At 35.5% G+C, this 287,654-nt stretch overlaps 21 protein-coding genes, 7 long non-coding RNA genes and 2 pseudogenes across 39 annotated transcripts; 21 read left to right on the top strand and 9 right to left on the bottom strand.

Annotated features, from left to right (window-relative positions):
- Positions 1–21,066: 21,066 nt before the first annotated feature.
- Positions 21,067–31,524, top strand: LOC147500426 (uncharacterized). Its single transcript, XR_015194677.1, has 5 exons — positions 21,067–21,174; positions 21,327–21,437; positions 21,513–22,294; positions 31,124–31,217; positions 31,317–31,524. It is a non-coding gene; the product is annotated as an uncharacterized LOC147500426 (long non-coding RNA).
- Positions 22,755–29,954, top strand: LOC147500427 (uncharacterized). Its single transcript, XM_086560888.1, has 11 exons — positions 22,755–22,828; positions 24,894–25,039; positions 26,072–26,146; positions 26,271–26,376; positions 28,125–28,335; positions 28,427–28,477; positions 28,690–28,767; positions 28,839–28,889; positions 29,359–29,422; positions 29,499–29,597; positions 29,692–29,954. Exons 1-9 carry the CDS (start codon positions 22,755–22,757, stop codon positions 29,383–29,385), a joined length of 819 nt encoding a protein of 272 aa, XP_086417014.1. The 3' UTR covers positions 29,386–29,422; positions 29,499–29,597; positions 29,692–29,954.
- Positions 31,525–47,406: 15,882 nt separating the features above from the next.
- LOC147500425 (TRAF-like family protein) lies at positions 47,407–49,898 on the top strand. The gene is made up of 6 exons (XM_086562063.1): positions 47,407–47,462; positions 47,861–47,990; positions 48,562–48,731; positions 48,832–49,135; positions 49,264–49,430; positions 49,629–49,898. The coding sequence occupies exons 1-6, from the start codon at positions 47,426–47,428 to the stop codon at positions 49,766–49,768; spliced, it is 948 nt and encodes a 315-aa protein (XP_086418189.1). The 5' UTR covers positions 47,407–47,425; the 3' UTR covers positions 49,769–49,898.
- Positions 49,899–52,534: 2,636 nt separating this feature from the next.
- Positions 52,535–55,259, top strand: PAP23 (purple acid phosphatase 23). 2 transcript variants are annotated; one of them, XM_086562061.1, is made up of 7 exons: positions 52,535–52,895; positions 53,098–53,286; positions 53,426–53,762; positions 53,930–54,147; positions 54,349–54,539; positions 54,643–54,924; positions 55,033–55,259. In XM_086562061.1, the coding sequence occupies exons 1-7, from the start codon at positions 52,613–52,615 to the stop codon at positions 55,183–55,185; spliced, it is 1,653 nt and encodes a 550-aa protein (XP_086418187.1). In that variant the 5' UTR covers positions 52,535–52,612; the 3' UTR covers positions 55,186–55,259. The 2 variants fall into 2 exon arrangements, with proteins under 2 accessions (XP_086418187.1, XP_086418186.1); XM_086562060.1 differs by having other exon boundaries at positions 52,536–52,895; positions 53,095–53,286.
- A 450-nt stretch (positions 55,260–55,709) lies between these two features.
- LOC147500423 (uncharacterized) lies at positions 55,710–61,580 on the bottom strand. The gene is given in 11 exon segments (XM_086562062.1): positions 55,710–56,688; positions 57,569–57,710; positions 58,232–58,356; positions 58,430–58,907; positions 58,909–59,248; positions 59,250–59,401; positions 59,404–59,754; positions 60,206–60,604; positions 60,721–60,794; positions 60,875–61,270; positions 61,372–61,580. Coding segments are annotated over 11 exon segments (3,315 nt in total). The 5' UTR covers positions 61,544–61,580; the 3' UTR covers positions 55,710–56,002.
- Positions 61,581–63,417: 1,837 nt separating this feature from the next.
- On the top strand, positions 63,418–64,546 carry LOC147500422 (uncharacterized). The gene is made up of 2 exons (XM_086562059.1): positions 63,418–63,733; positions 64,197–64,546. The coding sequence occupies exons 1-2, from the start codon at positions 63,498–63,500 to the stop codon at positions 64,414–64,416; spliced, it is 456 nt and encodes a 151-aa protein (XP_086418185.1). The 5' UTR covers positions 63,418–63,497; the 3' UTR covers positions 64,417–64,546.
- Positions 64,547–70,067: 5,521 nt separating this feature from the next.
- Positions 70,068–77,757, bottom strand: SGT (UDP-Glycosyltransferase superfamily protein). The gene is made up of 14 exons (XM_086562058.1): positions 77,442–77,757; positions 77,162–77,352; positions 76,612–76,857; positions 76,368–76,479; positions 75,644–75,814; positions 74,769–74,832; positions 74,556–74,613; positions 74,272–74,449; positions 73,181–73,311; positions 72,459–72,561; positions 72,251–72,327; positions 71,228–71,275; positions 70,982–71,131; positions 70,068–70,407 (listed from the first exon to the last, which is right to left on the bottom strand). Exons 1-14 carry the CDS (start codon positions 77,662–77,664, stop codon positions 70,225–70,227), a joined length of 1,935 nt encoding a protein of 644 aa, XP_086418184.1. The 5' UTR covers positions 77,665–77,757; the 3' UTR covers positions 70,068–70,224.
- Positions 77,758–82,346: 4,589 nt separating this feature from the next.
- LOC147500420 (uncharacterized) lies at positions 82,347–85,487 on the bottom strand. 10 transcript variants are annotated; one of them, XR_015196339.1, is made up of 5 exons: positions 85,280–85,487; positions 85,045–85,161; positions 84,918–84,972; positions 83,896–83,989; positions 82,347–83,602 (listed from the first exon to the last, which is right to left on the bottom strand). It is a non-coding gene; the product is annotated as an uncharacterized LOC147500420 (long non-coding RNA). The 10 variants fall into 10 exon arrangements; XR_015196342.1 differs by having other exon boundaries at positions 83,896–83,980; positions 84,921–84,972; XR_015196343.1 differs by having other exon boundaries at positions 84,918–84,957.
- Positions 85,488–90,504: 5,017 nt separating this feature from the next.
- Positions 90,505–90,993, top strand: LOC147500419 (uncharacterized). The gene has a single exon (XM_086563642.1). The coding sequence runs from the start codon at positions 90,505–90,507 to the stop codon at positions 90,991–90,993; it is 489 nt and encodes a 162-aa protein (XP_086419768.1).
- Positions 90,994–91,618: 625 nt separating this feature from the next.
- Positions 91,619–93,015, top strand: LOC147500418 (elongation factor 1-alpha-like; annotated as a pseudogene).
- A 7,836-nt stretch (positions 93,016–100,851) lies between these two features.
- On the top strand, positions 100,852–104,390 carry KAB1 (potassium channel beta subunit 1). Its single transcript, XM_086562057.1, has 4 exons — positions 100,852–101,548; positions 102,725–102,868; positions 103,788–103,952; positions 104,116–104,390. The coding sequence occupies exons 1-4, from the start codon at positions 100,964–100,966 to the stop codon at positions 104,227–104,229; spliced, it is 1,008 nt and encodes a 335-aa protein (XP_086418183.1). The 5' UTR covers positions 100,852–100,963; the 3' UTR covers positions 104,230–104,390.
- Positions 104,391–111,049: 6,659 nt separating this feature from the next.
- On the bottom strand, positions 111,050–172,994 carry LOC147500413 (uncharacterized). The gene is made up of 2 exons (XR_015196336.1): positions 172,857–172,994; positions 111,050–111,809 (listed from the first exon to the last, which is right to left on the bottom strand). It is a non-coding gene; the product is annotated as an uncharacterized LOC147500413 (long non-coding RNA).
- On the top strand, positions 122,856–126,622 carry LOC147500416 (uncharacterized). Its single transcript, XR_015196335.1, has 5 exons — positions 122,856–123,009; positions 123,777–123,937; positions 125,027–125,065; positions 125,703–125,764; positions 126,231–126,622. It is a non-coding gene; the product is annotated as an uncharacterized LOC147500416 (long non-coding RNA).
- Positions 138,073–138,794, top strand: LOC147500415 (uncharacterized). The gene is made up of 3 exons (XR_015196334.1): positions 138,073–138,255; positions 138,336–138,452; positions 138,745–138,794. It is a non-coding gene; the product is annotated as an uncharacterized LOC147500415 (long non-coding RNA).
- LOC147500414 (uncharacterized) lies at positions 141,385–142,637 on the top strand. Its single transcript, XR_015196333.1, has 2 exons — positions 141,385–141,790; positions 142,250–142,637. It is a non-coding gene; the product is annotated as an uncharacterized LOC147500414 (long non-coding RNA).
- An 800-nt stretch (positions 172,995–173,794) lies between the features above and the next one.
- LOC147500412 (protein ACCELERATED CELL DEATH 6-like) lies at positions 173,795–177,567 on the top strand. The gene is made up of 3 exons (XM_086562054.1): positions 173,795–174,659; positions 175,638–176,163; positions 176,811–177,567. Exons 1-2 carry the CDS (start codon positions 173,939–173,941, stop codon positions 176,051–176,053), a joined length of 1,137 nt encoding a protein of 378 aa, XP_086418180.1. The 5' UTR covers positions 173,795–173,938; the 3' UTR covers positions 176,054–176,163; positions 176,811–177,567.
- Positions 177,568–183,561: 5,994 nt separating this feature from the next.
- On the bottom strand, positions 183,562–185,307 carry LOC147500411 (NAP1-related protein 2-like). The gene is made up of 5 exons (XM_086559339.1): positions 185,144–185,307; positions 184,929–185,000; positions 184,602–184,658; positions 184,169–184,254; positions 183,562–183,608 (listed from the first exon to the last, which is right to left on the bottom strand). The coding sequence occupies exons 1-5, from the start codon at positions 185,198–185,200 to the stop codon at positions 183,599–183,601; spliced, it is 282 nt and encodes a 93-aa protein (XP_086415465.1). The 5' UTR covers positions 185,201–185,307; the 3' UTR covers positions 183,562–183,598.
- Positions 185,308–188,698: 3,391 nt separating this feature from the next.
- LOC147500410 (uncharacterized) lies at positions 188,699–190,026 on the bottom strand. The gene is made up of 3 exons (XR_015195032.1): positions 189,971–190,026; positions 189,578–189,671; positions 188,699–189,007 (listed from the first exon to the last, which is right to left on the bottom strand). It is a non-coding gene; the product is annotated as an uncharacterized LOC147500410 (long non-coding RNA).
- A 5,948-nt stretch (positions 190,027–195,974) lies between these two features.
- LOC147500409 (UPF0481 protein At3g47200-like) lies at positions 195,975–198,636 on the top strand. 2 transcript variants are annotated; one of them, XM_086562053.1, is made up of 3 exons: positions 195,975–196,091; positions 196,424–197,446; positions 198,081–198,636. In XM_086562053.1, the coding sequence occupies exons 2-3, from the start codon at positions 196,468–196,470 to the stop codon at positions 198,119–198,121; spliced, it is 1,020 nt and encodes a 339-aa protein (XP_086418179.1). In that variant the 5' UTR covers positions 195,975–196,091; positions 196,424–196,467; the 3' UTR covers positions 198,122–198,636. The 2 variants fall into 2 exon arrangements, with proteins under 2 accessions (XP_086418179.1, XP_086418178.1); XM_086562052.1 differs by having other exon boundaries at positions 196,424–198,636.
- Positions 198,637–212,469: 13,833 nt separating this feature from the next.
- Positions 212,470–218,310, top strand: LOC147500408 (RAF-like serine/threonine-protein kinase 20). Its single transcript, XM_086562051.1, is given in 9 exon segments — positions 212,470–212,756; positions 213,000–213,526; positions 213,529–216,197; positions 216,287–216,373; positions 216,842–216,994; positions 217,445–217,532; positions 217,535–217,607; positions 217,685–217,832; positions 218,137–218,310. Coding segments are annotated over 8 exon segments (3,591 nt in total). The 5' UTR covers positions 212,470–212,756; positions 213,000–213,312; the 3' UTR covers positions 218,296–218,310.
- A 12,627-nt stretch (positions 218,311–230,937) lies between these two features.
- LOC147500407 (RAF-like serine/threonine-protein kinase 20) lies at positions 230,938–238,992 on the top strand. The gene is given in 11 exon segments (XM_086562050.1): positions 230,938–231,199; positions 231,445–232,238; positions 232,241–232,482; positions 232,484–234,646; positions 234,736–234,822; positions 235,276–235,428; positions 235,879–236,042; positions 236,120–236,267; positions 236,571–236,693; positions 237,789–237,876; positions 238,472–238,992. Coding segments are annotated over 10 exon segments (3,831 nt in total). The 5' UTR covers positions 230,938–231,199; positions 231,445–231,757; the 3' UTR covers positions 238,654–238,992.
- Positions 238,993–241,758: 2,766 nt separating this feature from the next.
- On the top strand, positions 241,759–242,561 carry LOC147500406 (3-ketoacyl-CoA thiolase 2, peroxisomal-like). The gene is made up of 4 exons (XM_086562048.1): positions 241,759–241,963; positions 242,081–242,157; positions 242,237–242,321; positions 242,404–242,561. Exons 1-4 carry the CDS (start codon positions 241,880–241,882, stop codon positions 242,536–242,538), a joined length of 381 nt encoding a protein of 126 aa, XP_086418174.1. The 5' UTR covers positions 241,759–241,879; the 3' UTR covers positions 242,539–242,561.
- LOC147500405 (3-ketoacyl-CoA thiolase 2, peroxisomal-like) lies at positions 242,562–245,309 on the top strand. The gene is given in 12 exon segments (XM_086562047.1): positions 242,562–242,714; positions 242,801–242,868; positions 242,983–243,090; positions 243,171–243,248; positions 243,396–243,528; positions 243,628–243,724; positions 244,324–244,447; positions 244,533–244,641; positions 244,766–244,806; positions 244,808–244,850; positions 244,952–244,990; positions 244,993–245,309. Coding segments are annotated over 12 exon segments (1,032 nt in total). The 5' UTR covers positions 242,562–242,590; the 3' UTR covers positions 245,061–245,309.
- An 829-nt stretch (positions 245,310–246,138) lies between these two features.
- On the bottom strand, positions 246,139–254,744 carry ATZW10 (centromere/kinetochore protein, putative (ZW10)). The gene is made up of 14 exons (XM_086562049.1): positions 253,985–254,744; positions 253,759–253,890; positions 253,052–253,060; positions 252,859–253,011; positions 252,366–252,599; positions 252,136–252,285; positions 249,855–249,947; positions 249,080–249,175; positions 247,949–248,077; positions 247,771–247,848; positions 247,470–247,628; positions 247,159–247,312; positions 246,989–247,071; positions 246,139–246,508 (listed from the first exon to the last, which is right to left on the bottom strand). Exons 1-14 carry the CDS (start codon positions 254,672–254,674, stop codon positions 246,425–246,427), a joined length of 2,244 nt encoding a protein of 747 aa, XP_086418175.1. The 5' UTR covers positions 254,675–254,744; the 3' UTR covers positions 246,139–246,424.
- Positions 254,745–261,006: 6,262 nt separating this feature from the next.
- On the bottom strand, positions 261,007–265,307 carry LCB1 (long-chain base1). The gene is made up of 13 exons (XM_086562046.1): positions 265,179–265,307; positions 264,933–265,096; positions 264,748–264,842; positions 264,569–264,660; positions 263,695–263,788; positions 263,544–263,616; positions 263,250–263,382; positions 262,673–262,847; positions 262,175–262,315; positions 261,996–262,091; positions 261,683–261,824; positions 261,462–261,589; positions 261,007–261,385 (listed from the first exon to the last, which is right to left on the bottom strand). Exons 2-13 carry the CDS (start codon positions 265,036–265,038, stop codon positions 261,212–261,214), a joined length of 1,449 nt encoding a protein of 482 aa, XP_086418172.1. The 5' UTR covers positions 265,039–265,096; positions 265,179–265,307; the 3' UTR covers positions 261,007–261,211.
- An 862-nt stretch (positions 265,308–266,169) lies between these two features.
- On the top strand, positions 266,170–267,146 carry LOC147500402 (uncharacterized). The gene is made up of 4 exons (XM_086562045.1): positions 266,170–266,320; positions 266,415–266,572; positions 266,673–266,739; positions 266,860–267,146. The coding sequence occupies exons 1-4, from the start codon at positions 266,204–266,206 to the stop codon at positions 266,956–266,958; spliced, it is 441 nt and encodes a 146-aa protein (XP_086418171.1). The 5' UTR covers positions 266,170–266,203; the 3' UTR covers positions 266,959–267,146.
- Positions 267,147–268,291: 1,145 nt separating this feature from the next.
- LOC147500401 (dehydratase family) lies at positions 268,292–274,783 on the bottom strand. Its single transcript, XM_086562044.1, is given in 16 exon segments — positions 268,292–268,646; positions 268,730–268,888; positions 269,607–269,623; positions 269,626–269,686; positions 269,956–270,057; positions 270,873–270,943; positions 271,150–271,273; positions 271,375–271,433; positions 271,509–271,553; positions 271,556–271,577; positions 271,857–271,968; positions 272,050–272,244; positions 272,405–272,559; positions 273,159–273,206; positions 273,973–274,044; positions 274,131–274,783. Coding segments are annotated over 16 exon segments (1,830 nt in total). The 5' UTR covers positions 274,668–274,783; the 3' UTR covers positions 268,292–268,595.
- Positions 274,784–277,542: 2,759 nt separating this feature from the next.
- On the top strand, positions 277,543–284,769 carry LOC147500400 (putative fructokinase-6, chloroplastic; annotated as a pseudogene).
- Positions 284,770–285,378: 609 nt separating this feature from the next.
- LOC147500399 (uncharacterized) lies at positions 285,379–286,224 on the top strand. Its single transcript, XM_086559333.1, has 2 exons — positions 285,379–285,585; positions 285,663–286,224. Exons 1-2 carry the CDS (start codon positions 285,432–285,434, stop codon positions 286,169–286,171), a joined length of 663 nt encoding a protein of 220 aa, XP_086415459.1. The 5' UTR covers positions 285,379–285,431; the 3' UTR covers positions 286,172–286,224.
- Positions 286,223–286,585, top strand: LOC147500398 (uncharacterized). Its single transcript, XM_086563641.1, has one exon. The coding sequence runs from the start codon at positions 286,223–286,225 to the stop codon at positions 286,583–286,585; it is 363 nt and encodes a 120-aa protein (XP_086419767.1).
- Positions 286,586–287,654: the final 1,069 nt, after the last annotated feature.

Here is a 287,654-nt window from a genome sequence, read left to right as displayed (position 1 = left end):
GTTAGCTCTCTCTCTTGCTCTTTGCTTACTGTTTCTGTTTATCTCTCTCATGAATTGCAATAAGTAAGTCAAGTAACAGACTTGCATAGTTGCACCCCCATTAATAACCCGAAATAGCCTTGCAACAAGTAATTGAAGCATTCAATTTTTGTTAGTTCCTCATTCAATAATTGTTGTTGTTGTTATTTATGGAACTACATTTTTCAAATTTGTAATCTTTTGATTCTTTTCTGATGTATTTTTAGATGTGTCAAGGGTTAGAAATCCATTATGGGAGCATGCCGAGCCAACATCACAAAAGAATAACAAATGCAATTTTTGTTAACTCGAGATATATAGGGAAATAAGTAGGTTGAAGTATTACTAGGCAAAAATGATTGGGTATGATATTAGTCCTTGCAAGTGTGTGCTTCAGTTGTGGACGGACTTACACAGTGTCGTGCACAACTTATACATTGTCGTGTATAAGTTTATACATTGTCGTATATAAACTTTCTCTGTTATATAGTATTGTGCATAACTTATACAGTGTCGTGCACATCTTATATATTGCCGTATATAAGCTGCCCAAGAACAGATTGTTCAAGACACTATGTATAAGCTGCCTTCAAACATGTCCGTTAAATAAAAGGTTTGAACAAAGCAATACTTCACATTCAATTGAAAAAACCATTTCACATTCAGTTCAAAATAACTTACAACAAAATAATAAGTGAAATAAACTTGCACCAAAATAAGAAAGTAACGTAGAGCAACACATATCAACCGTTGCTAAATTAATTTTATCCATGCAATTCCCACAAATGATCTATCAAAGCAGCATGAAAAACTATATGAGTCTGTCTACAACGAATTTCGCGATGCTGACCAAGGAACCGTTGGAACCTTCCTTCATCGTTTTCATTAACCTCAAATTCCCAATTATCGTGTGATTTGTTTGAATGAAATGAGCAAGTAGTGTTTGATCTTGATTTGACTCATCCATATCAATTTCATGAAGAGATGAATTTACACCAAAAAACATCATGCTAAAATTGGGATTAGAAATAGGTGGAACTAAGCTTCTTTTTTTATCTGTAGAATTAAAGATGTAAGGTAGAGAGTGGTAAAGTATATGGACGAGATATGAGGTGGTGGCAAGAAAAGTGGAGTCGTAACATTTTATCGTAAGTGAATTGTGTCTATAGGATATATTTCATTATAAAACAATAATTTGGAGTGTGGTGCGTTATTGCAGAAAATTTTTCATACTTCAACTAACATCATCTTTTAAGTGGATGACATCACTTTGCACTCCAAATCAAGTAATTACGTTGAAGATGCTCTTAGTACCCCTGTTTCATAGATTGAGGTAGTACCCTTGTTTGATAGGAGGACTTGAACATTTACCCCATAATATGATCCTGGGGAATGCTAAGATATATCGAAAGTGTTTTGTACTTTTGTTAAAGTAGTAATAGAAATATAGAATGGTCTTGCATCATCGTGCAGTTAATATTTCCCAGGCCAAGTTTCTTGTCAAAACTGTTACTACTACAAATCAAGTAAAAATGAGTATATAGAGCTTGCAACTTGTTGGGCAGATCCCTGCTTGATATAAATTAGTGTCAGATTTTCACTTCTCAGTTCATGATTATACTCCAATCTTTAATATCTACCACAATGGCAATAAGTACAGGAAGGTCCCTAAATCCTGATAATACAAGAAAATAATACATCAAGCAAAACCAAAGTTGATTACAATATGCGAGAAACCAATCTGTATTCTCTACAACAAATTTCTCAAATAAACCAAGAAAAAGTCAATACAGGATTTACAAGAATTTCAAAAAATATATGTAGGGGAAAAATCAAAATCAAATGGTAGAAAATGGCTAAAAGAAAAAGTTTACTAAAATGATCAACTATTTAATTTCTTATTATTATTTTTGCTCATTCTTTTTTCCACTCCTATATAAAATCAATCTCCTTATATATGATATTTTTTTTTATCGTTTCTTACCTTTTTTTAACGTATTATACGTATTAAACCGATTTTTTATATCCTGCGTTTTTTTACACTTTTTTTTTTTTTTTTTTTTTTGCTGAGACGTTCCGTTTAAAATACGAACTAAGTATTTTTCAAGTACACCGTTTTAAACCCATACCATACTTTGTGGTAGTAAGACACAGTAGGAAAAAAAACAATTATGTGAAAATAAATCATCTTTCTTGATGTGAAATTAATTAAGAGGGATTTTTTTTTTTTTTTTAAATCACCACGACTTGATCCCATGATCAAACTAACCAATAGTCAACCAGACTACCAACAGATCACCGGGGGTTGTGGTAGGGACGTAGGGTGTGCTTTTGTGTGAAATAACCTCAATCCCAAAGTCGTTAAAAGGGAGACACTCAACCAACAACTTGAAGTAGAATGCCATTTCTTTTCTGTAATAGTCTATTTTTAGTTTACAAAGCTAAATAGCTAGGCAGTTTTGATTTTGACAGATTACTAGTTTACCACAATTAATAATTAGACAATTAGTTGTATATTTACATCTAAATAATGTTCAAAAGAAACAAAAACAGTAAAAGAACACTGACCTACCATTTTATTTCAAAAGTACTTCAATAATATTTTTTTCTCGAAAAAAGGAAAAAGGAAAAGGCTATTCAGATCAACGTCAGCTTTCCAACATACTCTGGGATCAATAGTAAAAAACAATACAAGTGGTCGGGTAAAATTTTGCCCTTAGGTGTTGCTAGCTGCGCTTGTTATATTTTTAGGCACCAAATTGACGATTTAATTGTACTAATACATTAAGGGTTCCTTTGTTTGATTACATGGAAAATGATTTTGATGAAAATCAATAGAATAAGAAACAGAGTTCATTGAAAACTTACATGTGGAGTTCATGGAAAACTTTTTTATTTTGTACGTCCCCTTCTACCGATTCAACACATTTTGTGATTTGGAAAGTCACTTAGCTTAGAATGTTTGTACAAGATTTTTTTTTTTTTTTTTTGATAATCATCATATATATATCTTTCACCTATAAATAAAACTCCCCGCGTAACAGTTCCTTTTCCATCGCAAGGATTTTTTCATTTCCTATTTTATCCTTCTATTTATGGACTCCTGTTCTGTATCTAATTGTAATATATAATGTTTAGTAAGGGTATATATGTCTTTCAATTCGTTCTCTGTTCTGATGGGCCACGACCTATTCCAGATTCTTCCGTCTCCAGTTCCCCATCTCTATTCACGCATTGCGCTCTTCCAAATTCCCGATTTCCCACTGATTAATTTCAAATGAGATTAGTGTAATACTTCATCTTTGATTGGTTTTTTTTGTATCAACTCATCTGTGTATTTGTACCAATCTAAATAATCCAAGCTATCTCTGTCTCTGTTTCTTTCACGCTCGCTAATTCTATTTCTACTATAATCATCAAATTGATGAGTATTTAAGTTCAGTAATTTTTCTTTTAGATTCGGAGCGGTTCATGAACTCGCTCTTTGCATTTTATTTATTTGTTTATTCTTATTTTTCTTTTTTAATTCATCATATCGCAGGTATATATCTCACCCTTTTTATCATGTACCTCAACGTCTCATCATCAATAGCTTACCTTATCTGTGTTCATCATGTGTTATTTCTGCAGGTGTATATGCTATGAGCATATGCAGTTTATTTTACCTCTATAATAAATTTAATTTCTGAAGATTAGTGAATGAAAATTGCATTTGGTTATGAACTATACTGACGGTGATATTTACGTACTGATTAAATGTTTATCATCTTATATTTGTAGACTGTTAAACTTCACAACATATGCTTGCTTCCGTCTGCTAACTGATCTGAATTTTGAATGGCTAATGTGGACCTTTCCTCCATGAGGGCATAAGCACATGTACCAGATCAGTTACCTACCACAGTTACCTACCATACATAGATTTTTAGAAGAAAATTACAATGACTATTCGGCCATGTCTTTTGTTCTTTTGCATCTGCACATGTATATGGTATTTAGTATCTTCTTATGACTTCTTTATTAACTACTGAGTTTGTACTCCGTCTCAAAAGCTTTAGTATATGTCGTTTTTACTCTGTCTCAATTTCCATACGTATAAACATGTAGCACACGCTAAATTTCACGCTCATCGAGCGTGCCCAAAATGCTAGTATATATATATTAAGGACCAAAATTTACATGAAATGTATCAGAGTTCAGGTAGTTACATAACCAAGGGGGTGGGTTTTGAATCCATTCTCACCGAACATGATGAGATCTACCCTCTGCTCGCAAACCGTGAGCAACCTTATTTCCAGATCTGCTACCCATTTTGTACAATAGCTATTTGCCAGTTAACGGATCTAAAGCATCAAAAAGTAGTAGTTGAGAAGACCATGATATATTTGCATTCTTCTTCCAAAAAGATCTTTGACACTTTGGGAGTCGGTTTCCACTTCCAAGTTCTACACTTTGAACTTTAAGCTCCATTTAATGCCTTGGAGCACTCCTCAGATTCTCGCTTCTTCCGGATTGCTATCTCTGCCATGTTCGATCCCCGCACCCAAAACATCCATTAGAGTCCCTTAGAACAAACCCATAGCATGAGTCTTTCCCTTTGTATGTAATGAGGCGTCAACGTTTAGCTTGACATGATTAATAGCGGTGGACTCCAAAGGCATTTCCTTCTTGTGATTCAGTTTGTGTTTCCGCAAGTTATGGTTCTCAAGTAGCATCAAAGAAATATTTAACAAGGCTGTGAAATTTTGAACAAATTAGGTCTTCTTTTTTCATGAAAGATAGAGCATCTTTCCAACCAAATTTTCCAGTACAAGTACAAATAGAATTTTGTCCAAATTTTTTTATTTATGGGCCACTTAGAAGGTGGATTAAACCACAAGTCTATCCACTGTTTAACCTGCAAGTGCTCAAATTGAGATAATCTGACACTCCAGGGGATAGTAGCCCATATTCTCCTAGTGAAATAGCAAACTAACAATATATGATGTACAGATTCTATAGGCATTCCACATAGTAAACAAGATTTGTCATTTATATGCATAATTTGAGCTAGGTGTTCCCTAGTTGGTAGAATTTCATGATAACATTTCCAAGCAAAAAGAGATTCTCTTGGGCAATGGGTGTTATGCCAGAAAGCTAGATTGGTTGTTGGGATGATTGATTCTATATTGTGAGAACTCAATAGGTGATACATAGACTTGACTGAGTGTGCACCTTTCTTTGTGAGAGACCAATGAAGTTTGTCTTCTAGTTGTGATCTAGGTAGGTATATATGTTGTATGTTGAAATTTGGTTGGGTGATCAAAGAGTTGATTGAGAAGGTTGATGTTCCGTGTTACGGTGTGGTGATTAATGAGTTCGACACACATTTGTAAGACTGGTTTGGTATAGTAGAGTTAGGTACTCTCCTTTATGCATACACGAATCCAAGAGTCCGTCCACATGTTGATATTGTTGCCATCTCGGTTTGCGGATAGAGTTTTCTTTGATCTTATTATGAATTTTCTGCATACCATGCGAACCAAGATATATTATGTACATGTGTTGAGTTTAAAGGCGATGAGTTGAAATACTTACCTTTCAATTTTTGTGCTAAGAAAGATGAAGGGTTAGAAATGATATACCAAAGAATTTTACTTAAATGAGCTAGATTATCTAACTGTGCATCTCTAATACCCGCACCACCACTGTCTTTTTGATTTTACAAATGAAACTCCAATTTTGAGATAAAGAGGGTGCTTCTTACCGTGCTAGTTTCCCACCAAAATCCCTTTGAAGGGCATTTATAGTAGTTGTGACTTTTAGAGGCGAGAAAAAGTACTCATTTGGTATGTAGGAATAGGCTGATGAGATGGACTTAATGAGTACTGTTCTAGCTGCTTGGGAGAGCACCTTGCTCTTCCAACCTGAGATCCTATTATTCACTTTACAAATTGTTGAAGATCTCAGATTTAGGCTGCCCAAGAAAGAGGGGAGAGCCAAGATACTTTTCCCCAACTTGGATGGATCTCATATTCAGTAACTACTTAATGCTATTGGCTTGGTCCATGGGTAAGTTTTTACTAAAGTGAACCCCAGATTTCCCAAAATTTATCTCTTGTCCCGTGGCAGAACCGAATTGTTCTAAAGCATGAAGTAACTCAGTTGCTTCTTCCATATTAGCTCTACAAAAGATGAAAGCATCATCTGCAAATAGAAGATGTGATATAGCAGAGCTGTTTCTAGAAATCTTGATCCCATGTATTTTATTATCCGAGGTCTTTTTTTCTAAAATTCTAGATAAAATCTCCATGCACAAAATGAAAAGAATGGGTGATAGAGGATCACCTTGTCTGAGACCCCTAAATGATTTGAAGTGGCCAGTAGGAGTGCCATTAATAACAGGAGAGAAATGAGGTGAGTTTATACATTGATTAACAAGATATACAATCTTAGAATGTTTTATTTTGTTATGATTTCAGGGCCGTGGTTTCAGGGAAGGTCGGTACTCGGTAACCTGATGGAGTAGGTCTGTGTAGCATTGCTCAGTTCATTCCCCCTAGTGTATTGGTTTTCTTAAAAATGTGACCAATTCAATCAGAAATGAAAAATGGGAAATGTCTAGTGCCACCTAATCAGACACGCTCTGTAATGATTTCATTTTCTTCAGCCACTACAATCCAATTAACCTACTATCATAAACTTGACATATCATAAATTCATAATAGCATTTCCAATACAAGCGAAAGTTTTTCACCTCTACGTAGGTTTAATTTCTCTTGTTTTCTACTGTTTTAGTGAAAAGCAAGGTGAGACTGTCTAATGCAAAGACGAGTTTGAATATCAGACGGAATGTTTGATTCTGTCTGGATATAAAAATCGAAAAAATATACCGGACGAAATGAAACATCCCGTCTGAAGTTAAAAAAAAAATAAAAAAAATTCGAAAAAACACGCGAGACGAAATGAAACATTCCATCCGAAAAAATATACTGTTTTTTTTAAAAAAAACACACGAAACGGAATAAAACATCTCATCCGAAGTTCACAACTTAGCTACTTTCTCAGTAGCAACTACTACTCTCGTTTTCACTTAGTCACAACTAACCGACTTTGCATTGGACAAATATTTTTTTCACAAAAAACAGTGAAAATTATCAATTTCCCTCCATAATAACTGTGATTCGGAATGCTCTAATATAACACCAGCTTTACAATTACTATTTTAAGTCCTACTAATATATTGCTCAAGTTAACCTTATCCTTACCCGTCATTTTCTAGCTGCTATATGTTTTCTCTTCTTTTCTATATAGATCTTGATAGTTTGGTTTCCCACGAAATTAGGTTCAAAGCCGAAAATGGATTAAAGGATTGTTGCTACCTGATTCATAAAGTACATTTGGTTTTATTCCAAATTGGATAAATCCAATACTGGGAAGGTCAGAACGATTCACATCAAATGTTGCTACAAAATTAAAGTACAAACCTCTTTGTCAACACTGTGTGGACTTAGGAGTTAGTAACTTACGTAGTTAGTACGTATGTACATTATGATTATTATACCTTGGTTAATACCTCTTGGGTGTATCATATGTATACTATTCATATTATTCTTCATAATACCCTCTAATCACAGTCTCACGGATACTGTGTTCGTAAAGGTGAAGAGAATATATACTATATATAATAATCATTAGTATAAACGCGATTTTATTTCTAGCACATATCAAATATTTCGTACATGTTTTTGTTGTTCTGTCCTTAAAACTATATATACATTTCCGTAGTTAGTTACTTGGTCAGCTTCAATTGTCATAAATATAATCTATGTATAATAATGGGAATAATTACGATGAATAAAAGAATGGACGAGGTAAATGGATTTGCTCGGTTTGAGAGATAGCAATATGATACTGTATGAATTACAGAATTAGGCTAATTAATTATAGACAAACCCTGCTCCAAATATTTCACTAAAGGCTAATTAATTAGCCCATAAAGAAAGAACTTTCACTGCTTTCGTCTCCTCCAAGGTCTTCCCCTCACGCCATCTTCCACCTAAAAAATGCCACCATGGTTCAAAATTGTACAGTTAGCTAAATAAAGTCCATATTTATTAGTTACTTTAGCTCACCAACTTAATTAACCAATCGAATATCATTGACTTTGTATATAAGTGAACTTGCTATTGTCGTCTCTCAAACAATCCACTTCAATTGAGGCAATCATTACTAAAGAATAGTGCTTTGCCACTCTTATAGTTGAGTAATTGAGTTTGATCGAATTTGGTTAATTTTTAATCCAATGCAAGTAGTACATGAGTCATAACTACATGTCTCCTCAATGTATCAAGTCTACAAGCCTATTACTCTTCTAAGAATGCCCATTGGTTATGATCAATCTCGTTGTATCATATGTACTTATGTAGGCATCTAGCTAAAAAAATACTGCTATGACATATTCTTCTTTCTAGCTCAAAAATACAACAATAACTAGAATAAAATTTGGATTGAAGGACAAAAATTTCGTTACCCCTACCTAAGTATGAAAATGTCTTAGGATGATGCAGAATTGTATAGGTTTATATAGGTCATGCTGATATAGGTTAGATTAATTGTGAAAATTCTTTGAAAAATTTCTGCAGTTCATACCAAAAAATTTAGAAAATTGGTTTAGATATGAAGTTTACGTGAGACCAACTATCCCTATTATGAGGGGGGTCCGTTCATTGCTGCCAAATTTATGGAATATGTGCTGGAATTTTAAATTAGGGACGAGTTTGGTTGGATGGTTGATCACTTGATCATGAACATGGAGAAGAAGCATAATAAAAAAATGGGACCCCATTACACCAACTTCATGCACATGCTAACACAGCGCTTATTACGGGGAGACCGGTCTCTTTTTTCTTTCACCTCATCCTTGCTTACGGAGTAATTGACGCTTCTTCTTTCTTTTATTATTTCTTTTACTTTGTTAATATTAACTATTTAAAGCGAATAAACTGATTTTTGCATTTATATTATAAAAAATAAATGAGTTGACAACCCACGTGGTACGGTTACTTTGTACAACCATATAACTGTATAACAGAAGAATCTCTTCAGCCACTAAAATTAGGAGGACTGATAAGAAGCATTGCTAAAGACTAAAGTTCAACCCCTGCCACTCAATCTGATCTGCCATGCCCATATGCTGATATACGTATACAATAAACTTTTTTTTTTCGATAATACGTATACAATAAACAATGCTGACAATTAGAGGGGTGTTCATGGGGAATCATGGGTGGTTTCCAGTTCGGTTTTTACCGGTTTTGGGTTTGGTTCTTACGGGTTTCAAATTCGGTTCTATTTTTAACGGTTTATACTAGATTTGGTTTTTTTTTCTTATATTTAGAAAAACCCAAAACCATACTCATTAATTAAGTCGATTCCAATTTGGGTTTCGATTTTTTCTCGAGTTATATATTGTTATTACTAAAATTATGTTTTTAATATAAAAGTTGGTTTTTAATACGACAATAACACTTGTAATGGTCCTAAATTCAATAATCTTTTAAAATTTTATAAAAAATTTAAATACATCTCATAAATTATATGTACGAGTATTTTAATTTGCATTTCAAATCGAACACGAATACATTATACTATATGTACATACATACGTTCTATATAAATATATATTACACACTAAAATTTAATATGTAGAATAAGTCTATGTACTATAATAATTGTTAGCATTGCGTGCATTAATTATCATATATATATATACATATATACACGAGTAATATATCAAACACGAGCACTTATATAAATATTATTATGTACACATTTATTAGTTAATATATGTAGTATATTAATTAATTCATAGTATACGTGTGTAGTCGTTGACATTATTATTAATATTTATAATACACATGTTCAATGTAATATTACAAAACATGTATTTAATAACTAACATACATTCGCTATTATGCTATCCCAATATATTTAGTAGACTTTTACACCTAAAAAAAATTATATATTATAATGTTTGGGTTTGTATTTATTTAGTGTAATATAATACTAAATTTTATATATCAAAATCATAATAATCAATTTCGGTTTCGGTTAGGATACCCACCAATTTTTAATTATTCAATTTTAACTAATTTGGTTATTTATCGATTTGGTTCTTGAAGACCTACGTTTAATGGGTCTAATATTTTAAGACCCAAGACCACTATAAACGATTCCGTTTCCAATTTGGTTTGGATAATCGGATACCATGCACACCCTGTATCTTTTATTTTAGCTTCTAAATTTATTAATTAAACATTTAAACCTCACAGCGAGAAGTCGAGAACTACAAGAAAATTCTTAGTTACTATATCTTGAATAATAAGGCCTAAATATTCGTCTATCATGAAGTTATTTTCTGTACCAAACTAATCTTGCTTAGCATTTTCTTTTTTCTTATTTCGTTGCATTTTTGCGTGTGTGTAATATTGTGAATTTGTGATAGTCCTAAAATGCAAGACTAGCTTATTACTCTATTGGTTGCACATGTCAATTGTCCAACTGCGCTTAAAATGAGTTGTTTACTCGCATCTGGAGAAGAATGCTAAGAAGCGCTAGAGTTAGGCTGTGTCAGCCTATATAGGAATATAGGATGCCGTATATATATGCAAGTGGAAAAAGAAACGATCGAGTCAAAATTTCTGTACAAGAGACTTTTATACACTTAATTTGTTATTTCGTTTTGTATTGGTGGATTGTAAGACAATTTTACTTTTGAATCACGCTACATCATTTTTAAATTTTAATTTAATGACCCAACGAGTTTGTGCGGCAACTAATACTAGTTATTCTTTCCCAATATATAGACCGAGAAACATAACATTCCAAGTTTCCAACATAACTATTGGTGATGCTATCCACAAGCTAGGGCTGCTAGGATGAAAAAGGATTACATAAACTATAAGAGCGAGCTAGGAATTGAAATATATATGGTTAAGTACGTGAGAAAATTTCACATAGATAAGGTTATATCAGAAATTCAAAATTATAATAACATTTTCAGCTAAGTAAGTAGTGAACGCCTGAACGATATACTCATATACATATTTGACATATTAATTAGTTTAAAAGAAAACTTTGAATAAAATAGGAATTGACAAGCCATGTGGTACGGACACATTTCTGCAAAACTATATTATATATATAACAGAAGAATATCCCAATAACAACTTTATCCACTCTGGAGAGATTGCTGGGTAGTTGGGGGCTTGGGGCAGGCAGATGTTAGGAAGTTTTATAGCCTTCTTCACAAAGAAGTCATCTTCACCTGATTTTTGACCGCGAAGATTTGGAGTTTGTCAACATCAACGGTTACGATGTTGACTACAGTATGTAAGCTACATCGCCCTTTGCATTAGATTCGGCCCACTTGAATAAAAATTAGAAAACTGGCGACATAAATTGAAGTTTGAAGTGTTATACTCTTGTGTGAGGAGCAAATTTCCCAAAAAAAATATAGGAAATTAAGCATTATTTGTTGGGTGTGTGGCTAATCATTAGGGAACAAAAGATAGCTTGATACAATGGTACGGTTTTTTAAACTATCATCATTCATATTTCATATCACGTTTGTTTGTTTCTTGTTCCTTGATTTAGGGACCTGTGATGGGTAACTAAGGCCTAAAATATTGAAACCGGGCCATATATTGTATATCCCAAAAACCGATATATATAAAAAATATTGGAGATATTCATCTATTTTGTGAATCAGTCAAAATATTGATATATATCAGAAATATAACCGATATATAATAATATATATCAGAAATATCGAAAATATAGTCAAAAAATCGATCAACAGTAAAAAAAAAACCAAATCAATTAATATATACTGTATATATCACTGATATTTATCGGCTATATAAAAAAATGTGATATATATCAGTAAAAAAAATATTCAATATTCCGTGGAGATATATCAAAAAATTTCATGTTGTATACCTAAAAAGCGATATATATCAGTGATATTTTGGTCCATGCATGTAACTAAATTGTACAAGATGGATATTCTGATTTTGGGCCTTGGACAGAGAAAGGTGTTTATCCTTGGGTCCATAACTCCATATATGTTGCACAATTTTGAATAGATGGTGATGGAAAATAGTACATTTTTGGATTTGAGGTTCAATAGAATCTACGATTTATCCCATATTCCCATCTCACATTGGGTGTGTTATGATTATTTTTTATTTTATTTTGTTTAAAAAAAAAAACAATATTCCTGTTTTTTGTTTACGTTCCAGAGTACATATGTAGTATGGCACCCTATGTAGTGTGGTAGTGTGGACTATCAATCTAACGAGGCTTTTTAGTTATCACTTGTCTTATGAGCTCAACTATCTGAAACGACTGAAAGTACCAAAGCACATGAGCTATGGAATATGGTCTACACATTTTGTGTTTGTTGTGTTTCAGTGTTTGCGGGTTAGAATCGGGAATCGAATTTCAAGTAATTGGGTTGAGAGCCTAATTTTCTCAAATATTTCCACTCTAATTATACTTCAATTTTAATTTTGCCATAAGTTCTATGTAAATTTAAATTTACATATGAAAAAAAAACATTACATATGCAAATTTAAATTAAATTATGTAAATTTAAATTTGCATATAGTTTCTTTTTCATATGTAAATTTAAGTTTATATTAAATAGTGTAAATTTATATTTTTATATGTAAATTTAAATTTACATATGAAAAGGAAACTATATGTAAATTTAAATAGGACTTACGGCGAAATTAAAATTGAAAATGTGTCATTGAGTCGAAATTATAAATAAAAAATGATGATGTCAGCCCGATTTGGGACTTATGGCGAAATGAAAAGTCAAGGTGAACTTATTGCGAAATTATTATTGGACTTTATCCTTGGGACGTAATCTCTTATCGAATTTTCTCTTTTTCACCTAAACCTAAAAACCATAATAATAACAAAAATTGCCAATAATAAAATGGAAAAAAAGGAAAAAACAATTTTATTTCAAAGGCACTTATAATTTTTTAGGCCAGCATGGCTAAGATTGATATAGACAGCTCATGAAATAACGGGTGACACTGAGGCCCATATGATGTTCTCAGCCCTCCCAAAAGAGGACCATAGGAGCGCATCCATTAGCGAATCTTTGGCCCAAAATGATTTGAAACAGTTATTTGTTCCAAACCTAAATCATAGACGTTCCATTGGCTACCGATAGGACCGGTTGACCCCATCGAAATATCATTCGTCTGCTCCAAAGATATCCTATAGAGACAAAGTCAGAGACCGTTGGATGTGTGATCCAACGGTCTAAAACTCAAAAACAAATTGTTTTTTATTTTTGGACTGTTGGATCACACATCTAACGGTCTCGAAACCCTGGTCTCTATGAAGATATCCTCGGGTAGCCCAGGCCTTAATAATATGACAAGATAATTGGGTGAAAGTTTCAACGACATTACCACTTTTAAGGACTACGGTTAAGAATTTAAGATCACACACACAACTACCAGGGTACACTTCAAGGAGTACTATGGTACCTCAACCAATATCTTGTGAGCATAATGCAGCCACTGAATGTTGAATGTCCGCTCCGAATAGGCGAATAGTGAGTTCAATGTTCTATACTTCAATATGCATTTTATGGCCAATACAATATTTGAACCCAAATAAATAACCTGCTATTTGGTTGGACAACATAAAATATTGAAACTTGTAGGTGCGTTTAATTCCTGTGAAAATGAAGGCTTTTGAAAGAAGTACGTTGATAATTCCAGTTTCATCTCAGCTCTGGTTGGAGTGTTGGACAACATCAAATATTAGGTTTGTGAAGAAAGTGCTCTATGAATGCAGAATGCTCCTCGACAGACGTTTTCTACCAGACAAAATGATTACTTGTGTATGAGAATAATCAACTGTCAAGTCATCGAAATATGGTAGATATGCTCATAAATCAAAATCTCAGTACAGAAACAAAATTCCAACCATTGAAATTTCGAAATTTATCATACAATATTGTCAATTGGGTAAGGGTGGAATTCGCGCTGAGCAGTTCGGGCACGGTTCGAACTCGCTCGTTTAACTATATGAGCTGAGCTCGAGCTTAAATTAAAGCTCGTGTAACAAATGAGCTTGATGAAGCTCGGCTCGTTTAACTCAAATAACATATTTGTAGTATAAAATAATCGAGCCACTCGGGCTCGGCTGGTTTAAGCTCGATTCAAACTTGCTCGTTTAACTGTATAAGCCGAGCTCAATTTAAAACTCGTGTAATCAACGAACCGAACTTGAGCATGGTAAAACTCGGCTCGTTTAGCTCAAATTCCACCCTTACAATTGGAGTGGGGAGGCAGAATGTGAAGTCTCAAATTTCATTTATGGCATTTTCCATTATAGATGTGCCAACCCAATTTTTCGGTCATAGGCAACTCAAAACTCCGAAGTAAAGACAGTAAGCCACAAAATGAAGAGCCAAAAGATCATTGGAAAAATGGAAACTGACCTTGATGGTTGTCATCTAATGTTTTCAGTATACCATAATCCGATCTAGTTATCATCTTCTTAGGTCCAAGCCCAGCCTACCAACACCCTCGTTGAGTCATCTTGTTATGAGTACGCCGTCTTTAACACATGAGTTCTAATCGAAGATGCCACAAGGGCAGAAGGCTCTTCTGTCCGGTAAACTCTAGCAAATCGTTGGACTCCCTTCCTTTTTTCGGTAAAGTTTGGACTATTATAATTAATAGGTTAACTAGTATTACCTCCCTATTAGATGAGTCAATTAAGATTTCTCCCAACTAGATGGGAAAATTAGGATCTATCCTCTGAGTACACACAAAAAAAAAAAAGGTCAATCCAAGTGGGAAAATTAGGTGAGTTGATTTTTTTTTTGTGTACTTATAGGGGAGACCCTAATTTTCCCATCTAGTTGGGGAAAATCCTAATTGGCTCATCTAATAGAGGGATAATACTAGTTAACTCTTATATAATTATTTTTAACTAAAATTGCAATATCTTTTCAATTGCTAAACTTAGTTTCAACAACAAATTATCCCATTCATTTTTAGCAATATTGTACAAAACCATCAGTCTGTAACTTTGTATATATGAGTATCAATCGCCTTATAGCCTCAATGGATTCACGAGAATTTTTTTGCTCCTTGGGCTATATGCTCATTGTGTCATTGTCCAACCACAACTAGCCATGTACACTTTTTTCTCTCACACACAAGTTTAACAGAGATGGAACTCTCACTTAGCTTTGGAAACTAACTAACCGAAATAAATTATTTGGGTGCGATATCTCTCCCTCTCTCTTTTCTGTTCGTCCCTCCAACTTCTCCACTTCGTCTCTCTCATTTTCTTTGTAACTCACAAAAAAAAAAAAAAAAAAAAAAAGACACAATTAGCATTCCTCAACCCAGATGGACAACGATAAAACAAAAACCCAAAGTATTACTGGTAGTGACACGTATGTAAGTATGATTGGATTGACATTTGATTCGGAAGAAGAAGTCTATAAAGCAAGTAAAAATAACAAGATGAACTTGCTTATATTACGAAAGAGAATATAGTTTCAAAAACATTGAAAACGTACTAGGCTTTGACATTTAGCTTGAAAGAGAACAATATCATTTCATGAAGTGCAACAATATGTAATATTTTTGGAACCAACAAAAATGAATAACTATATATCTATCTGGTCTGGAAGACATTGACATTTGACAAAGAGTAAAGTCTGGATATATTAAAGTAGATCGTTCATTTCCTAACCATTATAACACAATGACTAAATCTAATTAAAAGATTTAAAAGTTTTTGGATTCACTTTCTTCCTAAGAAAAATGCGAGTTAAAACACTCTTTGACTGCAAGGCCGCCTTCATTAGTTCAAGTCCTATATACAGATAGAATAAAAATAAAAATCACAATATATACACAGACACTGATCATCCAAGTTAAAGTTCTTTAGACAATAGTTTCTCAGTAACCTCCTATATTCCGTAATCACACTCTTTTGCTCAAGGGAGTTTACCTCCTAGACGTTAATCAAAGTGATGGTAGAGATAGTATGCATGGGCATAATTACCAGCTCATATTTCACCGTGTACATCACTTGCCCTTTCACAAAAGCATCCCCATAAGTTGATCCCATACTTTTAGTGGCATCAACAAACCACGTGCCTTTTCACAACAGTATTTATGTCCTGTTGCCATAATGCTTAGAGATAACAGGAGAATATTCCCAACAGATAAAACTGCTTTTGGTTTCAATAACAAGTTCTTGTCAAAAATTGGCTGAACGTAGGTGGCACTACTGTAGGTCCCATAAGTCTACAAAGTTAAGCATTCCAACCGGATTTGGTTCTTTGCCAATTCAAAGAAATTTAACTACTTAATTAAGAGGAACTGATAATACATGGGTGTTGTCAGCACGGTAAGTAATGAACTAATATTTTCATAACACTTTACCTCTGAAGGTGATTGATTGTTGCCTGCAAGGTGCGAGCTTGTATGCCCCATTTGATGGATTGAGTTCCGCCTCCCTATTTGATGATAAGGTTCAGTGGCATATCAACTGTTTCCCCAACGTGTATTACTTGCATAATGTTACTTTCAGCGTTATTTTCTTCGTTTTCCCCTGCAACACCTACAAAGCAATAGCAATAACTTATTACATATTTCACTAAAAAAGCTAAATAATACAAATAGTAGAATACTCACAAACTTACCAGGTTGTAAGTTTATCTTCTTTGAATTCCTTGCCTTTTTGGTTGTTATTTTCTCCACTGGATCCTTGATTCTGCCTTTGGGTTGAGTTTTCTTTTTCTCAATTTAGGGTCACCTACTATTATTGGATCATCAACATTATTTTCTAAAACCTTCTTACCACTCCCTCTTTCAGAAATTGAGGATGGATAAAAAATTTGTTTGACCTAGAGCAATTCATCTTTGGCTAAATTAAATGCATCACTCGACATAGCTGCATTTATAACAATAGATTGTGCAATGTGCATGAGTTCACTATGTTGTGTTGACACAAAGGGATCCGTGTCATGTCTAATAACATCTCCATCAAGATTATCAATAATAAAATATGATGTAGCATCTTTTTTCGCACCTATTCAAGTAATATTTTGATGGCAATTCAAGCCATCATAAGCTATGTACCAACTTCAAAACATGTCCACATAATACTCCAAAGGAACTCAAACTTTTTGCAACTACAATTTAACGTTATGAGTTAGAGGAACATACATAACAAATCTTGAGATCTTTGACGATCATCAACTGGAATAACTTTATATATCTTGGTTGTGCCATCGTCCTCAATGAATTCCAAATCCCAATCAATCAAATGAACTAATTCATTATGGAATTCTCCAAATATCTTCCGAATATATGTCCATGAAGCTTGAAGCTCTAGCTTCCAAGCAGGATCGAAGTGGAGGTAAGAATTGATGTGACCTCTTTGCTTCTTGATTCTTTTTCTCGCCTATCCGCCAACACTTTCGGTCATCTTGTTCGATGAACTTCGAGGAGAATTATTGTTCTTGGGAATAACTTCTTTAAGAAACTGTTCACACTCTCACTTCTTTGAGTTGTCGTTATACCTGCACAAAACTCAAAATGCCCATACACTTGAGCCCACTTCTTGTGCACTTTGTACAAATCCTTCAACCACTCATTTTCTACTAGTCCATATTTTTCAAGCAACTTCGTCCAACTTGTTTCGAATTCCTCTACTGTCTCTGGTTCATATACACACATTTTCATCTCCACTGGAAAGAAGGTATGTTGTATATATATATATTTTAAGTGCTTTGAAGCATTTAAAAAAATATGCCACAACCATAATCTATGGTGCGTGCCTGGAAACACTATTTTAATTGCATTTGCCATTGACTGAGCTTGATCTGTGAATATTGTTTTCGGATGTTTTCCTCCCATAGCTTCCAAGAACCTTTGGAATAACCAAACAAATGAGTCTATAGTTTCATCAACGAGTAGTCCACATCCGAATAGGACTGTCTGCCCATGGTTGTTCACCCCTATTATTGGAGCACAAATCATATTATAATTGTTGGTGTTATATGTGGTGTCGAAAGAGATAACGTCACCAAAAAAATTATAGTCGATTCTCAATTTCGCATCACACCAAAAACAACCTCATATACTATTATCATCATCTGTCATGAGCCTAAAAAAAAAGACTTGTTGACTTTTTGCTTACTTTGAAAATAACTAAGAAGACAATTTGCATCCCCTTGCTTTAGAAAATCGATACGCCTTCTTTGAGCAAGATTATTAGAGTCTATTCAAGTAAAATTTAAGTTCTGGCTTCCACCTGCTTCGGCACAAAAGAAAGCGTATATGGTGTTGGAATCTCTTGTGTATTTCTAAATACTAGTGTGTGTGTGTGTGTGTGCAAAGTGGAGGAGATGAACAAATAATGTTCTATCCACTTTAGTGCATAGTAGATAGTCCCACATTGGTTATCCACCACATCGGGTAGGGTTCGGGCCTAGGCTTGGGCTTACTGTTGTGGGTAGTGGTTTGACCAATAGCCTAAACTTGTTTTGCCTTTTTCTTGAGCAGCAAGTTTCAGTGTTCTATTAGGAGTTGGTCTCTCTTCCTCCTAACCTCTATAGCCTAAACATGATATTTGTAACGTATTTTGTAACGTATGGCGGTGGCGTTACAAATACCTAAACATGATATTAAGGTATTTGTAACGCCACCGCCATCCGGTATTTGTAACCTCTATAGCCTAAACATGATATTTGTAACGCCACCGCCATCCGGTAGTTTTCTCTTCCTTCTCCTTTTCCTTCTACGGTTTGATAATTTTCATAATCTAATTTATACTTTTTCGCTTTTTTCACACTGCTAGGTGTTTAATACACAACTAACACTAATTTTGGTGCTAATTGCTTCAGTTATAACAAAATGTATGATTTTTATCTTAATATTTTGATATCTTGTACTCTTCTATGGAAAATTTCGATTTTTATTTTCATATATTGAGTGTTCTGTAAGTCTGCTGAGTGTTGGAATTCATGATTTTAGTAATAATATGGTTTTGTATATGTTCTTTTCCTGGTTTGGGGATTATTTTTCAGTCTTCACTCGTGCTCTCTCAATTAAATCTAGTGATTTGGTGGGCTTTTCCAAAAAATGGGTAGATTTACTTATAGTTGTGTAGTTTTTTTTTTTTTTTTTTTTTTTTTTTCAGATTTTGAATTTGTCTAATCACCATTCCTGAATTTTGTGTGGTCTTGAGTAGTTTAACTAAGTTATAAAACCCATCAGCTGTTTGAGTATATGTCTTTGTGGTTTTTCTCTCTGTATCTGTTTATGAATCCTTTCTTGAATGCCTTTTGTTTAATATGGATGTCATAGTGACTTTTCTATGTTCATACTCTTTTGGAGATTGATTAATAACTTTAATATGTGGATGGTGTTTATGAAATACTTTATTTATATATTTCATAATTTTGATTCTGATATATGTGTGCTTGTCCTTAGCGGTGTTGAAGAACATACTAACCCATTTTTAACTCTGCCTGTGCAAATCAATATAATTGGTTTGCACTGCCGGTCCCAAGCCCGGATAAAGGAGGAGGGAGGATGGTGGTGCCTTGGACTGTTTTGCCATTGAACGTTGGGGATCTCGTACTAAAGGTGTGTAGTCTTATTATCTGTTATGCTACCCCAAGCAGATGGATTTTTATCGTCTGTTATTTCTCTTTAATGGTTTCCTTATTACAGTTCCTGTTGATTCATATTTGAGGATTTCAAGAGCTAATATATTATCCCTCCGTTAGGATTCCACAGATCATAAAGTGCCAAAAAGGTTCCGTTGCTTTCTCAATTATACAACTTGTGGGAATTATTGCAATAATGTCGCAGGTTGCATGGCAGGGTTTTGCGTTTTTTATACCTGTAATTGGATCCTGCATTGGGTATCAAGTAATGCTTAATTCTTTCACATTTTATCAGAGATTCAAACTTTCAATTAAATCTTGTCAGAGATCCTTACACTACACCAGAATTGCTGAAAAACGACAGCAGTTTAGGACTGTCCCGACCGTCCTAAATTTAGGATTGGAAAAACGGTCGTATATGCCATTAAGCCGTCCTAAACTAAAATAGAGGACGGGTTTTTGTGTAGTAAATACACGACGGTAGAGGTCGTTCTAGAACTCGTCGCTGAGGTTGTGGGGCTAGTTTTTCATTCTGGCCCGCACTGCATTTTCATTTCGATTCAAGCTCATTGTTTTCCATTAAAAGCTCATTATTTTCACTAACAAATCCTGAAAAACTAGTGGAAAGAGAGAGAGAAAAAAAATGGGTGACTTGACTGACTTCTAACAAGCCGTTAAGAGCTTCTTCAAGGAACACAAAGCTTGCGAGCTTCTCTGAAATTGTAAGCTCTCTCTCTCTCTCTCTCTCAAAACATAATATTTATTTAATGATTTTAAAGCTTGAAGTTTGTGTTTTTTTCTGTTTTTTTGTTGGTAAATTGTTGTATTGTTCACTAAACTGATATGGGTATTTTAAACTTCGATCAAACCAAGGGTTCTTTCTCCAAATTGAGGTAAAAGTTCTTTCCTTTTTTCATTCTTTTTCATTTCTTATTGTTTAATTACTATGGATTCAATGGGGTTCGCTGAATCTATCATGGGTATTTGTTATCTCGATTTTTCTTTGATGGGCATGAAATATTCGTCTATTTTTTGGTATTTGGGTTATGTTAACTATGAATTGTTTGGTGCTAGTTGTTTTAGAGTTGCTAGATCTTGGTTGTTACTGGCGACAAATGTTGTTAATGTTGTTAAGTTGTGAGTTGTAAACTAGTTTTGCTTTAAAAATTATTTTCATTTGTCAAAATTTGGTTTTGTTATTTGTTAAAAAAACCTATTTTTTGTGATTCTTGTGTTGTTAATGTTATTGTGTATGTTGAAACGTACAATAAGTGGTCATTACATTCCATTTCAATTCATTTGATTTTATTAATTGGGGTTTTTAGATTAAGAGGTTAAATATGTATATGACTGTCGCTATGAACAAGCTTTGATAGCTCGCCTTGTCTACCGTCAATGGAGGGAATGTAACTAATGATCTTAAGGCTCTTAAACAGGTATTAATTGTATCTTATTCAAATCATATTGTTGTGCTTTAAAACTAAGTATGTGGTCTTCTAGTTAATTAGACCTAGCTTGATATTTTCAACGGTGCCCTTTGTGTTTTTTGTTCGATTTTAATCTTTAATTGCTTTGTGAATGCTATTAGGTATCTCAGTCATAAGTGATCTTGTACAGCAGTTGCAGTTTCATTCAGACAAACCAAAGCATACTCTTCTTGGAGTTAGTCAAGTTTAGCGTGTGGACTAGAGTTGCATAGGTAATGCTTCTGCCATGTTGTTTGCATAGATAATGCGTTTACCGTATTAAGTATTATGACTTGCATGCCTTGCAGATCTTTTGCAGGAAGGCCACATTTTTTGCTTCCTCTGGGGTCTTTACGTTTCTGGTACGTCTAAATCTCCTATTTCCAATAGAAAAAAACAAAACAATATGAGGGGAATTCATTACCGAAAGTTCTTTTTTTAACCCTATATATGTCAATACACAATATAGTCAGACATCTCCTACTTTATGTAATGGCTTGTTCAAGTATACATTTATTTCGGAAATAAGCTTGACACGAGTTTCAGTTTTACTATGTATAAGTTTTATGTTCTTATTTTGCAAAAGGTGGATGCAACTTATATTTTCTATGATTGAGGTCATGGTGATATCATAGGATAAGCTTACTTTTGTATCTCTTCTTTAACTGGAAATAGAGAACATACAATATAATTCTCGTTGAGTAGGTGGCTTTCTGTAAAACCCCAAATGTTGGGATTTGTTTGGGTCGGATTTAGTTGGGCCTCTACTTTTAATAATGGGTCTATGGTGGACTAATGCATGGCAAGTGAAATAACCCATGAGATTGTGTTGGAAAGAGATTGCTCTTTTGAGAACTCTCTATTCGGTTTTCTCTTTCTAGAAAATTTATCGGATAAGACTAATTAAAAGAAAAACAAATTTAGGGGATGCTTTTCATTGATGGTTTCTTCTTTTTCTTTATGTAATCAGTACCACGGTGGAATTCAAGCGTCAAGGGAGTTGTATTGCTAAAGTTTTAATTGAAGAAGAAATGTAAATCAAGCTGATTATTGGCGGATTTGAAATTGATTTCGACTAGACTTGATTCAGGTGAGTTGATTCTCATGTTTTCCCTGCTAAAATTGATTTGGGGTTGATATGTTTCTAAAACTTAGAAACTTGGGTTTGTAGAGTTTGAAATTATGACAAATAGGATAACTTAGTTTTGTTTGTCTTTCCTTTTTGTGGTCTATTGTGCTGACTTGTGTGGATTTGTGAGTTGGAACTAGGTTTTGAGGTTCAAATAGAAGTTGTAGAACTCTTACTTAACTTTGATATCCAATTGGATTTGTTTCAATCCAATATATATAGAAAAAGATACTACTGTTTTAGCACAGCTATGTTAACTAGGATTTTCCAGCCCATGTTCTGTGTTTAGTCGGCTTCCTTAAAAAAATTATGTGGAATTTGCTTGATTGGTCTGAACAGAAGCTGTAGACTTTGGAGTGAAGTTTTATATCCATTTATGATTTTCTTGCATCGGGGGTGCGTTCCTATTGGAGAGTAGAAGATGAGCAGTACTAGTAACGATCGAGTTGAGGTTCGTGTACTTGTTGGACAACCAACAATCTGGGACATTGTCCGGTTAGAGTTCGGCTTTGGATAATTTTCTTATCTTTTATATATTTGTTAGTTAACTTTTGAGTTATAAGAAACATTGTAAAAGAGAACAATGAGTGTTTGTAATATATTTTGGAAACTTGAGCAATGATGTTGTTCATGTAATAGATTTAGAGACATTTATATGTATCTTTGGCTTATTGCATAGGTGTATTATAATGATCTCATTTTGTAAACTTGTTACTTGAATGTTCTGGCATTTAGCAAGGTTCTCCTACTCATTATATCTTGGGATGGTTAGCTAAGAGATATAGTGGGTTGGGGCCTTACACTTTCCATATGGGATTTGAACTAGGTAACTGTGTATATAAGGTAGATAATGCTAGGAGGTGCTCATGGTATATAAGGTACTTAATGCTAGGAAGCACTCCTCCGGTCCAGACCATAATGAGTCTATGGAGTCTAAATGAACATAGTGATTCCTGGGGTATCTCTTGAATGAGTTCAGGATGTACAATTTCGACATATAAGTTAGAGCTAGATTCAGGTTTTGACTTCCTATACATAAAAGTTGGTTCTGCAAGTTCTTTGTTTTACGAACCAAGTTTCATCGCATTTGGATATCTGCGTCTGACGTTATGCTTTGAGAAAGAGGAGATGTTAAGCAATTGAAGTATTTTATTATATTTTCTCAACACAATTGAAGTGTAAATGTTCCGATGAAAGTGTCATATGATCGATTGAAACTGATTTGAAAAATATAATGTGTATCGACTAAGGTTTTCTATGCGTTTAATCTGAGTTTTGGGTCAATCTGTAATTTTATTCGATCTGTTGTCTGCTTATTTCAATGGTTTTATTGTTCTAATATGATATTCATTTCAGTCATACTATATGCACCCGCCTGCATTCTCACTTACAGACTTGTTTACTGTTGTTGTTTCTTGTTGATATTCCTTTATATATATATAACCCGCCTGTGTCCACGCTTATACTTGTTTTGATCAATTTTCTCTTCGAATATTCTGTCAGCTATTACTTAATTTTTTTACCATGGCTTGTCTGAGATGCTACACTGTCACTACTACAAAATGACACATATACCACGGTCAATAAGAACGTTTATACCACGGTTCTTCCAAAAACCGTGGGAAATACTTATATACCACGGCGGAAATTTCTTTGGTCATTGGTTTACTAGTATATGCCACAGTTACATGAAAAAAGTGGGATAAGTTGGGTCATATACCATGGTTAGTTTTTTTTTCAGCATGAGAGTACTCCACATCCCCACTACCTTAAACATAAACAGTGGTATATAAATTTTCCACTTTCTACCGTGGTTTATGACTTTATGCCAAATAGTCAAATATGCGGAAAAAAAAAATACACAGTACGAAACTCATTCAAATTGGATTCCCGCTATTCTCTCGGTCTCTCCCCACAACTTCTACAGTTCTACGACTATTAGGATTCCCGCAACAGTGAGAAAACCCATCGTCACTACACCATAACAGTGCAAAGAATTGGATTTCTTCTCGACCTCAACTCAAGAACACAACAAAGAGAAACCCTTCCCTCTTAACTCCGCATGATGTTTTCTCCATGTTTCTTGATCTATTCGAATTCCACCTCATTTTCATTCATCTTCCCCAAATTTCGATGAAATTGAACTACACTACACCATAATAGGATATTTGCAACACGCACCTTTTTTGATTTGCAACGGTTATTTACCGTTAGTAAGTTTCCAACGTTAAATAAGCATTTGCAATGTTGTAAAGCGTTGGTTTATTTGGGTGAATTTCCGAATTAATTGCTAACGTTTAAAAGGCGTTGGAGAAGTGTTACAAATTAAAAACTTGAAAATTTAGTGAAATAGGAAAACCAAAAAAAAAATCAAATATAAAACATAACTTTCTTTCTCTCCTCTCTCTCTCTCTCTCACTCACGCATCTCAAGACCCTAAAATCATCATCTCGATCCAACTAATTTTCGCACCCCTCAAAACTAATTTTCGTGGATTAAAATGGTATATCCTTGAGTTCTAGCTGTTATTCAATTTTTTGATTTGTTCAATTTTTAACAGAGAAAAATTGAATAGAGAGGACTTCTCTGCCACTACCATCTCTATTAGAAATATTGATTACCTCAGTATTCTTCCAATTGGCCGGAGAGAGGCCCATTTCACTGGCGAGAATGTCGAAGCTCAACTTCTAAATCTTCTTCAAAGCGGTATGTGTAGTTTTTTTGTTATCGGTAGGACATCAACAATTGTTCTTCGTGGTGGAGCTGAAAAGGTACTCATTTTAGAACATCTATTGTTTATAGATACATTTCATCATTGCTATAAATATTTTCATCAATTTTACAGATAAGAAGTCTTTGAAGTTGGGGCTGAAGATAACTTGTATGTGGAGGGTTTTGCTTCAAATGTCTTTTTGCAAAGGCCGATAAGCAAGACCGGGCGCAAGTGCAGATCGTATGTCAAATCCTTCACTTTCTATATCAAATTATCTTATTGGCGGCGAACACTACACATTGATTGCTTCACATGAGCATGACATTGATATGCCATTTTATAATAACTTTCGGACTTGTTGCGAAATACTGCAAAAGCTTTTACTACCGCAAGCATTGTCTTTGAGATACTTAACCGGTTTGGTGAACTCCACTGATGTGAGTTCCAAGTTATATTTCTTTCTAAATTTATGCTCACATTCACTTGTTCTCCTTTTAAGTTTATAGACACTTCGATTTTAGACAAGAATGAAGTATGGCAATCGATGTTAGATCTCTTGATTTCTTAAAGTGTTTTGGGATTTGCATTTGATGACATTGATGTATAGTGTTTCACATTAATGGTACCCTCTTCTTTGACAGCCTAGAGCGAAGTAGAAGTATGTTGTTTGGAAAGCGGCGCAGAAATAAGGAAAGCTTTGAAAGAAGGGCGTAAAACCTCGTGCCGGCCCCGTGGTGGTGATATAGATCTGTCGGCGTCCTCAAGTTCACCAATTGTGTGATCTAAATAAATCTCGTTGTTAACGATTACTCATTGATGAACATCCTCTGTTTTCATTTCAGTTTATTGAGGAGGCCGGCCGAAGTTTGCATGATGTGATTATGATAGTCGGAAGGGCTCTTAAGAACTCCACCGTTGTTCTTTGGTGGTGGTGCTATTGATGTATGTGACATCATTATTATTTTTTTTTTGGTTGGACATCAATATTTATCACTAAGACATTAACCCACTTTTGACTTTTTAAGGGACTGATGCCCGCTATTTCAGTAGCTATACTTGCAAGAAGAACGCAAAGCCCGATGGTGTGTCTATAAAAGAAGGTCCGTCCATAATAAAACTGTGGGCTTTTTACTTGATTGCATTCTTTACTCTTCCTTCCACCTAAACTTTCATAACTTTTCTTTTTAACCGACACCTGTATTTATTCTGTTTGTTGGAATGCAGGATCAAGTGTTACAATGGTCGCTTTTTATTTCACTGCTCAAAATAATTTCATTGCACAAACTGGTGATCCAACTGGAACTGGTAAAGGCGGTTATTCCATCTACAAGTAAGAACAATCTTCATTCATCACTGTTATAGCTACAACTACTTGTTTATATATATATATATATATATTTTATATGTTTTTACCTAATTTGAAATTACTGGAAACTCCTTCGGTTGAAATTTTCATTGGAGTTAACTAATTTGTGTGATGACAAGAGATTAGGAAAGGAGTGTGGACAAAATTATGATGCTACTGATATCCACTTTAATATTCCATATTCCACCATTTTATCTTATTTTGTATCAATTTTTTAATCGCAATGCTACATTTGATGCCAATGTCGTCAGTTGGATTAATTGTTGGATTTTGGATCAGATTGGGCTCTTGGGCCCTGGGTTTAATAAGCAATATTTGATAGAAATTGCAAGTATGCAGAGTAGACTGGTAGTTAACAGCTTGAATGTTGATCAATTTTTTTTTAGCTTAGCAATTAGTTGTACGGTGCATTGGGTCCAGTTAGTTAAAATGAGTATTATATGGAGATGCAACTGACAAATTCGTTAAAAAATATAAAATAAAATCTGTTTTGTGATGATTGATAATAGGCTAGGGCTATAGTGCCAAAGATGATTGATAATAGGCTAGGGCATTCATACGTTTGCACTCAAAAGCTCCAAAGTATGAAACATCAGCCAGGGCTTTGACTCATTTCGTTGTGTTTTCCGCTCCTGTAGTTGGGCGTGCAGTTCAGGTTGGAAAGTGATTGATTTCACTGCCTTTTCCGAGGCAAAAGCCAACAAGTATGGCTGGCTAAACTTTATAAAAAGTCTTGGGCCGACACTGACGAAGAAATATCTCCATATCCCAATAGAGAGTTCTCGCTAGTACAGAAAGAACAGCTCTTTTATGTGCAGCAGTTTTAGTACATATGGTAGTTAGGGAATAGTATTAGTGATATACTTCTCTGTAGCTCGTATAGTACTACTGTACGATAAGGAATCGTATTAGTTATACAGACTACGAAAGGTACATATGTACGCTAAGGAATATAATAAGAGATACTAACTACGGATCTGGGATGGGAGCCTAATCTGTATGGGGATGGGAGCCAAAGCAGTATGGGAGTCAAATAAATTGGTGTCATAACAAATAATATGATTTATCATTTATAATAATGAAGGAGACTTAAGAGAATGTAATCATCATCATGAGACGCCTGGCTCAGTTCAGCACGCCAAAGACTAATAGTGGAAAACTCTCTGTGATTTTGTTCATAAATGAAGATCTGCAAGTGAGAAAGGAAAGGAAGGAATAAAATAATTAGTAGATAGAGGCGTAACACGTTCGCTACCGTATTTTGTGCATCAATTCCGGCTAGTTACATGAGAGGTGAACCTGTGGAAGAAGTTTGATGCAAGGGGTGGCAAAATTTTATATATTTGCCATGGTTGTCAGAGAGCTTTCCATACAGATTGTATGGAAGTTGCAGAGCATGATGTTCCTACACGTGGCTCATTTTGCCAGTTTTGCCTCTGTAAGAAGCAGCTGATTGTTCTCGCAATCATATCAAGTTAGCGACAAAGGTAGTCGACGGAGGAAAGAATCACACCGTATCAGATAGCAATTCTGAAGCTTTAGAATCTGTTGCTAAAGTCGAAGTCATTCAACAAATGTTTCTAAATTACTTGCAGGATGCTACATCTACTGATGATGCACATCTTTTTGTTCGTTGGTCCATAAAAGTACTGGAACATCTTTTTGATAAGGTTTTGTGTCCGTCTTTACTGATGCTTCTGACTTGCGTGTAGGTTTTATCTTTGCCTATGGTACAAAGATGACCCAAAATCCCAAGAGAAGTTTATTTACTACCTTGCTAGGCTGAAGTCAAAAGCACTTATCCGGGACATTGGAAGCGTTTCTTCATTGATTACAAGGAATTCTGCCAAAAAGATTTCTTTAGCATTGGGGCAAGATAATTCATTTTCAAGAGGATTTGATAAAATTCTTTTTGTGCTTCTGGTAAATATGATACAGTGCAGCACTCTCTTATTTTTGAGATCAAACAATTGCTTATATTATATTATTTGTTTGTTTATTTATTTTTTTGCAGGCAAGTTTAAGGGAAAACTCTCCTATACTAAGGGCCAAAGCTTTACGTGCAGTAAGCACAAGTCCTTGTCTTTCCAGATATTTTGCTATAGTTTGGATAGTTTGCTCCCCCCCCCCTCCCCCTCCCCTCTATCTCTCTCGTTCTCTCTACTTGAAAATGGAGAGGACACTACAAAGTAGCTTGATCCATTCTCGTGACTTGTCAATTGTAGCTTAATTTTCTACACGATATTTAATTTATCTGAGGAATTACAATTTCGACAGGGTGATAGCAAAGGATCTGTGAAGGGTGGTCATGGTAGAAAAGAGGCTGCTGGAGTTCAATCGAGTCAAAGTTCCCAGGTATTATTACTTTTCAATGGTCTTTTGGGATTTAAAGAGTTGTTGTAAATACGGGTAATTGAATTTCACAGCTCACTCATCAGGGATCTTTTGGGCAAGGGGCAAGTTACATCAACTCTCCGGTAAGGACACCCTATCTGATATTACTTTTTTTTTATTGTAGTGCAACTTAGGAAGTAAATGATTGATATTTTTTTTTTCCTGGTTTTCCATTCATATTAATTTGGTTTTGAAGATACTGCGAACCACCTTATTCCTTTTTGTTTCATAATGTGTCAAGTTGATGATTATCATTGATCACCCTTACCATAAAAAAATGTTAATTTATGGATGGAGTAACTCGTCTGATGAGGGACCTACTTGTTTACCCCTATTACCTGGTGGTGTTTTGCTTTAATCTTTCTAGTTTCTTCGATTCTCTTTCAATGCATCTATTCTCAAACCTCTTGGCAGCCATGTGTGAGGTGAAAACCTGTATGTACAAACTATGTGGGAGTGAATCATGTTTCGCTTAATAGAACGTAACTTAGTTTCTATTGGTTGTCTCTAAACCTTGTGAATTAAATGTTTTGCATTTATCTAATTGTGAAGTGCGGTCTTCACATTGCAAAGGGTTGATGGGAAATGAGTTCCGCTGAAGTGGGACAAGATCAAGGTAAACAAATCCTACACATTATTGTCTTTTTCTTTGAAAAGTATATGTTTACATATGTTGTGAGTCTATGTGTTAGGGCCCATATCAACTAGGTGGCACAGAGTGTGAGTATTATACAATGAAGTTTATGAGGGAAATAGTAGAAGCTTGTTCAACTGGATCATTTGAAAATAAGGTATTCGAAAGTTTTGACAAACACTTTATTTGGCTCAATGACTTCGCTTTATTCTTATATAGTAACTCCACATGTTGTGTTTTGACTCATCCAGATAACAAATTTAGAACTGAAGGAGACATACACGCAAGATGAACTTGACGGTGTTCGACTCGATATTATTCAGTTCATCCAGGAAAATGGGGTGCTTCAGTCGGAAGCGAATGAGGATGAGTTTTAGCTATGTTCGGACCCCTCCAGTTTAATTTATGAGTCTTACCTTTTTAATTTATGAAAAAGAATTTGAAGTTTGTTTTCTTAGTGCACTCAAAAAATTAATGAAAGTTTTTTTTTTATTATTATTATCTTTTTTTGCAATGTTTGATAGTTTATTGTACATTTTGGAATTTGTTGGGAAGATGGAAATGTTGTATGTAGGCAAAAGCTGTAAATTTTTGTTATGCGAGGTTCGGTTTTAAAGTGGAAGACTGTTACTACCATTATTATATATATATATATATATATATATATATATATATATATATATATATATATATATATATATATATATATATATACCACGGTTTGGCATAAACCGTAGTGTTTAGTATAACTATATACCACGGTTTCAATAGCTTATATGCCACGGTTATGTTGACAACCGTGGTATATAATGGGCATTACAAACCACGGTTTTTTGAAAAACTGTGGTATCCGTTAAACATATATACCACAGTTTTGTTATTATTATATACCACACCACCTATTGTCACGGTTGTATAACAGTGGTAAATATATTTATACCACACTTAAAAACAGTGGTATAAGTGTCATTCTGTAGTAGTGTGTAACCTTGTTTTGTTTCCATGATAGTAGTATGAAGCCATATATTTCCTAAATTTCTATGCAGTTGTTGGAGAGCTTTTAGCAATCTTTTCCTACATTGAGTAATGATATGCTTATAGGGAGTTTTAAATAGGCCGACTCATGGCAGCCATAAAGAGCAAATACTAAAGCAAAATACAGTAAGAGAGAGCACTACAAACAGAGTGCAAAATTGCAAATTGACAAAGGCTTAGGGGGTACTAAAAAGAGATCAGAATTTACAAGGGTGTACCAAGAAGGCATAGGGTTTAACTTTATTATATGAGGCTATTGATGAAGAAGGGGGGATGGTGTGATTTCGACACCGCCCCCACTTCCTCCTGTCTTCCCCAAGTAATGATCTGCTGGGCAGTCTGCTCCGAAAAGATCCATCAACAATGACACTATTAAGATAGACAATAGCCAATCCTTATTGCAAATGTCTGGGGTCAGCTGAATGTATCTCGTAGCAACTATTTTTTTGTTTGACGTGGTAAACAGTCATTTTTTCGAGGGGTGGTACTTTAAGGTTGCAATTCCAGAAAAGTGGCAAAGTTTTCTTTATGCATTCATTTGCGAGTCCTGCATTTTGGAAGAAACTGATTTGCGATGTTTTTCGCTACTGTGTAATGATTGATTTTGGACTAATACCTGGGTGGCTGGGTGTTTGGTTGTTGCTGCAGTGAATTACCAAGCAATGCTGGTTGATGGAATAGATAGTAGGGAAAACACACGAGTAGGAGTGGAGTGGAATTTCATGTCATGGATGGTAACTTGGTGAGTATAATGTGTTTGTGATCTCATTAAACCAATGCAATATATGTTTTTTTTTCATTCCTCAAGAAGATAATCAACTTTTTTTCTCTGTTTTTGAAGGCTATTCTTGTCCAGCATCCCGACGCTGATTTCTCTAACTTTTTCAACTTTGAGTTGAATGAGGAGAACTGGAAAGATTACTACAAACTGCTGGTGAGTGAAAGCTTTTGTCCATTTAAATTTTTTAATATTATCAATTGACTGATGGAGACATATTATGATAACACAAGAGCAACTTCGTCTGGAAGTTACCGTATATGCAAAGTAAAATCCGTGTTTATGAAAGTGGACGTTCCGAGCAGGTATACTTCTTCGCGCTGTCGGAAGATAATTGTTATTCCATGCATATTTAGGTAAAGATTACTACAAACTGCTGGTGAGTGAAAGCTTTTGTCCATTTAAATTTTTTAATATTATCAATTGACTAATGGAGACATGCATATTATGATAACACAGGAGCAACTTCGTCTGGAAGTTACCATATATGCAAAGTAAAATCCGTGTTTATGAAAGTGGACGTTCCGAGCAGGTATACTTCTTCGCGCTGTCGGAAGATAATTGTTATTCCATGCATATTTAGGTAATACTTTAGCATATTCAACTAATATATAATTTCGTTAAGCTATGCTTAACTTATTCTTGACCAATTTGATTACTTACTAGCTACCATATTAGCACTACAGTACACCAGAATTTCAGAAATATGACACTCTTGGGACTATGTACCCCGTCTCCAATTAGGAATGAGAAATGCTGTCTTAAGTTGTTTGAACCCCGTCGTACTTGTTTTTTAGGTTGACTAAAGACATTAGTTATCATCCCAAAATAGAGACGAGATTTATTGTCATTCCCGATTTATTATCGTAGACGGAAGGCCGGTAAAGACTTTGTGAAGTAGACTAAATATGAGTCCACTGTTTGTTATTTTCTTGTAGTGATGTGAAAGCTATGGTTTGCAGGCTTAAGAAGATGGTTATGATTGGAGATGGTGCTACTGACCTCGAGGTAAGAGAATTCTTCCAAACCTCCTTTATACCCAGATGGTGTTTGTTATAAAAGTAAAATATAGGCTACCTTGCATATTTTCAAATTTTGGATCCTAGGGAAATGAAATAAACAAACTTCTCGGTGGAAGTGGATTCTGAACAGAACAGTCATGCATTATTTAAAAAAAAAGGAATAAAATAGTCATTAGTGGCATGCATACTGGTTTGAATTCTCTCAATACTAAAGCCCCATGCTACAAACACGAAGTGGTAGAAATAGTTCCTTGTGTCTGGGCTATTAAATCGTTGAGTACTCATTTGCTTTTACAGGCTTTTACAGACTCAATTGTCGAGCATGTTCATGGCATCAAACCATTCCATCAGGCCAACAGAGGATTTGGACTAACTGCACACATTGTTGATCATTGTAAACTGGTCTTTAAATTTTCTCGAGGGACAAACAACATTTAGGTTAGCATTTCTTTGTTCCCTAATTTCCCTTCTGGCCATTTCACCTTCAGTTCATCTCTATATTTAGATCTATGTACTTGGGTGTATTTGTAATTAGATAAAATTGACATGAGTTTCTTTGTCGTTGCAGGATTTCTATGAGGATTTATGGGGAGATTGAAAGTGAACATCTGTGATAACTTGGCTGACCATATGGTAAGTTATCTTTGATAGTGTAGTGCACCCCAAGTTTGTATGTTTCGTAAATAATGAAATTGCTTCTTCTGTTGGTAGGTGGGCAATGTGTATGTTCAGTTGAACATCTTTGCAGACTCTGATTCTTTGTTTAGAGTCCCCATTGGAAGGTTTTATGCAGGTTAGTTATCATATCTCATCTATCGTTTAACAAATAAGACTTAGCTTGTAGTCAGATAATATAGAATATACGTGTACAGTTAGGTAACGACTTTAATAGTTTACGACAATGTTCCAGGAGTTTCTTGATAATGTTTTAGAATCGATTAAGGATGTATACAGTATACTTACTTGAATTGGTTATGAATCTTATAATTGTTTAATTATTAGTTAAGTTGACTTGGAGACGTGATTAAATCACAGGGCGTCCCATTATCTTCAACTTTTCTCTGGATTTTGGTGAAGCCACATGTAGGCAATATGAGAAGAATACATGCGCTGTGCAATGTATTGATTGTTGATCACATTGTAGATGAATTCTTTTGCTTTTCGGTTTAACTTTCTTTGTTGTTTGTGTCATTTATTGTATGTCGGTCGATCAAGCTTCTAAGGAACCACTATATTTATGTGTACCTGTCGAATCTAAAACTATGAGGTTATGTAGTATGGGTGTGTGGACCATACACCCAGATACCAATCTTTTAACAATGAACTTTTCTATTTGTGTCATAATATTTCACCAAAATTTGCAGAAGATACTGTTTTTATCTTTTAATTCTATACCTAGAAGCAATAGCTATGGGCTTTTCTTGTTTTTTACCGAGTAACACGAAGGGCAATTGTATCTGGTAATATTATACAATGTTTGTTTTTGTATATTTTTCTTTTATTCACTTTGGTCCAATAATAGATCTATTCAAGGGTCTCGTTATATATTTGATGTGATATATCTCTGTTTGGTTATGTATTTGAATTACATTGCCGCAAAACAATCTATTTAAAACTAACACTGCTACCATTTTCTTTCTTATTTTAATTTTTCACGTCTTAAGGGGATTGCAAGAAGGCTATTCATTTGTGGGAGCCTTTGTCTACTAGAACATGGAAAGTAGAATCGACTCCTTTTGTTGGGCATGCCGGAAGTGTTGAGGATATCCAGGTACACTCTAATTTGATTAACAAAACTTTTTCGTTTTTTTGTGTGGGTGTTTTAATGTGGTAAGCCCTCAATTTGAAGTCTATTCCATTCTAAAAGTTGTCTAAATTCCTTCATGCAGTGGAGCCCTGCCGAAGCTGATGTTTTTACGTCATATTCTGTGGATGATACGTTTGCCATATGGGATACCTATTTGGGAAAAACACCTTCAGTTTCTATTAAGGCACATAAAGCAGATGTGAAACTAACTTCGGTTAAAGGTAAAAGTAAAGTTAAATGTAGTTATTTTGTTAATCAGCGTATATGTTACTTTAGTTATTTTGTTAGGGAATAAGGTACTAAAATGCCTCCGAGTGAGGAACTAGCTTTAACGTTTAGGTGTTGGAACGTAGATGGAGAGCGAAACATGAGACCTAGCGGTTAATGAAAGGTAAAAGGTTCTTGTGTGGTTTTCTTTCGTTTCATGTGACAATTGTATGCGGATGTTGGAATATTCATGAGTTTTGTTTTGGAAGATGGGTTTTACATGTGAGTAGCGTGAAGGTATGGTGTATATATATTCGAAGTGTGGTATCTCTGGTTGGAACTAACAGAGGTGTATAACACCTTGATATAAGTGGAAGTGATGTATATATATGTTGTTTTTATTTTAATTTTGGTATATAATTTATAGTGTCTTTTGATTTGAGGATTGGTTATTTGACTTAACCGCATTAGTCGAGATGGTTAAATAGCTAGTTTTACAAATCAATATATATTTGAGTAAATGGTTCTAATTAATCAATATATTATTTGATTTTCAGGTTATGACAGGGATTTATGTATATGAAATGTTGAAAATATAAAGGAGACTCTGTCAAATTTTTATGTCTTTGTCAAGGTGTTTGACAAGGTTATAGGGTTTTAGGCGTTACATAAACTTTTATGTCTATACTATGCTTCTATTGTTACTAGTTTGCTACCATACTCTCTTTTTCTCAATTCCGTCCGAAAGTATAATGAACTACTACTTAAAAATAGGATATAAGTATATATCTATACATATTTGTTTTCTACTGCCTAACTCATTTTTATTTATTTCTATTGGTGTATAGGATGAAAATGACTTTTGATGATACCATCCCAAAGTCATCCTCTGATGCTTGCAACTACTGAAGGTGCTAGTTCTATACAAATGACGTGAAAGCTTGAGTTTAAGGACAAGTCTTATTGATTTGGAAAAAAAATGTGTATTTCATTCTTGGCAAGTCCTATTTATGAAAGATGTTTTGGTAATGTTATTTTAATAAAAGATTATGTGATTGGATATACTTGTGGGATTTCTTGTTTATGTTATGGACGATTGTAGAATACCCAATAAGTAGGGGCATTTTATATCTGTTTCAGATTCTCTCCCAAAGAGTGGTTTTGGGGGAAATTATTTTTTTTACGTATGAAATAGTTTTGTAACAGTGGAAAACCGTAACTAAACTTTGCAATAACTAACACTTACAAAGTAGTAAAACCGTTACCAAAGAAAATTAACCGTTGCAAATTCTATAAATCAGTAATACAAAAAAGCGTTACTAATTTTATAAAAACCGTTACTGATGTTAGAAAAGAGTAACACACAAAAGCGTTACTAATTTTATAAAACCGTTACTGAAGAGTAATACAATTGAGCAAAGAAAATCGTTAGCAAATATTTTTAGTTACAGAAAAAACCGTTACAATAAATAATTTTGTAACGGTTCTACACCGTTACGAATATTAATAATGAATTAGAAACGCCAAAACTGTGACGCAAAAAAACCGTTACAAATATTTTTAGTAACGGTTTCTGACCGTTAGGTATGTCCTGTTTTGGTATAGTTAAATATGGTAATCCGATTTTTCAATTGGTTAGGTATCGTATTCTTTTACTCTTTGCAATTCTTTTGGTTTGATTATATGGTGATATTCTTGCCTTGAGTTGCATGCTAGTTTTTCTTAGGAGGGAAATCCCTAAGTTTAAACTTCTTTAATAACCTAGTCAACAAATTATACATGTTTATCACTAAGATATTAATTGGTTTGATTAGAAGTAGTTTGATATTATTTTTCTTTGTACATATGTAGATGTATGTAGATGGTCTAAGAGAGACCTTAAGATATTTAATATCAATCACACTCAAATCTTGGATAGTAATTATAATGTATTCAATGTATAATTGCTTACCTCTATTGAGTGTACGTATTGTTAGACGATGGTTAAAATTGTACTATTGTGAAAATACATGTTAGATGAAGTAACTTGTATCTTATATCCAATATAGCATATGTTAAAGTTGTATAACATGCTAGTTTTGGATATTAATCATCGTGGATTTGCTTTGAACTTGATGATAGTTTATTGGTAAATTTTTCTAGTTGAAGACATTAATGGGTTAAGCCATTAGATGTTGTGGTAGTACTTGAGGTCTTGTTGATAAGGTATCCTATCTTGCTTGAGCTCATGTAAAAAAAAGGAGGTGAAGTCCTCAGTTGTTTTGCATATTCAGTGGCTAGATTTGCTTAAATATCGTATACTTTTTGTTGTGAGGGGTACAGTTAAAGTTTACTTTTTCTGAACCTATGATATGATATTAACCATGTTTGGCATGAATGCATTATTTAACATAGGCATGAAGTTTAACCATGTCATATATTATTAAGTAATGAGCATTGTTGTCTATGAGAGGAAACAATATGAGAAACAATCATATCCTCCTAAACCTAATTTAGTCAAGGAGATGTAAGGTTATGGATTGTCTTCTTAGACAATATCCTCCAGTGACTATTTTAGACAAGGAGATGTAACACTTGTGGATTGTCTTATTAGGCATTATCCTCCTATGACTATGAATAAATAGCCAAGGTGATGTACAAGTGCGTGGATTGTCTCTCTATGTAAGTTGAAATATTGAATGATGAAAAAAAGAATGATAATGATATTATCTTGGGTAAAACCTTTTTCATCTAATTCTTCTATTATTTAAAATTCATTTGAATCACTTGTGGATTTCCTTTCATATAGATAGCATGAACATAATATGACTATGTTTAATATGATCCAGAATCATAGACTTGAGTAAAGTATATTCTTGTCATAAGAGTGCATTTTATTGTTGTTGTTTCTTTTAGTGTTTGTAGCGGTATAATGTGTTTTGCATGTAAGTTTGATTAGGTTGAGTAACTATTGAACTGTGGGGGGTGGTGACCCATATGCATAACACTGTTTTACTATAGTTCATCTCACAAGATAATTGGAAAGACACTGAACTACAAAGTATGGAAAGGTCTTGGGCCTATCCAAAAATGCTTCAAAATGTGGGGGGTGTCTTGCCAAGGATATTGTGAATGAATCTAAAAGAAGTCTTTTTGAGACCTAGAATTATCTAGTAGATGTTCATTGGTGAAACTCATAATAGTGATGTTTGTTTTCAGTTGTCATGAGTGATAACAATTTTGTAGATACCACACTATTATTGAATGTCTTATATGCTAATTTTATTTGAGGTTGTGCTTTCTGAGAAATTGGCATAGAGTGGTTGAATGTTCATAATGAACTACATAAGATAATCCCATTATTTCTGCACAAGAAATTTGGAAGACTATCAATGAGTATTTCCACCATTCACGGTGATGATGTTTATATGTTTCTTGAGGAAGATTCATTAACCTATAAGGAAGTTGTCTGTCTATGAGAAGTGTCCTTTTTGAAGGATACAACTCCTCTAAATTGGACTCTTGATTTATTGGGGGATCTATAGGTTGAATTGGATCTTCAAGAGAAAACTAAAACGTGATAGTTGTATTGCAAAATACAATGCTAATAATAATAGCCAAGGGGTTTCAATCAGAGACAAGATTTATACTATTTTGAAACCTTGCTCATATAACTAGAATTTCTTCTACATAATTCTAAAGACTCTAGTTGAGTAGTTGTGCGGAACTACAATACCAAGTAGTACCAGGTGATGAGCTGAAGGTATACAATTTAGTTAAATCTTTGTATGAGTTGATTCAAGCAACTATAAATGGCATGAGCAATAATTCAACAATATATTAGTGTCATATGGATGTCAAAGTACCGTTGTTGATAAAAAAAAAATGTGTACTTTCTTTAGAGCAAAGCAAGACATATGTGTTAATCTCTCTTTGTTTAGATGATTTAATATCATGAGTGCTAGCATTGAGAATGTGTATGAGAGAGAGAAATTCCTAGTTGAAACACATCATAAACCGTCATTGAAAACGATAGTTTATTATGTTGTTAAACTCATTTCTATAACTGCTATATTCAGTTGTTAAGATGTTGACGTTTGAATATGGTTGAAGGCCACAGCGTACCTTAAACCAGACCGGCCGGATGGTATAGGGGAATTTCGGCACTCTGAGAATTGAATGACTGGTGAATATAAGAATTAAATCTCATGTTGGTCTCATTATATTGTTATAGCACTTAGTAGAAATATTTTTTCATTGAAAAGTATGGGTATTATGATAGTAAGCACGCGTGTTAACACCTTTTGTGGCAAATATCCATCTTATGAAAATAATAATCTCCTTGTGTTTTCTCATACTAAATATGTCAATATCAATGGTAGCCAATTGTACTTGATGGATAATGTATATGAGACATGACATTGCCTACATTAATGGCATCTTGAGCTAATAACCCATTGTGTCCTTATAAGGAACTTTGATGTATATTGTCGATTATCCAAGTATTATAAGCGAGCCATTGATTATGGACTCGATTTTAGTAGATTTCCATCATTGTTAGAAGGGTAATATGTTATAAATTGGATTCAGAATGTTTATGTGTTTTACCTTTGGTGGAAATTGAGTGTCTTGGATATCATCCAAGCTAATCGCCTTTAGAAAAGGCATGTGATGATCTTTGAGTGGGTTAGCAACCTCTTGGCAAATCTTCCCATTAATCTAAAAACACCTCGATGTGTATATGTTTTGCAACCGTCTCATTGCAATAGCTAAGACATGTTATCTTATGTGCAATGGGAAAAGAATACATGTAAGTTGAGATATAACTTAATCAAGCGGTACCGCTAAAGATTATGTTAGGTTGAACTTAGTTTGGCCACATGTCTAACCGCACACCACTTCTTTGGATGCATGTGGTTATATCGTCGAGGGGATGAGACTTTTGCCTTAGATAGAGGGGCTTACACCGACAAACCCCACCTTCTATGTGATTGGAGATCCCATGAATTAGGTTCAAAGGGAAAAACAAGTCACCTTGTCGCCTCGGTATGCTATTGTCTTTCTTTGAGACGTCCCACCCTATGACTAGATAGCATTTTTTTGTATACTTTGTATAACTTGAATTGCAATGAGAAAGGATGAGTTATTTTACTCTTATTGGAATCCATAGTCCATTTTTTTATAATGAGATAGTGTATTTTAACTGCAATGTACACTTGATGGATATCCACCTACGTGAATGTAGAACTGGGTCGGTTCTTATGAGTATTCAGGCAAGTACTCTAGAGCATTCATGGAACCAACCGCATATGAGGGCCAAAAAGCCGCAAACACCGCTGAAATGGCATATAATGAAAGAAGCAATGTGGTGCATGTCCTTTATTTTACTACAAGGGAATGTTGGTTCAAAAGATTTTTAATCCACCACTTTCAATGTGACATTATAAGACATGTTACCCTAGGGACCGGGTTCAAGCCCGTAAAAGCACCGAGATCTTATGCATTGTTTTTTCGATTCTCTCGGCATTTTGTTAACCCATTTTTTTCTCAGAATATCCTATTCCAAAATAGTGGGGACTATTAGTATTTTTTGAAATAGTGGGGATTGTTGGAATCTCTTGTATATTTCTAAATACTAGTGTGTGTGTGTGTGTGCAAAGTGGAGGAGATGAACAAATGATGTTCTCTCCACTTTAGTGCATAGTAGATAGTCCCACATTGGTTATCCACCACATCGGGTGGGGTTCGGCCCGGGCTTGGGCTTATTGTTGTAGGTAGTGGTTTGACCAATAGCCTAAAACTTGTTTTGCCTTTTTCTTGAAAGCGAAAAGTTTCGGTGTTCTATTAGGAGTTGGTCTCTTCCTCCTAACCTCTATAAATAGACTCGTGAGTCCATAGAGAGAATAGACTTGATCGAAACTCAACTCGCAGAAACGAAACTCAAACCAGTTCTTTTCTTCTTCTTCTTCTTCGTCGACCCGCCGAGAGTTATATTGTTGTTCAGAGGTAGTCGTTCTAGTGTAAAGTCGTGTCAATTAACCATTGAATCCTGTGAGGAAGACGTCATAATTGCCTTTCTGCACCATTGGAAGGGGCGAAATCTTTTCTTAAGAACGGCCTAATCCGCTCCTTGGTTATTCTCAGTTACTACTGTCCTTGTCTCTTCATTGCTACTACTGTCTACTGTTCCTTCTGTTCTACTTTAGTTGCTGTGTTCATACAACTATTCTAACATATGGCACTAGGCCCAATTCCAACAGCTCGCATATTGAAAATGATATCTTCTTGAGAAGGCTCGATGCCTCGTTGTGATCTTAATTGATGAAATATGGATGGAGGTTCAAGGTTATGATTATGCCCCTCTTTGGAATTCGTAACGGTATAGTTTCCACTATCAGCAAGTCTAATTTCCAACATTGCTTCACACCCTGTTATTCTTACTGCTCTTTTCTTCATTGGAGTACTTTTCTTATGGTATTCACCTTCAAAGGAACATGTTAGTTGCCTTTGAGTTATCTTTTCGTCTTTGTTCTTAGTCATTTGATTTTTCCTTATACTAAATCCAGTAGCTCTTCATTGTTGTCCATCTGGGCTGAGGAATGCTAATCGTGTCTTTTTCTTTTATTTTTTTGTTCTTTTTTGTGAGTTAGAAAGAAAAGGAAAGAGACGAAGTGGAGAAGTTGGAGGGACGAACAAAAAAGAGAGAGGGAGAGATATCACGCCCAAATATCCCGCGTAGGATTTATAGATTCTTTATTTTGTGGTTCAATTTTATTAATTATTTCGGTCCGTTAGTTTCCTAATTGAGAGTTCCGTCTCAGTTAAACTTTTGTATGAGGTGAGAGAAAACAGTGACGTATGGCTAATTGCGGTTGGACAATGACACACAATGAGCATATAGCCCAAGGAGCAAATTTTTTCTCATGGATTCACTATATAGCTTCGCTTAAAATTTAAAAAATTTGGGTGAGATTGTGAGAATATGAGTATCTTTCAACCCACAGACTGTGAGATCTTTATCAGTTAACAATAACAACACCATCTATATCAGCAGAAAACATACATACATTATGGAAATGCTCAACTCCCTCTAGCTAACGCCAACCAATTTTTTTGTGTTAATCTTTTATGATCGAAACCAGCAAGGTTTATCCAAAATTCCAAATATCCTCACGTGCACCTACGATAATGCAACCCCATGTGCCTTGTATTGTCCTCTAACATGCACTTGTTACCCACGTGCTTCCCACATTGATTATCTTCTACTTTTCCACAAAGCAAGGAATTAAATAAAGTATCAAATTATCAATTGATGCTTTGCATTATTTTTTTTCCAAAAATTAATATATTGATGCTTTGCATATATTCTTATTGGTTCTATGAATTTTGTCCCTACTTTACACAATTGTTTTATTTTTGGGGTGTTATTATTAATATTATTAACATCAATTGATTAATAATAGATAGATCGAATTAGTCAGGACTCAGGAAGAGTGAATAGGTGTGAAAATAATAGTGGTCCAAAAGATAAGGAAATTTGTTTTGGATAAGATACAGATTCGTATATGTAGCATACATGTTTGGTTTGCCAACTCTTAATTCTTAAGGATGAGATGAAACATGGATTATATCTGAAGATTATGACATTCTGCCTATTTCATACGGACAGCAGACAGACCATGGAGTATGTTTGTCTTCATTAGTAACACTAGTTCATATTCAACATCTTTAGGGAAAGCATACCATATGCCATGACGGCCCTTATCAAGCACTCCCTCTGGATATCGACCTATCCATTTGATTATCTGATGATTCAATTGATATTCAAAGGCGTGAACCTAGCTAGATACGAAGTTACGATACATCTCCATTTTACTATTCATTTATCAGAAACCATACATACAAATTTTAACGACTGACGAGTTTTATTTCGTTGATATCTACTATCTATATACTAAAGCAGAGACCTCTAATTGAGGATTTTATCTTTCCTATATGGCACTCTAATATGAGAGAGTTAGTTTTTTCTCTCTCCTATGTGACATTCCCAATATGAAAGATAGTCTTTTCTAATAAATTTTCAATCTCACATCATATTAACCGCAGAGTTTGAGTGTATTTCCAATTACATATTTTATCAAATAAAAAAATTGATAAAAATAGGTGATTTGTAAAAGGTAATTTTCTATTTTGAATCAAACACTTTTAGTGTTCAATTCTTATATATTTGATCAAATAAAAAATAGGTAATTTGTAGAACTCCTTATTACAAATCATACAATTTTAGTGTCTATGATAAAAACACCGATTTATTTGAATATATTCTTAACACGGCCTTAAAACATAGTTAAAAACAATTATACAAAAAATAACATCACAAAATATATAATAGAAAATGAAAAAAATAATAACAAGAAAGAATAATGACAAATATTTTTAAAAATTGCTAAAAAATAGGTGATTTGTAAAAGTAATTTTCTATTACAAATCAAACACTTTTAGTGTTCCAATTCTTATATATTTGATCAAATAAAAAAAAATTGCTAAAAATATGTAATTTGTATAAACTAATTCTTTACTACAAATCATACAATTTTAGTGTCTATAATAAAACACCACTTATTTCAATATATCTTTAACATGGCCTCAAAACATAGTTAAAACAATTATACAAAAAATAACATCACAAAATATATAATAGAAAATTAAAAAAAAAAAAAAAAAAAAAAAAAAAAACGGCAAAGCAATAATGACAAATATTTTAAAATATATATAATACTGAATGAAACTAACGTAAAAAAACAATTAATGGGGAACCGAAAACTGGATGCAAATGTATCGAACTAACTTCAAATAGTATTTAACGGAAAATCAGAAACTGGATGCAAATGCAAACATTAAACTAATCTTAAAAAGTAATTAATAGAAAATTGGAATATATATGGATACAATTGTATTAAACTAACCTCAAAGAATAATTAACGGAAAATCAAAACTTGGATGCAAATACATCAAACTAACATAAAAAATAATTGCTTGGCAAATCCAAAACCTGATGCAAATGCATTGAGCTAACCCTCAAAGATTAAATTAATAGAAAATCGAAACCTGGATGCAATTGCATTGAATTAACATCAAAGAAAAATTAATTATTAATTGGAAACATGATGCAAATCGTGGAACTAATATTAAAAAATAATTAATGGGAAATCGAAAACCGGATGGAACTACAATCAACTAATCTCAAAAAATAAACCTGGATGCAAATGCATTGAACTAACCTCAAGAAATAATTAATGGTAAATAGGAAACCTGATGCAAATTCATTGAACTAATCTCAAACAATAATTAATGAGAAATCGAAAACTAGATGCAAAAATGTAACTTTATCAAATAATAAACGAGAAACCGTAAACCGGATGCAAATGCATTAAACTAATCTCACGAGAATAATTAATGGGAAATCGAACCTGGATGCAAATGTATTGGCCGACCTCAAAGAATAATTAGGAATTGGAAATTAGATGCAAATGTATTGAACTAATAAAAAATAATAATTAACGAAAATCGAAAACTGGATGCAAATCATTGAACCGATCTCAAAAATAAATAACGGAATTGGAAATTGGATGCAAATCAGTATTGAACTAACCGCAAAATATAAATAACGGAAAATCAGAAACCGGATTCAAATACATTAAACTAACCTCAAAACATAGTTGGGTTATATGTTGTGGGAATGTCTCGGTAAGTATAGTTTTGCATTTAAAATGATGTTTATCTTATCTCTTTCCAGATGATTGGGAACTCTTTTGCTATTCAAGTAGCTACAATATATATGAACTTCATCTTATTAGGCAATCTCACAAAACTTCAATCAAACTTCTATTATTAAACAACAAAATGAAGTTGAATGGTTTTATTAAAGGTACATGAGTTATTTTTTTTAATGGAGAATAAGGTTTTCACGCGTATAAGAAATTTGGTTGAGTGATCAATATAATATTAATATATAAAAGTTTTGCATATTTACAAATATTTTTCAAAATAATTAATATAACAACACCGTTAAATTCGATAATCTTTGAAGATTCTACATAGTAAGTCATGCATAATTTAAAGAATAATTAATGGGAAATCGGAACCGGTAATCTTCAATGATCCCACATAGTAAATCAAACATAATTTATTTTTATGTCATGTTTGCAAGGACACTCTGAGATGGATCGATTAGAAGTTGGTATTATACACCACATTGGATAATTAAAAGGAAATCGGAAATTGGATTCAAATGCATAACCGAGCTCAAAAAGTAATTAACGGAAATTAGAAACTTTATGCAAATGCAATAAACTAAACTAAAAAAGTAATTAACTAGAAATTGAAAACCTAGGTGCAATTGCATTAAACTAACGTCCGATAATAACTAAAGGGAAATTAGAAATTGTATACAAATCCTTGAAAAATATTTAATGGGAAATCGAAAACGGTATGCAAATACATCAAACAAACCTCAGATAATAATTAATAGGCCGAGAAATCGGAAACTGGATGCAAATACATTGAACTAAACTCAAAAAATAATTAACATAAAATAAAAAACCGAATGCAACTGCATTAAACTAACCTCATAGAATAATTGGTGGGAAATCGGAAACTAAATGCAAATGCATTGAAATAATCTCAAAAAATAATTAACGGGAAATCATAAACCAGATATAATTGCATCGAACTAACCTCAAAGCATAAATAATCAGAGACTAGATGTAGATGTATTAAACTAACCTTAAAGAGTTATTAATGGGAAATCGAAAACTAGATCCAAATGCAATGAACTAATCGCAAAGACTAATTAATGAAACATTGAAAAATGGATGAAACTACACTGAACTAACCTAAATGAATAATTATCGGGAAATTATAAATGTGATGTAACTGCATTGAACTAACCTAAAAAAATAATTAACGGGAAATTGAAAACTTGATGCAAATGTATTGAACTAACCTCAAAGAACAATTAACATAAATTCGGAAATTGGATGCAACTGCATTGAACTAACCTCAAAGAATAATTAACAAAAAACCAAAAACTAGATGCAACTGCATTAAACTAAAATAAGATATTAACTAACGGGAAATAAGAAATTGGATGCAAATGCATTGAAATATCCTCAAAAAATAGTTAACTGAAAATTGAAAGTCGAATGTAACTGCATCGCACTAACCTCAAAGCATAAATGTCGGTTTTTTTAGCCTTCTCACATGAGTAATTACGAGTAATTAGGAACCCAAAATGAAAGTGAGTTTAAAAAAACAGACTCTTACATGTATGCAAACTGTATAGAAATTGTAAACTATCGAACTAACCTAGAAAAACAATTAACGTAAAAATCGAAATTGGATGCAGATGTATTGAACTAACCTCAAAGAGTAATTAACGAGAGATTAGAACCTGGATGCAAATTCAATAAAGTAATCTCAAATACTAATTAACGAAACATAAAAAACTGGATACAACTGTACTGAATTAACCTTAATGAATAAGTAACGGGATATTATAAAATGGATGCAATTGCAATTGAACTAACCTTAAATAATAATTGATGGAAATCGAAAACTTAATGCAACTGCATTGAACTAACCTCAAAGAATAATTAATGAGAATTTGGAAACTGAATGCAACGTACTACATTAAACTAACCTCAAAGAATAATTAATGAAAAATCATAAACTTGATGCAAATGCATTCAACTAATAACCCTAAAATATATTTGTATTATATGTAGGGGGAATAAATGTCTCGACAAATATAGTTTTGCATTTTAAGTAATGTTTATCATACTTCTTTTATTGTGATTGGGAATGCATTGCTATTCAAGTAGCTTCAATATTATCTTCACCAAATTGGACATTCTCAAAAAACTTCAATCAAACTTCAATTGTTAAAACTAACAATGAAAAGAAGTCGATGAGTTTTATCAAAGTTTGATGCTTCCTTTTTATAGAGAGTGGTGCAAAAATTTAATTGAGTAATTAATATAATTTTCATATCTCATAGCTATGCATAGTTGCTAATAATATTTTTAGAATAATTTAATATAACGGCACCCGCTTAAGTAGGACACGCTCATGTGATAAATCTTTTCAAGTGGGAGTAGTGTATTCTTTGAGGATATGGAAACAATCAATCTATTTTAGTGATTTGTACACATTATTAGTAAAATTCGAGTGTGATGATTTACCGTTAAATCACCATAAATCTAATAAAACTATTATACAAGCTAGATCGAGTTTAAGATAATTCTATTTGAAAATTACGGATTAATATCCTAAACCACAAAGTGAAGAGGCTATCTCAATTTGATCTCTTAGTTTCCAAGTACTTATACACCATAATTGTTGCTCGGCTATCTCAATTTGATCCCTTAGTTTCCAAGTACTTATGCACTATAATCGCTGCTCATTAACGTATTTCGGTTGATTTTCAATAAAAATATATTTTGATTTGAAAATTTGCTGCTAAATCACCATAAATCTAAAAAAACTATTATACAAGCTAGATCGAGTTTAAGATAATTTTATTTGAAAATTATGGATTAATATCCTAAACCATAAAGTGAAGATGCTATCTCAATTTGATCTCTTAATTTCTAAGTACTTATGCACCATAATCACGCTTATTAACATATTTCAATTTATTTTCAATAAAAATATATTCTGATTCGAAAATTTGTGTGAGACATTTTATAAAGCCTTTTCAGCACACAAAATATTTAATAGATCCCGGGCGTATGCCCGGGTCCAAAATCTAGTGTTTATCTAAATTTCAAAATACGATATATTAGCCTCTGTTGTTTACAATGCCAGTGAGATTTTTGCTCTGTGTATATTATATTATTACACTATTCTGAAGAATCACTACAAAATAATTCGTACATCATTGGCCATTGCATACATTCTTGCAAAATGCTAATTACTATGTAGAATCATTTACGTAGAATGAAAGCTTCTCTAATCACAAGAAAGAATAAATGTAAAACTGAACGAAAGATATTCCAGACACAACTATACAAGGCAGAATATATGAAATCTTTAATTTCCTATAAAAGCCATAGAAAACAATAATCTAGTTATCTAATTGCTGTCAGATAAAGACTATGGCAGATTTCCAATCTATTCCAAACGACAAGGAAGGTAAGTTAGCTTCCCATTGTCTGTGTGTGAGAGTATCCGTGTGTATGTGTTTTTCTGGATATTATGACCCACCTCCCAATATTTATTTCAATACTTTGAAGATTTAAGGTCTATGCCATGTGATCATTATTATTTGGAGTTGCTGGTTTTGGAATTTGGATGTGGTTACGAGGAACCAAAAACCATAAGTGTGGAAAACCAGTAGGTTCAAATGCCTAGAAAGCTTTTAATCGGACTAAGTTCGGTTAGGTCTAGCTCCGGGTATAGGGTTTAGGGATTGTCATTGGTTGGGCTAAAAATGATACAGCCCACGAAATTGCAGTCCAAGAGAGTTATCTTTGAAAACGAAGTCAGTAGAGAATCTAACAATCTATCTGTTTTCCGAAATCATTCTACAGGAACTTTTGAATCAATCAGAGATGATCCACCAACACATTTTACATTTGCAATTCAATCATTCTCATTGCTTCAAAAATGTTCAATAGAGAGATATGAAACGAGTATTTTTGAAGCCGGAGGATATAAATGGTACGTTTGATAATCGTGTTACTAAACTAGGAATTGATATTGAGGCCATTTCATCTTAGGGACTCAAAATATGCCCAAAAAATAATAATAATAATAATAATAATAATTTTGAGGCACTATATTCAGTAATGTTCTAAAAAAAGGGGGCGGTGGGTGAACGCCTAGGTCTTCTAGGCAGCACCTAGACACCCAGTGCTAGACGGTTTTTTTCTAATAAATATATTATAATATATAGTCATACACACAACATAATATATAGACCTCCGGCTGCCTAGACCGATTTTCAGAACATTAACTGCAGCCCTTAGACCCAATAGCTTGGGCCCAATTCCATAGAACTCTGTCTTTGGTAACATGTGTTCATGTATTAGGCTGATATTTCCAATGTACCAAAATATGATTCAAACCAATAGGTAATGGGCTTAATTCTACCGCCTTTTTTTTTGATAATATTATACCACCATTTAAACAAATTGAAGCAATCTTTTTAAAATTAATGTAAATACATTAAATTTTAATGTTAAAATCAGGATTAAACATCCTACAGTTGCTAAATAATTTGTTCTCACAGGAAATTATGCCTCTTTCCAAATGGAAACAAGAACAAAAATGTTAAGGAGCATGTGTCTCTTTACTTAGTGATAGCAGAGACAAATTCTTTACCCCCTGGTTGGCATGTTAATGTGGTCTTCAGATTCTTTTTGTTTGATCAGATACGTGACAAGTACTTGACGATGGAAGGTACCTCAACAATCCATATTTTGCAGTCTTAGTTTGTTGTTGCACAGTTGTATGTCAACTAATATACATGCTTTACAATTCATGGTATTTCTCCTCCCAGACGTTAAGGCAACAGGAAAGCGTTTCCATGCAATGAAAACTGAATGGGGTTTCGACCAATTGATCGCTCTTAAAACTTTCAATGACCCTTCTAATGGATATCTTGTTGATGATGAGTGTGTATTTGGAGCCGAGGTATTTACATGTAACGAAAAGAGTCAAGGAAAAGGCGAGCGCCTTTCCATGATTAAAGGAGCCACTAGTTGTAAGAACACTTGGAAGATAGAAAATTATCCTAAGCTAGAAAAGGGAAGCATGAAGGAATGTTTAGAGTCTGAACCTTTCACAGCAGGAGATCACAAATGGTACGCTTGCAAAATTTTGCCCAAGTTCATGCTTTTCAGCACTTCATTATCTTGGGCTTCACTGTTATGTTTTATTAGGCCCAGTGTCGATGAAATCAAAATCCTTCCCTTGTTTCCATGTTTTGCAGGTTGGTTAGGCTCTATCCTAATGGCTTTGGTGAAGGAAAGGGTAATAGTGTGTCTTTGTACTTGGCTTTAGCTGATTCTAGTGCACTCCCAGCTGGAAGGACTGTGTATGTCGACTTCACCTTACGCTTCATGAATCAATCAAACCAAAGAATAATACAATCTAAAGGTAATGGTTTCATAGTTCCATACTTCCATGCAGTAATATAATTTCTCTAAGCTAGTTCGTAGAAAAATGCCAAGGAGGTACTTTTTAAAAGGAAAGGCTTCAAAATTTTATACATTAATTTTCTCAGTGCGTGTGATCGAGTTGGATTATATGTTTAATTAAGACTTGATTAAAATTGAGTTCATATTTCCTTTGCAGCTACATATTGGTTTAGTGCATCAAACGACATATCTGGTTGGCAGAAATTCCTGCTACATAGTTATCTTGCCGTTTTGAAAGATGCTTTCACTGTCGAAGCAGAAGTTACTGTGATGGGACTATGCGACAAAATGCCATGAACTCATTTAGTCCTTCTATCAAGATTGTTCATCACTTCATTGTACTTGGAACAGTTTTCAATTTGTTATTTGTTGTAAACTTGTAATACACGGTCTTCAGATTTCAAACTTAAACTGTACGTTCTACTTACTACTCGTTACTTCGAAACACAAGCATATAGGTTCATCGTTGCCCATGGTCTTGTTCGTCGTTGTTGTCATTACAATGCAACAGCATCTTTTTTTTCCAGGCAAAATGTGAATATATTATATATAATAAAAGTTTACAAACTAGGGGTTAAGCACCACCTGGGCTGGATCAAGTTCCCACTTTGAAACCAAAAAATAAATTCCATAAAGGTGATAAAACCTTCATTCCAAAGTCTAAACCATATGTATTTCCAATAAAAATAAATCATTTATATCTTGCTGGAATTTTCCTTGCCCTGGGTGGAAGAGGAGTCAGATCCACATCTTTCCCCTTTGTCTTGCTTCCTTTCTCCTTTTGAAACTGCCATGGTTCATCACCATCCTGTGAGTTATCCTCGTCATCAACCTGCTCCTGAGACATCCATGCAGGCTTATACTTTTTCTTTGCTATCTTCTGCCATGGTTCTTTACCATCCTCGGCATTTTCATCATCATCTCATGGTGGGTCAGCCCAATTAACCGATCTTAGCAGTGAATTTGCCTCATTCAATAATTTGAGCCTGTTTCCTCTCCAAAAGTGGTGGAAGAAGAATTGAACTCAGCCATTCTCATCGTTGAAGAGGAATTGGGCTCTAAACCTCCACTCTTCATAGTCCTCGCAATGGGAGAATAGGAATCAGCTGCTCGGCTATTCTCTTGCGGCACAATTGTATTTTCAGCCATAGTGACTCTGAGTGGAGGTGCAATGTAGTGTGTAAGACTACACAGAGTTGGAGAAACAAAATTTTCAACAGCTAGAGAGCAGTTAGTAGCTGTAACCTCCGCTTGCGGAGCATTCAAAGGTTGCCTTGATTGCATTTCCACAGCTAGTGGAAGCAATGCAACAACATCAGTAACTATATGTTCTGCTACCCCAACTTGTGGTATTGCATCAACGTGATCAATTCCATCTTCTTGTGTTTGTGCATCCTCCTCAGTTGCTTGCTGCTCAACTACACTATCCACGGTGCCCACATCAATTGGAACCACCTCAGTTGTTGTTGTAGTAGGCACCTCAACGGGAACTGTACCCATCGTCTCAACTGAGACATTGTTCATTGGTTCGATCAGTACATTTTTGTTCTTGTTTCTATTCCTCTTATTTTTCTTCTGTTTTTGCACATCCTCAGCTTGTTTCTCAGCCACTACTGCTTCTTCGCGTCTAAATCCTTTTTGCAGTGCCTTGCACTCTGCAACAAGGTGCCCAACAGATTTGCAGTGACCACAATACTTTGGGAGTTTTTCAACTTCAACTTCTTGAAGGAAAGATGTATGCTCATCCTCTTCAACAAGTATCTGGTTTGGTATCGGTTTCGCAAGATCTACTTCAACCAAAACTGAAGCAAAAAAACTATAGTCTCTTTGCATAGTATGTTTGTCAACACCAACAGGAGAGCCAAGTCCTCTACCCATTGACATCAAGATTTCATAATCCCAATATTGTTGTCCAAGTTTTGGAAACGTAATCCAAACTAAAGCACTAGATTTTACCTGGACGTCGGGGTCGAAATCAGGCGTCCATTTTGTTAGTCGAAGAGTTTGATCTTTGAATTTCCATGGTCCGCCACACCATATCTTCTTCCAGTCATCCTCGCAAGTTAGCCGAATCATGAAAAATCCTTTACCAAGAGGAATGATCTTCCAATCTCCCTTTGGCTTCCAAGTTTCCATTGCAATTCTACGAACTTCTTCCACATTGAGCTTTCTGAAGTCTAGTCTACCAACAAGGCTGTACTTACAGTAAAGCTTTCCTCGTTCCACTGCTTGTTTTGGTAGCTTAATCATCGGCATATTTCCTTTCATTTCTGGAACTGGAAGAGAATCCAAGTCCAGTTGTTGAGGTTGAGCACCGCGAACTTTGTCTGCAAAGGAAACTCTTTTCTCAACATTTCCTTCATTATTCTTAGTGAGATCTACTAAAGGTGCTTCCTTTAGCTGTTGTTGGGTGGGAACAGAGCCTCCAAGGAAGCCCCAAGGACACACAACCACCATTGAGAGCTAAATAGCGACGGTCAAACGAGAGTCAACGTGAGTCAACGGGAGTCCACATAAGAGAGTCGCCATTCCTAATTGACTGGACTAAACGAGAGTCGCAACGTGCTCATGCAACAGCATCTCTTTCTTGTTTCTTCTTCGATCTTCTCTGTTGTTCTTCATCCTTGAGGAGATTCAAACAGAAAAAAACACTGGTCGGTTTAAAATGAATGAATTCTTCAAATGTGGATCATCTTCAAGACTCCAAAAGGCAAACGTTTACTACTTTAAATACGCGCGCTTTTCTGTTTTCCAAAGTCCGAACTACATACACTGAAACGCACCAACAAAGTTTTTTAGTTGGGCCTGCATCTCAAATGGGCCTTAACAATGTCCTGATCTTAATCTAGAACAAGGGATTCTGGATTCACTAGTAACGAAATATATAATGGATTTGGTATTAATGGCGAAACGGTACCATAAAAGTTAGAGTTTAAAAAGGAAGTCTTTTTCAAAAGTGGAAGATGTCAGATATCAGTATCACGCTATCACTATCTACTATAGTTACCGAAAAAACACGTACCACTATCTACTATAGTGACACTCTCTTGTTTGCATCCAAATTCCACCACTCAAAGAGTCAAAAACTGTGTTACCACCCAAAGATATAAAAGAACACTCTCCTAGAAGCACTCAAATGCTATGTTCAGAATAAATTTTGTAATGGATATTTTTAACATATGCACAGTTTTGATCATGTTTTGTTGCTTAACAGAATTCATTGTAGCAGAAAGACGCATTCCATCAACAGTGGAAGGCCCATTTAAACCTGTTACACATCGTTTTGATCCATCTTTACGTCGAGGTAGTGATGATTTGCCTATGAATCACTCAAGGCTCACTAAGAAAGTTCCTTCCATCTTCCCAGAGCAGATTGCTCTTGCCATCTCTTCGCCTACTTCTATGTTGGTCTCTTGGATTACTGGTAGTTTTCTACACTCCTTTTTAAAACTATAACGATATTACGAGTTCATTCTTAGAGTAATTTGTGTTGTTCTATATACATTTATGCTTAGTACGTTTTTTTTTATTCACTAGATTTGAGGATTTTATTGATGTGGATAGAGTGCCACAATGGACTTAACCATTATGAAATTTCTTAAGAAACTGTTCTTTTTTGGTAGGAGATGCTCAAATTGGTCCTAATGTAACCCCCCTTGATCCTTCAACTGTGGCCAGTGAAGTTTGGTATGGAAAAGAAAGCGGGATGTATCACTTTATTCAGAGAGGGGTGTCAACTGTGTATAGCCAATTGTATCCATTTGAAGGCCTTTTGAATTATACTTCTGGGATAATTCACCATGTGAAGCTTGAAGGTAAAAGAAGTTCATAAAACTGAAATGCTACCTGTCTTGTTAAGGTGGTCAAGACACTTTAAGAGGAGAAAAGTTGAATTTAGTTGTTACTAATTAGAGTACTCTTACTAACTATTGTCAGTTCTTGTGTTCTATGTAGGACTTGAACCAAGCAAGAGATATTACTACAAGTGCGGGGATAGTACCTTGTCAGCTATGAGTAAAGAACATGTCTTTGAAACTGTACCCTTGCCAAGCCCACACATGTTTCCCAAACGAATAGCAGTTGTTGGAGACCTAGGGTTGACAAGCAATACGACAACAACTATTGATCATATGATCGAGAATGACCCTGCAATGATATTAATGGTTGGAGATTTGAGCTATGCCAATCAGTATCTTACCACAGGTGGGAAAGGAGCTCCATGTTTTTCCTGTGCCTTCCCTGATGCACCAATCAGAGAGACATATCAACCTCGCTGGGATGGGTGGGGAAGGTGATAAACCATTCGCTACATATACAACACGTTACTTTCTCTGTTTTCCTGGTTATAAGAAGTACTGAAGCATACTGAGAATTGCGGCCAAATTTTGCACCTTGCACCTTGTATTTGTTTTTCTTTTCAATTTATTTCGCATTGACATGGTTGGACTCAAAATGCAGGTTTATGGAGCCTCTGACGGCAAGAGTGCCTATGATGGTCATTGAAGGCAACCATGAAATTGAGCCTCAAGCTGGTGGAATCACTTTCAAATCATATACAGAACGTTTCTCTGTTCCGTCAGAAGAGTCAGGTTCCAACAGTAGTTTTTACTACTCATTCAATGCAGGAGGAATACATTTTCTAATGTTGGGAGCTTACGTTGATTACAATAGTACTGGTATATGATCAACTCAAATCTAACTTATAAGCTCATAAATTTTTTAACATACCAGATTCCCCAATTTGTTGTTGTATTCATGTCGGATTCTTCATTCCACTTCAACTTCACATCCCTGTTGTATTGGTTTCATATCATTGGCATGTCAGTCTAACATAGCTCTGTGATGTGATTCTATTTTAAGATATACATTTATGACAGGTGCTCAGTATGCTTGGCTAAAAAAAGATCTACATCAATTCGACCGTAGTTTGACGCCATGGCTGGTGGCTGCATGGCATTCACCTTGGTATAATAGTTATTCATCACACTATCAGGAATTTGAATGCATGAGACAGGAAATGGAGTCAGTTTTATATGAATATGGTGTTGACATAGTCTTTTCTGGTCATGTAAGTTCGTTCAATTTTATGTTATTATCTTTTCCAATAATATAAGAAATCCATCAATGAGTTAAAACAGTAACTAAAGAGAGACTGATTATATGCCTAATAGGTTCACGCATATGAGCGGATGAATCGAGTGTATAACTATACATTAGATCCATGTGGTCCTGTTTACATAACAGTCGGAGATGGAGGAATATTGAAAAAAGTTGATGTCGATCATGCGGATGACCCTGGAAAGTGTCCATCGAGCGGAGACAATATACCAGAGTTTGGAGGGACGTGCCATCTTAATATTTCCTCTGGCCCTGGTAGAGGCAGATTTTGTTTGGACAAACAACCGGAATGGAGTGCATTTAGAGAAAGCAGCTTTGGGCATGGAATATTAGAGGTATCTTCTGTCTCTGTAGTGTTTTTATATTTCCTGGATGCTGCTCTCCCATGGGTATTGGAACCCGCAGTAGTGTACGAAATAAGCCTATGCCTTGTCTGTTTGCAGGTTGTAAATTCTACGTATGCCTTGTGGACTTGGCATAGGAATCAGGACATTTACAAGGAAAACAGTCATGGAGACCAAATATACATAGTACGACAGCCAAAACTGTGCTCCAAAACCTGCAAATCTTTTCCGTTGTTAAATGTGTTGCACTGATTTGTAAGATTATGTTATAATTAACTACATATATATAAAATTCGGCCAAATGCAGTTTTTTTGGTTTCGAAATTGTTATCATGTTATTGGTTCAACTGTTTTCAACTAAAGATCAAACTATAAACCACTAGTGCCATCTCTGACACTGAAAGCATCTGTTGTACTGAGAAAGGGTGAGACAGTTTCATTGGTAGTACTGAATATGATACTGAGCCTCTGACTCTAATTTTACATGATATTCCCTCCTCAGCTGTCTATATTGATGTGACGAGTGCAGAAGCAAGCTGCTGGATCATCAATAAATGTCATGTGGCATACTTCAAGTATTATGGATGATCCAGCCCTATGCAGTTCTCTAGTGCATGTTGTCATCTGACGGGTAAAGTTTGTCGTCCGACTTCTTAGCTGATTTAGTGAGTGAATTTATGTTTTTTTTTCCTCATCTATATAATTAAAAGGATAAAGATAAAAATCATTCAACATATCTTGTAATGAAGAAACATATAGAAATTGACACTGAATTATGTAGCATATTCCACGAAGTTTTATTACCAATAGATACACCAGATAAAATGGTCAGTGATCCATGTCAGTAATAGATTTTTCTTTTTTCTACAGTATCCTTGAAATACATTGGAAATTATCCTTTTCAACTAAAACCTACAACAGGTATCAATACGAACGTAAACACAAAACCGTATACCAACCTCTCTGCTCTAGTCAAAACGTCTGTGTCTGGCTGGCTCCTATACAATTCTATTTGCAGAAACTCCAATATCTATTTTCCAAAGAACAAAAAGAACAGTCAGTATTACCGTCAGCTGCCCGGCCAATTGAAATCTCCCACTGGATCATCACTTATTTGCCATGCCCCCTCGGCAATTTCAGCAAATAGTTGATCCCAACCCCAACTGGAGTAGCCCAAGAAAAACCAGTAGTCATCAGAGGATTTGTTTCCTAATTTAAAACCTTCAAGTTCTCGAACAGTTGCCAAATGGTCAAGAAAGTAGACACTTGGGAGGACTTCTGGGTAACTCTCCTGGGTAATTCTCCGAGTCATGCAGACCAAAGGCATTCCTTGTGCTATAACTGGCCCGCCAAAAGACAGAGGAGCCTGCCTCACCAACTCTAGGTGTTTGTCTAGCTTTTCAAAAGACTCCCAACTCATATGCTTATTGATAATAAGACCCTGAAAGCCTATACTTTGATTTGCTTGCACAATAAGAATCACGGATTTATCAAACGGAGGTGCATTGAGAAGCTTGTCAGTAGAAACAAGCATAGAGCCAACAAGCACATCAGGGGTAGCTTCATGTAAATCATTTGATGAGTGAGATTCGGTCGGGTGGGTTTCAGTTGATCTGGTTGGAGTCTTGTTCAGTAAAACTTCAAGGTACTCCCGCTTCGCAGCTGAATCTTCCTTAATTCGAATCAAAGCTGGAGATGAATCCTTTATTCTAACCTCATCTCTGCTTCCTTTTCCACGTACAGTCCATAAAATGCCTACAATTATAGTACCAAATTTGGTAAGTGATATTAAATCAAGATTGGATATATGAGATATATGAGAACTAATACTATTTAATAACATTGGATATATGAGATGAGCAATACTTAATGCCTAAGTAACCAAAATTGAAACAGAGAATGCAACAGTGATACTGTGCAAAAACTGCATTAGTGTACCTCAAGAATGAAAACTATGAGAAAAAGGCAAAAAAAAAAACATATTGCACTGTGATATTGAAATTCATCAAAGTCTTCCAACGTCTGTCATATGCATTTTTTCTGCTGAAATATTTTCAAACTACTCTTTCAATCTTTGTTTAGTATAAATAAACATTCCATCATTTCTTTTCCAGAAGACCATAAATAATTTCCATTCATAGGCAAAGCTTACGAATGAGATTCATCTTGCTTTCCATATCCTTCTGTTTCAGCCCGCATCAGTGTTAGCGACACTAGCTAAATATGTGCAATGCAATAAGTTGCTTCAATAACACCATTGACAGAATGAGCACTCATCATCTGCATCATTGGTTTTAGATCCAATGAGATGCTTATTGATAGTGTTTTTGTTACTTCAGGTCTCTCTACGCTTTTTTAATTTCCAATTTTTCTCTCATAAATTTCTTTAACCTGATTATGTGTAATCCATCTTATGAATAAAGTAACTACAGATTAACCTAACCCAAAATTGAGTTTGAGAGGTAGCTTGTACTTGCAACTATCTTGATGTTTCAGGAAACCAGTATATGGCACAAATGAGGTCATTATGCAACACTAATGCTGTATATACGCACTCGATGGAACTTATTCGTTTGACAAGGAAAATAAAACAATTCAAATGCTTTGAGGAGGTCATTGGTTCAAGAAGTATTACCCTCCACCTGATTGAGATGATGAGAATTGCTTCCATGATCAATTAGAAACTTCATAACATTATTTACAGACATATCTCCTCGGTAAGAAACAGCTGTCTTCCTTTGGGCTGGAAATAACAACAATGCTGGATAAACTTCCCTCTGCAAAAGACAAGTACAACGCTGTTAAAGTAACTGAGTAAACTTACAGTAAAAAGAGATTTCCTATTTAAGTTTGACCAGTATGTGCAGAATCTAGATTAACACATTGATATTTAAACAAGAAAAAAGGAAAAATGAGGAACAACAAGCAGAAATTGGCTTTAAGATCCTCTAGCTCTATACATTATTTGTACAGCTGAGCCTTCAGCAAAGTTGCAGGAAGCATTCTTAGGCGGTCTAAATGTTGTGGAGATTAAATGAATTTCCAAGAAAGTAAAACATGGAAAAGGAGTCCATTCAGTCATCAAAAGAGAAATAAAAGGATAAGCTGCTAGGACACAAAGTCGGTTTTTAGCGAAAAATATTCTATGGGCTGGAAATAACATCAGTTTCATAAGGAGTTCAATCTGATTAGCATTGTGTATATTGTTAAGTGCGGCTCATTTCAAAGACAATACAATCAATCGAACTTCTACTATCTAATAGGCAAACAAGGTGAATTTGTCCTCTAAAAAACTTACTTGACCCATGGATTTTAGAAGCGAAGTGCAGTCGTTTGATGTGCAATCCATTAAGAAAATCAGTGGAAACTCGGGTAACTTTGCATCTTCATGTATATCTGTCCAAAATCTAACCACGGATCAGCCTACATACACCTATCTATATAATAAACTGTTCTTTCTATATAAATGGCGAAGTGCATACCAATATTTAAAGACGTTCCGTGTTTCCACTCTTTAATACGTTGACATAGCCCTTAAAGGCTCGAAATACTTCTCGAACCACCAGTTCCATTCTTTGACAAAACCCGCACCAACTGTTGCTGAAAAGCACCAGGACATCATTCTCCCAAGAGTGGCCGAAATTCCGAGTGTGAGACTGATTGAAACCCAAAACTAGCTCGGAAAATGTATGAGCTGTGACCCGAGGAATAGAATCAAACTCCCGAAAATCAAGATTTACAAATGGGGGTTGTGTGGCTTCCCTAGGACTTCTGCTAACAGATTCCGAACGTTGAAATGGAACAAGACTCCCATTGAGAAACCCATCAAGGAAGCCTTGTAGTGAAGAATAGCTAAAGTTCTTTTGTTGAGGATAGATAAAATGTTGCTCAGAAAAGGGATCAACTATAACTACTGATGGAATCTCTGACCTTGCAGTCAGTGAGTTCAGAAGCTGGTAACCACAGTCAGAAAAGTAGAATCTCAAAACATCTCAGCCTAGTAGGTTCTTGCACATCCAACTTTTCTGCCTCTGTAGAGCTTTTCTCTTCCACCATCACATCCTGTGGAAGGGAGCGGTCTGCAGTCATCTGATCTGGTGACGAAGGAATAATCTCAGTGTGTTTCACAATGTAAGTCACTGTCCTTTCTTTAATTTTGGAAGGCTCAACTCCTGTTAGGTCCTCAGGCTCTAGTAGAGTTAAAATTTCATCATTATGAACATTTGCCTTATCTGGATTCACATCATTCTCAGCAATGTTTCCTGTTGGAACTTCCAATAATGGTTTGTTGGATTTGCTATTGGTCTCTTGGCTGCAACAACTCTGCTAATTTGACCTCAAAATCATCAGATAACAGCGAAAACCCTACCTCTTTTGCAACAGAGCTTAATTTAGCTTGTTTCTTCTGTTGAAGCAGAAGTGCCAAGATGTCATGAATGGACCTGCCCTGTGCATCTGCGGATAACTCAAATTCAAAACAATCTTTTCTCCCTCATTTATAACCATAACAGACACCTTATTCTTTAAGCTGCCCACCCTTGTTAATGTTGAGTGCCTTCTTGGATGTTTTGATTGATCTGAGGCACTTCCACCTTCCTTTCCTGGGAATGCCTGTGCTGAAAATTTGCTAAGAGTGACAGTTTCCTTTAAATCCGTCTGAATTGAGACATGATTGTCCAGTGCAAACTTTCTGAATACCTGGAGAGCAGCCTGGCTCTTTCTTTTAGTAATCAAGGATTCAGATGATCTGTCCACAAAAAGAATCATTGATGGCTTGTTTGCTGGTAAAGTAAAATCAGCATCATTTCCCTCACGTTCCAGCTGCATGTTAAACAGTAAGTGGCTTGATTAAACACAGCGTAAAATAAAATAGTACAAGCCGCTTATTAACTGCTATAAAACAATATTGATGTGGAATAGATAGTGGAACATTTAATATGTGCAAAGCCTCACAAGCAACAAAACAGACCTATGCACGCATGATAGGAAACCCCTATAATCGTCAAATCTTGACTTAGAACAAATGCAACATGAGTGTCTCGAGAGACTGGATGCATGAGTTGCTACCATGGATCCTGAGGGCAAGAGTCCAGAAAACAGCTCATGATGCTTGATATATATTTATATTCATCCTACTTTGTTTCTTGTGGTGTTGGTATCTTCATTCTCACTTTTAAGTTCCCTATGGAATACCTTCATATTCACTTTTCTGTTTCACTTTGAGTAGGCTAACATAGATGACAATGGTCAGTAAAATGATAAATGATCCTACCTCAGTAACAGGCGAATGGTGCATGTGCAATGCACTTCTAAAATCATTTCCGTCTTTGAGCACTTTTGAACAGTTTGGACATCCAGCAACGTGAATCACCATAACCCATGAATCATGATCTCTAGCCTCCAGAGATGTAAGCAAAAATCTTTCTGTAACCAAACCAAAACTTTGCCTCTCAGGTGGCAGGAAAAACTCTCTAGATAGTGTCATAAACTCCGAAAAGAAAGCTTCAAACTTCTGGAATTCGTCAAAGGTACAGGACATCCCAGCACCAGGTACTGTATACTTTCGGTCTCTGAAGTAGCACTCTGATTAAGCTGAGGTAAATCCACCCACACAAGGAATTTCACCAAGTCCACTTTCGGCACCACAAGTTAGCTTTTCATTATTGGATCCCTGTTTTTAAGTCAAAAGAAACACTGAATCAGGATTTTCATTACCTGGTGCATTCCCTTCTATATCTGTTGCAAAATCAGTCTCACTGTTACGTGTGATATAAATCTAACAGACACCTTCTGGTTTTCCTCCTGGCCAGATGCAGGACTTAGATTTCTTTCTCCATAAAAATTTGCTCCAGAGATGATCCCTGCGTTTCAAAGGTTTTACGATCGTCTCTGAGAACCCAAAATGAACTACAAAATAACAGTTATTAACAAAACTAATTACCATCTCTTAGAAGAAAACCACTCTCACTTCCATTCATCCTCCGTTGACTCATCAGTTTATCCGTCCATCCACAAAACTCAAAAAGAACTACAGCCTTATCTGTCGATTCATAAAATAAATTCAAATCCTCTTTATTCTTCAACAACTTCAAAGGCAATTCTTCCGGTGGGACCGAGATAAGATAATTAACCGAATACAATACATTCCGTGCCCGTAGTCTCCCTCGATATCTATACGACACACCGTGGTTATAAATAAATATACTTGTCTCCTCATTAACCCCAAGAACATCTGCTAACATCTTATCTTTATTCTTGTACATTATCATCAGCCTCAAATCATCATGCTTATAAACACTAGCTATTTGTTTCATAAGTGATCTAGACTCACCTGACCCTGAAGAACATACATATATATAAAAAATAAATGTAAGCAATGTGGGTGCAAATACCATAAATATATTAAGACTTGAAAAATGCAACATTATATATACTTACAAGGGAGTGTGATTAAGAGTAGTATATGGGGATGGAGATGGATTTGAGTTGAGAAATTTCTCTTTGTTAGAATTTGCCATTCTATACTTTGATTAGCATGGATTGGTAAATAGAGATTAAGGAGGATTAGGAGGAGAAATGAGGGTTTGATCAGAGATGGACACGTGTCCATTAAATTAGGGCTTTTCATTTTTGGAATTTGGAGTGAAGATGATCAACTTTTCAACTTTTGAGAGATGAATATATATATATAGATTTCGTTTGTCGATATATCGGGATATTCTCCTTGGTCACAGTTGGGTCACTTGCAGCTAGTAAATTCGTGGACGGCAAAAATTATGTATGGAAATTATTTGTCAAAAATCCAAAAATTTAGATTCTAATTTGTTTAAAAATTCGGCCCAAAAAAACGAAAAAAATTACCAATATATAATTCGTCTTTTATACAAATATAATACGAAAAAATTTAGTCATATTTTGTTGCATTATAAGTTTAAAAGGTAATATTTTGTTCAAATTATAGTAGGGGTGCCAATGGGTCGGGTTTTAGTGGTTTCGGTTTGGATTTTATTATTTACGGTTTTATCGGCTTCGGTTCTCAACAGTTTTAGTATGAGAATTATAGAACCCAACCCAAAACTATAAAAACCCACGGATATTTATCGGTTTCGGTTCTAATTCGGGTATTTATTATTTATTATGATTATTAAATAATTTCAATCATTTAAACACTAAAATTTATTTTTATTTTTATTTTTTTATTCTCCTACATGATAATATTTTATATATAATTAGTGATGTATCAACAATCATATTTACATCAATTTATGAATACGTATTAATTATATATGTTAAAACATTTACAGTTCATATGATAATTTAAACCTTTGATATAGAAATTAAAATAATCAAATATCTAACTTTATAATTTTGATTTTTTTTTACGTGCATACATATATATTTGTTTTCTTGTATTAACTTGATCGTGTACACACGCAATCACATATATTTGTTACCTTGATATATTTTACGTGCATACACATATATTTGTACACGTGTATTAACTCACATTTTAAATCGAACATGCGAAGATACATCGTCTTTACAATTACATTTCATCACTAATTTTTAACATGAACACTATATATCAAGCATGTATATTCTATTTAAATATACACATTTATAAATTAATAAATATAAAATGTATTAGTTAATTCATTATATACACGTTGACATTATTATTAACATCTATGATACACTTGTTTAACGTATAGTTATAAAATATACATTTAACAATACATATTTACTATTATGTTATATATATTTAATAGACTTTTACACGTAAAAAATATATTTTATATTATAATATATGAGTTTGATTATCTTAAATGTAATATAATACTAAATTTTAAATATTGAAATCATAATAATCGGTTCCGATTTCGGTTCGGGTACCCACGGGTTTTTTACCATTTGGTTCAACAATTTCAGTTATTTATCGATTCGGTTTTTAATGACCCATTTTAAATGGGTCTAACTTTTTAAGACTCAGAACCGGAATATTCAGTTTCGGATAATCGGGTACGCATTATCACCCCTAAATTGTACTAAATTGTAGTGTGTTTTTTTTATTTAAAAAATACAGACTTTATTATTTGGCAATTATAAGTCTGATCATAAACTTCAAATATTAATTTTTACAGCAATGGCCAAAGGTGTCATTGACTTTGGTAGCTTGCATCTCGTATTTAGCAATGGCCTGTCGTGGAATAGTCCCTGCAAGTTGTAACTTCGTTAGCGATGGTAGAAAGTCATTTTTGGTGGACCAACACACAAAACATTAGAAGGAGTTTCATGACAATTCAATGATGTTAACGAGTTAGAAATCCCATGAGCATGGGCAAATACAGATAGCAGGCAGAGCAGCGTATATCCAGTTCAGTTATTTTGTGATAATAATATTCCGAGTATAAATAATATATGCTATTATGCTGTCCAATTTACTGAGGTCCCATGCACATAACTGATGGCACCTTATCTGGAACCAGCCAATAAAATGTAACGTTACTCCCCTGCTGCTCCAAATCCTATCCTCTCATTGTTTTGTCTATCGATAGTCAATAGACATGAAGGGTCGAACGTTTTTTCAATTGAATTCAAGAAATTTTCTAAAGCCAGTGGCCATGGCTAATTTGTTAACACCACCACCATCCGTTCCATCAACACTATTAGCAACAGCTAAGAAGAAGACTACTCCAGTACTGCCACATTTCGGGTTTCAACAGCATTCTACTAGTGATCACCAGCATGGCCTTAGTCAGGCACGAGCTCAAAATTCGTTCGCTGAACCTATTGACCGAAGGTTAGTGCATTTCCCATTGTTCATGAAAAGAATTGATTATCGTCTTTTACCATATGAAAGATACACCAAAAAGATGCAATCATCTCATAGTTCTCCTTTTGTGCATGCACAGTAAGTTTACAATAACCTATGCCTCGTAGCAAAGCACACAAATTAACATTCAACGTCCTACTTTGTTTGAACCACCAAGTTTCTGAAAATTGAGATAGTTTGCAATTATTGGATATATGAATTACGATAGAGACTGCACACACACCCGGTCTGGGGGTCTAATACCAACACCCTACGGTGTATTGCAAAATTGCAATGCAGGACATCAAGAGAGGCAGAGAGCAACCTAAACAGACTTAACAATTCAGTTTAATAACGTGGATACTGGATACTAACATTATTATTTTGTACTATTACTATATGATACCACATCATCCAAATTTTTAAAGACATTTGAGATTAATTTGTGCAGGACATTTATGTGGGGCTTGGTTGGTGTTGCAATGGGCATAAATGCGAGTGACCAAAATGCAAATGCAGCTCAAAAAAGACCTCCACCACCCCCTCCTAAAGAGAAACAAGACCCTAATGTAACTGGTGTTCTGGCAAAAGTTCTTGCTAGCAAGAAGCGGAAAGAGGCCTTGAAAGAAGCTGCGGCAAAGCTAAGGGAAAAGGGGAAGCCAATTAACTAAACGTAATTAAATGAGCTAAAACAAGAGCGTACTTTGGATTTTGGAAGCTATGTATTTTTCATAATGTAAAATTCTTTCCCTGAAAAGAGACCAGGTACTAATAAAAGATTTTCGATTTTTCATTTTGCCATTGATAGGTTTGATACGCATCCAAGCCTAGAGGACACACCCTAGCCCGATAATGTCACCAACCTTAGGTACCGCTGGCCGTCCTCCATGGTGGGGGTTTATGTCAGAAGGCCTCGGCGGTATTCAAGTGGTGAGAGCCCACTACTTTTTTGTGTAGAGCTTTCAATCCACATTCCAATTTCCTAACAACCACATTGGAATTTGCCTGTGGTAAAACTGATGCAACTTATTTGTAGTAGAGCTTCTCTTTCGGCTACAGGGTCTTTCAATTCGGACATTGCGTGACCAGATTCTTGTGCAGGTACTCACTAGTACCGTAGCACATAGTTAAGGACCACCTTGTTCTGTCTTCTAGACTTAACTAATAAAGGGGGCATGCTGTATGTGGTCCTGGGTTAGCTTCTATATTTGATTAAACAAAGAACCCCCACCCCAGACACCTTAAATGTAGTATCTTTATATTTAAGAGACTCGTCTGATCTTCTGAAGGAATCATCACGGTATTTACTTGAATGCTTGATGGCTAGGAAACATAATCAAATTGATTTATCAGAGCGGATCCAAGTAGGGATGAACCAGGAATCTAACTTTAGAGGTGCAGTGTAGTAGTAACATTTTTCGAAGACTTTTCGCAGTTTGCATCCTTTAACTGCTAGCATCCCCTGGTTCCAACCTTGGATCGAAATTCGAAATGACTATCGTTGTCAATAATCCCTCTAACATAATGTAAGGTGTAATCCAACCATTGCTGAAGGATGAATACTAGCACGTTCATTAGGAGTGTCGATTTGAGCCATAGTTGCTAGTTTCTGTTTCACTTCACCAAGTATCAAAATATGGCTCTCCACACATGTAAAATGGTACTCGCACAACGTAACATGTACCAAATTTAATTAGGCGGCGGCATTTGGAATTGCGTAATTTGTAAGCTGTTTTTCTTAGAAAGAGAATCTCTTATTCTAGTTTGGACTTTGGACATGCCTAACTTTGTGGTCTACAAGATCATAATAGAATCTTAGAAAAAGAATTTGAAGATCAACCACAGACATCCCAAGTAGTGATGGACTGATGGATCAGACAGTAAAGGGGTGTCAGTGGACCACCACATCAAGAACTCTGCTCACCCAAGGCCATTTGCATCTTTATTGGCATCACCAAGCATTCACTGGAGATAAATGATGTATCAATTTTTTCCCTAAACAAATCAACAATTCTATAAAATAAAGAAAAGAGGATATTGAATAGGCTTCTTGCATGTTCTTCAAACTCAACTTCAAGAGGATTGAGTACTCCATTTATTTATTGCATGTAGTTACATATTCTAGGATGGTAGAAAAGAAACTAACCAAAAAGACAGAAAACTTACTACATATATATAGAGACGTATATTATACTATTACTCAGTTTCACCCTCATATTATTGCTCTCCCTCCTCTGAGAATGAACACCTGGTTTTGTTATAAATGCAAAGACAGGTCAAGCTTCTCTTCATTGTTCTTGTCACCATTGATTTCTAGACTCTGATTCATATTCATTGAAGCATTTGAAGATTCTCCAGCATAACCATTGCATCTGTAGCTCCTTTGCCATGGATAACCCTGCTCATTCAAGCCAGTTCTGTACCAAGAATTAGCACAACCACCTACAACGGCAGGAACACTAGAGCTACCACCATAGATACCATAATCAAACCTTGTCCCACCATTTGATCCAAAGTGATCAGAGTAGTTCTGGACAGGAGTGAAATGATGACCAATATTAGCTGCATGTGCATTTAAGCAAATAGAAGGGTTGTAAGATCTAAGTTGTTGATGAGTTAGAGGAAAAACAAGTTGTGGTATTGCTGGAGATGAGGCTATGCTACACAGCCTGTGTTCTGAAGCGCGTTGTGCCTTTCTCACTGCTGTTCTTTCCTTCTTGTGTGCATTCTGATGACCACCCAAGGCTTGAGAGCTGTAAAACTTTCTTGAACAAAACAAACAAGGAAAGACCCTTGTATCCATTTGTTGTTCCATATTTCGTTTACCTTGAGTAGCCTGCATCTCTTCTTCTAATTGTTCTTGCTCAGACCTGTCTTCATCTCCCATTTCTGCAAACAGGTAAATAATTGTTAGAACCCAAAAAACGAGAAAACTAACTAATAATGGCAAAAAAAACAAAAAGTACAAAAGATATTTTCCTTGATTTTGAGATATTTGGTATGAAACCCAAAGGACAAAACCTTGTAGAAGAAAGAAAAAAGAAGAAGAACTACCCAAACTAGAGTACTAAACTATTTCTGAATCTTGTGTAAAAGAAAAGGAAAGAGTTTAAAAAGAAGCAAGTGTTACAGGAATTAACAGAGTGGGAGATGTGAAGAGTGTACTTGTAATAATGAAAAGGAGTTGGCCAAAGTGGGGATGAATGAGGTTTTGGGAATTGGGAACAGATGAGATAGATGTAAGGTAAGATAAGAAAGGGAAAGACGTTTTTGCATGCAAAGAGAAGGGGAGTGATTGGTGGGAACAGATTGAAAATGGTATCCTTTTTTTTTTCCCTATCTACCTATGTGTCTGACATTTGCAGGCGTTTTACTTTCTTTCTTACCATCTTCCTTACTTTGCTTCCTACATTAATTATATCAATTCATTTAAATTTAAAAACATTTATAGTTTGCAAGCACTAACAGGGAATCTTTGAGTACAAGATATGCTTCGTGATCGGATCTATGGCCAGAATAATGTAGGTAAAAATAAATGATTTGGTGCAAACAGTATTAAGAGTTCCCATACAGGGCACAACTTGGTTTTGTGTGTAGATAATTTTGTGGAACCGGTGTTTGGAATGTCGACCGTTAGGCATAAAAAGGAGCACAGTTGCGGTAATCATGGACAATTTGAGCAATGAGTGCCATATATGGCAGCCGAATGACGAGTGCCATATACGGCAGCCCATAATAACGCGTGGCCATGATGGCATTGCGAATGTCGGACGCCTCTTTAAAGATAGGATACATAATTGCGTGAATCGTGGCTCTTTCCGATTGCTTACTCAGAGCAATGTCCAGTCCGAGAGCCTCAGAGGCATAGGCGGGCATGGCGTTAACGTGTCACAGGGATATTGGTGTCACACTTGAACTGTCGCTTGCCTCTTTTAATGAGGCAAGCAGATTTGCATGTAGTGTCTGATCGCAGTTTGCGATCTGGACACGTAGAATTTCAGTTTAATTTTTACATTTTAAATTAACTTTTTATATTTTTTAATTTTAGGTTTTATTTTTGGGGTAGGGAGGGATTTTGCAACCACTTATTTGTCAGTGGACATTTGGAGTTGCTCTAGAGGAAAGAAACAACAAGGGAGAGAGAGAACCCCCACTTGTACTGAGTGGTTGGTTAGACTTATTATTCAGCTCAGCTTCTCTGCATGCATGCAATAGCTATCTCTGCCCTTTCTTCTGCACCTGTCTTCAGAGTTATGGGGCTTTGGCTACTGTTTCACTTTCTCTGCCTCCCTCTGTCTTCACCACCGCCAACCCATGCACTTTGTCATTTCTCTTACTTTTCTTAGTCATGCACTGAACTCCATGCCTACATACTGGCTATAGGTAGTATCCATCATCTTTCAAGACAAACGTTACAACTATTTACAGACACATCTTACAAGTCTTCAACCATACAAATGGCACACATCAGTGCTGTTTTAGGCTTTCTACCCATAATGAGGTCCCCCAAGTGTATGCTTTTATCTTCTCTTTCAAACGAGATTTGCCTACCCCAGTAACTGGTTTCTTAAATTTTTCCAGGCACGACAGTTGAAGATGCAAATTATGATCAAGGAGCGCCCACAAGATAGCCCACACAATTGTTCCCTTATTGGCCACCATGCTCATCTCGATGCCAATAACCGTCTCAGTTTTCTTGTGTCGAAGTATAATAAAGCCTATGTAGTGTTGGTCACTAGAGTGAGGACTGTATCCTAACATCCGTAACTATCCTGTTCTAAAAACAAAATAAAGTTGCACCATGGAAGGTTTGTATTGTCTAAAATACCAAAACAAATAATTAGATTTATGGATAATTTATCTTAAATTTAGTCTGTATAATATTGGTTTGAAAAACAGGGGTGTATGAGCGTATCACCCAATTACTTATTATTAATAATATTCATTCGAGACCATAAAAATGAATTAGTGAATCTTAAGAGTAGACACCTTTATGAGAACACGAAATACAGGCTAGATAATAATATTACTTAAATGTTGGTTAACACTTTAACAGATACGAATTATTTTCCAAAAAAAATAATTACATCCGAATGATCTACTAGTGCTAACACCCTTTAATGTATGTTCAAAAAAATGGATTCTCCATTTCTCCACCAGTTAAAATTCAGGAGATTTATCTGTCCATCATTAAGTACATGGCTTTCCCAATGAATCCACTCAAATCCCTTGACGTAAAAAGCATTCTGCTCGGCATCCATACCATCTTGAAGGACATATTTATGCATAATTCTAAAATCAAAATAGCTACCATAAACTCTTTTCTGGCATCAACTTTCCCCTCTCCATCACTTATTGCAGTGTTGTACATCACGTTTTACAGTGGCAAGCCAGTTATTCTATTCCCTCAAATGAATTTAACAATGTAACTCGAAAAAATATAACAACCCAGCTTTGACGGCAGAATTTCGTGCATTGAGTTATAATTATCCTTTGAAGCACTTGCATATCATGAAATCAATAGTCTTTCAAACCAAAACCGTCAGTTGCCAATTAATCCACTCAATTACTTTGCCTCAAGTCTGCTCGCATTAATTGTCAGACTGCTCTCATAATACTTTGCATCTAAAGGAATGTTATTGTTATTCAGAGTCCAGTTTTGGAACACGTTCAAACTAAAGTCGCCATAGTACTCTACGTCACTACCACAAAATAGTAAATACACTAGTCATTTTTTTTTATTTTCTTTTCCCTTCTCTTCTCTCTCCAGGAGACAACATGTCAGTTTGGGAAATTAACCGCAGGAAAATATTCTCCAAGCAAATCGGCCACCACTAGCATTCAATAAATCAAACAGCATTCAAAAAATAAACAGAATCAAGATTGAATTTGGACCCTAACTTTCTTTTCTAACTGGACAGTGGTCATCCTTAGTCCAATCCATCATAGACCCGTCACGGGCTAACTCTTGCTTCAAATCTACCAACTCCAATAGGCAAGATTTGTTATTTGCAAACATAATCCTAAATTCCTAAATACATACTGACATAGGCATCATCAAAACAATATTGGACATGGGTGTCAATCCCAAAATATCTTGCTACAGTTTAAGACATTTTCACAACATGATCAAGTCTTACACATTATCTCTATGGCATGATTTTCTGCTAGTGACTCCACAAAAGAATGCCGCAAGCACAGCATTTTAAGTTGTGGCACACTACAACTCCCTAAACTTACTGCATTACATCCCCATCGATCACACATGCACAAAAAAAAAGTAAACTGTAAATAAGATTAAAAATTCCATAGTCTCAGGACATGTAAGAACCTCGAGAGGGGATCTATTTTCATAAAACTTTGGGGGCAATTACATCATTAGAAGGTTATTATCGAACAAGAATACACAATAAAAGTAATAAACAACATGTTGAAATATATTTGAAAGATACAAAAAACAAAGAAGCTTGACCTGGCAATCAGGAGCAACCAAAACATCTTTTTACAGATCCCAAGCATGGTTGAAGGAAACCTGATGGCACTGGTGGTGGTTCAGATGAAGGCTTCTTGCGAGGGAGATGTTTAAAGAAGGCTTTGACAGCTCCTGTCACTCCATCCTCAGACTCCATGGCCTTGGCTAGTTCAACCGCACTCTCCTTTACCTGTATTGACAACATGGAAGTTCATGTGCTATTTTTTCCTCAATGAGGTTCTATACATTATGAGAATCAGTCAATGAGTATATAGAGCAAGTCCACAGAAACTATCTATGGAATTACTAAAACTAACTCTGAAATCATGAAAGGAAAAACTATACTATTTTTTTTCAACTAGTCCCCAGAGACCATCACATGGCACTAGCAGACTGATTTTGGAGCTTTATGAGTGACACCTTATGCTTTTTTAAATCATTCAAGTTCAGTCTATCTTCTCAGTTTTCAGACAGAACTACGCATATTCCCAATTCCCAATAAACTTATGAATATGCTAGTGCAAACCATGTTCGATATCATTTGCACATAAACAAAGATGGTATCACACAACGCCATATCATATCGACTATGATAACAAAAAAGAAAAATCTCTCCACACATAAATAGTCTGGTCTAAATGAAAAATGATTTTAACAAATGGAAGCAACCCATGCATAGGTATACATATTGCTTTAGATTGAAGATTGAGTATATTGAAGTTTAAATCTCCGATCAGAAACAACTTTTCGTGGATATAGATTACCTTTGGATCTAGCATGAACTTTATTGCAACAACCAGCTTCTGAAGTGAGAATTGATCAACTGGAATTGGGGCTGGGCCTACTCCTCTAGCATGAACTCGCTCACCCCAGAAAGGTTGGTCACCAAAGAAAGGCACAATGGTTGTAGGACACTGCACATCGACCAGAAGGCAGAAAAGAAAAGGTCAGACATAAGGGGCAGGAAAATCAGAATATTGTTTTGTAGGGAAAACTTAACAAATGATTACCGCAGCTTTAAGACCAGCAGCTGTTGTACCAGCACCCCCATGATGCACCTGATGAAAAAAAATTCACGGAATTTACATATGCAGAAAAATGACCAGGTATTTATTTCTTTTATTAGGTCTTTGGGATATTCGATTGTTTCAACACAAGATATCAAAGTATATGACAAGGTTTAAGGTGATTAGCAAATTGGCCGTTTCCTCCATTTCTAAACTACCAAGTGTTTAATGCCTAAATACGAGTACATAACTAAGAAAATAATTAAGAATATTATAAACTATTCTAATTATATCTCAGAGATGCACAGAACCGAAAGAGCCTGAGAAAGTGAGAAGTGTTGGTACAAAACACTACCAACTTACAGTTGCAAGCTTCTCAATCTGAGTCTCAAGTACACCAAATTAAATTATGGAAGAGCATCCACATGAAGACTTAATTTCAAAATCACTAACTGTATACGGCTCAGCATTGTAAAGTACAACAAGATGTTGCAGGAATAGCCAGTAACCGTGTAAAATACCTAAATTGACTACATTGGAAATCATGCCATGCCCTGTGACAATTGGGATACCTTTTGAATATATACACTTATTTTAACTTTCAGACCCACCAAAGGGAATAGCATCAATGCATATTTTTCTTGAACTGTTTAATTTCATCATTGATCTTGCATTTGAAAATCTTGGTGAGAAAAGTTAAATCAAGCAGGAATAGGCAGTTGAATTGAGTGACATGATCCTTTAGTATCATCTTTAGGTCATAATGCTGCTTTATGCCTCAATAGATGACATGATAAAAACAAAAATAGCAAGTGCCGCCTAGCAAAGTCGGTAAAATCTTTGGGTGATGATACCATAGGTCTGGGGGTCGAACCCCGCCAGCATCAAAGCATCAAAACAGAATCAAATATTATTGATCTCATATATATAAACAGGCTTATATATATATTTGATTGGCAATCAAATAATATATATATAAAACAAAACAAAAATAAAATAAAATAAAAAAGTAGATCCAAGTCTTACAACTGCCGTGCATTGTAAAAAGAGCCAATCGTGGGGGCAGTTGTCAAGTAGATACACAAAATCCTTGGGTTCGGCCACTGTAAAAAAAACATCTCAGATGAGTATGCAAAAATACACACCTTCAGACAAGAAAGTGAACCGATACATAAAGCTAAAGATCAATTAGCAAATAGAAACTTTGGTTCCAAAACAGGAATTACAAACTTACAGTTTCCAAGCCCACCCCATCCTTTATTTATGATGCCTCTCTGTCCAGTGATTTCCAATGCTTCCACAATGATTTGTGTCATTTTCTCTGGATCTTGGACAGGCTTCAAGAAACAATGAATGATTTTAAGAGAATGGTAATATATATACTAATATAATATTCATTGCTACACAAGTAAATCAGCCTCTGCCAAATCACTTCTCCATTTCAACAGTGAAAAGCCACAAAAAGTTGACGTGAGGTAATTCTTTAATATCATAGACCATATTTAAGGTGAGGTTTATTACAATGCTGGCAAGTTCTGAACTCAACTGTGGGAACAACTCCCTCAAAATTTATAAAATACATAAATTCTTTAATGTAACAGTCCAGATTTCAGGTAAGGCTTATTACGATGCTGACACGTTCTGAACTCAACTGTAGTAACAACTCCCTCAAATTTTATGATATATTTCACATGTAATTCAGCATTTGGAAACAATGAGAATGTAGGATAGGTAGCACAGAAGTTTCGTGGATACCGTGGTATAGAACACTTATTCAACATTCACTGTATGATTAGATTTTGTAACATGTTAATTATCTGGTCCAATGATCGCAGACAACTTTAGTATTTAAGAAGCAAACTTAATCTTGTTGCGTTCCCAAATATCTTCCAAAAGCTATAAAAACGCCAAAGTGAATACATTGTCTAGAGGCAATTAACACGGTTAGAAACTTACAAGGCTACCAAATCCAATATATATAGGCTTTTGACCAGCCTCAAGCCACTTCACTAAAGGTTCTGGAGGTACATAATTTGATGCAAGATCAAGGAAACAAAATCCAACCACATCGATCTTAGGTCCCCAATCTGCAGATGAAGTAGAACACACATACATTAGACAAATGCTTCAAGATGTAAGATCTTGCAAGTAGCAAACATGTGTTTTTGGTAACAAATAACTAAGGAAACAAGAGCAGAAAAATCATCATATCAATCCAAATTGAGTGATAAACCCTCGGGTAACACACATGAAGGGTTCATCATCAGGTGAAAAAAATATCTTCTTGAATAACAACTGGTAGCACTAAACCGAAAGAATCTACTATGACCTATCGGGCTATCTTCACAAACTCAACTCTAAGAATAATATGTGGTCTGCAGTTTTAGAAAAGCTGATTTGTCCATGCTCTAAGTGGTGAGAAAATCTCTACCAAGGAGGGCCTTCACTTAATATTCCCGAGCTCATGTTCAAGCAAGAATAGGGAGAGACAGAGACAGAGACTCCAAATTTTAAAGTTGATTGATTGTTAAATTGGATGGATATTCCCTCAAGGAAATCCTTAAAAGAAGTTCCTTCAGAATCCATAAACAATTAAGAGAACGGAGTAAAAAACAGACATTCAGATTTGAGGTTAGTAATGTGGACTCCATCAAATTTGTCAGGTACAAAGTGAGAGAAGAAAGGTCCTCCCAGGTACAGCAGAAATGAAATCAAACAAAATCTTGCAAACTTTGCTGAGACTGGGGTTTTAAAGCGCCAAAAATCAAACAAGCCATAATACTTAATGCTTAAACTTTCAAACAGAAAAATGAAAGTCTAAACACACGACTTTTCCTCATAAGATACTTGTACAAGACACAAGCAGTACACAACTATGCCTAAATATAGCAATACTTATCTAAACATAGAGAAATTAATTCAATTGGTAGCAAAAGAATCATCTGGTCTGAACAAATCACATGATGTAGCTACAAAAACAAAATATCAGTTTCGGCTACACAATCTGATTGTTTAAGATAAACTGTAAAAAGTTTTGAAATCCAGACCTTTTGGTTTCGGAACAAGGTGAGGGCTCCAAATATATCCATAAGGCACGTCTGAAGAAGATCCTTGGGCACCACTTAAATATGTAACAGGTCGTAGCTTCAGCTTTTTCTTCCTGAAGTCGTTTATCATGTCACGTATTCCAAGCCAAATCATTGAATCAACAATTTGATATGATAGCTGCGACATTTTTTGTCACAAAACTAAGTGTAAAAAAGATAGTATCATATATGAACCTCCAAGCCAATAAAACAACATATACAAAGTGATAAATAAATCCACTCACTCTATATCCAGCTGGTTGCTTGACACGGGACAGAGGATGTGGGAATTCACTAGTTGGCCTGTAATGCAAATCATACATATCATATTCATTTAAATTGGAAGTAAAAATAACATGTCCTGGGTAAATACATACATCAGGAGGGAAATTTAAAATAAAAAGTTTCCAGAATTTCACAGAGGCAACTGATGGTTTATACTACACAGCAAGACTTACGTCCATGGCATAGTGAAGAACACGTGAAGGGGTACTTTTAGAGCCTCCGCAACATGAACATGTCCTGAACAACACTTGTCTATGTTAGAAATTGACTGTGATAAACATAAATCACATAAACTAATTTCAGAGAAATCCATCAAACATAGAAAATATTAATCACCGTAAAAAATGTTTATGAAAAGGTTTTGATGCATCTTCCCAAGATAACAAGACTAAATGAACATGATCCATCTCTAATCAATATGGTTGGTCCATCCATGTCCTAAACTACACTTCAAAAGGTACTTTGTCATACATCCTAAGTGCCACTTACAGCAGAGAAGAAACACATTTTTATGCAACAGATATATGCTTTGTGTTGGTTTTAATAAGTTCATCTCTATGTTACATGGACATGCCATATTCAAAAATAATCCTGGTCAGATACGCATCCACGTGTCCGTGTCGGCCACACGCGGACACATATTGCATGTAATATACCTCAATTAAAGATATTATGCCGTGTCAGATACTTCATATCCGTGTCAATGTAACTTAACTTAATCTTATTCCAAGATTTCACCCAAAAAATCTTGTTCCAAGAATTACAGCACACAATTTTGCAAATTTACTAGTATATGCTCCAAATTTGAAGTTTGCTATGAGCCTAAGATCCACATTACCTTCCAAAATAGTATGTTAATGACCAAAAAAATAAAGTAAAATTCACTCGAGAATATCATGTTACATTGCCACTCATTTACCTATAAAAGCATCCGAGATATTTGACCACGATAATCTCAAAATTCAGAAATTCAACTATTCAAATAGCAGAAAAGAGAATGATACAAATTGGTTTGCAAAGAAAATCTAAAAGGGATAATGAAACCAACCATATGCTGGGGGGTTCGCAATTATAGCTTCAACTTTAAATGGAATACCAGAATCCAAATCAGGTTCCTTGCAGGCTGGAAGCAAAGAGAAAATAATTTCCTTCATTTGCTTTCTTTGAATGGGTATTTCTGAAGGTCCTGATGGCAAGAACCCTTTATTCTTAACCATGTCTGTACAAGATGAAAAAGGAAAAAAGAAGAAGCAAAGTGTTATATGGTAATTCATGCCCCACATTTTGATATAAACTCTCACAATGTATGATTGTTTGAGTCTGTAATTGGGTTGGTTTTCAAAATTCAATGTGGGATACAGGTTTTGCTCAACCTCAACCTTTTACTTCACTGTTGACATTGGTTTTCTTTTAGACTATTAGTGATTGCTATAATTACTACAAATTCATTTCTACAAATATTGAATCAGACCCAACAGAGTAAACGGTGTAAATATTCAAACCCTACATAATACCAACTAAAACAAATAGCAATGAAGAAAGACATCAATTTGTTTACGCTCAATGGAGAGTAATAGTTGCACGATGCTTTAAAATATCTAAGCTGTGACAAAGACGACAATGCTCACTAAATTCAAATTTATATTGAAGTGGATTTAGAGAAGATTGTTTATTCTGTACAAAATAAGTCTTCATTTCCATATATATATATATATATATATATAACTTTTGTCTGTTGTGTGTTTTTGTGTTAGAAGCAAGAAGTCACATACATTCGGCAAGAACTTTTGGATCTCCTCCTAAAGGATAAAATTCCAACCCAGCAGTTAAGACGAAATCTTTGAAGTTCGCATGAGTTGCTAATCTGACACGATGACCATAATCCTGCATTTTGATGTAGACATCTAGTAAAATAAGGATAACCTCATCTACGACACAAGGACTTGAATCATATAACATGTGACTGATAGTGAATTCAATCAATGAAAAAAAAAAACTCGTAAAAAGGCTCCCAACCTGTAACCGTTTACCAATGGCAATAAATGGTTGTACATCTCCTCGTGTTCCAACAATAAGAATTACTATCTGCAGCGGTGGTATGTATTGAAAGTCTGTTGGGTCAAGATGTTCTTCTTCATCACCAGCCGTGCTACACACGTCATCAGTCCCAAAATCAAGACCACCGTCTTTAACATCCCCTGGAACTTCAAATTCTACAGTTCCATCATTTTTCACAGTAGCTATCCGGTTCAACATTTTAAGCTGCAAACTATAATGCACTACTAAGAATTCAATGAAAGGCATGCTCAGAAATGGATAAATGACCACAATTAGCAGTTCATAGAAAGACTGTTCCACGGCTACAGGTAGATACTCAAATAAAACTCACTTGACTTGCCATTCGTCAAAAGAACACCAAATCAACATATAACAGAAAACAACAGTAGCAAAAATCTGAAACACTTAATGACATTATCTTTAGATAAGTATAAATTTCTCAAAATTCCAAACATTTATTAATTTACTTCTTAGAAAATCAATAATGTGTTAGAAAACATTGCATTACCTTCTTACGAACAGACATTTTGTCGTCAAAAATCTGTGCAGTCTGTTCACCAAGTATATTACTCTGTTTACGTCGTCTATCGGTATTTGATCTATCCAATTTAAGCTCTTTTAAGGTGAACTCTACTTTCTCAGAACCTGATGTCTCTCCAGGTAATGTTTTCGCTCTAGACAAACTCTTTTCTACATTCCCTTCATCATAAAATCATAACAACAAATCATCTTCACTTCAAAGTAATACCAATTCATTATCATAAAATTGAACATTTAATTAAACTAACCTGAACTAGCATCAACTACTCCACTTTTCTTTTTCTTCTCTAATTCATCATTTGAAGATGATGAAGATGAACAAGTAGTAGGAGGAGAAGAAGTTGAATTACGACCATTAACTACCACAACCGCTACAGATTCATCACCAGAACTCTCTTTTTCTTCGTTTTTCTCTTTCATCAGATCTGATGTTGAAGAAGAAGTTGGTTCGTTTTCTTTTATAGGTCCCATTTTCAGGATTGGGATTTTTTTTTTTTAAAAAGATTTGTTCCCTCTTTCTTAAGACAGCCCTAAATAAAATGTTCGGTTACACGTGGCCAGCTCTCGTTTTTTCATTTTTTTTTTTATTTTTTTGGAAAGGAATTAGGTACTTCTCTTCCGTAAGTGGTAACTACTTTTACTTGCTGTCAAAAAGGTGGGGAGTTATGACTAGGTGGAAGCGGTTGTATGGATTTGGTATGTGTGTCGACGGAGAAGTGCTGGGGATGTCATGTACTCAACAATAAATTTGGACCACGTAAAAAAGAGTCAAATATGAATTAAATTTGACGAAGAAATAATTAATTAAATCTTGAATAATTTTGTTTGGGTTTAATTAATTATTCAAGATTCTTCATTTTAATATACACATAATAGACTGAGTGACTGACCATGAAATAAGTTGTTGTTTATATAGTGGTTTTGAATTTTCATTGAGTTATTATTTCTTTGTGGATGTTGATAGTGAGTATTGTCTTTCCATGAACATCAGGTGAGCAGTTTACATTCTCTGGTTTGCGAGAAAAAAGAAAAGAGAGTGTATTAAGTTTAGAAGACGTCTAGGGCGCACCTTGTTATACGTGTGCACAAAACATCTAGCCGTTCATAGTACTTTTGCCTTGCAATACACACGAGTCTCTGCCTATATGAGTGGCTGAGAGGCCTGCGTATGGGTACACCCTATACACCCTAGATTTTCACTTAAGTTTATCATTTTATAATTTTAAATGAAGTAACTAGTCAATTCACTTTCCTTTCACTTAATTTTGTCACATAGCAAGTCACGACCGTCCCACCACCTTAAATGGGCATGACACCTAGCAATTCTCGTCTAATAATGAACTAGTTATTTTAGAAAATAAATTAAAAAACCGATAGTGTGCTTGGGAAATTCCATTTGAGTTGGTTGGCATAAGTGGCAGGACCAATATCTATGAATCACTAGCTAATCAACTTGTCTTATGGCCAGGCTTGTTAAATTTAGTTAGGAATTTTATCTTCATAGCTTGGACGTCATTACGTTAGGGACAACAACGGGGTCTCTGCTTTGCATGTTTCCAAATGTGTTGACTGCAAAATAGAAATGTAAAAGTAAAAGACTGCCCATATCTTCTATATCTATATATTAATACTAAAGCTCCCATAAGGGGTATTTTTCGAGCCCCACATCATCATCTCCTATTAAAACGGAAATTCTTCCTCTATTGGAAAAAAAAAATTCTATCACTTCTGATTAAAACAAGATTCCTTCTCATATTAAAATGGAATATTCTCCCATATTGAAAAGAAAAAAAATCTAGCATATCTAATAAAAATGATAATTCTTCTCTTATTAAAATGGAATCACACTTTTAAATTAAATCAACTATTAAAACGGGATCTCTCTCCCAATTAAAAGACGGGTTTTAAAAACTTAATTAAAACAATTTGTTATGAAATTAAAACTGGTTAGCGATGAAAAAAGAAATCACGATTTGTTAGAAAATTTATATACGTATAGTTATGATTGTTGAACAAGTTTTCAAAATAGCTGCTGCGTATGCATGGGCCTAGCTACATTTATATCTTAATAGTAAAGCTTCCACAAGAGGTGTTTTTCGAAATTCTATTAAAATTCCACATCATCTCCTATTAAAACGGAAATTTCTCTTATTTGAAAACGAGATTTTTTTTTTTTTTTTTTTTTTATCTCCTATTATAACGGGAATTCCTCTCCTATTAAAACAAATTCTAACACTTCTAATTAAAGCGGGAATCATTATTCTATTAAAATGATAATTTCTCTCCTATTGAAAAGAAAAAAATCTAACATATCTAATTAAAATGAGAATTATTCTCCTTATTAAATCATGATCTCTCTTCCAATTGAAAAAATGGGTTTTTAAAATTTAATTAAAAATTCACTTAAAACCATTTATCATAAAATTAAAACATGTTAGCGACTAAAACGGTAGTCCCAATTTTCTAAAAAAAAATCTAAATGTTTTCAAAAGAGTCGATTGAAAAACGAGAATCTTTTTTTACAACGGGAATTCTTCTCCTATTAAAACAAATTCCAACACTTTTAATTAAAATGGGAATCATTCTCCTATTAAAATGGGAATTTCTCTCCTATTGAAAAGGGACAATCTAACATATCTAATTAAAACGAGAATTATTCTCCTATTAAAATATGATCTCTCTCCCAATTGAAAAAAACAGGTTTTTAAAACTTAATTAAAACAATTTGTTAGAAAATTAAAAAGGGTTAGCGACTAAAACAGTAGTCTCAATTTTCTAAAAAAAAATCTAAATATTTAAAAAAAAAAATTGGTGTGTATGCACGGGCCTATAATCTAGTCTTAATATTAAAGCTCCCACAAGGGGTATTTTTTGAGCTCTATTAAAATTCCATGTCATCTCCTATTAAAATGGAAATTTCTATCTTATTTGAAAAATGAGAATCCTTTTTTACAACGAGAATTATTCTCCTATTATAACGAGAATTCATCTCCTATTAAAACAAATTTTAGCATTTCTAATTAAAGCGATAATCATTCTCCTATTAAAATGGGAATTCCTTTCCTATTGAAAATGGAAAATCTAACATATCTAATTAAAACGAGAATTATTCTCATATTAAAACATGATCTCTCTCCCAATTGAAAAAAACGGGTTTTTAAAACTTAATTAAAACAATTTGTTAGAAAATTAAAACGGGTTAACAACTAATTAAAATGGTAGTTCCAATTTTCTAAAAAAAATCTAAATATTTTCTTTGTGGATGTGGATGGTGAGTATTGTTTTTCCCATGAACATCAGGTGAGCAGTTTACATTCTCTGGTTTGCGAGAAAAAATAAAAGAGAGTGTATTAAGTTTATTATTTTAATTTTAAATGAAGTAACTAGTCATTTTCCTTTCACTTAATTTTGTCACATACCATATCACGACCGTCCCACCACCTTAAATGGGCATGACACCTAGCAATTCTCGTCTTATAATGAACTGGTTATTTTAGAAAATAAATTAAAAAACCGAAAGTGTGCTTGGGAAATTCCATTTGAGTTGGTTGGCATAAGTGGCAGGACCAAAATCTATAAATCACTAGCTAATCAACCTGTCTTATGGCCAGGCTTGTTAAATTTAGTTAGGAATTTTATCTTCATAGCCTGGACGTCATTACGTTAGGGACAATGGGGTCTCTGCTTTGCATGTTTCCAAATGTGTTGACTACAAAATAGAAATGTAAAAGTAAAAGACTGCCCATATTTTATATATCTTGATATTAAAGCTCTCACAAGAGGTATTTTTCGTGCTCTATTAAACTTCCACGTCATCTCCTATTAAAACGGAAATTTCTTTCTTATTTGAAAAACGGGAATAATTTTTTACAACGGGAATTTATCTCCTATTAAAACAAATTTTAACACTTCTAATTAAAACGGTAATCATTCTCCTATTAAAATGGGAATTCCTCCCCTATTGAAAATGAAAAATCTAACATATCTAATTAAAACGGAAATTATTCTCCTATTAAAACATGATCTCTCTCCCAATTGAAAAAAATGGGTTTTTAAAACTTAATTAAAACTATTTGTTAGAAAATTAAAATGGGTTAGGAACTAAAACGGTAGTTCCAATTTTTTAAAAAAAATCTAAATATTTTCAAAAGAGCCGGTGCGTATGCACGGGCCTACAAGTTAGTATCTTAATATTAAAGCTCCCACAAGGGTATTTTTCAAGCTCCATTAAAATTCCACATCATCTCTTATTAAAACCATAATTTCTCTCTTATTTAACGGAAATTCTAACACTTCTAATTAAAGCGGGGATCATTCTCCTATTAAAATAGGGATTTCTTCCTTATTGTAAAGGAAAAATCTAACATATCTAATTAAAACGAGAATTATTCTCCTATTAAAACATGATCTCTCTCCCAATTGAAAAAATGGGTTTTTAAAACTTAATGAAAACTTTATTTAAAACAATTTATTATAAAATTAAACCGAGTTAGCAACTAAAACGGTAGTCCCAATTTTCTAAAAAAAATCTAAATATTTTCAAAAGAGCCGGTGCGTATGCGCGGGCTTACAAGCTAGTCTTAATATTAAAGCTCCTACAAGGATATTTTTCGAGCTCTATTAAAATTCCACATCATCTCCTATTAAAACATAAATTTCTCTCCTATTTGAAAAGCGAAAATCCTTTTTTACAATGGGAATTCCTCTCCTTTTATAACAGAAATTATTCTCCTATTAAAACAAATTTTAGCAATTCTAATTAAAGCGGGAATTCTTATCCTATTAAAACAAAATCTCTCTCTCAATTGAAAAAATAGGTTTTTAAAACTTAATTAAAAATTTGTTATAAAATTAAAACGGGTTAGCGACTAAAACAATGGTCTCATTTTTCTAAAAAAATCTAAATGTTTTCAAAAGTGCCGGTGCGTATGCACGGGACTACAAGCTAGTAATTATATATGTCCCAACCCACCCCCCCCCCCCGCTAAAACCCCATATAACTATGTTGAAAATTTACAAATTAAAAATATATCTATATTGACCATGAATAAAATATTCGTGAGATTTCACCATGTCTTAACTTTCTATATTAATGGGCTACTTCACCAAACAAATATTCAATGAAAATGGGCTGCATCATTTAACAAATTAACTTACTGCTCTAAGTCAGTTATTATACTGTGCAAAGTCTTTGTCAAATATATTATACTTAAGCTATGACCTGTTCAAAATTCAAAACTAATAACATCACAATATCACTCATCAAAAAGTCACTCGACTAACACCAGCATAAAAATCCCAACAAATCACCTAGAACTGGAGTAAAGGTCTTGGCTGGTACACCCTTTTCGCTGTAAGAGTGAATGGAAGAAATGAAACATTTTCGCCCAAAAAAATGATGAAATCATAAAACCATGAGAAGAATTCTGAGAGCAAACTGTAAGCATTAGTGACAAATAATTTACGTAGTTACCTGGAGACACAACCCAACATACTTACCTTTTGATTTTTTATTGTTATTTTCATCAGTACAATAGGAAGTCCAGTGAGGACTTTGAACACCAAGTCCATATAATCCTTCGCAACACTCTTTGCAAGAGTCATTGACACCTCAAATTTGGAACACCACATCATTAGTGATTAGTGTTAGGTACATTTGGATGTATAAACAAAAAGGAATACAACTAAATCAGAACAAAGAAAAATCAATTGAATTTGAAGCTAGATGGGTTGGCATTAGTACAACCTTCAATGAATTTGAAGCAGCAGAAAAATTGAACTTGTACCATTTTGCAACTTGAAATAAGAGTTTGCAAAAGTTTCGATCAAACATAAAAGGTATCCTTCAAGATAGTGTCCTTTATTAAACAACTAACATTCTTAATGTATATGTAAATTTCCAGTTGTATGTCTCGGCCACTTCACTCTACTATGAGTATAACATTACTGACAATATTTCAGCTTTTAACTTTTGATTATAATCAAATACAAGTCTCTCTACATATAACACTATTCGTCTAACTAACGGACACGTGTTAATGAAATATTCTAACGTGTTTGGGAAAAAAAAAACATCCATGACATCGAAAAATATCCCAAGAAACCTTGCATTTTCACTGACTTCGACTTAGCACTATTACAACTAATTGTTATAAATAAAGAAATAATGTCATTCGTGTTTCAATCTTGCATTTTCATGACTTTATACATGCCTATTAACAACGTGAACGAAATACATCGCACTCGAAATAATGTGTAAAATATGAAGAAATATATGAACTGAAAGGAATGGAAAGAAACATATCTGATCTCTTTTGCAATTGAAATAAGTTTCCCTTGATCCAACGCACTCACTGGATATGGATGGGGTCTTTTCACTTGCACATTCTCTATATGATTTGTTTCCAACCTAATGTAACAAACCAAACAAACAAACAAAAAAGTAAAGGTGAAGGAAATTCTTATCAACCAAGGCGATATCATCAGTCTTTTGGAGAGGGTTAGCAACTCAAAAGTACATCCCATGGACATTAGTAGTATTGTTCGTATGCAGCTATAGAAATACATAGCCGTAAGCCATATTATTTTAACTTGATAAAGCTTAGAAGTTAGATAAAACAAATCTAGAATGTTATTGGCCAACTACAGTACTTGCAGCAACTCTAATTAAGAAAACGAGTAAATTCCAATATATTTTCTAACCTGTACAATCTCCGTTAGGGACTGCATCATATGTGTTGTGCCTTTGTCCCATCAAGGTAGCGCTTCAATACTTGCGTGTCTCCACCTGTAAAAACTATCAGTAAGATGAAATTCCAAAGTATTAGTATTAGTAGGCTTGCTACAATTGAAGTTTATCACCAAATAATTCAAATCAATGTGTATATTGATTAGAATTATAAGGCAGGAGCAGTGAAGATTTTTGAATAACTAATTGAAATACATTACTACTCAAGATACATTATATTGCATGGTTTTCAATTAGTGCAATAAAAAACAATAGCACGTGAAGAGAATCTAAATTTAATTTACCAATATACCAATCAGATGCTATGGACCACCAAAAAAAGAATATACCAGTCAAAAGAGTATGAGGAAAATTACATTCAATAGAAATTCCATAGAGTCTGAAATAAGAGTGCACACCCTCCACTATTTTGAACATCTAGATAAATCAAACAAAAAAGACGACTCTATTTTATAGACATAGCTTATGGGTTGCCCCCTTGCAAGTACATATATTTTCTATTTAAACACGGGCATAAGAAAAACAAATTTTCTCAAGGAAATCTATATGACATTTTTATTAACTATGTGATTCTCAGAAGATCACAATAGCATACCACTTATAATATGGTGGAAAAGAAAACAACATGATTTATTTATTAAATGTATTTAGACTTTTGTTAGCACATTATGCCCACAGGGTAGACATTGATGAGTTCAGTCTCAACAAAAATATATAGTATGTTGACATTCAATGACATCTCTAGCATTTGTAGATGCATTTCGCCTGCTCATACATTCCCTTAGACATTTATAGCGACAACAGTTCCCGTTCCATAATACTTTCGTGCAAATGTGAGGTTGCTGATAACTTGCACACGACATAACTAAATCATTAAAAAAAATTCGGTCTAATTTTTTAATGAACTCAACGCAACTAACAGTAAACTGTTTGTATAAAGTGCGGTAAAATTACAAATTTTTGTTCTTTGTCATACCACCTGTTTTGCTTTAGGTCTCCACCAAGCCCCAAACTATCTAGTTCAAAAAGTTCTGAAATATGAAATCAAATATTAATAAACTATTGAATTAACACAAAGAGCAAAATATGATTAAAGAAATTACTGATGATAATCGAATGACGACTCGAGTGAGATTCTGGGAAGAAATTATTTTGCAATGGAGAATGATTCCAATCTTCAATCACACCACTTCTTCAGATGGATCTTCCCAGACCCCATACTGTTAACATATTAATATATATATAATAAATAGGTCATTAATGTGGATATTCATGAACCAATTTTATTCATAGCAGATTTGAAACTTGAAACAGATGAAATCAAGTGAAAATTATTACCTTTGTTTTAGCAACCTTGAAACCTGAAGTCTTCTAATCGAAACACACTCGAAAATACACTTCTCCTTTTTAATTCCAACATTTGCTCTTGATCTTTTTTAGATTTGAGACAATCCTTTGTTTGTTTGATTTTGAGAGAGTTTGGGGTGTTTGATATTGGGGTGGGGTTTTGTTTCTTTTTTGTTTGTTAATTACTAAAATAGCCCCTGCGTACATACAATGAAATAATGGTGTAGTTTTGTTTTCCTTTTTTCTTAACACGTGAAAAGACAAATTTGATTTATATTAAATCAACTTAACAAAACAGCTCGGTTTCTGACTCGCGGTTGGGATTCAATTTCAGGGATATAAATCGAGGGTCACCGTGCCGCCACGTTGGATTAGGAATTAATTAAATGTCTTAATTGTGAAAACCCTTCGTGTGCAAACCCTTGGTTATCACTTTCGCCATTAAGGCAGTTACTTCTCTCTAAAGGTGGATTAGGTATTAATTACCAGTCTTAATTATGAAAACTGAACAAAGATAAATCTTTTGGTCTTCACAATCAACGAATTGGAAAAAAAAAATAAACCCCCGTTCCCTTCAAAACCCTTAGTTCTCTAGAACTCGATCATTCGCCAGGTTTGTCTTTTCTCTTCTTCTCTTTCAGATGTTGTAATTTTTCCGTTTTCATATTTAGGCAACACATATATTGTTTTTTATTTCTGTTTGAATTGAATTTAATACTCAGATTGTGTCAAATTTATGAATTGCACACCGGTTCTTCACGAAAGAGACGACATCAAGTAGTAAGTTAGTCCTCCTTTTTAATTTTTTCGGTTCTTTTTCTATTAGCTTTTCTTTAATATTACCATTTTTAATTAATCATCCTTTTAAAGTTTAGTGTTTGTGAACGTGATACAAATATGGAAATGAATATAGACTTTGGATAGCGTTCAATCATTTTGATATATAAGCTTTTCTGTTAAAGGTATTCTCAAGCCAATCTAAATATACATTTTTTCATTCATTTCCATTTTATTGTACAATAAATGTCTCCAGCTTGAATTTGTGTAATACTCAATCATACTTAGTAATCTGCCTCATATATAGGTGTTTGACTAAAGCACATAACTAATTGGCGGGCTAGCTCAAGGTAAATTTTTCCTCTTCTGTTCCAATCATGCATGTCTTTGCAATTTTTCTCGAGTCGGGCATTTTTTTCCTAATATAGGGAGTTGTGCAACAGTAGACCGGCGACAACAATCTGAAATTTATATCAAAGAAGATGGCAACCATTTGCACATGGTGAGTGTGTATAGTTCGACATTGTCATTGAAACTACAATCAACTTTGTGCAGTGAGCAAAGAAATTTATGTATATATTACAATGCTCAATACTAGGGGTGGGCAATGGGCCGGGTCGGGTTAGCCCGGCCCTAAACATTTAAAGCCTTTCAAATATTAGAGCCGGGTCGGCCCGACTCTAAAGTCAGCATAGGGCCGGGTCACAAGTCTAAACCTCAAGCCCTTACCCTACCCTAAGCCCTCTTTAAAAGGCTTTAGGGCGGGCTATATATTTTTTTTTTTTACTACATCAGGTTTTAAAACTCATTTATATTACAAAAATGTACAATAATCTACAAACTCAAAGTCCAACTAATCTAGTAATAATCTTGTATAAGTCCAAAAATTTAAAATGCACATCCACAATCTAATGAACTGAAGTACATCGAGAGTTCGGAATTTGTTCTTCCTTGTACTCAAACCTCACTAAAATTACATTTTAAATTGAAATACATAGACAAATAATTATATTATCATTTTAAAGGAAGAAGTAATAGATATAAAGAAAAAACATAATAGTTTTGGTTAAGGGTCATGGAAGTTGTTAAACTATTTGTAATATCATAAATTATTTCTATAATAGATTCAAACAAATATAATATTACATTTATTCTAATTTAAAAGTGATTCAAGCTTTGTATATGGAAATGAAAATATTGGCTTTTGAACAAGTGATGGAGAAAGGTTTGAGATTACAAATGTCATTTTTCTGACAAAGGTTGTTTTTTGGTTTCTATGTTACAAATATCTGCTCTGTATTTTGCTTTAATGGTGTGGAAGGAAATCTTTAGTTTTAGACTTGGCTTGGATGTGAATAAAAATATAATTTATAAAAAATAAGTGAGAAAAGAAATTGAGAATAATAAGTTATGGACTTTGACTTGATGATCAAAGGAATAAAGTCTTATTTTTTATTAGGCTAGTGCTCATTGTTCTTCATGGCAGTTAAGTTGACAAGTTTTTGTTATATAAGACAAGTTATTGGAAGTACCATTGGGTGTAAGTGATAAATTACAAAGAACAATGTTATTTTAATTGAAAATATTTAACAAAGAGTTGGACAATTATGGTATGTGTATTTATAGTGAAAGTGTGAAACAAGGCCGGTTAGGGCTTGGTTAGGGCTTGGTTAGGGTCGGGCCTATGTTTTAGAATCTTAGCCCTAGCCCTGCCCTAGAAGGCATTAGGGCCGGGCCGGCCCGGCCCTAAACTCTGTGAGGGCTTTAGTTGTGAGGGCTTTATAGGGCTTAGGGTCGGGTCGGTCAGGGCCGGGTTAGGGTCGTTAGGGCCAAATTCCCACCCCTACTCAATACTACTAAAAGTGTTATTGGTTTTATCGATTGTGATGGTGTATGGATTTTTTTATATATTACATGCATTCGTGATTGTATTATATCGATCATATGATCATTTTCTATTATATATATTTCTTTGCATCCATTTTTCGTTTAACACCAGGACACACTTTCACATTTTTTAGTAATTGTGTTGTACAAGGGTTCACCTTTAGTTTGGGTGTGCTAGAAAAATATTAACTAAGTCGGGACTTAAAATTCCTTGACTGCTACTTAGTGCATGTATTGTTTTCATGCATGTAACAATCTAAAATGATGCATTTATTGCGTATATTTAGGAGTCATCTGTTTTGATTTTGGTCGTGGCTAGTTTTGACTTCGGTACTTTGGTACTTTGGCATACTATTACCAAATATATTCACTAGACTGTTACACCTCTCACATTGTCATCAAGTTTAACGATGGAGGTATTGGAATCGACATTGGAAGTACTGTTGGTGTTGGGGCTGGTACTACCGTTGCTACCTGAAAATCTATTTCCTCTTTGAAATTGATTTATAGAGTGAAAGTACAATTGACAATGTGACAAAAAAGTGTAATCTATACAGATACTGCTAGCACAATCTTAATAGTAAAACTATGAGTTAGTGAGTGAGATCAAGTGTGATTTGTGTTTAGCACAATCTGTATTCTATGATTTTTTGTTTTTTTTGCTTTGGTAAGATTTGAATGTATCTGTAGTTTGTGAAAAACTGTCAAGCAATTGAACTGATACATACTACTGTATTTTACCATCACACATACCAATTGTTGGAACAATGGAGAGTATCCACACTTCTCAAGTACCGTAGAAATGTTTCGGGCATTATAATCTCAGAATTGGTGTTGTCCAATGCTAACATATTTATCACTGTTACTTTCACAACACAAGTTCATCAATCAAACTTAATGGAGCAACTTCGAACTGAAGCTGTGAAAGAAACCGAGGTACATGTATATTGTGAACAGGAAAGAAAGGTTCCTTTTTACGTGAAGGAAGTTGGGGGTATGCATATAATTTTGATTACTGACAGATTCGTTTTTTTTACAACAGCCAACTATTTAAGCAATGGTGAGGGTGGATCTTCGCCCTCTAACTGTTAATGAAACCATGATGCGTATATCTTCTTCCACGATAAAAAAAAAAATTGTTGTATTTTTCGTTACTGCATGTCTTATTTATATTGGATAAACAGGGTATATAAGACTCCATGAGCATGTTGCTGTCACAGTATACATATATAGAAAACTGTATTTTGCTAGCCAACTTTGGGACCAAACAGTCGGATTCCCATAGTGAAAGCATATAGCATCTATCTAAAGTTTGTCAGCTACTTTCGCTTCTTTTTATGCTAAAGACACTTCTTATTCCGATGATATCATGTCCTGCATGTACACTATCATGTATTTTTTAGGACCAAACAGTTGGATTCCCACATTGATAGAGTATATCATCTGTTTAAACTTTGTTAGCTACTTTCGATTCTTTTTTGCTAAACACACTTTGTGTTCTTTCCAAGTCTTATTCTGGTTATATCTTAACTAATCTACATCATGGAATATATTTTTTTTAGCGCATTAATTAGACTTTTCATTGAGTTACCAACTTATCAATTTTTTTTTCCCATTATAATAAACAATAAATGCATGTGGAATTTTAAATCACATTGTCAATGATTGCTCTTGATGGAATCCGTGTGCCGTAGGCACGACGGGCCTTAGTTAGAAAATAGACCACAATCAAGGTTATTTTAGTAAGACGAAAATTATTTATTTTTCAAAGCAGGGACTTTTAAAATTTTGGCTTTACGTGGCTCCCTGTGAACATTGTGGGAGAACAGATATTAATGTAGGTAGGATGAAATCCTTTTATATGTTTCTCGATTATCATATCTAGCTATCTAGTTAGGCAAAGCCAAGCCACTCAAAACTCTCTTAGCCGTTTCTCTTGAGTGCTCAAAGTAATTATGTTCCTTTAAAACAATGCAGCCGGAATTAAACTTTTTACTCGAATCATTTTAATTTTTAATGTTTGCATAACAGATGTTGTTCAGTGCTAACTGAATTGTTTTCTTCATTTTTAAGCTGAGGTTTATTTCGGCCAAACGAATTTACAACCATTGTCAAATCAATCTCCCTAGTCCTCATGAAATTTTCAAACCAATTTTCATTGTTCAAATGCTCGATTAAAATCAACAAATGTGTGTACATTACTCTTCAGCCTTTTCCCAAAAAAGTTGATGAATTGTCTTTGAAACACATTAATTCACACGATTTATATTTTTAGAAAAACTGCATTTCTTTAGGACACTCCAGATTCCTAAAGTAACCCAGATCTCAATCGAAGTTGTATTACATCTCAATGCAAATCAACGGATGGTAATAAGCTTGAGTGGTGCCCAAGAAACTTGCTAATTACGTAATTGGAAACCAAGCCCGAAATAGGAGTTCCACCCGGATAAACCTTTATAAATACTTGCCTTCGCGTCTCCCATTCTCTCTATCATACCCGAACACAGTAGGGTTTTAGATCCCACCTCTTTTTTTTTTTCACCATCGCCACCATGGAAACAAAGCGACCCAATACACCTACAGTCAACACTACTACTGAAAACAACAAAAGAGATGAGAAGAAACAATTCAAACCAAAACTCAAACCAGTTATCAGAGACAATGAGATGCGAATCAGGAAAGACGTTACACTTCTTGACTATATTGAATCTGCAAGTAGGTATCTGAAAAATCGCTCAAAAACTATCGTTATAAAGGCAATGGGTGTTAATCTTTGCAGAGCGTTGGATGTTTCCGAGGCGTTAAGGGGAAATATTTCTGGTTTGAATCAAGAAATTGCTACTAGTTCTGATTACGTAGTTGATGTATGGGAACCTGTTGAAGAAGGTCTTGATCCTGTTAAAACATGGAGGCGTATTCCGGTGATTACTATTACTTTATCGACGACAGATTTGAATACTAATTCTCCTGGGTATCAAGCACCATTGTTTGTTGGAAAGCCTGCTGTTGTTGCTGTTGCTCCTGCTGTGAAAGGAAAATGAAAACAACGTCGTATCTTTTCTAATGGAAACGAAGAAGAGAATGGTGTTGCTGCAAATTAGGGAGGAAGTTTTAGGTTGATTTCGTTTGTTCTTGTTTCTCAAGTATTGTCTTTGATTAATAGGGAAGAAGATTGTGTTTCTTGTTTTCTCTATTATTATATAGACTATTGTTTGTTTCTCAGATCCCTGTCTTTAATTTTGTTAGTTTTCTGTAGATTTTTGTCACGATGTTTGTTCGTTTTGTGTTAGTTTGCAATTAGAATAGATCTTTGAGGCATGTCGTCAAACATTCAATAAAAAAACATGAGTGCTGAATGCTACGTATGGTAATCTTTGCAAAATATTGATGAATTCCTGTTAGGGTTTATAGTGCAGAACCCTAACAACCTAATTGAAGAGAGATCAAATATGGCATTTGATTGAACTGTTAACCAACACCAATGATTGAACCCAATTTAAGATTGCTAACCAAATTGAAGGCAGATCAATTAGGACTTTTATCTTGTTGCTCCTTGATGCGCAATGTCAGTGCTAATATGCTTTTTGATGGGCGAGATTATTATTTTCTAACCACTCTCTGCCGCATCTCTTCTTCATGTTTGGGAGCTTTTAACTAAAGGAAGCTATGGGTAAGGAGAAGATCCATATAAGAAATTTGTTCTTTGTCACGTCGACTCTGGGAAGTCAGCAACCACTTGACATATGAACAAAAGGTCATTCAAGTACTCATGGGTTCTTGACATGCTTAAGGCTGAGCGTGAACATGGTATCACCATTGACATTGCCTTGTGGTAAGCACTACTGCACTGTATTGATGCTCGTGGACATAGTGACTTTATCAGGATGATCATTGGAACTTCCCAGGCTGATTATGCTATCTTGATCATTAACTCAACTACTGGTAATTTTGAAGCTGGAATCTCAAAAAATGGACAAACTCGTGAGCATGCTTTGCTTGCATTCACTTTGGGAGTTGGGAGTGAATCAGATGATCTGCTGCTGTAACAAGATGGATCGGATGCCACTACACCTAAGTACTCAAAGGCGAGGTACGATGAAATTGTGAAGGAGGTGTCTTCCTATCTAAAGAAGGTTGGCTACAACCCTGACAAGATTCCTTTTGTCCCAATTTCTGGTTTTGAGGGCGACAACATGATCGAAAGATCTACCAACTTTGACTGGTACAAGGGCCCAACTCTCCTTGATGCCCTGGATCAGATTTCAGAGCCAAGGCATCCCTCTGACAAGCCTCTTCGTCTTCCCCTGCAAGAAGTTTACAAGATTGGTGGTATTGGAACTGTTCCCGTAGGTCGTGTTGAGACTGGTATTGTTGTAACTTTTGACCCCTCTGGTCTAACCACTGAAGTCAAGTCCGTGGAGATGCATCATGAGGCTCTTCCTGGCGACAATGTTGGCTTCAATGCAAAGAATGTTGCAGTTAAGGATCTGATCGAAGCTTGGCTATGTGGCATCAAACTCCAAGGATGAACCTGCCAAGGAGGCTGCTAACTTCACCACACAAGTTATCATCTTGAATCACAGGGCAGATTGGTAACGGGTATGCACCAGTCCTTGACTGTCACACTTCACACATTGCCATTGTGAAATATATGTAAGGGTAGTTTAGTCTTTTCCTTTGTTTAGGTATATTAATGTTAGGATAGTTAGGATATATAGGTTACCAAAATCTATAGGTTATTTGACAAGGAAGAGACTAAACTACCCTTACATATATTTCACAGCCATCAGGTTTGCAGAGATACAGACAAAGATTGATAGGCGTTCTGGAAAGGAGCTGGAGAAGGAGCCCAAGTTTTTAAAGAATGGTGACGCAAGATTTGTTATGATGATTCCTACTAAACCAATGGTGGTTGAAACTTTCTCAGAGTATCCTCCTCTTGGAAGGTTTTGCTGTCCGTGACATGAGGCAGACCGTTGCTGTTAATTGGTGTTACAAAGAGTGTGGAGAAGAAGGATCCTACTGGTGTTAAGGTCACCAAGTCTGCTGCTAAGAAGAAGTGAATCGATTGGTATTGGTCATCACTCATCAGTGAAGTCCCTAGGTAGTTATGGTCGTATAGTTTCTTTTTGTCATGCTTTAGAGTCAGTACGTTGGTGCGGTTTCTAGCGTCTGCTTGGAGAACTGGGTTCTTGACCGGCGGTGGCAGATGCTTAGTAATTTTGTTTCTGGACTTCTGGATACAAAACAGTTTGGTCTTGAGTTTCAGTACTATGTTAAGAGTTTTGTAGAGAAAAATGACGTTTTTTTCTATTTGGTGTGAAGCGCGACCCGCACTCGAATTATGCCTGGACAAGGCGCGACCCGCGCTCTTGCATTGGCGACTTCCAGTGATTTAAGCGTGACCCGCGCTCAACTTTGCCTGGTCGAGGGCGCGACCCGCGCTCCACCTTATTTCAGCACGATTTTGCCTTTTTTCGGAAGTTTTCTGAAATAGTATAAATATAGGTTTTTTCTGTAGAAACTTAAGCTAACCAAAAAGATAGAAAGAGAGAGATTGTAAGAGAAAAATTCTTAGTGAGTTGAGTGTTCATTCTTTGTGAGTGAATTAAGAGCTCTTGTAATCTGTTACTTTGGACATCTAGTAAAGTTTGGAACTCGCCAGTGTGGACGTAGACAAATTGCCGAACCACGATATATCCTTGTCTTATGATTGATTCTCTTTTGTATTATTATCTTTACTTTATATGCTTGTTAAATTGTTAATGAGAAGCGTTGGGATATTTGGAGGGTGTTGAAGTCTTGTCTGGTGAGAATGATCGATCCTTGTGTAGGATTGATTTATTTGTTGTGGATAATGTTGTTTTCGTATTGACCTATTAACAACAATTGGTATCAGAGCGTAGGTTTACGACCTAGGATTTTGAGTTTTGATAAAGAACCATAGTGTTCGAAATTTGTGTAGACAAGATGTTCGATAAAATTCCCGAGTGAGATTTTTTTTGCGTTATTGTGTGTGACTTGAAAAATGGATCCCAAAATGTCAAATGCTAGATTTAAAATAGAGAAGTTGATAAAAAAACAAAAGAAAAGATGGCGAGGGTGATGTCGAATGAGATGACTTCCACAAGCAAGTGGAAGGGTAGTTCGAAGAAGCCTTTAAAACATGTACGGTGCTACAATTGCAAGGAAAATAGGCATTATCTATGTGATTGCCCTAAGCCGAAAAAGAGTAACAAGATGAGTGGTAAGTTTGAGAATGAAGATGTTAGTGAAGCAAATCTTGCTTCTGGCTTCGATGGGGATGATGTAAGTCTTTCGGTGTCTACACAAGACGACCACATGACCGATATGTGGATTCTTGATTCCAGGTGTTCCTACCACATGTGTCCAAATAAGAAGTGGTTTGTTACCTATGAGAACTTGAGTGGAGATTTCGTTTTGATGGATAATGATGTTGCTTGTAAGACAGTAGGAATTTGAACTATACGGGTCAAGATGCATGATGGTGTAGTGATTACTTTAACCGATGTGAGGCATATTCCTGAGCTAAAGAAGAACCTTATTTCTCTTGGTACTTTGGATTCCAAAGGCCACAATTTTGTGGGAAATGGTGGAGTCCTAAAGATCCTTAGTGGCTCTTTAGTCATTATGAAGGGTCAAAGACATAAAAACTTGTATACTTTGTTGGGTAGTACAGTGATAGGTGATGTAGCAGTGGGTGCATGTAGTGATGATTCTGAGGGGACAAAATTGTGGCATATGCGCCTTGGGCATATGAGCCAAAAGGGATTGTTAAAGTTGTGCAAGCAAGGGATACTGAAAGACTTGGAGAAACCAAGTATGGAATTCTGCGAGCATTGTGTCTATGGCAAGCAGTGCAGAGTCAAGTTCAGTACAAGCAAGCACAAGACGAGAGACATCCTGAATTATGTGCATACGGATGTTTGGGGACCTTCTAGAGTGACTTCTAAGGGAGGTAACCGGTATTATGTCTCTTTCATTGATGATTATACATGCTATGTGTCACACCCCGAATTTCGACAGAATTCGGAAAAAACATTATTTGTCCCCGACTCTTCGATCTCCGAGGTGTGACGCACTCTCCACTTCCAAAAACCCATAAACAGTTTTAAAATATGCGGATAATTAAAACCAATAGAAATTTTAACTTAAACAAAGTCATCTTCATTATAAAACAATTTACAAATGAAAAGGCAAATAATATTATCTCAACTGAAAATCTATATCACCTCAAGGGAAAACAAAACACAACCTCGAGATGAATGCTAACGCAAAACCACAAGCAAAGAACCAATCTTCTTCAACACTAAACCTGTCAAAACTTATCAACTATGTTCATTGAATGAACACCCCCGATAAGCAAACATGCAAATCGGGTCAGCATTATAAACAATGCTGGTGTGAGTAGCTCTAAAATATAACATATAATTATACATATATATACACAATCCCTACGGCAGTTAGTTCCTCCACCGAGGCGCCTTAACTTTCAACGACTAATATGACATCCTTAAGAATACTAATTAAGGCAGGTAGTTCCTCCACTGAGGCGCCTTAACTTCACACTAACCACACAACAAACTATACTCATAATAAATAAGGCATGTAGTTCCTCCATCGAGGCGCCTTAGGTTCAACTAAACAAATAACCAACCAAACATATTATATACATTCATCTATTTAAAGATACATCATTAACCAAGATATTACCATAATTATATTAATTAAGGTTTTCTTTACGCGGTCCCTAAAATCACGTCAGATCTATGTCTTTACCTAGTTTCCTGGCTACCACAATCGCTACCCAACGCCAACATGTACATCCACATGCCTCCCTTTTACATAATGAGCCACTCGCGGCGAACCACCTCGAAATGGATGCCGCGACACCGTAAATCCTCACACGGAAGCCAAATCTATGTAAGCACCGCCACTATTCGCATAAAATATTATGCGATCATCGCTCTATTTTGCGAACGGAATAATCAGTTAATTATTCGGCTACGCCAGAGGGCCATTCAAATTTTAACTGAACGCCGTATAATCACCAAGGCCATTCAGATTAATCAAACGCCGTGGAAAGGGCCAATCACACGAGTTGTGGTAGTCGTTCTAGGATTTTCGTTATGTAATTTATTCAGTGTCATACATTAATGACTCATAAACATTTCTACTATATCACGCCAAGCGTGTCAATTACCTTATTGCACTAAGCCATAATATCTAGAAACATCTCAATTATATCTCATAGTCACTTTCGCTCTTTCACGCCAATATATTATTGACTACACCACACTCCCGCGGAAGCAAATATTCACCGATACTATATTAGCATCTCACATATAAAATAATGGAGTGTATATACATTTCTCCAAGATATTGCATTAATACAACTATCCTAGCATATTATATCATGTCACAATGCTTCAACGTGATCACATACATTATAACGATTAGGAATATAATATCTCCTAACATCTCAATATCGTCCACGGTCAAAAATACACAATATCAATGTCAAATCTTTATTAGATAATGACAACCAAAGTTGTACAAGCTTCCACAAAGATTTTATTACTACATATGTCCATATAATATACAACATAAAACGTGAGTACAATTAAACAATCCATACCCACAATCAAAGCCCAATATGCTTTTACACACTACTCACGCGTCAAATCTAAATTAGATAATTTACCAACCAAGTTATATAATATCCGACAAGATTTTATTACTATATATATCCATATAAACAAACATATGAAAAACCGAAAAGTCAACATCCATAGTCAACGGTCAACATCCAAAGTCAACGGTCAACGGTCAAAGGTCAACACCTCATGGTCAAGGTCAAACTCAACATGCCATGGTCAAAGTCAAACTGTCATCGCCAAAGTCAAAGGTGAAAGTCAACCGGCCCATGGTCAAAGGTCAAAGTCAATCGCCCATGGTCAAAGTCAAACCGCCTTCGGTCAAAGTCAAACTGCAAATTGCGTTTCGACAGTTCAGGTCATAGCCATGGTTCATGGTTATGACAAAGTGCATGGCTCATGGGCTCGTGGACCAAGGTCATGGTTCGACCCAATCCGTTTCCAAACCTTAAACCGAAAGTTTAAACATGTAAAGACCCATGTAGATCTATTTTAAGTCCAATGGACTGGTCCATGCAATATTAGACAACTGGCCCAAAACAGTTAAGGGGTTCGGTCTAAAAATACAAATGAAACGGGCCATAGACTAATATTAGAACTGGTCCCAAAACTTAAGTTAAACTGGGCCCAAACTAGACTTAATTAAACTGGTTCAAAGATTACAAAACAAATAGAAAAGGGCCCAACCACTTAAATTAGATTTCGGCCCACACAAACTAAAACTGAAATTTCGGCCAACCACCATCGAAATTTCGGCCAAACAACTTAAACTCAATCGGGCCCAACCAAACAATCTAAACCGCCCAAACAAAATTAAAACATTTCGCCCAAGGCCCAAAATCGAAATCCACTGCTTCATCATCTCTCCACCTACAAAGAAATTTCAAATCCGCCACCACCATCTCCGACCGTCCGCCCATTTTGACCAATCGGTTTTACTCCTTGTACAAACCCCTACAACTTTACTAAAAACGAAATCCCCATATCTTAAACCCCCTTTTTCTCCAAAACTAGATCTAGAAATTCGCAACCGCCATTAATGGCTTCCCCCCAAGCTTCCAACAGCTGCCCCCTCACTCTACTACACTACCTCACTTCAACAAACCAACCAACAATCAAAAAGCAAAACCCAATCATCCACAATAAAAAAACACAAAAGCCCACAACAACAAGCATCGGGGTTTCTTGGTCGCCATTAACGATTTTCTTAGAGCTCCCAACAAATTCCCCATCTACCTTCCCACACCCTTTACACGACTAACCCATCACCAACAACTTAATCCAACCCTAATCCATCCGCCTCCAAACCAACAACCAATCCACCCAACAAAAACAGCCCACGACAAATGTAAAAAAAAAGCTTTTAAAGAAACAATAAGGCGGATCAGCAGGACTATTCCCTTTATCTTGGGCTCGCGGACGACGCCTCCCCGAAGTTTGGAACCGCTCCCCGCAGTTCACTAAAACCAATATCCACACCACTTCATTATCCCATTTCGACAAATTAATGTTCCAATAATAGCTCAACATTTTAACAAATCAACAGCCAATAGTTTAATAGCCAATACTAACCAAAACAATATACTAATAATTAACCCATTTAATAAATGACGCGACATGACGAAGAATGATGAACAGTAAAAACAGTTATTGTATACCGGTGAAGTAGAAAACTAACTACTCACTTGTATGAACAGCTCGACGAATCCTCCTAGCTCGATTCGTCGCGCTCCAACACTCCAGCAAACCAGTTTCTCTCTGCCTCCATTTTTAATATATTATTATTTTTATGAACCCTATTTTCTAGAAAAAGTGTTTATATACTTGGGTCCGAAACCCAAGCCCAACACGCACTCGGCCCAAAACCGTGCCCACGTATCCCGAACCGATCCGAAGGAATTTTGAAAATAAAATAATTTAATTAATTAATAAATAGAAAAAATACGGGCGTTACACTATGTGTGGATATATATCTTGAAGTCCAAGGATGAAGTTTTCGAGACATTTAAAAAGTGGAAGGCAAGGGTTGAGAATCACACAGATAGGAAGGTGAAGACTCTACGGTCTGACAATGGTACTGAGTATACCTATAAGCCTTTCCAAGAGTTTTGTGCGCAACAGGGAATTGCCAGACACTTGACAGTGAGGGGCACGCCGCAGCAGAATGGGTTAGCAGAGAGAATGAATCGCATGTTTCTTGAGAAAGTTAGGTGTTTGCTTTCTAATGCCAATCTTGGCAAAGAGTTCTGGACATATGCAGTGGCCATAGCGTGTTACTTGTATAATAAATCACTAGTTCCGGTGATAGACTACAAGACACCTTATGAGGTGTGGACAGGGAAACCAGCTGATTATGGTACTTTGCGCGTGTTTGGATCTAGTGCTTACTACCATATGAATGATAGTAAGCTTGATTCTAAAGCTAAGAAAGTTATATTCTTAGGCTATGCAAAGGGAGAAAAGGGATACGAATTATGGTGTCTTGAGAACCACAAGTTCCTGGTCAGCAGTGAGGTTACCTTTGATGAGATTTCGGTGCTACATTTTAGCAGGCCAGAAAAGACTGAAAATAGTGGTGATTCTATAGAATCTCAAGCGATTGAGATAGAAGCGTCTGGGGATGCTAAAGAGAGTGAAATTCTTAGTGAAAGAACTATTTAACAAGAAGTATAGTTACAATAACCTGAGCAACAAGCTTTGGCTAGATCAAAGCCAAAGAGAAGTGTGAAACAAGTTATGAAGTACGGGCATGAGAAGCTAGTGAAACATTATGGTCAACTGGATTCGGTTGCCTACACACTGAATATTAAAAATGATGAGCCAGATAGCTTCAAGGAAGCTGTTAGAGATGCTTATTACAGAGATTGGTCGGTGGATATACAGAAAATGGTGGAGGCTCGTGACAAGTTTTGTACTTGGGAATTTGTTTCATTGCCCAAGGGCAAAAGGGCTTTGGGTTGTAGAAAGTTCTCTATGGAGTTGAGTTCCAACATTGGTTGGAGGTACTCCACAATAGTGGAGGCTCATGCATTGTTGATTGATGCCTTTCGTAGGCATGACCCTTTGTGGGCAGAATTGCTCTTTGTGAGCATGACTCTTTGTGAAAATAGCTCTTTGTGGGCATGACTCTTTGTTGGTGGCTTTTCGTGAGCAAGACACTCTTTGTGGGTGGCTCTTCGTGAGCATGACAGTCTTTGTGGGTGGCCCTTCGGGGCGGTTGACTGCGAGTTCAAGATGGATGTGTTATTGTTGGATGTGTTCGGCTCGGTTTTATGTGTTAAAACCTCATCGAGGTAGAGAATGTAGAGAAAAATGATGTTTTTTCTCTTTGGTGTGAAGGGCGCTACCCGCACTCCACCTTATTTCAGCACGATTTTGCTCTTTTTCGGAAGTTTTCTGAAATAGTATAAATATAGGTTTTTTTCTGTAGAAACCTAATCTTACCAAAAAAATAGAAAGAAAGAAATTGTAAGAGAAAATTTTTTAGTGAGTTGAGTGTTCATTCTTTGTGAGTGAATTGAGAGCTATTGTAATATGTTACTCTAGACATCTAGTAAAGTTTGGAACTCGCCAAAATGGACATGGGACAAATCATTAAACCACGATATATCCTTGTTTTGTTGTTGATTCTCTTTTGCATTATTATATTTATTTTATATGTTTGTTAAATTGTTAATGAGAAGTGTTGGGATAGTACTTGGAGGGTGTTGAAGTCTTGTATAATGAGAAGGATCAATTTTTGTGTAAAATTGATATATTTATTGTGAATAAAGTTATTTCCGTATTGTCTTCTTCACAACAAGTTTCAATATTATAAGTTTTGTTTTCTATATATTCTCTGCTTATAAAAAAAAATGCCTTTTGATGAAATATCCTAATGAGGAGTCCCTTACTCCCTTGTGCTTATAGACGTCTAGTCACAATGTCCTTAATGCGATGTTAATGCACATATGCCTTGTTGATTGTCAAGTTAGTGTGAGTTATTGTTCTTCGTGCGTGATGGAATGCTAGTGCACATTGAGTAGTCTTGGTGCTTATTGAGTTTAGTTAAAATAGGGACATTACTTCTGAACTCCAGATTACTATCTTTTCAGTGAATTGGACGTTGAAAAAAAGATTGTGCCCAACCAACCCCGTTGAAAGTGGAAGAGGGACCCAAAAACCAACTAAACGACAAAAAATCCACCTTGACATCACCGTCAGCCACGTGGTTCCAAAAAAACACTTGTGGCTGAACTCTCTGAAACACTGACAATAAATACATTCTTCTTCCCACCGTCCCATTTCACTTCCATTAAAAACGAGACTAGTACTAAGAAATCAGAATCCCCAAATGACCAAACAGCCCACAACAATGCAATACAAGAACTTAGGCAGATCCGGGTTAAAAGTAAGCCAACTCTCTTACGGGGCATGGGTTAGTTTCGGTAACCAACTAGACGTCAAAGAAGCCAAGTCCCTCCTCCAATGTTGCCGTGACCACGGCGTAAACTTCTTCGACAACGCAGAAGTTTACGCCAATGGACGTGCTGAAGAAATCATGGGCCAAGCTATACGAGAACTGGGTTGGAAAAGATCAGATGTGGTAATTTCTACTAAACTATTTTGGGGTGGTCCGGGGCCAAATGATAAAGGATTGTCAAGAAAACACATTGTTGAAGGAACGAAATCTTGTTTGAAACGACTTGAAATGGAGTATGTGGACTTGATTTATTGTCATAGGCCTGATATTACTACACCTATTGAGGAAACTGTTAGGGCTATGAATTATGTTATTGATCAAGGCTGGGCTTTTTATTGGGGGACTAGTGAGTGGTCTGCTCAACAGATTACTGAAGCTTGGGGTGTTGCTAATCGCTTGGATCTTGTTGGTCCTATTGTTGAACAGCCGGAGTATAATTTGTTGAATCGACACAAGGTTAGATTGATTTGCTATTGGTTACTGTTTTATTTTGAATTTGGTGTTTGATTTGAAAATGATAGAGAATGGTTTAGACTTTAGAGTCCTAGGAAGAGTTTAGAACATGAGGTTTAGATTTATAAGTGTTTGATGAAACTGAGAGTGACATGTTTCACATATGACTCAAGTCAGCAATCATAAATATTGGAATTTTCCTGTAGTTATGTGGAGATTGTAACGAACAATCCTGAAAGATGTCTGGTTGTCAGCCTATATTCAAAATCTAGAAGTGGCATTATATTGAAAGGATGATCTATGGTCAAGTCTTTGTAAATTTGACAATTGGAGAAGATTACTGTTGCATTAAGTAAGTTCTATGAGACTATGTGAAGGTCGTCTTTTTGCTCGATGCCTGTTTTAAGAGATTTAATTTATTTGCTATGAAAATGTGTTGAGTCATCCCTGTATAAGTGGCCCTTGTGTTGCCCGAGCTACCTTGATTAACAGGGTTTAACGGTGTATGTGCTTGTAATAGTTAGTTCATTATTCTTGTAACATGAAACAGCTCGTCTCACTTTGTTTTGCATTTTTGGTCTGCATAATCAATAATATACTGGTTTATAGTAGTTGTAAAAGTGGAGAAGAAGTCATGTATCACTGGTGACTTCCTGTGAATTTGTGAGATTTTATCCACTAGCTGGTGATCAAGATCAGTGGTATCGATTACCAATCTACCTGACCTGCTGATCATATAAAGGACCTGAGCTTTGCTAGTTTTCTAAGTCAGTCCTTTTAGTTTTAATTTTTTGGTGTTGGTGTATTGGATGGGGAACTTATCAAATCTCCTAGACCCGACTTCTTGAACCTAGTACCTTGACTGTTTTCTCTATTCATATTACATATCTAATACCTTTTTCCTTTCCTACAACTCTCCTCATGAAATTCTCCTATATCACACTCCACAAATTAGTAAAACCCACTTCAGATTGTTGTGCTTTATAACTTGTGCCTTTATTTCTTTTGCCTTCTTCACAAGAAGAATCTGACATTCGGTGGGTCTGTGTTATTTGGTCTTGAAGATCTTCCTGTTTCAATTGTCTTCACTATATTACGCAATCCGCAAATGCAATTTACAGAACTTTGCTAGATATCTCTCTGTCGCTTGTTGCAATTGTGATATTATTATTGTTGCAGGTTGAATCAGAGTATCTATCTCTCTATGGCAACTATGGTATTGGTCTTACCACATGGAGTCCACTAGCATCAGGAGTGCTTACCGGAAAGTACAACAAAGGAACTATACCAGCTGATAGTCGTTTTGCTTTAGAAAACTACAAGGTAAGGTTCTCTGGGGTTTGACTACTCCCAATTACAAAAAGTTCCGCCTGCAACATGCTTTAGGTAGACGTTAGAGATTTATAACTACTCTTTCTATGATCCAATATACGTTCAAGTGTTGATCCAATGAATAACTAGTTAAATGGTCATCTATGATCCATACGGTATCTGATTTGAAGATTTAACTTCAGTATAAAAGTACTTGTCTTTTTAAATTACTGTCAGGGGGTTAACATTTAGTTCTTCAAGGTGAGTGTAAGTTTGTCTTATTGCTTTCCGAACCTAGAAATCTTAACACCTACTTAATGAAAAGAAGAAGAATCCTTTTACTAAGAAATGATGCTGTTGGAGAAAACGGAAAAGTTCCCTACAACAAATTTTATTCTCTTATTTAATTTTATCTAGACAAGATGTAAGATTATTGAGGATATGATTCATAAGAGTAGTGGGTTTTGGAAATAAAAGAATAGTGTCACTATAAAGCTCCTTTTTTATTTGGGAAATGTTGTTAGAAGCTTTTCCAACATGGATTATCTGGTAGTTCATTGATACAATCCAATATACTTGAGTAGCTATACCTAGCAGCGCCAGAGAACAAACTCCAGGAAAATGTAAATATATTATTGGGAGGCCCCGTTATGGCGTAAGAGAAATATAAGGTTGTTGCGACTTTCAGGCGTTTCAGTTGATCTAGATTTAAGGAAGATGCTTTTACAACAGTAAATTGAAGATTCATTTTTTGAACCCCTTAACAGTACAACATCTACTAGACTACTATATCTTATTTGCACACTTCTTATTGCCTTGTAAGTTGGAACTGTTTGTCTCTTAGAATATACTGTGTTTATTGTATTGTCTATAAAAAGCATGCTTCTGATTTGTACTCGGCATCTCTGACGTGAAACTTGTGCGTGTATAGAATCTCGCTTCCAGATCACTGGTAGATGACGTGCTGAAAAAGGTTGATGGACTGAAGCCCATCGCTGAGGAACTGGGTGTACCTTTGTCTCAACTCTCAATTGCTTGGTGCGCAGCTAATCCTAATGTATCATCTGTTATTACTGGTGCCACAAAGGAATCCCAGGTACGTTTCTCTAATGATATATATATATATATATATATACTTATAATTATAAGCTCTAGTATAAGAACTGTTAGGAATCCATGATTTTTCCTTCAAGTTTTTCCACTGTTATCCTGCACTTCTTTGGGATTCGTTTCAATTGAGGTGTCTGCTGTTAACACAGATCGAAGAGAATATGAAGGCTCTTGATGTGATTCCAAAGCTGACACCTCAAGTGATGGAGAAGATCGAGGCAGTTGTCCAAAGCAAGCCTAAGCGTCCTGAGTCATACCGGTAGACTGATTGATTATCAAGATGAACAGAGAAAAGAAATATTAGAAATTGCTTCTTCTGTTTTGATTTCCAGATATTGGGAATGACAATAGATTTGGGATGACTGTAGTACTATTTGACACAAGATTATCCTAATATCTAAGGGGCCCAGGTTACTTGTGGTTAGATTCTTAATTTGCTTGCTTGCATTTGATTCCCAACTGGTAAGAGAATCACATTTTACGTGGAATTTTTATCTGTGCACTTTATGAGACTAGATCTTGTACTGTCACTTCATGCGCTAGTGCATTGTGCATGAGTAGATTCGTATTCAAGGCGTGGATGAGTTAGCTCGTCTTCCTAGTTCCTATAGGAAAATATTATTCTTACAGAGTAGGTAGGGACAGTATTCCCATCAGAGGATCTCTTCAACAAGGGTCTGCATACTTGTGTCTCTGTGTGCATCCTCCTACGTGTGAGGGCACTTGGTGAGTGTGAAGTTGGTCGCATTTTGCACGTTTCCTGAGCTTGGAATGTCTGAATGTTTTTGTCATTCACTATAAGCCGTGAAGATTTAATGGAGATTTCTATGTTTACATCACTTCTTCAATAGGGCCGTGGATCATCAAATAAAAAACTGAAGATTGCGGATATTAGTTTCTGTAGGAAAAATAATCAAAGTTTTCAAGTAGTGAACAAGATTATAAAGCCTTTGTTAAGTTGACACAGGCGTAGTTGCTAAATTTATCAAAGAAAAGTCTGTCTAAATTCGGTGTTGGTATGAGGAATTGACCATTTGGGAAACAAAGGAATCTTGGCTGTAGGAAAATACCGTACATAACCAGAACTAGGAGAGAACATAACCACATAAAAAAAAAAAAAAAAAAAAAAGGAGAGAGATTGCATCAAGAAAAAGAAAACTACGCAACTGCAATAGACTTCAGAGCAGAATCAAGAAACTTTCTGAGCTTCACCTTTGTCATGTAACCAGCCCTACTGTTTTCTTGTCCCTTGTTGAGTAAAATCAAAGTATACTCTTCGTCGACGCTCACAATCTTCACTCTTTCTTTATATCTCAGTCCCTGAAGCCCATGCAATTGTCGGATCCAGTAATTGACAGGTAGGACACCATTTTGCTTTGAATTCGACGAGGACGGGAACCTCAGACTCCAAACCTCCATAAAAAAAAAATTGTCTGGAACGAGTTGTGTGACACCACGGGTTTTCTCAAAGCTTCTAGCTGAAGAACAGTGTGGTATGTCTAACTTTCTTTGATCTGCAGACCAAAACAAGGAATTCTGGTTTGAAAGTAAAGGAGTGGTTAAGCAATAAGGTCTCTGTAAGCTGCGATACAATGGTGTTGCTTGGATTGACATCCTAGATAGGCTAAGCGAGGGTGTTGGATTGCATACGATCGACGCCATAAGACCTCTCTGTCCTACTTCCTAATGTGTACGTAAAAGTAGTAAATATGGTTTTGGGTTCTGGTCTAACGAAGAAATCAGTGCTACACTGCCTACTTGTTGCTGTGAAATCGATTGGTCTTAGTCTGTTGCTTGGTAAACCAAAAACCAATTTAAAAATGAATGATGGGCACTAACGCGTAACTTAAAGCGCATCTGTGCTGACAATTGTATCGGTCTCATACATGGGTTTGTAGATTCTTGGAAACAAGGTTCGCATTCGAAGTCATTCATTACAAGAATGTTCTTGTTAAGTAACTTGACTCAATTCTTCCACACGTACGTACCCAACTACTATAAAGATTCTTGATGACCTACAGTGGAATTTTAACTCCACGGACATTCTTTCTTTCACACCTAACTACTATAAAGATTCTTTCCACTCTCCTCCTCCTTTATTTCATTATATATATATTACAACACACAGTACGCTTAGTAAATTGAAACTCTAATTAGACAATTTCGTTCCTAAATTATTTTTATTGAAGTGCAAAAATTACCAGACCATAGAAATTTATTTTTCTGATATTATCCTCATTCTTTCCTGTAATCTACATCACTAGAACGGGCTTCTCATTGTTTGTCGACTTGAATACCCCTTAACAAAAATCCTAAGCGAGTCACTAAATGTAATGCAAGTGAATATGAAGGAAACAGAAAACTATATATACAAAAGGACGTCCTGACTTATAGGTAGGGTTGGGAATGGTATGGGTTTCAACCCCAATCCGAATATCCGTATGTATTTCAACCAGAATGACCATATCCGTTTCAACTAGAATCTGACCCGAATATCCAAAACCCAGACAATTTAACAAGATTCAAATTTTGAAGACTAAAAATTAATTTATATCTTACTTTTATATATGAAAATCATTAATATAGTGTATTTTTTGGTGTTTTTTAATAGATATGGATATCCGAAATCCGACCCAAATCAGGATGGATCAGGATATAAGAATTCGACTCAAACCCATACCATTTCCAGCACTACTTATAGGCATCATTTAGTTGTGTCACCAAGTACTTTAATCAATATATTTGTATTCTCAAGTGCTAACTCCCCTGCCTAAACACTTGAAACAGAAATGGGTGAATATAAAGACGAGATCAGGAACTAGAGCCTGGAGGTAATATAGGGTGTGTTTGTTAAAATTTTGCTAATAGAAAAGAAAGGAAATGAAAAGAGTGGTCTACTATGGAAAGATGGAAAGGAATGGAATGAAAACAATTTAAAAATGGTATCTGTTTGGTAAACTATGGAAAAGAAAGTAAAACTGAGGAAATGAATAATCCTATTTGTTAGGCAAAAGATGTGGAAAGGAAAGTAAAGCTGGAAACAAAATATTTCATCGTTATTACTTCTCATTTTCCATTCCTTTCCCTAGACTTTCCATCAAAACAAACGCAACCATAGTTGCAAAAGTTTCCCTACTCTTTTCTTCTCATCTATATATTCTATCCATTTGTGAACTAATAATATAGATAGTTAGGATCACTATACTCTTATTACGTATCACAGTAATCACAATGACACGAATATTTTAGGGATGAATTTAACAGTCATGTGAACACACCCATTACTTTAATTTGACAGCAATAATGTCTAGAAACGGTTTTGAAAGTTCATAGTATTTTTAGAAACAATTGAAAGTTAAAAGTATTAGGTAGACAGATGGAACGAGAACAGGGGGACTAAGAAATCCTTCAACATATATCCAAAGTGTGCATTGGTCCAAGGACGCACTATTAAAAAAAAATTAACACGAATACCAACAAATCCTCTAGTGGAAAGGATATGACAAGTGATTTAATTCCGAAATGGTGTTCAACCAATTTCGTATTAGTATATAACTTAAAATACATTATGACTTCATTCATATGCATTAAAAAATGTCACAAGCTGCTCAAGCTCCGATCCCAACATTGTGAATGCCTTAGATATTTCAGGGGTCAGAGCTTCATTTAGCATCTCCAAATACAGCTTAAACGCTGCAACAGTTTTCAGCAGTCCGCGACACTTCTTTATAAATGAGAAAAGAGATTAAAATGAAATACGCGATGTTGTTGAGGGATTAGTAGTGAAAGGTGCAGAAGGTTGTGCCAAAAGCAAATTGTACTCTACCACTCTACCTTATCAATTTATTTGTACTCAAAATCCGGAGTGACTTGCCCAAGGATATTTGGAGTTAGATCAACAAAATATAATATGAAGTTATGAACAACCATGGGCCTCAAGGCAGTTTTACTTAAAACTCTAACAATAATTACGTATAAGTACTCTTTAGTCATGAATGTGGTCAAATTCAACTTGGTTCACCTCTTTTTAATTACCTTTGTCGGATCTAATTTGTAAGATTATTACACGTGGCATTTTTTTTATTGGGGAATTATTAAGAAAAATGTGTTTGCCATGTGACGAGTATTTCAGACGTTACACCAACTTTTAACTGATAATCTGAGTCAAGTAACAGTCAGCCTGTGATCAAACTGGTCAAGTGACAGGGAGTAGGACCAATCTCTAATTACACATTATTTAGTCCTTAATGTCTAATTTCATGTTACCAACTAGGATCATACCTAAAAACCCCTAAATTAGTCTTCCATCATGTATCACATAAATCTTTTAACAATAACGAAGAAACATAATTCTAATGCAATACCCAAATCTTCCTGCTGGGAAGCAATGCGAAAAACATCACAACCATTTCCAGCCTTAATTCCCGCATATACAATATCATAGTATTGAGCCATCTCCTCAATCATATCAACATAACCAAATTCATCAGCAACAACAACATAACCAAATCATGTGATATATATCATAGTATTTTAGCTGATTTCCATTGGTTCTGTTTCAACAACAATACCTTCAACTCTTCATCCCTAGTATTTGTAAGAGCATCCTTAATCTCCACCAAATAACTAGCTCACGCTGCAAAATGCAGCGACGTTTCATTGGCGTTTCACAATCAGTTGTTTCGTCATCTTTTTACGAGGGGTTCCAAACCTTATGGAAATAAAACCTCACTTATGCTGATATTGATTTCTAGGCCTTAAGAAACAATTTTCTGATGAACCACAAAAGATTACTTCGCCAAAACCCATAATTATTGCTGACCTCAAGCATCTGTCGTATTCTCATGGTCCCCGGATTAAACCTTTTTTATTCAAAGCTAAAGATCCATTATTGATAATTGAAAATGGAACAAAGGGTGTTTGGGTTTTGATCGAAGATATTATTAATACTAAATATTCAAGAAGAATGAAAAAGAGAACAATAAAAGATATTTTTAAGCAAATAGCCAAGTACATAATACAAATACAACAAAATTACAATATGTTCGGAAGCTCAGTGTGAACAGAAACATTTTCTCGATCAATATGAATAACATTGACTGGCCCACCACACAGTGGGTCTCTTGATTTGGTAGCTTCAACAACATTCCTCACAAACTCCTCTGCCCTCTCCCTTGGTAATGGTAGCTTCACATCCAAATGATAAGTATGGATGGTGCCAAAGCCTTTTCGCATAAACATCGGAATAAATTTTCTTTTTCCACCCTCATCTAGATACACATAGACACATAGTGTTCTTCATCAGTTTTGTCAAACCCGAAAATTATGATATTGCAACCAATAACTTCCTTAGTAGAATCATCACTATTAGTAATTTTATATAACTTATTTTTGAGTTCCTCTTCGGCAAATGAAACTATTTTGGGAATACTTGCACCAGGAACTTTAAGACAATAGGATTTCAAAGCTACACCAAGATTTTCATTCCGTTCACGCATACCTGATTTCAATATAAAACAAGTTGGAGATATAGGCAGCCACTTTTTATGGAAATCTTCTGGTGGCTTTGGCAGTGTTTTGTCTGACGAGAATTTGGAAACACGGGACTCGCATGAAGCAACGATACCCCCATCTTGGCAGAAAAGTGCACATATTATGGTCTCATACTGCCCTCTCAATTCCTACAATGGATGCAATTATTAAACAAATACAACTTTAATAAAAATAAATTTTTTAATAAATTAACAAAAAAATAACAAACTCGTACCAAATCTGCCAAAAACGAAGAAGATTTCATACATAGATGGATATATGGGGGTGCGTGTGGGGGCGTTCGCACCCTTGAGATTAGAAAAACTCCATTAACACATATTGTTAACTTCCTATAATATTATAAGTTTATATAACCCTACTATCATATGGAGAAAACTATAAAAGATTAACATTGAAAGTAAATAATTATTAATTTTTTTATTTTTTTTAAGTGAAAATTTTATTGATAATGATAATGAGTTTTACAAATAATTAGGACAAACGTGCAACAAGCTGTGCCACAAGTCCTTTATGAATTTGTTTTTTATTTTTTGTTTTTTGTTTTGTTGAGGTCTGACACTTGTTTAAGAATTGAGAGTGAAAGAAATGAGTCTATATAACCCTACTATCATGTGGAGAAAACTATAAAAGATTAACATTGAAACTTGAAAGTAAACAATTATTATTATTATTATTATTATTTGTAAGTGAAAATTTTATTGATAATGATAATGAGCTTTATAAATAATTAGGACAAACGTGCAACAAACTGCGCCACAAGTCATTTATGAATTTGTTTTTTGTTTTTTGTTTTTTTTTGTTGAGGTCTGACACTTATTTAAGAATTGAGAGTGAAAAAAATGAGTCTATATAACCCTACTATCATGTGGAGAAAACTATAAAAGATTAACATTGAAAGTAAACAATTATTATTATTATTATTATTATTATTATTATTATTATTATTTTTTGTAAGTGGAAATTTTATTGATAATGATAATGAGCTTTACAAATAATTAGGACAAACATGCAATTATTTAATAGCCATGTGAACACGCCCATTACTTTAATTTGACGGAAATGATGCCTAGAAACGGTTTTGAAAGTTCATAGTATTTTTAGAAACAATTGAAATTTAAAAGTATTAGGGGGTGGGTGGGTGGGTTTTACGTCATTGTGTTAACGTATTTATGTGCAAAGAAATACATAAAACACTAATCAAAACTCAAGTTGACTATAAAGCCTTTGTTAAGCTGACACATGCTTAATTGTTAAATTGATCCTCCGACTGTCTAAATTCAATGTTCGTACGAGGAATCCAAGGACTTGGCTGCAGGTTGGGCCGGGCGAGTATCTGTTCCTACTTCCTACACAGGACTGACTCAATGCTCTATCATCTTCCTCTCATTGCCCACTAAACTTGGGGCTACATCGCGGAGTCGCACCCTCACGATTACGCTAAGGCTTTATCAAGCTGGATTTAACTTCCAAGCAAATGAGTGAACATCATGTTATTTGAGTTTTCTTCCATGCAAACCAAAGCAGTCTATATAGCACAATTCTAAATAAAATTTATCATTCGAATAAAATTTTTAATAGTTTTTCTGAAGACCACACTTATAATATCAGTAAACATTGTAGACTTCGGATATATATTACAAAAGAACCTCTGCTAAATAATGATTTCAGACCCAAAGATAGTTGCTACCATGGTTTCAAATACCTCTCTACTAACTAATGTAGCAAGCCAGATTTGCTAGTAGATAGATCGAGTGAAGATAGGTCAGAGAACTTGGAGAGAAAGATTACATTAAAGACAACTACACAACTGTAATAGACTTCAAAGCAGAATCAAGATACTCTATGAGCTTCCTCTCTGTCATGTAACCTGCCCTTCTATTTTCTTGTCCCTTGTTGAATAAAATCAAGGTAGGTACTGTATAAACCTCATACTTTTCAAACAGTTGGGGGATGAAGTTTTGTCGAGGCTCACAATCTTCAATCTTTCTTTATATCTCCCCTCGAAGCCCATGCCATTGTCGGATCCATGAAATTGACATGTAGGACACCATTTTGCTTTGAAATTGACGAGGGCGGGGAACCTCGGACTTCAAAACTGCATGGGAAAAATGATCATGGATCGAGTTGGGTGACGCCACGGGGTTCTCAAAAGCTTTTAGTCAAGAAATGTGCGGTATGTTTAACTTTCTTTGATCTGCAAAACCAAAACAAGGAATTCTGCTTTGAAAGTAAAGGAGTGGTTAAGTTGCGATACAATGGTGTTGCATGGATTGATGACATCATAGATAGTCTAAGCTGTTGTATGCGGATAAAGAAAACAATAAAGAGACAAGGACAGAATAACATGTAATAACCAAGGCGCGGATTAGGCTATCCTTAAGGAAAGATTTCGCCCCTTCCAATGGTGCAGAAAGGCAGCAGCGGCGTCTTCCTCATAGGATCCAATGGTTAACAGTAGTTTGACTTTGCACTAGAACAAACTACTCTCTAGAACGACAGTATAACTTTCTCTGGCGGCTGACAGGAAGAAGAGAACAAGAATAGGATGGGGTCGAGTTCTGTTTCTCTGAAGGTGTGAGTTGCTGGTTTTTCAGGGGATCCTCTATATGGACGCAAGGTCCTGTATTTATAAAGGTAAGGTGGTCGGTTCCAAATAGGATAAGGACTCACACTTCCGCTCTAAGTCGGTTTCAAACTCTAAGAGATAAAGACTCATCCTCAAACTCTAAAGAGATAAAGACTCATCCTCAAACTCTAAGTCGGTTTCACCAACAGATAAGAAGAAACCAACTAGACACCGAAACTAGTATTTAGAAATACTCCTAGAGATTCCAACAATCCCCAACTATTTCAAAATACTAATAGTCCCCCACTATTTTGGAATAGGATATTACAAAAGAAAAGGGTTAACGAAGTGCTAGAGAAAATCGAAAAAACAATGTATAAGATATTGGTGCTTTACGGGCTTGAACCAGTCATAGGATAACATGTCTTATAATACGTGAAAGTGGTGGATTAAAAAATCTTTGAACCAACATTCCCTTGTAGTAAAATAGATCACATGTACCCACACTACTCTTTCATTATATGCCAGTTCTGCAGTGTTGCGCTTTTTGGCCCCTGCGCTGCCTGTGTTCCATGAATGCTCTAGAGTACTTGCCCGAATACTCATAAGAACTGACCCAGTTCTACATTCACGTAGGTAGATATCCATCAAGTATACATTGCAGTTAAAATACACTATCTCATTATAAAATGGACTATGGATTCCAATAAGAGTAAAATAACTCATATTTTCTCATTGCAATTCAAGTTATACAAAGTATACAAAAATGCTATCTCGTCATAGGGTGGGACGTCTCAAAGAAAGACAATAGCATACTAGAGAGACCCCCGCACCCAAAACACTGTAACTCCAAAACATCTTAGCGTGACTCGCGCCCTCCCCAGGCTAAGCTTGAGCGCCCCCCGCGCTCTGACCCCCGTGGGCACGAAAAATTCCGATTTTTTGTGGGTTGTTCCAGGATCGTTTGCAGTTGTTCTCGAGAGTAGTTTTGGATGAAATATCCTACAGTCATACCTGAGCAGTCTTTTGAAGACTTGTTCCAAAGAAACACCTATGATGCGTGGTTTCGCGAGGTGATCATACAAGCAGGCTGGGAACCACTAATAGTAAGACCTGATGAACTTTATTCTCCTGCACGTACATCTTATTTTTATGATAATTGTAAGTTCTTTGATAGACCGAATGGAGAACAAGTGTTCTCCATCACCAGTGAGAATGAAATGATGGAAATTACCAGGTTCTTGTTAGCCTTTGCTATCGGACTTGCTATGCCTGCTGAAATACAAGACTCATGGGCCTATTTGGTAGATAATATATACCTCTATAACTATGAGGATTTACATGAGCATTATGGGGCAGGAATCTTTAGGATAGAGGACCAAGGGGAGTATAACGTCGCCCTTGGTAGCCTATCCATGAACGTGGGCACTGTTATTTTTTGGATCATGCTAAACATTAAATGGGAATGACATTATTCTTCTGCGAATGACGAAACTTGTGATATTTTCCTTGCTTTAGCTGGGGGACGTATTCTCTATGATATTGCCCAGACCTTAATGTCTAGTTTAGCACGAGCCCATAGCATAAGACATAAGTACCTTCTTATGCCTATTTTAGTTTGTCGTATTATGCTATATTTCTTCCCTATTTTTAGTGCCCGTCTCACGGATTGGGTTGGGGTCTATATTGTGAGACCCACAAATTGTATTATTCAATCTTTCCGTGCAATGACTTGGCCGGGGTGGAGGCTACAACCTCATTTGGTTGCCCCATACACTCCATCCGACCAAGTGGTGCTTAACAAGTTAGCGATCGTAGATGATAAATGGCGAGAAACCTAGCAAATCATCATGGCATGGCAGGATGCGAAGGAACCTCATTTCTTTATAGAAGAGGTTGACAACGCTTAAACAGGGGAGATAAGGTAAGTTTTTAGTTTCAGTTAGTGTCTGCTTATTCGTCTATTTTTCTTTTTCTATATTAGTATGTTTTAACCTTGTTTTGCAGGTGTTTCAGAATTTCACGCGTTTTCATGGTATTTTTCTACCCTTTTTATTTTAATACTTTGAGGACAAAGCATGCTTCTTGTTTGGGGGTGGCATAGAAACACGTGTAATTAAGACATCTATTAGCATATATATATATGTATAATATGCACTTGTTTTCTAGTAAAATTTTCAAAAATTTAAAAATAAAAATAAAAAGTATGCTATACACTTAGGAATATTGGTATTGTTTTCTTGTTCTATGCTCTTAATAATCTAGAAGTCTCACGTAGCTTTTGCATTAGAATAATTTTTAAAAACTTAGGTTAATATATAGGTAATAATCTTTGCATCTATCTATAAATATATTACATGAGTATCTATGATTGTTAGCAGTAAGTTTCTGAAATTTAGGCTAGAGTATTTATTCTACAAATCCTGTGAGAATATAGCCTAATAAAGCCTTATATGAGTGAAACATTTGAGAAATGACATAAGGGAGAAGTAAAATCCGGATAGAGAAATCACACGTCCACTTGCTTGATCACTATACCATATCCTAAGCGAGAATTTAGGCCCTCTTTTGATCGATGTAGCCAGAAATTCAAACCTTATGAAATTATTTTCTGCTAGTCGCCCCTCTGAGCCTTTCTTTAGCCTTTCATAAACCACAATTCCTTTACCCTTTTACAAAACAAAATAAAAATAAAAATAACAATCAGCATACCCATTCTTTGAATGAGTCTGAGAATAGAGATGAATAATAGAAAAGAGAAAGACCTTTGAAATTAAGAATTTGTTAGTCGTTTCAAATAAGAAAAGAAAGTTTCTATCCAAATAAATAAATAAATAAATAAATAAAAGGAAATAAAGAGTTAGAACTCCAAAAATATAATCAAAGGAGTCAAAAGCCAAAAAAGAAAAAGAAAAATATGGCTAAAGATGGAAACAAAGTGTAGAAGCAAAAGTAAATAATAAGATTTCCTCTAGTTACATAATATGAAGACTCTATTATCTCAGACTTGTCCTTTTTGAATATCCATGTTCTTCCTTCTTAAACCATCTCCTAATCCCCGCAACACCTAATAAAAACCTCTAGCTCAATTAGGAATAGGTTAGTGTGATAGTAAGTGGCAGATGTGTTTGATCGACTTCGGCTTCCTTGTGTGTCATTGAGATTGTAAGGTAAAGTGTGCCCATTGCACACTGGAGTAGTGAAACTTGAGCGGAAAAATCAGAGTATTTTTGTCTTGACTTTTATGTGAGGACCTACTTAAGGATGCTATTCCAAAGTTTCAGAAACGGACCTGTTAGTACATTTCATAGTATTACTCATTGTATATATGTTTATTCGTAGATGATCGATTATTATGCATATATTAGCTTAGGTTTCGACTTGATTATTCTGTATTCATTGCTATTGAGATGTATAGATAATTGAGACATAAATAAGAAAACAATAGTTTTATATCTTAGTCGTTGTAGTATAGATGAAGTTTGTGAGTACCTTCATCGAAAACTCTCACGAGAGGTTATAACTTCGTCCACTAGGGAATTCCTAGTGGTTTAAGGCCTTGTTGCATATGGTCAATGCAATCGCACTCGGCGAAACGAGACTAGTTAGAACTCTATTTTTGGTCACTTATTCTAATTTCACATATTTGCTTGAGGACAAGCAAAATACTGTTTGGGGGTGGTTTGATAAGAGCCCAAAACTGTAATTTTAACCCCTTAACAATATTGCTGTTAGACCAATTATGTGATTAATAATATAGGTTTATGACTAATTACGTAATTTTGAGTATTTCAGGCTTTGGAGTTGAATAAATGTAAATTCGTTACTAATTAGGCGTTAAAAAGAGCTAAAGGGATTGCTATGAAAGTTCTATGAAGAAAGCCCAAGTTTCATGGAGAAAAAACCCTTAAAAAGCCCAAGTCAAAGCTGTTAAGTGAAAGTCAAACCGGTTAGAAAGCTGAAGAAAAGTCAATAGAACTTCAAAATGCTATATCTTTAGACTCAGACCTCGGATTTGGGCCCATTTTATATCAAAATGACCGGCTCAGAAAGCTCTTTCCAATGGTCTAGACCTTGACTAGATTAGAGTAGTATAAGTTGGTGAAAACTCGAGCTACAGTAATACGGCTAGAATGGGAAGTCTTGGATTCAACAAATTGGGTTTTGGGCTCAATTTTTCGGCTCAAAACATGGCTCCTCAGCTCATGCATGAATTTGGGAATCTAACTCTTTTATATCAAGGGACAAAAGCTTAGCTCTTAAGCTATCTAGATCTAACCCTTGTTCTAGTTCATAAAATTTAGTTTTGGTAATATAGAATTAGTTTTAATTCATTAAATTAGTTTATATAGATTAATCTAGTTAGTTGTCAATTTTATTAGTTGTTAGAACAAGTTTTGAGTTTTAGAATAAAATACTTAGTTATATTTCAATCTTTAATTTCGAATGCATTCATAGATTTAGTTGTGTTAAATTGATAATTAGTATTCATAATCTTAGTTCTAAATTAGTTTAAATTTCAATTGTAGTCCATGTTTGAATCTTAGACTATTGTTAATTTAGATTAAGAAAGTTTAATTAGTTATTCAATAATAACTTGTTTTTATTGTTCTTGTGTTAGAAATGATAGTCTAATGAATTCTAGCTAAACCTCCATTAGAGGGGTTTGATGAAGCTTGGATAAAGACTTGATGTGTTAGTTAGAATTATTTCATTTAAGAGTTCACTCTAGTAGGTTAGTTGATTCGCCATGAGAATGGGTTGAACTTCCTCACATGCTAATTATTAGTTGGTAGAGATTGCCATGAATAATTAGGGATCACAATTAATCTTAATTGGTTATGATTGCAATAATCTACACTAGCATATTATGAATTTATTTAAGTAAACTCAAATAATCCTAATCTCTTCTCCATATTCTAGTTAAATTATTATAAGTAAATTCATATAATTAGTTTCATAGTGTAAATTCATCTCTATAAATATTGCTCTCACAATTGTTCCCTTGTGTTGATTAATTGATTTCTTTATGTCTTGGTAGTTTAGGAGTGGAACGATTCCGTACTCTATATATTGCATAAATCTATATGTGAGAGTAGGAAATAAATAATTGATACCGTCATGGTATTGACACAACTTATACATCATGGTATTGACACAACTTATACGACATGGAGATTTAACGGGGAAAGATCTTCTAATTTTGCTGACCCCAGTGTTCCTGCATATGCCAATGACAACCAATATCATGAGATGGAGACTCTAGATGATGTGGTACCCATGAAGCGAATGGTATATATATATTACAGAAGAACAATTCGAGGCTAATCCTGAGAAGTTTAAAGAGTTGCTTGAAGACGCAGAGACACCTCTGTATGAAGGCAACCCGAAGTTTAGAAAGCTATCAACAGTGGTTACATTATTTAATCTAAAAGCAAAGGTCCGACACAAGTTTTACGAATTTGTTGATTGTGTTACGGGAGCTGTTTCCTTTGAAAGATAATGTGTTGCCTTCAAACATGCATGAAGTTAGGAAGACATTGTCAGTTTATGGTATGAAATACCAAAAAATACATGTGTGTCCCAACAATTGTATACTTTACAGAGGTGATGATTTCAAAACCTAACCGAAAAGCGCTTACTTGTGGAGTGTCACGATACAAGGAAAACAAAAGTAAGATAGACCAAATGTCACAAAAGTTATTATGGGTACTTTCCACTAATTGCAAGATTTGAAAGAATGTTTAAGCCTGAGGAGACAACAAAGTCACTAACATGGCATGCCAATGAAAGAGTAATCGATGATAAATTGCATCACCCAGCTGACTCTAAAGCATGGAAGGAGGTCGATAATAGGTGGTCAGAGTTTGCAAGTGAGTCAAGAAACCTTTGTTTAGCACTTTCAGTTGATGGGGTCAACCTATTCAACTCTCTTAGCAGTAGATATAGTTTGTGGCCGGTAATGTTAGTCACATACAACCTCCTACCTTGGTTGTGCATGAAGCGAAAGTTTATGATGTTGACAACGTTGATTCATGGTCCAAAACAACCTAAGAAAGATATCGATGTATACTTGGCACCCTTGATTCCCCACTCCTCTTTGGTATAAACTCCAAGTTGTTAGAACAATAAGACCCGACGATAATGCGCTTCCATTGAGGATTTCACAACACTTGTGCCCACTGCATAGAGGTATGCACACATAAGATCTTCTCATGAAAGAAAAGGAACGATCTCAGTAACAGGTCGAAGACACTTGTTGTAAGGTATGATATCAACTATAATTCATAGCTACTGTAATAATCAAATTACTCAAAGAATACGTCATTGCATATAATGCAACTAAAAATTTAAAAAGTAAGTCAATAAAGTAAATTATATTTATTATGAATCATAACACAATTTCTTTATACATGGTCCTCATACATACAAAAGAAATATTAATTAAACTAAGAGGAGATTCTCACTAAGAAAAGTCAAGATATCAATATTAAACAGGCAAATTTATTTGAAGGTTATGTTGGCAGAGATAAGAGGAGATTCTGAGGAAGCTAAGTAAACGTTAAGGCCAAAAAAAAAAAAAAAAAAAAGATTCCTTTGGAGGGACTTGGACAGCGCATGTCGCCGGTAGAGTATCGTTCTATTCTCCGGTACCGCCTCATGATTCCTTTGTACTCAGATGGTGGTCTATGCCCTGTGTGCAAAAAAGAGCGGAGACTAGATACTTTTTGGGGACCATGCAAAGACATTGTAGATATTTCCCAGGCTTCAAATACGACATGATCATGTCGAGATATTTTATGTGATGCATTTTGGAGGGCTGGGGTACTGTGTGAAGAAGGAGGCTCCTGTGAATTTTTCTCACTGATCGAATGAGGGGAGATCGACACCGGCCCCGGATGTATTGATCTACAGTTGGTCCGAGGGGAGGCATGCGTGTGTTGATGTAACTGGAGCCTCTCTATTAGTAGGGCTTGGGAATAGAGTCTTTGAGGTGGGAGAAGCAACTAATAGAGCAGCGGTAGGGAAAATTGAGAAACACGAGGAGGCTTGTAGAGCTAACCAAAGATTGTTTCATTCCTTTCAGTTTTGACACCTTTGGTTTCTTGGCACAACAAATCACGTTGAGCTCCTTAAGAGATTGCAGAAAAGTTATGGACTGCAATGTAATGACAGTTGGTTCTAACGAGTTTGTTTTTAGGAGGATAGGTTTTGTTATTCAGAAAGGATTTGCGGCGCAGCTTGTTGTACGCTTGTCCTAATTATTTGTAAAACTCGTTATCATTATTAATAAAATTTCCACTTAAAAAAAAAAAAAAAAACTGTATCAAAGAAATAGGGACTACTTCAGTGCAACTACTCAGAAAAACCTTGAAACAAAACACACTATAATATAGAGTTCTTCTAATCGATATGTTAGACTCACCAATTTATAAGGGGCTCATTTTAATTTTTAAAAACACATCAAAGTCACAATAACATTGTCTAAATTATTTAATCGGTCTATATCACACAATGAGAAAGACAAATGTATAACAAAGAAAAACATACCGAATGATTACTATAGTTATGGGAAGAGGCTCTCAAAATTTTAACACGGCTAAAATAGCTAAATAGTGTACCCCCACAACATAACAATTTGTGATAAGCAGGCCTCCATTAGTCGATGTACAACCGCTATCACTGGATTTATAGATAAAATTGGACTTTTCAATCAAATAAAAAAAAAGTCAATAAACAATTAAAATCAATATCAACAGATTGAACTTTTGAAGGTTCCGTTCACTTCATATCTTCTTGTGCGAATTGCTTGAGCAAAATTTTCTAAGTAGGGGGTATAAATCTGGCGATCCTTACCAATTTTTATAAGTTGACACACATTATTCAAGGCTGCTTCCCTGCTACCTTCGATAAGCGAAGGGTTGACTCAGATAAAGAAGATATCGAGAGGGCATCAGGGAGACCCACGGAATTGGATGAGCCCCCCATCCCATCTAAAACCCTTGAATCAGTGAATCCGGAGATAGAGACCTAGCCTACTTTATTTAAACAGCTAAGATAACGTCTACTTTTCTATATATGCAAACAGAAAAAATTTCTATAATCAATGTTTGCTTTTCACCAACGGTTAAGTCTGCAACAACTAATTTACGTACACATAAATGTTGGATTTCAATGGTGATGTACGTCGAGGATTAGCAAGCAATGGAACTATTAAGCAAAAAGAAAGGTGGGAAAAGAATGGTACCTCTTCACGAACGGTGGACGGCAGAATATGAGTGATGAGTCCTTTCATTTTTTATCCTTAAAATAACCGAAAAGAAGATAATGACATACATTTAAAACTTGAGGAATAACCGACATGTATGAATTTGAATGCATTTAGATGACAACTTATGTTGGGAAAAAAAAAAAAAAGTAAAAGTTCTCAATAAACATAGAGGAAATATAATATTAACTTCTCTTGTCCATTCTACATCATATTAACACCATGAGAATCATCAACCTTAACTAAAAAAATACATTGGAATGATAATTTTGGGAAGAAGAAAAATCATCCTTAGAATTGCATTATACGCTACCGGGACCATAACAGAATAAACCAAAAAAGAATGCAATCAATACAGGAAATGAAAACACACAACTGAGATCAGAAGTTGATAAGTTTTAAGTTTGTTCCTTGGCAAACGGTCAAGCCCACAGAGGAATGGTAGGAAAGAACTAAAAGAGGGAAAGTGAAAGTGGATTAAATTTTGAAGCTAATTGAAATGAAACAACAATTGGATGTCTGGAATTTTGTTAGACTTACATAACACCATTGGTGCATAGGTTAGACTGAAAAAATAAATTAAATGCTAATATCTGAAAGTATGAACACTAAGCTAACCTCTTCCATGGTGAAGCAATGCATCCATAGTCCACAAATCCTAAAGTGTCAAACCTGATGATCGCCAAACTCAGGAATTGATAAGGCCTACGAATGTACATGACTACTATCACTGTATAAACAAAGAAATTTAAGTAGAACGATAGAATACTATCAACCCAATAAAAAGTAAATGTACTGAAAATAAGACATCCTAAAATTCATTAGTGCGAACAATTTGAGAATGACGGGTTATATGTAATTTGGTAAAATTTTCAATCACTTAGATAAAACACTTAAATTAGAAAGAGGAAAATTGAAGACACCTCTTCCGTGGTGAACCAGTGGTCATTGACGGTTGGAAGCCTTAATCTGGATAACCAAAGCAATCAAAAACTTTTCGTCAAGTTTTATTGGGAAGAAAGTGAAGGAAATTGAGGTCTTATTTATTTATTAGGAATACGGAGAGTCAAAGATGGGAAGAGACGCATTGTTTCAATTAAACGTCCATGTCATTGTACACCAAAACATTTTGTCAAACATGAAATGTTAAAAAACTAACGTAAAAGAGCAACGTAGTAGAATGTGATTTATAGTTAGACATTACCCAAAAAAAAAAAAAAAAAAAAAAAAAAAAAAAAAAAAAAAAAATAATAATAAAAAAAATAAAATCAGGCGATCACATTACATTCAAACGTTCTATTTATTCTGCTAGATAACTGTTATAGCAAAATCATTACTCATGGAAATTTGGGAATAGGGAAGTTCTGAGTTAACCGTTTTTTTTTATATTTTCTTTCTCTCTTGTGTAATGCGAAAATGTCAAAACATTGTGTTTTATAGTATGGGGAAACGGTGTGTCTGAAAATGTCAAAACATTGTGTTTTATAGTCTGGGGATGGTTTAAATTACCAATTTACCCTTTCTGTAAAGAGCAAAAAAAAATTGGCTGTCTAACTTTTCAGTACCCCAGATTTTCCAATTGGTTTCGTATTCCCGATTTTAGTCCAAAATTTTTAATGAGAAGGGTACCGGAAAATTAAATGGAACAAAGGGTAAATTGGTAAATAGATATTCTCAGACTCAAAAAAGGCAAAAACTCCTTGCAAACAACGCACCGTTTCGAACTCTCTCTGCTTTCCCAATTAAAAGGTAAAAAAAATGAGAAAAATATATGTTCTTCTTCTCTATTCCTGCGATTCTCCTCAATCATCTCTAAATTGCCTTGCCATTTACTGATTATTTTTGTTTATCTTCTACTCTCTCACAGTCTCCAATTTCATATTCTTCTTGCAGTTTGGACGCATTGCCTAGCCATGGAAGAGGTTAGATTACTTTTGTATATGATTGTTTTCACGTGTGATATAAGAAAAATATAACCTTCATTGTCCACAGGATTAATCCAAAAACGTGGTGGCAAGCAATGGTGTATTGAATATCATAAATCATGATCACTTCTTCTAAGTAACAAATTATCATGTTACTCTCTGCTTCTCCCTTACCTTTATCACAAATTAAAAAAAAAGTTAATTTTCTGCAATAAATGAAAACCCGCGTTCTATTTCGTCTCTCATCCTCCAAAACTCGATTGTCATTTCGCAGGCAATGGCGAGAAAAAGTTTTCTTCTCCTTTTTTTTCCTTATTTCAGCAATAAAAACTTTTTTTTTTTTTAAAAATTCCTTTATGTAGAAAACCACATTCAATTCTTTTGATTGTCATTTGCAGGTAATCACGGAAAAAGTTTTCTTCTTCTTCAAAAATAACTTTCCTCTTTCTTCAATAATTCAACCCAAGAATCGATTTATGGGTTGAAAAAGCCTTGAAAAAACCTTGCTACCGAATCAATTACGGGGAAGAATTAAGTTGAGGAGAAATGGACTGTTGCTTGCAAATGTACCCCATTTCAAAACCAACAAGGAGACTTTCTTCCTGTCATATGCATCTTTCAAATCCACTTGCTAAGAATATGTTATTGTTCAAGGAAGGATATTCCCGAGCATGGTGATGTCTTGCAGAGATCCATTCTTTATCAAGGCGGCGATGATGTATTACGTAAGGTTTGTCAAGCTCTTTTCTTTGTCAATTCACTTACTCTATACATAATCTTTTTTCTTCGTAATAACTTCCCATGATTTGGGCGTATGTTGGATATGATATACAATTAGGAAAGAATCATAAAAAATAAGTTATTAAATAGAACGTAATAGAATTTTATCTTGGAGTTTCCTAAGATCCATTAGACCAAAGATTTGCAAAAAGAAATATGTTAATAATTTTAGTTGGAGTTATTCATCTCTTGGAGTTTTCTTTCTGGTCTCAAGGTAGGTGGAAAATGAAAGGAATATAAAGAGAGAAATAGTTGAGGTTGTGAAAATTGTGTTGGAGCATCCTTCGCTGTAAGTGATATGGTTTTGTGTCGAAAGTTTGAAAAAGACATCCAAAAGCCATGTCTCACCTTCCTTCTCTGTCCTCAACAACATTTTAATTTTGGCACCCTGTGGTTGTCTGGCAGACATGAAATCAGCTTGATAGCTGAGTTTTTGACTTCTTGATTGTGATTTATAAAAATCGAGTCTCTCTGATGGTCAGTGTCTTCTTTGGGCGCCGATACGACGGGCTCAATTGGAGAGGATTGTGTTAAATAGGGGAAGAGTCTTTCATTACAAGATGAGGATGGGAAAGGAAGTTGGGGCAGGGGGGAAGGGATGAATATTAAACATTTAGTAATTTGTTTTCTGCTCCTAGATAAGATATGTTGATAGTTTAAGAATTCGTTTGTAAGGTTTGCTGGGCTGTCTAACTTATTTCGATAGTAATTCATTAGATTGTTACTTGGTGCTAAATGGGAAACCTTACTTCAATGAACCTGGATATTAAATGACGGCGGGTAAGAGAGAGGGTGAAATGCACTCCCAGGATTACAATGAGAACATTTTTATCCTTTCTTGCAAGATAATGTTGTACACGCATAAAAGGCCACCCAAGGTAAAATTGCATCACATTTTCCGCTTAACTCGCTTTTGTGTTTCTTAGTAATTTGGCGTTTAGCTATTACGATCTCTTTTCTCTATCTGCCTAAAGTTATTAACAATATTTTTCAAAACCATCAAACTTTAATTAAATTACCATTGGGTTGCAGATCCTCTACGGACAATGTTTTGGTGTCTTGCTCCCATAGTGACCAACTACATCTTGAGTTTGGGTCAAGCCGAAGTTGCCACATGATTAACTTTTTCCTTAATGTAGTCGCTTGACCGCTGTAGTACTTTTTCTTAATGTAATAAGGACACTACACTTGAAGGGATGTAAGAAAACCCCGACACAACACAAGGCCACACTTCCCTACTCAATTTGCTATGGCCTGAGATGGTAGGAACACGATTTGTACTTGGTGCACGCCTGTTTGATAGAGGCAGAATGAATGGCTTAGCTAGATCATTTTAAAACTCCTTTGAAGCTAATTTTCAATGACATTTAAAAGGTACAAAATGTTTTGTAAATGAATTAAATGAGATGAATGTCTTAGATTGTTTTGAAACCCCCCTAATAGTTTTTGTAAATGACCTTAAATGAATTATTATTAATCTATTAATGTGGGTTTGGCCGTTTGGGACTATGGGCTTCTAAATAACGCATTTCTTTATTTTATTTTTTGAGAATATAACGCATTGTCTTTAAATAATACCTCATAGGCATTAGTTTTTAAAGAAAGAAACCTCCCCTTTCTCACCACAACGAGTATAATGGGAGAGGAAAAGTTGTTACCGAAAATAGGAGAGGCATGGTGGGGTTCTCATCTCTTGCACTCTCTGGTTTTCTCACATACCACTCTATAATGAATGCATTGCACTCAGGTCTTCATGTCTCTCTATCTTTCACTATTTCGTTATTTTGCTCTCTAATTTCCTCTATTTACAAGAACACCCATTTTTTTTATATTGATGGAGGTTCGTAAGTCATTGTCTTTGCCAGAATCATTTAAATAGCTCATCGTTATCTATTAAGCTAATAAATTGAAAAGTTATATTTCGGGGAGGTTTTGGTGGGGATAGCCTAACGGATATGTTTCCTCAGGCGGTCATGAATTTCCCCACTTGCTCTCACATTTCTCAGGTCAGTATTGCTATCACTTCTCTCTTTATTCTATCTATTTTGTTTGATCATGTTCTCTATTTCTTGTAGAGTTCAAATTGAATTTTTCCTTTGTTTTACAATCCCTTTATTATTGTTTATGCTTTCTTATGGTTACATTTTCAGCAATAAAGGTGTGTAAGATTGTAGAAACTCTACCATGTGTGTTAATTTCTCCGATTCAAGCTTCATTTTTATTCGTTGCACACGATGGGTCATATGTCGAATTTGATATATTTTTGATAGCTGCATGTTCCAATGGCGGGGAATTCGAAGGTTTTGATGATGACTATGTCATTTTCTACATCAAGTGTTCAGTAAGGATGAACACATACTTGCTTTATTGGCTATAATTGTGTTGTGCTCATTGTTCATTGTTTGTTGACTTTAGATATTACGTGCAAGTGCAAACACCTATGAAATTGGAAGTAAACACAGATCTGTTATTGTTTTGTGCTTGATTTTGCATAGGCCTTACTATGGAATGGAGTATCTTGATATAGCAATTGTTTTTTATGGATCCCAATGCTCACTTATTCTAATAGGTATCATCGTATTGGCAGCTAAAGAGATACCTCAAACAATACAATTTCTGACCTTGGATTTGTTGAGCTCACAGAGGATATTGGACCAGGGTTCTCCTTGATATCTTGAAAAAACACGAGTAATATCTCCATCAAGGTAACTCTTACCCTCTCTACTAGCATCTAATAACTGTGTTCCTGTATTCCCTTTTGTATACGTGTGTGCCATTTGCACACTAGCTTTTAGTATATATATTTTTTGGTTTTTGAAGTAGAGTTCTTTAAGTACCACCTTTTTCCTTTTTCCACATTGGTTTTTGGTTGATCCACAGCATTTTATTCGAAAGCTCAATGAAATGCATTATAGCTTGCAAGTGTTTCTAGGATAAATGTGTCTATCTTCTCTCTTGATACAAAAAACAATGAGAAAACTAAAATGCAACATGATATCCGGGGAGGGAGAAGAATGAATACTCTGACTCTTAGAAATCCAATGTGTCAATTGGAACAACATGTTATGTACAGAAATATATTATGCAAATTACATATAGTTTGATACTTAATAGATAATCATTTCCTTAAAGCTACTATGCCTTTCTTTTTTCTTTTTTTTCCATTTGCAGGAGCTTAGTGATATGACGGCCATAAAAGCTGAGGATATCTTGACCACCTTATAGAGCTTAGAGCTAATCTAGTATAGAAAAGTGCAACATGCTATCTGTGCGGACCCCAAAGTCCTTGATCGTCATTTGAAAGCTGCTGGCCGTGGTGGTCTTGAGGTCGATGTCAGCAAATTAATTTGGACTCCATACAAAGAACAAGGGTGACAACATCAAATTCAACCCAGGGTTGGGTCAAACTTATCTGACATCTTATGTAAAGCATGTAATGTATAGCTATTTATGTATCACTAGGCAATTAGTTCCCAGGTATTTTGTACAATCAAACCTTATGTTATTATCACATGTTAAAGCTTCTTCAACTGAAATTCCAAAAGAATATACCCTTCTGGATTTATCTCTCTTCATATTGTTAATTGCAGCTAAAGAGCTACCTCAAACAACAAACAACACTATAGCAGCTAACGGAGTTATGGAATAGAAATGACCATTACTCGAGGCTACACCAACCCTACACCCATTGCCAATCTAATAGTGGTCGGCCAGCTGTCGCTGACTGATAGGGTAATCGTAATATGGGGCACTTAAGGAACTAAGGAAAGAAGGATGGTTTTGATTCGGATTCTTTCTACAATACGTCAATACCATATGTGATTTTTAATGTTGGCTATGATTTTGCTTAGTGTGCATATGAACAACACAAACAATATAGTCTGCCCCTTGGAGTCATCGGCCCCTTATTTATTAGATCGCTAAAGTGAACCAGTCAGTCGCATATCAGTGTGGCCTTCTTTAACTCATATTCTTATGGGATTTTCAAGCAATTTTTCATCATCTTATATTCTTATTATTGTCAAATTATTTTTATTATTTTTGTCCCTTTTATAGCAAAGGTTTTCGCACTTCCTCATTGTTGAATGCCTATCCATATTAAATCTTTTATCCCTTGGGTTTTGATAGGTATTATTGTATTAAGGTATGTTGCAAGTTTGTAACTACCTCCCATTCCCTATTAAAAACAAAACCAATATATTTGCAAAAGCAAAAGGGCATTGAACTAGAAGGCAATGTAGTTCAAGCCAGGATGCAGGAAAAACATCAAGTCATGAGGACTGCTATATGAACCAGCTGCAGGTATATTTTCTTCATTTCCTTCATCGTTTGGTTTGGACTGAAATTCAAATTAAGGTACCACTTCTTCCGGCTTGCTTCTTTTAGACTCATTTTTCTTTGGAACCTTGCACAATCTGTATAGACTATAGAGTAAAACGTTGGGTACATGTACTAAGAGTTTAGTTTATATAGCTACCATGAACATTGTGATTAGAAACTCGATCTTGAGGTCAAAGTTGCAATAATTGCATGCAATATCATGAATTTGGTAGGCAAGAAAGACAAAAAAAAAAATACATTTAAGTTTGGTCGAAGTTTCAATGATTTTTTTGAGTTTTAAGTTTTTAGTTGGTTTACGTCAACGCCAATATGTGGTAGTGGGCTTGATAATGTTTTTAGTTTTTACTACTACTATCTACTCTTTCCTTGATTTTTCAGTTGAATGGTTTTCATGTGAGAGAAAACAACTCGTGAATACTAATGACTTTTTACAACAATTATATAGCTTCAAAATTCCATGTGTGTATACCAACTATAACAAATCTTTATATGTTCCCAATTTATATGCCATCCTTAATTCCTTATTTCAATATCTGATCCAACATAAAACCTATCTACGCATTAAAGCACCTAATATAAAACCTATTATGCAGAGAATGTTGCTTTGACAAACACTGACGGGAGCTCGAAAAGACACCCATGTGTATAAAGGTGTGGAACTGGTAAAATTGTATCTCACATATCACATATATAATGCGGATACTTGCTTTTTCGATTAGTTCCCTTATTCTCGGTTTTACTCCAAAGTTTTAAATCGAAAGAGTACCAGAAAGTTGAACAACCACTTTCTTTTTGCTCTTAACTAAAAGGATAAATCAGTCAATTGATCTATTTTCACCCTTTAAAATGATAAACTACCTTGCCAAACAGGCACACCGTTTCGACTATTTTTCCAAATTAAAAAGGGAAAAAAAAGTTTTGGCCTCGCCCTTCTTTTCCAAATAAATTCCTCTTTTCATGAAGTGCCGGTTCGACATCTGCAACATCTCTTCTCCATCATAATTGCGCTTTTGACACATTGATTCGCCATGGAAGGGTTAAGATTTCTCTTTCGATTCTCTCAATTTTGTAGTTATTGGAGTGTTCATGTAGTTCATGCATTTTGCTTCGTTATTGTTTTGTTTCTATTTCTATTTCTGCCTTCTGCTTCATTATTGTCCTATTTTTTATATATTGCCATTTGGTTTTGTAGCCTACAAATCAGATAAGAGAATTATCGTTTTGATAATACTCACTGAAATATATTCATTAATTATTACTTCTTTTATTCTCACCATTTAGACCTCGTTTCCAGATTTGGCAAAAAGAAGAAAAAAATGATCGTTATAATGTTCCATGGCGATATTCCCGCCTCGTTCTCTTATTCTTCTTCCTCATTTTTCTTCCACATAACTTTTAATTGTTTGAAGAAATACCTGAATAACTTTTATGTTTAGTTACACTTGAATTTTGCCACTATTGGATTGTTTAATATCAATCAATTAGCGCTTCCCGAAATTGGTTTGAGACTTTCGTATTTTTGTCAAACAAATGCAGGTCACTGTTAGAACGTAGACGGACTGCTAAATTACAATATAATAGTGTCGTTCAAAATAGGATTCGAAATGTAGGTATATATCTTCCTGATCATGGGCAACTATATGTTTCGTTGTCAAGGTGTGTTTCGTGGACTAACATCAAGATTTTGGTAAAAAATGGATCCTTAAATAGACGTGGTGGAACTTATACTAGAAATATAGTGTACCGTGATGTGTTGCTTTCAGAATATGATGATATGAGTGATTAATATTGCAAGAAAATATGGTTTATTCCTCTGCTACTTGCCTACCTTCGTCCAATATTTGATTGTATGCAATTATTCCTATATGTCTTCTTAACTTTTAGATTTAACCCATGACTACATAACATTTTTTTTACATGATGTAATGCTTTCAGATAATGACACTAGGAATGCTTAATATAGAACTTCTTCGCAGTTACTCTGATAGTTTGTATCGTTATTATTTTTTCCCTGTTTTATTATTTATTTTTCTACATTTATTTTTAGATTTTAATATATAAAATATAATGTGCTCTCTTCACGTAGTTCGTTTAGTGGCAGATTGTATGCATTTATTCCTATACGTCTCATTTTTAAAACATTTAACCCATGACTATCGCCATTAATATAAAAAGTTTTAACAGATAAGAAGAAACCAACTAGACACCGAAACTAGTATTTAGAAATACTCCTAGAGATTCCAACAATCCCTCACTATTTCAAAATACTAATAGTCCCCCACTATTTTGGAATAGGATATTACAAAAGAAAAGGGTTAATGAAGTGCTAGAGAAAATCTAAAAAACAATATATAAGATACTGGTGCTTTACGGGCTTGAACCAGTCATAGGATAACATGTCTTATAATAGGTGAAAGTGGTGGATTAAAAAATCTTTGAACCAACATTCCCTTGTAGTAAAATAGATCACATGTACCCACACTACTCTTTCATTATATGCCAGTTCTGCAGTGTTGCACTTTTTGGCCCCTGCGCTGCCTGTGTTCCATGAATTCTCTAGAGTACTTGCTCGAATACTCATAAGAACCGACCCAGTTCTATATTCACGTAGGTGGATATCCATCAAGTATACATTGCAGTTAAAATACACTATCTCATTATAAAATGGACTATGGATTCCAATCAGAGTAAAATAACTCATCATTTCTCATTGCAATTCAAGTTATACAAAGTATACAAAAATGATATCTCGTCATAGGGTGGGACGTCTCAAAGAAAGACAATAGCATACTAGAGCGACCCCGCACCCAAAACACTGTAACTCCAAAACATCTTTCTTGCGACCAGCCCCCCCAGCTAAGCTTGAAGCCCCAGCGCTAACCCTACAATGGGTACGAAAAATTCTGATTTTTTGTGGGTTGTTCCAGGATCGTTTGCAGCTGTTCTCGAGAGTAGTTTTGGATGAAATATCCTACAGTCATACCTGAGCAGTCTTTTGAAGACTTGTTCCAAAGAAACACCTATGATGCGTGGTTTCGCGAGATGATCATACAAGCAGGCTGGGAACCGCTAATAGTAAGACCTGATGAACTTTATTCTCCTGCACTTACATCTTATTTTTATGATAATTGTAAGTTCTTTGATAGACTGAATGGAGAACAAGTGTTCTCCATCACCAGTGAGAATGAAACGATGGAAATTACCAGGTTCTTGTTAGCCTTTGCTCTCGGACTTGCTATGCCCGCTGAAATACAAGACTCATGGGCCTATTTGGTAGATAATATGTACCTCTATAACTATGAGGATTTACATGAGCATTATGGGGCAGGAATCTTTAGGATAGAGGACCAAGGGGAGTATAACGTCGCCCTTGGTAGTCTGTCCATAAACGTGGGCACTGTTATTTTTTGGATCATGCTAAACATTAAATGGGAATGACGTTATTCTTCTGCGAATGACGAAACTTGTGATATTTTCCTTGCTTTAGCTGGGGGACGTATTCTCTATGATATTGCCCAGACCTTAATGTTTAGTTTAGCACGAGCCCATAGCATGAGGCATAAGTACCTTTTTATGCCTGTTTTAGTTTGTCGTATTATGCTATGTTTCTTCCCTATTTTTTGTGCCCGTTTCACAGATTGGGTTGGGGTCAACATTGTGAGACCCACAAATTGTATTATTCAATCTTTCCGTGTAATGACTTGGCCGGGGTGGAGGCTATAACCTCATTTGGTTGCCCCATACACTCCATCCGACCAAGTGGTGTTTAACAGGTTAGCGATCGTAGATGATAAATAGCGAGAAGCCTAGCAAATCATCATGGCATGGCAGGATGCGAAGGAACCTCATTTCTTTATAGAAGAGGTTGACAACGCTTAAACGGGGGAGATAAGGTAAGTTTTTAGTTTCAGTTAGTGTCTGCTTATTCGTCTATTTTTCTTTTTCTATATTAGTATGTTTTAACCTTGTTTTGCAGGTGTTCTAGAATTTCACGCGTTTCCATAGTATTTTTCTACCCTTTTTATTTCAATACTTTGAGGACAAAACATGTTTCTTGTTTGGGGGTGACATAGAAACACGTGTAATTAAGGCATCTGTTAGGATATAGATATGTATAATATGCACTTATTTTCTAGTAAAATTTTCAAAAATTTAAAAATAAAAATAAAAAGTATGATATACACTTAGGAATATTGGTATTGTTTTCTTGCTCTATGCTCTTAATAATCTAGAAGTCTCACGTAGCTTTTGCATTAGAATAGTTTTTAGAAACTTAGGTTAATATGTAGGTAATAATCTTTGCATCTATCTATAAATATATTACATGAGTATCTATGATTGTTAGCAGTAAGTTTATGAAATCTAGGCTAGAGTACTTATTCTACAAATCCTGTGAGAATATAGCCTAAAGCCTTATATGAGTGAAACATTTGAGAAATGACACAAGGGAGAAGTAAAATCCAGATAGAGAAATCACACGTCCACTTGCTTGATCACTATACCATATCCTAAGCGAGAATTTAAGCCCTTTTTGGATCGATATAGTCAGAAATTCATACCTTATGAAATTATTTTCCGCTAGTCGCCCCTCTGAGCCTTTCTTTAGCCTTTCATAAACCACAATTCTTTTACCCTTTTACAAAACAAAATAAAAATAACAACCAACATACCCATTCTTTGAATGAGTCTGAGAATAGAGATGAAGAATAGAAAAGAGAAAGACCTTTGAAATTAAGAATTTGTTAGTCGCTTCAAATAAGAAAAGAAAGTTTTCATCCAAATAAATAAATAAATAAATAAATAAAAGGAAATAAAGAGTTAGAACTCCAAAAATAGAATCAAAAGAGTCAAAAGCCAAAAAAAAAAAGAAAAATATGGCTAAGGATGGAAACAAAGTGTAGAAGCAAAAATAAAGAATAAGGTTTCCTCTAGTTACATAATATGAAGACTCTATTATCTCAGACTTGTCCTTTTTGAATATCCATTTTCTTCCTTCTTAAACCATCTCATAATCCCCGCAACACCTAATAAAGACCTCTAGCTCAATTAGGAATATGTTAGTGTGATAGTAAGTGGCAGATGTGTTTGATTGACTTCGGCTTCCTTGTGTGTCATTGAGATTGTAAGGTAAAGTGTGCCCACTGCACACTGGAGTAGTGAAACTTGAGCGGAAAAATCAGAGTATTTTTGTCTTGACTTTTATGTGAGGACTTACTTAAGGACGTTATTCCAAAATTTCAGAAACGGACCTGTTAGTACATTTCATAGTATTACTCATTGTATGTATGTTTATTCGTAGATGATCGATTATTATGCATATATTAGCTTAGGTTTCGACTTGATTATTCTGTATTCATTGCTAGTGAGATGTATAGATAATTGAGACATAAATAAGAAAACAATAGTTTTATATCTTAGTCGTTGTAGTATAGATGAAGTTTGTGAGTACCTTTACTGGAAAACTCTCACGAGGCTATAACTCGTCCACTAGGAAATTCCTAGTGGTTTAAGGCCTTGTTGCATATGGTCAATGCAATCGCACTCGGCGAAACGAGACTAGTTAGAACTCTATTTTTGGTCACTTATTCTAATTTCTCATATTTGCTTGAGGACAAACAAAATACTATTTTGGGGTGGTTTGATAAGAGCCCAAAACTATAGTTTTAACCCCTTAACAATATTACTGTTAGACCAATTATGTGATTAATAATATAGGTTTATGACTAATTACGTAATTTTGAGTATTTCAGGCTTTGGAGTTGAATAAATGTAGATTCATTACTAATTAGGCGCTAAAAGGAGCTAAAGGGATTGTTATGAAAGTTCTCTGAAGAAAGCCCAAGTTTCATGGAGAAAAAGCCCTTAAAAAGCCCAAGTCAAAGCTGTAAAGTGAAAGTCAAACCGGATTAGAAAGCTGAAAAAAAGTCAATAGAATTTCAAAATGCCATATCTTTAGACTCAGACTTCGGATTTGGGCCCATTTTATATCAAAATGACCGGCTCAAAAAGCTCTTTCTAATGGTCTAGACCTTGACTAGATCAGAGTAGTATAAGTTAGTGAAAACTCGAGCTACAGTAACACGGCTAGAATGAGAAGTCTTGGATTCAACAAATTGGGTTTTGGGCTCAATTTTTCGGCTCAAAATATGGCTCCTCAGCTCATGCACGAATTTGGGAATCTAACTCTTCTATATCAAGGGACAAAAGCTTAGCTCTTAAGCTATCTAGATCTAACCCTAATTCTAGTTCATAAAATTTAGTTTTGGTAATATAGAATTAGTTTTAATTCATTAAATTAGTTTATATAGATTAATCTAGTTAGTTGTCAATTTTATTAGTTGTTAGAACAAGTTTTGAGTTTTAAAATAAAATACTTATTTATATTTCAATCTTTAATTTCGAATTCAATCTTGCATTCATAGATTTAGTTGTGTTAAATTGATAATTAGTATTCATAATCTTAGTTCTAAATTAGTTTAAATTTCAATTGTAATCCATGTTTGAATCTTAGACTATTGTTAATTTAGATTAAGAAAGTTTAATTAGTTATTCAATAATAACTTGTTTTTACTGTTCTTGTGTTAGAAATGATAGTCTAATGAATTCTAGCTAAACCTCCATTAGAGGGGTTTGATGAAGCTTGGATGAAGACTTGATGTGTTAGTTAGAATTATTGCATTTAAGAGTTCACTCTAGTAGGTTAGTTGATTCGCCATGAGAATGGATTGAACTTCCTCACATGCTAATTATTAGTTGGCAGAGATTTCCATGAATAATTAGGGATCACAATTAATCTTAATTGGTTATGATTGCAATAATCTACACTAGCATATTATGAATTTATTTAAGTAAACTCAAATCTCCCTAATCTCTTCTCCATATTCTTCTCTATATTTTATTCAATTCATATTCAATTGCTTAGTTAAATTATTATAAGTAAATTCATATAATTAGTTTCATAGTGTAAATTCATCTCTATAAATATTGCTCTCACAATTGTTCCCTTGTGTTGATTAATTGATTTCTTTATGTCTTGGTAGTTTAGGAGTTGAACGATTCCGTACTCTATATATTGTATAAATCTATATGTGAGAGTAAGAAATAAATAATTGATACCGTCATGGTATTGACACAACTTATACATCATGGTATTGACACAACTTATACAACATGGAGATTTAACGGGGAAAGATCTTCTAATTTTGTTGAGCCCAGTATTCCTGCATATGCCAATGACAACTAATATCATGAGATGGAGACTCTAGATGATGTGGTACCCATGAAACGAATGGTATATATATATTACAGAAGAACAATTCGAGGCTAATCCTGAGAAGTTTAAAGAGTTGCTTGAAGACGTAGAGACACCTCTGTATGAAGGCAGCCCGAAGTTTAGAAAGCTATCAGCAGTGGTTACATTATTTAATCTAAAAGCAAAGGTCCGACACAAGTTTTACGAATTTGTTGATTGTGTTACGGGAGCTGTTTCCTTTGAAAGATAATGTGTTGCCTTCAAACATGCATGAAGTTAGGAAGACATTGTCAGTTTATGGTATGAAATACCAGAAAATACATGTGTGTCCCAACAATTGTATACTTTACAGAGGTGATGATTTCAAAACCTAACTGAGTGCCCTACTTGTGGAGTGTCACGATACAAGGAAAACAAAAGTAAGATAGACCAGTGTCAACAAAAGTTATATGGTACTTTCCACTAATTGCAAGATTTGAAAGAATGTTTAAGTCTGAGGAGACAGCAAAGTCACTAACATGGCATGCCAATGAAAGAGTAATCGATGATAAATTGCATCACCTAGCTGACTCTAAAGCATGGAAGGAGGTCGATAATAGGTGGTCAGAGTTTGCAAGTGAGTCAAGAAACCTTTGTTTAGCACTTTCAGCTGATGGGGTCAACCTATTCAACTCTCTTAGCAGTAGATATAGTTTATGGCCGGTAATGTTAGTCACATACAACCTCCTACCTTGGTTGTGCATGAAGCGAAAGTTTATGATGTTGACAACGTTGATTCATGGTCCAAAACAACCTAAGAAAGATATCGATGTATACTTGGCACCTTTGATTCCCACTCCTCTTTGGTATAAACTCCAAGTTGTTAGAACAAGACCCGACGATAATGCGCTTCCATTGAGGATTTCACAACACTTGTGCCCACTGCATAGAGGTATGCACACATAAGATCTTCTCATGAAAGAAAAGGAACGATCTCAGTAACAGGTCGAAGACACTTGTTGTAAGGTATGATATAAACTATAATTCATAGCTACTGTAATAATCAAATTACTCAAAGAATACGTCATTGCATATAATGTAACTAAAAATCTAAAAAGTAAGTCAATAAAGTAAATTATATTTATTATGAATCATAACACAATTTCTTTATACATGATCCTCGTACATACAAAAGAAATATTAATTAAACTAAGAGGAGATTCTCACTAAGAAAAGTCAGGATATCAATATTAAACAGGCAAATTTTTTTGAAGGTTATGTTGGCAGAGATAAGAGGAGATTCTGAGGAAGCTAAGTAAACGTTAAGGCCAAAAAATAAAAATAAAAAATAAAAACTGTATCAAAGAAATAGGGACTACTTCAGTGCAACTACTCAGAAAAACCTTGAAACAAAACACACTATAATATAGAGTTCTTCTAATCGATATGTTAGACTCACCAATTTATAAGGGGCTCACTTTAATTTTTAAAAACACATCAAAGTCACAATGACATTGTCTAAATTATTTAATCGGTCTATTTCACACAATGAGAAAGACAAATGTATAACAAAGAAAAACATACCGAATGATTGCTATAGTTATGGGAAGAGGCTCTCAAAATTTTAACACGGCTAAAATAGCTAAATAGTGTACCCCCATAACATAACAATTTGTGATAAGCAGGCCTCCATTAGTCGATGTACAACCGCTATCACTGGATTTATAGATAAAATTGGACTTTTCAATCAAATAAAAAAAAGTCAATAAACAATTAAAATCAATATCAACGGATTGAACTTTTGGAGGTCCCGTTCACTTCATATCTTCTTGTGCGAATTGCTTGAGCAAAATTTTCTAAGTAGGGGGTATAAATCTGGCGCTCCTTACCAATTTTTATAAGTTGACACACATTATTCAAGGCTGCTTCCCTGCTACCTTCGATAAGCGAAGGGTTGACTCAGAGAAGGAAGATATCGAGAGGGCATCAGGGAGACCCACGGAATTGGATGAGCCCCCCATCCCATCTAAAACCCTTGAATCAGTGAATCCGGAGATAGAGACCTAGCCTACTTTATTTAAACAGCTAAGATAACGTCTACTTTTCTATATATGCAAACAGAAAAAATTTCTATAATCAATGTTTGCTTTTCACCAACGGTTAAGTCTGCAACAACTAATTTACGTACACATAAATGTTGGATTTCAATGGTGATGTACGTCGAGGATTAGCAAGCAATGGAACTATTAAGCAAAAAGAAAGGTGGGAAAAGAATGGTACCTCTTCACAGAACGGTGTGACGGCAGAATATGAGTGATGAGTCCTTCCATTTTTATCCTTAAAATAACTGAAAGAAGATAATGACATACATTTAAAACTTGAGGAATAACTGACATGTATGAATTTGAATGCATTTAGATGACAACTTAAAAAAAAAAAAAAAAAGTTCTCAATAAACATAGAGGAAATATAATATTAACTTCTCTTGTCCATTCTACATCATATTAACACCATGAGAATCATCAACCTTAACTAAAAAAATACATTGGAATGATAATTTTGGGAAGAAGAAAAATCATCCTTAGAATTGCATTATACGCTACCGGGACCATAAATGAATAAACAAAAAAAGAATGCAATCAATACAGGAAATGAAAACACTCAACTGAGATCAGAAGTTGATAAGTTTTAAGTTTGTTCCTTGTCAAACGGTCAAGCCCATAGAGGAATGGTAGGAAAGAAATAAAAGAGGGCGAGTGAAAGTGGATTAAATTTTGAAGCTAATTGAAATGAAACAACAACTGGATGTCTGGAATTTTGTTAGACTTACATAACACCATTGGTGCATAGGTTAGACTGAAAAAATAAATTAAATGCTAATATCTGAAAGTATGAACACTAAGCTAACCTCTTCCATGGTGAAGCAATGCATCCATAGTCCACAAATCCTAAAGTGTCAAACCTGATGATCGCCAAACTCAGGACAACACATTTAGTAATTGATAAGGCCTACAAATGTACATGACTACTATCACTGTATAAACATAGAAATTTAAGTAGAACGATAGAATACTATCAACCCAATAAAAAGTAAATGTACTGAAAATAATACATCCTAAAATTCATTAGTGCGAACAATTTGAGAATGACGGGTTATCTGTAATTTGGTAAAATTTTCAATCACTTAGATAAAACACTTAAATTAGAAAGAGGAAACTTGAAGACACCTTTTCCGTGGTGAACCAATGGTCATTGACGGTTGGAAGCCTTAAGAAACCAAACTTTGGATACCAGATTTTACAATAAGAAAAAGTTGGACAGCCATTTTTTTTTTTTTTGCTTTTCACACAAAGGGTAAATTGGTAAATAGATATTCTCAGACTCAAAAAAGGCAAAAACTCCTTGCAAACAACGCCCCGTTTCGAACTCTCTCTGCTTTCCCAATTAAAAGGTAAAAAAAATGAGAAAAATATATGTTCTTCTTCTCTATTCCTGCTATTCTCCTCAACCATCTCTAAATTGCCTTGCCATTTACTGATTATTTTTGTTTATCTTCTACTCTCTCACAGTCTCCAATTTCATATTCCTCTTGCAGTTTGGATGCATTGCCTAGCCATGGAAGAGGTTAGATTACTTTTGTATATGATTGTTTTCACGTGTGATATTATCATGATTCAGAAAAATATAACCTTCATTGTGCACAGGCTTAATCCAAAAACGTGGTGGCAAGCAATGGTGTATTGAATATCATAAATCATGATCACTTCTTCCAAGTAACAAATTATCATGTTACTCTCTGCTTCTCCCTTACCTTTATCTTGGTAAACACTGATGTCTGTATATCTCTTCTTTCTTAATTTTCTTTCTTTCGCTCCTTTTACTGAATCATTACGTATTCACAAATTAAAAAAAAAAGTTAATTTTCTGCAATAAATGAAAACCAGCGTTCTATTTAGTCTCTCATCCTCCAAAACTCGATTGTCATTTCGCAGGCAATGGCAGAAAAAGTTTTCTTCTCCTGTTTTTTTTTTCCTTATTGCAGCAATAAACTTTTTTTTTTTAAAATTCCTTTATGTAGAAAACCACATTCAATTCTTTGATTGTCATTTGCAGGTAATCACGGAAAAAGTTTTCTTCTTCTTCAAAAATAACTTGGCTGATTTATGGGTTGAAAAAGCCTTGCTACCGAATCAATTACAGGAAGAATTAAGTTGAGGAGAAATGGACTGTTCGCTGCTTCAGCGGTACCCATTTCAAAACCAACAAGGAGACTTTCTTCCTGTCATATGCATCTTTCAAATCCACTTGCTAAGAATATGTTATTGTTCAAGGAAGGATATTCCCGAGCATGGTGATGTCGAGAGATCCATTCTTTATCAAAGGCTTGATGATGATGTATTACGTAAGGTTTGTCAAGCTCTTTTCTTTGTCAATTCACTTACTCTATACATAATCTTTTTCTTCAATAATAACTTCCCATGATTTGGGCGTATGTTGGATATGATATACAATTAGGAAAGAATCATAAAAAAATAAGTTATTAAATAGAACGTAATAGAATTTTATCTTGGAGTTTCCTAAGATCCATTAGACCAAAGATTTGCAAAAAAGAAATATGTTAATAATTTTAGTTGGAGTTATTCATCTCTTGGAGTTTTCTTTTCTGGTCTCAAGGTAGGTGGAAAATGAAAGGAATATAAAGAGAGAAATAGTTGAGGTTGTGAAAATTGTGTTGGAGCATCCTTCACTGTAAGTGATATGGTTTTGTGTCGAAAGTTTGAAAAAAGACATCCAAAAGCCATGTCTCACCTTCCTTCTCTCATCCTCAACAACATTTTAATTTTGGCACCCGGGTTGTCAGCAGACATGAAATCAGCTTGATAGCTGAGTTTTTGACTTCTTGATTGTGATTTATAAAAATCGAGTCTCTCCGATGGTCGGTGTCTTCTTTGAAGCCCGATCTGACGGGCTCAATTGGAGAGGATTGTGTTAAATAGGGAAGAGTCTTTCATTACAAGATGAGGATGGGAAAGGGAGTTGGGGCAGGGGGGAAGGGATGAATATTAAACATTTAGTAATTTGTTTTCTGCTCCTAGATAAGATATGTTGATAGTTTAAGAATTCGTTTGTAAGGTTTGCTGGGCTGTCTAACTTATTTCGATAGTAATTCATTAGATTGTTACTTGGTGCTAAATGGGAAACCTTACTTCAATGAACCTGGATATTAAATGACGGCGGGTAAGAGAGAGGGTGAAATGCACTCCCAGGATTACAATGAGAACATTTTTATCCTTTCTTGCAAGATAATGTTGTACACGCATAAAAGGCCACCCAAGGTAAAATTGCATCACATTTTCCGCTTAACTGCTTTTGTGTTTCTTAGTAATTTGGCGCGTTTAGCTATTACGATCTCTTTTCTCTATCTGCCTAAAGTTATTAACAATATTTTTTCAAAACCATCAAACTTTAATTAAATTACCATTGGGTTGCAGATCCTCTACGGGACAATGTTTTGGTGTCTTGCTCCCATAGTGACCAACTACTTGATCTTGAATTTGGGTCAAGCTGAGTTGCCACATGATTAACTTTTTCCTTAATGTAGTCGCTTGACCGCTGTAGTACTTTTTTCTTAATGTAATAAGGACACTACACTTGAAGGGCTGTAAGAAAACCTGACACAACACAAGGCCACACTTCCCTACTCACTGCTATGGCCTGAGATGGTAGGAACACGATTTGTACTTGGTACGCTCTGTGTTTGATAGAGGCAGCTGAATGGCTTAGCTAGATCATTTTAAAACTCCTTTGAAGCTAATTTTCAATGACATTTAAAAGGTACAAAATGTTTTGTAAATGAATTAAATGAGATGAATGTCTTAGATTGTTTTGAAACCCCCCTAATAGTTTTTGTAAATGACCTTAAATGAATTATTATTAATCTATTAATGTGGGTTTGGCCGTTTGGGACTATGGGCTTCTAAATAACGCATTTCTTTATTTTATTTTTTGAGAATATAACGCATTGTCTTTAAATAATACCTCATAGGCATTAGTTTTTAAAGAAAGAAACCTCCCCTTTCTCACCACAACGAGTATAATGGGAGAGGAAAAGTTGTTACCGAAAATAGGAGAGGCATGGTGGGGTTCTCATCTCTTGCACTCTCTGGTTTTCTCACATACCACTCTATAATGAATGCATTGCACTCAGGTCTTCATGTCTCTCTGTCTTTCACTATTTCGTTCTTTTGCTCTCTAATTTCCTCTATTTACAAGAACACCCATTTTTTTTATATTGATGGAGGTTCGTTAGTCATTGTCTTTGTCAGAATCATTTAAATAGCTCATCGTTATCTATTAAGCTAATAAATTGAAAAGTTATATTTCGGGGAGGTTTTGGTGGGGATAGCCTAACGGATATGTTTCCTCGGTAGGTCATGAATTTCCCCACTTGCTCTCACATTTCTCGGTCAATTGCTATCACTTCTCTCTTTATTCTATCTATTTTGTTTGATCATGTTCTCTATTTCTTGTAGAGTTCAAATTGAATTTTTCCTTTGTTTTACAATCCCTTTATTATTGTTTATGCTTTCTTATAGTTACATTTTCAGCAATAAAGGTGTGTAAGATTGTAAAAACTCTACCATGTGTGTTAATTTCTCTGATTCAAGCTTCATTTTTATTCGTTGTACAAAGAGGGTCATATGTCGAATTTGATATATTTTTGATAGCTGCATGTTCCAATGGCAGGAATTCGAAGGTTTTGATGATGACTATGTCATTTTCTACATCAAGTGTTCATGGGATGAACACATACTTGCTTTATTGGCTATAATTGTGTTGTGCTCATTGTTCATTATTTGTACTTTAGATATTACGTGCAAGTGCAAACACCTATGAAATTGGAAGTAAACCACACTGCTATTGTTTTGTGCTTGATTTTGCATAGGCCTTACTATGGAATGGAGTATCTTGATATAGCAATTGTTTTTTATGGATCCCAATGCTCACTTATTCTAATAGGTATCATCGTATTGGCAGCTAAAGAGATACCTCAAACAATACAATTTCTGACCTTGGACTGTTGAGCTGCAGAGGATATGATATTGGACCAGGGTTCTCCTTGATATCTTGAAAAAACACGAGTAATATCTCCATCAAGGTAACTCTTACCCTCTCTACTAGCATCTAATAACTGTGTTCCTGTATTCCCTTTTGTATACGTGTGTGCCATTTGCACACTAGCTTTTAGTATATATATTTTTTGGTTTTTTAAGTAGAGTTCTTTAAGTACCACCTTTTTCCTTTTTCCACATTGGTTTTTGGTTGATCCACAACATTTTATTCGAAAGCTCAGTAGTACGTATAGCTTGCAAGTGTTTCTAGGATAAATGTGTCTATCTTCTCTCTTGATACAAAAAACAATGAGAAAACTAAAATGCAACATGATATCCGGGGAGGGAGAAGAATGAATACTCTGACTCTTAGAAATCCAATGTGTCAATTGGAACAACATGTTATGTACAGAAATATATTATGCAAATTACATATAGTTTGATTCTTAATAGATAATCATTTCCTTAAAGCTACTATGCCTTTCTTCTTTTTTTTCCATTTGCAGGAGCTTAGTGATATGACGGCCATAAAAGCTGAGGATATCTTGACCACCTTATAGAGCTTAGAGCTAATCCAGTATAGAAAAGGGCAACATGCTATCTGTGCGGACCCCAAAGTCCTTGATCGTCATTTGAAAGCTGCTGGCCGTGGTGGTCTTGAGGTCGATGTCGACAAATTAATTTGGACTCCATACAAAGAACAAAGGGTCACAACATCAAATTCAACCTGTGGTTGGGTCAAACTTATCGACATCTTATGTAAAGCATGTAATGTATAGCTATTTATGTATCACTAGGCAATTAGTTCCCAGGTATTTTGTACAATCAAACCTTATGTTATTATCACATGTTAAAGCTTCTTCAACTGAAATTCCAAAAGTATATGCCCTTCTGGATTTATCTCTCTTCATATTGTTAATTGCAGCTAAAGAGCTACCTCAAACAACACTATAGCAGCTAACGACGTTATGGAATAGAAATGACCATTACTCGAGGCTACACCAACCCTGCCCCCATTGCCAATCTAATAGTGGTCGGCCAGCTGTCGCTGACAGATAGGGTAATCGTAATATGGGGCACTTAAGGAACTAAGGAAAGAAGGATGGTTTTGATCCGGATTCTTTCTACAATACGTCAATACCATATGTGATTTTTAATGTTGGCTATGATTTTGCTTAGTGTGCATATGAACAACACAGATGCAATGTTTCAAAAATATAGTCTGCCCCTTGGAGTCATCGGCCCTTATTTATTAGATCGCTAAAGTGGACCACAGCCAGTCGCACATCAGTGTGGCCTTCTTTAACTCATATTCTTATGGGATTTTCAAGCAATTTTTCATCATCTTATATTCTTATTATTGTCAAATTATTTTTATTATTTTTGTCCCTTTTATAGCAAAGGTTTTCCACTTCCTCATTGTTCAATGCCTATCCATATTAAATCTTTTATCCCTTGGGTTTTGATAGGTATTATTGTATTAAGGTATGTTGCAAGTTTGTAACTACCTCCCATTCCCTATTAAAAACAAACCAATATATTTGCAAAAGCAAAAGGGCATTGAACTAGAAGGCAATGTAGTTCAAGCCAGGATGCAAGAAAAACATCAAGTCATGAGGACTGCTTTATGAACCAGCTGCAGGTATATTTTCTTCATTTCCTTCATCGTTTGGTTTGGACTGAAATTCAAATTAAGGTACCACTTCTTCCGGCTTGCTTCTTTTAGACTCATTTTTCTTTGGAACCTTGCACAATCTGTATAGACTATGCTCTGTTTGGTTCGATGCAAGCAAGTGCAAATGGCAAATGAGTGCAATTACATCGTAATGCATGACAAGAAATTGCAATGACAATTCACTTTACCTGTTTGGTTAGAGTAGTGCAAAAGTGCCCTATATTTTTTTCATCTTCTTCACAAATACATAACTAAATAACCAGATGATTTTCTCTCCATAATTCCAAATTCTAAATACACACTTTAAGATTAAAACAAATCTTTAAATACTGAACAGTTTATTTTCAGATCTCATCCATAAAAACTACCTAAATTTTTTTTTTTTCTTCAATATTTTATCTAATTTCGACAAAGATTCAACAAAATTAGTTGATTTGAGTTGGTTTAAATCTTCATAGATAGAAGAGAGGAGAAACTGAGATAAAAATCACTAATTTTTTTTTTTTTTACTGGTGGCAGCTACAAAAGAGGAGGAAGTTACAAAAAAAAGCTAAGAGAGAGAGAGAAAGAGAAATTGCAAATAGTTACGCTGTTTTTTTGGCTGCAACAAGTTGTCTTCTAACCTATTTATACGGTGCACATGAGTGCAACTTATTTACATAACTGCCACTTTGCATTAGTGGGCCAAACACCAGTAAATGGGTAGTTAGTGGGAAATGGGTGCAAATGCATCCCGTTACAGTGAACCAAACATAGCATATAGAGTAAAACGTTGGGTACACGTACTAAGAGTTTAGTTTATATAGCTACCATGAACATTGTTATTAGAAACTCGATCTTGAGGTCAAAGTTGCAATAATTGCATGCAATATCATGAATTTGGTAGGCAAGAAAGACCAAAAAAAAAAAACATTTAAGTTTGGTTGAAGTTTCAATGATTTTTTTGAGTTTTAAGTTTTTAGTTGGTTTAGGTCAACGTCAATATGTGGTAGTGGGCTTGATAATGTTTTTACTACTACTATCTACTCTTTCCTTGATTTTTCAGTTGAATGGTTTTCATGTGAGAGAAAACAACTCGTGAATACTAATGACTTTTTACAACAATTATATAGCTTCAGCTCCATTGTGTGTATACCAACTATAACAAATCTTTATATGTTCCCAATTTATATGCCATCCTTAATTCCTTATTTCAATATCTGATCCAACATAAAACCTATCTACGCATTAAAGCACCTAATATAAAACCTATTATGCAGAGAATGTTGCTTTGATAAACACTGACGGGAGCTCGAAAAGACACCCATGTGTATAAAGGTGTGGAACTGGTAAAATTATATATCACATATCACATATCTTATATATAATGCGGATACTTGCTTTTTCGATTAGTTCCCTTATTCTCGGTTTTAGTCCAAAGTTTTAAATCGAAAGGGTACCAGAAAGTTGAACAACCACTTTCTTTTTGCTCTTAACTAAAAGGATAAATCAGTCAATTGATCTATTTTCACCCTTTAAAATGATAAACTACCTTGCGAAACAGGCACACCGTTTCGACTATTTTTCCAAATTAAAAAGGGAAAAAAAAGTTTTGGCCTCGCCCTTCTTTTCCAAATAAATTCCTCTTTTCACGAAGTGCCGGTTCGACATCTGCAACATCTCTTCTCCATCATAATTGCGCTTTTGACACATTGATTCGCCATGGAAGGGTTAAGATTTCTCTTTCGTTTCTCTCAATTTTGTAGTTATTGGAGTGTTCATGTAGTTCATGCATTTTGCTTCGTTATTGTTTTGTTTCTATTTCTATTTCTGCCTTCTGCTTCATTATTGTCCTATTTTTTATATATTGCCATTTGGTTTTGTAGCCTACAAATCAGATAAGAGAATTATCGTTTTGATAATACTCACTGAAATATATTCATTAATTATTACTTCTTTTATTCTCACCATTTAGACCTCGTTTCCAGATTTGGCAAAAAAGAAGAAAAATGATACGTACAATGTTCCATGGCGATATTCCCGCCTCGTTCTCTTATTCTTCTTTCTCATTTTTCTTCCACATAACTTTTAATTGTTTGAAGAAATACCTGAATAACTTTTATGTTTAGTTACACTTGAATTTTGCCACTATTGGATTGTTTAATATCAATCAATTAGTGCTTCCCGAAATTGGTTTGAGACTTTCGTATTTTTGTCAAACACATGCAGGTCACTGTTAGAACGTAGAAGGACTGCTAAATTACAATATAATAGTGTCGTTCAAAATAGGATTTGAAATGTAGGTATATATCTTCCTGATCATGTTTTCTCCCATGGGCAACTATATGTTTCGTTGTCAAGGTGTGTTTCGTGGACTAACATCAAGATTTTGGTAAAAAATGGATCCTTAAATAGACGTGGTGGAACTTATACCAGAAATATAGTGTACCGTGACGTGTTGCTTTCAGAATATGATGATATGAGTGATTAATATTGCAAGAAAATATGGTTTATTCCTCTGCTACCTGCCTACCTTCGTCCAGTATTTGATTGTATGCAATTATTCCTATATGTCTTCTTAACGTTTAGATTTAACCCATGACTACATAACATTTTTTTTACATGATGTAATGCTTTCAGATAATGACACTAGGAATGCTTAATATAGAACTTCTTCGCAGTTCCTCTGATAGTTTGTATCGTTATTATTTTTTCCCTGTTTTATTATTTATTTTTCTACATTTATTTTTAGATTTTAATATATAAAATATAATGTGCTCTCTTCACGTAGTTCGTTTAGTGGCAGATTGTATGCATTTATTCCTATACGTCTCATTTTTAAAACATTTAACCCATGACTATCGCCATTAATATAAAAAGTTTTTAACTCCGCCAATGCAAGATCCGTTCTTGCATTGCTGGTCCCAAGCCCAGATAAAGGAGGAGGGGAAACAATTTTACTATGAATTTTCTACGTTCTTAGTTGTACAAAGGCGGAATCACACGACTAATAGCTAAAACAAAAAACAAAGACATGGATAGTTTATTTAGTTTTACTCTTACCTTTTTAGAAAAGTTTTCACCTTGCTTGGACTTTTGCTTTGAGAACGTATCTGTCTGTTTCTTCATAGGAGTGTGCATGCCATATTTGAAATGGTCCGACATTGGAAGAGGTAATTCTATGTACAACCAATCTAGTTGTTGCTTTGTGGATATTGGTTGCCACATTGTCTGTATGGATTCAGTAACTACAGGAAATAAGAATCAAGGTTTAAGAAACTGTTTTCCTGGAAGCAGAAATCATCGCACAACACTACATTTCAACGACGCGACTAGCATCCACAATTTCTTCCTTTTGTCGCCTCCATACAAACAATTTGAAAAAAGCATCACTCCATCATTTGAATCATTCAATCTCCATACACATGAAATAAGATCCACATTATATTGAAAGCTTTTAAATGGTAATCTTGCCACATAGACATCTTCCGGAAAACTTTTATTTACACATTCAATTCACTCAACATATTATTTCCGACTTAATAGATCTATAGAATAAATATTAACAGTGTCCAATGTATTTTTTCTTATTGTTTCTCAATGTAACCGTTTATATATATAGAGATGGAAATTATATATATATATATATATAATGGTATTTGTTAGTTAGCCACAATTTCTTTCTCTGTCCAAGCTACCTGTTTGTTTAAGCCGACAAAAAAAAAAAAGAACAGATGGATTCACTAACTAGATCATTTTGAAGACAATGATAAAAAAAAAATATTCTTCTTGCATTTTTTTTAAAATATTTTATTCTCCAGTGTTGAATAGCAATTATGGTGCACACCATGATATAATATTTTTATATCTTACAGGGAGTACACTAATATTAATCCAACAATATTCCTCAATCACAAATAAATGCTCGACAAGATAACTACACAACCAGCAACACAAAGGTTAACTTCATCAACATAATTCATATTTTTTTGCTAAATTACTTTGTGGCATATGCACTAATAATTATATATTGACTAAATTACAGGCGGTTAAATACCTTTTTGAATGTATTTATTCGCAATATGGAATAACAGCAAAAATCGAATTGAACAAAGAACACAACTAACGTGTTTCTTATTTACATGTTATATAATCGACCTGTATTAATCTAAAACATGCTACATAATCCATTCAAACAGATGTAATTTGTTATTATTCTAATTTACATGATTTCATTCCTTTAATTTTCTACACCCCTATTTTCTTTCCGCGTTATGTCCCCATTTACTAGTATAATATTTACTAGTATAATATGAAGCCTACTTCCCTGTCCATGAATTCCGCACCATCTTTCTTGACCCTACCGAGAGAAGTATCATTGATAAGAAATTTCCAGTCTTGACTTTTCTTCCTAACTTACACATAATGGCTCATACAAGTTATATCTATAACCCCCAGTAAACCATTATCCGGTATTATTTCTTTGCAAACCAGAAATCTCAATGGGTCTCTTTGGTTTGTTATTCTTTGCCTTTTCTTCTGCACTGGTACTACACTTCAATCTCAGCACTGCCCAAACCTTTGCTTATGTATCCTGTTTAGGAGGAGATTACACAACAAACAGCACATTTCAAGCTGATCTCAGCATCCTACTTTCATCTATATCCAATAATAGCACTAGTCCAAATAATGCAAAATTTTTTAGCAACACCGTGAGAAGTAATTCAGATGGAGTTTATGGGATTTTCCAATGCAGACTTGATTATACCTTGGAAGACTGCAAGAAGTGTGCGAAAAATGCAACTGAACTGGTCACAACTCGGTGCCCGATGAAGAAAGAATCAATTATTTTTTACGTTGAGTGTTGGCTGCACTACTCCGACAAGCCTTTCACCATGCAGGATCGACCCACTATCTATTATTTTAACTTAAATAATATAAGCCTCTCGGATCAGTTCATTCTGGCACGGAGCGTGTGTTGGAATCTCTTATGTATTTCTAAATACTAGTGTGTGTGTGCAAAGTGGCATAAGGAAATCCAATTCTTCCCACATTCAGTAATAAACGGTAACGAATTTGTAGTGTAGCAAAGAAGCAATTACATCAATTTGCAAAAGCAAACAGGGAATACAAAAAATCATTACATCGATCATATCACTAACAAAAATAAATATGAAACTGACAAAATGGAAAACTTGCAAGATGAAAACATACACGGAAGAATAACATCACTCAATTTCTCGAGGCATTTTCAATTTCAAACGATAATACTTTTTTGACTGTTCCTCAACCTTCGACTCTTTCACCAACCCATCAACCACAACCTGTACTATGCCCGCAGAAACATGGCAATTAGAGCCAATACTCTCTTCACAAAGCTTAAGAGCAAGACCAAAATCCCCTTTCTCACAAACACAGGGAATGAGTGCCTCAAAAGTGAACCAATCCGGAACAATATCACTCTTCAACATATTATCATATACGCTCTTAGCTTCATCCAGATTCCCATTATTGCCATACCATTTTATCAAAACATTATACGTAAAAAGATTAGGTTTCTCTACGTTATTCCCAAGCTGTTCAACTAATTCATCTACCTCCGATATTAACCAAACCCTGCAACTTAGTATTATAACTTATTATATCCGGGACAATACCACTCTCTTCCATCGTAGCCCAAATCCTCAAACTTACCATCCCTATAAAACCCATTCAGCAGTGTATTAAAAGTAATCAAACTCGGCTCCACCCCATTTTTCTCCATCGAACGAGCATTCTCCCACTTCCCCATTTCAATAAAAGCTTGAATAAAGCAAGAATCGGTAGAAATTCTCATAGGTGAAGCAAATCAAACCTATTTTAAAATACAGAATATAACTAAACAAAACTAGCGGATATTCTATGGAAAATTGAAAACGTGGAAGTGAGCTGTGGCTTATAAATAGGAAGATGAGGAGATATTCTTTCTTTTTGTAATTAGATCATTACCACGTCTGATTATATTATAAGAAGGAAAATCCGGCTCTACCGACAACTTGTCATTGTTAGACACAACACTAGCCGTTCACATTTTTCATCAAACAGTTTTAAAGCATGATCAAACATATAAAGAAATAAGTCTCATAGCAAAACCTTGTTTAGTAATATCATCAAACTTGTTCTGATGTTCCAACACAATAGTTTTTTCATATACTAAATGTCGAGAACGAAACCGACGTATTTCGGAACACTTTTTGAAATTTTCGACAAGGTTTTTTTGTTTGGAAAGTTTGTTAATTAGACTTTTTATTTCTTCGGGTTTTTCTTCTTGTTTGGGTGTTTGGGTTTTTGTGAGAATTTGAGGTGTTGCTGTTATTGTTATTGTTATTCGGGTGTTTTTGCCAAAGACACGGCTGAGACGAGAAATGGAAGTAAACATTGTTGTTTTGAGGTTTGGTCTTGTTGGGTTTGTGGAACCGTCGAGCTTTGCTCCGGTGATGGTAGTGAGGAACTACCAGTTGTGAAACATAGATGGCTGAATTAAGCCAGTTTTTCACTCTTGGACGGCCCGTCAGCACTGTCCCACCTTTGTGTAGTTTTTACTCTCTCGCGATCGAAGTCACCGATCGACCAACTTTAAGAAGTTTGGACGGCCCAAGAGAACCAACTGAGATTCATGCACATTTCTTCCTTCCTGTTTCGAAGTCGGCCTGATGTGACCAACCTTGAGAAGTTTGGATGGCCCAGGTGAACCGACCGAAATTCGTCTTGACGAAATATTATGAAATTTTGATAGTTTGTCGAAATTTCAATAACCAAATCCACTTTCTCATGAAATTTTCTCCCCACCTATATAAAGAAACTTATGGTTAGGGTTGAGATAACTTTTGAGAGATTAATTTCTTAGGTATTGTGGGAGCTCTATTGAGTTAGGGTTTGAGTGAGGCCTCTTGTTCTTGATTCTTGATATCTCTTGTAAACTCTCCAATCTTTGCTATAAAGGAAACTCGGCTCTTGTGTGGATGTAGGTAACATTTACCGAACCACCTAAATCTTTGTGTCTCTTTGCATATTTACTTCCTTATTTATTGTTTGCTTGTTAAGGGTGATGATAAATTAGTGGCTTTGCTTGTTTGAGTTTGTTGTGATAACTACCAAAGTCTTGGGTGGGTGATTTCCTTGGTGTGATCTCCAAGTTGAAATCATTTGGGATAGAAAGTAGCTAGATTGAGGTGTGACTTTCTAGTGAAATCTCCCAACAAGTGGTATCAGAGCATGGTTTTGAATCATTGGAACAAGGTGTGTGAGGAAAGACTCCACCTTTAGCATTGAGAGCTAGGTGTTCGAAGAAATTCCTCTGAGAGAGTCTCCACCGTTGTATTGGTTCAAGTGGAAGTCATGACGACCGAAAAGGAAAGCTACAAGATAGAGAAGTTTGACGGAACAAACTTCGGCTATTGGAAGATGCAAATCGAGGACGTACTCTATCAAAAGGATTTGATGGAAACATTGATAAGTGAGAAGTCCGATGAGATTCCGCAAGACAAATGGGATTTGCAAGATAGAAAGGCATTGGCCACAATCCGATTGAGTCTCTCGAAGTCGGTAGCCTTCAATATTAAAACTGAGAAGACGGCGAAGTCTCTCATGGAGGCACTTACTACAATGTATGAACAACCCTTGGCCGCGAACAAAGTCTATTTGATCACCAAGCTATTTAGTATGAGAATGTCGGAGGGGACCTCCTTTAAGGATCACCTAAATGAATTCAACCAAACTAAAGACCAATTGGAGTCGGTTGAGATTACATTTAGTGATGAGGTGCTAGCTTTGGCGATACTTGGACAATTGCCTCCAAGTTGGAAGGCGACTATGGCGGCTATTAGTGGCTCTGCGGGAATGACCAAGTTGAAGTTTGAGCACGTTGTTAGTATGGTACTAACTGAGGAAATCCGGAGACAGGATTGTCCGTCATCTTTGGGATCAACTTCAGGGTCGGCATTGAGCACTGAAAGTAGGGGAAGAAAGTCAAACAGGAGTCGTAGTAAGAAAAAGTGGAGGGGAAGATCGAAATCTCAAGCCCCCCAATTGCAAAGTATTGAACACAAACCTCGAGACTTAAGTGAAGTTGTATGCTACAACAGTGGTAGGCCTGACCACTATAGTCCCAACTGCCCGACACCAAGAAACAACAACAACATTAATAAGAACAAGAAAAAGGATCAAGAAGCTAATGTTGTTGAGATGGTAGATGATGCCTTGATATGTTCGATGGAGCAAAAGAAGGAGTCTTGGGTACTTGATTCCGGAGCATCTTTCCATGCTACCTCACATCGAGAGTTCTTTGAGAACTACGCCGAAGGTGACTTTGGAACGGTCTTTCTCGGCGATGACCAACCTTGTGACATTGTCGGTAAGGGTGACGTGCATGTCAAGATGAATGGCTCGTCATGGTTATTGAGGAAAAATTTGATTTCTGTGGGGCAATTGGCAAGTGAAGGATTTGTTACAGTCTTCACCAGTAACACTTGGAAAGTCTCGAAGGGTTCAATGGTTGTTGCAAATGGTAAGAAAGATGGTACTCTCTACATGACTACACATGGGTGTGAGTCGATTGCTGTGGTACATAGCAAAGAGGATCCAAATGTTTGGCACCGCAGGCTTGGTCACATGAGTGAGAAAGGAATGAAAATCCTTCACTCTTCTGGTAAACTCCCAAAGTTACAGTCGACTGAAATTGACTTCTGTGAGAACTGCGTATTTGGAAAGCAGAAGTGGGTGAGTTTTCAGAGAATGGGTCAGACTCCGAAAGCTAGAAGGCTTGAGTTGATTCATATAGATGTCTGGGGGCCAGCTAATGTCTCTTCACTTGGCGGAAAGTTATATTTTGTGACTTTCATTGATGACCATACTAGGAATGTGTGGGTCTATTTCTTGAGACACAAGTAAGAAGTATTTGAAGTGTTCAAGACTTGGAAGGCCATGGTTGAGAATGAGACAAGCTTGAAAGTAAAGAAGCTGAGATCCGACAACGGTGGAGAGTATGAGGATTCAGGTTTTAAAAGCACTTGTGGCCGACAATGGCATCAAGATGGAGAAAACTTTGCGGGGACACCTCAGCCAGAATGGGGTTGTTGAAATGGATGAATAGAACACTGACAGAGAGAGCTAGGTGTATGCGTACACTAGCAGGCTTGCCCAAGCAGTTCTGGGCAGAAAGTGTTAGCACAGCAGCTTACCTGATCAATAGAGGACCATCAGTACCTTTGGACTTTAAGATTCCAGAGGAAGTGTGGAGCGGGAAGGATGTGAACCTTTCCCATTTGAAGGTGTTTGGTTGTGTGTCCTATGTCCACATTAGTGACCAAGCTAGAAGCAAGCTTGATGCTAAGTCACTAAAGTGCACTTTTATCGGCTATGGCGGTGATGATTTTGGGTATCGCTTTTGGGATGATCAAAATCGGAAAATCATTCGTAGTAGAGATGTTGTGTTTAATGAGAAGGTGATGTACAAGGACAGAGATGAAGCACAAACCAAGGAATCGGGTACAGAGAGCGGCACAGAGTATGTTGAGTTGGAAGACTTCGATGTAAGTCGTGGTATAGTGGGAGCCCTACAAATGAGGATGACGAATAGTGACTCGAGAGAATAATGAGGATACTACACCACCGAGTCCATCTCCACCTCGCGCCCCCAAGGAAGACATCCAGGCCACATGTACCGAAAGCGAGATATCCGCCTCCACCTATGTGAATTACTTGCTACTTACTGATGGTGGCGAGCCTCAATGCTATGATGAAGCATTGGAGGTGAGTGATGCAAGCAAGTGGGAGCTTGCTATGCAAGATGAGATGAAGTCCCTCATCTCTAATGGCACGTGAGAGTTAGCCAAACTACCCATGGGCAAGAAGGCTCTACAGAACAAATAGGTGTTTAGAGTTAAAGAGGAACATGATGGTTCCAAGAGATACAAAGCGAGGCTAGTAGTCAAGGGTTTTCAGCAGAAAGCAGGCATTGACTTCACAGAGATATTCTCCCCAGTGGTGAAACTAAATACTATTCGGTCAGTGTTGAGTATTGTTGTAGCGGAAGATTTGTATCTTGAGCAGTTGGATGTTAAAACTGCCTTCCTCCATGGTGACCTAGTTGAGAAAATTTACATGCTGCAACCGGAGGGCTTCAACAAGAAGGGTAAAGAGAATATGGTATGCAGGCTCAGAAAGAGCTTGTATGGTTTGAAACAAGCCCCTAGGCAGTGGTACAAGAAGTTTGATAACTTCATGCAAGGAAATGGCTACTATAAATGCAACGCTGACCATTGTTGCTACTTCAAGAGGTTCAACTCCAGCTACGTCATCCTATTGCTATATGTTGATGATATGTTAGTAGCGAGTTCTGATATGTCAAAAATTGGGAGATTGAAAGAGAAGTTAGCAAGTGAGTTCTCTATGAAGGACTTGGGTGCAAAATAAAAACAGATTCTAGGGATGAGGATCAGAAGAGATAGGCAGAAAGGTATTCTGGAGTTGTCTCAGGCTGAGTATGTTGAGAAGGTATTGAAGAGGTTCAACATGGGTGGTGCGAAACCAGTTTGCACACCTTTGGCAGTCCACTTCAAGTTGTCCAAGGAACACTCTCCCAAGACTGTTGAGGAAAGCAACTTCATGGCTAAGGTACCATACGCCTCTGCCATTGGAAGTCTTATGTATGCCATGGTTTGCACGCGTCCGGATATAGCCCAAGCAGTGGGAGCTGTCAGTAGATTTATGTCTAATCCTGGCAAGCAACATTGGGAAGCCGTGAAGTGGATATTGAGATATCTGAGAGGTACTACAGAGAAATGCCTATGTTATGGAAGGGGTGTTGTGAACCTGCAAGGATATGTGGATGCTGATTTTGCAGGTGAGGTAGATCGCAGAAGAAGCACTACTGGTTATGTCTTTACAGTAGGTGCTACTGCAGTGAGTTGGATTTCTCAGTTACAGAAGATCGTTGCTTTGTCTACCACGTATGAGTATGTGGCATTCTGTAAGCAAGCAAAGAGATGATTTGGTTACAGGGATTGATGGAAGAGCTTGGGATGAAGTAAGAGAGAAGTGTGTTACACAGTGATAGTCAGAGTGCTATACATCTTGCTAAGAATTCCGCCTTTCATTCTATGACCAAGCACATTGGTCTCCGGTATCATTTTATCCGATCTCTGTTGGAGGATGAGGTTTTAGCACTTGAGAAGATCCGAGGAAGTGAGAATCCGGCGGATATGTTGACCAAGACCGTGCCTACTGAGAAGTTGAAGTTGTGTTCAACTTCGGTGGGTCTTCTTGCTTGAAGACCATGATGGATGAGCCGAGTGTTTCATTAGTAAATTGGATTTGGATGGAGTTTTTACAATTGAGATGTGATTTGCTTGTAGAATCTCGACAGGTTCCAAGTGGGAGATTGTTGGGTTTGTGGAACCGTCGAGCTTTGCTCCGGTGATGGTAGTGAGGAACTAACAGTTGTGAAACATAGATGGCTGGATTAAGCTAGTTTTTCACTCTTGGACGGCCTATCAGCACTGTCCCACCTTTGTGTAGTTTTTACTCTCCTGCATCGAAGTCAGCCTGATCTGACCAACTTTAAGAAGTTTGGACGACCCAAGAGAACCAACTGAGATTCATGCACATTTCTTCCTTCCTATTTCGAAGTCGGCCTGATGTGACCAACCTTGAGAAGTTTGGATGGCCCAGGTGAACCGACCGAAATTCGTCTTGACAAAATATTATGAAATTTTGACAGTTTGTCGAAATTTCAATAACCAAATCCACTTTCTCATGAAATTTTCTCCCCACCTATATAAAGAAACTTATGGTTAGGGTTGAGATAACTTTTGAGAGATTCATTTCTTGGGTATTGTGGGAGCTCTATTGAGCTAGGGTTTGAGTGAGGCCTTTTGTTCTTGATTCTTGATATCTCTTGTAAACTCTCCAATCTTTGCTATAAAGGAAACTCGGCTCTTGTATGGATGTAGGTAACATTTACCGAACCACCTAAATCTTTGTGTCTCTTTACATATTTACTTCCTTATTTATTGTTTGCTTGTTATGGGTGATGATAAATTAGTGACTTTGCTTGTTTGAGTTTGTTGTGATAACTACCAAAGTCTTGGGTGTGTGATTTCCTTGGTGTGATCTCCAAGTTGAAATCATTTGGGATAGAAAGTAGCTAGATTGAGGTGTGACTTTCTAGTGAAATCTCTCAACAGGTCTAAAACCAGTGTCAAGTTTGAAGACGGGTTTTCACTTTTGAGTATAGATCTTAATTGGTTCAGAGTTCTTCCATCGCATACTTGTCAAGATTCCGGTGTATGTTTCACGAAATGTAGATATTTTAAATCATGAATCTCGGTTGATATCTATTCTAACTATACTAAAGCGCTCCACATCATGAATTTCTATATTTTGCATATTTTTTTCTCGCGCGCGAAGGTCTCTCCTCATGATATCATATACAATATTTCTTCTTCACTAAGTTCACTTTTGAATATTCATCTCATCACCTATTTTGATTTTCGACTCGACAGTTTATGGTTCTTTCTTTTCCCTACTAACTAAATTTGTGGTTAATTTAATCTAATCAAATGTGAATCTCCTTGTGAAGATGTTGTAGAAACTAAGTAGTCGTCGATTTTTAATGTGGCCGAGTCTCAACATATAATTTCAAAATATAGACGTTAGCCTTTTCTATTTCTTCCTTCACAATCCATATCAATCTTACTGAAGTTTGAGGGATGAACTTTGTAAGTAGATGCTGAGTTGGGTCTTATGATTATTATTCTTTTTATTTAATACAAACAACAATCTTCAATTTCTATTTATTTTATGTTTTTTCCTATGTTGAATTTGTATGCTACACTGACTTTCAATATTTATTTATTTATTTAACATTAATATAGTGTTTCAAAACAAAAACGATGATTGTGCTCCACCAGAGTACACGATTAACATGAATTTAGTGTTCAAAATGTGAATAGTCTTAAAAAAGCGTAATTTGTTGTAATTTTGCAACTCATCCTCTTTATGAATTTCAATATCTTTGCGTATGTAACTATATTTTTATTCTGATTAAACACAAGCACTCAGTGAACCTTTTTTTAAATTTCATAGATTGATGTAGTTTTATTACAAATGCAAATTCATGTTATGCATTTTCTTTTTGCAGCCACTATTTCTTCTTCAACTTATGGCCCCATGAATTCAACTATGGAAATATTTCACACAATCTTCAAGTGTTTCTCTTCAAAGGCTCACCCTTATATTCAAAGAAATTTCAATGGTAATCTAAGCACTACTGTTTATGTAGTTTGCTCTTTGACCATGATTAAACCAATAATTTCCCTTTCATATATAAGACAAGCAAGTGTTCTTTTGGTGCTTCTCTTTAGAATTGGCCGGATAGAAGTTTTCTCTTATATCCCTTTGTTCTTTGTGACCTCACCAGAATCAATCTTTTCCACACTAATCCATATTTATTACAAAATATTTTTGGGGTGTATTAGTGTATAGCTGAGTTGGTAGAGAATTGGGCTTAGCCTAATGGTCGCAGGTTCAAGTCCTGCCATACTCAAATAACTAAGGATAAATGTTTTTATGCAAACCTCATATTCATTTTTATTCTATTTATTTTACTTTACTTTCGTGAGAAATGTCTTTTATTATTTGTTCACGCTCTATTTGATCTATGACAACCTAATATACTGACCACTTACCTAAGAATATTTCCTCATTTGCAAGCATGAATTGTTGGTTAGACGTAGGCGGAGAGCGCCTACTGCTTATGCAATAGAAATTACTAGATTCTTTTAGTATGCAGCATATAGGTAATGACAAATCCAGCCCCAATTTTCTCTTCCTTTTTTCTTTTTGGTTGTAATTTAAGTTGATAAGTAGGCTCTATTACTATTATAAAAAAAAAAAGAACTAAGACTTAATAGATAGCAACTAATTATTCAATGGAGTGAAGAACCAATTTTCCTGCTAGCTACTCATTAAACAAGAAATTTTACTACTAAAAAAAAAGGTTGTTGTGTCGGTTTTTGGTGTATCGGGTATGTGGGAAACCGACACAACAAACTTTTTGTGTTGGTTTGAGGTTTAATTTGCTTGCCTAAGGATCAGGTTTGTTGTGTCACTTCATCTAAAAGAGACACTACAAGTTTTTCAATTGTGTCAGTTCTACTAAAACCTGTTGTGTCGCTTTGGTTAAAACTTTGAGTATAATGTTTTCTATACTTCATCAGACCGACACATCAAAATTCATCAAAATTTCAAGGCTTCAAATAAAAAATTTCAAGTATCCCAAATTAATTATGCACTTCACAATTAAAGAAACCCAAAAAGAACAGACTCTCTCTCTCCACCGTTTCGTTCACCAAAAAAAAAAAAAAAAACTTAAGCTTTCATCTCCCTCTCCTTGCATTTCTTCCTGCTACTCCTTCATTCTATCTTTTCGTCTTCGACATCTCTCAAGCTCTTCGCCAAAAAATCAAGCTTTCATCTTCCAGACTCTCGGCCTTGTTGTTAAAGTATGTTTTTTTTATTTTTTTTTTCAAGTGGAAATTTTATTGATAATGATAACGAATTTTACAAATAATTAGGACAAGCATGCAACAAGTCAGTCTTGCCCTTTCTCGAATAGCAAATCCTATCATTCTAAAACAAACTCGTTAGAACCAAACCGTCATAACGCTATCGCTTAACTAACTTTAAAGTCTCTTGAGGAGCTCAACGCATCGTTGTTCCAAGAAACCCGAAAGTGTCGAAACCAACATAATGAAACAATGCTGGTTAGCCCTGCAAGCTTCCTCATTCTTTTCCATCTTCCCTATCGCTACTCTCTTAGCTGCTTCTCCCACCTCAAAGTCATCATTCCCCAACCCTACCAACGGAGATACTCCAGTTACATTAACACATGCATGTTTTCCCTCAGACCAACTGTAAATCAAGATATCTGCAGGCTAATGTGTCGATTTGCCCTCATTCGGATTAGTGAGAAAGTTAACAGGAGCTTCTTTCTTCACTTATACCCTAGCCTTCCAAAATGCATCACACAAAATGTCCCTAACATGAATAACCTCATTTTTTTGTTTAACTTGATTGATGGTTTATTTTGTTTTGGGAAGTTGAGTTCTAAATTGGGCATGTTAAGTAGCCTTAGTTCATTTACATCCCTCTGGTTTATCAAACTCCGAGTAAGATTATAGCCACGATTTTGCCAATGACTACGTGAAGAACAAAACAAACAATCACGTGATTAGAACCACCTATATTTATAAATACAGTAGATAAACCACCATCACTTAATAACATATTACTTGGTCCACCCACACCATTAGAATCATTATCACCTGATTCATTTGCAAATGCTTCCAGTACTAGTGCCCTGCTGAATGATCCATTACTACTTCCGTGTTTTTCTTGCAATCTGTACAATATGAATCCATTTTTTTTTCAATTTATTAAGTTAGTGATTGGTATGGTTTTGTTGTTTTTGCCTTTCTAGTTTCCTGAAAAAGATGATTGATATCCAAACCTCAACTAGTAATTTTGGCATATGTTAGGGTGTTACTTAATAGGGAAAAACTTGGTGATTTGGAATCATATCTGCGAGCTGTTTTTGGTCTGTGTTAAATTGGTTTGGGACAAAGATTTATGCTTTTTTAAGAATTAAACACTCGATGACAACATGCAAGTAATTAATATTGTCTGCTTTGTTGTTTATTTTTTCACCTGATTGTAGTTCATCCCTTGGATCATGTGTTTATTTTACGTTTTAATTGTTGCAGTAGAGTGTTACTTTTCCATTGTTTCGCAAAATTAATTATTGCCTTTCAAAATGGATAAGTTTTGGATGTCAAAGGATAGGCTCACTAGGGAATACAATAATGGGATAGAAACTTTGATCAGTATTGCAAAGGATGAGGATAGTTGATAAGAGCTCAAAACTTTAGTTTTAACCCCTTAACAATATTGCTGTTAGACCAATTATGTGATTAATAATATAGGTTTATGACTAATTACGTGCTTTTAAGTATTTCAGGTTTTGGAGTTAAATAAATGTAAATTCGTTACTAATTAGGCGCTAAAAGGAGCTAAAGAGATTGCTATGAAAGTTCTATGAAGAAAGCCCAAGTTTCATGGAGAAAAAACCCTTAAAAAGCCCAAGTTAAAGTTGTTAAGTGAAAGTCAAACCGGATTAGAAAGCTGAAGAAAAGTCAATAGAACTTAAAAAGGCCATATCTTTAGACTCAGACCTCGGATTTGGGCCCATTTTATATCAAAATGACCGGCTCAGAAAGCTCTTTCCAATGGTCTAGACCTTGACTCGATCAGAGTAGTATAAGTTGGTGAAAATTCGCGCTACAGTAACACGGCCAGAATGAAAAGTTTTGGATTCAACAAATTGGGTTTTGGGCTCGATTTTTCAGCTCAAAATATGGCTCCTCAGCCCATGCACGAATTTGGAAATCTAACTCTTCTATATCAAGGGACAAAAGCTTAGCTCTTAAGCTATCTAGATCTAACCTTAGTTCTAGTTCATAAAATTTAGTTTTGGTAATATAGAATTAGTTTTAATTCATTAAATTAGTTTATATAGATTAATCTAGTTAGTTGTCAATTTTATTAGTTGTTAGAACAAGTTTTGAGTTTTAGAATAAAATACTTAGTTATATTTCAATCTTTAATTTCGAATTCAATCTTGCATTCATAGATTTAGTTGTGTTAAATTGATAATTAATATTCATAATCTTAGTTCTAAATTCGTTTAAATTTCAATTGTAATCCATGTTTGAATCTTAGACAATTGTTAATTTAGATTAAGAAAGTTTAATTAGTTATTCAATAATGACTTGTTTTTACTGTTCGATCTTGTGTTAGAAATGATAGTCTAATGAATTCTAGCTAAACCTCAATTAGAGGGGTTTGATGAAGCTTGAATGAAGACTTGATGCGTTAGTTAGAATTATTGCATTTAAGAGTTCACTCTAGTAGGTTAGTTGATTCGCCATGAGAATGGGTTGAACTTCCTCACATGCTAATTATTAGTTGGCAGAGATTGCCATGAATAATTAGGGATTACAATTAATTTTAATTGGTTATGATTGCAATAATCTACACTAGCATATTATGAATTTATTTAAGTGAAATCAAATCCCCCTAATCTCTTCTCCATATTCTTCTCTATATTTTATTCAATTGCTTAGTTAAATTATTATAAGTAAATTCATATAATTAGTTTTATAGTGTAAATTCATCTCTATAAATATTGCTCTTACCATTGTTCCCTTGTGTTGATTAATTGATTTCTTTATGTCTTGGTAGTTTAGGAATGGAACGATTCTGTACTCCATATATTGCATAAATCTATATGTGAGAGTAGGAAATAAATAATTGATACCGTAAGAATAATGTTAGAGTAATCTAATTGAGTTTTTATGGGTTATCAAATGGCGCCGCTGCCATCTTAAACTCTTTCAGGACAAGAATTCAATTGCTCGAATTTAAGGGGCAATCCCCCATTCTCTACCCACCCACAATTTTCATTTTTCTTTCATTTTTCTCATATTTTCGTTACTGTTCACTGTTTTAAGCACAGGGGCGCACACCTTCCATTTTGCCTTGTTCAGAGCGCGCCCGCCCTCCTTTGTGTTTGCGGAATCACAACGAAGAATACTGTGGTAAATGTATTTTTAAATTTTCGAAAATTTTGAAAATTTTCAGGTATAATATTTAAGGTGTTATTGATTTACTGGAATATTTTTAGAATTTTTCTAATTGTTTTACCTTGTGAACAAATACGATCTTTACAGTGCTGTATTTCAGTTTTCAAACCGTAAGTTCTTGAAAAACAGACGAGTAAGGTTACTTAGGAAGTTCCAAAAATTCTAAACTTTCTACAGGAGTATCTATCCTAAGTCATTCTACAGGAGTATCTATCCTAAGTCAAGAGTTTTCAGTAAAAATTTGACGAGTTTTTGATTTGTTTTGACCTCCTAACTAGTGGAGTGTTTTCAGTGTGTTTCTGCAGTGTTTCAAACACTTAATTTCTGGAACAACAGCTGATAAGGAGGGTTTGTAGAACTCCAATTGCTCTAAAATTTTAACAGGAATACCCATGATCTGTCAGGAGTCTCCAGTAAAATTTTGGTGATTTTTGTCTCTGTTTTGATTAGTTTTTTTTTTTTTGAAAAAGTTATGGGGTTAAGGCAGACCCCCACCGGTTTATATTGCAAAAGGGTAAACCTTACAAGCCTCCCTAAGAGTTAGATCATTAAAAGGAGGCATACAAAGACGCAAATCGACATACTATAAGCCTAACATACCTGAGATCACTAGACATGCTACAATCGAACCCTAGGAAAGTAGAGCTAGGAATCCTACTTCCTAGGCATGATTTCCTTTACAATCTTAGGATGATCTTTCCTAAGATGAGTCTGCGCTTTCTCATAGTTACAAAAGAAACCTTCGCAAGCACAACACACATAAGTAAGTCCTGAAGTGTCATCCCAAAACTCTTTTGTGTAGTCCTCAAGATGTCTCATATTTTTGTTTTTGGTTAACGACTTAACCTTCTTCATCATTGCAAGTGTATGCTCTATTTCTCCTGAAGAACGCTCTTGGATCCTTTTGCTTCTTTTTGGCTTCACAGTAGTCCATTCATTCTCAGAAGACGCTGCATACTTTGATGTGCTCTTAGGCAATGCAAGTGTTGGAGCCCTTATATAGTATCCCCAAACAACTCAGATTCACTCTCTGAGAGATCGTCTTCTACATCCTCATTTCCAACAACTAACCCTTCATATATCTTTATTTCTCTACTATTTGGGAGTTGGTTAAGAGGAGTAACTCTTTGCTGGTGCCTTTGTATTGGTAGGTCCAATACAGTAGGTATACTATGCTCTCTCGCTACTGTTCTCCCCGAGCTCCTAACAAGGAGTGTCGGAGTGGCTAAAGAAGGCCCCCTGCTACTGGGGGCTGACTCTGCTCGACCAGTTGTGACTCCATGTAGTTCCGCAGTGAACTCAGAGGATACCACTTGTAAAGAAGGGCTAGGTCTTGCAGCTGCAGTATTGTCATAAGCGGAGCTTGGAACAAAGATCGAGACATGTCGTTGATCGAACTATAGCAGAAATGCACAAAGAGAATTCGCGAATCAGAGCAGCAGCAGCCTCAGGAGATATTTCTGAATTCGTAGTCAGAAGGGAGCGGCTTCGTGGAGCGTTGTCACCGCTCCTAACCAGCTGGTGTCATCCTTTTTCTTGAACTCCTACATTTCTTGGCCTAGGGACCCAGACCTGAGGTGGGGAAGCAGGGCATTTAGTTGTTGTATGCCCAAACCGACAACAAATGGTGCAAGAGGGTGGTTTCCAAGGGTACTCCACATCCAGGTACACATATTTACCCCCGAGTTTGAGTTTTACCGATTTGGGAAAATCAAAAGACAGGGGAATGGTTACGCAGACCTTAGCAAAGTCGAGTATTTTTTTCTCCGATGTTGCGCCGTCCATACAGAGTGGCTCACCAATCAAGCTGGCCAAATATGAGAGCCTATTCTTAGTCCAGAGTTCTTTTGGGACTTTGAAGATTTTTGCCCATATTGGTACGGTGTTAGTATTGTTCCTTTGCCCTTCAATCTCGGTGACCAAGACCTAACTACAAATATCTTCCCTGCAATGAAGATAGGACCACCTTCTAACACCATCTGTTTGTCTTCAATCATAGAAAACCTAATGAAAAACAAGTCCCTGTCCGTTGTTATCTCCATAGATCTTTTGATTTTCCGTGTCCTTTCAAGAGTATTCTTTACAAAAGGGAATCCCATTCTCTTATCTAAGAAATACCCTACCAATGTATCTTTCCATTCATCAATACCTTCATCAATAAGTTCTTTATGGGATTACCCAAAGCCCCATCCTCTATGATGGGCAAATAGCTATTTAAATTAAGTAGTTCTTGTAGAAAACAGTTCAAGTTCTGAACAAATAACTCCAAAGGAATGGTGGAGGGGGAGAGAGGGGTGGGAAGCGGAAGATGAAGCCATATCGAAAAAGTTGACAAAAAGAAATAAAAAAACCCTCTTCTCAGTTGGTCTGAAACTACCCAGAAAAGGAAAGAAACTTGATGAAAAGAAGATAGGATCGCGAAACCTAACTAAAAAGTTCTATTTTAGGAATATAGGCGCACCAAATCGCAGGGTTAGTTTAAACTTAAGTAACCCCTTTTCTCTCACTTAAGGTCCCCATGGGAGCTCAAAACTCTAAGTAACACAAAGTTTTACTGTTTAGTGATCCGGAGCAATTCCGTACACATTAAAAACAAGGACAAAAATGGGGGGACTAGGGGAAACGTTTGATTAGTTAACCATTCAGTTGTTTGTATTGTGTCCAAAAACTGTTTCACAAACTTTGAAGGGCAGTAGAAGGACTTTCATAGCTCCGATTGATCTAAAATTTTATAGGCTACTTGATAGACGTCTTAGCAATATACTGTAAAAATTTCAAATTTTTTGGAGAGCGCGACCCGCGCCCATACAAGGCAAAGTTTGAGCGCTTACCTCCACGCCAAAACATCAGAACTTCGAAGTTCCACCTGCGTGAATTCAGCCATCATCACAGCAAATTTCTGAGCACCCCGCTTCAACTCACTGAAAATTGCCTCAGGCACGAAGCAACCTGTGCCCTTCTTCACAGCAAAATTCTGAAACCCTCTTTCCGAGCGCCCCGATTTTCACAGTCAATCCAAACTTCCATTTCTTCAAGTTATTCTACGTGTTTCTAACTTCTTCAATACACCGAGATTATGATACAAGACGCTATTCATAAGCGTAGCAAAGAGGCATTCAGTATTCTTCTTCCACTCGCCTCTTTCGTCGAGGAGTTTCAATTCCAAAGATAATCGGGCTTGTTTATCGTGAACGCCAACGCATACATGCTATCTAGAAATTTATAGTTAGAGTTTTGTTTGCATATTAATTGTCCTATAATATATTTGTAAAACCAATATGACATATCAATATGTAGACCAACAATCATATGATTATTATGCAAACCCTTCACCATGTTCATGCTGTGGCAGTCCTTACCATTGGGCTTCTCATTGCCCATCATATCAAGAGCAATCGTATAATTATTATGAAAACCCTTCACCATGTTCATGTTGTGGTAGTCCTGACCATTGGGCTTCTCATTGCCCATCATATCAATAGTTTGAGCCTACTATATGATATAATAATAGTTATGAACCTCAATTTTCAAAATTTTATAGTGACCCATACAATCAAGAGTTTTCTAGTCATCCAAACCATACAGGGAGTCAACCAATGTCGTCTAATTCTAGTTCTGTGATGAGTGTGTACAACGAACCAAACACTTTTCTGTGCACAATTTGTTCAGATCCAAACCACACCGCCCATTCATGTCCTATATTTATTCAGCCTCAACCTAACCCATCACAGTACGAGATCAACCAAAGTCACTCCAACACCAATAACTATGACTATCACACACCATACCAGCCAGACCCTTCCACCATGCCAGAAATCACCCACCCATCTAGTTCGCCACCCTTCCCAGACCAAATTTCTCAAACTATGCTTCAGAACATAACCCAGATGATTTCCATGATCTCCTCACCTAACAAAGAACTTTCAACCTTGCCAGAGATCGACACACAACTAGAACAACCTATTCCTATAACCACACCATTCGACCTAGTTAAGACCTACCCTAAATTTCATGAATCATTACCTTCCCATGACCCTCTCATTAACCATTATGTTGACTCCACACCCCACCTGGATGAGGAAATTCTTGCAGACAACTCTTTAGGACTAGTTTTGAATGACCACTCAAATTTGAGCGATGCCTCCGAGGAACCTCCCACTGATCCATCTGACGATGAATATAATGATGACACTTTAGAAGATATTTATAAAGGTGTGATGAAGGAAGAATTTGATAACTATTAACATTCTCTTAATATGGACCTTCCTGTTGAGCATGTCCGTGCCTTTGTGGTTTGCTAACCACACTTTCTACCGGATGATTCCTCGACACATTCGAATGATGCCATTGAGGATACTTATAATGTTTTAGAGGAAGAGGATGAGGACATAGAGATTAACAATTCTAATCTAAGGCATGAACAAGTTAATGTGCAAGAAAAAGAGGAAGTAACTTCTTTAGCGCAATATGAATCAAAATTTAGTTTGGCAGCTAAGGAAATAACAATGGAAGAAATAGATGAATTTCTTAAAGATAAAGCCACGAACCACAACTTTATGGATTCAGCTAAGCTAGATGAAGATTTCTATGATTTCTTAAGAGCGTGTGAGGATCCACCAACTGATGAACCACCAACCAACCACCATCCACCTGAGTTACCACCTCCTATAAGCCAACCATCTACCACAACTAAGCCATCCATTCACCTACCATTTCAAAGGAACCTCGATTTTGCCCTTGAGCCAATTGCCTCAGAGACCTTCTATAAGTTTTTCAACCCTCATGATGAAGAGTGTTTGCCTAGCACACAATCCTATGAGTACACCATTCCTGTAGTTGAGAACCAAGCTTTGACCGACTGTAGTGAGAAACCTAGTTTGTCTTATTTTTCCTCATCTGAGCTTCATGAAAGACATCAAGATCCATACTTTATTCCTTTCTCACCTAAAGTATCGCTAATTCATCTTTTGGGTCATTCCAACTTTTTAACGCAACTACAACATGATGATTTGCATATGTTCTTTGATGGGTTGCATAAGTTTTCTTTCATTCTTCTATATAATTGCTTCCAATTATATAATTTCATTATGTTTGGAGGTGCATTTAGTATCATATTTTTATGGCTAGACCCCCAACTCTTTCAACTATTAGTTTATAGTTGACCACGCATCATCTATTTTGTGCCACCCCAGTTTCTTGCTTGTTTAGGGGTGTGCACAGTCCAGGGGAATCTGACTTAAAATGACCCCATATTAAATCTAGGGGAATATGACTTTAAAAGACCCACATTTAAAACAAATTTTCTAAACTCGATCTGTTCTATAAAATTTGTTTGGGGGGTGGGGTGTTTGGTTTTTCCATTCTTGATCACTCAAATTCCTATTCTTATCCCTTCCTCATCTCGTAGCTAGATTTCTTGTTGTTTGTTGTTTTGATGTTGTTTTTATTGTTTTTAGTAGATTGGATGTTAAGTTATTAAATTCAGTAGTTAAATTTGAATTCGGTAGTTAATTGTATTTGAATTTCGATTTTAATTTAATTTGGTTCTTTTCAAATTATGCGTTGATTTTAGTGTTAATCCCACCTTCCCGAATTGTTTGGGGGTGGCATTATTTCTTCTAGCATGCTTTTTATATGATCCACAATTATTAGGTAATTTTGCGATAATTGTTGGGAATGTTGTCGATATTGGCATGCCTATGATTAGATGTGGTGGTAGGATGAAATCTAAAAGAGTTTAGAAGTTACTATTCTAAATTCAGTCTAAACGATATTAGGTTTGTCTTAGAATCAAGAATATGGATTGTTTCCGTTTTCGGTTTTGAAAATTTTTTGTTTCTGACAATTGCCTTAAAACTTTTTGGCAATTTCCTGATTCGTTTTGGAAACTCAAAACCTATATAAACTTCATTAATTCTCTACACAAAACTCACATCTCTCACCTTTCACTCTCAAGTTTTCCTTCTTTTTCCTTCTCACTTCAGCATTTAAACTGCTCGGAGCTCGCCTGCGCCTCAGTGGAGCGCCACCCGCCCCCAAAATACTGTAAGTCCAAATTTACCTGAGCGCGACCCGCACCCTAGGTGGGGTTGCTATCGACGAGGTGACTTGTTTTTCCCTTTAAACCTACTTCATGGGATCTCCAATCACATAGGTGGGGTTGCTGTCAGTGTTGCCCTCCATCTAAGGCAAAAGTCCCATCTCCTTTGACATATCAACCACTTGCCTCCTGCTAAGCGGTTTTGTCAGAGGATCGGCCAAATTTAACTATGACCTCACATAATCTAGAGCCACAACTCCAAATTCCAGCAGCTGCTTTATAGACTGTAGTCTCAGACGAATATGCTTGCTTTTCCCATTATACAATTTGCTCTTTGCCTTTGCTATCGCGGCCTGACAGTCACAATGCATAGGTACAGCTGGAGGCGGTTTTGTACCAATAGGAAGATTTGCCAAGAGGTTTTTAAGCCACTCACCTCAAAGACTTGCTTTATCTAAAGCAATAAGCTCTGACTCCATGGTTGAACGAGCTATCAAGGTCCGCTTAGAAGATTTCCAAGCGATCGCACCTCCACCTAGTATAAAAATATAACCACTAGTGGACTTGATATCATCACAATAACCTTCTATCACAAGTGGAGTTTGTCTAAACCGTATGCCATAATTCATTGTTCCTCTCAAGTACCGGCTAGTCTCTAACGCACTCCAATATTCCCTGGCTAGGACAACGAGTGTATCCGCTAACTCGCTAACTGCATAAGCAATGTCGTCTAGTGCAATTCATCAAGTACATGAGACTACCAATAATTTGGGCATATTTAGGATCAAGGGACACTATGTTGAGCATTTTTTTGAAGTTCACTAGTTGCCTCATAAGGTGTCGACACAGGCTTACTATCATAAAAGTTAAACTTCTTCAAAAAAAATTCAACATAATGCTCTTGTGAGAGCGTATAGCCATCAATGTTTCTGATGATTTTGATTCCAAGAATCACATCAGCTTCTCCCAAATCCTTCATTTCAAATTGGGAGGATAAAAACATCTTGGTGTTTCTCACAACATCAAGGCTAGGACTCATGATTAACATATCATCCACATATAGACAGATAATCACGTATGTATTCACTTCAAAAGTTTTAAAGTAAATACATTTATCAGCATCATTTATTTGATATCCATTGGACATCATGATACTGTCAAACTTTTCATGCCATTGTTTTGGCGCTTGTTTCAACCCATATAAAGACTTAACTAACTTGCATACTTTTTGCTCATTCCCTGGTACTATAGTACCCTCCGGCTGCATCATATATATTTCTTCATCAAGATCACCATTCAAAAATGCAGTTTTTACATCCATTTGATGAATAAATAAATTATGAATAGCAGCTAGAGCCATTAGAACTCTTATAGACGAAATCCTAGTTACAGGAGCATAAGTATCAAAATAGTCAATGCCTTTTTTCTGGGAGAATCCCTTGACTACTAATCTAGCCTTGTATTTCTCAATGGAACCATCTAGCTTCAGTTTCTTTTTGAAGATCTACTTGTAACGTATAGGTTTCGCCCCAGGAGGTAGATCAACTATCTCCCATGTGTGATTAGCTATAATCGAATCTAGTTCTGAGTTTATAGCATCCTTCTAGAAAGGTGCATCTCGAGAACTGATTGCCTTATTATACGTCACAGGATCATCATCAAGAAGGAATGTGTAAAAGTCATCACCAAAATTGGTGGATTTTCTGTCTCTTTTACTCTTCCGAATTTCTTGTTCAGAAATTTAAGGATTTGTTGATTGTTGTTCACTAGGAGCAACCAACCTCTCAATGCCAATTTTCAAAGGAAACAAATTCTCAAAGAAATCAGTATTTTTACTCTCTATAATAGTGTTAGCATCGACAAGGTTATTATCAGATTTTACTACTAAAAATCTATATGCAGCACTATTATGAGCATAACCAATGAACATACAATCAACAGTTCTAGGTCCCAATTTTCTCTTTTTAGGTTCGTTCACTAGAACCTTTGTAAGACACCCCCACATTTTAAAGTATTTCAGGTTAGGTACATGACCTTTCCATAATTCATATGGTGTCTTATTTCCTGTTTTCTTATTGGGTATCCTATTCTGTATATGGCAAGCAGATAGGATTGCTTCCCCCCACAAGTTCAGGGAAGCTCCAAAACTTACAAGCATAGCATTCATTATCTCTTTTAGTGTTCTGTTTTTCCGTTCGGCTACTCCATTAGACTCAGGAGAGTATGGTGGAGTAGTCTCATGAATAATGTCATTCTTGTCACAAAAGTTCTGGAAGGGGTTAGACTCATATTCTCCACCTATCGATCAAGTCTTTTAATCTTCTGCTTAAGCTGGTTTTCAACTTCAGCTTTGTACTTGAGAAACATCTCACCTACTTCATGCTTGTTTCTAAGTAAATATACCATGGTGTACCTAGAGAAGTCATCAATGAATGTAATTGATAACAGTGATTTTACGTATTCTAACTATCTATGCGTAAACACAAATAATCAATTTACGTAAATACGTCTTTATATCAATATTCCTACTCTCAAAACATAATCATGCAATATATGAGTAAGGATTCGTTCCACTCTCAATCTATCAAGACTTAAACAAATTCAACTAATAAAACCCAAAAGGAACAATGGTGAGAGTAATGATTTGATGTAAAATTTCTATTCTACCATTCCCAACAATTGAATCTAAACAAGACATAATATAAAGATTCTAACTTTATAAAATTTAACTAAACAATAATCCAACCCAACATCAATAACTACGAAATGACTAACAACCAAGAAATGAAATTAGATCTAAGCAATAGATAGATGACAAAATCGAATTTGATCAATAATAAACTACTTGATTTATCTAATGAAGCAATAACAATATTTTAATACTTTAAATTAAAACAAGGGAAATGAAAACTAATTAAAATGGAGATTTAATTCTAGATCTAAAAATTATTCTAGATCTATCTTTTTCTAACCCTAATCTCCATTAACATTAGCTTCCTAACCTAACTGCCATTAACAAAGAGCTAAGCTTTTGTTTTTATACATCCAGATCCAAAAATCGTGCATGGGCTTGGAGTCATATTTTGGGCCGGAGAATCAGGCCCAAAACCCAATTCTTTCAGTCCAAAAAGGCATCTTCAGCTGCAGTTGGCTTCCACAGACTTTTCGTCCACTTCTGCTCATCTGATTGGGTCAAGGCTTGGACCATTGGAAAGCTCTTTCCGAGCCGGTCGTTTTGACATAAGGTAGGCCCAATTCTGAAGTCTGAGTCCAAAGATATGGCATTCGGAAGTTCTACTGACTTTTGCTCCTTTATCTCGCTAAAGTGGCACATTTCTGCACATAATGGACTTTGAAGCCTGAAATGCATAAAAACACGTAATCAGTATTAACTCTTACTTATTATTCACATAATTGGTCTAACAATATGATTATTAAGGGGTTAAAACTACAGTTTTGGGCTCTTATCAGTAATATAATAAATCTTCCCCTCTCTAGACATGGTATTTCTGAATTTACCCAAATCCGTATGAATAAGAGTTAGCAATTGAGTTTTATCTCTAGAAACAGTTCTGCATGGTTTCTTTGTGGCTTTAGTCTCAGCACATATCTCACATTTATCATTAGAAAAATCAGAAATATTAGACAATAAACCACATGCTTTCATTCTTTTCATGTACTGAACATTCACATATCCTAGTCTACCATGCCATATATTAAAAGAGTCAAGCAAGTAAGCAGAAGCAGATTCATTCTTATTAATAATAATGTTGTCAGGTACATTCAACATGAAAAGACCACTGTTATTACAATAACCTTTTCCAACAAAACCCTCATTTTTCGTCAGAACGAACTTGTCACTCTCAAAAGTCACCTTGACGCCAGCTTTTCCCAGTAAGGACACAAAAATCAGATTCTGACGAATCTCAGGAACATGAAGAACATTACTAAGTGAAAGGGTTTTCCCTGAAGTTAACTTTAGAAGAATCTTGTCTGTTCCCTCAACAGGAACAGACCTTGAGTCACCCATATAGACCTTTTCATCTTTCACTAGTATGTAGTCTGAGAAGGCTTCAACATCACCACAACCGTGGCGGGTGGCACCGAATCTAGTACCCAGTTCTTCTTCCCAAAGGCCATGAACACTTATGACACCACAAAGAAGAATAATATCATCTCCCTTAACTATATTAGCATTGGGAGGATCATCAGTGTCTTTCTTGTGTTTGCACTGAAAAGCCCTATGTCCAGGTTTACCACAAACATAACAATTTCCATTGCCAGTACCACTCATTTTAAAAGAAGTGCCTTTGACCTTGAAATTCTTATTTTTGTTGTACTTCTGCTTTTTAGAGTTTTTGTTGGATTTACTGGGATTACCTTCAATGATTTGGCTTTGGAATGGAATTCCTTAGACAACACGTCATCCCGAGTCTTGTTCTTTTTCTCTATGTGAATGTGAATGATCACATCCTCAAGAGTCATCTGTTTATGCTTATGCTTCATACTGTTTTTATAGTGTTTCCAAGACTTGGGGAGTTTCTCAATCAAACATCCAAAGAACAAAAGTTTGAATTAAATCAATACCCCCCGGTTTTAAATCATTAATCGAAGATATGAAAATCATGGATTTGAGACGTTACATCTCTATCCTCTTTCATCCGGAACTTTAGAAAAGTCCCAATAGCATATTTAAAAAGTACCAAAGATCCTCTATTACGTATTTTTTGTTCAAACTCTCCCATATGTCATGTGCATTCTTATTTGAACAATAAATATCAAATATTTTATTGGACAAGGTACTCAAAATAGCATGACGACATACCTTATTCCCATTAAGCCAAGCAGCGTGATTTCTTTCGAAATCATTAGAACCCTCCACGGGTGTTGTATCAGTGAGATACTTTGCATAATTGAGTACATCTAGAGCTGTGAACACCCTTTCTCTCCATCGCTGGAAGCGTGAACTGTTGAAGGATTAAATCTTTGACACATTGGGTAAGTTGCGAGCATTCAGTAGAGGTGCAGCATCTCTCATAGTCGAAGTAACTTCCACGACTCCAGAATTGGTTTCTTTGATCGGCGTGGTGTCAACTGGTGTAGACATCTAAATTCTTTCCTTAAGATTGTTGTATGCGGATAAAGAAAACAATAAAGAGACAATGACAGAATAACAGGTAATAACCAAGGCGGATTAAAAACATCCTTAAGGAAAGATTTAAGCCCTTCCAATGGTGCGCGAAAAGGCAAAGCGTGGCGCCGTCTTCCTCATAGGATTCAATGGTTAACAGTAGTTTGACTTTGCACTAGAACAAACTACTCTCTAGAACGACAATATAACTTTCTCTGGCGGCTGACAGGAAGAAGAGAACAAGAATAGGATGGGGTCGAGTTCTGTTTCTCTGAAGGTGTGAGTTGCTGGTTTTTCAGGGGATCCTCTATATGGACGCAAGGTCCTGTATTTATAGAGGTAAGGTGGTCGGTTCCAGATAGGATAAGGACTCACACTTCCACTCTAAGTCGGTTTCAAACTCTAAGAGATAAAGACTCATCCTCATCCTCAAACTCTAAAGAGATAAAGACTCATCCTCAAACTCTAAGTCGGTTTCACCAACAGATAAGAAGAAACCAACTAGACACCGAAACTAGTATTTAGAAATACTCCTAGAGATTCCAACATAAGCGAGGGTGTTAGATTGCATACGATCGTCGACGCCATAAGATCGACCTCTCTCTTTTACTTTCTTGTGTCTAAGCGAGGGTTTTGGGTTATGCCGTTCTAGTCTACACTACTACTTATTGCCGTGAAATCGGTTGGTTCATGGTAAAAAAAAAAAAAAAAAAAAAAGAGAATCGGCTTATCGGCCCCACGATGATTCCTAAAGATAACGCTCTTAATTTTGCTAGACTTCCCAGTTTGATTTTCGTACACCATTGATGTTCACTAATGCGCAGCTGTGATGCCTGACCATTGTATCAGTCTCATACATTCGTTTGTAGATTCATCTTGGAGATAAGGTCCGCGTTCAAGTAATTTTACAAGAGTGTACTTGTTAGGTAACTTGACTTAATTATATCTAACTAGTACTACTCCCACTAGATGAGCCAATTAGGATTTTCTCCAGTAGACGAGAGACCAGGTCTCTCCCCTCCCAAATACACACAAAAAAAAGTCAAATTGGGTTGACCGTGTTTTTTTAATTGACTCATCAAGAAAAAAGGGTACATTGTTAAGATTTTGGTTAAGTAATTTTCATTTCTTGACGACTTGAGTTTTCAAGAAATAGTGGTAGATTGCTTGACTTTTGGTATTGGAGCCAGTGTTTGAGACGCGACCTAGAGGCTGGATTAAGTGTCGGGACTTTGGTGGTGGAATGTTAGAATTCTTACTTTTCACAACTCGAGTTTTCCAGAAAAATTGGTCAATTGCTTAACATACATTACATCGTCAGTAAAAAAAAACAGCTAAGTTCGTTGGTTAATTATGTTAACAAAATATTTATTAGTAATTAATCATCAGCACCATATATATATATATATATATATATGTCTCTGTTTCTCCTTTGTATGCGTCTTTGAGCCCGTAATTAATAATTGGGAAGTCTTTTTCCCAGCCAGCTTTACATATGCATATTTTATTTGTAAGGATTAAATAAACTTGTTCGATTTATAGATGAATTTGGCAGCAGTTCGTTGAGTATCTAGTAGCAAAAACTCTGGATTGATTATTAAGTGACAGGAAGCGACAGTAGTAATACTCATGGATCCAATGTTGTTTGAGGTGGAAAACGCTGGGTATTCAGATGGTCTAGCACCCGAGATTCCAGTTATGGATCCAACGTTGACTCTGCCAAGATATGTGAATGGTCTAGCACTTGAGGCTTCGAGCATGGATCCCAAATTGTTTATTGCAGTGACTTCCGGCAAAGCTGATCTTTTGGAGCCTCTAAACACGGACATCCTCCAACAAGTCACACCCATCAAAGATACAGCCATTCACATTGCTGCAGGATTTGGTCACTTGGAAACTATTAAGAGTATCCATAGCCGATGCCCAATACTTTTCAGTCGAGCTAACTCAGTCGGCGATACCACACTACATGTAGCTGCAAGAGCTGGTCATTTCGAGATAGTAAGGTATCTAATAGATTGTGCCAAAACGTTTTTCAGTTCACAGGACGTTGAATTAGGACAAGCTGGAGCAACTGAAACCAATCTTATAAGAAACGGAAATGGGAAAAAGGACACCGTAATGCATGAAGCTGTGAGAAACTGTAACCTTGAGATGGTAAAATTGCTCATTAAAGAAGACCCTGAACTGCTACGCTTGAATAACGATGCTGGTGAATCTCCATTGCATATTGCCGTCGAAAAGGGGGAATTAGATATCATCACAGAGATGTTGAAAACTAAACACATTTCTTATGAAGGACCCAATGGTCGAACAGCTTTACACGCAGCCGTTATTCATAAAAGGCCAGGTACTGCTATCTTAATTTATCATAGAAATAACAATAGTGGGTTGATCTGTTAATCCAAAAACCAGAACGAGTACACCAAATTCAATTTCAAAACTCTGCGCCGAGAGGGGACTTCCTTTGTCGGGGAGTTACACCCAGTAGTTCAAGGGGAATTTGGTGTTTCATTCCTCGAAGCATTCTAGTCTTTCTCTTCGAAATTGATTAGGCCCAGTCATAATGTGAAGAAATACTAAACTGAAACGCTGACTCTAATTAATTTTCTTCTGTGTTTAGCATACGAATATAGGATAACATGCGCATGTACATTCAGCCAGAAGAGGGAAATGGGTTTGAGGTGGAAAATTCAAGATTTCAGACCAAAACAGTTTTAATTAGTTAAGTTGGACATGCACCTTTGGATTCTGGGTACTTGTTAGTAAATCGAACTGCAATATGGTGGGGTGTTTGGATCGAAATTGGTAGTTATGCCACTTCACGAAGATATGAAGTAGTCACATTTTATAGTGAATTGAACCTCCCTCGATCAAAGTAGCACTGGGGCTTTTCCGTGCCATGCCATGCCAGATAGAATCCCACACCTTGTTCCTAGTGAGATTCCTGCCCAAGTGCGCATTAGACGACCAACGGATGAGTACATGTCAGTTTTTTCAAATTCATTGAAACCTCAAAGCATATATAATTATATACTACTTAAGTTCAGATTTATATATATTAATTAAGTAACTACTAACTACGTACTGATAGTTTGTGTTGTACTATCACACTTTGTCTCTGTCATCCGTCATTGATCTGTATACTAGAGGTCTATTGGTTGGTTAGTTTACCGGGAAAAAAAAAGGTCTATTGGTTGAAGGCCATAGAAACCTATGGTGTCGATGCAAATACAAATACTTATCACATATTACTCGCTTTAATTTTGATAAGAATGTATATTACGAGCTTGTTAATTAATCCTGCTCCATGTTCACTACAATTCAGGTATAGCCAAATTGTTGCTAAAGCCAGAGCTCGTGAAAAAGGCGGACAACTTTAGAAGAACTCCTCTTCACTTCGCATCAACATTTGGGTTCCTTAAGTTGGTGGAGATGCTATTGGAGTCTGATTCTTCCACAGCCTATTCCTTTGACAAAGATGGATGTGCTCCAATTCACATGTCAGTTCATTTTGGCCAGATTAGCGTAATAAAATTGGCATTAAGGTGCTTCCCAGATCTAAAAGACTTGGTCAATAGAAAAGGCCAAAATATACTTCATATTGCGATTGAATTTCGGCAAGTACATGTGATTAGATACATATTACAAGAGAAAAAGCTTGAGAACCTTATAAATGGAACCGATAAAGAGGGCAATACTCCTTTGCATTGTGCATCTATCAATAGTTACCCCACATGGTAAATCTTCTGGTCAGAGATAAGAGAGTAGATATCACCGTGTTAAATAGAAAATTGGTGACAGCATTAGATATCGCAAGGTCGCGAAGTTATGAAAGTAAGGAAGACCAAAAGGTATGTACCCTTTCAGTGAAGAATAACAAACTTCCTATTTGTCTATCTGTCTGTCATGTACGTATCTCCTTTCTTTATGAATACATCCTTAACTTGGAAACAACGATCATTTCCTAAGTTCTAGGATTGATCTTTGTGCATCGCATAATTAAAGGTGACGTACAACACAACGAATTAAGGCCTGATTATTTCTGGAGAAAAATCTTTCTTTAGGCCCATACCGATTTATAGACAGATAGAAGATTTCTAATTTATCACATAGTAAGAAGATAAATGATGAGAGGTAGTCCAATGTTTCTCAAAATCTGCAACTTCTTTTAACCAAGTTAAAACTTTCCGAATAACCTGATAGTAAGGAGGATCTACAAGGTGGGCGGATAGATCATCAGATCATGTGCACAATAGGTCAGTCCTTAGTTCATTGTGTCGGAAATGAGATTTAGACAAAGAGGATGATAATATATGTCCAATGTGTTAAACAATATAAAGAAATTACAAAAAGACACGAGTGTTAAAACATCATTTCTTACTTCAAATCCGTTTGATTGAATTACAAAAAGACACTAGTATTATTTTTTTATTTTTTTATTTTTTGATAATTTGATTTCATGTCTATCCGTAGTTTGATTTTCTGACTTTATTTGCAGCAATTAGTATTAGCAACGCTGCTGTATTTTGATAGGTCACCGTGGTGTAGCTGGGGAAGAGTCAGAATTGAAATGTTACGCTGCGGCATGAATCAAAGAATAATGTCAGTTGACTGGTACAAAGATAGAGCCAACACACTCATGGTTGTCGCAACCCTTGTAACTACAGTTGCGTTTGCGGCAGGATTCACAATGCCAGGGGGATACCAAAGTGATGGCTCTCGCCAAGGAATGCCTACTCTAGTGAATCATCAAAAGTTTGAAGAATTTGTCTGGTGGGATGCAATGGCCTTGTTTTTCTCCATGGTTGCCGTGATTTTCCTTGTCTGGGTACAGTTCGTCCACCATCTGCCACCAACATTCCTTTTGTTGCATTGCTCACAAGTTCTTACTGTTTTGGCACTTGAGTGCATGGCACTAGCATTTGTTTCAGGACTAAGCTTGACGCTGGTAGAAAATAGCAGTCTGAGCCAAAACATGTCTAGACTCGGATACACATTTTACTTTATCGGTGTAGCGACTGTCATTCAGTTCCTATCTACAGCAATGTATATTTTTCCAGGATTCATTCGCTTCCGGTCATGGGTCAACCAAATCTCTGGAGAGGTTTTCAGATCATCCGATACAAATAGGCAAGGTCACAGGCGAAATGATATGTCTTTCTTATTTTCTTAGTCATTGAGCCTCAAAATGTGTATCATTGAAAAATTCTCTCTTTTCTTCGCAGTAAATATACTTAAAGTTGAATTTGGCTTAATTACGATTGTAATGCACTCTACAAAATGGAAATGCTGCATATATGTAAATAAGAGACAATATGAACAACATGTAGGACTTTCACAGTTTCACCAGTAAAAGAAACTCAAATAGTCACCAAACGAAAATCGTCATTTATGGAAGTAAACTGTAGAGGAACATGCTTGAAATGAGCACAACTTCGCTCCCAAAACGTTATTGAGCGAAAATGTTTTCTCTCAATGATTTTCTCTCTAAACACAAGAAAGAGAGATTGTTCCCAAGTTTTTGTTTTTGTTAATTATGTATGATGATATTTCGCAGTGGAATGAATGTAAGAATTTTTTTAACAAAAAAATGTAACCAACATAACAGTAGAAATATTAGCATGATTGCCGTAATAGAAAAATTCGAACAGTGTAATAGATTTGAGCTCTTACAGAAAACCAATTGTGAGTGACAAAAAAAAAATATATAATTTCTTCATAAATCTATTGCGAGACCTCTTTGCGATATCCTACTATCCATCCTACCGACTTTCTAAGTTTCTAGCATGACGATTTATAGGGCAGCCACCTGCAAGCGATAAACTCCCTCAGTACCACTTACCTACATGAAGCATACAGATGAAAATGTTACCTTATGGACGTATTGCCAGCTTGCATACGCTATCACATATAAAACATATATGCCCAACTGTATGTGTATGAACTATCAACAAAGAAAAAAAATAAAATGTACGTTAAATCCAACAAACTTATCAAGATAATCACTTTGGAGTGGTGTGATATAAAGGTGACCTTGGGAGGCTATTTTCAGTGAGTGTATTTCCTTGGGAGGCTATTTTCAGTGTGTGTCGTCCTTCAGAGACTATGTAGAGAGTGAATACGTAGTGTATCGTTTTCTTCTCATTTCTATGTGAACATTTTCACTTGACGTCCACCATTACTCTCTATATATATTGCTTTATTGCTTTATTATAAAAGGTATTAAACTGCATGTTTTCAATTAATTAATGGGAGAGCATCAGGACATAGGCAGATAACTAAAGAAGCAAATAACATATCAAAGATATGAGAGAAAGTACTCATATTCCCCTTCATACACTCGCAGCTGTAACCTTCTTCTTTATCGTCTATTATGTGATATATGTGATGCAACAATATTGTTGATATAAATGAATGTAAGACCTCTGAAAAAACCATTATGAAATGGTGAGAATCAGTGACCTTCCAAATGAAAAATAAAATAAAATTGTTCCAATTAAAATAGTAGACACATTAACAAATACATTTAACATGAAATTGTGGGAGAAGTAAAAATCAATGAACTTGACAAATTAATACCGCAAAGGGAGAACGGGAATGTCATCAATAGTAGAAAACTATTCACAATTATATCAATGCCCAAGGGCCGGTGCATTCAGAGCTAAGTTTTTTTTGCAATTAATGAAAACTTTACGTTTATTCCCAACTCACTTGAATGGGGAATTTTGTTCAGATGTCCAAGATTGGTTATTGCCTGCCTTGCGTACTTAGTTAAACATTATGGTTTATGGGGTGATAAAGTGAAAGTCGTCAATGAACACCCTTTATCTCTCTGAATTGGGACGACGACCACTGCAACAACTCGTTCATTCAAAACTTTAGAACTCTGGAAAACATAATCTAAATTAGCATAGAACATTGTAGCACATATTAAAAGCGAAGAAACCTACCAAACAAAACAATGAAGAATCACTGTACCACTAATATATTATTAGATGATAAAACCATGCCTTGGTCTCTTCATTTGACCCATTCGAATGAAGTCCATCAAAATATGATTAGGTTTGGTGTACTGAGAAGGGATATGAAGCTATTCATTTTTCCATGCCAGTTTACCACTTTAAGGTTAACATTGTCTTCTCTGTATGATACTGTCATTCCATTAAGATGGACTTGCAGAAAGGTACAACAGTTTGAACAAAACTAACAACAGAATGCAGTTACTGAAAAGCAAAAGAAAATAGCAAATAACATCATTGCAGTTCTTACAGACCACCAATCTATGCGAATATTTTTCATAAAAAAACGTAATAGGCTACGCATTTCTAAAGTGTTGTGTTAAGTTAATTGTTGTAAATAGATCTATAAAGTAAAAGTGAGCAGTGACAGAGATGTACAGTAATAAAATATCTCATTGTAAAGCATTTCATATTTCCAAAAGATGAACAACCATTGAAATCAGAGGAAAATAAAAATCAAATTATTCACTGTTGTAATTTATAATATTGGTATTGGTAATCTAAATGATGTTCCTAGCCTGAGCAAGTCCAAATTCCTAGCAAAATTCTAGCAGATTGGCCATGAAATTACTCCTCTCTATTTGGGCTTGTAGTGGTTGTCAAAAGCATGTTAAAAAAAAAAAAAAAAAAAATATCAAATTATGGCAGAATATAGCCCAAAGAACATTGTGCTTGATTATTAATGCAATCAAACATCAACTGGCATATACATAGTTGCAAAGTTGCAAATGTCCTCAATAATCTTATAGTATATAACATGGAAATTCAAGGTAATTAAAAACATGGGCATTACCTGATGTCTATAATTCCAATACCCACTCCATCCAGCAATTAAAACAGAATCGTCAGCACCACCAAGAACCGAAGGCAACTTCAGCAAATTGAAAGTCGAATCCAATGAATTGAAGATAGAGCTTTTGGGTTGGGGAAATTGAAGATAACCCTGTCGAAATTGAAAATTAAAAAAATGCTTACTCGTTGTGATACACAGACTGTTGAAAAAAAATAATAATAAAAAATTGAAGAGAAATTGGTAAAAGAATCACAAAAATGAAAAATATTAAAATGAAAAGGAGAAGCCCATACATGAAGCATAAGAAAATTTGGGAGATTGAGATTTCTATGTTTTTTTTTTCTTCTTCGGTGGTTTGGGGTTTTCAAAGCTTTTTAGCTAATAAGAAAAGAATTTTAGTTTTATAGGCATATGTTATTGTGAACGCTGCGAATGGAACTTTTAAACACTGGCTTTTTTATTTGGATAGAATTCTGGCTTGGTTGGGAAAAAGATAAAAGTGAGATTTAGGACACGTAGGGTTTTTTGTTTTTTCCAAAAATTTCGGTGTTTTTAATATGATAGTTTTGAAATTGGGCGAAATTTTCGTATGATGGGGAGATGATTATAATATGAGAATAGACGAAAGAGAATTAAACAAATGTAGGGAGGTGTTTCTAATTATTAACACCTCCTCTTTTTTAGGAGCCACTAATATTGCTCGGGGGTGCAAAATAGAGCGATATGGCGAGGAGAGAGAATGTGCGCGAGCTTTAGTTTGTTGAATGGGTCCTAATGAAAGAACCATACATTTTGTAATAAGTACATTTTCTTCATGAAAAGTGTTCGTCAAAGATTGGAACTTCAACCCCCAAGTTGGGTTGAAATGCGCGAGCGTGATGTTACACTACTCGCCTCACACATCCAACCGGTCCAAGTAGGTTGAATCCCCAACTCTTGGTAAATAAACTTAAACCAAAAGACTAAACTTCCAAAACTTAAACTCTGTCTGAGCCTTATACATACTAAGAATCGCTATGAACATAATAAGCTCCATAACAGCCGAGACTTTCTAATGACACTAATGTGTAATCTTTAGTTTCTTTAAAACAAAAAATCTATAATTTGTTAACCGGATAGATAAACGAAAAATAAAGTAGGCGAACTATCTGAATAATATTTGCATTGCATTAGTAAGCAAAGTAAAAACAATTACCATCCATTCTCGGTGTCCTTGAAGACCTTCAATGTCTAGAAGTTTTACAGCGACAGACTGAGCCTTCAATCCTTGCCGTAAGTTCTCAAATAAGTTACTAATATATACTAAAAATAACTTTGCTTGCACAGGTTAACAGGTTAAAATATCACCTCTGCCTTCATGGGAGAATAATACTAATCATCAGTTTAGATATATCATATGCCTCAAAGTATTAACCTAGTGATTCATATCTAGTGACTCTGAACTTCTACAATTAGATTGGTGTTTCAACGGTAGTCTCTATATCTCTTGAACACACCCTTCTCAAATGCTTACCAATTAAGTTAAATATTTACACCCAATACCTTATCAGTTTTCACAACCCTTCCATTTTCTTCTGTGTTCTTCATATACGTAACATTTTAAAACACACTTAAACTACTCAATAAAACAGGCTAGGAAAAAGTAGAAAAACCAATACAACATTGTGATTTGTTAGTTGTACAACATGGGAGCATAACTTAAAAAAAATTAAAAATGGAACATCGAGGTACATGCATTTCGATAGCAGAAGTGAGTGCTCGATGAGATGTTGAATAGATAACGGCCAAAAGTGAGATGTTCAGTACTTGTACAGTAAGGTTAGGAATTTTGATTGTTAGTGAAAGGAGTGATAACAATATAAACCAATAAGAAAAAGAGGTGGAAAAAACACGGAACTGAATGTGGTATAATCAATGTGCGTCAAATAAGCAGGAATCAAAAGCTCTGAACTCCAACAGATAGCAAAGTAAACTACCATTATCTAAAGCCGAAGAGAGCTCTAGAATCCATGACAGTGCTATCATTTTCCCTCTCCTTTGAAACTCAGTAAAGTCAATAATATCACCAGCAAGTCAGCAACATCCCAACACCACCTTCATCACTAATTATCTTAACAATCAAACCAATAACAGGGGAAAAAAAGTTGGATACAGAACAAAGAACTCAGCCACATATGGTACAACATAGGGACAAAACTTCTCCAATAAAAGAAAAGAATATCGGGGCGAATGCAAAATTGGGGATTATAAAGATCCACCGAATTTAACATGTAAACACAATACAAAGATTAGATAAGTAGAAACAACATTTGGCACTTGGAGAGGGCCTGAATCTGAGTATATGACATTTTGCATGAAAAGCCTTTAAAACATATCTGAAACAAAAGAGGAGAAAACGTTCGCAAAAGAAAAAGAAAGTTTTAAAACCCACCTTTAGTACATCCTGGCCTTATATTTGCATTTCATGACTTGCCCCACTCTTAATTCTATAGATCTAAACAAACCCAAAAGGAGAAAAACTACGCAGAACAAAAGTCTTAAAACAACTGAAAAAGGGATCTGAATTTTCTACAGTTACACCTGGATCTTGTGTGAGTGATAACAATGTAAACCAATATAAAACAAACGAGGGAAAAAACAGGGAACTGACTGTGGTGTGGGGGTTGAAACATAAAAGTTACGCAACTCGCGGATAAAGGTTATACCATAGGGCACATTAACCGCTTATCAAGAGTGGATGCCAACTTGCCATGGAGTTGTGATATCATGTAGCTACACATAGGATTCAATATATATGGGTGTAAAACAAATGGAGATAGTAAAGTTGACACATAAAAAAAAAAAATAGACAATAGCTGGCAGTTATTAATAAATTAGTAGTAACCGATAGATTATGAGCAAGAAAACATTATGCGTGAACATAGCTATTACATACAATTAGTTTTCTCATCTCCCATCTTCGATTGATAGAATGTTATTTGCCAAATTTGTTCTCACCAATACCTACAAATACCCTACTATTATAACCTATTTGTTAAACATATCCCATTTATCACCTTCTTAAGAAAGCGTATAATAAAAATAAAATAAATTTTAAACTGTTACTTATATCTTATCACCCTATTCATCATATGCCCAACCCCATGTACAATTTCACTATTCAACCCACTATCTATTACTCGACACTAAAACTAAAAAGAGCCACTGGCGGGCTCATCTAGTTGAGGTCAAAATCACATTAGAACATCTCATTATCCATATTTTGTTTGTCCAAAATATATTGGACGCTCCTGAATTATAAGGTGAGCAAGAAAAATCATCCACTTAGAACACTATATATAAACAACACTAAAATAATAATGGAATAATTAATTATTACCAATTGGTCGAAGTAGAATCTTGTTAATAGTCTAGACACCTTCACAATCTCCAATTGTCAGCGAGAGAGATAGGGGGAGAGGTGACGGAGTCATATTATATTTCCCTGCAAAATTAAAAGATAAAATCACAGAATAAACGATCAAACAATGATCAAAATATTAAATCAGATCTTGTTCGAAATAGCGCGCAACTTGTTATGTTTGCATCATAGCCTTCCAAAAACAGGTTAAGAAGAACGGGATTGGCAAGTACATATGTAGTGATTCTTCGAATATACAAATAACCAAACAGGTACAAAAATACCTTAAATATAATGGTAGGTTGAATCTGATATCAAAGATTGCATTGGCATCCGATCAAAAAAATAAAATCAAATGAACATGATGGAAAAAAACATTGTAACTTATACAAAATCAAGTTATATGCTTGCACTATGAGAAAGACATATTGGATTAACATAACCAACCGGGAAAATGAAAAATTAACTCAAAATATAGGCCATGACCACCAAAGGAACACATTCCGATATGATCAATTACTATTGATAGTAGTGGTAATTTAGTGTGGCTACTCAATCTAGCAAATAAAAGAAAGAAAGAAGAGAAAAACTTAAAGGAACAGAAAATAAAAGGAAACTAATCAAGGAGGTTAGGTTAGAGACACCTATGGCCAGTCGATGAAGATTTTATTGTCCTTGATGACTTACATTGTTGAATAGCTCCACAATAATCATCATCATCATCAGCCCCTTGCACCAGAGTTACCATAAACCAACACTCAACTAAAAGATATGAGAAGAACAGAAAGGTATTTGCATCAATTATTTAAATGTATGCAGGCACTTGAGTATCTAACTATCCACGTAAGTGTATCTAATAAAAATCATGTTAATCGAACTATTCACCAACACAAAGACTCTCTCAGTAGAAAGAGGAAGCCATCCAGTTCTATTATTTGCTTGTATCTATCAATCTAATATTTATCAACATAATGACACATACACAACCTATATATATAATAGAGGAAGAACAAACATTGTGTGCCTTTATATTTGCATGTATCTATTGATCTAATATTTATCAAAATAATGACTTACATAGTTGAAATACTTTAGAGGATTTGGCCATAACTCCTCCTTGATTATATCAGCCACCTGTAATAATAGAATAATTAATATCAATAGTAGACAGTTAAAACGGTATAACCGGCGACTCAAGCAGCCTTTTACAAAATCATACATCTTGGTCAAGTAAATCATCCATATAAAATAAGAATTGGGCTTGAAGTTCTGAACAAAAAAAGTGACAAATGACTCGCAGAAGTAACCTCAACTCTATGGCCTGAGTTACAGGGAATAGAAAAGACAATCCAAATACCTTGAAGATATGTATAAGCCAAAAAAAAATGACAAAAAGTAAGTTACAAAGGTTATCGAGTACCCCAAATCCACATTATTGAAATCCTCCACTTCTAAAGAACTTAGGTACCTAAATACCTACACCGAGCAAGACGATACAGTAAATTTATAATCAACAATGTACTAAGAACTAATTTACAACTAACTATTTAATATCTAATTCCATCGCATTTAACAGGTACATAAATAAATCAACTGTATGTCTAGGCAGAATAGCCAACCTCCTGGTCTTCCGCATGCAAAAGATGGCAGATGTAAGGATGGTGGACAAACTGCATAAAGCAACCAATGCCCCAAATAAAATAATGGTTATAATAATGAATGAAAATCAAGTAATTTAAGCAAGAGAAGATGACGAACAATGATAGACTAGAAATCTGGTATGCCTTTGATGAGTTCCTTTCGTTTAGTATAAACAGGCTTTGTTTGGATAGGTTTATTTAATTTGTTATTTAATTTTTTTTAATTTGAGGAGTCCATAGAAAATTAAAAATAGATTAGGAAGATTTAAACAAATCTAGAGAGGTATCACTAATCATTATTCTATCCGATTTTTTAGGAACCAATCATATTGCTCGAGGTGCAAAATAGAACGATATGGTGAAAAGATAGAATGTGCGCGAGCTTTTATATATACTAGCATATGTGCACGCCTTCTGGCGTCAAATTGAATCAGCTATAGAAATAGATATTCTAAAATTTTGTCCTATAAAAACATGTTAAAGGACGAATTTAAATGAGACTCGAAACCATATAGGTTCAAAATAACTTGAATTGAGGACATTAATAAGATTGAACCAAATGACCTTAAGTTGTCAAATACCAAGGTTAATTTGGAGCAAGGTAATCAATTTTCAAGGGTTAATGGTTAAATTGGCCTGGAAAGGTTGTATAGATTTTGTCTTCACCATTAAACTACGCTTATGTGGAGGTTTGATTGCATATCGAACTTTAAAGAAAAAACGACTAAAAAGGGTATCAAACTTGACACGTTTTGACAGTTTGTGGATCAATTGAGTACTGTATCAAAGTAATCAAACTATCAGTTAACCTTTCAATTCTACCTTGGAATTTTATGACACAGCTGTGCACATCAATCTTTCAAGCCCTGACCACTCGTGTTGTTCAATTGCCTCATGTTACCGAGCAAAAAGAAAATGAACTCCTGTTAAAAAGGATACCAATTTCCGGGGAACGAATGTAAATTTTGGAAACAACAGGTCTCTTATTTTTTTATTCTGCCCACCAGGTGTCCGGGCCAGCTTATGGTGCACCTCGACTAATCCCAGGGCACAAAACAACAGGTCTTTAAACTTTAAAGTAGTACTTTCCCTAACATAGAACTATTGAGATCGTGTGGCCCTTTGTAAATATTCCAAGTGTTTTACTTTTACATAAAAATCACTTCTAAGCCATTTGCAAAACCCATAATAATTACAATAAACCAGAAATCTAGAATAACACATTACAATAAGTCCATAATGCTATTAGGAAGGGGAAAACAGTTTTCAGAACTACCAGTAGAAAGGTTGTTGACGAAGAATCTTTACACTTCTTTATGTTAGAACTGTTGAGAACCGACATATGAATTCAATCAAAAATTTGGATATTAAAAGTTCACCGACCCATGTGAGAATTCTTCTGACCTGCTTTGTCAAGCATGCATTTTAGGTCCTAGAGAACCATTCCTTGCTTGAAAACCCGGGACACCGAAACCGGTATGCAAGGGAAGGCCTCTTACAAAAAATCAAAAGCACTTCTGAAGTTCTAATAGTGCTTATGTTGATCCTATGGGGATCATTTTGACAGCAGCAGCAATTGGCATGCCTAAAAACCCAATGAAAATACTAAAGAACCACAACAAAGTGAGAGGAGAGGTATATGAGAGGTAAAAGAAACAGATCCACACTCAAACACCCTAAACTTGTGCCACCACATACACACAAACACACAAATATATGTCGAAGGAGAGGCTTTCAAGGGAACGATGGAGATATCTTCAACTCCTCTTTGAATGTCCATGAAAAATGGGAGTGACTCGTTCTATCTTCATCACATATATGCATACTAAATGAGCAAGACATACTGACCTATGAATACTAACTTTAAAACCAATCACAAAAAGAAGACATGTTTAAAAAAAAAGAGAAAAATGGGAATTCAATAGTTCAGTATATAATACTAAAATATCACCAATTTACACGTGAGAAATGTTGCGGTAGCTCAAATATATGTAGATCACTTGAAGAAAAAAAAAAGATTTAGTGCTTGTACAATACGTTGCCAAACATTTTTAACACATTCCTATATTGAATAATTAGTTCAAGTAGTAATGCAACTAAGGATGCCTTTGTGCCCACATAGTAGCCATAGGCAAGGGAAGTGCAGAATGCATGTCCAAACAGCAATAGTTAAATGCTAGTGGGAGCATGGTATTGAAACGAATGCAGAATGCAAAAGGTGCAACACTTCAATTGCTCGAAGAGAGCTATACATGCAGAGACCAGGTGAATCCAAATTATCAATACGAATATATGATCAATAAATATTGTAAAGAAAGTAGCAGTATTCTCCATGCTTATACTGCTAAAAGGGGTATGTATTTTGACTTTATTTGGTATGTACTTGTGCATGGGACATGTATTGTACAAAGATATAATAATATTGCAGCAAGTTGGGAATAAACTCCCCTTGAAACTTCTACATTAATAGGTTAGCTCAAACTTTTGATTTTTGTACAAACTTTTCACAACTCAATAGTCTGCAGATTAGAGCGCTTGAGTGGTAAAAGTTGCCCACTAATATCCATAGGATTTCAGCTTATAAATAAGTGTGCAAATTGTATTCCCACAAATCGAAGTATCAAACACGGCCTATATTATGATACAGAATCATGCACCCATGGTCACTATGTTTGTTGATATCCTAACTCAGCAATTACCACCCCAGTCATTGGCTTTAAGTGTGGATGGTGGGAAGCTATAAAGGCTCCTCATAAGCAATCATGCTACCTACTGTTCATGAACAGCTGAAACAATATTGGTGTGATACCTCTGGCATACTCATGGTAGTACTTGTTAGGTGAACTTCGCAGTTCAGCATGCACAGAGCAATAATTGACTACATTTTGCTTTGTGCGCCTTGACACTTGGTAGCAATTGGAGATGTTACTGTGCAACCACCTTGGATTTCATTCTGAATGTTGTTAATCCAAATATGAATAGTGTGAACCGCACTGCTTTTATTTACCTAAGGTGCAGGTCATCTTTGTCTATTTTTCAGCTGCACTTGATACTCAATTATATCAACTATTCGCAAAAGTTATGGACATTGGACCAATTGATGCCTTTCCTATTAGAACTACACTTGCTAATAATGGCTATTGAGTCATGTGGATCCCTAGTTGATTATCGACTTTAGCACTCCAAAGACAAAATTGCCAATTGAGCCTCCGACCTCACCAGGTACACAATTTTCCCCACAACCAATCATGTTGGTCAAGTGCTTAACCCCCTTAACTCATTAAGTCATGGCCCAACAACAGTCTTTCCATGCATTGCCAAAGCCTATATAATGTGTCCCATCAGTCCGTTGGCGATGGAAGTACTATGGCTGTCAAACTTTAGAGCCTTGAGCGCCCAAATAATTCAGCTTTTATTCATTCTTCATGAGTTTAGTGTTCTACTCTACGGTTTAATCAAATAGTCATTTGAATAGTATACAATAAGATATTTCAATTTATGGATTACTTTTACAACGATTAAAGCATATATGGTTGGATCGAAAGGGCGTCACAGTGGTAGCATTTTATGTCCACAAATAGAGGAAGGTAAAGACTGGGCTCCTTTAGTTAAACTAAACAATTCTAAAATCAAACACTTAAAAATAATTTATGTGTAAACTTTAAAGAAGAAAAAGAAAGGAGTAAGTTAAGTGATTATCATTGGTGATGAAGAATAAGTGAATCTGTTGACCCAGAGATTGACATAGTCAATAAGTCGATAAGTCGCAAATTTCTCTCATCATTTTTTTTTTTTCTAGCTCCACAATGGACTGAGGCTCAAATATGTGTATTCTCTCTCACCCTGTATTCGAAGAGAGAAATGAGGCAGAGGTTGCATGGTTCGGTTTTTTAGTGGAAAAGGTTAAGTTCTAAATATAATATGGGTATCACATTCTATCTTCTATGAGGTACCTACCACCCTTTGGAGACAAAAGGGATAGCAAAAGATTATAGTTCAAATTATTAACAATATAACCCATACAGGTGCATTAATGGTTAACTCTTACCCACTTCAAATTTAAGTGTTGTATTTGTATTTGTCCAAAGGGTTGAGTGGGGCGAGAAGAAGATAATTAAACAGGGTAATAAGGTAAGTAGTAGGAGAACAACATCTAAAATATGTAATTAGAAAGAGATAGTTTAAAAGAAAATATGAACATAAAACAGATATCATAATTGAGACAATAATAGCAAATCAAACAAGGGAAGAATCTATATATTGGTTATTAGACTATTAGTCCATAGAGAATAGCTAGAAACTCAACCAAGGTCACTAACTTGACCTTTAGAACTGCTCATATACTTAAACCAGAAACTACATACAGAGCTATAGTTCCTATATTTATTGGTGTGTTGATAGTACTGCACTCACCTTGTATGCATGTCAGAGCTTGCCTCCTGACTTCATTCACTTGAACCAACCAAACCTCAATGCATGGCAGTGTTGGTATGATTTTGAAAGTTCTCTGAAAATGGAAAAATTGAGTTAGAAACTTAGAACCGGAAGTAGTTATGCGGTTCCCCATTAAAATAATAGAACAAAGAAGTTTATATTATCTATGCATTCATTTGTAGGTGCCAAATTACAGTTAATCAATGAGGTAGTTTGGTTCCTTATATCTCCTCGATACAGTCGGGGTAAACATGATTGACAATTTGAGGAATGCATCTATTGTTGTTTGCTGGTATATAATACAAAAGTCAAATGGTATTTGTATCTAAGTAGGTTCTTCTCCTTAATAGAAAAAAATCGACATGAACATACCTATACTTCTTCGTTTAGAAAAAAACAAAAGATGTCGCATGAAAGAATTTCCACTTCGAAGGCTAGAAATGAAGAGAACAATCTAGGCAATCAATTATAGTAGTATAAGGTGAAAGGGCACCAGTGTGAAAAATATGACACTATATGCTTATTTTAGTACTCAAATCCGGACTTTGGGATGCCTATTCGGACTATATGCTTATTTGTTTTCTTTAATGTCGCGTGAAAGAAAACGCTATATGCGTTGTTGATTAAGGGGAAAACACATTAACAGCAAAGATTCCAATATAGTGTCAAAAGGCACAGTTTTACAACAGAGGATGAAGAAGCCTGCCTGAGTTCTTTGCTATTGATATCTTGAGCTCGAAGGGTCTCAGAATTTCGCCGTCTTAACTTGGGAATAGTCTTAGAGAATATCCCTGCAGAGTAATGCCCGGAAGTTAATCAATAGAATAACACGTCTAACTGGAACTTTTAGCAGCAACAATAAATAATATGAAAGCTGAATAAAAAGAGATATGGATCACTTCAAACTACACAACTAAATTGGTGTTTTCAATTAAAAACTACCAAACGAAGCAAAAAAGAAACATAATAAAGGAGCAACACCAAGATAGCTTCTCAAACTGGTAATAGTTAACAACGATGAAATAATGATAGCTAATCATTTTACGTAAGCCATATGTGAATAACTGAATATTTCAAAATTCTCCATATAAGGTTCTGTTAAACTCAAAACTATACAAAACGTACACAAACCGATTCACTTCTAATTCAAAACCCACCTAAACACAAACCGATTCGACAGTTTTTAACTCAAAACCAATCAACACCAAATAACTCAATTGAACCTAACCGAAACCCCTTCAATAGCTAAATGTTGCATGGATAGTGAAGAAGGGGATTAACTCAATTAGATGCCTTTGTTATCTTTTTCATAAGAATTCAAAAAGTATACTTTAAGACTTCAACTAATTGTTTCTGGAGTTGGATAGGGCATAGGCGCAACATGATTTTTTGCTTGCACCCGCAATGCTACGAAGGTAACTGAACTTCGGGTGCTGGAACTAGCCTAATGTCTAGAGGCTACGACCAAAACACCTCTTGCTTAGCGAGCATCATCATTACAGATTAGCAATTGACTTTGCATGTATGGGGCAAAAATCAAGAACGCAGACAACAACAATCATATTCCATGGCCAGAAAAAATAATTTTCAAGTAAGAAATAAGAAGTGAATGGCCAAATCAAATAGAAAACTTGAAAAATATTTCATTATATAATTCAAAGACAAAAAGTCCGAAAAAACAATAATGGAACCAAACCTGGGGGTGCTACAAAGTGGCAACGACTCCATAACAAGTTTTTTCTAGAAGTCTCAATTGAAGATAGTATGTACGTATACCAATACAATATGAAGTATTAATGGCTTCAGCTAGATAGTTATCCAATTACTGGTTCAGCTCATATGGGGATTTTTTGATGGGTTCCTTCCTCCCATGTCGACGACCACGCTAGAAACCACCACGCATAACGGCGAAATTTGACAGAAGTCCTTCTTTAGTTCTGTTCGATCTAACAGGAATTGGAAGCATAAAACAAAGAATGAGTTTATGAAGAAAGGAGGGGAAGTTGAAAGAACTAAATTTTTTGGGTTAAGCATAAAACAAAGAATGAGTTCATGAAAAAAGGAGGGGAAGTTGAAAAAACTAAATTTTTTGGGCTGTTTTTAAGACCCGGTATTAATGGTATTTAAGTGGGTATTAATGGTAAGACTACCCACGTACATTTCAATATAAGCGTGGATTTGGTTTTCGACCTGAATTTACATAAAACTCCTTTGTGAGTGTGTTGTAACTGAAGGGTATAAATAAAAATAAAAATTTAAATGACGAAATAATCCTTTTTAAAGCCATTGAATAATTTTTCTTTATATTTAATTAGGGGTATTTTGTGGTAGTAAAAAGGCTGGTCTAATTTAAAAGGCCAGGTTAATTATAATGTACTTTACTAATAGAGATAAGTTTCTTTCACACATGTATTTTAATTAATGGAAGAACCTAAAAAAGTATGCTCTAGAATTATAAAAGAAACATAAAATTGTATATAGAAACGGACGTCTCACTTAGAGGTAGGGGTGGGCAATGGGCCGGGTCGGGCTAGCCCGGCCCTAAACATTTAAAAGCCCTTTAGATATTAAGGTCGGGTCGGCCCGGCCCTAAAGTCAGCATAGGGTCGGGTCGGGCCGGGTCACAAGTCTAAATCTTAAGCCCTGACCCTACCCTAAGCCCTCTTTAAAGGCTTTAGGGCTGGGTTTTAGGGCCAGGCCTATATATTTTCTTCGTTTTACAAATGTCATTTTTCAGACAAAGATTATTTTTTTGGTTTCTGTGTCACAAATTTCTGCTCTGTATTTCGCTTTAATGGTGTGGACGAAAACCTTTAGTTCTAGACTTGGGTTGGATGTGAATAAAATATAATTTATAAGAAGTAAGTGGGAAAATAAATTGAGAATAATAAGTTCTAGACTTTGATTTGATGATCAAAGGAATAAAATCTTATTTTTTTATTAGGCTAATGCTCATTGTTCTTCATGGCTGCTAGATAGGTTGACAAGTTTTTGTTATATAAAACATGTTATTGAAAGTACTCTTGGGTGTAAGTGATAAATTACAAAGGATAATATTATTTTAATTTAAAATATTTAACAAAGGGCTGGACAATTATGGTACGTGTATTTATAGTGAAAATGTGAAACTATAACTAGGGTTTGGTTAGGGCTGAATTAGGGTCGGGCCTATGTTTCAAAACCTTAGCCCTAGCCCTAGCCCTGCCCTAGAAGGCCTTAGGGTCGGGTCGGCCCTGCCCTAAACTCTGTGAGGGCTTTAGTTGTGAGGGCTTTATAGGGCTTAGGGTCGGGTCGGTCAGGACCGGGTTAGGGTCGTTAGGGCCAAATTCCCACCCCTACTTAGAGGCATCGCTGAAGACTCTAGAAAATGACTCTTTGATTTACTAACGACAAGACTCTATTATTGGATACAAAGTGTAAGGGAAAGCCCACCTGATCTGCACAAAACTCACATGCAAATGCGACCCCAGACATATACACGGCAAAATACATTCCAAACATTCGCCATAACTGAAGACACATACACGGCAATACCAATAACTACTCACTCGACTTCATCTCGTGACATCATTATTTGTTATTGTCATCATTACTAACATTATACTTAAGCCTTCTTCCCGCCGAAATACATGAACCATTACAGCCATATATCCACCATCATTACGGAAGACTTACCATCAGGGCCGGCTCAAGCCAAAATATGGCCTTAGGCGAGGCCTTTATTTGCGAGGCCTTTATTTCCTAAGCCATCTATAATCACAAAAATAAATCACTATATATTCACAATTTTATTATAAATTAAGAGCAAAAATTTAGTATCATGACTCAAATTGAACGAAAAAACGACAAAAATGTAACCAAATAAACATCAAAACTATAAATAAATAAAATAATAGATTCATATTGAAATAATAAAAAAAAAATCAAATTTCACAAAAACTATGAGTATTAGATGATGAATTGATGATTAACCGTTTAGAACTCAAAAGTGAAATTGACAAATGGTTAAACTTGAAATTGGTGAAATAGAACAAGTGAGAGAGAAAGATTTAATGAGAGAAGTGTAATGACAATTTCTTTAATTAAGACAGTTTAATTAAGAGAGAGAAAGAAAATGCATAGAATGTAGAGATTCTTTCACTAAACGTGGGATTTCTCAATTGTTTTTATTCTTCGAATGAAACAATTTGATTAAATGAGCACACTCCTACAAAAACTGAAACTACTACGCGCTTGTAGCCATTGGATTCATATTAATACATCGAGATGTCATTTGTGCGGTGGACTATTGGATTGTATACACTCCACACAGTGGTTGGATAGAAAACCCATTTATAAGCAAATTGACTATCTTTTGGTGTTTTTTTCTTTATAAAATTAGGTAATAATAAACAAATATGTGGATAAATTAGGAAATATGAGGCCTTCCAAATTTGAGGCCTTATGCGTCCGCCTAACTCGCCTAAGAATTGAGCCCGCACTGCTTACCATCATTACACCCTATGCCAACTCAGGCAAGCCTAAACACCTATAACTACTACCCATGTGCCCCTTATGGAAACATGTCATTCATCTCGACCGCACATCTGTACTTTTCAGTACACGTGTCGCGTCCAAACCACCCTCAGGAACTACGTGTGGCTTGATTCCAGTAGTATATATATGATAATTTTTTTATCATAACTTAAGTTATTAATTAACTCACACTTCACTACTACTCCCACTACACAGACTAAATACATAGACATCTTCATTCCTATGAAGAACAGTTATTAACAATAACCAAAACCATCCCCTTTCTTCATCTTAACTTAAGAGCTAATTAAGTTTTAACTTGGTGTAATGCCCTAAAAATCCAAAAAAATAATTATATTTTAGACATTTACACGAAATAATTCACGAATTATCTAAGATTTACCTATTACGAGTGAAAAGGCTTATAACACGATTAACACGATGATACGAAGGATACAAAAGGACGTCTTGACTTATAGGCATCAATGAATTGATCGAAGACTCTAGAACATGACTATCTTACCAAAAATAAGACTCAATTATTGGATACAAAGTAATCACCACTAACTCTTTAACAAATTTTACGAGTACATATTGAAAAAAAAAGTTCATGAGTTATCTAGAACGATGAGTTTTAAGAGTGAAAAAGGCTTATAACACATGATACTAGCTACTGTGCACGTGGTATCCACGTGAATCCATAGATTTTTTTTAAAAGCTTATAAACATTAAATTACTATTTTACTCTTCAAAAGTTAAAAAAATAATAATAAAATATAAAATGACTAAAATACCCCTACGTCTACACACATTTACTATTCACTCGACCCCTCGTTTTTCTATATATTAAAGATATAGAACATGTTGTGATATAAAGGAAGACTCTAGAACATGACTATCATAACAAAAACAAGACTCTTTTATTGGGTACAAAGTAAAGTAATGACCAATTAACTCTTTCATGAGTTATTATCTAGAACAAAACCACCAGCACAAGCTTATTTTAGAATTTGCTAATTAGGAATTAGCTACTTCTTTAACAAAATTCAAACCACCTTCCCTTATGCATTTGTTCATGTTTAGGTATTGCAGATTGCTTAATAGTGTAAACTAATATATAAGTCTTCATTCATAGGAATTATTCATGAACTAATGATACTAGTATCACTAGTAACTGTAGTATGCATGCAGGTAGCGTAAAAATAAATTGAATTTATATCACTCTGTACAGTGAAGAATTGGGCCCGGCTAATAAAGAGTCATGTGGATATGGCACATCATGAGTTACACGCATAGTACAAAATATCAGGATATGGGTATTTATCGATATTCAATTTCTAGATATGTATCGTGGATATATCCCTTTCTTTGAGGATATTTGACATTGTTTCACATGCAAATATCGTGGATATATCTAAAATATCGACAAATATCGTAGATATTGTGGATATTTCTTGATATATCATGATACATTATTTATATTTATTTGAAATATAATGGTAAATATTAAATAAAATTGTTATATACACAAAATATCGCCAAATATCTCCAAATACCTCAAAATATCACAAATATCACTAATATCATTTAAATATCATCGATATTTGCAGTCGTATATATCTCTGAACATATCGTGATATTTATATATCTTTTTTTGAAATTTGGATAGATATCCTCAAATATCGGGATATATCGGGATATTTTGTACTATGGTTACACGTAGTGTTTGGTTTTGTCTGATATTGGGTTGGGAGTTTCAGGAGAACAAAAAAATTTAGTGGCGAACGGTATTTCTGACGTATCATTCGGTGGGACCTCATTATAAAACCTTATCATCATAATGTAGTATAAATGTGTCCACCAAGTACTTTAATCAGTATATAGCTATGAGCTGCTATTCGCAAGCAACGCTAACTCCCTTGCCAACCCCTGCCTAAACACTTGCAGTTTAACTGCAGAACTAACCCAGAGTCTGGAGGTAATATCTCTTCTCATCTATACATTCTATCTATTTGTGATACAATTAATATAGATGGTTAGGATCACTGTACTCTTATTTTATTTACTGTGATAGTGTCCTCATGTAGTTTACTCTCACGAAAAATTAGCCTATTCCTGAATTACTAATCCTTCGTACTGTAGCCTCATCAGTGTAATGAAATGGCCTACTGTTTGAGTAGCAATCCCAACTTAGTGGAAGTTTTTGATCTAGGTCCACACACTTAACATGAATGCTCTTCTTGAAACTCTTACTCAACGTTTGATGCCTGGGGATATATCTGACAGCAAGTTTAATAATGTAATGTTTAGGTTTGTAATCATCTTTTGGGAGGGCTTGAAGAAGTACTTCAAATATGGCAGAGAACAGGCAAGAGAGAGAAATTATACGGAGCAGCAGGGACGTTTCAATTGTTATACCTGATAACGATACAGATAATCTTGTTGAAGAAGAAGATATAAAAGAAGATAAAGATAGTGCATTGGCTGATGCTATCCTCAAGAATGCTGGTATGGCTTTATCTCTCGGTGTTATTTGCGAAGTTCCAAACAATTTAGACACACCAAATAGAAACAGATATGAGCCAACAACTGCAGCAATCGGCCCATATCACCGAAAAAAGGAGCATCAACATGTCACTGAAGCGCTAAAGACGTCGTATCTGGCTGCTCTCCTTAGTCGACCAAGACAAGAACAGACTAGTTTGGAACATATCATCAAAGCCATGAGGGAGAAGGAATATGAATTTAAAAGTTCTTATGGTCACCATAAGGAGAAAATCAAACTCTTAACTTCCGATGAATGTGTCAAGATGATGATACTCGACGGTTGCTTTATACTTGAACTTATTTACAAATTCAAGGAGTATAAAGTTGGAGCTATGGAGGAGGGATACAAGACTATGGACCCTATATTCAGTTACACATGGATGCTTCGGCATTTACAGAGGGACTTGATATTACTCGAAAATCAGCTTCCCTTTTCTGTCCTAAAAGATTTGTTTGATCTAACTAGCGATCCGAAGCACAACGAATCTCTAAGTGACCTTGTAGTGAACTTCTTGGATCCTGAAATCCAGACATATGGAATTCCCAGGAACGATGAGCTCACAGGCAAACATTTGTTGGACTTGGTGCGCAACCATCTCCTTGGAAAATCTCCACAAAAGAACTATGGCAAGTATCCAAACTGGAAGTTGACACGATATTGCGCAGCAGACCTTAAAAACGCTGGAGTTGTGTTCAAGAAAAATGAAAACGCAAAGAGCTTGTTGGACATAACATTCAATGACCAAGACGGAAATCTTATAATCCCTCCTTTCTTTTTTGGGGAAGGTATGATTGTTTATCTCCAAAATCTCATTGCACTAGAGCAGAGTAGTAGCAATTACACAAGTCACATCACATCTTATGTCATTTTCTTGGATACACTCATCAAGTCCAAAGAAGATGTGAAATTACTCCGAAGTGAAGGAATTATAAATGGATCGCTCAATGAAGAAAAAAAGATGGCCAGAACTATAAATGGTTTATATAGCAGGGCCATTGTTGATAGTTTCTACTATGATGAACTATACCAGAGAGTGAATGCTTTCTGTGAACAAGACAAACAAAAGAGGAGAGTACTCGTGCGCCAATGGAGTATAGAGTTCTTCGATAATTTTAGTACTCCGTGGAGGGCCATTTCAGTTTCTCTTGGTCTTGCAGTAACACTTCTTACTCTGACACTAACCATAATCAGTCTCATTTCAACATTTAAGAAGAGAACCCATGCGCCAATGGGGTATAGCGTTCTTTCACAAGTATTTTAGCACTCCATGGAGGGCCATATCCGTGTAGAAGTCATTCCTTATAAGTTTCTTCTGTGATCACAATTGTTCATTGTACTGGCTGTGTGATGTGCCTATTTGTTGGAATTATAAATTGAGATTTAGCAGGTTTAGCTTTTAGCAGGTTTAGCTTTTAGCAGATAATCCAAGATGGTACTACTCTTCAACCATCTCTTGTTGAGGAACCCAACAACTTGATAATTTCCTCCTTTCTCAAGACTGAAGGCTACCCGGGAAGAGGAGCAAAGGGAATTCACTCCGGTATTGAGCAAAAAGAATGCAAAGGCTAAGAGAGCTAGTGGGTGGAAACAGTCTCATGTTTCTCCACCAAATACTAGAGCCAAGTCTTGTAGCAGCAACAACACGACGACACCTTATTTTGCAACTCCAGTCAAGGAAATGGCACGGTAAGTAAAGAACCCTCTCCGAATGCAGTTAGGGGGCGCTTACCTAGTGAAATTAGTCCTACTTTAGTTATGGTGAAGCAAGCATCTAAGGGAAAATACGAAGGTAAAAACCTTGATGGATACATTAAGGAGATTTGGGATGACACTCTTGGTTTAACATATGTTTGTTGTGAATGTGGGAATTTTTTCTATGATTTTGAGAATACACAGAAACATCGAAGGAAAGATCATCCGGTCTTAAGGGACAAACTTTTGTTTGTTGGTAGATAGAAGTTTGTGTTGTTATTCTTATGTGCACCCTAGTGTGTTATGTTCATGAGTGTTTCATGAGTGTATGGCTGATAGCCTTAACTCTTTGGGATTTGTAGTTCTCTTAGGGAGGAGATGTACCCCTTTAAAGATCATACTCTTTGGAGATCTTGTAAGCTTTGTCTTTGGTTCTATATACAGGTGGGGGTCTGCCTTAACCCCATAATTTTTCAAAAAAAAAAAAAAAAAAAAAAAAATATGTCCTTTTGGAATTAGAAAGGTATATGGGTTTAGCAAACATAATTGGTTTGAGTTAGAAAACCAAAGTGAATTGGAAACCAAGTTGAACTAGTAATAGCATAAGACTATACTTATGTGTATTGTTTTAGCCAATATAAAATATAATAAGAGAATGAGAGGTATTGATCAGAATATGTGAGATTTATGGTCTGATTTAATTTGAGGATGTCCATATGTAGAGTACATCTAAATGACCAAATGTATATCAGTCCAAGGTAGTTTTTTTATGAGATAGTCCAAGACTCCAAGGTATGTTTTGTTTAATTATAGTTTGATTATTAATGAAAAAGTATATGGTTTGTTGTATAGTTTAGTTTATTACTATTGTTCTTTTCAAATCTCAACATTAAATTCGAGTCTGAGTCCGGCTATGTAATAACCTGGTATCACCTCTCTCTTTCTTAGGTGACGCGTTTTTGAGAGAGAGGTATGCCACGTGAACACTCTTAAATCATAACTTTCATACAACATGAGCTTTTAATCTTAAGAAGTTTCCTAATACAACCACAATTCTAATAAGTCAATCAACATCGCAAGAAAATTTTATACAATTCTAATCGCTAAATCAAATCTAAAAAATTATGCTAATAATTATGCGTCATTGAATTCTTCGCAAAAATTTATGGGCTGTGAATTTTAGAAATGATTCCGGCCATATGGTCGGGTCTAAAACCTTGTTGAGATTAAATCTCAGTAACTGTGTTAATATACACACCACGTGTCCCTCTTTCTAACTCCCGTTTTCTAATTATTTATCTTTTTCTTTTCTATTATTTATTTGACTCAATAAAAGTTTCACTAACAAAAAAAGAAAACCCAAACTCCTTCGTCCCTATCTCCCAAACAGGTTTTTTCTCTTCATCCTAAAATGCCAAAACCAGAACAGGCAGCTTTGTCTTCCTCCCAAAACCCATAAACAAATATACCGAAAAAGATAAAATACTCCCAAAAGTGAAAAAAAACACACACACACATAACAACAACAACTACAATAACTAGAATGACTAATATAAGCTAAGTAGAGTAGACTAATACCAGCTTCATAACTTCTCCCAAATTCAAGCCTAAAACTTAGAAGTGTATTAATTTTTATATTCAGTGATGTGTGGCTCTCAATCTCTCATTACCTTGCCATACTGCTAAGGATCTTCATCTTTTTCAATTTTTTGAAGTTCCTCTAAATTGATTAATCAATTCTAAGTAAAGAAACCTTATTGTGTTTGAAAAGGGAGATAAAGTTGTTTGGGGTTTTTGGAAGAGAAAAGTGTGCGCTTCATTCATTCGTTAATAATACGTACTATGTTTTATACGAGTATTAAACGTTTTGAAATAAAAATTCAGATTTCAAAAATTCGGTACACTTAAAGAGGAATTGTAATATATATTTAGCAATATAATTAAAATGTTCTACCACTTTTACTCTACATAAAAATTCAGATTTCAAAAATTCGGTACACTTAAAGAGGAATTGTAATATATATTTAGCAATATAATTAAAATGTTCTACCACTTTTACTCTACATAAACTCCAATAATCTAGGTATACAACAACCAATTATATAACTGTCACTCACAATTCACAAACATTTGTCTTAGTTGTTTTTCAAAAATCTGACCATGTTGTCCAGTGGGTTCATTAGAAATTGAACGTTTGAATTAGGTGAGTCAGGCTAGAGTTTAGTATTTGACTCGCTCAAACATTAATTATTTTCTTCTCCAACACTTTTCTATCTCATTTGTACTCATATCTATTTTAGAATGTAGATTTGCAAATTGTATGGGAAAATAAGAATTAGAAGTAACACCTCCATGTCTCTATGTTAGTTTACACTTTTGAATTGCAAATAAAAAATGTCCTTCACAGATATACAAAAGCTTTTAAGCTTTTAAGAATGTCCTTCATAGTTTACTCTTTTGTTCTTATTTATGTATCTTCATGCTATTCATCTTTATAAGAATTTGGTTTTCCATTTATTATTATTATTATATGAAGTATTTTTTAAGTGAATTTTTAAATAATTTGGGAATACGTGTTTTAGACGTTTATAGTAAAAAAAACATGAATTATTTCGAATTATTGAAAAGTGCGGAAGTATTAAACGTTTAGGCTTTCAAAAATTCGATTTGTGTATTATTTGCGAATTATTCGGAGAATTGCTAACAATGTAATTGAATCTAAACAAAAATCTTAGATTCTACACTAATGGAAATCTCTTTCATTGTTACATGTTGTCATAATTCAATTGGCTCACATTTTAGTGGATTGTTCGTGTCAAAACAATCTATACGGGCTAAGAAGGCTCAATGTAGGAAACATTTTGCACTAGGTGATAATTTCTCTTTTCTTTGGATTTCTAGATGATCTAAATGTATAACTACTGTTGTAATAGGGGTTAGATAATCGAATAGAACAGAAAGATAGAGAAAGAACGGACTGTCAAGGCGTGTGAAAACACTGTCGCCCCCTCAGATGGTGTAAAAGGCTTCATAGGCGTCTTTACTCACATGATTCAATGACAGAAATAGACTAAGATACACTTCAATAATCTACACTATTAGAACAGCAACACAACTCTTTCTTGCGGCTAAAGTTTGAATGAAAGAGATGGGTTTAGGTATTAATTATTGAATATTTTTGGTTGATGACTACAAGCTTTTATATAGAGGTTCAAGTTACTCACAAAGAGTTAACTAATCAATGTGGGACTAAAACAATAATATAGACTGCAAAACTGGTTTCCAAGAGTTTACCAACCAATATGAGACTATCACACAAAATACAAATAGAGAAAGAACACACTGTAAATGTGTGTTTTGGTCACGACATTACGAATCTAGATGATTGGGAAAGATGATGTTATGACTGAGTTCAAATGATCGAACTACCTACGTATCTAGTTCTCCGGTGAACTGGAACCAAGTCGGTCGTAGTTCATGTTGGGTAATTGAATTGGAGATGGAGAGAATGTGAGTATGAAGCTCCTCCCCCTTCTGTTTGATCACCACCTTGTCTTTATATCTTTTGATCTTTGGTGCTCCATTAGATGCCTACTGAATGAGATCCATCTTTGGTACTCCATTCATTGATGATCTTTAGTGCTCATGTGTAATCGAAGGCGACTTGTCTCTTGGGTTGCCTGGTTGACTATGAACTAAATGTAACATAACGATTTTATCAGCTATGGCTCAGGTCACTCCTTCTAGCGTGCTGGAGATGGTGACTCTTGTTCGTTTAATACGAGCTAATTGTCTTTGGTACTAGACATATGCCTGATATTCATTGGACATGAATATTAGGTATTTACACACACTTGTTCAACTTCTCAACCAATCTCATATAAGTAATTTGAAATATCAAAAGGAAAATTCCAATCTCTCCGTGCCTCAAGTGCATGGTTTGCGATTTGATGTAATCCAAAACAATGCGTAATGTTTAGAAAAGATATGGTCCTTTAGTACTTGTGAGTTGAGTTTTGAGTCACTTTGATCCTTGTTTTGCTAAATACTTGCAGAGGGATACTTTTTATGGATACATTTGTATCAAACACTATCTTTTCAGGAATGCAATCACCAAACTTCACCGATTACACCCTTGTAGAAGTGCTCTGCATGTACATCGAAATGGATTGGAATGTGGGGTGCATTGTACACTAATCCAAAAAGTGCCATGTGGTTTTCATCTACATTATTTGTTGTAAGCATGTACTCTTCATGTGCCAATACTGATATGGTCAATGATTATGGGAATGTCCAGAAGGAGCCTGGGTTTCTTTCAACCATTCAGGTCGTCAGTAGACCCTATAAGGCACACTACCGAGTTACTTGATAAATGATATGGTAATTTCTGACACATTTATGCGACATTGTTTTCAATCTTCTGAAACAGGACACATTTATGCGACAATGTTACCAATCTGAAGCATGTCAGTAACATCGTTCAATTTTACAGCAACTGTGTACATCTATGTCGGCTACATTTTGGTCTAAATTCTGATATGAAGTTGTCCTTAATAATAAACATACTAGAGAAAACAGAGCTGTCCGAGACTCCGAGTATTGGTGTGTCATATTTATAGCTAAAATCAGTCAATCATGGCGTCCTACACTTGAATACTCCTGGCTTCCTGGTGGGATTTTATTTATAAAATAATCCTCCATCAATAACAGCCACGATGGTTTCTACTGAAAATGAGTTGGCTCTATGTTGGGTAATGTTCATATTCGAATCAATAGTCTTCCAACTTCCACTCCCAAAAGTTGACTTAAATTCTTTTTATGGATGGATTTGGGCGGCAGCTGTCCCCCCAAAGTTTGACACAAAAATAGGGCCCCATCTTTTTGAAAATTATTACACCATTAGTATCTTTTTGCATTCAAACATTATTTCCACTCATCTAAACCACATTCTCTTCAAATATATTTTCCAAAATCAATTAATCAAGTGAGCGGTAGTGAATGTTTTTGAGTTGGCTTTGGGAAGTTGGGCAAAATCAATCTCTCTCTCTCAACATTTCCCCAGCTGACCTCTTCATTGCCCACTATTCCCCTGTTCATGCCTACTACCCCCCCTCACATGATTATCTTCTTCTCTCAAACTGCCGGCAAAACCCATCTCTCCCTCTCTCCTTTCTCACCAATGCACATGTCTCTCTCTTCTCTACTTCTTCTCCGCTCACGCCCCCACTACAATATAGTATACTAGTTATATTTGTTAAAACTATCATATTAGGGCCCCATTTGTAGAGTTTGTCTTGGGCCCTAAAACTTCAGGGGCGCCCCTGATTCTTCTTCCCATTCCTATAGAGAGATGGTTGGCCAGTAGAGCATAGAAAAATGGTAGATATATAAGTTTAAAATTAGGTGGGATATGATTTGAAAAATCTCATTTGGATGAAAATTTTAAATTAATATGAATCTACAACACATTATATACCATAATGGCATAATCAGAAAGATTTTTTTAGATAAGAACCATGATCCTTAAAGTTGCTTTTAATGATTCCATTGGTGCAAAAATATATCTAAACCAACTAAACGAATCTTTGGTAAAACAATGTATTATGAGTTAGAAACAACCACATTGTGTGTCGCTTAGATGATCCTCGCATGAAAGGATGCACTTGAGTTTCAATCAAAATCTTGCAACTACTTGATACTTCATTTACATTATATGAGAAAAACATTTTACCATGGTGAGCATCAAGTGGCTCCTCCTCGTTCCAAATTGAAATAAAGGTGAGGTCCAAACTGTAATTAGACAATTTCGTTCCTAAATTATTTGGGTGAACTAGTGTCACCCCACTAGATGCCACCCCCACTAGATGAGCCAATTATGATTCCCTCCACTAGATGGGAAATTAGGGTCTCCCCCCCTAAATACACACAAAAATATTCAGTCAACCTAATTTGATTTTTTTTTTTGTGTATTTAAGGGCAGACTCTAATTTCCCATTTAGTGGGGGGAAATCCTAATTGGCTCATCTAGTGGGGGTTAATATTGGTTAAACCAAATTATTTTTATTGAAGTGGACAAATTACTTAGACCATAGAAATTTATTTTTCTTATATCATCTTCATTCTTTCCTTTTTTTTTGGTAACTCATCCTCATTCTTTCCTTTAATCTACATCACTAGGACAAAATAAAATTTAGGAGTTCTCGTTGTTTTGTTTTACAAGAAAAAGTTTTTGCTTCTCGCTATTTGTCAACTTGAATGCGAACAAAAATCCAAAGTAATGCCAAGTGAATACGAAGGAAACAGAAAAAAGTACATCCTGACATGTAGGACTCTAGAATGCTGATACGATCCTCGAGAATGCTGGTATGGCTTTCTCTCTCGGTGTTATTTGCGAAGTTCCAAACAATTTAGACACACCAAATAGAAACAGATATGAGCCAACAACTGCAGCAATCGGCCCATATCACGAAAAGGAGCATCAGCATGTCACTGAAGCCTATTTTAGTCTACCTGAGCAAAGGCTCAACTTTAATTTATCTTAAGTGAGTATATCTGATTGGAAACTGTTCACCTTTTCAGGTGTGTAGCACAGCAAAAGGGGTTGGTGCCCTTAACGTGATTGGGATATACTATCGTTCCCTTTAACCTGCTGAATGAGTATGATTTTTTGGATGATCATAGATTATTGCAGTTTTCAGAATTGTTTGTAACTATGTTGTAGTGTTTTATATGTTTGTCGAACTAAATCATGTTTTTTAATTAATTAGTTGAAAATGCTAAGACAATCAAGCACATCATCTGGATTATTACATTCAAAAAGCCTTTTCTGGATAAGAGTTTCAGCAAACGGTTAAACAACAAGCCTTTTTTCCATTTCTCCTCTCAAATCCTCGATCAGGGTTTAGGCCTAAGCTTAAAATCTCATGGTTGCTGGGTGCAGTGTATGAGAGTATAAATTCTAGTTTCATACATTATCATCATCACAGTGCTCGATCTTTATTCTAACTGTGACATGGTTCACCAACAAGTAGGATGCTACAACGTTTCTTCTTCTTCTCTTGAAAAAGAAACTAAATCAATATGGCTAATTGAAATCCACTCCTTACGCTTTCAGGGGTTGGAAAGAAAATCGGAAAAGCTTCGTATGCTTACAGCGATATAGGAGCGAGAAAGAAAGGTTGTAATTGACTGTATGTATTCAATCTAAAAGGTTGGCTAAGTGACCGTCGGTGATGTTACCTTCTAGTAAGAATGCATTCAATATTTTTTAAAGTTGCTTCAAAAGTAAATTCATGCCACCTTTCCATTTTTTATAGTAAAATTACAAAAACATCAAATATGTCCGATGTATTACGATATTTGATGGAATTCAAGGTATTCAGTTTAGAAAGTTGCGCTGAATATGTGACCAATAGTATCCCTGTGGAAGGACATCACTTTTACCCTGTTGTGATACTATACTTGGCTAAGGCTCAGATGACAACAACTTGTTCATGATAATGAAGAATAGTTTTCTAACATGGATCCTATTTCTATTACGGAGTAACAGTACTAATATGTAACCCCAATAATCTAGGTAGACAGATGGAACGAGAACAGGGGGACTAAGAAATCCTTCAACATATATCCCAAGTGTGCATTGGTCTAAGGACGTAATATTAAAAAAAATTAACACGAATACCAACAAATCCTCTAATGGAAAATACAGAACAAGTGATTTAATCCCGAAATGGTATTCAACCAATTTCAGTATTTTCAATTTTTGTTGATAACTTAAAATACATTATGACTTCATTCATATGCATTAAAAAATGTCACAAGCTGCTCAAGCTCTGATCCTAACATTGTGAATGCCTTAGATATTTCAAGGGTCAAAACTTCATTAGCCTCTCCAAATACAGTTTAAATGCTACAACAGTTTTCAACAGCCCGTAACACTTCTTTATAAACGAGAAAAGAGATTAAAATGAAATACGCGATGTTGCTGAGGGATTAGTATAGTAGTGAAAGGTGCAGAAGGTTGTGCCAAAAGCAAATTGTACTCTACCAGTCTACCTTATCAATTTATTTGTACTCAAAATCCGGAGTGACTTGCCAAAGATATTTGGAATTAGATCAACAAATATAATATGAAGTTATGAACAACCATGGCCTCAAGGCAGTTTTACTTAAAACTCTAACAATAATTACATCTAAGTACTATTTAGTCATTATCACATTTTAAAACTAAATGGCTCTCGGCGTTCCACTTCTATGGAAACCCAAAAGTTACTTCATAGAGAAATTTATGGCATACTAGATGGCCACACCAATTCTTTAAAGCTATCGCTACCATAGTAAACCTTCCAGCTCTACCCGGCCCAGAAGTCTTTAAAACCGCAACAGTGACCATAGATAGATAAAGGGCACTCCTTGAGATTAGAAAAGTTACACTACCACATAACTAATTGTCTAGAAAAATTTTCGAACTATAAGGACTCGTACCCCCCTCTCTAATTTTTTTAGCAAACTTCCACTAGAACTCCTAAAATTATATTTTCACAACCATAAAGAGAATATAATCAACAAAAAAAAAATAGTATGTAAAAAAAAAACTAATAAATTACTTCTCTTTTTGCCCTTACAAAATTATCATTTATCATTTACTTTGAGTCCAAAACCATTAAAGATAGACAAATGTGTCTTTAAATGTTTGATGGGTTAATGAGACTAAAACAAATAGCGAAAGGCCCAAAGCCTAGTTTGTATAATTCTTATCACTCATAACAAATCCGTAAACTCTCCCTCATTTCTTTCACTCTCAATTCTTAAACAAGTGTAGACCTCAACCCAAAAAAAAAACAAAAAAAACAAAAAAACAAAAAAACAAAAAACAAAAAACAAATTCATAAAGGACTTGCAAAAACAAATACATGTTTGTTCTAATTATTTGTAAAACTCATTATCATTATCAATAAAATTTTCACTTACAAAAAAAAATATATATTTACTTTCAATATGAATCTTTTATAGTTTTCTCCATATGATAGTAGGGTTATATAATATTATAGGAAGTTAACAATATGTGGTAGTGGAGTTTTTCTAATCTCGAAGTGCGAACACGCATCCTTCTATCCATCTTAATAGAATCTTCTTCGCTTTTAATAGATTTGGTACAAGTCTTATTTTTTGTTAATTTCTTAAAAAATCTATTTTTATTAAAGTTGTATTTGTTTAATAATTGCATCCATTGCAGGAATTGAAAGGGCAGTATGGGACCATAATCTGTACACTTTTCTGCCAAGATGGGGGTATCGTTGCTGCATGCGACTCCCGTGTTTTCAAATTCTCGTCAGACAAAACACCGCCAAAGCCACCAGAAGATTTCCATAGAGAGTGGTTGCAGATATATCCAACTTGTTTTATATTGAAATAAGATAAGCGTGAACGGAATAAAAATCTTGGTGTAGCTTTGAAATCCTATTGTCTTAGAGTTCCTGGTGCAAGTATTCCCGAAATAGTTTCATTTACCGAAGAGAAACTCGAAAATAAGTTATATAAAATTACTCATCGTGATGGTTCTACTAAGGAAGTTATTGGTTGCAATATCATAATTTTCGGGTTTGACAAAACTGATGAAGAACACTATGTGTCTATGGGTATCTTGATGAGGGTGGAAAAAGAAAATTTATTCCGGTGTTTACGCGAACAGGCTCCGACACCATCCATACTTATCATTTGGATGTGAAGCTACCATTATCAAGGGAGAGGGCAAAGGAGTTTGTGAGGAATGTTGTTGAAGCTACCAAATCAAGAGACCCACTGTGTGGTGGGCCAGTCAATGTTATTCATATTGATCGAGAAAATATTTCTGTTCACACTGAGCTTCTGAATATATTGTAATTTTGTTGTATTTGTATTATGTACTTGGCTATTTGCTTAAAAATATCCTTTATTGTTCTCTTTTTTCATTCTTCTTGAATATTTAGTATTAATAATATCTTCGATCAAAACCCAAACACCCTTTGTTCCATTTTCAATTATCAATAATGGATCCTTAGCTTCGAATAAAAAGGGTTTAATCCGGGGACCATGAGAATACGACAGATGCTTGAGGTGAGCAATAATTCTAGGTTTTGGCGAAGTAATCTTTTGTGGTTCATCAGAAGATTGTTTCTCAAGGCCTAGAAATCAATATCAGCATTAGGGAGGTTTTATTTCCATAAGGTTTGGAACTCCTCGTAAAACGATGACGAAACAACTGATTGTGAAACACTAATGATACGTTGCTGCATTTCGCGGCGTGAGCATCTTGGTGGAGATTAAGGATGCTCTTACAAGTACTAGGGATGAAGAGTTGAAGGTATTGTTGTCGAAACAGATTCAATGGAAATCAGCTAAAATACTATGATATATATCACATGATTTGGTTACGATGAATTTGGTTATGTTGATATGATTGAGGAGATGGCTAAATACTATGATATTGTATCTGCGGGAATTAAGGCTAGAAATGGTTGTGATGCTTTTCGCATTGCTTCCCAGCAAGAAGATTTGGGTATTGCATTAGAATTTTGTTTTTTCGTTATTGTTAAAAGATTTATGTGATACATGATGGAAGACTAATTTAGCGGTTTTTAGGTATGATCCTAGTTGATAACATGAAATTAGACATTAAGGACTAAATAATGTGTGATTAGAGATTGGTCCTACTCCCATCACTTGAAAATTATTACACCATTGGTATCTTTTTGCATTCAAACATCATTTCCACTCATCTAAACCACATTCTCCTCAAATATATTTTCCAAAATCAATTAATCAAGTGAGTGGTAGCGAACGTTTGTGAGTTGGGTTAGGGAAGTGGGGCAAAATCTCTCTCTCTCTCTCTCCATCGCCCCCCCCCCCCCCCCTGATTAGCTTCTTCTCTCAAACTGCCGGCAAAACCCATCTTTTCTCACCAATACCCATAATGTCTTTCTCTTCTCCACTTCTTCTCCGCTCACGCCCCCCACTACAATACAATATACTAATTATATTTGTTATAACAATCATATTAGGGTCCCATTTGTGGAGTTTGTCTTGGGCCCCAAAACTTCAGGGCCCTGATTCTTCTTCCCATTCCTATAGAGATGGTTGGCCAGTAGAGCATAGAAAAATGGTAGATATATAAGTTCAAAATTAGGTGGGATATGATTTGAAAAATCTCGTTTGGATGAAAATTTTAAATTAATATGAATCTACAACACATTATATACCATAATCCGTAAAGTTTTTTTTTGGTTAAGAGCCATGATCCTTAAAGTTGCTTTTAATGATTCCATTGGTGTAAAAATATATCTAAGGCAACTAAACGTTTTAATCTTTGGTAAGAATCCAAAAAATCTACCAAACAAACAATGTATTATGAGTTAGAAACAACCACATTGTGTGTCGCTTAGATGATCCTCGCATGAAAGGATGCACTTGAATTTCAATCAAAATCTTGCAACTACTTGATACTTCATTTACATTATCTGAGAAAAACATTTTACCATGGCGAGCATAAAAAATAAAGGTGAGGTCCAAACTGTAATTAGACAATTTCGTTCCTAAATTATTTTTATTGAACTGCACAAATTACTAGACCATAGAAATTTATATTTCTGATATTATCCTCATTCTTTCCTTTAATCTACATCACTAGGACAAAATAAAATTTTCGAGTTTTGGCATCTGGCTCTTTGTCGACTTGAATACCCTGAACAAAAATCCAAAGTAATGCCAAGTGAATACGAAGGAAGCAGAAAAACTCAAAAAAGTACCTCCAGACGTGTAGGACTCTAGAGCGTGACTAACTGGATACAAAGTAATGACCGACTAACTCCTTTTTGAAGAATTGGGCCAATGGCTAATAAAGTCCAAGTATATAGAGTGGTGTAGATATGGCCCATGTGAGTGACACGGTATTTGTCACCTCTCATTTGGCCCGTCCTGATTATATTAGTAGTACCTTAATCAATACTAGCCACTGTGCACGTGGTATCTATGTGGGTTCTATTGAGTTTTTTTTTAAAAAAATTATAAACGTTAAATTATTATTTTATTTCTCAAAAATAAAAAAAATAAAAAAAAAATAAAAAAAAAAATATATATATATATATAAATTATCAAATTGCTCCTGAGACTTACACCAAAACACTATTACTCAACCACATTTTTCTATATATTAAAAATATTTGTGCATTGGCTGATACTATCCTCAAGAATGCTGGTATGACTTTATCTCTCGGTGTTATTTGTGAAGTTCCAAACAATTTAGACACACCAAATAGAAACAGATATGAGCCAACAACTGCAGCAATCGGCTCATATCACCTAGAAAAGGAGCATCAATATGTCACTGAAGCGCTAAAGATGTCGTATACTCGTATGTATCTGCTCTCCTTAGTCGACCAAGACAAGAAAAGACTAGTTTGGGACATATCATCAAAGCCATGAGGAAGAAGGAATATGAATTTAAAAGTTCTTATGGTCACCATAAGTAGAAAATCAAACTCTTAACTTCTTATACTTGAACTTCTTTACAAATTCAAGTAGTATAAAGATGGATCTATGGAGGAGGGATATAAGACTATGGACCCTATATTCAGTTACACATGGATGCTTCGGCATTTACAGAGGGACTTGATATTACTCGGAAATCAGCTTCCCTTTTCTGTCCTAAAAGATTTGTTTGGTCTAACTACCAATCTGAAGCACAACGACTTTAGTAATTGTGAGTTGAGCCGCTTTGATCCTTGCTTTGCTAAATACTTTTTATGGAGATCAATATATGGCAACCACATTTGCATCAAACACTATCTTTTCAGGAATACAATCACCAAACTTGACTGATTGCAGTATTGCACCCTTGTAGAAGTGCTCTGCATGTATATCGAAATATAGTACAAAATATCCCAATATATCGCGATATTTAGGGATATCTATCTAGATTTCTATATATAAAATATCACGATATGTTAAGAGATATATACTACCAAATATCGGTGATATTTTGCTTTATTTGTAATATTTGTGATATTTAGTGATATTTAGTGATATTTTGTGTATATAACAATTTTATTTAATATTTATCATTATATTTTAAATAAATATAAATAATGTATCATGATATATCAAGAAATATCCATAATATCAATGATATTTATCAATATTTTGGATATATTTACGATATTTGCATGTGAAACAATGTCAAATATCTCCAAAAAGAGAGATATATCTACGATACATATCCAAAAATTAAATATCGATAAATACCCATATCCTTATATTTTATACTATGCATCTAAATGGATTGGAAATTGGGGTGCCAATGTACACTAATCTAAATTTGTTGTAAGCAAATACTCTTCACGTGCCAATACTGATATGGTCAATGATTATGGGAAAGTCCAGAAGGAGCCTAACGTGGGTTTCAGCCTTTCAGGTCGTCAGCAGACCCTACAAGGCCCACTACCAAAACAGGACGCTTTTATGCGACAATGTATCCAATCAGAAGCATGTCAGGAACATATGTACATGAGTACATCTATGTCAGCCTACATTTTGGTCTAAATATATATAAGTTTAAAATTAGGTGGGATATGATTTTTTTTTTGGTAACAGGTGGGATATGATTTGAAAAATCCAATTTGGATGAAAATTTAAAATAATTAATATGAATCTACAACAGATTATATACCATGATCCTTAAAGTTTTTTTTTGGTTAAGAACCATAATCCTTTTAATGATTCCATTGGTTCATAAGTATATCTAAACCGACTAAACGTTTTAATCGAACACGAACAATGTATGAGTTAGAAACAACCACATTGCGTGTCCCTTAAATCAAAATCTTGCATCAAGTGGCGCATTTTCAATGCCACAAAGGTCAAAATGTACTAATCCAACTTCTATACTTCTTTTATGCCGACCAAAAAAAGACACATCAATATCCTCCCTAAACCAATTGAAAATCTCAAAATCTAGAGTCCAAATTAGTTAGTGGTCAAAGATAAAAGGAGTGATTTAAAGTATCTAGAAATCCCGAGGGAGGTAAATTCAAATCCAAAAAGGGAAAAAAAGAGAAATACGAAAAAGTAGTTGTGTGAAAAATTAGTTAGTTATTTCAGTTAAAAGGCCCACCCAGAGTTAATGCCGCCATATTCTGAGGAATGTTCAGTGCCAAGATAGAAGATTTGAGGCTTAAGCTATGCACTTTTCTCTCTTAATCACTCATCATTCCACATCAACAATTATCAAATTTCATTCAATCTCTATCCATTTTTCCTCTTTTGGGCTTTTCTTCCAATTCCATCTCCAAAGATCAACACTTTAACTTCCAAATTACAATAATAATAATAAAAAAGCTTGATTTCATTGAATAACGAAGCTTGTTTCAGGTACATGATGTTTTTTTTAGTTTTTTTAAGATGCCCAAGGTGAGAAATGATTGTATAGGTACCTTTTAAAGATGCCCAAAGAATAATTTTGTCCAAATCTATCTAAATTTTGGTTTATGTTTGTGTGATCATATTTTTTATTCTTTACATTGTAATGATGAATATTATGTAGGGGATTCATGCCTGATCTTTACACACTTTGTTTGTAATTGATAATTTATTCCTGATTTTGTTTGAGCTCAGATTTTCATTGAACAAGTGTTATAACGACAACACTCTGATCGGAAGATTGGACGACTGTATACAATTCAGTACGTTTTGGATTGCAAATCAGCTTTGGGGGGGTAGATCAAAATTGACATCTCAACCAGAAAATTTTGGAAGGTTTGGTTGAGAAATAACAGATTGCATTTGGTTCAGATAGACAAGAGTGTGTGTCATTGATGTATCATTGAGCTGAGGCATTTGTTGGGGTGTTTGAGAAGGAGAAGGAAAAGGAGGAGCCTCGAGATTGAGATTATGTTTTTTTTTAATGTAGTTTAATGTTATATGAGCCATGGAAAATGAGGTGGTTGGCACTTCTGGTCGGCAGGTCCAGAAAGATTTAACTACTGTCGTTTCGGGTAGCAGGTTCCGCGTCGGACAACCTGTTCAAAATGTGTCTGTACAGACAGGTGAAGAATTTTCGTTGGAGTTTATACAAGATCGTGCCACTATAAGAAGAGTGCCTATCGTACCTGATATGGATCAGGGGCAACTGAGGAGGGTAGGTCTAATATAAATAAGAATCTTCATGTACGGTATGAGGATCTCACTGGAATTCTTGGTCTGAAGAGAATGAACTCTGAATGTAGCTATGATGCTTCAGACGCTGCTCTCAGAAAAGGGTATGTTATGGAGGTTGAGAATATGAAAACTTCTGAAAATGCAAGCAGATATTACGATGAAAATGGTGTTGATGGAAAAGAATCAAGAAAGCCGTTTGAAGAAAATAGCTATCAAGCTGCTTCAAGGCCGATGGCTCCACCTATGCCTATTTTTGTCTCTCCTCATGGGTTTGTACCTTATGGTTCGGGAACATCAGATGGTTCTAGATCTGGCAAGTTTAAGTTCCTTTGCAGCTTTGGTGGGAAAATATTGCCAAGGCCAAGTGACGGAAAGCTTAGATATGTGGGTGGGGAGACAAGGATTATCAACATCAGGCAGAACCTTTCGTGGGGGGAACTTGTGAAGAAAACATCCGAAATTTGCAATCAGCCGCATATAATCAAGTATCAGCTTCCTGGCGAGGATTTAGATGCTCTTATATCTGTATCTTCGGATGAGGATCTTCAGAATATGTTAGAGGAGTACAATGGGCTAGAACGAATTGATGGCCAACGATTGCGATTATTTCTCATCTCCACCAACGAATCTGAGAGTCCATCTTCTTTTGAAGCAAGGGCCGCCGAGCAAGGAAGTTCTGAATATGAGTATGTTGTTGCTGTTAATGGTGTAATGGATCCTAGTCCCAGAAAGGGATCTAATGGGCTGCTGGGACAGATCTCGGATGGTGCCTCAAATTTTTACAAGGGTTCTCCCACTTCATTGCATCCTTTGGAGGTCAGAAATGGTGTCAGCCCATCAAATGTAATGGGGATGTTCTCACGTCCTCCTGCCCAATATTTTATCGCTACACAGAATGCCTCCAATGCTGCAGCTCAGTCACCTCCTTATTCTCCATTGCCTATTCAGCGAAGAGATTCTAAAGGTTCTCATTTACATGTTTGTGAGGATGATTCATGCCACTGTAGTAACGAAAGCAGTATTTCGTATGTTACAGACCAATCAGTACCTGATAGCTACATTGTTGAAGGCACAAGCTACTATTACCCTACACACAGTCCAGTATCTTTAATCGATCTTAATCATCCTAGAGGTAATGTTTTTGATGCTGAGAAACCAAGCAAATCCCGTGGAGTGCAATTCCAGGAGCGGAGACCAGTTAAAGGTAACGAAATTCCACCTGCAATTGGTCGAAATAACAGTGACTTGGATGGTTATACGTGTGAGAGGCCTTTACTCCTAGAGCGGGGATTTCATTCTGAGAAGATACTCTCACAGGCAAACGATCGAATGGGTCTTTTATCAGGATCAAATGATTCAGTTGGGTCTCAACATGGTATGCCACACGTGTTTTCTGACTCACGGTTGCAGGAACATGGAGAGAAGTCCACCCGTTTTTACCAAGAAGGAACTACCTCATCATCCCCCTTGGACTTTTCAACTACAGTGTCACCTGCTTTGGTAAATTCAAGTACCTGGCGCAAAGGACCACTGCAACTTGAAGAGAACACTAAATTTTCCAATGATGCGATCCAAAATAAATTACCAAGTGCAGAGCCCAGTAGCTCCCCGGGGATATTGGATTTGCCAAAGTTTTCTCAAGTTCCAGAATTTTGTGGAAGAGATGAAACTGTCCAAACGGTTGCTCATGGTTTTAATGACAAATACCATACAACCACAGAAGCGTCAAACTTGATGACATTGGACCCGTACCCTGGTAATCCTGAAATGAGACTTGACATGTTGAACTTGATGAATGAAAATGATTCTCTCGTACCTCAAGAAAAGGAACACCATGGCATTGGTATCAACAACAAACTCTTAAACATCAATCAACATCCAATTTCACTGCTTGATGCTTGTAGTAATTCAGATGAGAGAAACGTCCCCAGAACATCAATTCCTGCTTCATCACTCGCTGATATGGAAGAGAAACCCCAAGGCTACCCATCAGACATAGTTACGTCTGAGCTTGTTAGAAACCTGAGACCCGCCAAGGATGAAAGTAGTAGTTTAAACAATTGTGTTCAAAGTGAATTAAGAAATGAAGAAAACAATGCCGTGGCGTGCATGCCATCTTGTACTGATCCTCGTTGTTCCTCTATTGGTGTTTCCTGCGCTTCTTCTTGGCCACTTGATGTTGCATTGCAGAAAGAAAGGGAGGACCAAGAACCAATGCTCACAAGCTCTTTAAGTTTAGACCCCTTAGCAGTAAAAGGTATTGGTGCCCCGAAATTGAACGGCGATTGTCTTTCTTGGTCTTCATATCAGAAAGCAAATGCAGATGCTTCTTTGAGGAGAGGTGTGTCTCTCCTTGATGATGTCTGTGGGGATTTTCCTGATCAGAAGGTTGATATGGTGGAGGATCGTGAGGGGTACCCTCCGGACTCGTCTGAGGTAGAAGAAACCACCTTAGTTAGTTCAGAGCCTGTACATAACTTTGGTCAAGAAATTCAACTAGAAACAGTGATCGTTGAAGATGTAACCGATAGTATGCCTCTTGATGCTGAATCTTCTTCAAACATTGTTCCACATGTTCAGGATGAGCTCTTCGAGGATATCGGATCCCCAAGACTAACAGATGTTGAGAGCATTTCTCCAGGGAACGAGTCTGAGGTATTACTCCATTTGCATTTAACTATTTCCTCCAATGCAATTATTTTTTCACTACTTCTACAAAATTATTCTCTTCTTGTATGCTGCAGTATGATCATGATATTGACGGAAATAGGGATGAATCTATCAGTGATGCCACAATAGCTGAAATAGAAGCAGGCATCTATGGGTTGCAGGTTAAAAGTTTAAACTGATGACTGATGTGTTTTTCATTTGAGTTGTGATATTTCATGCTTACCTTCTTTCCTTCTCTCTCTCTCTCTCTCTCTCCTTTTTTTTTGGGTATAAATATCTTCCTTGATCCTGATCATGCATGATAAATTTGATATTTACCTGAGTCCATGACACCATTGGCGAATAGCATGTGCATTCCTTTAATGAAGGCTGAAAAAATTGATCAAACTACACTATGATCCCTCTTCTTTCAGTTAAAGTCATACTATTGTTTGTGAAAATACTTAGAATGTGTTTCTTCCTTGTTAAAGTCTTATTATTGTTTTTAAAAATACTTAGAATGTGTTTTTTGCTTAAGTGAATGGCCCTCCCCAAAATGATATGTTTTCCAATGTGTGGCAAGCAAACAATTTACTAAAACGAAAGATCCAAATGCTATATGGTACTGAATGTTCATATGCTGATGGCAGATCATAAAGAATGCTGATCTTGAGGAATTTCGAGAGTTAGGATCTGGTACATTTGGAACTGTTTACTATGGAAAGTGGCGAGGAACAGATGTTGCTATAAAAAGAATTAAAAAGAGCTGTTTTTCAGGCCGATCGTCTGAGCAGGAGCGGTTGGTAGGTCCAGAAATCTGGGAACTGCTAAACTTTGAGTCATTATCCATGTTTGACATTCTGTTTCTACTTATCCATTTTCTGCTATTAAATTACTTCATAGATCTGAAGTAGTATTGGTTTTTTCTGCAATGGGTCCCTTTTTTGTTAGTAGACTTAGATTCGTGTGTATTTGGTTCGATTTATCACAATCTATCATGAAACTTCCACCTACTGGTGTTAGAGAGGAAGCTTCATTGAATTTTCCTTTTTACTTCCCAAAAATGCCAGCGGGACTTGAACCATTGACCTCGTGGTATGACTGAATCGTTTTCAATCATCTGAGCCAGGACTCAACACCATCTTGTTTTAATCCTTATACCAAATAAAACCGTATTATCAAGTTCTATAAATTTTTTTCTTTCAAATTGTTGATGCCTGAGTCATGCTAATGTAGATTTACATTCTGCACAGACTAAAGACTTTTGGAGAGAGGCACAGATTCTATCAAAACTTCACCATCCAAATGTTGTAGCTTTTATGGGGGTGGTTCCTGATGGATCTGGGGAACATTGGCTACTGTGACTGAATTTATGGTTAATGGATCACTCAGGCATGTCCTTCTCTGGAAAGATAGGTAAGGTCATCACCATGCCTTTTCCTTATATTTGTACCACTAAACTATTTATTTAAGGACTTTTGTGCTTGTTACAGGGCACTTGATCGTCGTAAAAAGCTCATAATTGCAATGGATGCAGCTTTTGGCATGGAATACTTGCATTCTAAAAATATTGTTCATTTCGATCTCAAATGTGACAATTTACTGGTCAATCTGCGAGATTCTCAAAGACCCATATGCAAGGTAAATATAGAGAGACAGCTAGAACCAGTTACCCAGCTATGTGGGAATCATGGTTAACAAGGCATTGAGTTGGAAAATGCAAATTGTTTACTGTTACTGATATTTTTCTTTTAGCGTTTTTCTCTTTTTGTTGCTTCTTTCTTGGATTTAGATGACTGGGCTTTGAACATTTAAGGCGGGCATGATGCCTGTTTCTTGAATCGTTTTGCAGAAAATTCTGCTCACATTTGGTCCTCTGTTTGTGTTGTTTATGTCAATCAACTCTATTAGTTGTAACCTGACTCAGTCTCCGACTTTTTTGCAGGTTGGAGATTTTGGATTGTCTAGAATTAAACGTAACACTATGGTCTCAGGTGGGGTGCGAGGAACCCTTCCATGGATGGCACCAGAACTATTGAATGGAAGTAGCAGTCGAAGTTTCGAAAAGGTTAGTTTTTTCCTTAACGGAACCTTTGACAAATAGTCAAATATACTATGTTTACTAGACCTCCCAGAAGACATCTATTTTATAGTAATTCTGATAGTGTAGATGATATGATAATGCGAAAAACATAGCTGTGTTCCAGTAGTAGTAAAGTTGCAAAGATAGAAATTTTTTGACACTTGAGGCCTTGGTTATATATGAGGCCAAAAGAAGAGTAAAAAATAAAAGGTGAATTTTTTCAGTTCCATTTTCATCAAGAAATGTGAACCGGATATTGCAAAATGTCCTAGAATGGTTTTGCAACAGGAAAGCAGGAGATACCCAATTTCGGAAACTAGTCCTTGATTGCCTACATCTGTCATCAACCTGGATCATTAGATCATATAGTGAAGCTTGCAAGGAGCATGGTTGTCGTGTCCTCAAAGTTGCGTAGTGGAATCTGAATCCATCCTTGAACACAATAAAAATTAAAAAATAAGAACAAGATAAGACAATCTTAGGGTCATTGAGATTGGGACTGTTCAGCAAAATGATCATGAGGTCCAACTGAGTTAATAAGTAGCTTCAAATTAATACTGTAGATATTTTATTTTTCCTTTTACAAAGAATGTAAAATATTATTGGTATTATTTGTCGAAAGATGTGATATTCGATCAAACAAAGGAGAAAGAACTTCACTATCCTTTTAGATACTGTGGATACACCATGAACAGTACAACAATGATTTTAGCTGGGGAAATTATTCAAGATCTTGATAGTTGATAGTACAGTGGAAAAATTAAGAAACATTAATTATTTTCTTCTCCAACACTTTTCTATCTCATTTGTACTCATATCTATTTTAGAATGTAGATTTGCAAATTGTATGGGAAAATAAGAATTAGAAGTAACACCTCCATGTCTCTATGTTAGTTTACACTTTTGAATTGCAAATAAAAAATGTCCTTCACAGATATACAAAAGCTTTTAAGCTTTTAAGAATGTCCTTCATAGTTTACTCTTTTGTTCTTATTTATGTATCTTCATGCTATTCATCTTTATAAGAATTTGGTTTTCCATTTATTATTATTATTATATGAAGTATTTTTTAAGTGAATTTTTAAATAATTTGGGAATACGTGTTTTAGACGTTTATAGTAAAAAAAACATGAATTATTTCGAATTATTGAAAAGTGCGGAAGTATTAAACGTTTAGGCTTTCAAAAATTCGATTTGTGTATTATTTGCGAATTATTCGGAGAATTGCTAACAATGTAATTGAATCTAAACAAAAATCTTAGATTCTACACTAATGGAAATCTCTTTCATTGTTACATGTTGTCATAATTCAATTGGCTCACATTTTAGTGGATTGTTCGTGTCAAAACAATCTATACGGGCTAAGAAGGCTCAATGTAGGAAACATTTTGCACTAGGTGATAATTTCTCTTTTCTTTGGATTTCTAGATGATCTAAATGTATAACTACTGTTGTAATAGGGGTTAGATAATCGAATAGAACAGAAAGATAGAGAAAGAACGGACTGTCAAGGCGTGTGAAAACACTGTCGCCCCCTCAGATGGTGTAAAAGGCTTCATAGGCGTCTTTACTCACATGATTCAATGACAGAAATAGACTAAGATACACTTCAATAATCTACACTATTAGAAACAAAGAACACAACTCTTTCTTTAAGTGGCTAAAGTTTGAATGAAAGAGATGGGTTTAGGTATTAATTATTGAATATTTTTGGTTGATGACTACAAGCTTTTATATAGAGGTTCAAGTTACTCACAAAGAGTTAACTAATCAATGTGGGACTAAAACAATAATATAGACTGCAAAACTGGTTTCCAAGAGTTTACCAACCAATATGAGACTATCACACAAAATACAAATAGAGAAAGAACACACTGTAAATGTGTGTTTTGGTCACGACATTACGAATCTAGATGATTGGGAAAGATGATGTTATGACTGAGTTCAAATGATCGAACTACCTATGTATCTAGTTCTCCGGTGAACTGGAACCAAGTCGGTCGTAGTTCATGTTGGGTAATTGAATTGGAGATGGAGAGAATGTGAGTATGAAGCTCCTCCCCCTTCTGTTTGATCACCACCTTGTCTTTATATCTTTTGATCTTTGGTGCTCCATTAGATGCCTACTGAATGAGATCCATCTTTGGTACTCCATTCATTGATGATCTTTAGTGCTCATGTGTAATCGGCTTAATTTGTCTCTTGGGTTGCCTGGTTGACTATGAACTAAATGTAACATAACGATTTTATCAGCTATGGCTCAGGTCACTCCTTCTAGCGTGCTGGAGATGGTGACTCTTGTTCGTTTAATACGAGCTAATTGTCTTTGGTACTAGACATATGCCTGATATTCATTGGACATGAATATTAGGTATTTACACACACTTGTTCAACTTCTCAACCAATCTCATATAAGTAATTTGAAATATCAAAAGGAAAATTCCAATCTCTCCGTGCCTCAAGTGCATGGTTTGCGATTTGATGTAATCCAAAACAATGCGTAATGTTTAGAAAAGATATGGTCCTTTAGTACTTGTGAGTTGAGTTTTGAGTCACTTTGATCCTTGTTTTGCTAAATACTTGCAGAGGGATACTTTTATGGATACATTTGTATCAAACACTATCTTTTCAGGAATGCAATCACCAAACTTCACCGATTACACCCTTGTAGAAGTGCTCTGCATGTACATCGAAATGGATTGGAATGTGGGGTGCATTGTACACTAATCTAAAAAGTGCCATGTGGTTTTCATCTACATTATTTGTTGTAAGCATGTACTCTTCATGTGCCAATACTGATATGGTCAATGATTATGGGAATGTCCAGAAGGAGCCTGGGTTTCTTTCAACCATTCAGGTCGTCAGTAGACCCTATAAGGCACACTACCGAGTTACTTGATAAATGATATGGTAATTTCTGACACATTTATGCGACATTGTTTTCAATCTTCTGAAACAGGACACATTTATGCGACAATGTTACCAATCTGAAGCATGTCAGTAACATCGTTCAATTTTACAGCAACTGTGTACATCTATGTCGGCTACATTTTGGTCTAAATTCTGATATGAAGTTGTCCTTAATAATAAACATACTAGAGAAAACAGAGCTGTCCGAGACTCCGAGTATTGGTGTGTCATATTTATAGCTAAAATCAGTCAATCATGGCGTCCTACACTTGAATACTCCTGGCTTCCTGGTGGGATTTTATTTATAAAATAATCCTCCATCAATAACAGCCACGATGGTTTCTACTGAAAATGAGTTGGCTCTATGTTGGGTAATGTTCATATTCGAATCAATAGTCTTCCAACTTCCACTCCCAAAAGTTGACTTAAATTCTTTTATGGATGGATTTGGGCGGCAGCTGTCCCCCAAAGTTTGACACAAAAAATAGGGCCCCATCTTTTTGAAAATTATTACACCATTAGTATCTTTTGCATTCAAACATTATTTCCACTCATCTAAACCACATTCTCTTCAAATATATTTTCCAAAATCAATTAATCAAGTGAGCGGTAGTGAATGTTTTGAGTTGGCTTTGGGAAGTTGGGCAAAATCAATCTCTCTCTCTCAACATTTCCCCAGCTGACCTCTTCATTGCCCACTATTCCCCTGTTCATGCCTACTACCCCCCTCACATGATTATCTTCTTCTCTCAAACTGCCGCAAAACCCATCTCTCCCTCTCCCTTTCTCACCAATGCACATGTCTCTCTCTTCTCTACTTCTTCTCCGCTCACGCCCCCACTACAATATAGTATACTAGTTATATTTGTTAAAACTATCATATTAGGGCCCCATTTGTAGAGTTTGTCTTGGGCCCTAAAACTTCAGGGGCGCCCCTGATTCTTCTTCCCATTCCTATAGAGAGATGGTTGGCCAGTAGAGCATAGAAAAATGGTAGATATATAAGTTTAAAATTAGGTGGGATATGATTTGAAAAATCTCATTTGGATGAAAATTTTAAATTAATATGAATCTACAACACATTATATACCATAATGGCATAATCTGTAAAGATTTTTTTTAGATAAGAACCATGATCCTTAAAGTTGCTTTTAATGATTCCATTGGTGCAAAAATATATCTAAACCAACTAAACGAATCTTTGGTAAAACAATGTATTATGAGTTAGAAACAACCACATTGTGTGTCGCTTAGATGATCCTCGCATGAAAGGATGCACTTGAGTTTCAATCAAAATCTTGCAACTACTTGATACTTCATTTACATTATATGAGAAAAACATTTTACCATGGTGAGCATCAAGTGGCTCCTCCTCGTTCCAAATTGAAATAAAGGTGAGGTCCAAACTGTAATTAGACAATTTCGTTCCTAAATTATTTGGGTGAACTAGTGTCACCCCACTAGATGCCACCCCCACTAGATGAGCCAATTATGATTCCCTCCACTAGATGGGAAATTAGGGGTCTCCCCTAAATACACAAAAAAATTCAAATAACCTAATTTGATTTTTTTTTTTTTGTATTTAAAGCGAACTCTAATTTCCCATTTAGTGGGGGGAAATCCTAATTGGCTCATCTAGTGGGGGTTAATATTGGTTAAACTAAATTATTTTTATTGAAGTGGACAAATTACTTAGACCATAGAAATTTATTTTTCTTATATCATCTTCATTCTTTCCTTTTTTTTTGGTAACTCATCCTCATTCTTTCCTTTAATCTACATCACTGGGACAAAATAAAATTTTGGAGTTCTCGTTGTTTTGTTTTACAAGAAAAAGTTTTTGCTTCTCGCTCTTTGTCAACTTGAATGCGAACAAAAATCCAAAGTAATGCCAAGTGAATACGAAGGAAACAGAAAAAAGTACATCCTGACATGTAGGACTCTAGAATGCTGATACGATCCTCGAGAATGCTGGTATGGCTTTCTCTCTCGGTGTTATTTGCGAAGTTCCAAACAATTTAGACACACCAAATAGAAACAGATATGAGCCAACAACTGCAGCAATCGGCCCATATCACGAAAAGGAGCATCAGCATGTCACTGAAGCCTATTTTAGTCTACCTGAGCAAAGGCTCAACTTTAATTTATCTTAAGTGAGTATATCTGATTGGAAACTGTTCACCTTTTCAGGTGTGTAGCACAGCAAAAGGGGTTGGTGCCCTTAACGTGATTGGGATATACTATCGTTCCCTTTAACCTGCTGAATGAGTATGATTTTTGGATGATCATAGATTATTGCAGTTTTCAGAATTGTTTGTAACTATGTTGTAGTGTTTTATATGTTTGTCGAACTAAATCATGTTTTTTAATTAATTAGTTGAAAATGCTAAGACAATCAAGCACATCATCTGGATTATTACATTCAAAAAGCCTTTTCTGGATAAGAGTTTCAGCAAACGGTTAAACAACAAGCCTTTTTTCCATTTCTCCTCTCAAATCCTCGATCAGGGTTTAGGCCTAAGCTTAAAATCTCATGGTTGCTGGGTGCAGTGTATGAGAGTATAAATTCTAGTTTCATACATTATCATCATCACAGTGCTCGATCTTTATTCTAACTGTGACATGTGGTTCACCAACAAGTAGGATGCTACAACGTTTCTTCTTCTTCTCTTGAAAAAGAAACTAAATCAATATGGCTAATTGAAATCCACTCCTTACGCTTTCAGGGGTTGGAAAGAAAATCGGAAAAGCTTCGTATGCTTACAGCGATATAGGAGCGAGAAAGAAAGGTTGTAATTGACTGTATGTATTCAATCTAAAAGGTTGGCTAAGTGACCGTCGGTGATGTTACCTTCTAGTAAGAATGCATTCAATCTTTTTTAAAGTTGCTTCAAAAGTAAATTATATTCATGCCACCTTTCCATTTTTTATAGTAAAATTAGAAAAACATCAAATATGTCCGATGTATTACGATATTTGATGGAATTCAAGGTATTCAGTTTAGAAAGTTGCGCTGAATATGTGACCAATAGTATCCCTGTGGAAGGACATCACCTTTACCCTGTTGTGATACTATACTTGGCTAAGGCTCAGATGACAACAACTTGATAATGAAGAATAGTTTTCTAACATGGATCCTATTTCTATTACGGAGTAACAGGACTAATATGTAACCCCAATAATCTAGGTAGACAGATGGAACGAGAACAGGGGGACTAAGAAATCCTTCAACATATATCCCAAGTGTGCATTGGTCTAAGGACGTAATATTAAAAAAAATTAACACGAATACCAACAAATCCTCTAATGGAAAATACAGAACAAGTGATTTAATTCCGAAATGGTGTTCAACCAATTTCGTATTTTCGTATTTGTTGATAACTTAAAATACATTATGACTTCATTCATATGCATTAAAAAATGTCACAAGCTGCTCAAGCTCTGATCCTAACATTGTGAATGCCTTAGATATTTCAAGGGTCAAAACTTCATTAGCCTCTCCAAATACAGTTTAAATGCTACAACAGTTTTCAGCAGCCCGTAACACTTCTTTATAAACGAGAAAAGAGATTAAAATGAAATACGCGATGTTGCTGAGGGATTAGTATAGTAGTGAAAGGTGCAGAAGGTTGTGCCAAAAGCAAATTGTACTCTACCAGTCTACCTTATCAATTTATTTGTACTCAAAATCCGGAGTGACTTGCCAAAGATATTTGGAATTAGATCAACAAATATAATATGAAGTTATGAACAACCATGGCCTCAAGGCAGTTTTACTTAAAACTCTAACAATAATTACATTTAAGTACTCTTTAGTCATTATCACATTTTAAAACCAAATGGCTCTGGGCGTTCCACTTCTATGGAAACCCAAAAGTTACTTCATAGAGAAATTTATGGCATACTAGATGGCCACACCAATTCTTTAAAGCTATCGCTACCATAGTAAACCTTCCAGCTCTACCCGGCCCAGAAGTCTTTAAAACCGCAACAGTGACCATAGATAGATAAAGGGCACTCCTTGAGATTAGAAAAGTTCCACTACCACATAACTAATTGTCTAGAAAAATTTTCGAACTATAAGGACTCGTACCCCCCTCTCTAATTTTTTTAGCAAACTTCCACTAGAACTCCTAAAATTATATTTTCACAACTATAAAGAGAATATAATCAACAAAAAAAAATAGTATGTAAAAAAAAAACTAATAAATTACTTCTCCTTTTGCTCTTACAAAATTATCATTTATCATTTACTTTGAGTCCAAAACCATTAAAGATAGACAAATGTGTCTTTAAATGTTTGATGGGTTAATGAGACTAAAACAAATAGCGAAAGGCCCAAAGCCCAGTTTGTATAATTCTTATCACTCATAACAAATCCGTAAGCTCTCCCTCATTTCTTTCACTCTCAATTCTTAAACAAGCGTAGACCTCAACCCAAAAAAAAACAAAAAAACAAAAAACAAAAAACAAATTCATAAAGGACTTGCGGCGCAGCTTGTTACATGTTTGTTCTAATTATTTGTAAAACTCATTATCATTATCAATAAAATTTTCACTTACAAAAAAAAAATATATTTACTTTCAATATTAATCTTTTATAGTTTTCTCCATATGATAGTAGGGTTATATAATATTATAGGAAGTTAACAATATGTGGTAATGGAGTTTTTCTAATCTCAGGGGTGCGACCGCCCCCACACGCACCCCCCTATATCCATCTGTGTATAGAATCTTCTTCGTTTTTAATAGATTTGGTACGAGTCTGTTATTTTTTTGTTAATTTCTTAAAAAATCTATTTTTATTAAAGTTGTATTTGTTTAATAATTGCATCCATTGCAGGAATTGAAAGGGCAGTATGGGACCATAATCTGTACACTTTTCTGCCAAGATGGGGGTATCGTTGCTGCATGCGACTCCCGTGTTTTCAAATTCTCGTCAGACAAAACACCGCCAAAGCCACCAGAAGATTTCCATAGAGAGTGGTTGCAGATATATCCAACTTGTTTTATATTGAAATAAGATAAGCGTGAACGGAATAAAAATCTTGGTGTAGCTTTGAAATCCTATTGTCTTAGAGTTCCTGGTGCAAGTATTCCCGAAATAGTTTCATTTACCGAAGAGAAACTCGAAAATAAGTTATATAAAATTACTCATCGTGATGGTTCTACTAAGGAAGTTATTGGTTGCAATATCATAATTTTCGGGTTTGACAAAACTGATGAAGAACACTATGTGTCTATGGGTATCTTGATGAGGGTGGAAAAAGAAAATTTATTCCGGTGTTTACGCGAACAGGCTCCGACACCATCCATACTTATCATTTGGATGTGAAGCTACCATTATCAAGGGAGAGGGCAAAGGAGTTTGTGAGGAATGTTGTTGAAGCTACCAAATCAAGAGACCCAGTGTGTGGTGGGCCAGTCAATGTTATTCATATTGATCGAGAAAATGTTTATGTTCACACTGAGCTTCTGAATATATTGTAATTTTGTTGTATTTGTATTATGTACTTGGCTATTTGCTTAAAAATATCCTTTATTGTTCTCTTTTTTCATTCTTCTTGAATATTTAGTATTAATAATATCTTCGATCAAAACCCAAACACCCTTTGTTCCATTTTCAATTATCAATAATGGATCCTTAGCTTCGAATAAAAAGGGTTTAATCCGGGGACCATGAGAATACGACAGATGCTTGAGGTGAGCAATAATTCTAGGTTTTGGCGAAGTAATCTTTTGTGGTTCATCAGAAGATTGTTTCTCAAGGCCTAGAAATCAATATCAGCATTAGGGAAGTTTTATTTCCATAAGGTTTGGAACTCCTCGTAAAACGATGACGAAACAACTGATTGTGAAACACTAATGATACGTTGCTGCATTTCGCAGCGTGAGCTGATTATTTGGTGGAGATTAAGGATGCTCTTACAAGTACTAGGGATGAAGAGTTGAAGGTATTGTTGTCGAAACAGATTCAATGGAAATCAGCTAAAATACTATGATATATATCACATGATTTGGTTACGATGAATTTGGTTATGTTGATATGATTGAGGAGATGGCTAAATACTATGATATTGTATCTGCGGGAATTAAGGCTAGAAATGGTTGTGATGCTTTTCGCATTGCTTCCCAGCAAGAAGATTTGGGTATTGCATTAGAATTTTGTTTTTTCAAGTTATTGTTAAAAAAAGATTTATGTGATACATGATGGAAGACTAATTTAATTGGTTTTAGGTATGATCCTAGTTGATAACATGAAATTAGACATTAAGGACTAAATAATGTGTAATTAGAGATTGGTCCTACTCCCATCACTTGAAAATTATTACACCATTGGTATCTTTTTGCATTCAAACATCATTTCCACTCATCTAAACCACATTCTCCTCAAATATATTTTCCAAAATCAATTAATCAAGTGAGTGGTAGCGAACGTTTGTGAGTTAGTTAGGGAAGTGGGGCAAAATCTCTCTCTCTCTCTCTCCATCATCCCCTGATTAGCTTCTTCTCTCAAACTGCCGGCAAAACCCATCTTTTCTCACCAATACCCATAATGTCTTTCTCTTCTCCACTTCTTCTCCGCTCACGCCCCCCACTACAATACAATATACTAATTATATTTGTTATAACAATCATATTAGGGTCCCATTTGTGGAGTTTGTCTTGGGCCCCAAAACTTCAGGGCGCCCTGATTCTTCTTCCCATTCCTATAGAGAGATGGTTGGCCAGTAGAGCATAGAAAAATGGTAGATATATAAGTTCAAAATTAGGTGGGGTATGATTTGAAAAATCTCGTTTGGATGAAAATTTTAAATTAATATGAATCTACAACACATTATATACCATAATCCGTAAAGTTTTTTTTTGGTTAAGAGTCATGATCCTTAAAGTTGCTTTTAATGATTCTATTGGCGCAAAAATATATCTAAGGCAACTAAACGTTTTAATATTTGGTAAGAATCCAAAAAATCTACCAAACAAACAATGTATTATGAGTTAGAAACAACCATATTGTGTGTCGCTTAGATGATCCTCGCATGAAAGGATGCACTTGAATTTCAATCAAAATCTTGCAACTACTTGATACTTCATTTACATTATCTGAGAAAAACATTTTACCATGGCGAACATAAAAAATAAAGGTGAGGTCCAAACTGTAATTAGACAATTTCGTTCCTAAATTATTTTTATTGAACTACACAAATTACTAGACCATAGAAATTTATTTTTCTGATATTATCCTCATTCTTTCCTTTAATCTACATCACTAGGACAAAATAAAATTTTCGAGTTTTGGCATCTGGCTCTTTGTCGACTTGAATACCCTGAACAAAAATCCAAAGTAATGCCGAGTGAATACGAAGGAAGCAGAAAAAAGTACCTCCAGACGTGTAGGACTCTAGAGCGTGACTAACTGGATACAAAGTAATGACCGACTAACTCCTTTTTGAAGAATTGGGCCAATGGCTAATAAAGTCCAAGTATATAGAGTGGTGTAGATATGGCCCATGTGAGTGACACGGTATTTGTCACCTCTCATTTGGCCCCAGTCCTGATTATATTAGTAGTACCTTAATCAATACTAGCCACTGTGCACGTGGTATTTATGTGGTTCCATTGAGTTTTTTTTTAAAAAAATTAAATTATAAACGTTAAATTACTATTTTACCTCTCAAAAAAACAAAAAAAATATAAAAATTATCAAATTGCTCCTGAGACGTACACCAAAACACTGTTACTTAACCCCACATTTTTCTATATATTAAAAATATTTGTGCATTGGCTGATGCTATCCTGGAGAATGCTGGTATGACTTTATCTCTTGGTGTTATTTGTGAAGTTCCAAACAATTTAGACACACCAAATAGGAACAAATATGAGCCAACAACTGCAGCAATCGGCTCATATAACCGAGAAAAGGAGCATCAACATGTCACTGAAGCGCTAAAGATGTCGTATGTGGCTGCTCTCCTTAGTCGACCAAGACAAGAAAAGACTAGTTTGGGACATATCATCAAAGCCATGAGGAAGAAGGAATATGAATTTAAAAGTTCTTATGGTCACCATAAGTAGAAATCAAACTCTTAACTTCCGATGAATGTGTCAAGATGATGATACTCGACGGTTGCTTTATACTTGAACTTCTTTACAAATTCAAGTAGTATAAAGATGGATCTATGGAGGAGGGATATAAGACTATGGACCGATATTCAGTTACACATGGATGCTTCGGCATTTACAGAGGGACTTGATATTACTCGGAAATCAGCTTCCCTTTTCTGTCCTAAAAGATTTGTTTGGTCTAACTACCAATCTGCAGCACAACGACTTTAGTAATTGTGAGTTGAGTCGCTTTGATCCTTGCTTTGCTAAATACTTTTTATGGAGATCAATATATGGCAACCACATTTGCATCAAACACTATCTTTTCAGGAATACAATCACCAAACTTGACTGATTGCAGTATTGCACCCTTGTAGAAGTGCTCTGCATGTATATCGAAATATAGTACAAAATATCCCAATATATCGCGATATTTAGGGATATCTATCTAGATTTCAGAAAAAAATATATAAATATCACGATATGTTAAGAGATATATACGACTGCAAATATCGGTGATATTTTGCCGATATTTGTAATATTTGTGATATTTTGTGATATTTAGTGATATTTTGTGTATATAACAATTTTATTTAATATTTATCATTATATTTTAAATAAATATAAATAATGTATCATGATATATCAAGAAATATCCATAATATCACGATATTTATCAATATTTTGGATATATTTACGATATTTGCATGTGAAACAATGTCAAATATCTCCAAAAAGAGAGATATATCTACGATACATATCCAAAAATTAAATATCGATAAATACCCATATCCTTATATTTTATACTATACATCTAAATGGATTGGAAATTGGGGTGCCAATGTACACTAATCTAAATTTGTTGTAAGCAAATACTCTTCACGTGCCAATACTGATATGGTCAATGATTATGGGAAAGTCCAGAAGGAGCCTAACGTGGGTTTCAGCCTTTCAGGTCGTCAGCAGACCCTACAAGGCCCACTACCAAAACAGGACGCTTTTATGCGACAATGTATCCAATCAGAAGCATGTCAGGAACATATGTACATGAGTACATCTATGTCAGCCTACATTTTGGTCTAAATATATATAAGTTTAAAATTAGGTGGGATATGATTTTTTTTTTGGTAACAGGTGGGATATGATTTGAAAAATCCAATTTGGATGAAAATTTTAAATAATTAATATGAATCTACAACAGATTATATACCATGATCCTTAAAGTTTTTTTTTTGGTTAAGAACCATAATCCTTTTAATGATTCCATTGGTGCAAAAGTATATCTAAACCGACTAAACGTTTTAATCGAACACGAACAATGTATGAGTTAGAAACAACCACATTGCGTGTCCCTTAAATCAAAATCTTGCATCAAGTGGCGTATTTTCAATGCCACAAAGGTCAAAATGTACTAATCCAACTTCTATACTTCTTTTATGCCGACCAAAAAAAGACACATCAATATCCTCCCTAAACCAATTGAAAATCTCAAAATCTAGAGTCCAAATTAGTGGTCAAAGATAAAAGGAGTGATTTAAAGTATCTAGAAATCCCGAGGGAGGTAAATTCAAATCCAAAAAGGGAAAAAAAAGAGAAATACGAAAAAGTAGTTGTGTGAAAAATTAGTTAGTTATTTCAGTTAAAAGGCCCACCCAGAGTTAATGCCGCCATATTCTGAGGAATGTTCAGTGCCAAGATAGAAGATTTGAGGCTTAAGCTACGCACTTTTCTCTCTTAATCACTCATCATTCCACATCAACAATTATCAAATTTCATTCAATCTCTATCCATTTTTCCTCTTTTGGGCTTTTCTTCCAATTCCATCTCCAAAGATCAACACTTTAACTTCCAAATTACAATAATAATAATAAAAAAGCTTGATTTCATTGAATAACGCAGCTTGTTTCAGGTACATGATGTTTTTTTTTTAGTTTTTTTAAGATGCCCAAGGTGAGAAATGATTGTATAGGTACCTTTTAAAGATGCCCAAAGAATAATTTTGTCCAAATCTATCTAAATTTTGGTTTATGTTTGTGTGATCATATTTTTTATTCTTTACATTGTAATGATGAATATTATGTAGGGGATTCATGCCTGATCTTTACACACTTTGTTTGTAATTGATAATTTATTCCTGATTTTGTTTGAGCTCAGATTTTCATTGAACAAGTGTTATAACGACAACACTCTGATCGGAAGATTGGACGACTGTATACAATTCAGTACGTTTTGGATTTCAAATCAGCTTTGGGGGGGTAGATCAAAATTGACATCTCAACCAGAAAATTTTGGAAGGTTTGGTTGAGAAATAACAGATTGCATTTGGTTCAGATAGACAAGAGTGTGTGTCATTGACGTATCATTGAGCTGAGGCATTTCTTGGGGTGTTTGAGAAGGAGAAGGAAAAGGAGGAGCCTCGAGATTGAGATTATGTTTTTTTTTAATGTAGTTTAATGTTATATGAGCCATGGAAAATGAGGTGGTTGGCACTTCTGGTCGGCAGGTCCAGAAAGATTTAACTACTGTCGTTTCGGGTAGCAGGTTCCGCGTCGGACAACCTGTTCAAAATGTGTCTGTACAGACAGGTGAAGAATTTTCGTTGGAGTTTATACAAGATCGTGCCACTATAAGAAGAGTGCCTATCGTACCTGATATGGATCAGGGGCAACTGAGGAGGGGTAGGTCTAATATAAATAAGAATCTTCATGTACGGTATGAGGATCTCACTGGAATTCTTGGTCTGAAGAGAATGAACTCTGAATGTAGCTATGATGCTTCAGACGCTGCTCTCAGAAAAGGGTATGTTATGGAGGTTGAGAATATGAAAACTTCTGAAAATGCAAGCAGATATTACGATGAAAATGGTGTTGATGGAAAAGAATCAAGAAAGCCGTTTGAAGAAAATAGCTATCAAGCTGCTTCAAGGCCGATGGCTCCACCTATGCCTATTTTGTCTCTCCTCATGGGTTTGTACCTTATGGTTCGGGAACATCAGATGGTTCTAGATCTGGCAAGTTTAAGTTCCTTTGCAGCTTTGGTGGGAAAATATTGCCAAGGCCAAGTGACGGAAAGCTTAGATATGTGGGTGGGGAGACAAGGATTATCAACATCAGGCAGAACCTTTCGTGGGGGGAACTTGTGAAGAAAACATCCGAAATTTGCAATCAGCCGCATATAATCAAGTATCATCTTCCTTCCTGGCGAGGATTTAGATGCTCTTATATCTGTATCTTCGGATGAGGATCTTCAGAATATGTTAGAGGAGTACAATGGGATAGAACGAATTGATGGCCAACGATTGCGATTATTTCTCATCTCCACCAACGAATCTGAGAGTCCATCTTCTTTTGAAGCAAGGGCCGCCGAGCAAGGAAGTTCTGAATATGAGTATGTTGTTGCTGTTAATGGTGTAATGGATCCTAGTCCCAGAAAGGGATCTAATGGGCTGCTGGGACAGATCTCGGATGGTGCCTCAAATTTTTACAAGGGTTCTCCCACTTCATTGCATCCTTTGGAGGTCAGAGATGGTGTCAGCCCATCAAATGTAATGGGGATGTTCTCACGTCCTCCTGCCCAATATTTTATCGCTACACAGAATGCCTCCAATGCTGCAGCTCAGTCACCTCCTTATTCTCCATTGCCTATTCAGCGAAGAGATTCTAAAGGTTCTCATTTACATGTTTGTGAGGATGATTCATGCCACTGTAGTAACGAAAGCAGTATTTCGTATGTTACAGACCAATCAGTACCTGATAGCTACATTGTTGAAGGCACAAGCTACTATTACCCTACACACAGTCCAGTATCTTTAATTGATCTTAATCATCCTAGAGGTAATGTTTTTGATGCTGAGAAACCAAGCAAATCCCGTGGAGTGCAATTCCAGGAGCGGAGACCAGTTAAAGGTAACGAAATTCCACCTGCAATTGGTCGAAATAACAGTGACTTGGATGGTTATACGTGTGAGAGGCCTTTACTCTTAGAGCGGGGATTTCATTCTGAGAAGATACTCTCACAGGCAAACGATCGAATGGGTCTTTTATCAGGATCAAATGATTCAGTTGGGTCTCAACATGGTATGCCACACGTGTTTTCTGACTCACGGTTGCAGGAACATGGAGAGAAGTCCACCCGTTTTTACCAAGAAGGAACTACCTCATCATCCCCCTTGAACTTTTCAACTACAGTGTCACCTGCTTTGGTAAATTCAAGTACCTGGCGCAAAGGACCACTGCAACTTGAAGAGAACACTAAATTTTCCAATGATGCGATCCAAAATAAATTACCAAGTGCAGAGCCCAGTAGCTCCCCGGGGATATTGGATTTGCCAAAGTTTTCTCAAGTTCCAGAATTTTGTGGAAGAGATGAAACCGTCCAAACGGTTGCTCATGGTTTTAATGACAAATACCATACAACCACAGAAGCGTCAAACTTGATGACATTGGACCCGTACCCTGGTAATCCTGAAATGAGACTTGACATGTTGAACTTGATGAATGAAAATGATTCTCTCGTACCTCAAGAAAAGGAACACCATGGCATTGGTATCAACAACAAACTCTTAAACATCAATCAACATCCAATTTCACTGCTTGATGCTTGTAGTAATTCAGATGAGAGAAACGTCCCCAGAACATCAATTCCTGCTTCATCACTCGCTGATATGGAAGAGAAACCCCAAGGCTACCCATCAGACATAGTTACGTCTGAGCTTGTTAGAAACCTGAGACCCGCCAAGGATGAAAGTAGTAGTTTAAACAATTGTGTTCAAAGTGAATTAAGAAATGAAGAAAACAATGCCGTGGCATGCATGCCATCTTGTACTGATCCTCGTTGTTCCTCTATTGGTGTTTCCTGCGCTTCTTCTTGGCCACTTGATGTTGCATTGCAGAAAGAAAGGGAGGACCAAGAACCAATGCTCACAAGCTCTTTAAGTTTAGACCCCTTAGCAGTAAAAGGTATTGGTGCCCCAAAATTGAACGGCGATTGTCTTTCTTGGTCTTCATATCAGAAAGCAAATGCAGATGCTTCTTTGAGGAGAGGTGTGTCTCTCCTTGATGATGTCTGTGGGGATTTTCCTGATCAGAAGGTTGATATGGTGGAGGATCGTGAGGGGTACCCTCCGGACTCGCCTGAGGTAGAAGAAACCACCTTAGTTAGTTCAGAGCCTGTACATAACTTTGGTCAAGAAATTCAACTAGAAACAGTGATCGTTGAAGATGTAACCGATAGTATGCCTCTTGATGCTGAATCTTCTTCAAACATTGTTCCACATGTTCAGGATGAGCTCTTCGAGGATATTGGATCCCCAAGACTAACAGATGTTGAGAGCATTTCTCCAGGGAACGAGTCTGAGGTATTACTCCATTTGCATTTAACTATTTCCTCCAATGCAATTATTTTTGCACTACTTCTACAAAATTATTCTCTTCTTGTATGCTGCAGTATGATCATGATATTGACGGAAATAGGGATGAATCTATCAGTGATGCCACAATAGCTGAAATAGAAGCAGGCATCTATGGGTTGCAGGTTAAAAGTTTAAACTGATGACTGATGTGTTTTTCATTTGAGTTGTGATATTTCATGCTTACCTTCTTTCCTTCTCTCTCTCTCTCTCTCTCCTTTTTTTTTTGGGTATAAATATCTTCCTTGATCCTGATCATGCATGATAAATTTGATATTTACCTGAGTCCATGACACCATTGGCGAATAGCATGTCCATTCCTTTAATGAAGGCTGAAAAAATTGATCAAACTACACTATGATCCCTCTTCTTTCAGTTAAAGTCATACTATTGTTTGTGAAAATACTTAGAATGTGTTTCTTCCTTGTTAAAGTCTTATTATTGTTTTTAAAAATACTTAGAATGTGTTTTTTGCTTAAGTGAATGGCCCTCCCCAAAATGATATGTTTTCCAAGCAATTTACTAAAACAAAAGATCCAAATGCTATATGGTACTGAATGTTCATATCCTGATGGCAGATCATAAAGAATGCTGATCTTGAGGAGTTTCGAGAGTTAGGATCTGGTACATTTGGAACTGTTTACTATGGAAAGTGGCGAGGAACAGATGTTGCTATAAAAAGAATTAAAAAGAGCTGTTTTTCAGGCCGATCGTCTGAGCAGGAGCGGTTGGTAGGTCCAGAAATCTGGGAACTGCTAAACTTTGAGTCATTATCCATGTTTGACATTCTGTTTCTACTTATCCATTTTCTGCTATTAAATTACTTCATAGATCTGAAGTAGTATTGGTTTTTTCTGCAATGGGTCCCTTTTTTGTTAGTAGACTTAGATTCGTGTGTATTTGGTTCGATTTATCACAATCTATCATGAAACTTCCACCTACTGGTGTTAGAGAGGAAGCTTCATTGAATTTTCCTTTTTACTTCCCAAAAATGCCAGCGGGACTTGAACCATTGACCTCGTGGTATGACTGAATCGTTTTCAATCACCTGAGCCAGGACTCAACACCGTCTTGTTTTAATCCTTATACCAAATAAAACCGTATTATCAAGTTCTATAAATTTTTTTCTTTCAAATTGTTGATGCCTGAGTCATGCTAATGTAGATTTACATTCTGCACAGACTAAAGACTTTTGGAGAGAGGCACAGATTCTATCAAAACTTCACCATCCAAATGTTGTAGCTTTTTATGGGGTGGTTCCTGATGGATCTGGGGGAACATTGGCTACTGTGACTGAATTTATGGTTAATGGATCACTCAGGCATGTCCTTCTACGGAAAGATAGGTAAGGTCATCACCATGCCTTTTCCTTATATTTGTACCACTAAACTATTTATTTAAGGAGTTTTGTGCTTGTTACAGGGCACTTGATCGTCGTAAAAAGCTCATAATTGCAATGGATGCAGCTTTTGGCATGGAATACTTGCATTCTAAAAATATTGTTCATTTCGATCTCAAATGTGACAATTTACTGGTCAATCTGCGAGATTCTCAAAGACCCATATGCAAGGTAAATATAGAGAGACAGCTAGAACCAGTTACCCAGCTATGTGGGAATCATGGTTAACAAGGCATTGAGTTGGAAAATGCAAATTGTTTACTGTTACTGATATTTTTCTTTTAGCGTTTTTCTCTTTTGTTGCTTCTTTCTTGGATTTAGATGACTGGGCTTTGAACATTTAAGGCCGGGCATGATGCCTGTTTCTTGAATCGTTTTGCAGAAAATTCTGCTCACATTTGGTCCTCTGTTTGTGTTGTTTATGTCAATCAACTCTATTAGTTGTAACCTGACTCGGTCTCCGACTTTTTGCAGGTTGGAGATTTTGGATTGTCTAGAATTAAACGTAACACTATGGTCTCAGGTGGGGTGCGAGGAACCCTTCCATGGATGGCACCAGAACTATTGAATGGAAGTAGCAGTCGAGTTTCCGAAAAGGTTAGTTTTCCTTAACGGAACCTTTGACAAATAGTCAAATATACTATGTTTACTAGACCTCCCAGAAGACATCTATTTTATAGTAATTCTGATAGTGTAGATGATATGATAATGCGAAAAACATAGCTGTGTTCCAGTAGTAGTAAAGTTGCAAAGATAGAATTTTTTTGACACTTGAGGCCTTGGTTATATATGAGGCCAAAAGAAGAGTAAAAAATAAAAGGTGAATTTTTTCAGTTCCATTTTCATCAAGAAATGTGAACCGGATATTGCAAAATGTCCTAGAATAGTTTTGCAACAGGAAAGCAGGAGATACCCAATTTCAGAAACTAGTCCTTGATTGCCTACATCTGTCATCAACCTGGATCATTAGATCATATAGTGAAACTTGCAAGGAGCATGGTTGTCGTGTCCTCAAAGTTGCGATAGTGGAATCTGAATCCATCCTTGAACACAATAAAAATTAAAAAATAAGAACAAGATAAGACAATCTTAGGGTCATTGAGATTGGGACTGTTCAGCAAAATGATCATGAGGTCCAACTGAGTTAATAAGTAGCTTCAAATTAATACTGTAGATATTTTATTTTTCCTTTTACAAAGAATGTAAAATATTATTGGTATTATTTGTCGAAAGATGTGATATTCGATCAAACAAAGGAGAAAGAACTTCACTATCCTTTTAGATACTGTGGATACACCATGAACAGTACAACAATGATTTTAGTTGGGGAAATTATTCAAGATCTTGATAGTACAGTGGAAAAATTAAGTGCATTCTGTCCATGAGGCTTTCTGAAACTCAACACTGAGATCTTCTCATGCCAAAAAGAGTGCAAAGTCACAATGATGTTCTTCGATTGTAATAATACCATCTCTCTCACCCAGCATCACTACATATGAGTGTAAAAATTGCACAACTCCTCTTAGCTAAATGTAGTGATAAAGTAGACAAGAATAATTCCATATGGCAAAGTAGAATATTTAAAGGTTGGTAATCCTCCTACCTTACATATACACACATTATACGTAGATAAACTGTACATATTCCTTTCATCTGAAGAGGTAAAAGAATGACACCACTTGGGTTTTGCAGGTTGATGTCTTCTCATTTGGCATTGCAATGTGGGAAATCTTGACAGGGGAAGAGCCCTATGCCAATATGCACTGTGGAGCAATCATAGGTTAGCAATTTGATTGACCTAATATTGATGATTTGTGACTATTAGATTATTAATCACATATGAACTACTCAACACTTTCATTGATTTGAACTCCATAATACTACAGTATGAAAGGAGTCTTTAGTTCTTCTGTATTTCTATACAGGATTGATGTGTTATGAACTTATGATTACGTATTAGTTTGTATACGAACCCATAAGCATCTAATGTACTGTTTTCCTGTTGGTTTTGTGGCATCTATATTTGTGTTTTATTTCTTTCTAATTATTGTACCCATTTGCACTCTTTGAGCTAGCAACTTTTTGCTTACCCATCTATCACTCTGTTATATCTCCTATGTTAACCAATATATATGCTTGTAATTTTTGTTGGATAAACTACTGCATCCTTATTCCTCTCTTCTCCATGTTGTTGGTTCTGATATTAGTATTAGCATGCAAAAACTATAACGAATCTTCTGGATGAAGCAACACACTGCTTTGATAAAACGCTATCATGAGAATTTCAAACTTGTCACTAAACCATATCAGGCTACTTGCATGTGACTCTTAACAAAAGTAATGACAATAAATTATGTTGTAAATTGTGCATGTAGGTGGGATTGTGAACAACAGTCTTCGGCCAGCTATCCCAGACCGCTGTGATTCAGAGTGGAGAAAGTTAATGGAGCAATGCTGGGCCGCAGACCCTTCAGTTCGACCATCTTTCACCGAAATAACAAATAGACTGCGTGTAATGTCAATGGCCCTTCAGGCAAAAGGACAGGTGAAGCGATAAAACTGATCAACTCTTTGTAAGCCGTCTGCATATAAAAGTGTTCATTCATTCTTTAGGAGCAAGATGGTACAATAGCTTCGATACAAGTCCCCTGGTGTAAAGGATCTGATCTATAGATATCAAAAGCACAAATAAAGTGCATAGCATTTTTTCCCCATCTTTGTTAATAGAAAACTATTTATTCCCCATTTTTTAATATACACAAAAAAAAAAAAAAAAAAATCCTGGTCAAGTAAGATTTTCATTTCTTGTAATTAGTATATATTCTTGATCCAGACAGTCAATATGAGTCCTTTGATCACCTATTGAAGTGAAGACAGTGTATTTCTTCTTATCTTCTCTGTCTGTTTTGTTTTTTCTATGCCAGATGCCTTTGTTTTGCGTGGATTATATTGATTAATTGAATAGAGGTTGACACTGAATGCTAGGAAGAGGACGAAATAAAACTTCTCAGAGTGCAAATGATCATTACTTCACCCAAATTTTAAAGCTAATTGCAGCTACTTTGTTTCTGCTGGAATACTTTGTTATGCAGACCGTTAAGAACTTCCAAAAGGTTCAGTAGCTGGAAACAAGTATACCATAGTAGGATGCCCACGTTTTTTGACATTTTTGGGGACCATGCATGGACTGATGAATGCCCAAACCGCTAGCTAGGTTGTGAGTCCATCAGTTAAACAAACTACAAGTATTTCTGAAAGTACAACTAGCAAAGTTAAGCAAAGATGGTATGATATTATTATTAACTATAGGCTGCCAAAGTGCTGAGAGAAACCAAGAAAAAGAACAATGGAGAAGAATAGAAATTGATTGATTGAGAGAGTTGGGTTGGAGAGATTGATTAGGGTTAGAGATTGAGAGTTATTGTTCTCTACCTAGAGTTACATATTTATACTAACCTAGTTTGGGTGTGAAATAACCTAAAACATGAGAATATAAACTAGATATGGATGATCAGTTTGACTTATAGTCCACACTTATATAAACGTGGGACTTTACATGTCAATTATGTATAGGGCATATTCTAATAAGACCAATCATTCAAAAATCTTTGTAGTCTGATGACTCTGATCCTTCAAAAATTGCTCGGAAATCAAATCTGCTTGTTCCTTGCGAGGTGATATTGGGCTCCACTGCTTGTAGAGTGGTTCCTGCCTAGGAGAGAGCTCTATGCCTAGCTGAATTGCTGCTGCCGTCCCACATGAGCCATCACTGTCCCTGATCACAACGGCACACATACCAGCTTTGACAATTTCACTGTGATCACATCATGTTCTTATCATGACCATTAGCCATACTGATACACTTATTACTCATCATACCAGCTCTTATGAGCATAGGCAAACAAGTATCAGTATCAAGGTTAAAAACCTAAAATATCAGGATCAACTCTTTTTTTCGTTTTTTTTGGACAACACACCGCGTGTGGCTTTAGCAACACGCCACGCTCTTAAGTATTCCTCTTCACAAGGATGACTAGTGCTCGGAAGTGGGTGATTGGGGACAGCATTCGTTGTGTGGCAGACCCCCCTCATCTTCATGTCACGTCCAGCACAAAGAGCGAAGTCAGCAGTGTGCATATAGATGACATGAACATCTCTATGAAGAATGATGGGTTCTATCAACTGGGTGGGTGCGGAGAAGCTGTTTCCGAGTGATTGCTAAAACGATACATAGTGCATTTTCACAAGAACACTAGTTATTGATGAAAGCAAATGTAGTATGTTTGTTCAAACAAATATGATTCAAAAGCTGGAGTCAGGCTGAAATTTCGAAAGGCTTAAACATGCCATCTAAAGCATACCAAGATCATAACAGCTGACTAGGAATTTCGCTAAAATTATTTCTCCACTCTCAAGTCGTCCATTCGGTGAAAAGCTACCAAAGTACCAACACCACTGTCCATTAAAAATGAAAATCCCTCGACGATTATTGCCAAGTCTAACACGTACTTCACGTAATCCAGAAAGACATTGCTCATCATGTGTTTTTCTGAAATTGACAAGAAATAATCAAAAGAAAGCGAGGGAAAATGAATAATGCTTTACCAAAAAGAAAAGTAAAAAATGATTAATAAGAAAATGTTCACATACGTGATACGTTCACATGTAGATGCTATGTTCACACAATCACACATGTTACATGTTGAAATGAAGATTGAGATTTAAAATGGAGAAGTCAAGCAAGGACATTCAGGTCCCTAGTATGAAACCAACCACGAAACAACTAGGCAAATAGATTCTGCATTCCCAACAACCTGCGCCGTGTATATGTTTTTTGACACCAACAACTTCCCTCTCCTCCATCATCACAACAAACTTTGTCAATGCATATATCGATCCAATAAGATTAACTAGCCTTAATAGTATATCACTAGCAATTCTTAGTTTAGGAGAGATACTAATGTCTTAATTTTGGAGGGGTTGACCTATATGGCTCGTGGGCTATAGCATTCCAGAATGACAAAAATAATGTTGTTATTATTACCATATATATATATATACTGGGGCTAGCATCACGAAAATGGATAGAAAGAAGATTGGAATCAAGAAGCTTGTCAAATGAAATAAAGCTTGGTTTTGGATCTCTTTGTTTCACTCAATTATTCTGGTCATGAACTCCTGGAACACAACAAAACATACAGATCAATATCATTGCTTGTCTCAGTCCCCTGAAAACGATACGTATCAGAAAATTTTATATTTCAATCCTCTACTTGAGCACGCTATCCCGAGGATATTCTCATAAAAACGAGATTCGAGACCGTTGGATGTGTGATCCAATTTGTTTTGTTGGATCACACATCTAACGGTCTCGTAGCCCTCATCCCTACAAGAATATCCTCGGGTAGCCCAGGCCAAATATAAAACTCTAATTACCTCGTTTTACAAACATGTCAATTAATTAATTAATTAAGTAATACATACATGTAAATGACACAAGATGGTTATCGAATAAAGTGATAAAAAGAGATCAATGGTCCAATCTCAATCTACAACACAAACCTTATCCAAAACAAAAAAAAAGGAAACAAGCCCACGAATACAAACAGATTTGTTGTGTTGTCAGAATTTAATATAATCTTGGCACACATTCCCAAATACTAAAAAGATCCATCAAACTCTTTACATATATATATGTTATAACCTTTGACTACTTCATCACCTTTTTTTTTTTCTCTATTCGATTGTTTTCATCTTTATTATTAGAGCTGGGCTAAAATAAGATGGAGAAAGCTTTTGATCGACAGAAAGTTTTGTTACAACATCTTCTTCCTTCTTCTTCTTCTTCCTTTTCATCTCCTCTCTCTGTAAGTATATATTTCTTTTATCCTACTTGGATCTATATTATGTTTAATAAAGATGTGAAATTTCTTATTTGTTTATTAGATTAATTGGATCAAGTTCCTTTTTTTTTGCTTGTCAAGGCGTCAATTTGTTTGGCTGGGGATAGTGCTGCATATGAAAGAAGTTCTTCTTTTGGAGATGATATTGTAATTGTTGCGTAAGTCAGATGGAGTTTTTAATAAGTTTGTTGAATGTTTTGAGTTTGATGTTAACATGTTTTGTATTATATATTACAGTGCGTATAGAACTGCGCTTTGCAAGTCAAAGCGTGGGAGTTTCAAGGATACCTATGCTGATGATCTACTTGCACCTGTTTTGAAGGTTTCTCATTGGGTTACATTAATTCTCGTCCTTAATTACATTAATTTTGTTCATGATTCATCGTGTGGACTGTTTACTGTAGGCTGTGGTAGAGAAGACAAATGTAAACCCAGCTGAAGTTGGGGATATTGTTGTTGGCACAGTGTTGGCACCAGGTTCCCAAAGAGCAACTGAATGCAGGATGGCAGCGTTCTATGCTGGCTTCCCCTGGTATTAAGTTTTACATGCGTCTTTCCTTCATAATTTCTTTGTTACTTTCATTACTTACAATGCTTTCTTGTTTTCTTCGACCAGATACTGTTCCCCTCAGGACTGTAAACAGGCAATGCTCATCGGGTCTTCAAGCAGTTGCAGATGTTGCTGCAGCAATTAGAGCTGGATTTTATGATATTGGTGAGTACAGCAATTAGAGCTGTAAGCATCTATTTCCTCCTAGAGTATGTGAGTTTTCTTGTAATCACTGTTGGTTTTAAATGCAGGTATTGGTGCTGGGGTGGAGTCTATGTCATCAAATGCAATGGCCTTTGAAGGGTCAGTTAATCCAAAAGTATGAACTCTTTTCCTCTGTTCATTTTCTTTATGGAGGTTTCTTTTCGGAGGGGGGGGGGGGAGTCTGTTTTGTGAGTTTGATAATGGTGATCTAACAAATCAATATCTGCAGGCCCAAGACTTTCAGCAAGCCCAAAACTGCCTTCTTCCAATGGGCGTTACATCTGAAAATGTTGCTCAGCGTTATGGTGTAACAAGGCAGGAGCAAGATCAGGCTGCTGTATGTGCTGTAGATCAGTTGATGATTTTCAATTAAATGCCAGTTATTTTCGTTTCTGACACATGAATATATGGAATTAGGTCGACTCTCATAGGAAAGCTGCTGCAGCAACTGCAGCTGGTAAATTTAGAGATGAAATCATTCCTGTAGCCACAAAGGTAAAGTCTTTCAAGTCATGTCAGTAAACATTTCTTGTATATGTTTGCTGTTTATGTTTTCTGGAAAGCATTATTTTTGGCCTTTGTTGCTGTTACTGCAACTTGACATGATTCTCATCTCATCTGGATACTTTTCATTTTTTGAAGATCGTGGACCCAAAAACTGGTGAGGAAAAGCCTATTACAGTCGCCGTGGATGATGGTATTCGACCAAGTACTACAGTTTCAGATTTGGGAAAGTTAAAGCCTGTATTTAAGAAAGATGGGTCAACTACAGCTGGTATTCATTGATCTCAGATGTTGGTTGAACAGTATTGATCTCTTACTGATTATATGCATGTCCCTACACCCTGCTGAATTTATAATTGTGTATAATCAGGAAACTCTAGCCAAGTGAGTGATGGTGCTGGAGCAGTCCTCCTGATGAAGAGAAGTCTGGCCATGCAGAAAGGACTTCCAATTCTTGGTGTTTTCAGGCATGTAATCTCCCTAATGCTAAAGATGTATTATGGACTACTTTCAAATTTATCATTTTATTCTTTTTATTTTCATAGTTATAAAGAAAAATAAGAACAGTCTATAAGAAAGTTGAGAGAAGCTACTACAATGTAGGAAGGAATAGTTTCAAGGCTATAAGGGAAATATATAAAATCCATTTGGAAAATTGAGGTCGCCACATAGACCATCGACCTTAAGAGAAATGGTCATGACATTTCCACGCACTACTAGATGTAGGAATGCAAATAAGCAACAGATTCTGTGGAAGTGTGAAAAAATCTGTTATCACTTTCTACTCATTTTAATTTTGATTATTTAAAAACAACGTACTTCAGCCCTCAAAGAAAGATATAAAATAAAACGAAAACAAATTAAATACATATTTACTACTATTCCAAAAACAAATTATTCTACCATTCACGCTTTATGCAAACGTTGGTTTTGAGGAAATGCATTATTATGAAGTTTAGTGTTATTTTCATATTTTTTAAGTTTCCATATCCAAAGTATTTTTACCCGGAGGAAACTAGTTTTAATATGCTCAACTTCTTATGCATTCTTATTTGCTATTATATAGGAGTTTTGCCGCTGTGGGAGTGGATCCTGCCGTAATGGGAATAGGCCCAGCTGTTGCAATTCCCGCTGCAGTAAAATCTGCTGGTCTGGAACTTGATGATATTGACCTTTTTGAAATTAATGAGGTAATGGTCAAGGCATGAATTTCAGTATTTGGCATGCATTCGGTAGATTCAAGCACCTAATCCTTAATGACATTTTTTTATTCAGGCATTTGCCTCCCAATTTGTTTATTGCCGGAAGAAGTTGGAGATTGATCCTGCAAAAGTGAATGTAAACGGTGGCGCTTTGGCTATTGGACATCCTTTGGGTGCAACAGGTACTTGGGATAACTTATCATCTTGCAGAAAGTTATTGAAGTTCAATCTATACTGTATCAAACAGAAATAAAACGTAGGGCAAGTTATAGGTGCTGTAATTGTTCGTGCTATTTTGTGTTGCAGGTGCCCGATGTGTTGCCACGCTCTTGCATGAGATGAAACGCCCGAGGCAAGGACTGCCGCTTTGGAATCATATCAATGTGCATAGGTTTGTTGCTCTCTTTTCAGCTCTCCTGTTCTTAATCGATTTCTGTTTATGTGGAGAAGTTACCACTAATCACTTTAATTGAATGCGTTATATGTTTGCAGGCACTGGGATGGGGGCTGCAGCTGTTCTTGAACGAGGGACTGTGTTGATGACCTTTGCAATGCTCGGAAGATTGAAATCAATAACTTTCTGTCCAAAGATGCGCGATAGAACACTTGAAAAGCTGCTTTCCAGATGACTGACTGCATTGTGATTTTGTTTAAGTCCAAATAATGAAGTGTAATAAAAGACCTGTGACAGGTCTATCGAAGTGGTTCAGCCTTTCTGCATCTCATGCATTAGAGCTGTCAGCTTGTAGCAAGCAGTAACTGATATTAAGAATTAAAGCTGAGGTATCTAAGATTGACAGTGATGTTCATTTGTTTCACATACTAAATTATTAAAGGGCGTGTTAGTATCTTTGGTAAAATGTATCATACATCATACTCAGCAGTAAGCACTCCTAGTTGGTCAAAAAATATCTCCTGTAATGGAATCCTCCCAAGAATGCCGGCAGGCAATCTACTACTTGTGAGCTGTGCATGCGCTACTGCAAAAATGGACACGGGTTTTTGTATCTTGAATTCCGTTTGTTTATGGCTGAAACTTTGCATAGTTTTGGTAAGAAACGGAGAAGCATATCAATACTCTTATTTTCAGGAGCAGAATGTTAGAACATTTATGTAGGGAAGGAAGACCCATACAGTTACCTTTTCCAAATTCTTCTGCACGCTTAACCAAATTGAACGGGAAACATTGATTTTGGGTTGTTTTCTCCTTAACTGAATAGCTAATCCTACGACTGAGGCGGGAAATGAACTGCATTCCACACTCTAATGGTTTACTTATTACAAATTTACAATACGTTTTAGAAACAGGAATCATACTTCTGTAAATTCGGTCCAAAGCCCAAACAGATGAATGAAGGTATGTGAAGAATATATATATACATACTGTAATAGAATCTTTAAGTAGACTGATTACTTCACTCAGACAACTGCACAAATTATCTGGGTACATTCTCCTAGATAATTTTACTTCGGAATTTTAGAATTTTTGTTTCTCATGGTGCATTATACTTAATTGCATTCTTCACCTTCACCCCGACTAAACCAATTTGCAGGTTCAAGAAATGCTATCATGTGGCCGGCAATGTCCAAGCCTTCCTTTGGTGGTAAGCTCATGGTATAAACATGCTCAGGTGGCCAGCTAACCAAATTTGGTTCAGATCAGAAAATGGAATACTAACTTTTAAAACTTAAGTAAATTTATAAATCTACTGGAATTTACAAAGTCTCAAAACTTGGTCACATCTTCAACAGGCTGCCACTTCTTCTGACAACCCCACCATGTTTCACTTTTAATGTTGCCACAGTTCTATACATTTGCCAAAAATTACATTTTCCAGTAGAAGGTACATTTTTTCTTACACACTTTTATCTCAACAGTTGATCAACCTTTAGTTAGTTCAGTTAAGCAAACAAAGGGGCCTCGCCTTCAGCCTGTTAGTGTTTACCAGTACAGCAGAAAGAATTCTACCAACTGCCACTGCATATTCTCCGTAAGCATTCTTTTCTCAGAGGTGAATCTGTATATATTGCTTTGACAAAATTTTCTACCTGCTCAAAGTCAACCATAGCACACCATTTACAAAGGGAAATTTGTTGACACTTTCTAAAAAAATGATATAAAGACAGAAAAAGAAAAAAAAAAACATGATTTGACAACCCATTACGTCATACTACGGTTAGTTATCCTAAATCAACTCGAAAGCGAGTGTCAAATCTTCTAATAGCTTATGGCACAAATTTATATTGATAGGAGGATATTGACTACTTGAAAAGGGTGAGTGGTTGCCTGAAAAATGGAAGTAACCCGGTTAACCACAAAGAACCCAACTTCTATTAAAAATAAATTCAGAGGCTCCTACGGGTTTTTGATGGAGTGATTACTTTATTGCTACAGGCTACAGTACCTGTCATATATTTCAACAAGTATAGATTGATCACTGCTCAGAAATGTTGTTCAAGAAAACAATTAAGAACACTTATAAAACTATGTTGCAAATTCAGGTAACCATGCATGAGATCATTTCATACCTCGGATGATGTAAAACCACATTTAACCAGTTCACCAATTTCCCAAGCATTTGTAATAGATTTTAAAGGCATATCCAATAAATCTAGCAAGACGTAACAGATAATTAGCTTAAATTGGTGAAGGTAAAACTCCAATCAAGATGACTTTGAGTATGATAAAGAGATTCTACCAGCCAATTTCTGTAGTTTAGGTAAAGATGGTATGAGCTCCTCCAATGACACATGTTTGACATCCTCTTGTAACTTCTTTCTTGCGTATACGACATTCAGGGACTCAAATAAAGATGATAAATTATGTAGCAACATGTGAATCAATCTCTGAACCTGAAAAGGCACAAGAAAGCAAGTGACACTTTGGGGCTTAAAAATTGGAGCAGGTCATATATATGTTTGAGCATATGAAATTCATCTATTGCAAAATCCGTCCCTCCCCCCCCCCCCCCCTTTAATTAGAAATATCAAATTATGTCAATGATAATACCTGTAAAGTTTCCTCAGCCGCCATATCATCTAGAAGAAGTATATCTTCTAAGATTCTAGAAAGTACAAAATCTAGAATTGTGCACATAGATCTCTTGTATGTGGATGGCAGCAAGAGCGGTTCCCATATCATTCGAACTTTCTCAAGGGTGAAAACAATCTAAGAAGATGCATAAATTTTCAAAACATGTACAAAATCAACTTACATAATTTAAGACTTAATACTGAAGACATAAAATCTTCTCATGCCATAAAATTATTAAGTAGAAAATGTAAAAGATAATAACTTGAAAGCAAACTACCTGATCTATACTGAACTTTGCACACTCATACTGTTGCATCTGATGGGTATTTTGGAACCCGTCAGCGCCATCTACAGCCTGATAGATGAAAAGAAGGGAAGATGTTCTGAAAAACTGCAAACTTCAGGTAGGTGAACTCCGACAATCTGACTTGAGGAAAGAATTGCGACTTCCTTACCTCTTTCAAGTTGAAATTTACTAGTTGAATTTGTCTCCGAAGGATATCTCCAGCCATCTGACCATATCTTGGTGCCAAGTCTACAAACACTGCCTGTTCCTTTAAGCTGGCAGGGAAATCCAAGCGATACTACAAGAATGCATATCATACATAAAACCTTTCAGATATATTAATCGGGACTTAATAAATTTATAATATCACGTATCACAAATTCGTAATTCAAATCAGCAGTATGTTGGAACGTGGAAGCTTGCAATTGGCAGGGATTTCCCAAAACTACAGCAAATAATCAAAACTAAAAATATCAATTTTTACTCGAAAGTCGAAACTAAACGATGACAAAACATTTTATAAATTTTTGACTGCAAAGTTTTGCATTACAAAATGGCAAATTCTAGTTGCGGTCCTAAGAAACGCAACATGAAGCTCAAGTCTATACATACCAGTACAAACAGACCAGTCGACCAAACAGAATTAGCCTAGCAATTAACTAAGAGTGTGAAAGTTATGCAATTCTATAAAGCAGGTGCAATTATGGAGATAATTGAAATATTGATAAATTTTTCACTGGAACTTTTGGAATAATATAACAAGAATGAGCAAATAAGTACACACAATGCACAGTTATGGGAAAAAATAATCATAGGGCACCTAAGAATAATATCTTGAAATTGATTAATAACAAGTATGCTAAGTGAAGAAGCAGTATGATTCCCAAATAGGTTGCTCTAAGATTGGTGAAACTAGAGCTCAAGCTTCTGACAAATCTCACATCCGCATGTCACTCCCTACAGTTTCATCTATTTTTAGGAATTTGAATGAGAACAATTCAAGCCTAATTTCTATTTTTTAAATTTCGCTATATTTTTTTACTAAAGCACTCCTTTTAGCACTGAAGAAGGCTTCCTTGTAAATACTAAGTAGGCTATGTCCTGTGTTTATCTTTCTTTGTTAGGGCTCGAACCTACAATATCACCATTATGAGCGAGATCATGTTGTTCATTGGTTCATTGGGAATTGAAGAGGAAAATATAACAACAAATGAATGCAAATCAAGGAAGTGACAGAAACACATGTATCCAGGAAAGAAAAAATTGATACTAAGGTAATTTCCCATAGTACAGGGCAAACCTGAAATGCAAGCCCGAGAATCTCCTGCGAAAGGAAAAGGCAGTCATTGTGCACAATGATGGCAACTTGGTTGATGCTATTGAGCTGCTTCTCTAGCTTCATATGTCAACATAAGGAAGGAAAGAAAAAGTATTAACAGTCATTAGTAAGATTCTTGTCACATATACCTGAGAAGAAATCATTCTTTCATTATTATTTCTATTTGTTAAAGAAAATATATTTTTATTACAATAAAAGGGAAACTGTAGGATGAGATATCCTGCATACAACAAGACAGAAAAAAAAAGTTACAAAGAAAGAAAGAAAAAATAAAAAAATAAAAATAAAAATAAAAATAAAATTCATCACCCAAGTGCAAAATAGAATTCATATACAATAGAAAGGACTTGCGACACAGCTTGTTGCACGCTTGTCCTAATTATTTGTAAAATTCGTTATCATTATGAGTAAAATTTCCACTTAAAAAAAAAAAAAAAAGGAGTAAGCTCCCAAACCGTGTGTCCCTCTCCAAACTCATCACCCAAGTGCCCAATAATAAATCAATGGACCACTGTACAAGTGCCCAATAAAGAATCCCTTCTGAACAAGAAGCCCCAAACCGTGTGTCCCTCTCCCACCTCATCACCCAATAAGCTACAAGCTCTTTAATGGATATAACTAAATCCTCCAATGAGTAAAGTACAAGATGCCCATGCAAAGATTTTAAATATGTAAGACTTTGCAATTACAAAGGAAATCCATCATTTGTAATTGTAAATGCTTCTTGAGCACAAACCTGGACAGGTATTATAGCTTCATACAGAAGTAGAACATCCCTTGCAGCATAGTAAAACTCCCTGGACACTCTGGCTGATGACAGGCAAATATCCTGAAATGATCCACCAACATCATAAAGACCATTTGCAAGGAGGAACACCGTGTAGAGTGTCCATCATAATTCATAGCTAGATAATGAATATATTTATAGGGGTTGCGTAATATAATTATCATTTTACTGATAAGGGAAAATATGGAAACTGCATTTTAATGACGACATATGATACTAAAGGGCTACAGAACATTAAAAGACAGTCGGTGATCTAACAGACTGACATGGGAAAAAACATCCCAAAGAAAAGCAAGCTTTAATCTCCTAAATGAGAAATCTTTATCAGCTGGGCTTTGAGTGCACAACAAAGAATTAACCCCTTCCGGTACACTTTTATCATCTACACTCTACAGAACCTTCATCCAAATTTTTGGACATTACCACCAAAATGCATGAAACATTTTATTTGCCGTCTCTCCATTTATTAGTTTTAGGTAGGCAGCTCTAACTCATCCTCGTATAGTAATTTTCCTAGTCACAAAATTAATTTGAATCTGAAAATCTTATATTTACTATAGATGGTAATAATTAGGAGTGTCCACGGTTAGGTTCGGGCCGGTTCTAGATAAAAATAGAGACCGAACCAATCTACTCGGTTCTTAACATTCAAAACCGAAGCCGAACCAATGTACCACAAAAACCGGATGCAAACCGAACTGTAAATTCTGTTCGGCTCGGTTCCAAAACCGGTACTGGCCCCTTTTCATATGATAATTTATTAATTATCTTGAGGACAATCAGGTCAGAAGCCTGATCCCATCTACTCAATACATCTATGCAAGCCTACCCATTTAAATAGATTCAGATGTATTACCGTTTCTATGTGTGGCCAATGTGGGACTATTTAGTATTTCCTTGTTTAACAGCTTAACTGCTTAAGACAAGACTTTGGTGTTTGTACTGGTACTGTGACAATGGAGTACAACTCAACAATTCACATATGTGAAATAAGTTATAAGTTTGTTTAGGTGAATGCCAACACCATTGTTATCTACTTATATCTTGTCAATGTGCTTAGCCAACACAATTTAGATGGGAGTGGGTTGTTGCAAGTAGGGGAGCTGGAGAAGTGATATGGATGAACAAAACAATGTTTGGTTCAATGGATTAAAGAAAACCCAAAGTCTATAGTTCATATATTATTCTTGAATCAAGATTTATGGTTTATAGCAAACTATGCTAACAAACAACTTTAAGTTAGAAACGTAATAGATATGGTTTCGCTGGGTCTTGTTGAGTCACCAATTTTCTGCAGCTACCACATAAGTTGTTCTTGTTTTGAGTCTTTGTTTCATTGGATTTGTTACTGCTCTTCTAGTTTTTGGTAAGCTTTATCGCTATTCGCTACCGATCAGCTTCCCCGTGATTTTTTTCCGTTGTTGCTGCCTCCTCAATTGGCGTTGAATTGAATGACAGGGGAGATGGATTTTTTTTATATGTAGTCAGACTGTTTGTTTCTTGATTTGGTATTTTTTTAGTTTCTTGATCAAGGTTTAATGTTTTGAGTTTGTTTTAATTGAAGTCGATTACTAAAAAAAGGAATTGATGAACATTTTTCATCTCCCTTCGTTACTATATTAGTATATTTCAGTTGTATAAGAAACAACCCTTTAAAGTTTCAATTCAATAACTTGTGGGAGAGCTCTTGTTAGTATATAGGTGGATTGGTGGAAATTTGGAGTTGCGGAGATGGCGAGTTGAAATCTGCTCCATCTTGGTGGAGAAGACAACTGTTCATTGATGAAGAGATTAGAATATTAAATCTAATCCAACGGTTCTGATTAGATCTCCATTTTATTCGATATAAAAGAATAATAAATTCAAAATAATAACTATACACGGTTCGGTTCAGTTTGTACCAGTTAACCGAGACATGAAACCGAGAACCGCACCAACCCAATCGGTTTTTAGCTTTAAGAACCAAAAACTGAACCGGTTCTGCTAGAAACCGAAAAAACAGGCCGGTTCGGTTCGGTTTTTCGGTTTTCGGTTATTGGTGAACAGCCCTAGTAATAATCTATCTTCCACAGGGTTAAACATTTCCATACACAGACTAATATTCTCCAAAGAGGTTCAAAGGCATAAAGAGCTGATACAATGATTGTGTACTGCAAATCAGGCACACGTTTTTGTTTTTTCGAGGTGTGTTAGTACCAACATAAAATCTTCTTACTAAATGAAAGATTACCTGAAGCACTTGATGCACTAGTTCCATCAACTGTGCTCCTGCTTTAGAAATAATGCATCTCTCAGGCATGAAAAGAAGTTCAGGAGTCTGCTCAGGAAAATCTTCTGCAACTCCATGAGCATTTAAGCTATTGCTTTTCCTTGTATACTCCTAAGACAAGCGCCATTACTAAGTGAGTATAACTTTCCAATTGATTCGTTAAAAAAGGCCTATCTATCCGATGTACTCACTGGAGGAACTGAAAAATCACATTGTAGAATTAGATTCCTAGCCTTTGCCATTAGTTCTTTCTTCTTCCTCGAAGCAAAACCAACTTCAATATTTTGAGCATAGTCACTCAACCGTCTATCCTTGTCATCGGTTCCGGAAATAAACTCTATTTCCTCTAATGCAGTCTCAAATTCAGATGTAACTTCTATTATCTTCTGAAACTCTGGAAGTTTTGAAGCATCATCTGGAATGGCCTGAAATAAAGCATTGGTGGAGACATCATTCTCAACTCTCAAGTAACCAAACCTTTACAGAAGCTACGTCATAAGAAATTGAGATAAGAATCTGATTGGGACATCGGAAAATTATGTCTGTGCTGCTAAAAATTATGACAGTAGTTCAGGAACACTAGAAGAAAACAATTTCTTTTACAAATAACCCATTAAAGTAAAACAGAAATAGGCTTTAAAATATTCACAGCAACACGGATTTGGTTAAGGATAGGATACAAACCTTAGAAAGGAAGTTAGAAATAATTAACTCTGAGATCTGTGGCCATGACAATCGACCAAAACACCTCATCCATCGGCCATTTCTTAGGCATACAAAGTTGTAAATGAACTTAATAACTCGAACGATCCGTGAGTAAATACAAGGGATTTCAACCTGCAAATGTATAGTAGCATACAACACTGTGATAAACTACATAGGAGAACTATACACTTCAGAATGAATAGTAAGAAAAAGAAAAGCTAACAATTACAATTTCGATGTTAGCAACATATATTTAACACCCTTTTTCTTCTTTTTCATATGAGCATACTGAGATCTAACCAAACACAATCCAAAACAGTATAAACTTTTAAGGACCAAACATTATACTTTTTATGATATTTGTATGCAGACAGAAACCCAATAAGAGAGAAGAAATATGGCCCACTACTATAAACAAATCATGATCTCGTGATTCCCAAAAACTATGTCTATAAGGTGAATTTTGTGCACACATTGTTTTCATTTATGCACTCTGACACAAACTTAATTAGGAGTAGTGCTCACGACCAAAGATTTGAAAAATATACAAAGGAACCATGTCCACGAGGTGAGTGCAGCCTTAATAAGGCTTAAAATAATTTTTCATCAGTCTGTTACCTTATTTCCCCCTCTTTTCTTTTCCTATCTTTAGAGTGGAGAAACCAGTGCGAGCCAGTCACTAATTATTAGTAAATAAAATCTTAGTATGGCAAGCTAATTGGAACCCCTGCCTCCGAGATAAGATCATTCTAAGTAAGCAGCATTTTCTTCCGTGAACTTGAACTATATCATTGAGTTAAGACTATCACATTAGTTAAGTTAAGACTTCGAGAGTAGTATATTTTACCTTTGAGTCGGATGACGACGGGAATAAAGAACTGCTTCATCCATTCCCTCAATATCATCTTCTACAAAATCAAAGTGATATCCATTACTAACCGTTGGAATCACGACAAACTTGATTAACAAGTCAGCTACCTTAGCAAGTCCATAATCAAGTACTCCAATAACCTACATATATAATCCATAAAAAACCAAAAACCCAAGTCAACACACACCCAAACCGTCATGCATTCATCACTAAACATAGTAAATGTAAATTTACCTCCATTGCAGTTAAAACCGTCCGAACCTCAACTTCTTCAACTCCCCCAACACTCACTCTACACTTAACTCTCACTTCCCCACCTTCAAACCGCACCGCATTACTCATAACGTTCGCAAACACATCTTCTACTTGTTCAAAACAATCCATCCACTCTTTTCTCAACAAACCAAACACCTTAGGCTCACTATTCACCACCTCATTCCCTTCACCACTAATACACAACCCAATCCTCAAATCTCTAACCCCTTCCGCGGCATCGACAAACTTCCCTACCCTCAAACTCTCCCTCACACCTTTCAATCTCTCAACTAACCCCACAACCAATTTCACCATCCCCAAAACCTCCTTCTTCTCAATCAACTCCTTCTTCCTCCTCCCAATCTCATCAACTATTTCCCTAATCTCGTTATCAATCGGATGGTTTGATATCAAATCAAGTAAGATACCGACATCGTTTGAAATATCGTCGGTTTTCGAAACGGCAGACGATGAATTAGCAAAAATATCGGAGAATTCAGAATGGTGTGAGATTATGTAGTCTTGGACTCTTTTTTTGATGTGCAGTGAACGGATTTGAAGACGGTCAATTAAGACACGGAGATCGGGTACTGATAATGGGGATGAAGAATCTAAATCTGTTGTTGATAATAGTTCGCGTACGTCTATCGATCCGAATAATACGTCCATCGCGTATAATTCAATCAATAGTTCGTTCGCTCGTCAGTGGAGAGAGGAAGAAAAAAAATTTTGCAGGAGAAGAAGAAGAAGTTTTATTTGGTTGTGGTGTTCGTTTTTACTGTTTTACCCTGACTTGGATGACGTGGGATGTGAACAAACTACGAAGAGCCAATGACCGTGGCAGGGGTTGTGTTAGTAATTTTGTGATGGAACAAAATTTGGACAAGCTTTTTTGGTTTGTTAGACATGATCCACAATCATAGAGTACAAAAATGGAGTTTGTATGATGTCTGATACAAGATTAGCCTCTCTCCAATCTCCATATATGTGACACAAAATTGGATTAAGCTCTCATCAAACAAACAAGCACTCCCATCTTTCTTTTAGTTTCCACGGCATGGAGCCATTCCTATATGCTGTGACTGTTGCTTCCGAATCAGACTCAATATATATGTTAAGCCATCCTCTGTCAATTGCTATTTCTGCACCTTCAATAATTGCGCAACACTCAGCCCAATAGTTGTCTGCAATCTCTAGAGGCTTTGCCAACTACAGCATGAAGTTGTTTTCATTATCTGTAAAAGACAGTCCATAGCCAGAAGGTCCCGGGTTCCTTTTGATGTGGCCGTCAACATTAATCTTGACATGACCATGAGCTGGGGGAAAACCATGTACATTGTTGTCAACACATTAATCTTGACGTGACCATCTTGTTGACTGCATCACCATGTTTAAAAAATATTTAGAAGATGAAACCTATACTCAGTCATGGTCTTATTTGGAAAGTTGGTGATGGTTTGTCCATAGATGCATGGAAAGACAGGTGGATACTTTCTTTAGATTCCAGTTTCACTCTACCTCCATTCCCCTCAGGTTTCAATCCCATGCAGATAGGCAAATTTGGGCGCCACATAAGTCTGCCAGCTATACGGTTAAATCTGCATATGATCTACTATGGCAACTCAAGAACAGAGACAGAAATGAATTTCCGTTGACAAAGTTGATTTGGAAAATAAAACTCCCCTTCAAAATTAGGTTCTTTCTCGGGTAGTGTTGTAAAGGACTTGTTCCTACTTCTGAGTTACTCGCATCCAAGGGTTTTGTTGTGGATAGCTCGTGTTCATTGTGTAATCATGGTGATGATTCTTAGTACCATATATTCTTACAATGCCCTTTTGCACGGGCTATTTGGCTGCAACAACAACTACATGCCTTGGTAAATATTCAAGCTCTGTCTTTCTCCCAGTGTTTTCAGAATGTCATCAAGTCTCTTATATCCTTAAGTAGACTCTAGACAAATAATTATATTATCAGGTTTGGAGCATCTTTATGGTGGATATGGAAATGTCGAAATGAAAATCGGTTTGATGGTTCTCAACTTGATACAAGACGTACTCTTCGTTCGATCAATGCACTAGTATCGAATGTTCTAAATTGGACTACAGATTCAACGAATCAGTTTCACTCAAGAACTCTTCTTCTAGTATTTTGGAGTTTTCCATGGAATAGATGGACAAAAATAAATACAGATGGGTTTTCGTTTGGTAATCCTGGTCCCAGTAGAGCTGGTTGTTTATTTCGACGGGATGATGGTTATTTCATTTGTGCAGGGTCTGTACCTATTCCTTATGCAACATCTTTGTTGGCTGAAACTTTTGCTATTCGAATAGCACTGCGCTTAGCTTCACAACTTAGAATTCCTCTAATAGTTGTTGAAAAGGATTCCAGTTTCCTATGCGATCTCCTTAATCATCAAAATAGCCAAATTCCATGGGAAATTAAGGAAATTGTGGAAGATATATGAGAATTGATAAGTGGAATTCCACAAACTTTGATTCAGCATTGTTATCATGAGTGTAACTCTGGGGCAGATTGTCTTGCAAGAATGGGATTGACACAAGCTCAACAAACAGATTGGTCATCCTCTCATCAACTACATAATGAAGACTATCCCTTTCTCTCTGTTTATAGTGAACTTTGGTTCTCCACACCTCCATCTTTTCTATGTAATATTCTTAGTATGGACGCTACTGGTGTGTGTAGATACCGTTTGGTGTAATTAAGTAATTAATAAATTAGTTTGGTTAACAAAAAAAAAATCTTGATGTGCCATGAGTTTCTTGCTTTTATATATAAGCAACACAAATTTGTGTAGATTGCCCTTGGTGAGATCAACACATTTTTATACTACCAAAGCAACTGCAATCATTTCTATTGCAGCAAAATATATAACTTAATGATACAAGAAATCATAAATAAGCAGTGCCTCAACATTTGCTGGTTACAACAATCAATTTTCACTGAACAAATACTCTCTTTTCTGTCTATGTCAATTGGACATAAATTCTACTAGCAGTTATACCAAAGATTGGATGTGTGACTGTTATTACAAATTTGCCAATATCAATTTTGAAACTCTATTTAATGAATCTGAAACCTTCAATAGATTAGATTCTGAATGAGAAGCAGACACGAATAACTTGACGCCTACAGGGAGGTTGCACTTATCGAGCGTAGACCTTTTGGAAACCATTACAAACACATAATCTTCTTTCAACATCTGCATATGAACAACCATGAGAACAATAATATATACAACAAAGAGTACAAAGTGAGTGAAACTCCAGTGGTCTTACATGATGAGCAATATTTTCAATCAGAAGTAGATCTTTCTTGGTCGGACTTCTTTCGGGATACTTTAATGTAGCCGTGGATTGAACTCCTGATTCCGTCCTTATCTACCCATGGTTTGTAAATTGTTTCCTACCCTTATCCACCATGATAGTTTCATGTCTTCTAATTATTATATCAAAACCAAAGATAATAACATCACATAATACCTCACCCCGACCAGGATTATTATCTATTAAAACAACTAACATTGCCCTTCATCCTTTTTCTGATACTATGAGTTTTTAAGCTTGCAATACAATATAATCAGAATAAGGATAAACGTTTGTAATTTCTTTGGTTTCATTACAAAAATCGTTTAATTGCTCGAATAAAGTTTCCGATTTACTATGTTGACCAACTCTCATAATAAAACAATGTTGAAACAACTCGATCATTGCATTTTTGTTAGTAATTCTAAAACCAACCATCAGGCCTTGACCTCATAGAATCGCACTCTGCGACAAAAGACCCGTCTATACATAACACCACACATAGAATTGTGCATTCACCATTTAGCTCCTAAGCGCGTAAAAGCTAAATGGTGAAAGCAAAATATGGGGGTGATGACACAATTCTCTCTCCAAGTCATTCCATTTTTTTCTTCACAAATCTTTCATTTTTTTAAAAAATCTTTCAATTTCATTTCTTTCCACAAAATGAAAAAAACACAAATAAATTCGTAAATTTTCCCAGTCTCCTATATACTCCCTTCATCCCTTCCCTTTTCTTTCAACTTTAGTGCCAACATTAATATTTATCAATATGAAAAATTATTAAAGGCTCTTGTAATTTTTTAAAGAGTTTATTAATGTAAACGCAATTACAAATCACATCTTTATTACAAACCAGAATACTTATGATATTAATAGCCAGTGAAACTATAATTTGTAACTCTTTTTGCGTTTTTTTTTTTATATAAATGTTAGTGAAGATTTCATTTTGTGTTTTATTTTTAAGTTTGATTTTATAGAAATAGTATGGATAGAAGAATATATTTGGAGTCTCACAGTCACCAAATACATTTTTCTTTAACGGAAAAAAAAATAAAATTTTGTGAAAAAATAATAATTTGGAGAGATAATTAGATAAATCTTGTTTATATTTTTATTAACTAGAGTTATTCAATAGCTAAAAAGATTGTGGCCAAATATGTGGTGGAGTGGTGCTTAGGAGACTTTTCACTCCTAAGCGCATAGGAACAAATTTGTTCTATTCAACCTAGCTAGCTTAAAACCAAGATACGTAGAGTTACTTCTTTGCCTTTTTGATCAAGTTGACAAATCAATCCATTCAAGAAGCAAGCTCAAAGCTAAAAATCACACATTTCTTAAATGTTCAACTCTCTTTCTGTATTCAAAACTATCTCCAATAAACCCTCAAATCCCCAAGAAACCCTAACTCTGTCTTTCATGTTACAATAAATCTCACTCATTGAAACATCTTATTATCTTATATGAATGTGTATATTGTTTTGTTTTCTAATTTTTTAATAAACATTGATGAGTCATCCCTTGAAATATTTGTTTCCAAGCTTTACTCAATGTTTAGCAAAAACAAATATTGCACCAACCAAAGTAAATTAGTAGCTCAATTAAAATTCATACTAAATGGGTAAAACTGTAAAAGTCATAAAACCTATTTTTTCATATATTAGTCAAGTAGGGATGTTAGATACTTAGATGTAGGACTCCCTAACTTTGAATTTCGATGGTAGAAAATGGATCAAAGGTACTTATAAAGCGGTCCAGGTTTAGATATATTTCATTTAAGGGTTTTATAGATATGCACCCCTATTTTGAAACGAAATTAGACTTGCCCTCCCAAATTAAGGAAAATGATACTTCCCCTCACACACCTTGAAATGTCTCTTTTATCTTGTGGTGAAATGTCCTAACTACCATTTGTGTAAAAAATATTCATTTTTATCTAAAACCTAACTCTATAATTCCATACCATTATTAATAACAAAAGTACATTGAGTTTGTCATTCATAACTCCCAGTTCTAACTCAAAGTTCTAGTTGGTTTTCAGTTAGTCAAGACTATAAGTACAACTATAATAACTACACCTAAATTACACTACTTACTAACTTTTTATTTAGACTTGCACCCCAATATAAACCTATAATTAGAGAAACACCCCCAACATTACTATTTTATTTTATTTATACGGTGTGTGAGTGTGTGTGGGTGTGTGGGAGACGAGCAAGGAGGATATATATCTTAGTCAAGCTACTATTATGGAGTATGGATTTGGCATCAACTTATCATCAAGTGTACAGTCGGTTGTTCATAAATGGTTTCCAAGTTGTCCGCCCACCTACGTAACTCTAATTAAAAAAATGAAGATTTAGCTAACCACTTCAGAGAACAATGTTTGAACTGAAATAAGTCCAGTTACAAATGGAGCAGAGACTTCCATATGCAGGTGTTGCTGGTGCATGGAAGGTTGCACACTTTTGCACAGGTGTGTGCCCAATCTAAGGAAGGGTCACTATAACAGCCAACTTCCTTCTTAGAATGCTCAAGCAATATCAAATTATAATTTATCAGAAAAACAATGTGCTTATCTTGATTTATTTGTAATGTTAGGCCTACCCCTACCCCTTGCTTTGGGGTTATCTTGTCGGTGAAGAAATACACTTCGTTTATTTCCCCATCCTCTTTCTCATCATGCTCTTCACCAACCTTGTACGTGAGAGAAATTGTTGTCATAACTTGTCAACTTGAGCTCGATTCAAATATGAAGTATCGGTCAGCCTCTCATACTGATTTTTCATTTCATTGTTGTGAGCTAGAGTTCTCAGTATCAAGTGCTGAAAATATGTTTCCAACAATGGTTGTGGAATTCCGACAAGCTAGCATTTGCAGTGTTAGCTAGTAGCTACTTTGCTGCTACTCTGTGCGTCTTGGGGAGCAGGAGCTACAAGCACGGCACAAGAAGGCTTTACGTTTTGCTGTACTTACCAAAATTTCTATAGCTTGGCCTTGAGAGGGTGGTGGACGACAGGAGTTTGGTTTTCTCTCCATTCTAACATAAGCCATGTACATGTCTTCTTGCTTTGGAGGAATTTTAAAAAAGTTATGACTTGTGAACTTGTCAGGTAGAAAGCTCATTCTGTGTTTCCTCTCTTGTGTAACACGAGTTTAGAATTATTCCAAAATTGTTTTAAAATTCTTAAAATTCGTATACGTCTCTCAGTGTAAGGAGGAATCTAGGAAAACTGAATTTTAATTGAAGGGAGAATTGTACAACTGGTTTCGTTTTTGAAAATATCGGAGAATTCAAAATGGTGTGAGATTATGTAGTCTTGGACTCTTTTTTTGATGTGTAGTGAACGGATTTGAAGACGGTCAATTAAGACACGGAGATCGGGTACTGATAATGAGATGACGAATCTAAATCTGTTGTTGATAATAGTTCGCTAGAAGGAAAAAATTTGGTATTTTGCAGAAGAAGAAGTTTTATTTGGTTTTGGTGTTCGTTTTCACTGTTTTACCCTTGACTTGGATGACGTGGAATGTGAACAAACTATGAATAGCCAATGACATCGCAGGGGTGTGTTAGTAATTTTGTGATCGAACAAAATTCGGACAAGCTTTTCTAGTTTGTTAAACATGAGTTTTTGCTTTCATATATAAGGGCAACACAAATTTGTATAGAACACATTTTTATACTACCAAAACAACTGTAATCATTTCTATTGAAGCAAAATATATAACTTAATGATACAAGAAATCATAAATAAGCAGTGCCTCAACATTTGCTGGTTACAACAATCAATTTTCACTTAACAAACACTCTTTTCTGTCTATGTCAATTGGACACAAATTCTACTGGCAGTTATACCAAGGATGGGAAGTGTGATGGTTATTACAAATCTGCCAATATCAATTTTGAAACTCTATTTAATGAATCCGAAACCTTCAATAGATCAGATTCTGAATGAGAAGCAGACACAAATAACCTGACGCCTGCAGGGAGGTTGCACTTATCGAGGGTAGACCTTTTGGAAACCGTTACAAACACAGAATCTTCTTTCAACATCTGCATATGAACAACCATGAGAACAATAATATATACAACAAAGAGTACAGAGTGAGTGAAGGTCCAGTGGTTTTACATGATGAGCAATATTTTCAATCAGAAGTAGATCTTTCTTGAAGGAACCTGTCGAGTTATTTAGTTTGAGGAAGACGAGGGGTGATAGTGGATGGCTTGCAAGCACAAAGCCAGGTATATTTGACAAACCTGCACTTGTTTTAAGTAGGAAAAACAATTTTCATCATATGTTAAGAAATAATACTTTACCACAGGTACAGGTAGGTCAGGGTTAGAGCAAACCTTTCCACAAAAGAGCAACGTTTTCCCTCAGTTTCCTGAGCAATTGGGGATTCTCCTCCAAGATATCAATAGCACTAATTGCAGCACTTGCGAGGTAAGGAGGCAAGGATGCAGAAAAAACATAGCCAGAGCTACTCAACCGCTGTGAATAAAGAAAGAGTGAGGAAGCAAACAAACATTAGTGCAACTCATCATCACTACTTAAAAGCAATAAAGGTCGAATCAGTTTTGAATAGCGATAAAAAATTCTAAGAAGATTCAAAGTTCCATTTCCTGTTTGCTAGACGTTAATCAAAACTAAATCAGCACATACTTGATGATCAACCACTCTAACACTTCCAGTACAAAATCCACCATCCGTAGCCAGTGCATGTCCCATGGAAGCGGTTATAATATCAATCTTATCAACCTACAGTAACAAAACAATAAATATACTAAGAGCACCATTGAGATATCAGCTTATCAATTGAACCAAGTGAATTTCAAACTTACTGGAACACCGTAATGTTCAGTCAGACCTCTACCAGAACTTCCAAGCACCCCAAATGAGTTGCTCTCGTCTAGCAAGACACGAAAACGAAATTTCTCCTTCAGTCTGATAATCACATCCAAAGGAGCTATCTGTCCAGAGTTCTGTAATCATTTGCAAACAAAAAAAAGGTATGTTCATATCGTGAACCACCTAAACATACAAACCCTCAAGAACATAACACCATGTTGTTTAAAATAAGATATGACTTGCAAGGGTATGTTTTACTAATAGTCTTCAAAAGAAAGCATTTGCAAGATCAGGAACTAGCACCATTTGCAAGATCTGTATGACGTCAGTGGTGAGAAACAGATGTCGTGGAAGAGATTAACCCCTTTTGAGACTACTACTAAACAGTTATTGACTTATTTCTATTTTTCCCACCGGTAGTTGTAAGTTTTTGGGAGAAGTTATCATTAATAACAAATTTAACATATCTGCTACGTATAATTTTGCAATACCTGGTATATAGCTTCAACAACAATGTAACGCCGTATCTTGCTAGCTCGTTTATTTTCTCGAGTAATTTTCTCCAGTGCACGTTCCAGAGACTCCATATCGTTGTGCTTAAAGTACACTACGGTGCTTCTAGAAAGATGAAGGCCATTTTGTATTCCCCAGTGGACACCGTCATCCCTGGTGTAAAGAAAAGTCGTTTGATCAAGGATAAGCATTCAAGTTCCAAAATACTAAACCTACTAATTAGAATTTGAACTTTAGGTCAACTCTAGTGATCCTTGAGGGTTGGGGAAATAAGCCATAAATATGAAGTAATGTGTGATAGTACTAAGTACTACGAATAATATAAAAGCAGATGACAAATCCTCTATAAACTTACGAACAGAAAACCAAAGCACAATCAATCTGGCGTCCAAGAAAGAACTAATCCAACTTCAGACACAACATTTTACTTTGGATCCATCACTTGTTAAAATATTGCTACTACTACGACACTTAATATTTTATGTAATATTCCAAAAAGAGTTTCTTCTAATAAAGCAACCTGAAGATGGAACAGTAAAAGTAACATGTACTCACGCAACAATAACGTCTCCTTTTTTACAAAAGGCGGGAATCGCACTGAACATGGTAGAAATTCCATAAGAATAGAGTATTGAATCAGGAGTTCCTATGAACTTCGCAACCCGCTCCTCACAGTCAAGGTGAACATCTAGATAAAGAACAATGTATTAGTGATTGGGTAGTGTATACTTATAAGAAAAAATAGGTCATAATACCAAGTGATCAACATTATTATGAATAAGAATCAAATCCAACTTCAAATATAAAAACTTCAAGAAAACATCTTAATCAAAAGAAGTCGACTCTTACCAATTGTTCCATAGAATCCACGTGGGCCACAAGAACCAACACCATATTTTTCCAGTGCTGCAGTACATGATTCCTGAGAACAAATGAAAACGTAAGTTTTAAATGAAGTTCAAAAGATAAAACAAAACACTAGGTAGTATAGTACACTAACCATTAGTTTCTCATGTCCTACTAATCCAAGATAATTTGCTGAAGCGAAGTTCACAACGTCCTTTCCGTTGACAATTGTGTGTGGCCCTGCAGCGCTGTTGAAATTGAAACTCAATGAACACATACCCAGTGAAGGAGATCGATAGAACAAAGTAAAAGTGACCTCTATCAAGAATATCATGGGAAGAGTTTAGACATAGAAGCAAGAAATTGTCGGATTCAAGTGTAACAAAAGTGAAGAAGAGGAGCTAAATCAGCTAATGATAAGGAACCACTTAATGGATCTGGCAGCACTAGATCGGACTTACTGACATTGTTGGTAAACCATCAGCACAATGAGTGCATCTAATAAACAAAGTAAAAGCTCCTCCAAGGGACCCCATCACTTCCTTTGAGTTCCATTTTTACAAACATCCTAACCTCACCAGATACTTAGCGTGTTGCCAACAATACTTTAGACTAATGCCAATTCATGTGGATTAATCTCATGAAGAGGGAATGGTTTCTCAATTTGTTTATTTGGAAGAAAAAAAAAAGAACAAAAAAATAGGTAATGGTGGTCAATAATACTGCAGGAGTATATCTTCCTTTTCTGATACATAATCATCCCAGCTGACACATGTGATCATATCCTAATCTGTGACCAATCTAGAAACACTTAATCAGTGAAAGGGGGAGCTCAGCATCACCTCTTGGGATTTTACTTGGAAAGGTACGCATCTATTAAAAAGCGATTAAACTCCTAAAGTGTCTCTCATGTAGAAAATTGCGTTTCTTTATCTACTGTATACAGATAACTACGATGAATAATAACAGACACAAGGAAACACAAATCCTTTCATTCCTAATGCAAGATAAACGAGAGCTAGTATTACCTTTCCAATACTGATGGTTCGAATTTCACCTCTTCCGTGATGGGAGGAATAAGAGATTCTGGAACCCAATCTTCACAAAGCTCATCTACTTCCTACACACAACACATGTCACATAAACATCCTGTATTTAATAAACTGACAATTCACAAACTCTAATAAAAATGAATCCATAAACCAACCTTCTCCGTCAATGGCTTCTTAGGTGGCTTATAACTTTTCTGTAAAAGTAGAAAAATAATTACAACCACTAGTAGACCTTCCGCAACATAATGCCCTTCATCCACAAATACAAAAACAACAACGTCAATTTCCAAACCAAAACACACACAAAATTATAAAAAAAAAAAAAAAAAAAAAAACATACCGCCAATATGCACACCAAAAACAACAGCTCCAGCAAAAGGAGCATTCAATGCTATCATTGCCCAATCAAAAGCTTGTTTCATCATACCCTCAACTGTTGACGCCATCACTGTCTAACAACAGATAATCAAATTCCTCTCATCTGCAGTCGTCAGCAGAATTCTCCTAAAAAAAATTTGCATACATTCACAAGTTATTCATCAAACAATAGAATTTATCAAAAGAAATAGATCATAAGTTGGTTTACCTTTTAAGAGGACGAGTCAATTCTTTGAAATCTAGAAATACGAATTTTTCTCTGTTTCGTAATATTATTATTATTCAGATTGACTTTTTATTACGTATCTCTAGGTTGGGTGAGAATACTGATTTTAATTTAACTTGAGTGGGTGTAATTAGAGGGGCGGACCCAAGAGTTTAACATAAGGAATTTCGATTTTAATGTTAATTTGGGAATGGGAGTGTGGGGTATTGGTCAAAAACGAAGACGACAAATGGTTTTCTTTTTTCTTAATTGGGAAACGGCGAAACGGTGTTTCTGTCTGCTTTTTCTGAAGACGTTGAGTTTTACATTCTTGGGAAATGATGTAAATTACCAATTTACCCTTCGAACGTGAAGTGTAGAAAATTTCATAGGTGAAACTTTTGGATACCCTTTTGGACCGAAAGATTGGGTTAAAATTGAAAATACGGAGACTAATAAACGGCGGCAAGTTTTTCCATTATATATAAGATAAAATAATAATAATAATAATAATAATAATAAAATCAATGAGTAATTCTGTAAAATCTTGAGTACACTAAAAATAGAAGGTTTGGTATAAACATATGATTTTAAAAAAGCAAAATGATACCCGCGAGAAATTGAATTGAGAATTCGAAATGGTTTGAAAAATGAATCCCATAAAAAATCCAAATAATAGAGAACATGATTAAGAAATTGAGAATGTTTGGAAAATTTACTGGAAAAAAACAAAATAAATTACTCATTGGAGTAAGTGTGGACTTACCTACGTTACAAAGTCTATAATCCAAAATATTAAAAATAACTTGTGAACTAATGAGCCAAGTTTTTTTTAGGCTAAATACTAACGGATCAAGTTAAATATTAAACATTTAAGCCTACTATTATTTTATTATTATTATTTTTAGGCAAATTTGAGTGTATTCACTTGAATACCCTGGTTATACACTGGGTCCGCCGTGGGTGTAATTAAAAGAGTGAGTCAATCATATTCTTCTGTTTCTGTTTTTCTCTCAGAGAATAAAAAAATGAGACTAACGAAGAAAAAAGAAGTGGACTCGGTGATTAGAGATACTATTGATAAGGTCCTCGTTCTTCGTTTCGGAAAAGCGTCCGACCTCGTTTGTCTACAGCTTGATGATATCGTGAGTTTCGTTTACTCTTTTATTTATTTTCTGTTTTGATGGATATACTTATTACTACGGTTTGATATTTTGATTGTGTTTTGAAATATACTAGCTTGAGAAATCGGTACGAGAAGTATCGAAATTTGCTAGCATGGCATTGGTGGATATTGAGTCGGAGGATGTTCAAGTTTATGTGAAATATTTTGATATTACTTTGTTATCGTCTACGATATTTTTCTTTAATGCACATCATATGAAGATGGACTCGGGGTAAATTTTTTTTTCTTATATTTGCTTTTACCATATTGTATATATTACGTGATTTTGTATGAAAATAAGGTTGGTTACTTTTTGGGATACTGATATTCAGGACGGCAGATCATACTAAGTGGATAGGTGCATTTCAAAGAAAGCAAGATTTCATTGATGTTGTTGAGGTATGTTATTTGAATTTAAATTCAAATTTGAAATCTGTTTAGGGATATTGTTAGGAATGACTGCAATGATCATTCTCATGTATCTTACTATTCGGTGCTTAAGCAAACAACTTATTGCAGGCAATATATAGAGGGGCTATGAAGGGCAAACTCATTGTTACTTGCCCCCTTCCGCCAGAGAGGATACCAAGATTTCAACTCATTTTCAAAGATGTGTAATTGGATAAGTGAAATGTTGTTAGTTCCCGATTGTGTAAGACTAAGTGTTGATTAATTTCCCCTGATCAACTAATGTTTCTGTACAAGTGGTAGACCTCCTAGCTGTGATTGTTTTCGAAATATTTGAGAATAAGCATTTATAGATAGCGTTAACTCAGAGTCTCAGACATCCTGAGTAGATTATACTATCCAACTGTTTTCTATCTCAAATGTTCCGCCCAACAAGTTCTCCTGGAAAAAGAAATACATCTTAGTCATTTTTTAGTGCTGTATAAAGCTATATTTTTTAGTCAAAGTGCAGAAATTAGATAAGTTAAAAGTGTAAGAAAGAGCCTTGATCACATCAACAAATAAGTTCTGTTGTTTAACATACATTACTGTTGGTACATTGTTTTAAGTTGAAATAAGTCACTACTATATGTAGTGGCTAGTGAGCATTTAAACTTTTGTTTATTTATTTTGATCTGCAAAACAAGTGTGATGTAGTGTGAGAGATTCACGCTACAAGTGATACAAACAACCATACATAGACTAAGGCTCTTTGGCACCCCACCTGCATATAAGACCTTCTAACTTCAAACCCCTAACACCCAATCCACCCCTACATAGACTAAACTAAGGCTCTGTGGCTGGACATCCCTTCTTTCAGTTCTTTAAGAGAGTCCTATACCGAGTATGTATCAGAGTATCAGACTAGTGAGCATTTAAACTAATAACTAATAACAATTTTCCTTGTGCTTTTTAGTGCGCATGAATCTGTGCTTGTGATAACTTATACATTTGGATATATTTTGTTCTGCACAAATTGTATAATCACTATATTTGATATTTGCTTTGTAGCCTTGTAGGTATAGGTCAAAGAGATGTTATTACAGTATGTATCTTCATGCAATTTGATTATAAATTAATAGTTCAATACAATTCCGAGCTACTAGTTTTTGAATTTTAGCTATAATCCTAGTTACCGAAGATTTTTTGTTGACACCAGACCACCAGCTCACCTCATTTTAGGAAAACTATACTTAATTTTGTAATAATTTCAGCGATTTCATTTAAAGAAGAGAGGGCTGCTCAAATCCATAAAGGTGTTAAGTTCCCAATCAGACTAAAGAACAAGAATGCAAGGACGTCTTCTTAAATCTTAACAAAAATGAGCACCTAATCACTCTCAATGCCGAGTTTAAGCAGATTTTATTTTTCTTTCCTTTTTGAAGTAATCATATTGTATTTTAACAATAAATTAAGTTTTACGAGGGTACAAGACTGCGCTGCTCATTGTATATAGATTCTTAGTTGATGGGATTCTTTATGCAAATTGATCAGAAAACCATGATACTAAAAAGTCAATCACCATTTAAATAACATTCATGACATCGTTTTGAGCTACAAGCAAGGTGAAGGCACTCCCAAGTCCCAAAACACCAGTACCAATCAGAACTTCCAGAAGACCAAACAACTTAATCCTACTTCAACCAAATCTATCTTAGTGAATTAATGTTGTTGGTAACTAGACAAGTTTTAATCTGCACACAAAATCATCTAAGGAGCCGGAGGACATGCTCAATACATATTCTTGCATGTAAGAAAACCTGGCAGACGTTTCATTGCTCTATAACATTCAAAACTGGGTTCTCTGTTTACTCGTCGGTTACACAGCCCCTTGAAGCCGTTTGCACATTCTTGATGTACTGTAATGAATGATAAATTATTATTTAGTGGCTTAAGAATTCAAATATATATCTGCATGGGAAGGATTAATTTGCTTACGAACCTTGTATAAGACTCCCTTGTCAGCTTTATATGGAGGCGGAGTCCATTTTTCTCTACGCTTGGCAATCTCTTCCTCAGTCAACTGAACATCCATTCTTCTATTTTGAACATCAATGGTGATGAAATCTCCATTTTCAATTAGACCAATCAGTCCACCTTCCTGAAAAAGGTTCGAGTACATTCTGTCGGAGACTGCTGAAGATATAACAGGTTTGGACGTCATTTTACCCTGTGTGCCACTATATATGCACACATGGAGATTTGGCAGTTCTGTTTCATGTCTGTACTGTGTGTGTCAGCATGTGTGCTCTTGCTTCTTATTAGCACAGAAAGATTTACTGATAACATGAACAGGATGGAGAAATGAGAGGCTTTGAAATCAGTCTCTGTATGTACGCTAAGGGCAAGGCGAGGCATTACAAACATGCATAGTGTAAGAAGAATGATATAAATTACAAACTAGAATCCTTGCAATCACAACCCGCACTCACCAGTTCCAGCTTGATGAACAGGCAGGGTTTAATAATTCAATTTTAATTTTCAAGTCATTCCACATAGTTTATTGGCAAAGGGCAAGTACTGGTAGGCACATAGTGAACCATCAACAAATTTTCTTATTTTGGATTTTGTTGATTAGCAATCAATCAATAGGTTTTCTTGTGAGGATCCTCGGATAGCTAGGAATCTCTATAAATAAGGCATTATTCACAAGTTGTGAGGAGAGATGAATTATTTTCCTGGTTATGAACTAATATTCCGATTTTTTTTATTTTTTTCTATAAGAGAAGTTTATTTAAATCGTAAGTTGGGATGTTATTTAAATGATTGAAGCTTGCACAAATCAATTCAGAACAAATGCTTATTTATATCAGGATTACCTGGGCTTCAGGGCATCATGACCAACAACAAATCCATGTGAACCTCCTGAAAACCTACCATCTGTCAACAAAGCAACATCCTGCAATGTCCAAAGAGAACAACCAATACTCAAATTCCTAAAACTAGAGAATGTACAACGATAAATCTTCTACAAGATCAATCTCCACAAAGTTAAAATTTGAAAAAGACACAACAAATATTCATGACCAAAGAGACTCTAGTCTGGTCTGGCAAGTAGTATATGACAACGCAACTAAGAGAGTCAACAAAACCACATTAAACCAATTTGAAGATGGGGCAATTAGGAAAGAGTTCGACAAGAAAATTGCAACAAAGCTAAAAATTTACCTTCCCAAGACCTGCTCCCATTATTGCACTAGTTGGTGTTAGCATTTCTGGCATGCCAGGGCCCCCTTTAGGTCCCTCTCCTCTAATGACAACAACTTTTCCCTGGATTTGATAGACAATTGAACAGAATTTTTTATATTAGTTATTCAACCCCCTGCAACATGTTTATCACATTGCTATGATAATTCCTAATAAAGTACTAAAATATTATTAATACGCACATCGCCGCGAACCATATTTTTTAAGCTCAATCGACAACCATATTTTTTTTGAAGTCAATAGCCTTAGAAGTCAGAAGTAAAGTAAAGATTTATCAGTTTATTTTTGGTTCTGCATTTGCTTGGTCAGTCACTCTCCTGTTTTTTCATGCTTACAATTGTGTGCCTTTCCAAAGTGGCCTTTCTACTTTGATCTGTTCCGTATAAATAACAAGATGAGGAACACTTCTGATTTTTCTTTTCTTTATTTGTTTTTGCCAGCAAAGAATTTTAATCAAGATAATGTTACTCATCCCACAATCAACACTCCTGATTTTTCTTTTCTTTATTTGTGTTTGCCAGCAAAGATTTTTTTTTCAAGATAATGTTACTCATCCCACAATCCACCGAGATCTTTTAAAGATCGGAAGTTTCTCACTATAAGAGTTGACAAAAAATGCATTCTCCACCATAGGAAAGTTTTTCAACAAGTTCTTTGCCTTTAAGTGATTACTCAGGTATTTGAATAGAGACAGATATTCTTGATAAGAAACTGTACAGTCTATTACCATCGACATAGAGCATGAGAAAATTAGGGAAATGTCCTGTTCTCTATGGTAGATAGAGGCAGAAGTTTGGTGATGGCTGCACTTTTGTGCACTGTTTCTTTGAATGTGTTATTCTCATTTACCAAAAACAAACCAAACTCAATTTTCATACCTTAAAACTCGATGAATCTTCTGAGATAGCTGCTAACATTGACTCCTCCCCTTCAAAAACAAGGGCAAAGCCTGCCGAACACTTTCCATTAGTAAATATTCCATAAAGCAAGCAGCGGAAGTTAATTGTTAAGATGTCAAAAGCATCTTATGGGAAATTGTTTAATGAGTAAAAAATATCCTTAGAAAATTATTGCAGGCAAAGCATCCTAGATGAAATGTTCATAGAACAAAAAAATATAAGTAAAAAAGTGAAAATTTGACATAGAATACAACACCTGAAAAGTACAAGCCTTCTTTTCCAGTGATCTTAGCCACAGAACCCTCTGGTGCAAGATTTCCATACAATATCTGGATGTGGCCTGTTGTCTTAATGGGGTTCTCTAATGGTCTTATTACTTGCTAATAGAAAAAAAAACACACACACAATTTATCATTCAACTCTAATTAATAGACAAAGAAAAAAAAAATGTACCTAATCATAAAGTTACTAATTTTATTACCTGACCTTCAGCCAATGTTGGGAAATTTACTGCATTTTCTGCTAATGTCTTCCCAGTGACTGTAAAGTTGAAGTTCTTTAAGTAAATACTTGATAAAAAGTTATAAGGTAGCAAATTACCCAAAACTCACATACCAGTCATACAATCACCATCTAAAAACCCCTGCTCCAAAAGATACCAATGACTGCTGGTGTTCCTCCAATCTGTTATTACAGGAAGTAAATAAAGAGAGGAAAATTGCAGCAAGAAAAAAATGTAATATCTCACAAACATGCACTACATAGGATGCAGATCCCACCACAAAAATCCATAGCAATTTGTGTCGGACACATAGTATGTGATGTACCTCAATTTTTTATAATTCACCATGTCACACTTCGTATCTGTGTCGGATACGGACACACCTATCCATGTCAATGTAACTTAGGAAATTACTTAGTGGTAGCAATGGATGCTATTGGTATCAAACAAATTGAAACTACCTTGTGTACGTCCTCCATTACATATTTGCCACTAGGCTTCAGATCAGCAAGAAATGGAACCTCATCGCTAACCTTTTGAAAATCATCAAGACTCAAATGCAGACCAACAGACCTGCAAAAAGGACACTAACATCAGAGAATGCAATAACATGATCTTGACTTGTATACAAAAATTGCAGCATATTATTCTCACCTAGCAATTGCTATCAAATGCAAAACTGCATTTGTAGATCCACCAAGTGCCATAACTATAACCATTGCATTTCGTAAAGATTTCTGAGTGATAATGTCACGTGGCTTTAAGTCCATTTTCAACAATTCCAACAGATATTTTCCTGCTGAATGACATTCTAACAACTTTAACGGGTCCTCTGCTGGTGTTGAAGAGCTATTTAGATAAAAACAAGATAAAGAAATTGGTAAAAAAGAAATGACTGCCACATCTATTAATGAAAGCTTATCTTGACAAAATAGGGAAAAAATATTATCCTCGTCAACAAACAAACATTCATTTTTATGAATCAGCAAAACTTAAAATAGTAATATACCTATAAGGAAGTGACATCCCCATTGCCTCAATAGCAGAAGCCATTGTATTTGCCGTATACATGCCACCGCAGGCACCTGCTCCTGGACATGAATTTCGAACTACATCCATTCTATGTTCGTCATTGATGGAACCTTTGACAAACTCCCCATAACTCTGCAAAGATAAAGCCAGAAAACAGATGAGCAAAAATGGGTGGACAGCTATGCAACTTCTCTCAAACGAGCAACCAACTTATAACTAATACAATTAAACTGAAAGGCTTCTGAATGAAGAAATGGATTTTACGTTTATACTGTGTTTTGTAATAGGGTTGATGACTTATCAATTAAGTAAAGTAACAAAATGATGTGGGGTTTACTTTCACTTGTCATGGTTGCCCCATTTGTGAGCATCAACTTAATCTCTCTACTGAAAACCTTTTGCTCAACCAAGATCACAAGCTCTATACCCCTTGAAATGAAAATTTTACATTGTTGGAATCTCTTTCGACTATTCGATAATAACATTTTGTTCACTTTGCAAAGTATCAAGATAAAGCAGACTGTCTTATTTGCTTAATTATGATGATCTCTGCAGCCTCATTATGTTTTATAGTTAGTTCAGTTAAAATATGGAAGTCAGCATAAGTTGAAGTACTACTCAACAAAACAGAAAACCACTAGCTCAAAACAGAATTCTATATGTAAGATCCATAGAGCAAAACAAGATACAATAATGCCCAAATAGAACTAAAAGCAAGTTAGTGATCATACCTGGAAAGCAGATATTATATCGAAAGTGTGATCCAGGAAATGACCAGGCTGCAAAAAGTTCAAATAGAAAGTATCTTCACTTAATATGAGAATGCATGTATGATGAATTATGATTGCTGTAGAAAGCAATTGGCAGTGGAAGTATATTTAGACATTTAACGAATTGACCAACCATAGCTGAATGCTCTATCACATACAGACTGATTAACCAAGGGAGAAAAATGATGTTGCCACATTCACATCGTTTCCATAAAGTGAACAAGTTCTCCTTGACTATTGAGACAGAAGGACGACAAGATATCCTAGTCATCATGTTAAGGAATTATATCAGTGAAAATCACATCTAGTGTCTCATAAGTCAGTGCCAATGCTTCCATACAATAGCTAAGCGCCTAATTGGTTCCACTCCTACTCAAAACAGAGATTATTGGAAGGGGAAGGCCATCTCAATTGATTTGGTATGTCCATACCACAAGCAATAAGTATCCATTCTGTGATGCAGAGCACACTTTTAACCAGAAAGTAAGACGATTCAGCAAAGGAGTATATGTTTGAAGTGCCATAAAATGTTTCAAAAGAATCTCTTAATAATTCAGAAGAATCTGAAAACAACACACACTATTTCTTTCAGAAATTTGTCAATTACCCTGCACATTAGCAAACGCCAAAATAACAAAATCTCATCACCAATAACCTTACACATTTTCACAATTCAGAAAAAAAAAAAAAAAAAAAAAAAAGGTTCGAAATTTCTTCTTTAATCAGGAACAAACAATAACAACATTCAGTAGCAAGTGCAAAAAAATCAACTTACTTTAATAGTTCCACCATAAACCATAATACTAGGTCGATTAAGTCGGCCCATTGCCATAATTGTACCTGGCATCTAAAAAACACAAATAAAACCCAATTCAAAGACAATCAATTGAATTTAAAACTAACAATAGCCAAGTTTAAGAAACAAAAACATACATTTTTATCGCAACCAGGAATAGAAATATTCCCATCGTACCACTGAGCAGCCATAACAGTTTCAATACTATCAGCAATCAAATCACGAGACTGTAAACTGTAGCACATTCCTCTAGTCCCCATAGAAATAGCATCACTAACACCAATAGTATTAAACCTTAAACCAACCATACCCGCATCCGTAACGCCTTCTTTTACCGCTTCAGCTAGTTTTAAAAGATGCATATTACATGTATTCCCTTCATACCAAACTGATGATATACCAATTTGAGGCTTGTCCATATCTTTTTCTGTTAAACCCACACCATATAATATAGCTTGTGAACCTCCTTGGGACTTTGGTTCAGTTATTCGACAGCTGTATTTGTTTAGCTTTCCAGGTTGTGGTTCTTGGGTATCATCTAGTGAACATGAAACTAGTGTAGAATGAGTAATGGGATGGCGGCGTTGGAAGGATGGGATGTGGAAAGGGAACAATGTTGGGTGTTTTAAGTTGGTGGATGGGGTGAAAGGAGTGGCAAGGTGAGAAGCTTGCATGGTTGTTTGTTGTGATGGTGTGGGCGTGTGGCGGAAGTAGCGAGGTTTTTACGAGGGTTTTGTTTTCAAAGAGAGTGAAGAAGAGTCAAGTTTTGAGCTGTGTCCTATAATTCTGTAATATTTATTTGTTAATTGTTACTAGCAAAATGCAAGTGCTACGCACGTTTTGAACTGTGTAAGTGTGTAGGCAGCTATATTGTTGACTAAATTTTTGGCAAATTAGTAGTTACTGTTGACTAAGTTTTAGAATATACTAGTTTATAATTATATTTCTATCTTAAATAATTTTAATATTTATTTATCTATTAACATATTAACATGTGCTGGTTGAAATTTAACATTTTTAACTAGCTTTCGAACCCATCTTACGAACGTTTCATTATATTAAATTATTCTAAAAAAATATTAACAACTATGCATAGTTATGACATATGAAAATTATAACAATCACTCATTCAAATTTCTTGCACTTCTCTATAAAAAGAAATTACCAAACATTGATAAAACTCATCGACTTATTTTTGTTGTTAGGTTTAATAATAGAAGTTTAATTGAAGTTTTGTGAGAATTCCTAATATGGCAAAGATGATATTGAAGCTACTTGAATAGCAAGACATTCCCAATCATAATAAAAAAATTATAATAAACAATACTTAAAATGCAAAAATATACTTGTTAAGACATTATATTCTTTCTACATATAATACAACTATGTTTCGGAGTTAGTTCAATGCATTTGCATCAAATTTTTTATTTTACATTAATTATTATTTGAGACTAATTCAATGTAGTTGCATCTAGTTTCCGATTTCTCATTAATTATTCTTTGAGGTTAATTCAATATAGTTGTATTAAGTTTCTGATTTCCCGTTAATTATTTTTTGAGGTTAGTTCAGTGCAGTTGCACAAAGTTTAATTTATGATTTCTCGTTAGTTATTTGTTAAAGTTAACTCAGTGCAGTTGTATCTAGTTTTCAATGTTTCGTTAATTACTCTTTGAGATTAGTTCATTGCATTTGCATCCAGCCTCCAGTTTCCCGTTAATTACTCTTTGAGGAAAATACATCTGCATCCAGTTTCTGATTTCCCATTAATTATTTTTCGAGGTTAGTTTGATGCATTTGTATTTAGCTTCCAATTTCCAATTATTTATGCTTTGAGAGTAGTTCGATGCAATTACATCCGATTTCCGATTTCCAGTTAATTATTCTTTGAGGTGATTTCAATACATTTGCATCCAATTTCTGATTTTCCGTTAAATACTCTTCAAAAATATGATGTTGCATCCAATTTATGATTTCCCGGCCTGTTAATTAATCTATCATTTTAATTTAATGCAGTTGCATTCAGTTTCCGATTTTCCGTTAATTATTCTTTGAGGTTAGTTCAATGCAGTTGCATCCAATTTCTGATTTTCTATTAATTGTTATTTTAGGTTAGTTCAATGCATTTGCAACAAGTTTTCGATTTCCCATTAATTATTTTTTGAGGTTTGTTCAATGCAATTGTATCAAATTTATGATTTCTTGTTAATTATTAATTAAGGTTAGTTCAGTGCAGTTGCATCTATTTTTCGATGTTTCGTTAATCAGTCTTTGAGATTAATTCATTATATTTGCATCCAGTTTTCGATTTCCCATTAATAACTCTTTGAGGTTAGTTCAATACATCTGCATCTAGTATTATTTATGTTTTAAGCAGTGTAGTCAAGGCCCAAATAAGCGCGCGCCTAAGGCGCAAGGCGCACTTTAGTGCCTCACCTTGACCAAGGTGCGAGAGGTAACATAAGACGTGCGTTTTTTGTGCCTTTTTGTGCTTTTGTTTTTTACGAGTTACGCACAAGGCGCCATTTATCACCTTTTACAGTTTTTTCGTTTTTTTTACAATTTTTGCTATACGTGACACATTTACACTCGATCCAATTGTTGTATGATATAAGAAATTGTACAAATTTAGTAAGTTTTATTGTGGAGTACACTTTAAACTTAATTTTGACTAGTTTTTGTTAAGTTGTATGGATTGAGAGAAGACACAAAGATGGATTAAATTTTAAATGAAGTTTTACGGTATTCTAAAATTTGAATCACGTGTTCTATTTTATGAAGAACTCATTTGGCTCAATTCGATCAGTTTGTTATTTTAGTTTATTGAAGTTGAGCTAGATTGTATTGAGAGATACGAGTTTTATTTTGCTCTTTACTTATTGCTTAAGATTTCTCTATATATATATTATAGCTCTCCCCTCCTTAATTGAGGAAGCATAGCTAGAGTATCCACGTGTCCATACTAATTACGATAAATCAGGAGTAAAAAAATTGTCAAGAAAAAATAAAAACGAGCTGTGAGAAAACCCACCGTACCTCTTCCTTCCCAAAACCCACCGTCTTTCTTCCTCTCCCAAAACCCTTCCCTTGAATTTATCATCAAAAGAAGTGTTGAAGTTTATCCGCCATTCTCATACCTATTTCAATTTATTGCAAATTAGTCCCTACTCGGAATGTGCATCTCGAGAAAGAAGAAAGAAGGTTTCTTAATACCTTAAAACCTTGGACTCTTTTAATAAAAACCCTTATTCCGCATAAAAAAATGCATTCTCCACGAAGAAAGAAGGTTTTTGAACTAGATGTAGCGAATCGAACCCTTATAAATGGAGACTACCAGTTATATATTTCTAATCACATTCCTGAGTCTTATAGTTTCATATCACGTCTGATTAGCCTGATCCACCATCTCGAAATGGAGACTATGAGAAAGCGTTCAATAATAAAGTTAGGGATGAATCTCATGTTTTTCCAAGAGTTGATAGTTGAAAATGAAAACCGAGAATCGAAAACCTTGCTCATTGTGGTTTGCATTTTGTTCGTGAACCGCATTACGTGTTGGTGACGATGAGTTTGGATATATGCTTGCCGATATTCTAAAGGAGAATAATGTGAACAATAAAGGATTGGGTTTTGATCCTCGTGCCCGAATCGCTTTTAGCTTTTGTCACATTGAGGGGACGACGGGAGCGTGAATTCATGTTTTTCCCAACCCAAGTGCTGATATATGCTTCTTCAAGAATCCTAACTTGACCTTGACATCATCACCAAGGTATGTAAATATTTTGTTTGAAGTGTAATAATGGGTAGAATGTGTCTAATATCTAACTGCTTTTTGAATTCAAGATTAAACCTTTCCACTCTTTAGATTTATATCTCTTCAACTTTTTCATCAAGAATAAGGTAACTAATTATGTGATGACAGTGCAAAAATATTCCACTATGGTTCTATAAGTCCGATTACGTAACCATGCAAGTCGCCCACATTGCCGCAACAAAAAAGCCGCAAAAAGAGGCCGGAGTGCTTTTGTCCTATGATCCCAATCTTAGGCTTCCATTATGGCCATCCGCAGAAAGTGCCGGAGAAGGAATCCCCGAGCATATGGGATATCACGACATAATTAAGGTAGTCATCCACATATTTCAACTAAACACCCTATGAATGTACATTTACGGGCTTTCTCTTAAACGGACATGTTCGGTAGGGCAGTTTATATAGTGTCTTAAACAACTTTTTAATTTACGCTTATTAACTTCTTCAAGGCAGCTTACATATGACACTATATAAGTTGTGCAAGACACTATATAACATGTCCGTAAACGGATGTTTTGATCCGCTTAAGAGAAAGCCCGTGTACCACTGCATGGTATCCGCCATTCCCCTATTTAGAGCGCATACGATGATTTGGACAATTGTCAATTAATAATTGCTCGATTGTTTTGATTCTCAACCAGATTAGTAAAGAAGAGATTTCCTTTTTAACAAAAGGCTAAGACCTGATGATGATGCAGTTGTCCGTAAACTATTCCATCCGGATCTAAAATTGCTTCTTGTAACCGAGGGCCCGTGATGGTTGCAGATATTACACTAAAGTAAAGACATGGAAATATTCTTTTGAACCATATATGGTGTTATAGTATTGAAGGTCATGTTCTCTCGCATTACGAGAAACAATTCCATCAGTTCACAATATCTCCGGCTGCTTTCTTCTTTGTACGTGGATTTCAAACGGCAGGGTAAAAGGTTTAAAGGTGGATGTTGTAGACACTACCGGGTGCCGGAGATGCTTTTTGTAGCTGGAATATTATCACCGATTGTCACCGATCTTTCATTACTTCGTATATATTTTCATGAATTAGTGTGGTCAATTCTTTATGCATGCCTAAATTTTTTGCATCCCAACCCTTATCCGTGCATCAACTCCCCATGAAGTCCACTTTTGCTGTTTTAGAAAATATTCGTAAAAGCTTCCAAGTCTTGAGACTGAGTGCTTCCTTGAAGTGAAGGTTAGCCTCAAAGGAGTACGAGGCATAAACCTTCATTTCAATGAGCAAAAAGAAATTCTAGAAAAGTTTTATGAACTCAAGAAACGCATTTACGTTTCGATTGACACTCGAGCTGCATGAACGAAGTACAAACACATAGCACTAAAATACAACAAAGGTTTTGAGGCCGAAATAATAGAAGTTAGAACTCGACACTAGAAAAACCCAAGATATAGTTACACACCTCACATGGATCCAAAACTTTAACTTCCATTGATTTGCATGAGTTTATCCCGAAAAGCAACATGATTGACTTGATGGAGTTTCGAAGCTCTCGGGCCCTCAAAACAATAAAATAAAGGAAGATATTTTTAAAAAGAAACAAAAGAATTGAAAATATATAGATGGTGAGTTACTCATTCTAGGTTCGCTTTTGTTGTAGAGACGTTGGAAGTCAAATATATACCAGATAAGGAAAATGGGAGGGCTTTGGGGTGGGGGTGGGTTGGATTTAGGAGGTCGAGGGGTTATCACACTTCACACACTCATGGTCTCATAGGATGTAGCTTAATCGATTTTCCATCCAAACAGTATTTTTTAATTTTTGACAATCGGTGTTTCTATAACTTATGTTTTTAATCTTTCATCCCCTCGCAGTTAGTAAATAAACCTAAAATTTATCATGCAAGGATGAACTGCACCACTTGCCAAAACGAATTGAAGTTCCCACAATTTGATGATTGATTGGGTATGCAATTTCCAATTTCAAACTTAATACACTCAAACTCAAAATGGAAACCCAACAAAACCCACTTAATCTCATACTTTAACCGATCTCTCTCCCCACTCTCTTCTCTACCACCCAATCTTTCTTCTCCCATCAATGCAAGAAGATTTGTACAATTGCAGACTTTTGATTAAAATTAAAGAGAATCTGATTTGACTCAAGTCGCAAGAATTTTGGTTGGAGAAGATCCAATGATTATATATGGGATAAAGAGAGATTATTGTGCGCATACAAACTCCTACTTTTTGGGATAAAGAGAGATTATTGTGCGGCATTAACAAGATTGAATTTTACAATTTGCTCCCGATGCAAAGATCCACTCCTACTTCCCAAGGGTGATTCTGATGGGGACCTAACAATCGTCCGAGACTAATAGGAATATGATAAATTGTCTTGGTCATTCTACTCATATATTCTCTGTGTATAATTCTACTCATACCAAGTTTTTTTTTTTCAATAAGCCCTATGCTATTAGCTAGCAAAGGACACTTAATTCAATTGATTGATGCTCGACTAAATGCATCACTTTGTTACAACAGATTCGCACCATGGTTGTCAATGAAATTTTTTGAAGTTGTCGATTCAAGAAAGGAAGACCGATGTATCATGTGAAAATAGAAACATGTAAGTCGATGAGGTATTTCCGACTTAACCAAGATATGTGTCATTTATGGTTCACATCTTTGTTGAACTTTACATTTTTACGATTCACCAAGAGCGAGCATACCTATTATGACCACACCTAACCATAGAAACTATGGACCTCATAAGCTTTTCCCATCTAGGATTAGGGGAGGCAAGTCCCTACCAGTTTTATTGATGTTTGAAAAAATAAATTCCAAATTGTACAAAATTTCATCACCATCTTTTTGGGATATCGATTATCTGACGTTCCTTCAAGGGATACACGAGTCCATGGGCTTGCTACTTTCGAAGTTCTATGTGTTTAGAGCTTCAGCCTTTTAACACATCTTTGATATTTTGGATAAAGAACCAAAGTCAAATGCATTAGGCCTAACAAAACTAACATATGCTTCATTTTTCTTACAACAATTGAATTACGGTATAAAAGCAAATGCAAATGTGTAAGGTTTTATATATATCTAAATCTATTGATGGATCTTATAATTATGTACTAGACATAGACGTGTTGTATATTATATAGATATCATCGAATAATGGATACATTTGCATGAACCTCTTTCTCATTTCACTATCAGTTGATTCATCACTCTCTCTTTCTATAAGGTCTACTAGCCTCTAGGCGATCTCAGGCTAGAATTTGATGATTCCCATGTTGCATACGATGTCAAATCTTATCAAAGAGAGCTTGATTTGGATACTGCTACAGTTAAAGTGAAATATTCTGTGGGTGATGTAGTGTTACTGGAGTGCCTTTTCTAACCATTCAAACGAAACCCGTAATTGATTTTTTTGTTAGCATTTGGGTTACCTAGATGCAAACAAATCTTCTTTCTATGACGGGATTTATGGATTTATGCATCCTTTTTCCTTTAATGGTTGCACCTAATGGGCTCTATGTCGTATGCATCAACTATAACAAGGCTATGCTTGCATTACTATATTACTTCATTATGTGTGAGATATATCTGTCAGAAATTTAAGGGCTGGAAATCGATTGATGAAGTTCAGTACAAACTCATTGATATTTTTTTGCGAGTATTGTCATGTTGAGCTAGAACTTCCCCTAGCAGCAATCGTTTTCAATGGTAGGAACATAATGTATGTTTACTTCCGAAGTTAAGATTGATGATGTATGTAGGATACCTCATTCTGCAACTGGTCACATAATCTATCTAATACTTACACACTTTACCGATTTGGAAAGTAAAAAATAAAACTCCACGTAAAAGTGGTTCCATTGGGTATTTCCATCATGTAGAGGACGACCATCATGTGTCTCTATATTCCTATCGGTTCCAGTTACCTTCTTCCTGATACACAATAGATAATAGAAAACCACTTTTTCATTTTGTCCCAGTGTTCTGTATTATTTTGATGTTGACGATGCTTTATTTTTTTGGACAGAATAATCTTCATGAGCTATGGTCTCGCTTAATTTTTTTTATCTTCAAGATTTTTAGTTTTCATGGAAACTTTTGATGAATGGTTCCAAATATCCGCTAAAATGACCAGCAAAGAAGTTGTTCAACAACTTCACAAGGTAAAACTTCTACCGTGCATTGCAAGCGATAAACATTTTGTTGACTTTAGTTGACTCAACAACTTTCTCAGTGCTTCTTGAAGGTCCTTCGTCCATTTCTCCTCCTCAAGATTAAAGTCCGATGTTGAGAAAGGTTTACCCCCTAAAAAGGAAAACAATACTTAAGGTAGGGATGTCCCAATTGCGTATGCGGTTTTACCGAAGTTTTGTTGCGTATGATCTTGAGGTTGTTAATGCCGATGGAGAGCGAAACGTCTTCCTCAATATAGCTATGCAGCCAGTAAATATTGTAACCATCCATATCTATTCCAAGGCGCTGAGCCTGGCCCTCCTTATACTGCCCTCCTTATACGACAGGAGACCATCTTATTACCAGTGCAAGTATATCTTATTTCTGTAATGCTTCTGGATTTATTGGGATTTAATGATCAATCAACTTACTTCCAATTTATCCCTCCTCCGAAGATTAAAGTCTGATGTTGAGAAAGGTTTACCCCCTAAAAAGGAAACAATACTTAAGGTAGTTTTACCGAGCTTTGTTGCAGAAGGATCTTGAGGTTGTTAATGCTGGTGGAGAGTGTAAATGTCTTCTGAATATAGCTATGCCGCTTCGTAAATGTTGTAACCATCCATATCTATTCCAAGGTGCTGAGCCTGGCCCTCCTTATACTGCCCTCCTTATACTACAGGAGACCATCTTATTACCAGTGTAGGTATATCTTATTTCTGTAATGCTGCTGGATTTATTGGGATTTAATGATCAATCAACTTACTTCCAATTTATCCCCCCTCCCTCCCTCCACCAAAGGGAAAATGGTTCTTTTGGATAAGCTACTTCCAAAGCTGAAAGAACGAGATTTGAGGGTCCTAATATTTTCCCAGGTCAGTATTTGTCCCATGCTCTGTGGTGTTTTACTTTTCTCAAAATAGTCTCATTCATGGTGTAGTGATTTCCTTTTAAAATTTGGCCTTTGGCACATTTACTTTGTAATTAGATGACTAGACTGCTGGACATTTTGGTATGGATGTATTAATTATTAGATATAGATTAGTTAATAGATATGGATTAGTTAATGGATCAACGACAGAATTCTTATGCTACACAACTGCTTTGCCATATTAAAATCTATATAAAGACATCAATATTCAGAAACATTAAACAAAACCAAAGAAATCATAAGAAAACACATCAATATTCACGAAGCATACACCATCATTGAAAGGTTTACGAATACCTGCCACTGAAAGTTCGTTTTTTCTTCCTGGACTGAAGGTTTTTCCCTGGTACACCATCCTTGAAAGGACTCCAAATTCCTTCCACTGAAGGTTAGTATTTTTTTCCCCTGGTAATAATAAGAAGGAAAAATTATTTGGAAAATCTTTGTCTTGAATTTTTATTGTTAGTACATATTTTTTGGTACATAAGAAGAATTATTTGTTGCTTCCTGCAAAAGCTTTCACCACTCTGAACACCACCATCACCCCAACAACAAACTAGCAAGCACTTATTGGAAAATCAGGATCCAAACCCCCATGACGTCCACCAAAAAATTATCCTCTATGATTCTAAGTGAAAGAATTTCATCGTTAACTTCTTAAAAGCTAGAAGAGAACGTATGTCCATGGAGGCAAATATGCACAAGAGACAAACAAATAAAAAGAACTCAAAGCTGGATCAATATTCTTGACTAAAACTATAGAATTAAAGCATGAACATGAGAAACCTCTTTTCTAAATAACGACATATCTAAAGAGCAATCTCCAGTTTCTTGCCCCATGGTTGGAGAGGTATATCTCAAGCTTGCGAAGTACATGTTCAGAGTCACGCTAACCCTGCGAATACTAAGTTTCAAACTTGACACTTTCTGTATCTAGCTTTTCTTATTTCATACAAGTTTAATTAATGCATCCTCACCCAAGGAGAGAAAGAACAAATTTCTCTAACGATACCAATGAATGCTAAATAATAACAATTACACGATACCTTGATTTCAAGATGGGGTTCCATGAACCCAAACAAAAAGCCTGTACTAAAAAAAGCGAGATTTGGCACCATCACCACAAAATAATTCTTTTCCTTATCTCACATAAAAAAAACTATTTTCTTTTGGGTCTTAGATAGTGTACGGAACTCATACTACACTGATAATAGGCATAGTAAAAAGAGCATGGGTTAGATAAATATCGGCATCTCTATAACGCTCTTCAACAAAGAAAGAATTAGCATGTTATGGTCAAGATGACAAGATCAAATTCTTTAGTCTCAACACACGGCTTACCGTCAGGCCTGTAGAGATGAACAATTAATACCACAAATTTATCTTATCACCAACAGGACGAACTCCATATTCCATTCGGAGATTTAATACGACAAAGAAAAAATGAAAATGAAAATAGAAACTTTTGAATTATTTTCCCCAATACATCGAATTCATGTTCAGTTTATCCAGAGTTTTATTGTATTCACAGTTCACACACACTGGTAGTTTGTTGCAGCTCATCACTGGACAGCAACAAGTTACTCGGATAATGTTCACTGCTCCTCAATATTATATTACATGCTTTTGTGTGCATTGACTAAACACTCATATATGCTAACTTATCAGTTATTGTTAGTATACTCAAGCGCCGCATGAGTGCAGGACACACTATATTCCATTGCTCGACCTGGCAACTGTGCTAGATGTCCTAATAGTCGTTGGTCAACTTTGGTTATCACTAATACGCACCAGTCCACCCATCACATTTGGTTGCTTATGAGTTAACTGATTCCTTTTGTTTCCAGGCTTCCAGCAGTATTCTGTTCTACATGATTTCGGTTGACGAGAATTTATACAGCAGAAAGCGATGAACACCAATAACAATCCAACTTGAAAAACTGCATCAAGTATTTGATCAATTCAATGGAAGTCCAAATAAGGAGATGATTAACAATTTGAAAGCTGAACTAAATCAACACGGTAATGTTTCAGAAAAGAACATAGTTACTTGGTTTCGCAACATGCGTGCTAAGTTGAAAAGAAAAGCACTCATTAATGCAGAGAAAGATTCAGATGAAATTCAAGTAGAGATTCAAATTAAGACCAAGCCTAATAATATGGAAGAAACTTCTGGTGACATTGTTCCTTCACAAGAAAGTATGTCTTTAACTTACAATGATTATGACAAGTACTTTATATGTTCATCACACTAATATTACTCTTAAATTTCAGGTTAGCATCAAGTATCAGTTAGAAGAACAACAACTACAAAGTCTACCCCAGTCAAAAATAAAACAGAGGAGGAAAACACAGAAGAGAAGTTATAAATCTAATCGTCTTAGTAGAATGAAACGTAATGGTAAATATTTTATTCTTATGTATTCAATTTATTGTTCTTATACCATCAAATACTTTATTAAATGACATATTATTATTTTTTAAATAGTATTTATACCCGGAACAAGTGAAGAAGAAGCTAAAATAAATAGAGCTAAACGAAAAGATATGTTGAATTTGAAGATCATTGGAAACGATAATTGCATTCACGATGAAAGTGATGATGATTACCTATCACAAATGAGTGGATCTGATTCCGACATTGAAGTGGACAATGAAACTGAAGTTTCCATTTCACGTGGAATAGATGTCTCACATAAAAGTAATCTTCATACAGCAATGCTTTATATTCTTATTATAATAAAATTCTTTAATTTTAATTAACTTTTTGTTTTGCAGGAAGTTGTTTTGAGCCTTTGGATTTTGGATGTCCAACATCCATATGTTCTCATTGTGGAGCTATTGTCTGGTACGAAGAAAGGAATGATAGGAGCAAAAAACCTATTAATCCTAAATTTTCCATATGTTGTCAGAATGGAAAGGTTCAATTGCCTCTTCTAAAAGATACTCCAGATTTTTTGAAGAATCTTTTGGATTGCAATGGAGGGTCAAAATCGTTAAATTACATGGAAAACATCAGCATTTACAACTCAATGTTCGCGTTCACATCTACTGGTGGACAAGTTCAGAGCTCAGTTAATGATGGAAAGGCACCCTTTGTTTGTAAAATAAAAGGGCAAAATTACCACAAAATTGGAACATTGCTTCCAGCTGAAGGAGTACGTTCAAGGTTTGCACAGTTGTACATACATGATACTAAAAATGAAGTCACCCACAGGTTGAACTCTCTTAGTAAGAAAATTGTTAAGAGGAATCCAAAATATGCTTTAGATTCTAGCATTGTTTAAGGATTGATTAATATGTTGAATGTTACCAATGAACTCAGCAAGACTTATAGAATGGCAAGAGATAGATTTAAAGAATGTCATGTGGCCGACGTCAGCATACAATTGATTAATAGAAAACAAAAAGATGGGAGACTTTATAATTTGCCATCATCAAAAGAGATAGCTGGTCTAATCGTTGGCAATGGTGATGAATTTAACGAGCACAAAGATGTTATTGTGGACAAGAAAGGATTTGGCTTGAAGAGAATCAACGAATTGCTTCCAAGTTTCATGGTAATACATTATCCACTTTTGTTTCCCCATGCTGAAGATGGATACCGACTTGACATTCCATATAGAAACAATGCAGTAGTTGGAAAAAGAAAAAATATTAGCATGAGAGAATACTATGATTTTAGATTGCAACAAACTTAAGATTGCAGAAAAGAACGACACACTTAGAAATCAGTGCATACAAATTCAGGAAGAAGAAATTCAGAGTCTGAAAGAAGATATTGATTATCTAAAGGCAATTATAAAGAGAGAATGGTAGAGTTATGATTATCTCTATGTAATTATATGTTCAATCTTGGAGATGAGATGACTTATCAAACATTTTTACATATATGGAATCATATCTTTAGTAATAAATGTAATTATTTTTTAGCCAAGGTTTTGTGTACAATGTGCTTGAAGAAACCTCTGCATTGCCAAATTCAGAGCAGAAGCATAGAATTGAAGGAGCATGCCGCGTGCAAATATCTGGGTTTGATCAACTATATCTACTCTTAGGCCCAATGCTTGCAAGATTGTACTTTCGAAAGTACCAATATAGAAAGGAAAATAGTAATGTCGCCCTCCCAAGTGCAAAATTATGCCCTCGCTGGCAAATGACACCGAAAGTAATGCATACTTCTTTGCTCCATAGGCAAACGTAAGCAAGTAGAAAGATAGACGAAAAAGTATATCAAACCACCAATAACTATGTTTATAATACACAAGGAGCTAACAATTGCCTAAAAATACATCGATTATTCCCTACTGCCTTTATAAATTCACCATTCCTTATAAAACCTCAAGCCAAGTTCATCAACACAAAGGAGGCCAATAATTTCAGCAAGGTGATAAGGTAAGTGCCACGGCACAAAATATTCATGTTGGTTTCCTTACTTCATATTCTATTTTATCATAGAAACGAACAATGAAACATGCATATAAAGAGGAAATGAAAGCTTCAATTAACTTGAAAAAGTGAAATATGAAAAATCAGTTATTGTCTCTTCTACTACATCGCTTATCCCATAAGATTAATACATAATCGAAATAGCAAATGTAGATGCATTGATAACATTTCTTCACAAGAGTTTCCGCTTTACGCTTTTACTTTCTGCCATTACAAAATTTTATGAATTTACACCATTTACATTAAAAGACTGAAAAATAACATTATGTCCAATCAACAACAAGTTCTATGTACAACAAAAGAGTTGTGGGATAATGCAAC

This window comes from Coptis chinensis, chromosome 5, assembly GCF_015680905.1.
Source record: "Coptis chinensis isolate HL-2020 chromosome 5, ASM1568090v1, whole genome shotgun sequence".
Classification (NCBI taxonomy): domain Eukaryota; kingdom Viridiplantae; phylum Streptophyta; class Magnoliopsida; order Ranunculales; family Ranunculaceae; genus Coptis; species Coptis chinensis.
Note: the sequence above shows the minus strand (reverse complement) of the source record. Positions and strands in the feature narration are given on the sequence as shown.

What these genes read in the sequence shown, in the direction of transcription:
- LOC147500427 (XM_086560888.1), top strand. Translation starts at nt 22,755, where the DNA reads ATGAGCAGTACTAGTAACGATCGAGTTGAGGTTCGTGTACTTGTTGGA. An exon ending in GGCGGTTATTCCATCTACAA is followed by an intron (nt 26,377 to 28,124) that starts GTAAGAACAATC and finishes ACTTGCGTGTAG; the next exon opens with GTTTTATCTTTGCCTATGGT. An exon ending in AATCGAGTCAAAGTTCCCAG is followed by an intron (nt 28,768 to 28,838) that starts GTATTATTACTT and finishes TGAATTTCACAG; the next exon opens with CTCACTCATCAGGGATCTTT.
- LOC147500425 (XM_086562063.1), top strand. Translation starts at nt 47,426, where the DNA reads ATGGCAGATTTCCAATCTATTCCAAACGACAAGGAAG. An exon ending in ACAGCAGGAGATCACAAATG is followed by an intron (nt 49,136 to 49,263) that starts GTACGCTTGCAA and finishes CATGTTTTGCAG; the next exon opens with GTTGGTTAGGCTCTATCCTA. An exon ending in AAGAATAATACAATCTAAAG is followed by an intron (nt 49,431 to 49,628) that starts GTAATGGTTTCA and finishes TTTCCTTTGCAG; the next exon opens with CTACATATTGGTTTAGTGCA.
- PAP23 (XM_086562060.1), top strand. Translation starts at nt 52,613, where the DNA reads ATGTTCAGAATAAATTTTGTAATGGATATTTTTAACATATGCACAGTT. An exon ending in CGCTGGGATGGGTGGGGAAG is followed by an intron (nt 53,763 to 53,929) that starts GTGATAAACCAT and finishes CTCAAAATGCAG; the next exon opens with GTTTATGGAGCCTCTGACGG. An exon ending in TTGGGCATGGAATATTAGAG is followed by an intron (nt 54,925 to 55,032) that starts GTATCTTCTGTC and finishes GTCTGTTTGCAG; the next exon opens with GTTGTAAATTCTACGTATGC.
- LOC147500422 (XM_086562059.1), top strand. Translation starts at nt 63,498, where the DNA reads ATGAAGGGTCGAACGTTTTTTCAATTGAATTCAAGAAATTTTCTAAAG. An exon ending in GCTGAACCTATTGACCGAAG is followed by an intron (nt 63,734 to 64,196) that starts GTTAGTGCATTT and finishes TAATTTGTGCAG; the next exon opens with GACATTTATGTGGGGCTTGG.
- SGT (XM_086562058.1), bottom strand. Translation starts at nt 77,664, where the DNA reads ATGGGACCTATAAAAGAAAACGAACCAACTTCTTCTTCAACATCAGAT. An exon ending in TCCAAAAGTTCTTGCCGAAT is followed by an intron (nt 75,815 to 76,367) that starts GTATGTGACTTC and finishes CATCTTGTACAG; the next exon opens with ACATGGTTAAGAATAAAGGG. An exon ending in AGCAACCAGCTGGATATAGA is followed by an intron (nt 74,450 to 74,555) that starts GTGAGTGGATTT and finishes AAAATGTCGCAG; the next exon opens with CTATCATATCAAATTGTTGA.
- LOC147500419 (XM_086563642.1), top strand. Translation starts at nt 90,505, where the DNA reads ATGGAAACAAAGCGACCCAATACACCTACAGTCAACACTACTACTGAA.
- KAB1 (XM_086562057.1), top strand. Translation starts at nt 100,964, where the DNA reads ATGACCAAACAGCCCACAACAATGCAATACAAGAACTTAGGCAGATCC. An exon ending in ATTTGTTGAATCGACACAAG is followed by an intron (nt 101,549 to 102,724) that starts GTTAGATTGATT and finishes TTATTGTTGCAG; the next exon opens with GTTGAATCAGAGTATCTATC. An exon ending in TTGCTTTAGAAAACTACAAG is followed by an intron (nt 102,869 to 103,787) that starts GTAAGGTTCTCT and finishes GTGCGTGTATAG; the next exon opens with AATCTCGCTTCCAGATCACT.
- LOC147500412 (XM_086562054.1), top strand. Translation starts at nt 173,939, where the DNA reads ATGGATCCAATGTTGTTTGAGGTGGAAAACGCTGGGTATTCAGATGGT. An exon ending in CGTTATTCATAAAAGGCCAG is followed by an intron (nt 174,660 to 175,637) that starts GTACTGCTATCT and finishes ACTACAATTCAG; the next exon opens with GTATAGCCAAATTGTTGCTA.
- LOC147500411 (XM_086559339.1), bottom strand. Translation starts at nt 185,200, where the DNA reads ATGCAGTTTGTCCACCATCCTTACATCTGCCATCTTTTGCATGCGGAA. An exon ending in TGCATGCGGAAGACCAGGAG is followed by an intron (nt 185,001 to 185,143) that starts GTTGGCTATTCT and finishes TGCTCGGTGTAG; the next exon opens with GTATTTAGGTACCTAAGTTC. An exon ending in CTCTAAAGTATTTCAACTAT is followed by an intron (nt 184,255 to 184,601) that starts GTAAGTCATTAT and finishes ACTCTGGTGCAA; the next exon opens with GGGGCTGATGATGATGATGA.
- LOC147500409 (XM_086562052.1), top strand. Translation starts at nt 196,468, where the DNA reads ATGGCAGAGAACAGGCAAGAGAGAGAAATTATACGGAGCAGCAGGGAC.
- LOC147500406 (XM_086562048.1), top strand. Translation starts at nt 241,880, where the DNA reads ATGGAGAAAGCTTTTGATCGACAGAAAGTTTTGTTACAACATCTTCTT. An exon ending in CCTTTTCATCTCCTCTCTCT is followed by an intron (nt 241,964 to 242,080) that starts GTAAGTATATAT and finishes TTGCTTGTCAAG; the next exon opens with GCGTCAATTTGTTTGGCTGG. An exon ending in TACTTGCACCTGTTTTGAAG is followed by an intron (nt 242,322 to 242,403) that starts GTTTCTCATTGG and finishes TGTTTACTGTAG; the next exon opens with GCTGTGGTAGAGAAGACAAA.
- ATZW10 (XM_086562049.1), bottom strand. Translation starts at nt 254,674, where the DNA reads ATGGACGTATTATTCGGATCGATAGACGTACGCGAACTATTATCAACA. An exon ending in TAAACTACAGAAATTGGCTG is followed by an intron (nt 247,072 to 247,158) that starts GTAGAATCTCTT and finishes ACGTCTTGCTAG; the next exon opens with ATTTATTGGATATGCCTTTA. An exon ending in GTGGTTTTACATCATCCGAG is followed by an intron (nt 246,509 to 246,988) that starts GTATGAAATGAT and finishes GACTTTGAGCAG; the next exon opens with GTAGAAAATTTTGTCAAAGC.
- LCB1 (XM_086562046.1), bottom strand. Translation starts at nt 265,038, where the DNA reads ATGGCGTCAACAGTTGAGGGTATGATGAAACAAGCTTTTGATTGGGCA. An exon ending in TTGTTGAAGCTATATACCAG is followed by an intron (nt 262,316 to 262,672) that starts GTATTGCAAAAT and finishes AAATGATTACAG; the next exon opens with AACTCTGGACAGATAGCTCC. An exon ending in CTGAACATTACGGTGTTCCA is followed by an intron (nt 262,092 to 262,174) that starts GTAAGTTTGAAA and finishes TTGTTACTGTAG; the next exon opens with GTTGATAAGATTGATATTAT.
- LOC147500402 (XM_086562045.1), top strand. Translation starts at nt 266,204, where the DNA reads ATGAGACTAACGAAGAAAAAAGAAGTGGACTCGGTGATTAGAGATACT. An exon ending in GTCTACAGCTTGATGATATC is followed by an intron (nt 266,321 to 266,414) that starts GTGAGTTTCGTT and finishes GAAATATACTAG; the next exon opens with CTTGAGAAATCGGTACGAGA. An exon ending in ATTTCATTGATGTTGTTGAG is followed by an intron (nt 266,740 to 266,859) that starts GTATGTTATTTG and finishes AACTTATTGCAG; the next exon opens with GCAATATATAGAGGGGCTAT.
- LOC147500399 (XM_086559333.1), top strand. Translation starts at nt 285,432, where the DNA reads ATGTTGAATTTGAAGATCATTGGAAACGATAATTGCATTCACGATGAA. An exon ending in AATAGATGTCTCACATAAAA is followed by an intron (nt 285,586 to 285,662) that starts GTAATCTTCATA and finishes TTTGTTTTGCAG; the next exon opens with GAAGTTGTTTTGAGCCTTTG.
- LOC147500398 (XM_086563641.1), top strand. Translation starts at nt 286,223, where the DNA reads ATGGCAAGAGATAGATTTAAAGAATGTCATGTGGCCGACGTCAGCATA.